The following is a 288,358-nucleotide window of genomic DNA, read 5'->3' on the forward strand; positions in this document are numbered from 1 at the left end:
CTTGGAAACCATCAAGGAATAATAAAAATGTAATGAACATGTTTAATAAATTTAGTTCATTATCGTACCAGGATAAACGAATACCTGAAGCCCAACTGATGCCCAAATAGTAATCAAGGTTTTATTGGTTTTTGTTTAATTCTCTAATGTAGACTCTCTCTAAATTTGAGATACAGAAGAGGCAGCTAGCAACAAGACTAAGCTTTGAAAAATCATAAAGCAAATACTTCAAAGACAGTATGTGTTTTCTGTGGAACACTGCACAGTGCTTATACATACGTGATTGCTTTAAGTTGCTAATCTCTTAATTTCAAATGCATTTTAAAAACCCTGCATTTGTACTCTCCTTCCCTCATGATTACCATTTCTGGTATCTCACTTTACTTTGTTTTCTGTATCCTTTAACTGCTTAATGTGGATATAGATAAGTTTACTACTTCTGTCTTTTAACTTTCCTACTAGCTTTGTGTGTAGATGATTTCTTACCTTTACTGTGTGTTTGCCTTTACTGATGAGCCTTTTCATTTTATAATTTTCTTGTTTCTTGTGGCCTTTTCTTTTTCTGCTTAGAGAAGTTCCTGTACTATTTGCTGTAAAGCTGGTTTGGTGGTGCTGAATTTTCAGCTTTTGCTTGTCTGTAAAGCTTTGATCTCTCCATCAACTCTGAAGGAGAGCCTTGCTGGATAGAGTATTTTTGGCTGTAGGTTTTTCCCCATCATCAGTTTGAATATATAATGTCACTCCCTTCTGGCCTGCAGAATTTCTGCTGAAAAATCAGCTGATAGCCTAATGGGAGTTTTCCTGTATGTCAACTGATGCTTTTCCTTTGCTGCTTTTTTTTTTTTTATATAGTTTTATTTTTATTGAGTTATATTTCTTTGCTGCTTTTAATATTCTCTCTTTATCTTTAATTTTTGTCATTTTTAAAAATGGAGGTGCTGGGGATTGAACCCAGGACCTTATGTGTACTAAGCATGTGCTCTACCACTGAGCTATTAGCCCCACCCTAACTTTTGTCATTTTAATTGCAATGTGTCTTTGTGTGTTCCTCTTTGGGTTTGTCCTGTATGGGACTCTCTTCCCTTCCTGGACTGGGTGGCTGTTTCCTTTCCCAGGTTAAGGAATTTTTCAGCTATTATGTTTTCAAATATGTTCTCAGCCCCTTTCTCTCTTGTCCTTCTGGGACCCTATAATGTGAATGCTAGTGTGCCTGATGTTGTCCCAGAGGTCTCTTAAACTGTCTTAATTTCTTTTTATTACTTTTTTTTCTATTCAGCATCAGTGATTTAAACTCCTCTGTCTTCCAGCTCTCTGATTTGTTCCTCTGTATCATTTAGTCTACCATTGATTCCTTTCAATATATTTTCCTTCTCTGTTTGGTTGTTTTTTATATGTTCTACCTCTTTGTTGAAAACTTCTAACTTCTTGTTCTTGTGCATCCATTCTTCTCCTGAGTTATTCCATCATCTTTGCAATCTTTACTCCAAACTCTTTCTCTGGTAGATTGCCTATCTCCACTTCACTTAGTTCTTCTTTTGAGGTTTTATTTTGTTCCTTTGTCTGGAATATGTTACTTTGCAGCCTCATTTTGTCTAAATTGCTATTGGTATTTTTATGTATGTAGTAGGTTAGTTACCTTTCTCGACCTTGGAGAAGCGGCCCTCTGTAGGAGGTGTCCTGTGTGTCTCTGCCGAGCTCTCTCCTCTCGTCACCTAAGCTATATGCTCCAGGGATCCCCCCTAAGTGGGCTGTGTGGGTCCTTCTGCTGTGGAGGGTGAGCTCTGCCGGTGGTCCGGTGGGCTTGTTTGGCCCCGGGCTCAGTTGTTTGCCAGGCCCTGCCTTGTGCGAATGCTGCTGGCTGCTGGTTAGCAGGGCCTGGTCACAAGACAGTGGACTGCAGAACCCCAGGGGATCCCAGGACTAGTGCTGGCTGACTAGTAGGTGGAGTCAGGGTCCAGAAGACTCTGGGGCTGTTGACCTCCCCACTGGTGAGTGGAGCCAGGTCCTGGAGTTAATGCCCGACGGCTGGCAAGCAGAGCCCGGTCCTGGAGTCTGGCTGCAGGGCCCAGGGATCCCGGAGCTGACTCCTGACAGAGTTGGGTATGGGGTCCAGAGTCCCAAAGCTCATGTTGGCCTGCTAACAGTCAGGGCCAGGGCCCAGCTGGCCCCAGGTAAGGTCTGGCCTACTTAGCCTTTGGGACTGGGGTTTTCTTGCATCTGTTGTCTGTCCCCTGGTGTGAGGCTGGCCCAGAGGCTAGTGCAGGTTTCCTGGAGGGCAGGGCCGGTGCCTGCCCACTGGTGGACGTAGCTGGGTCTGGGGCCTCCGGTGGGCAGGGCCATATCTAGGGGCACGTCTAGAGGAGGCTGTGGGCGCAGAAAGACTTTAGGCAGCCTGCCTGCTGATGGGTGGGGCTGCGTCCTCACCTAGTTAGTCGTTTGGCCTGAGGCGTCCAGCACTGGTGCCACAGGCGGCTGGGTGGGGCCGGGTCTCGACGCTAATGAGCTCGAGGGCGGGTCCCACCTGGTGCCGCTGGCACAGCGTCCGGCTTTCAGCTTTTGGCTTCCGGCTTCTGGGTTCCGGCCTCTGGGTTCCGGCTTTCACAGTGAGTGAGCTCCCAAGTTTGCAGCTGCCAGTTTCTACGTCCCCAGGGTGAGCCGCAGCCCCGCCTCTCCGGGAGACTCTCCAAGACCAGCAGGTACGTCTGGCCCAGGCTCTTACCAAATCACTGCTTTTGCCCTGGGTCGAGGTGCATTTGAGGTTTTGCGTGCGCCTTTAAAAGTGGAGCCTCTATTTCCCCCAGTCCTGTGGGGCTCCTGCAGTTAAGCCCCACTGGCCTTCAAAGCCAAATGTTCTAGGGGTTCGTCTTCTCAGTGCAGGACCTCTGGGCTGGGGAGCCGGACGTGGGGCTTAGAACTCTCACTCCTGTGGGAGAACCTCTGCACGATAATTATTCAGTTTAATTATTCAGTTTGTGGGTCGCCCACCTGAGGATACGGAACTTGACTGTAGTGCGAGTTTGCCCCTCCTGACTGTCTTGTGGTTCCTCTTGCATGTCTTTAGTGGTCAAAGAGCTTTTCTGATAGGTTTCAGTTTTTCACGGATGGTTGTTTTGCAGATAGTTATGATTCTGGTGTACGCCGTGCTTAGCTGGCATGTTGTCAGTAAATAAAAGGAAATTCAGTGCTAGCATTTATGACAGAGCACGCAACATAATAAAGAGGAATTTGGACTGAAAAAAGGAGATAATCCTAAAATGCTTAAGACAATTTGCAACAGCACTTTAGGACTGAAGCAGACTTGCAGCATCTTTCTTTTCTAAGGACTGTTGGTTGTCAGCCCAATGAAATAAGAAACGAGCCCTACTGGTATTATTAAAAACTAAGTGAATGAAAGAAAAACAGGAAATCTCATTAAACGCTGCCAAAAGCTTCAGCTCATTATGAATATCCCCATGTAGCAGCCAATAATCCAATAACAATATTGTGTTTTAAATAATATACCTAAATATAGCTCATTACAAATAATTTTGGTTTGACACTCCATAAATGTGTTGCACAGTGATTTTTTTTAGTTCAACGATCTTCATTTTAGTAACATTTCATAAAATTTGACTATTAAGTAAGATAAACCTCAGTACTTTAAGAAATAGTACATGACAACATAAAATACCTAAAATGTTCATCTTTTCTTTCTTTAAATCTATAGACTGCCCTCCTATAGCTACTGTCAATGTTGATAAACTAAGCTTCACTTAATTGTCCTAACTCATCTGGATCTACTTTGCTATCTCTCAGAATTTTTTCATACAGATTTGTTTTCTTGGCCTCTTTCTTCTAAACACTTCAACATGCCAGTTTTTCAGTTTGGTGTTTTGCTTCTTAGGTCTGTTATAGCAAATAAACTTAGACTCTTGGGTCCCTTCTAATATTCCCCCACCATTCACTGCCCCAAATTTTTTTTTTCCATTTTTTTACTTCTTAATTTCTCAGAAGACTCCTCACAGGAAATTTTTAACTAAGTGAAAAATTTGTGAGAAGACTATGGTAAGTTCAGATGTTAGATTCATGTATAAAGAGATACAAATTTTAGAAAGATGCATTTAGGAAGAACATTTTAGAAAAAATTTAGGAAAGGATGGGCAGTACTATCAGGAAAATTTACCATATTAAAATGAGGGGCGTAGGGTCTAGTTCAGTGGTAGAGCATGTGCTTAGCATGCATAAAGTCCTGGGTTCAATCCCCAGGACCTTCATTAAAATAAATAAATAAGCCTAATTATCTCCCTCCCCCAGCAGAAAAATAAATAAATACAAATTTAAAAGATGAAATAAGGGAGAAATGTGGGATGAACAAATATACTGTAAGAGATTCTGCTCTGTGGTAAAACCAAAATAAATTAAATCAATAGAATTAGACAAATGTGATTCAGAAAGCAAAAGATGTTCCTAGACAGATGAATGAATAAAGAAAAGATGGAATATATATATATATATATATACACACATATATATATATATTATATATATATATATATATACACGCACACATACATACATATAATGGAATATTATTCTGTCTTTAAAAAAATTTTGCAACATGCAACTACATGGATATACCTTGAGGACATTATGCCAAGTGAAATAAGCCAGTCACAGAAAGACAAACCCTGCATGATTCCACCTATATGAGGTATCTGTTCCTTTTCTTAATTGTGGGAAGGTGAATGTTGATTATTCTCTAAATGCCCTCTCGAAAGATTCCATTTGCTTGATGTTCTATTTGTGTTTTTATGTGTACCTGCAGGCTGAACCAATTTATGGCCTCCTTTTCATTCCAACAGAACATGTGAATTTTTAAAAATTTATTTTATACTCCCAGGAAAGAAAGAAATTGAATGCATCTTCTTTGCTTTGATTAGAAAAGTGTAAAAAGTCAGGGTAGGGTCCAGAGCTCAGTGAGAAGAAAATCTCCAAGCAGTTTCCACACAAACCAGGACATTTTGTCAGATAAGGTCTAAATCTGGAAGTTTTCTTTTTCTTTCTATCAGTCATGTTATTCATAGTTGCAGATATGGCCAAAGAAAAGTCACTAAAATCTGAGATGGAAGAGACAAGGCAGGAGTGGAAGGTTGCTCAGTAGCATACACTTCCCCACTGAAGGGCATATGACCAGGAGAGGATTTTACTGGTAGATTTGACACTTTAAAGTTAGTAGGATAGAGAAAGAGACATGTTAGCTGATGAAAGAGTGCAGTGTAACAGGTCAATGAACTCTTGGGCTGTTGTTCAAGAGATGTGAGCCTCCTCGGTTGAGAACATGCTGTCCTCTGCTCCTTTTCTTTCTTCCTTATAAAAGGATAACGTATTTATTGATTATGTTAACAGAAGGAAAGTGAAATGAACTAGGAATTAGATAAGTAAACCTGTGTCATCAGAGAGTCTGTAGGGAGATGAGAGGCCGCATGAAACATTTGGGAATGATTGGGTAGGAGGTGTTAGGAGAGGCAGAGAGAATGCAGCTGTGAAAGAATCAGACCAGTCGTTTAATCTCATGTAGTCATTCGGAAGATCAATTATATGTTTGAAAATGTAGATTTCAATTCAGTAAGTATATTTTTAGTGCCTAGCCTGCTCAGGCCATGTGTAATACTCGAGACATGTAAGAACCTTATAACTGCAATCAAAGTGCTTACAGCAATATTTTCCAAGTTTGTAATCAGTGTTGGTCAAAAGTTTTAAGATAAACATCACCTGTGGGTGTTGAAGCAGGCAAATGAGGCGCTGGTGTTAGGAGCTTTAATTGGCAAAATACTTCTGGAGACCAGATTGTTGCTATAAATCAAAAGCTTAAAATGTTGTGTATTGGATGCTCAACATCACTAATTATTAGGGAAATGCAAGTGCACGTCAACAACCACAATGAGATTGCTAGGGCTGCTGTAACAAGACTTCACAGATCCGGTGCTTACACAGCAGGCGTTTATATTCTCACAGTACTGGAGGCTGGAAATCCAAGATAGGGAGTTAGCAGGTTTAGTTTCCTCTTTGGCCTCTCTCTTCATTTGCAAATGGCCACTTTCTCACTGTGTCCTCACATGGTCTTCCCTCTGCATGCATGGAAAGAGAGACAGAGATCTCTGATATTTCTTCCTCTTCTTAAGCACACCAGTCCTACTGGATGAGGCACCCATCATCATGACCTGATTTAACTTGAATTCCATTCTTAAAGCCCCTGTTTTCAAATACAGTCCTACTGGGGGTTAGGACTTTCATATAGGAATTTGTTGCAGGGGGCGGGGAAGCATTTAATTTAATTCATAACAACCTCATTGTTTACAATAGGCAAAAATTAGAAATAATCCAAATACCCACCTATAGGAAATTAACTCAACACACGGCTGGACGTTCATACGATGGAATGCTATGCAGCCATTAAATAAGATGATTTACATGTATATTTATTAACATGTAAAGATGCCATGATATAGTGTGGTGAAAAAAGACATGTTTCAAAGCAGCATGTATAGTATGATCTCATTGTGTAAGTATAGAAAAATGCATACACAAATGCATTTTTGTATTTCTCTGTCTCTCACCTTCCCCTTTGTATATAGATAATTGTCTGAAAAGATATACATAATATAGTAAAGCTAGGAATAATTGTATTCATTGGTGGATTTTGGTTGATTTTTGCCTTCTATTTCAAAGTGATTTTAATGCCTGAATATTTGAATATATGCATATTTTATTCATATATTCCTCAATATAAAGTTGCTTTCATTTAAAAATTTATTACAATTGTGACTGTAACTTACAAAGAAATGAGAATCTTCAGGGCTTATAAGGTTATCTGAAATAAATAAACCAAGGAATCTATTGGTTATTTACCAATATCCCCCTAGGTTAGCACCAAAACCCAGAGGCTGCAAGTTTCACTCGAGTTCTGTGGACTGCATTTTCAACACATACATATCTGTTTCCTGCACTTTTCCATTCGGGCAGTGTTCTTCAGAAAATCTCATTCTTAATGCTGAGAAATGATTACTCTTGTGCTCAGGGTCACATAGGAGTCATTATTGGAGCCCAGGTGAAACAGCCTCTCGTTTCTGTATCTCCCTGCCATGCTTGTATCTCTGTATAAACACCCATTGGATGCGTTTTTGTAAACTTTGTAACCGAAGATCTCTAAATAAGCATTTTTAATGGAAAATCCCACATAACTGTGTTGAGAATACTTTTTCATTGAGGAAGAGGGGAAAGAGCCCATTAAATATTGTTGTTATTTTGTATGTATAAATTAAGTATCTGCTGGTTATTAAAAGCCTTCTGTGATGTGTTCAGTTGAAATCAGTTCCCTTCCTTCTCCATGTTTCCCTTGAACTTTACCTGTTTTATCTCATTCAAGTTTGCATCATATAATGTTGAGAATAATGATGATAATAATGAACCCTTGGTGATTAGGAAATCAAAGTTTAGACAGATTAGCTGATTTGTTCAAGGTTGTGTTGCTTATAAATAAAGTACTAAGATTCAGTTTTGGGGAAAAAAAAAGCACAGCCATCTGAAAGTTCAAGGATTCCTTTATACCTAACTGGCAAGCATGGCATTTGGAGCTAATGGCAGAGCCACCATGTGGTGAGTGGAAAGTCAGAATTCCTCTTTGCCAGAGCAGCCGAAAATGGCCCTTGTGTTTCATTAGCATCTAGTGACCACTCAGTAATTTCCATGAGTGTAGGTCCATGTGTCCTTTCTATCCACAACTCCCTGTCACAAAACCTGTGTGCCAAATCATTTGTTGAATAAAAGACTAGTGCATAAAGGAAACATTTGAAATGACAGTTTTTAAGTGAATATCCATGCCAAATCTTCTATCAGCTCTAGAAGAGGAATTTCATATTGTATATGACTGATAAAATTCACTTTAAAAGATTCTCTTCTTGACTTTAAAAATTAATACCAGTAATTCACATCCTTAAAGAAAAATAAGAAATTACAGATAAGCAAAGTGAAAAAATTGAAACTACTCATAATCCCAATGCATAGAGGTAAGTTGTATCAGTGTCCAGGCATGCAGCTCCCTTGGCTGGAGGTAATGCTCAGCAGACTGGGGCTCCCTTTCGCAAAAAACCACTGGGCATGCAGGAGGATTTGAACCGGCACAGGGGTTATAGTCGTGGACCTGACACCCTGCACTGCAAGGGCTGATTTCAGAATCACCACAGGAGAGCGGCAGTGACAATAGCAGCTGGAAAATCTCTGTAAACGGGATGTTTCTTCCAGTTCTTTTCACCACGATGTTTTTAGAAGTTGTAAAAGCTCTTTTGAATTGACTGTGTATCTTGCACAATTCAGAAGAGGGACTCCCACCTCCTCACCATAGATTGACGCCACTTGTTGCCTGGCACGGAAGCGATCAAGTGAGACTGTATTTGAAAAATAAAAGCTCTGTTTTTATTTGTACTTCAGGTTGGACCCATTACATAAATTACGTGACAGTGACCAATCTAATACATAAATTTTTAACCTAGCAGGTTTAATTTATGTATTGATACGCCCCAGGTGTGTAGAAGTTCATAGCAAATGATTGAATTAATTCATTTTGGAAAAGTTTTTGAAAGGGGAGTCGCTGCCCCCAAAGGCCTATCTTTAATGCTTTTGATGCATATTGTCAGAATACCCACATTGAGACCTGCAGGTAATACTAAGGTCCTTACAGGCGAATGGCTCCAGGCTACCTCACTAATCCTCAGTTTTCCTTTTCTTTTTTTTTTTTCTTGCATTGGGTCCCTGATGTTCCATGTTCACCATTAACAGATAAACAACAATAAAGATACGTAGGAGATCTCCCAGCTAACTTTGTTTTCAAGGACGTCTATAGCTATTTCATTGTAATAGCTACTGTTTACTGTAACTCTGGGTCAAGTGCACCACACCCATTATCTATTCTGCCAATTGGCTGTTGTTAGTCTGCCTACCTTACAAACCAAGAACTGAGGCTCAGAGAAGGGAAATTACGTTCACATAGCTACTAAGGAGCAGAGGCTGGATTTAAGGGCTAGTGTACGTTATTTAAAAACCCATCCATTTAATCACTGCTTGTCACAGTTTACAAGGGATTAAGAAAACATGGACATCCTCAGGTGAAGGAAATAGGAATACAGATTTTTACTATGCTCTGATTTTTAGCAGGTATTAAATTGTGTCCCTTGATTACAGAGACTCTAAGAAGCAGAACTTGAAGCAGTAAATCTAAAGGGAAAAGGCTCCAGGGAAGATCTGCAGACAGAGCCAATCCCTTCTATCAGAGACGTGCAGGAGGTAGAGATGCTCTGAGAACTGTAGGCACCAAATCAGTTTCTGAGTTTAACATGGTGACTTTGGGAAAAATATGATTTTTCCTGCTAAAGTACCAAACTACTAAAATGATCGTAAACTCCAGCTTGAACCTTCGAGTGTCCATCTCCCAACCAGAGTGGGTAACTACACTTGTGAAACAAGAAGTTTCAAATACAGAGAAAATCAAGACTGGCTATCCTACCACTTTTTTGTGGAATGAATATTTTATTCAGTCATGTAATTGGTAATAACTAATATTCTGGCAGATTAAAAATACCATTCAATTTCAATGGTAGTTTTATCAACTGAGTAAAATGAAGTTACATTCTAGAATATGAACTAGATGCATTGTCTAAAAAGCAGCATAAGTAATTTAATTAATTAGTTAAGGCATAAATACTGGAAATATAGTATAAACGCCACACAATGGGGTTTTATATAAACCTTTAGTTCCTCACAGAAGTCAGCTTGCTTCTTCCTATGCTGTTCAGAGTTATGTTGCTCTCTCCTGGGAGACTCGGCTTTCTTGGGCTGGGTCAGCTGTAGTTTGGACTCTCTTGTTTGAGAATCCAGCTCTACGTATGAACTTGTTCGCCTTAAGGCTTTTTCCTTCCCTTCATGCTCTGCATGTCTGCCACTGACTTCATATTCCTCTAAACAGAAAAAAAATTATATTCTTGCAATAGTATGTGTTAGTTCCTTTTTTTAATTTAAGCCCTCAGTGGTATGATTTTCTATAAATTCTTCCTAGTTTAAGTAACTAGTTAGGTAAGTAATCAGTTACCACTATGGGGAATAGAGGCTTAGATCTTTTTGGTAGATTATTCCTTTTTATCAAAATGAACTATCCTGTTTTCTCCATTTAGTGCTTTTCATCTTGAATTTATTTTGTCTATTATTTTAATTATACACATTCTTTTTGTAACTAATCACTAATACTTCTTTAAATATCCCTTTATTCTGAAGCTTCTGGACATGGATTTTAAAACCTGGGAATCTGCTTTTGATGGTAGGCATCACACACTAATATTAATCGTGATTATCTGTATGTTTAGATTTATTCCTCCATTTCATTTTATACCTCCAGTTTTTCAAGATTTCTAGTCTTTTAAAAAAATTGTGTCTATCTTTTGCTAGGTTGAGCTAGTCTTTTAAATCTACCTATCTTTTGGGGGGTTAATTTAGTTTTCTTTGTGGTTTTTTTTTTTTCCCTTGTATTTATTTGGAAGTTATACATTTTGTTTTTAATCCTTGTGATTATCCTTACACTTTAACACACATATTGAAACATAATTTCAATAAAGTCTAAATTAATTAGTATTAAAATTTCCATCTAGACAAGATAAGAGCAAGAACTCCTTTCTACTGTCTTTCTATCCATGCACTCCTTTATATTTTGGTAAAATTTAAAATCTTATATCCCAATTTTTAAAAATTAATACACATTTAAAAACCACTTTAAACACTAATTTCTTAAATCACCACTTCTTGCAAACTTTTTTCATCTTGGATTCAAATTTTTCTTGGTCTAGAGTACATTCACTAGTAATTCTTTCAGAGATTGTTTGTTAATTATAAACTCTTTTGAGTCTTTGATTGTCAAACACTGTCATCTGTTTCACTCAACTCTCATTCAACCCTCTTCTGGCTTGCCTTCCTTTTCTTCAGAATCTGTCTTCCAGAAACTGTGGTTTCAATCCCTTAGAAACTGGATATGGCTTTGGGACCTCAGTCCTGCCAGGCAGGTGCACCCATATGAGGCTCAGAGGCAGCACTGTGCGCCTGCAAGTGAAGGCCACGTGCAGGGAGCTGATTTTGGGGGGAGCAGGATACCGAGGGCATTGGATTCCTCTGGGGTTGTAGCAGAGTTCCAAAGGGCCAGTTGTGAGCATCTCGGGTGCTGAGCGCAAAGCAGCCGCAGTTACCGACTCCATCTGGTGGTGTGGGTGAGTGCTCCTGCCTCCGGCTACCAGGCTCCTGTCAGTGAGGCCTGCTAGTCTCTGGTCCGCCCAGAGGTTCTGTGAGCTCCCGAAAAGCCTTTAATAATAAGTCCCTTCTGCTTAAACTTAATAGAGATGGTTCTGTGTCTGCCACGAAGAATCGTAACTGAATCAACTTTTATATTTGAAAATAAGTTGCTTTGCTTTGATCTTTGAATAAGAGATTCACTGGGTATGAAATGCTAGGTTCAAATATATTTCGCCTCAGAATTTTTGTATTATTTTCTTTTCTTCTTGCAACTGATACCTCTGCTTCTTGTTCCCTAGTGAATATGTTTCTTCTCCCTGGAAGTTTTAAGTTTATTCTAATTGTGTCCTCCATTAATCCAGGCATGAGTTTATGTTGTTGTTTTTTCCTTTATCCTATTTAGTCCTCAGTGGGCCCATTCTGCCTGACATTTAACACAGAGACATTCTTCTCTTTTACCCTTTGCACGTTGCCTTCCATCCATTCTCTTGGTCTCTTCTAGATCTGCCAAGTGACTGACTTCAGACTATATTTTGAAAGTTATTTTCATACCTGTCACACCTTTACTTAATAACTGCATATTATGTCCTGTCGCCGTGCTTCTCAAACTTGGACGTGCATACAGATCACCTGGGGATCTCAGTAAACATGGAGATTCTGATTCAGTATTGTGGGTGGCCCCTGAGATTCCATGTTGCTTACAAGTTCCCAGGAGATGCTGGGAATGCTGGTCTGCAGCCCGTACTTCATTTAGCAAGGTCTTAGGCACCATGTCCGGCATTGCAGGTACTGAAATGTGTACTGAAAGCACAGACTCCATGGTCAGCCAGAGCGGGACTCCTCCTCCTCCACTTACTAGCCATATGACCTTGGGAAAACTGACCCCATCTCTTTGAGAATTCCCTTTCTCCTCCACAAATAAAGATAATTGTCCCCATGTTTCAGATTTCCTGCAGTGGTTAAATGTGATTTTTAGCCTGCACATACCATAGGGGTCATGAAATGGGAAAAGAACAACCCTGGGCTTCTGCTGTTAGGGGCAGGCTTTAATGATGCTGGACAGAAAGTGCCCTGGTAGCCACATCCCTGCCCACTGGGGAGGGCTCTGTGCTCAGCTTGACCTCAGCCATGAAGTTGCTCTTTGAGTTGAAGGGATTGGAACAAATCACCCATTCCTGTTTCATCACCACGCAGATGCAACCTCCACCCATAGAATAGAAACAAGCATGTTCAATTTCAATAAAGAACAACCTACAGGGTCAGCCACACAAATAGAGAAAAAGTAAATCATTCCGTGATCAACAAAATATATTGAAAGAACAGACTTCTGTTAAAAACAAAGGCAAGAGTGGATATTGTGAAAAGTCATGAGCAGACAGTGGGGGTAAGAGACTGATGTTTGGGGGGAAATCTTGCCCTAATGCCATTTGACAGGTATGGTTGCTCTGAGCAGAGGGAATGAAAAAGGAAGGAAGGAAAGGCAGAGTAAATAAGGAAAGCAATCAACATTGATTGACTAGCTATTTCATCCCATGCATTTTGCAAATATTGTCATGTAGTGTGGGGTCCACCAAGGCTGAATTCAGCCCCCATCCCCACCAAGATTTTGTCCTGTGAAAAGAATAGGGTGAACCACAGAGAGGATAAGTAGCCTCAAGCAGCACAATGAGAAGAATTGGTCCAGGCAAATATTAAAAATATTTTTTATATTGGGAATTTAATTATAGGTATGTATTTGGTTATAATCTTGCATTTGCACATACAGGCCAACATTTGATTACAATTTTGCTGTTAGACCAACTTAATCAGCAGGCTACTTTAAAGATTTATTCTTAGTACTGACATTTTTAGAAACAGAAAAATGTGGGATAACCTTTGTTAGATCAAATACAAAAAGAAAAGAGCATAAGATCACTAGACTCTTGAAAGAATGGGTGATAGTTTTCCCAAGAACAAATTTTGGCTCCATTAATTCCCATAAAGTTTATCAGAAAATTGCTTAGTGTTTTATTAGCCATACTAATATCTTGCCAGATGGAAGTCATGAATTATACTGCATAAAAAGATTCTTTCCCAAATGTGGTTTGGGGAAATTTTTTCCTTGACTAAGGACTTTCATCAGTTTTCTTAGTGGAGAAAAACCTAGAAATTTAAAAGTGAATTCCACTCAATATAAGCTTGCTATAAAACAATTAAAAGACTTTCCCCAAGAATTGTAAGCATTTTCTCCCAGAGAGAAGGGTTGCAAGAGAGAGACCCTTATTTGACTATTTCAGCCGAGGCTCAACTTTTCAGAGTAGATTGTGATATTGTGATTTATAATAAGAAATACGTATTTGGTCTTCACCCACAGATGGTTTCAGATTTGAATTGAATTCTCAGATACCCTATTGGTATCTGAGAATTGCTTCGTATTATGTGGGAAGCCCCGCTGCAGCGCATGTTGGAACTGGGTCCAGGAACCCAAAAGAAAATGAGAGGGATATGTGGCACCTCATAACACATCTTTCAGGGAGGCGGTTTCTGTCCAGGTGGGCTACATGCTACGCCAGGAGCCATGTAACGTGTGTAGCACTCAGTGAGCTCACGTCTACATTTTGTTTTTTCTTTCCTTGAACCTACTGTCCACCCTTCCTCTCTTTCCCTCCTGCCCTTCAGAGCTAGACTGACTTAAGATAGTATTTCAGGGCTGAAGAGCCAGGGAGGGACCATTAAACCTGCATCCTTCACCAGTCTCATGTGTCCCAGGGGAAAGTGCCCTGAACGAGAGCTTGTCTGGTCATGGGTCAGGGGTGGGTAGGGGTGGACAGTTGCTGCTACTATTTCCACTTGGTCCCTTGCCACTTACCAAATTAGCCTCTATTCCTTTTTCACTTTTTTAAGTGCCTGGGAATGAGTGCTCAGTTCTGTTGTTACATCTGAGTGAGTTAGGGAAAAACCGTAATACACTTCCCAGCTAGCTCAAAGAAAGTATTCCTAACAATTACCTTAATGAAGGTGGAGTAAGTGTATTGTCAGCTGGTATAAATCCATGTTTTAAATCAGCTTTTCTGGTTGGTTATTTGTTTAAAGTCTCTCATTGCTTTCAAGTTAATTATCTTCTGACATCTTCCTTTAAATCTCTGCTCTGTATTCATTTCATCATAGATCTCTTTGAGAGAAACCTGCCAGGTATCTGAATAATTCTACATATTGTGGCAACAAGTCCTAAGTTGTCTGATGCATTAGCAGTTGGTTTTCTGTATTCCCACTGGTTACTTCTCAAGACTAGGGACTACAGCTTTCCCTCCTTTGATCATTCTGAAGCATTTTCTTGTTTAGTGGGGTTCTGCATCCAGTACCCAAACGAAAGGACCGAACTATCAAATGGGTTGTTCACGGCCATTCTTTTTTACACTCCAAACTATTCCAAATCCTACTGATTGTACTTCAGGAAAATGTCCTCTTTCCCTCTCTCATTGCCTCCACCCCAGGCTCTTTCGTACTTCCCTGACTTCACCTAACTCCCCTCATTAACTACAGTGGTATTGTCCTACTTCCTATGTCATTCACCTTCAGTGTTACGTTGTTGAAACACAGACACAGTTATGTTATTTCTTCATTTAAAAGCTTTTAATTTTTCCCATTTCTTCAACATGAAATAGAGGGTAGGGTACTTTGCATAATAGGCAAAGTTATTTATTACTTGGCTTTATCTTTCTGCCTTCATGCCCTTTTCTCTAGTCACCTGTAGTTACTCCCAGTTTCCAGAAACATAAGTTGCTTCTGTTCATTCTGTTCCTGAAATACCCTATGAGCACTCCAAGCACTCCCAGTCCCCAGCTGTGTATGCCGAGTTGATATGCACTCTTCCAGACCCTTTTGTAACATGATAGATGTTTCCCTAGGAAGCTTTCGCAGAAGTGCTTTGTGCTGTCTTTGTTCTGTGTTAGTATTTTGATACTAATTTTCAGTAAAACATATTCTAAATGTAAGAATGTTTTAATGCAACATAAAGTAGCTGTTCAGTCAAGTTTTGGATTCCCATTACTAGGTTAATGGCAATGACAATGGAGCCAAAGGATTTCTAAAGACCCCTTATGGACAAATATTTATTCAGTCAGTCTGTCATTTTATTGAGAATTTACATGTTTCATGCACTTCCATACTAGGCAGAAGATACTGAGATGAACAAGACAAAGTCTCTGTCCTCATGAGGTTTACATTCTCCAGAGGAGTACTGGGGTGGAGACAATTTAAAAAATAACCACATAACATAATATCAGGTATCAATGAGAGGAATTTTTTTAAAGGATAAAAGAGGGTGATAGAGTGATGGAGCATCCAGAGAAGGCCTCTTGTGTGGTAACATAGGAGCGAATAGCTAAATCAAGTGAAGATCCAGGGAAGTGCAAGTGCAAAAGCCCTGTGGCAGGAATGGACTCCAGTATTCAAGGGCAGATGGGCAGACCTGCACATGTACAGCAAAGAAAGTGAGGGGAGCGTGGTGAAAGAGGAGGCTAGAGATGCAGGCTGGAGGGGACATCTTGAAGGCCCACGTAAGGGGTGATGGGCAAACTGACTATATTAGGATTGTTCCTCACTTGTCTTCAGAAAGGAGAGCCCTGGAGACACTGAGCCAAGGTCCCACACAGCGGGCTGGATCGGTAGGGAACTAAATTCTGCTTCATGCCTGTACTTCTTGGCCTTTCCAAAGATGAGTTCCAGAGTATATATGGACTGCCAAGAGGAGCAGCTCCCAGTATTTTGTCTGCTTTCTGCTTCAGAGGTTCACAGATTGGGCAAACCCCTGACATGATCAGTGTTCACCTCTGGAGGGAGGGGTAGGGAAAGTAAAAGGAGGCTCTGCCATCTTCCCATGTGACCACAGCTGGCACTGGGTGAGCTTCCCTCTTTTGGAGCCTAAGTCTGTGCTCTAAAATGTCATAACACAGGGATCACCTGGGAAGCTTGTTAAAAATAGAGTTCCATGTTCCCCAGCATTCACAAATACAAAATATTTAAATAATGAAGGTCTACTTACATAATGAGTGGTGAAGAAAGGGACACGTTTCCATTTCCATCATCTGTTGGTACTAATGAAGAGCCCTCTAAGGTACCAGGACTGTATATTTAAAGTTGCCAGTGGCAGCTATTTTCCTAGTGATGATGAGATTTACTTGGTATACGTCTTTTGTTGTTACTCTCCTAAATAAGTCAGGGGCTCTTGCAATAATAAGTGTCTTTAGAGGTAGCCTCATTCAGGAGTTTTCACCCATAGTTATACATGCACGTATTTTCCATTTTCCTCAAGTCTCATGGGACTCAGTCTTTTCTGGATCAGCACGGCCCAGAGAGAAAGAGGTGCCTGGAAGTCTCCTGTAATGGGACCCAGCGCTGGGCTTAAATGAAAAGGGCAGTGACAGAGGTTTCCCCGAGTTGCAAGGCTCTCAGTTGTTACAGTTGCCTTCCTCTTGTCATCGGCATCTGTTAGAGCGGCCAACCCCAGTGACAGATGAGAAGTAAATGCAAGATGTATCAGAAGTGTTTTTGAGCAACAGATCTTGCATAACATGACAGCAGCAAGCTGTCAGTTCTGTACATCTCTCATCTCTAGACCTTTGCACCCTTCCCCGTGCTGCAAGCCAGCTGACCTTTTATCCTGCACATGAAAAAATAAAATGCTGGCTTACTCTCTGGCTCGGTGTTTTCCGTAAAACCCCACAGTTTGTAAGACAGGAACTCAGTGTTTCAAATGCCTTTCTTTTCCTACCTTGTTGAAATGGGGCTGGTTGGCTAGGTGGGGGCTATTACAGTTTATTAGGCTTAAAGTACAGTTGGAAACACAGGTCTAACACTCTGCCACAAGCACCATAATGTACACATAATGGCCAGAGGGTAGAGAAAGAAATGATGGGAAAATCTTTGCCACAAAAATAGTGGCTATATTTGTTTTCCAAGGGAATGCTCCAGTAATTTAAGAATCTAAAATACACCAAGTAGTTAACCCATGACCAATAAGATCTCCCATGTTCATCCAATGAGAAAATGTCCTTTGGGCATTTTCTATAGCTTTGCTTACTTGCTTTTGTTTATATGTAGTGATGAAATAGTCTTTGAATTCATCACACTCTATGATAGGTTTTCATAAGGTGTTTAGGCAATGATTTGATTTGAAAGTTAGTCTCATTATCTTAGAATAACAAAGAAATCATCCATCATGATTTCAAGTGATGATTTTTCCATAAACCTAATATCTTAAGTATTCATTATTTTATTAATTCCTTTTTTCTTGACCAAAACGTATCTCCCTCTTACAGAGTTCTTTGGCAGAATAAATCTAATGTAGACACCTTTATTTATAAGATATTTGATGGAATACACAAAAATAAAATAAGACTTTAGTAGATCAGCTTGTCCGACCACATTTTTGCCCCTTGTTTTAAGGCATAACCCCTCAAACTAGCATGGGACGGGGAGGATCAGGTCTTGGCCTTCACTCACTGTCCCTAAATCTCATGTTTGGCAAAGACCATATTTTATACACATCAGATTTGAAAAATAAATGGAATTTAACTGATATGTCCATCTTTCTGGGAGTGAAGATGAAAGATAAACATACTCACAGAGAAATGCTATAGACCAGAAGAGGGTACCCGGCCTTGATCAGGAGGAGCATTACATGAGAATCCGGATGTCTTTCCAGAGCCTTTCCCGGTGCACATGCAACCCTCACACCATCCAGCAGATGGCGCCAGGCTGACTGCAAAGTCTCCTGGAAAGCAAGCACGTTCTAGAGGGCCCCACATATCAAACTAGAGAACAAAGAAATGTTACACAACTCCTGGGGTCTTTATTTTTTATTCCATTATTTTAGTTGAACATAATCCTAGATGTACCTGTCGAATTCCTTTTGCTCTCCTTTTACACTACTGCTAAGGTAAATCTGGGCAGTGTTTGTTACAACAAAGAGCCAAACAAAAATGACTTAAGGTTATATACATGTTTATTCTGTTCAGTTTGATCTACTGGATCTATTTGTTTTTCAATACATAATTAGCATACACAGATCTATTGTCCTTCCATATGACTTATTCATGTGGTGTAATTAAAAGTATATGGAATTGACAAGTGTAAAAGACCATAGGATGGAAAGGAAAATTTTTTAACAGCTGTCGAGGATGTCAAGAGTTCTCTTGTTTATCCATTGATAGCTGCTCTGTTTTTCTTCAAAATTTCCTAATAAATTTTTGTGAGCAATCCACATCTAATTGTTTCTTGTAGAATATTTGGAAGGAAAATTTTTTCCTCAGTGAACAGATTTGGAAAACTCCTCAAGAGGACGTTGATTTTATTGTAGTGTTATCTGGAGAAAGAAGTAACCCCTCAGGAATGAAAACAGGTTGCCTTTCATAACTGAGCAATCACAAAATTCTATCATGGTTTATTTACTCCCAGGACCTTATCCCCACGATCAGTTTGTGATTTTACAACACTGCACAGTTTGTCCCAAGAAAAGCTTAGAATGATGTCTGTGTAGTAGATTCCTTCAGCCGAATTGAGAAGCTAAAGCAGGCATGTATTTCTCAGTTATCAGTGTGTGTGTGTGTGTTTCCTGGTGACTGTACCTTGAGCCTACTCACTTCATTGCAGTTAACATGCTATGTTGTAGTTCATGTGTCATGTGTTTTCTTCTCCAGCTAGATTATAAACTTCATAAGAATATGTGCTTTCATCCTTATATCCCCAGTGTCTAGCAGGGCTTGAGACATAGAAACTACTTACTGATGCCTGTGGTTAATTTAATAAAATGGTCATTTTATCAAAAAAGTTTGTTTAACCAGTGACGTATAGGCTTTGTGCACAGATTTTCTTTACAAGCAATACCAAACAGCAGGATGTGGTGGTCTCTTGGCTCAAATTCCTACCAACTGGAGATGCCTTCCCTCTGCAATAGGCTGGCTCCCCTCACCTGCAGCATTTACACAGGAAAAAAATTAAAGACTCCAATCCCAAGTCCTTGGGAATTTGATGTTGAAATAACCATGAGTTTGTTCAAAATAGCATCGTCAGGAGCCTCATACAGAAAGAGCCAGTCACAAAAGGCAGTGGGAAGCAGGTAGCACTTTCCTTTTGGTTGATGGCTGTCCACAGGGATTTTTTTCTACCATTTTTAGGTGTTTGCTCACAATTCCACACAACCACTTATATTCAGTTTAGCCCTCTTTCCTTGACATATTTTGCAGTTGCTAAAAATTATACTGAAAATGAGGAGGGACATGTAAACATTAAAATCACAAGACAGAAAATACCTACTTTTGTCATTTGGGCCCCCCCACCCATCTTGAGGCAACTGTGTTCAAAAAAATACTGAAATTATATTCCCTTTTGTTTTCCACTTTCAAGAGTGTTTAAAATTTACGTAAGATGCTAATAATATGGTATTTTTTGTACAACAGTGTCTAGCTTCTGCCTCTGCAAACACTCTTCAGTCACATTTTTCCAGAAGAATAATTGTTCAGAGTTCATTCCTTTCCAAAAATGTTCTAGGCATTTACAAGCATATACACATACTTTTCAAATGAAATCATATTCCACAAACTATTCTACAGCTGGCATTTTCATACATAATTCTCATCTTAGTGCTGGGTAATATTTCATCATGAGGTTGCATTGTGATTTGTTTACTCAAATCTCTTGCCAACATTTAGGTTGTTTCCTTTTTGGGGGGGGGTAAAGGTAAATCTATTTAGAAATATATCAAAAGGCAAGAGAAAGGCCATGAGGTATGGGGGTTGGGTGCTCAGATTAGAGTAAAAGTAGGTACACACTCCATAGACAGAGTGCAGGCCGTTGGAAGGGGGGGCAGCCGTGAGGGGCAGTGTTGCCAGTTTTTTGGGGCTTTGTAGCTTCATATGCTAATTAAGTGGAAAGACCAGTCTAACTACCCTGGGCGAGGGGCTGGGATTCCAGGAATTTGGCCATTTCCCACTCTTTGACCTTTTGTGGCTAGCCTTGGGACTGTCGTGGCGCCTGTGGGCATGTTACTGACCACGCTAATATATTACAATAGGCATATAATGAAGCTCAAGGTCTACTAGAAGTCAAATCTACTGTCTTGAGCCTTAAGGCCTACCTGGGGTTGAATCCTTAGCCATTCTGATGTTAATTGTTGTGTTGTTCCTTGAATGGCTGTGCCCTGCCCCCTTCCTGTCTCATTCCCCCATCAGAGACTTTACTCCCATAGTTTTTTTTTTTTTTTTTTTACTTCTAAAGGGTGTTTCTCTGATCATCTTTCCATCTATCTTTGTACACTTGTGTATCTGTAGGGAAATTTTCTAGCAGTGAAACTGCAGGATCAAAGGAAATTCATATTCTAAATTCTGCTAGGTATTTAAACTGCCCCCTGAAACAGTGCACTAAGTGACTTTGCCACCGACGGTGGATGTGAACACACCCCACTCCCGTCTCATCAAGCTCCTTCCCTCTTTTTTTTAATTGAGGTATAACTGACATATAACATACTAGTTTCAGATACACAACATAATGATCTGATACTTGTATGTATTGCAAAATGATCACCAGAATAAGTCTACTTAACATCCATCACCACACAAAATTACACATTTTTTCTTTTTGTGATGAGAACTTCGAAGATTTACTCCCTTAGCAACTTTCAAACATATAATACAATATTGTTAACCACAGTCACCATGCTGTACCTTAGATGCCCAGGACTTACTCGCTTTATAACCGGAGGTTGGTACCTTTTGACCACCTTCACCTGTTTCACCCACCCACCACACCCACCTACCACACCCACCTCCTGCAACCACCTAGGAATTCCAGAGTTTGTTTGTTTGTTTGTTTGTTTGTTTGTTTGTTTGTTTTTAGATTCCACCTAGAAGTGAGGTAACACAGTACACATCTTTCTCCATCTCACTTACTGCACTTACCTTAATGCTCTCAAGTCCATCCAACTTGATACAGATGGCTCCCTCGCCCTCTTTTAATCCTCAAAAAAAGAAACCCAGGATGTATTTTATTATTTGCTCACAATTATTTTAAATGGTATAAATATTGGTAGATTATTTGTACAAATATAGGAATGGCAGAAGAGACAGATGATAAAGCTTAGTCATTATATGTGATGTAGTTTGTGTTATTGTTATTCCATTATTTTTGTAACAACAGAAGTCAAACATACTATTAACAAAATGTGGAAGGATAGGGACATAATCAGTGTATGTATAAATTCCAATTTGTTCTGTCTCTCAGCCTCCTGCTTGCTGAGATAAAGGAAGCAGTTTTTGGCTTCCATCAGAAAAAAAAAGCCGAAAACCTATTACCCACGATTCCTTCCATCTTCTCTGCTCAATGATGCACCAGTGACAATACAATAAATCTGCTTGTTCACGAGAGCCCCACGTATCCTGGCTAGGAAGGTAGCACTCTGGCCTGTATCATCATACATCACCTGGATGTGCTGCTGCCTGTGCTCTGGAGAGTGACACGGCTCTGAGTTTCTCCTTTTTGTCACTGACTCCTCCAGACATCACTGTCTTGTCAAGTGTAGCTGATTCCTGGCCATATTTCCCCTCTTCCTGCCTCCTTTCATTACCTGTACTCAGATAAATCTCTTCACTTTGACAGAAGGGGTTGAATATACAGCCTCTTTCCCTTGCAGTGATCAATACTTGAACGAGATAAGCCAGCCAACAAAGGGTGGAAGGAGCAATAAGACGGCTCTTACCATGATTATGTCTCATGTTTGAGGTGCTTCTAACCTTCACAGTGTAATCTATAGTAATAATGCATTTTTTAGGAGGGCATGACCACAAGATGGACACTGTTACGATGGTGCCATAAACAGACCAGAGAGGCTCTTAGGTACAGGCTAAGGGCCCTCAATCATAACACCTAATCAGGTGTACGCCTGGTCTAGCATTATTTATTTGTAACCCAAATCTCCCAGGCCCCCACCCATATGTGGAAACAAATGGGACTCACAGTATCTCCCAATGACACTGACTCCATACACTTATGCAGTCCCCTGTAAAGTCTGATCTAATTTTTATGGGGAATTTCCACAGTCCTCACATACTAGGTTGTCAGTTCTGGACAGAGTTATGTTGCAGCATCTGCTCCAGCCTCCTCCTTTGTAGCTACTACCTGCAAAGGCACTTGGAGGTGCTGTCCTGCCAGCCATGTTTACTATGGGAACTTGAGTGTCTCTGCGAAGAGGGTAATTTCCTGATCTTCCCAGACTTCAAGGAGCTCGTGTGGTCCTGTGCTCCTGAGGAAATGGAGGAATGGTTTTCTCCCCAGCTGCATGCTGCCCTAGCACCTAGGTACCAAAGGAACTCTGCCCATGCCCCTTGCCTCACGATACCTCATGGAAACAGCTCTATCAGTCTTGGCCTTTAGTCCCTCTTTATGGTGCTCAGCGTAAGTTTCTAGAACTGGGCCACCAGAAGCAACAGACCTGGCCAGGACCCCTCCATTCCTCTTTCCCACTTCCCTAAAGTCTACTTCCTGTCATGCTGCTCGACTCTTGCAAACAGAGGCCTCAGGGGCCCATCAGTCCTCCTCCTAAGTTGCTTCTATTTCACATATGTAATGTCTAATGCAATTCCATGACCCAAAAGGAAGTTCCATGCATACGTGCATTTTGCAAATCAAGTAAAAGTTATGCTTATATCATTAGAGTCTTCATTAACTAAATTGTAATGACCCTCTGAAGTTGCCTTCTAGAAAAGTTTATTGGTCTTTTAAAAATCACAGCTTTGTATACTCCCAAATTCACAACTTTAAACATATTTGAGCACACTGTGTTCCTGCCAGGAAGGTTCCATGTAAAATCAGTAGTGAAAGCAGTACCCAGTCTAACAGTACCTAGGCCTCTCCCTTCTTCCAGCTCTGGCTTCACCCCTCTATACTCCCTCACCAGCCGTACTGAGTGACTTTCAGTTTCCCAAACACGTTTTCCTTTTTCATGCCTGTAACCCTTGCTCCCAGTGTAACAGCCTAAACTACATTCCTCCCCATCTAGTCATCTTTTAAAAATCCAAGTCAAGCACCACTGCTTTAACGAAGTCTTTCTCCATCTCCCTTTTCCCTCACTACCCTGAAAGAACTGATTATTTCCTCCTCTAACCCAACACTACTCTCTCTATAAAATTCCACCATAGCACCACAATATTTTGTTTTACAAAACTTGCTGAACTTAAGGGCAGGGCTATTTTATCAGCACCTCACTCAGTATCTTATGTTCAGTAGAAGTTTATTTGGTTGATTAATTTCTAAAAATAAAAGATATTAACACATCTTTTCATATGTAAATAAGAGAAAGCAAACCATTCTTTTCTGCAAAATGCTGAAGATTACTTTTTATTTATGGGAAATGCCCCTAAAGAATAACAAACTGAGTAATTCTGCATGGGGGGAAAATGAGGGAAAAAAGAGAAATCCATTTCCTGGTGCCCACATCACATCCCCTTGGCCCACCTCCAACCGCACCGCAGCTGGAGCGGACAGGTGCTAGGTGAGCCTCCCTGCGTTCTTGGCCAGCACCTTCTCTCGTGAGGTACCAGCTCCAGGCCTGAGCAAGCACAGCTGGAAGCAGAGGGGAGTCAGTGCCCTCCTTCCCAGGGGGAGCCGGCAGTCAAATAATTCTGACTCCTGTCTCTCAGGTGGACAGTTTCAGGAGCATCTTGGGTGCTTCTCAGCTGTCCTGGCAGAACCGGGCCTCCTTCCTTACAGTGTCCCCTCCCATGTTCATTTCCTCCTCCTTTTTGTCTTCTTGCTCCCTCACTTCTACTTTCTGAGGCCACGTTCAGAAACTGTTTGCACCTAAGTCTTTATTTCAGGCCCTGCTTTCAGGGAACCTAAACTAAGCCATGGAAAATTGACCTGAATAACTAGCCCACTCTCTCTAGCACATTAGTGCATAAAAAGATGTACCAGGCTAGACTGACCAAGACCTAGGAGACATAACAATTAAAGGCAATGTGTGGTTCTGGATTGGACCCTAGTTTGGGCAAACAGATAGAAAAGACCTTTTGAGATAATTATAAAAATATAAATATGGTCTTGTTCTTGATGAGATGAAAATATACTGGGAAAAATGCATGTTAACTAAGTATCAGATTATATACCTATATAATACAAAAAATTATATACATATATATTTCAAAAGACAAAAATTATCTGGAAAAATGTACACTAAGGTATTGGCTGTTCGATCTGTAGATATTTGCAGTATAATCCTTTATTTCCTTAGTTTTGCTTAACTGTATTCTCTAATATTTTATTATACACACGCAAACTGTTTCTGTATTTTATGAAAGCATTTTGAAAAAGCTAATGATATCTCCAACTTTCACCTGTTATTTTGTTATTCCAGGATAGTTTCTCTACAGTTCAGTGATGAATGAGTCTGAGAAACAAGGAAAAATGTAAACGGACTAAGGAGGGTCCCCTAATGCACTGCGGCAGGATAAGGCGATGCAGGCATGACCCCACTCCTGGGCAGACAGGGTCCCGTAAACATCAGCGTCCGAGTCTATGTGAGTTCCATTCGCTCCTCCCTGTAAACTCATTCACATGCACTCATTAAAACACTCAGAGAACACAGACACACTCCTCAGTCCAGATGGAAGAAGATGCTTGTTTTAACCAGCACTTCATAATTTATGATTGCAGGGATTAGGAGCCAGGCTTCCAGCTTCCTAACTGCACCTGATGTGACTTGGCAGGAAACTTGCGTCCCAACACACACATTCTCCGTAAGCTGGTGATCCTCCTATACACTTAATCTTTTCCCAACCAATCCCCCCAAAAGAAAATAAATATTTGTAGATTAAAGGAGAACTGCCTTCTCATACTTTACAGCTGCTAGTGTGCAAGCTGTTAAGCCCAGAGTACTTAATTAATGGAGAGATACCATTAGAGAGACAGCTGGACCTGCATTCAGATGAGGTTGGATTCAAGGTGCCTGGAGATAAAGATCTGAAAAGAGAAAAAAGCTGGACTGCGATTGGGTTCATTTATAAAAGAGGCTGTTAAAGGTCAACTGTGTTTTCTTGCTCTGGAGATAAAGAGGTGCTATTAAAAACAATTGGAAAGTTATTCATAAGGGAGCAGTAATTCACTCATGTTAAATTAATTTGTCTTTATGATAGCATGGCGCTCATGATGGGAAAGTAAATTTACTAAAATCAAGATCTTTCAAAGACAGTCATTGATCATGTCTTCCACGGACAGTCACTGGAACACGCTTCAGGCCAGGACCACTGATTCTGTCTGATCATAGCAGCCCCTTCCCAGTCTGAGAATTCACTGTTTTCCCCAAGGATAGTAAGTGCAGTGGCATTTCTGCGGACACGCTGCGATGCCCAAGCCTGCTCACATCTTCCTGTGCCCTTCGATGAACTGGCAGCCGAACGGCAGGATACCTGTTGTCACATGATCCCACTTTCCTGACATTCAGCAACATATTAGAACAAAGTAGCCCACAGCGCTCCACTTACAACCTCCCCTTCTCCCTGCCCTCACCCCCACACACCACCCATTCAAACATACGCAGACTGAGATGAAAATTGTTAATTTACCTGCAGAAGACACCTATAGTTGTGACTGGCAGTTTCTTTAACTCCACACAGACACACGATACGTTTTCTTTGTTCACCTCCCCCTCAGGTTGAGTCCCTTCATGCAGCTACTACAAACTTTCCTTCTCCCCAGTGTCTCCTGACACCTGCCAGGGGTGTGACAAAGGGCAATTGCTTTCGGTGCTCAGAACGGCCAGCCCACTGAGGCTCACCTTCATCTTCCCCTGGGCAAAGGGAGGTCACGTCTGTTTGCTGGCGGGCTTGGCGGTGAGAGGGGACAAATGCACTCCATCAGATTGTGATCCAGGGCAGGCAGCCTGGATCTGATTCCCTTCTCCCCTTCTTCTTGCCGGAGGGAAACGCTTGTTGCTCTTCTTTCTTTCTTGGGCTTGGGAATTATTTGGGACGTGTCTTTATGTCCTGAAGTCATAGGAATAATGAGCATTTCCCTTCAAAGGTCTGTTTGTGAACAACCTGCATGTCCAGGCATGTGCTAATTTCAGCCCAGCACAGCAAGCTGCTCACCTGTTCCTGGCATCAGTGAGGAGTGTAAGCCAAGGGGAGACATAGACAGTGAGAGGCAGTGAATATCACACACTTACCACTGCTGATCATTTGCAGGTTTTAAGAACAGCTTTGCAGTTCAGATTCTGCACTAGAAAGGGTTTCCAGATCAGGTATCATAAGGTTTCTTCTGAGTCCATCACTTCTGAAAAACTAGGGATGTGGACATGTTCATCATGAGCTGCACTAGAAAGAAGGCACCTTGCTCATGTCCAGACCTCATACATATGCTCTTAATAGGATGTGCTTTAGGCTGCAGTCAGTGGAGAGTGCCCCAGAAGGGAAGGCTCCCCTCCAGTCACGGGAGCTAAATGAAGCAGCACATCACGGAAGGAGCCAAAAGTAACAGCAGCCGCAACAGCTACTGCTTAAGGAATACCTGCTCTATGTCATGTATTCTGCCACGTGTTTTACATACATTATCTCATTTAGTTCTTAAAACCGTGCTGGGAGATGGGAATTTTTGTTTGCATTCTCCAATATTCAGAGAACTTATGTAAAGCTAAGTTAGTCATCCCTAAGCCACTCTCTTCTTACAGACCCTCAAGTCCTCTGTGCACAGTTGATTTGCCAGGATGGACACCTGTCTGAGCCAGCCAGTCCCTAGGACACCTCCCTGTCCCTGGCTACAACTGTTTGTGGATGGGCATGTGAAACAAACAATAATGCGAAATATATTAGTGGTTTTTATGTGCCAGGCATATTATACTTCAACTCATCTTATTCTTACAACAATTCTATCATATACACCTCGCCCGTGTGAGGGACATTGTGAACAAAGAATCACTGCCTTTCAGGTGTAGGACACTCAAAAATGGCTCCTGGACTTTGAGTCTGGGAGAAATAGGAAGAGTCTGAGTCAGCTTGCAGACCTCCAGGAGAACGTGCAGGAGGCAGAGCGGGAAGTGAGGATGGAGGCCAAGAGCTATGGGTTTTTTAATTGGAAAACAAAATTGATATCCTTTTAGTTCTTTGAGCGATGAGAAATAAACACTAAAAACTTGGCTTTGATTTGTAGATTAATCATGGCCCCCAGACTGGTGTTTCATGAAGAACCAGAGAGGGAGGCCCTATGAGGACAAATACAGCTCTTCCGCCCTGTAGACACAGGTGACGAGTGAAGGGCACTGAATGGGCTGTTGTGCCTTCCTGCCAGCTGGTGTGCGGAGGGCAGGTCTACTCAACGTCATCCTTGCTTCATTTTAGTTATCTGACTCTCCCTGGATGTGTTACATTGTTGTCTTAGAGAATAAAAGACAAACTTCTTCCAGATAACAGTCTTCCTAGAGAAAGTATGGCAGGACCTGTGGTCTGCAGTCAACTAGGACTGGCCTTTAATTCTAAACGGACACTGGTTTGTTCCAGTTATATTATCTGCCGTCAAGAAAATGGGCTGACAGGTGTCCATCAATAGATGCCTGGTTAATCGAGAGCAGCGGACCCAGTGAAATACTATGCAGCCATAAAGAGAGTGAGGCTCTTGCGTAGTTCAGTGGAAAGGTCATCAGGCTATTTTGTTGTCTGAAGGAAGCAAGGTGTAAGATGGTTTAAATAATACATGACCTTTGGGCTGGAGAGGGAAGAACATATTCACATATAATTATTTGTATGTGCTTTTTGTATTATATGTATAAAGAAACACTGAAAAGATATCCAAGAAATTATAAAGGAGTTTACCATAGGACAGAGGGACGGGGGCGTGGAACCGCAGGTACAGCAAAAAGGTGGGAGTGAGACCGACAGTTTGCACCCTTTACATCGTTTTGTTTGTTAAACAATGTGACTATATTGCCTATTTTCAAAATTTTAAATTCAAAAGAAATTTGGAATGTGTATTCAAGGTAATACTAGCTTACTAGCTGCTGCTGCAAATAAATCACAAAAGGCAAAGGCTTACTACAATATATGTTTATTGCTCACTCACACAAGGTCTAAAAGGTCATGGTCATTCAGGGGCCAAGGCTTGTTTCAAAACAGGTCTCCTTCCTCCTATGTATCTCAGGGACTTCTGTGTCTGGCTGATGGAGAGGAGCTATGGGCCTGGAAGGGGACAGTCATTGCCACCCTCATTGCTTCGGCCAAAATTCAGCCACACAGCTGCCCCCAACTGCAAAGGAAGCTGGAAACACGGTGTGGCCGTGCACCCTGGAGGAGGAGGTGATGCATTTGGCAAACAGAAGAGTGTCTTTTACCAGTGGAAAAACCTAGCGAAAGGAAACTTCTAATAAATTCGTTTTATTTGTTGAGTATTTAAAATTATAGTTATTACTAGAGCATTGTTTTGAAATTGTGGCATTACATAACTGTTCCTGCAAGACAGATTTGTTGACCCCATCTGCGGGTTCACTAATCTCACCCATTTATCGAGGCCTTAGCCTTCAGTTAAAAGGAGCCATGGAAAGATGTTATTAGGGCAGATCTTGAAGGTCCACACAACAGCAGGAGTCTGTTCAGGACCTTCTATTTTATTGACTTCCAGTAAGATTGAAGGCCGCTGTTCTGTTTATGAATACCAGGAAGTAAGATAAACAGCATCATATGCTTTCAAATGCCTGAAAGTTGGTCACCAGTAATCAAATGCCTGAAATCTGTACATCCTGGGGTGTCCAGGATGGAGGTCATATTCAGTTACCAGTGTAAGGAAATTCAGAATAGACAAATAAGATTGCTAGGTGTCTCCAATAGAAAACTGCATTGTTTAGAGGCACTTTTCCAGGGTTTATCTGATTCTAGCCTTGCATTGCCTTTAAGCTATTTCACAGTTGATGGCAGAGCAAATCATACCTCTCTGTGGACATGCAGATGAATTCTGTCTGGTGGAGGGATGCCCTCCTCTTCGTGGAAAAGCCACTTAGCATTCATTTGAAAATTCATTTCTGTATTCCTGATCTTTAAACATATCTGTTCTTTGGATTCTCCTTTGAATTGGTTGTAACATTATAATTTTATTCTCTTTTGAAATGTATCCTTTCACGCTAGAAATTGTTGTGAACTGAGGATTTGTGCTTCTGGCTCTTGTCAAGCTTTGTTTTTTTTTCTTCTTTCAAGGGGGCGGGGCTTATTTATTTGTTTTGTTTTCTCTTTATGTTAATGCCTATCATCTTTGCCAGGAAAGCTGTTATGTAGTGCAGCCTAAAAGTCAGGCAGTGCTGTAACTCAATGAAAAAATGTTTAACAAAAAAAAAAAAAATCTGGTAGTGAAACAATTTTACTATCTTCCTCTTGCACCCCCACCCCAACTGTTAGGACGTTATGCTGGCATAATATCATCAGAAAGCCTATTCTGCTGACATTTCAAGCTCCCAGAGAAAATGCTGTGAATCTTCTGAGAAAGCCTTATTTGCAAGATTTGTTCAACAAAGAGGTTGGATAAGCATCTTGGATTAAACCTTCAAAGCAGCAGGCCCTTGGTTACTTTTCCTGATTAACCTGGAAACACTTTGAAACTCTCTTTCTTATCATAATATATTTTTTGAAACCATCAGTTTTCATAATAAGAAACACTTTTGTAAACACCCGTCTTTATGCATCCTTTTAATTAGCAAAACCTTTATTTCCCACAAAGATTTCCATACTTAAACTTTATCTGCAAAGAATATTTAGTGTGAAGTATTAAAGAATTAGACGGCTAATGGAATATACATTTTTCCTACTGATAACATATTAAAATCTCTTAGTCTATTCATTAATTTCTAGCTCCAGGAAGCTCAACCCCAAATATGTGACTCAACTTTCATAACTCAGTGGAAACTACCTGCCTGCATTCTACCTTCCTCCAGTCTTGACCTTAGTTCCTGATTTATATTTTACCTGTTCCTGATTTTACTTATTTATGTTTATTTTCGTATATTTTATTGCATACATTTTATACTTTTTTAGAGAATAGGCAAGATATAGAGAAAGAAATTGATACATGTAGATTACATGTGCCTCTGTGTTTCATCTTATAAGAGAAGTTCTCAGGAAAACTGATTTGCCTTGGCACTGTTTCCTGGTGTGTTTCATTCATAGACCGAGAAGTCCTAAGGAATTTCACTTAACCTGCTCATACGCTATGTAACTATGAAACACACTTCAGGAATGGATAAACAAAGTCAAACAAGACCAAATGGATATGTCTCAATTCCAGCAATGATTTACATCATGTCAGTGACATTGTATTTTCAGTTTCTAGAAGTATTTCTCAGCCACATCATTGTTTCTTAGAAACATACTGTCCGATCACCAGCATCTCAGTCTCTACAGACATTTCTTGAGATTGAAAGTGGCTGCCCTCATGCTTACGAGCTAAGAATGCAGCTTGAGTAGGTTTGTATCTCAGGGATTCGAGTTGGGTCTAAATCATGCCGAGGGACCCGGGTTCCACCAGATCCCTTTACAGAGGTGAAATCTCCATAAAGGAATTAAAGGGCTGCCTTAAAGGTGGAAAACAGAGGGGCCATTGGGCTGCCTTCCCTCTGTAATGAAGAAGGCCCACTTGACGGTGAGATATTAGAAGCACGCTGGACTTAAAGCCCCAATCCTGGGTTCAAGTCCCAGTTTTACAACTCACTGAAATGTGGTTTCCTGCACCTGGAAAATTGGGTAATAACTCCCCTTACCGTCCAGTGGTTGTGAGGACTCATTGTGAACAGGCTTCCTCCATCACCCGCTCCCTTCCTGCCTTGCACTAAGAATTGACTCATGCGTGTGTGAACCCAGGGCTTCTGAAGCCTCTTTCTTGCATGACTGGCTGCCAGTACTCAGGCAGACTCAGCAGAAGCTGCTCAGGGCTGTGGGTTACTTTGTCCCAGGAGATGCCCTAGTCCCATCCTTGGACATTGTTCATTTTTCTTTCATTGATGAATTTGTTGCCCCTTTGTGGCACACTGAGTTTTCCAAAGCTGGACATACAGTTTCTCCCATCTCATAAGCTCTCCTGCAGTGTGATACCCAAGCTTGTGGTCATTCACTCTCTCAACATGGACATCAGTGTTTCAAATTGTCCCTTTGTTTTTCATCTAGAGGTTTATGGGGATGATGGGAGGGATGTCTTTCTTTTGTAAAGTGAAGAAGGAAAACTTAAGACTTCTCCCCAGGAGTATTCTACAGCAGGTGAGTTTGAGAAAAAAATAAGAGGAAGCAAAAATCTGGACATTGATTCATTAATATTACCACATGCAGGTACCTGTTGCAGGTCTTAATGTCCCTCTGAGGAGATGTGTTCTCCGGCTTGTAGGCTGTTGCTCTTTGCAACGACTACTTTGTCGTGTGATAATTTGAAAACTAGTTTTATAAGATATTACTGAAGTTAAAAAATCAAAATGAGGCTGAGCACCGTAACAGAAAAAAAAAAATAATAAGGTAACTGATTTAACAAAGTTTCTTCATTGTATTCTTCAGAAGGCACTGTGACCTGTGAGGGGGTGGAGGATATAGAATGCAACATTCCCCAAGCTGATTTGTGTGTGAAACCTTTTTTCCCTTTTGTGGAGCCTTGATAATGAGAATAGTGTCTAGCTAAACATGCTTTTGAAAAAGCACTGACTATATTAACTCTCTCTTGGTTTGTAACAAATTACCACAAATTTACCTTTGAAAACACACACTTACCTTACAGTTTCTGTGGGTCAGGAGTCTGGGTGTACTTTGCTTCATTTTCTGCAAGGTGGCAATTAAGGTGTAATCCGGGGATGGGTCTCATCTGAATGTGTGACTGGGAAAGGGCTCATTCCAATCAGGTTGTAGCCAGAATTCATTTCCTTGTCCCTCTCAAGCCTGTACCTCCAGCCCAGCTCGTAAAAGGGTAAGCGTAACTCATGGATCATGATGCACTAAACCAGAAGGAAAAATACATTGAACAGGTGTTGAATGAGTACAGAGCAAGAGGGTTTTGTAGTGGTGGTGTTTTGTTTTTTAAGGTAAGCTTACAGCTTCTTCTACGTTTTATGATATGAACTATGGACACTAAGAGCTGAGATTTCCCTTTGACATTTTGTGTGTTTAGTGAACTGCAGAAAATGCAAACCTTTACAAGCCAGAGAACTCTGTCCTCCCTGAATGTGCTTAGAATATTTAAAGACCAATCTGTGTCTGATGTTTTTGTTCTCAAAGTTTTGGAAATAATGTTCCACTTGATTTTATTTAACTGTTTAAAAAAATTAACTGTTTCCAATTCTGTAAGACTATTTTAAATCAACTATGATTTCCGTAGTTTTGTGTTCTCTTTAGTACTCCAAACTGTGTCATTTCTGTCATCACAATACCATTATGCAGGATCCTTAAAAATGTGGTTCTTGGGAAAAGTAGTATTATTCCAAAGCTACAGTAGCTCTAAAATGAAATTAAATTCTATGCAGATTTTTGCTTTCTCTTTTATATTTCATCTTCCCCCTTCCGCCTGAGACTTAGACCTACTTTTCCTTCAAACTGTTTCTTCTTCTACAGAAAACTTCATTTATATTTTTAATCCATTCGTGATTCAGTTGTGGATTCTTCACATTAACTTTGTTCTGGCTGCTTTAGGAAGTTTCAGGTCTGGATCTGAGTGCTGGTCATCGAACTGTAGATTCTGGCCTAGGACCTTGCACCTCAACTGTCTTCTCATTCAGGGTGTCTAAAGTAGTTCTTCATGCTTTGAGTTTCCATCACCATGTGTAGCCTCTCTGAACCACCTGGATACTATAACAAGCTTTCATTTACTTTTCTTCCTATATGATAATACCTTTTAAGCTTATTCATGAGTAGAATATTTTAATGAAATTCTCAAGGATGAACTAGAGAATATATTCCTTAAATTTGGAACTATTTGAGAAAAAGGAGTTATTTAATATCTTTTATATCTAATACTTACTTGCCCTTCATGTAGTAGGTAAGTCTTAGTGAGCCTGGTCTAGGAGATTTGTCTCCTTCTACTGGCCCTGGTGCTCACTGTGTTTGCACCTTCCACTCCCTGCCCTCAGCTGATTGGATATAGGAAAACATGTGGCTTGAGAACCAGGTCAACAGGGATGAACTATTTTAAGTGAAGAAAGCTCCACTCAGAAAACTGCACATTGTATCATTTCATGTGTATGATATTATGAAAAAGGCAAAACGATAGGGACAGAAAACAGGAGAGAGGCTGCCAGAGGTTGGGTGTGGGAAGGCGACATGGGCGGTTGGCTATGAAGGGGCACAAGGGAATTTTGCAATGTGACAGAACTGTTCTCTGTCTTAATTGTGGTGGTGATTACATGACTGTATGATTTGTCACAACACTCAGGACTGTACATTAAAAGTGTGAATTTTTGTAGACACACATCATAACTTAAAAATGAGGGAAAAATGAAAGAGGTTTCTGGCTTGAGTGACAATCGGAGTGTGACATTGCTGAGGTTAATAGGAAAGATTGAGTCCCAGACAAGCCCCAAAGGAAATAAGGGCAGATTCTGCTTTGCAAACAGAGTTTGAGGCAGCATAAATGGAGTTAATATGGTCAAGATGGCAGAGGCTTTTTATCACTACTGGTATTCCACTGTATAAACCCACTAGAGCTTAGTTATCCATTTGCCAGTTGAGGGACATTTGAGTCGTTACCAGATTTGGGCTTGTATGAATAAAGTCCCTGTACGCATTCATGTTGTTGCTGAAAGATCTGAGCAGAAAAGACAGGAATCTGTGTTCCTCACATACAGATTTGACCATGTTATTCCCCTGATTAAAATTCTTCACTGGTTTCTCATTGCCTACAGCGGCCACGCTGCACCAGCCCTCGTTAGAATCACCTGGAGCGCTTTTCAAGCTTCTGGACGCTCGGCCCATCCTGAGAGAGTCTCATTTAATTGATCATTGGGTGGGGCTCAAGTGTCAGTTTTCTTAAAAGCTCTTTTATGATTTTATTATTTTTTAGGCTTAAATCTTTTAAAGAAATGGTATTATTGAGATGTAATGCACTTAGCATACAGTTGATCCATTTAAAGTGCACAATTCAATGGTTTTTGGTATATTCTATTCATTTTTTCAGTTGAAGTGAAAATATGCATATAACAGAAAATTTGCAATTTTAAAGAGTATAATTCAATGGCATTAGTTGCATTCACAATATTGTACAGCCATTACCACTAGTTCCTCATCCCCATTTGTTTTTAATAAATGCCCAGTTCTGCAGAACTAAATCCAAGTGCCTTAGCCAAGGCCCGGAGGCTTTCACAAGGAAACCTCATCCTATCTTCCCAGTCGTGGCTCCTCTCACTTCCTGCCCTGCGTTCTCCTGGATCCAGACACGCTGAGTTGTCTTTAACCTTTGAAAACGCTGTACCTCTGCATATCACTATTTCATCTCTGATATTCTTCCTCCTGAAACTGAAACTACTACTTCTGATAAAATCCTAGGTTTGCAAAGCCAGACTCAAGTATGATTTTTATGGAGTGCTTTTTCCGCCGCTGGGCCTATTTAGCTGTGATCTATGGCACCCTTTATCAGCCTCTATTAGAGCACTTAATCATGACAGTTTTCTGCGTCCCTTCTTGCCTCTCTGCCAGAACCAGAATCTCTCTCACCCCCTTTCCCTCTTGCTCATGGTGAACACTGAAATGGAGAATTTGCAAGTCCTTAGAAGAGAACCCACCTCATCCACATCCTACAATGATGTGATTTGTTAGTTGTTCTCTTGTGGTAAAACTAAATAGAGAATGTGGAACTCCATGAGAAAGAGATCCTGGATTTGAGGGGAGGCAGAAGGAGAGCTTGGATTTAGAGGAGTCTAGGAAAGATGCAGTTGTGAAGAAAGGGCCTCGAACACAAGTTGTTCCTCAGGGAAGACAGACCTGGGCTGGGGCAAAGGAAGAAGGAACTCACAAACTGAGTGTGTCTTAGGGCACAGGAGACAAACAAGTCTACTAGAATTTTTTGCATAAGATTATTCCTGTCTTCCAGAATTAGACATAATCCAATGTAAAACTTCAAATCCCAAATCAATACTTGCCAAAAAGATAGTCTAAAAAAAAAAAAAAGTGAGAGAACCCTGAACCAATGTTCCATTGTTAATTTAATTTTTACTAACAAGATACATTTGTGAAGGCATTGCCGAATGCACCACTTTTGTCCCTTGTTAGTGTAATCAGAAAGGTGTCTTGGTTCAGCAGTGCTCTGGAGGTTGAAATGTGTTCTCCTTTATGGTTTGCAGCTCTGATTAGTTCTGTTTTTCTGCCTAAGGTGCAAAAATGCAAATGTGAACTGCGATGCTGTGTAATTTCTGCTTCTTACATCATCACCTGTATGAATTTTTAAAAATTCATACAAGTATCTTTTTATTAATTTCACTAAAATTGTGGCCTGAAATGCATGAGGCAAAATACACTATTGTCCAATCTCCCATTACCACATTAACTTTTTGTCTCTCATTGCTAAAAAACAAAACAAAATGTGTATCAGTTGCAGAAAAACATGTAAAAATTAAACATATCCAATCAGAAATGAACTGCTGAAAGGAGAGAGTTACATGCTAAAAAGCACTGCAGTCTGGGATCTGCTTTAAGACAATTTAGTGAGAGAAAGAGAAGAAAAAAGTGTATAGATAAAGCAGACGTGGCAAAATGTTAATAAATTGTTGAATCTCAGTTATGAGTATGTGGGGATCCATTGTCCTCTGCTCACCACTCTTACCTACATCTGAAACTGTTGATGATAAATGGTACGGGACATGTTAGCCATCTTGGTTGTGGTGGTTTCATGTGTGTGTACATCTATCATAATTCATCAAATTGTACATCTGAAATATGAGTAGTTTACTGTACAGGAACCATACCATAATAAAGGTTTTTTAAAAAGGAAGAAGAAAATGGTACAAGGATCATAAACTTACAGATAAAATACCTTCGAACATTTGCACAAATTTAAGGACACAGCCTGAAGCGTTAGGTTCCTTAATCACAGAATTTTGTGTAATGTCAAGAAATAATAATGATATTTTGCAAATAATAGGTTTTGATTCTTTCTTCAGAGCTGTTTCATATGTGTTATTTCATCACAGAACATAGAATGACAGATTTCTGCAGTGGTTATTACGTCTTTCTGACACTGTTGAATAAGTTGCCTTTCTCATTGGTTTGAAATCTGAATATCCTGAAAGAGTTCATCTCTCTTTAAAAGCAACAATAGTCTTGCATCACCTTTAGAATTAGACTCATTGCTGGAACTACATGCATCAGGGCAATCCACACTTTCTGTTCCTCTGTGTCAGCAAGGAGAAGGGTATCGTATTCAGACCCACGTACAACATCTGATTCAATTATCTATTGTTTTCTGGAAAACCCTATCTATCTATGGATAGTTTGTGGCTTGAAACATGGATATGAAAATAGTAATTTTTTTACTCCATTGACAGTATCAATAAAGGTAGAGTATACGTTAAATTCTAGAGTGAGATATTTAACATGCCACAGGTACAAAGGAAAGACATAAACTAAGAGACAAAAGTGAACCTTTCAGATGTTGATGTGATGCTGGCTGTGTTTATGAGCCTGATGATACCAAGTGCACACGAGAACACATAGGTGTCACGCTGGGAAACCAATGATCTAGCTCTCATCTTGACTGCAGGCAAAGAATATCTCATTAAAGCCATAAATTTCATGAGTCTGTTCCTAAATTTAAAACCCGTAAGGAAAATGGCTTTCATGGTTCAGCAGTTTTAAAGCGTTGCACTTACTTGGCTTTGTAACAAGGAAATTAATAGTTTATCTAAAACAAATCGGATTATGCCATAGTTGCATGTGTTTTCACGCTGTTGCTGTTAGCACTTAACTTCTTCTCTAGATAACAAAATCACGGACTGCACATTGAATTCACCATGGGGAGATGTTTATTACTTGCTATGATTGCTCAGGATAGTCGGGGATGGGGATGAAATGTGTTCATTCATGGCTATGTAAAAATTGTTTTCTTGAGGTAATGTGAAATAGAGTAGGTTTCTAATCAACCTTCACCATTCAGAGTAAATACTATTTAGCCTACTGTCAGGAGGGGTCAGTTGCTCCAGTCCCATGCAGTGCTAGCACCCAACCAACAGGAATGTGTGCAGGCCTCAGGGATCCAAGGCACTGGGAAAAAATTGTCAAAGCAATTAATTGAACTTATTTCTTCTTTCTCAATGGACTTTGGAAAAAATCTTACATAGTGTGAGACGCATTTGCAGGAAACATTTTCCTTTTTTCGTTTTGTACATATTCAACTTAAATAGCAACTCATTGTTGCATCTGGGAAAAACAAGACAAATTATAAGGATGTAGGAGGGTACTGATACTTCAGATGCCTCCAGACATTTAAGCTTAGAGACAGTCTCAGTGATTGTTTTACAGAAAGAATATACACATACAAAACGAGCAAAAAGAATATAATCATCGTTTCCCAAAAAATACTAGAGAAGCAAAAGTAGCTAGACTCACCTCATTTCATCTGGATGATCAAAAAGTTACAAACTATTATATCTTAGAAATAGCATGTCCTATTTGCTGTGTGGAAATAAAACTCAAAGCAGTTCATAGACACTTACAGTTGGAGCAACTGGTCATACATCTTGCTTTCCCCCTCACCCAAGCTTTCTAATCCCAAAGGAAGGGGATAGAATTTATCCAGAAGATAAGTAAGACTTAAGTTTTTAAAATTGTGCTTCAATGTATTTTCAAGTGCAAGGGCCATTCAAAAAGTCATTAAAACGGAATATGTAATCATTAAAAAGCTTTAACTACATTAGATATTTTCAAATAAGGCATCACGCTATTTTTTGAATGCTGATTTTTTCCAAATTTTTCTATGTTTAATTTCTTTTTAAACTTTCATTAGCATCTTTTCTAGGTAGAGGTTACTTCCAGCTTTTAAACTGTTATAAATACTAATGCAGAATACATCCAATTTCCTAGAAAGAAAATCAAGGATTAAACACTAATTTTGTGGACCATACTACACAGCTTAGAGTAACCAATGGTTTCTGAAAAGAATAACTATTATGAAGTACAACTTCTACTTACAAGAAAAAGAGTTGCCTCCAGTTTCTGCTATTATGAATGTCATGAATGAAATTGTTTGAAGTAGTCATGTACACATCTTTTGTGAACATATATGTTCATTTCTCTTGTGTAAAAATCTATAGTGGAGTAACTGGGTCATATACACTTCCTGTGAAACTTCCAAAGTGGTGTCCCATTTTACCCGGGGCCAGTTATCTGATGGAAAAGATGACAATCCCCTTTGCTGTCAGTCTGCCTCTTTCTATCATTGCTTTTTTAATAGGTTCATGAATAAAATGGTCATCCTACAGGGTTGAAGGCTGCATATAGAAAATAATGTTAGTGTTTACTCCTGAAGGCTGATTGCCTAACTTGCCAACAGCAGCAACCCATCCTCAACCTTTTATGTAGTATCTCCATTAGTTTTCTATTGCTGCATAAAAATTACCACAAAATTAGCAGCTTATAACAACACATTTATTATTTCAGAGTTTCTGTGGGCCATGAGGCTGGACATGGCTTAGCTTGGCTTAGCTGAGTCCTTTGTCTGAATTCCAGATGCTTCATAACCTCACCAACATTTCATTATTAGAGTTTAAATTATAGCCTAGGACTATCCAGTAGAATTACAATGGAAACCACATAAGTAATTTCAAATTTCCTAGGAACCACATTTAAAAAGTGAAAATAGTTGAAGTTTCTTTTAGTAATACATTTTATTTAATCAAATCTATCCAAATATTACCATTTAATCATGTAATAAAGTTTAAGATATATTACATTCTTTTTTCATAGTAAGTCATCAAAATCTGATTATGTATTTTTTTTTTTTACAGCACTTCTCAATTCAGACTAATCATATTTCAAGTGCTTAATAGCCACATGTGGCTAGTGGCTGCTGTAATGGGACCATACAGTACATACATTTCTGTGGGTACATAGTGGTAACTCATTTTGGTTTTGCTTTGCATTTTCCTGATACCTAAATGAGGCTGAGCATGTTTTCATGTACTTACTGGCCATTTGTAGATCTTCTTTTGTATAATGTCTGTTCAAATGTCCAGCAACAGGTAGTATATTTGCACAATGGTTACACAAATTAGAGTATATTCATACAAGGAAAAAATACTCAGTAATAAAAAGGAATAAACTCCTGACTCATGAAATAAACTGGATGAATCTCATAGTATTATGTTGAGTGAAGAAAGCCAGACCCAAAATAATACATATGAAGTGATTCCACTTGCATGAAACATTAGAACAGGGAAACTAATCAAGAAAAGAAAAAGCAAATCAACAGCTATAGTAGGGGTGTGTGAATGCTTGCAGGAGTGCACAAGGGAACTTTTTGGAGTGATGGAAATGCTTTGTATCATTAGAGTGGTGATTATGTAGATATGTACATTTATCAAACTTTATTGAACTGCAAATTTAAAATGGGTGCATGTTATTGTATGTAAATTATACTCAATAAAATTGATTTAAACAGTAAAAGCAATACATGTTAGTAGTACTTGCTATGTAATTTGCAGGCCAAGTGCAAAGTAAAATTGTGGGACCCTTTATTCAAAAAGTATTAAGAATTTCAAGGCAGTGGCAGCAAAGGGAGTTTGTCTGTTATGAATCCCCAATGACAGACAACACAGGTAAGTAAGAGTAAGTCCCAAAAAAGTTCTGTTGGATGAATTTAGGAACTTGGGTATCTTAGTGCCCAGCAACTTCCTTTTCTGCTGTTTGTTCCATACTCTTGAAGAAAGAGTAGAATTCTGAATACAAATATTTTTAAATGATGTTCATAAGTATGATAGAGACAAGTACTGATTAAAAGTTGTTTTATTTTTAAATTCTTTGCAAATGTGAAGAAATATAGCTCAATAACTAACATGAAGAAAATACAATTCAGTTGAGTGGGTGGAAATTATACAGGCATCATGAAGTATAAAGAACTTTTGTCCTTCAGGTATTGTATACTGTTAGTTACAGGCTGACTTAGAGTAGCAGTGTTACTCGCGGTATGCGTCAGGAAACAAGCGAACGAGGACGTAGAGATAAAACAAGTATATATAATTGTGCAATGGTTTATCTTCTTTAGAAATCAGTTTTTAGGTTATATTCCAACTATTAATATTTCTACAGACCCTAAATATATATAATCTATGTTGCCATGTACATTTCATTAGAACTTTGCTCAAGTGCTCCTTGACATACCTAGAAACAGAGGCATTTGGACTTATTCAAGTAATGTGTTATGGACTGAATGTGACCCCTCCTGCCCCTGCCGCCAATATTCATGTGTTGAAGCTTTTGCTCCCAAATACAGTATGGCTGTATTTGGAGGAAGGAAGTACTTACATTTTAATGAGGTCATAAAGTTGGGCGGTCCTGATCCGATAGGATTAGTGTTCTTATAAGAAGAGACCACAGAGTTCACCTGCCCTCTCCTGCGTGCACTCACCAAGGAAAGACCATCTGATGGTGAACGAGGCTGCCATCTGCAAGCCAAGAATAGAGCCCTTACCAGAAACCAAAACCCGCTGAACCCTGATCTGGGACTTGCAGTCTCCAGAACTGTGAAAAAACACATTTCTGTTGTTGAAGCCAACCAGCCTGAGATATTTTGTTATGGCAGGCTGACTTAACAGAATATGTGGGCAATCTTTTAGCATTATAACAATATTTATGTGTATATACTTGTGGCATAAGTGTATAAACCCTAAACATTTGATAAATTCACATGGCAAAATTTCCCTTAAGGAAATTTACAGTGATTTACTCTATTACTCCTTGTCCTAAACCAAGGGGTATGTAAATATTTGAAAATATTTTTAAAAAAGAAAACTGACATTTTAAATGGTTAAAGGTATCAGTTAAATATAAATATTTAAAATGCCTGTCAGGTGGCTGAGTGTCCCTGTGCTTCTCATACTCAACAACTTACTTTAGAAATGAAAGTATTAAGAGATGACAACACACTCATAACTGAATAAGCAGTCTACAGAAAAGTATGGCCAAAAAGTTACTAAAAAACTGTAGAGAAGCAGTAAGATGCTTTCATACTTGTTGTTCATACTCGTTGTTCCTTGTTCAGTGTGAAAAAGATAAAGCAGGATTTTCATGTTTTGGGGGAGGTGATTTGGTAGTTAATTCTTTCACTCTTATTTCACTTAAGCCAAAGTCTTCTAATTGAGTTAAGCCTGGCTAAGACGTCAGGGAAGAGAAACAACTAAAGGAGAGGTAGAGAGTGGTAAGTAAGGTGCTAGCAAGAAGGACCGTACAATTTAGGGGAAGATAGTGGACTGAGAAACGTATGACACTAACAGGTATTTCACCGCAATTAAATGCGATATTCTAGGGTGAGACTGCTTGGGTTTGGAGTCTTGCTCTTGCTCTGCCAATTACAAGCTACATAACCTTGGTTATTGCCCCTAAGCCTCAGACTGATACTGGTAAAGCGAAAAAAGTAATCATAATGGTCTTACCTGTTAACAGGGGTGATTAGTGGTATAACCCACATGGTACCTACAAGATCATAAATGTAATAGATGTTAGTGATGATATGAATTGTGTATTATTTCTCTTCAAAAGTGATTCTACTAATGTCATTCCAATCTAAATGAATATGGATATTCTGAAATAGACTAGTATCTACTCTAAAAAGAGAAAGAAATAGGAAAAAAGTCAAAATAATCTTTGTGTTTGCTTATTGCAAAGGCCCTCTTCAGACTCCGACATACCTTTTCAGGCTTTTCTTTGGCTCGAAGTTTGCTTCAGAATTCATCGAGGGAGTTCAGTCTGTGGGATATAGCTGTTCTCCTGATGTCCATGGTTACGTTATTGGAGGCTACACATCAACGGATTTTCTATCTTGCTTACTTGCAGTTTTTCTCATTTCAGCCCACTGTGTCGCAGCTGCCAGTCTGTCCCACTGTCACACCTTTATTGTGCTCGTCAAATGCTTGTGATAAAGCCGTGGCTCCAGGGTGAGTACACAGATTCTGTCCTCACAGGGAAGAAGTGTATGCTGGCATTCTCTCAGAAGCCTTCCAGCATTCTGCTTCTCACTGTAAGAAACTCTGCTTTAAATAATCAAACAAAGACATCTGCAAACAGCAAGTAGATTTGTTGCTCCTGCTAAAGTTGGCAAATGGTAGCTTAGGAATTAGAACCAGGGCAAGTAAAATGGCTGGTCACTGAGAACTCTGATAAAGATAGGGATGGAAGGAATTTTAGATAACTCCTAAGCCAAAGAAACACAGATGGGGAACTGTTCTTGAAATGTCCAGGAGAAGTGTGTAGAGCCCAGCACACACTACGTCCTTAGTAAATATGGTGAGTTCAGAGTCATGGTATTACTTCTGCCCCAGAGAATGTTAAATTATCATTCCTTTTTAGCCTTTACCTAAAGTCCTAGAGTATTATGTGGCGCATTAAGTTGAAGAAATCAGAAAACGGTGTTTCATCTTGTGGCACTGGTTGGTTTTTCAGTGTTTTCTCATGCACACATTCCCTGTTCATTTTTGAACTATGTTGGTTTTCCTTTATACGCATAATTGGAATTCTGTTAAGGTCCCTGAAGAAGGCAGCAGAGACTTGTAAGGGGGAAAAAGACTTTCAGAGTTTTTTTTACGTCATCCACCATGTGTTAACATTTGGCTTACAGATAAGAGAAAATTCTGTCTCTATTCTCAAATTTCAGTAAAGAATTAACAAAAATTTTAAAGGCCTAATTTTTGTATGAAAGTTTAATTTGCTCTAAAAACAAATTCCAAATGCAAGCTCCTATTTCATTTTCAACAACTTTATTGAGAACATTTTGCAAATTAGATTTTACAATTTAACACTTTACAATTAGAAATTGTATCTGCTATTATGAAGTTGCAAACTTTTCAAAACACTACAGAAAATCCTTTATTTCTTTGGATTTTTCTGTTCCATGCTGAGATCCTGAGATATGTTTTTTCTTTCTGCTTCATTTTCATCTTCCTGTGAAATAAAATTTAGAAAACATTAAAATATAAACCTTAGGGCATTTTATTATCTATACTAAATACATTTAAACTCCGTTTCTCTGAAGAATTAGCTATTGTGACTCTAGTAATCCTAGGGGAAAGGCTATAAAAACAAAATGGCAAAATTATGTAACATTTAAATATTTACAATGGGTGCTGTTTTATACTACCCGTAGACTAAAAACATAAAATGATATGTTTTTAAAAGCAAGTTACTTTATCAATGACCTAAAAATTACTTTTGTAAACACCTGCCACTAAAAAGTGTCATTTTTAGGAGGTCGATCAGATATTTTTACTTATTTGATTAAAAAACCCCCAGTAAATTTAACTTCTGGACACTATATGTGCTCCATCATGGCATTTTTGTCTCATACAGCATACTTTCTTGACAGGTCTGCCAATTTTCCAGTGACTTGTACTACCGTATGTTATCTGAAGATGAGTCAGCTCTAAAATAGGAAACTCTGAAATGGGCATGTCAGGTGATAGAATGCTTACATCTTTCTACAGTTTCGATTCTAAGTGGTGGCCTTATAATTCACAGCAGGTTCCTGTGTAATATGAGTAAATAAATTGACATCATAATGTCTGCTTCCATAGGAATGAAGTGCATCTCATATTCAATAGTAAACAGCAACCTTCAAAGTATTAAAAACGAGGGTCTGGAAGAATATTTCATCTTACATTTTGTAACCCATCTCATCATGTATGTTCCTTTAACAACACCGAAGTACAAAACTGTCTTGCTTTCCTAATATTTCTGATTTATCAAGTAAGACCTTTCATCTTTTTTTTAACTGAAGTAAAAAGCACTAACTCTTATTACTGAGTTAATGATAGTATGAGTAGCAATTTCTTAAGTATCTCTAGACAACAGTAAAATCAGTATCACCAAACACATCATTCTGTATCTCTGTATCTTATAAAAACAAATTCAATTCAATTAGATAATTGTTGAGCTTTGCTTAGTAAATTGACTTTATTAAGTAAATGCAAGTCAAGGTATATATATTTGTTTTCCATGAAGAGCCATACCCTTGCCCATAAACATTAAGATAGAGAAAGCTTCCTTTATATACATTGTCTCTCTCTCTCTCTAAATTTCACCAGCACCTGTGATTTAGACTTTCTCAACACCAGGAAAGTAGAGAAATTATCAATAATATCAACCAACCTGAATCATTACAGATAATGTGGGATACAAGGGATAGGGTTCTGAATATCAATTTTGGTGATGTAATTTTAGTATTTTTCTAAACATAATAGCTACTGCATGTTGCTTAATTTTTTCCAATGTGTCTCTACTAAATAGAGATATTATGTTCAATTGACTCTTGAAAATCTGTTAGTGAACAGGTAGTTTCCACATTAAGACAAGTTTCTTGAGATTATATTTTAATTACAACCTAATAAAAAGCAAATCCTACTCCATACTTTCCACTGCCTTCTTCAGGTGAAAAACTGACAGAGAATGTCAGCAGGTAAAGATGGGAAGAAGTTTTTGTTAGACAGCACTGAATTTGTCTGTATGTTCCTCAAGGCAGGGCTTTATCTTCTTTGTCTTATATTCCTACCATCTAAAAGGGCACATTTAGTATGTAGTTGGAGTTTAATAAATGTTTCTTGAACTATGTGTAATAGTGAAACAATCCTTCCTTATCCAGTAGTCACACTTCTGGCAATCTAAATTTACTAGTAGTGTACTGAAAACAGGAATAAACAAAAATGTTTAAGCAACATGAGCCAAAATTACCATTATCAAGCTCATATTCACTAATTTTTGGAAAAGAATGGAGTTTTTATTATGTGTACAGTCTACTGAGTTCCCATGGCAGTAAGACTTACTGGTTTAACAGGCTTGGCTATCTAGTTTTCCCTGATGACCTTGAGGACTAGAAAGTATCCATAGTATTTACTTTCATACTTAACATTCTTAATAGAATGCTAGTCTTTTTGTTGTTGAATTTTTCTTAGTAATAAAGTAGTTAATAAATACGTGTCTTTTCTAACACTGCCTCCAGTTCCGAACAGGTGCAAAAGTGTTCCATGCTTTTCTTTCTTTAAGAGAAAATGTCTTAAAATATCTTGCCTTTCTATGCCTTTAAACTATTTGTGTAAGTAAGAAGATACAATCTCTCTCTTCCTTTGTAAAAGAATAGCTGTGATCTGAATACAGAAAAGGATTATGGACGGGTGGAGAAAGGACTTAATCCCAATTGCTAGAGTCCACCGCATCATAATTGCTATTAATGTAATATCATCAAAATAATAAAAAAAAAAGTAATAGATTTTAATCACTGTAAATAAAAGCATTAGAATTAGATAATTAGATATAATAAAGCTCCAGAAAGGATTTTAGAGGTTGCTTTGTTTTTACTTTTCTTTTTTGTTGTTGTTTTTACTTTTGTTTTTGAAAGTGGTAATTTGTGTTTCTAGTATTACAGGTCAATTTTTATAAGAGCTATTTATAAGCAGTTCAAGATAAATACAATTAATTAAAATAGCCCAGGCAGCAAATCAAGTATCATTCACAAATGACTGCATAATGAATGAAACTGCAAAGAAAGGAAGCTTTTTTTACCGAAGTATTTCTTCACTACTGGATATTAAAGTCAGGCAAGTATTTCTTCTGATAGATAGCAGGTTTTTGTCACTCAGCTTTGCTGAGATAAGACATCTGTTTGTTTCCCAGTGAAAGAAGACCCTTGCTACATGGATCATTTTCTTACTGACAGCCCTGACAAGTTTGACATTTGTTTCATGAAGTGTTGTGAAGCAGCCAGTAAGAAAATGTGCCCTTTGGGGTTAGTGGAGAGTAGACAGGTTTACCTCTTAATGTTTAAGCTTGTTAATTCATACTCCAGAAAACACGTGGATTATAGCACCCTTGCACCTGCTAGTTACACAAGGAATTTCAAGAATACACACCCACATAACAGTAACACTGATAATGCCAAATAGCTGAAGGTGGTTCCTTGGCCTTCCTGCTCTTTTTACACTGATGGCATTGTTGTAGTGAGGAGAATGGTAATTTTGAGGCACACATGGACCATGTAATTATGGACTGATGCTCCAGGTGGCAACATGAGACTAAAAGAGTTATTCTAACAGAGAAATAAGTAAAAGCACTGCCATTTTAATCTAAACTAAATCCCTTTTACCACTAAATAAAGTCTGCAAGATTTTGTTTAAATGCTGTTCAGCTTGCAGTATCAATCTGGAAGAGAGGGCTATTTTCCCTTATTTACAAATTTGACTGACTTCTCATAATAGCTCAAAGAATTGATGTCAATTAATAAAACCTATGTATCTTGCTTTTCCTTTCTCTTGAGGAAACCAACTCCAAACAGAGACCAATTATTTTAACAGCAGGAATTTCTACTGCTCAGGTAATCTTTGGACTCAAATTACATGTAGTCTATGAGTACAGATGTCTCAGTATTTACCCTCTAGATTGCCAAGTTTTAAATGATTTCTTTTGAAGGCAGGATTATACAAAGGAACAAACTTTCCCCATTATTTCTTTGAATCTTTTAAGGTGAGTTTATGGATACCTTTATAGTGGAGAATTCTGTCAAACACTACTGTAACCAGTGATGAAGGTTAACATTACCAGTAATATATATTAGCATTAACCCTTTGATAAGGTGCACTAAAAAGGGCATATCAATTCTGGTCTGTGGCGTCCTTCCCAATAATGCATGGACCTCAATCTAATTATGAGAAAACATCAGATAAGCACTCTATAAAATAATTGAATAGTAGTCTTCAAAAGTGTCAAGATTGTGAAAGACAGGACAAAGCTTGGACCGTCACAGACTGGAGGAGACGAAGGGGACATGATGACTAAATGCAGTGTGCAATCCTGGACCACAAAAAGGACATTAGTGGGAAAACTTGCAAAATTTGAGTATTGTTTATGTAGTAGTTAGAAGTATTGTCTTGATGTTAATTTCCTGGTTTCAGTAATTTATTTTGATTATAGAAGATAACACCACTACAGGAAGCTGGATTAAGGGCAAATGGGAACTGTCTGTACTATTTTTACAATTTATCTGTCATTTTAAAATTATTTCAAAATAGAAAGATTGAGAAAACAAAATAGAAACAACTACTTAATGAAAGTTTTCTAAAATGACAGTGTGATGTATGCCCAAAGATTTTAAGTGGAAAAAAATGGAAGGTCGCTGTAGCCTCTATACTGGAAACACACATCTAAAATAAGTTATTCGCTTGCCATTGTTCTACTTTAAATTCTTTCTTAAGTACCTCAAGTGTTCATAAAGGTGATGTTATTTTTATTCTCTTTTCTGTGCTTCCATGTATTTTCCTGCATTTCTGTGAGCATGGATTCCTTTCACAATCAGAAAACATAAGCTTTATTTCCAGATAAGCAAGTATAATGGGACCTATGTTTTCTAAGAGAATGAGGTCAGTTGTTTTTACTTAGCTTGCTGTTCACAGCATACAAAGACACATGGTGGTGCAACAGTAAAATAAAGTGAAAAGGTACAGCTAAGCACAAACTTAAAATATTTCTATTATGATATTTTCTTTAGATTTTAAATATTCCTTTAGCTAGTCAGAGAAGGAAGAGTTAATGTGATTGGATTCACATCAGCAGTCAAAATGGTATGTATGCTTTAATAATAGTCCTTTTAACATGTAGTATATACATAGCTTCAGGTGAAAAATAAGAAGACACATTTAACCTGTTCTGTTAGTTACAGAACAAGTGTAGAAAAGCAACATAAAATATACTGTTTCAATGTGTGGTTAAAAATTACTCTTTTATTCATTTAAAACATATAATAGATACAACTCTCAACAGCATTTACGATTGTGCTTTCAATACTGAAAATATGCTAGTGTTGCACAATGAGGAAAAAATTTATCTTAATAACTGGAGAAATACTGACGATAATAAAAATGTTTTAGGCAAAATGAGCATGCTGCATGTGTCAGAATAAAATTAATTAGAGTTTTTAACGTTTTACAATTCCACTATAATTCTTTAAATGGTGCATTTACTTCATAGTAATAAACACTTGGATCATTAAGTAAAGTGCAAAATGTGTGTGATGTGCTACATTTAACAACCTTTGGCCCTTTCTTCTGTACTTCTGCATGCAGTTTTCCAATGCATTGAATAAGCAATTGAAGATCACAATTAAATTTCCTGACTTTGCATATTTGAAATTCTTATTTCATTTAATACAAAAAGCAATTAATATACCATTTTACAACTGAATTCCAACTTTAGTGGGCCATGATAGATACTGAAATGAATTTACAAGAAATGCTTAATTAAATTTACTGTAAAAAGCGTAAGAGGTTTTTTTCCTTATGACAGAAGTCGCATATTTAATTAGAAAGTCTAGGGCTATATTGTAAAGTTAAAGTAACGTAGGAGGTTCTTAGTAAACCTAACCCAAACGTATATGTCATTAAACAAAATGGAGTTATTTTATAAATTCCTACCTTTTTCTCTACTTAGTGATTCAAACAAAAGCTAGTGAATCAAAGTGATTCAAACAAAACCTCCCATTATTTAGTATTATAAAACTATGTCCTTTATTTTAATAGGAAGTAAGACAGATTTCTAATTTCATGTATGAGACTCTATGAATAACTCTGTTTCATTTATTGAGCAGTCATATTTATCTCTCTAGTTTGTGATTCTGGAGCAGATCAAGTGGAAAGTCTTTAATTCCTCCTGTTACTTTTTACTTCTTTGTGGTGGCTCTTGGCAGCACAGAAATGAGTCAGTTAACAATCAGCCTGGATTTCCCATGTATGATTTGAGATCAAGAGGGAATCTCTCTGACCTGGAAAGAAAGGCCTTAAGGGTTGGTACTGCCATCTGCTAGGACATATTTATAGTAAAGGAAATAAAGATCAGTTAGTGGAAGGTGAGAATCGGGCAGAACAGGCAGGAAAAAAGAAAGAAAATGAATGATGGATGGTAAGTGTGAGTTAGGGTAAACTCTTAATCATAAACCTAATTCTATAAGCTTCTATCTTCCCACAAATATGAAAAAAGCACAACTTTTATAATGTACATTTTAGGTATTTAAAATATGTTTAAGACATGGTGCAAAACTGCTGGGGCTAAGAGTACCAACATACTCTTTTCCTCTCTGACAGATGAGTTCTTGTATGGTGCGTGTGTTTGATAACCCGTGCGGAGCTTATGTTCTTAAAGGTAAACAAAATTTCCTTCTCTAGTAGACTTCCAGTGTCTAGAAGACAAGACAAGCCTAGAAGTGTATGTTAGAAATTAACATTAGAGGCCCCTATCCTGATAACTTACCTTCATTTATAAAATTTTGGTTTAAAAGATATTATGTGCTTTCAATGAAATGGACAGTGTGGTGACCACAGTCAATAACTATGTATTATCTTTGTATGGTGACACATGCAACTAGGCTTACAATGGTGATTTGTTTGAAATATACAGAAATAGTGAAACACTGTGCTGTGTAACAGGAACTAACAATGTTGCAGGTCAATTATATTCCTAAAACAAACTCATAGAAAAAGATGAGATATGTGGTTACCAGAGGCAGGGAAGGGGTTGGGGAGGGAGTGAAGAGGGAATTGGATGAAGGCAGTCAAAAGGTACAAACTTCCAGCTATAAGATAAATAAATATTAGGGATGTAATGTACAACATGATGAAGGTAATTAGTACTGATTATATTATATATGAAAGTTATTGAGAATAAATCCTAAGAGTTCTCACCACAAGAAGAAAAATTTTTTCTATTTCTTTAATTTTTTGCCTATATGAGATGACAGATGTTCACTAAACCCATTCTGATAATCACTTCATGATGTATGTAAATCATATCATCATGCTATATACCTTAAATTTATACAGTGCTGTAAGTCACAATTATATCTCAATAAAATAAAGAAAAAAGATACTATCTGCTTTTGAAGTTAAGTGTATAGTCAGCACTGATCACAGAAAAAAACTAAAAAACCCTCAAATTCTATAATAGGCCAACATATTTTCAAATGAGAGAGAACAGCACATGTCCAATGTATATGAATTAAAAGTTTATACTGTTCTAAGATATAATATTTAAAGAGGCTTTTCAGAAAATAGTTTTGCATAAATCATCTACTATTCACTAAATGTAATGTTTCAAAAATCTCAAATGTGCTAATATTTATAGACAATATGTATAAACTACTTTTCCCACAGGTACTCAAGGAGAAGAGACATTTCTACATTTATTATTTTTGTGTGTGTGCTAAATATACACACACAGGTTTAAATTCCCAGGAGTTTAAAAAATTCTATCACATTAAAATGAAGCAAAAATGATGTCTAAAAATGTTTGAGATGTGTGAGCTTACCAGTCAAATTATAGTTCCACAGCCAAGAAATTGTGTTACATCAGAAGTTAACACAAGGAGAAGCTGGGAGTTTCATACTCTCCATACAACTTAACCAACTCTTTTAAAATCTGAAGTTATCTCAACCCAAAAAGTAAAAACAGACAAGCAAACAGACAAACCTCTTTGTTAGATGATGCAGAAATAAGTATACTCTGGTTTTAAACATTATAAAGTTTCCTGTCAACACAGTATGCAGAGGTAATTAGTTATAGCAAAGTTTTGACATTTCCGCGATGTGAACAGCTTATTACAGAGTCCATAGTATAAATTAGTATTTACTGCTTGGTAGTAAAATCATACAGTCATTCAGTAATACTGAGTTATGTTTCACACAAGAAATCTATTGTCATGTTTTGGGGATTCATAAAGTTTAAGAATCATTAGAACCAGATTCAACTGTTATGGTAAAATAGTCCCACTTTAGAAGAGTCTGAAATACATTTTGTCCCTTGACTCTTATTAAACGTTTTGTCTCATAAAGATAATCTTAACTCTTGAAGTAAATTCTATTCCCCAAATCCTTCCATTGTTCCTCCTGCAACAATTTATTGAACAACGATTGTATGTCAGACACTTGGGCAAAGTGTTGGAAATAACAAAGATGAATGAAATGTCTTGTGGCCTACAGGATCCCATGTTCCAATGTGCAGACAGGCAGGCATATAATTACAGTATGATGGAGAAAGTATAAAGTATATCAAGCATAAAAATGTGAAGAGAAGAAAACTAAACCATGACAATACATAAGTAGAATTGTTTTTTTAGTGATTAATATTCTAGAGTTGGGCTATGGTACCAAAACACCACACCCTCCTTCATGCTCAAAGATTAATACTGTGAATCTTTAAAATACATACTTTTCAACGTAACTTACATTGACAGCTCTTTTCTTAAGATAAACTCAGTATCAAAGGATTATATCTTTCAAAAATAAACTTATGTTTAGAAAATGAATTTTAAAAACCTTACTCCCAAGTGAACAGATGAAGTTGCTTCAAATATCTCTATTTCAAGTTGAATGCTGTTTTCCCCAGAGTGAACCCATTAATCTTAACAGTTTTATTGTAAATTAATAGCTCATTAGATGTCCAAGTTAACACATTTCCTACGGCATATTAATCTTTCATGGATGAAAGAAAAGTTGATTTTGCTTCAAGAAGAATTAAAAATTCTACTTTAGAAAATTTCACATAAAAATTTCTCTAATAGTGGTATTTCATTATAAGTGTCAAATATAATAGCCACATTTTTATATCTTTAATTACAGATTATCACTTATTTTGCTTTTTTAAGAATAAGATTCAGTATTTTAAATTGTTTGCTTTAAACTGTTACCACAATTAAAATCATGCATTGATATGGTCCTTCAATTATTCAAAAAGGTAAGCTGCTCTGCAAGTACCAAATCACTTACAAAGCTTGCCAGAAAATTTATTTAACCAACCTTTTCTGTGACCAATTAGTTATTCTATAAGTATAATGTATTTCCTAATAGTCCATGATCTAAGCTACTATGGAATATTAGAAAAAAATTTTCCTACAATGACATTTTAAAATATCCAATTTGGAAAAAACATTGAGAGAGCTATGCAAGCCACCTGTGTATCCCACCCTGGTTATCAACTGTGTGTCAGGTATTATAATAGGAACTGAAAAAGAGCTGTGATATATAACACAGACACAGTCCTAGCCGTACGGAACTTGTAATCTGTGACTAAAACAACTGATTACACAAGTATGTATCTGCAATTATGATACGGTTAATGAAAGAAAAGTATAGTGCTATGAAACTTTTAATAGAAGAATGAAGAAGTTTCATAGAAGCCCCCTCAACTTCTTGAAAATGACAAATACGCTGAGCCCTAAAGGATAAGAAGGGGCAGGTCAGGTAAGGAATGGAGGGATGGGCACTCCAGGCAGAGGGAACAGTGAGAAGGTTCAGTCAGTTGACACCCAATAAGAGCGGGGAAAAATAGGAGTGGGAAATGTCATGGAAAGGGAGACAGTACTGGGTCTAGCATTACATAATGCCTATGGATGGTTACTTTAGGTGTACTGAATATTTTCTTCTATGCAATTGTGTAGTGGAGGAAACTTGGGCTTTGTGGTGACTGACAAGCCTAGATTCAAATCCTAACTTTGATACACACACTACTCAAAGCTATGCAACCTTGAAAAAAAAAACACTTATCCTTTCTGGACCCCATTTTCTCCCTCTATAAAATGGTAGTAACTATTACTGATGGCTAAAGGTACTGAATGAAACAAAATGTGAGGAGCAGTACAGGTCCTGACCCATAGAGAGCCCTCAGAAAGCTTTATTCCAGGCTTCACTTTATGATAGATAACATATTTTGATGTAGTAGAAAAATAAAGGGAAAGAATACAGTGTGTGGGAGCACAGCTTTCGTCAGACAAAGTAGTCAGGGAAGTTCCTCTACTAAAAAGGTAACGTTCAGGCTGAGATGAATGATCATCTGTAGGAAGAAACTGTCCAGGCAGCAGGAACAAAGGCAAGGGCCCCACAGTACAGATGAGCTTGGCGGGATGAACACCAGCGTATCTGGCATGAGATGAAATGTTGCCTGTGTAGGCTGTACTGGTTACTCCGTTTGTAGTGAGAGGCCACTGGAGGGTTTACTATTAGTAATACGATTTGATTTTGAGCTTTAAGCTTATTATTATTGGCTGCACTAGAGAAAGAAGGGTAGAGGTTATAGGTAAGAATGAAAACAGGGAAATAAGGCAGAAGACAACTGCATGAGTATAAATGAGAAATGACGGTGGCCTGGAGGACTGTCATAGCAGTGGGGATGGAAAGAAGAACAATATGGTTCTGAGTCAGGATAGGCTGACAGGTACATAAGGGAAATAAACAAAAGACAGTAATTAGGAATGACTCCTGCTGGGCATTCAAAAATGGTAGAAGTGAGTTGGGAAAGACTAAGAGAACTAAGTTGTAATCGGGACGTACATAATATTTTACACTCTTTCACTTATTTTTTTATAAACAGTGCCAATTTTGGAGGAAAAAGGGAGTTCAATAAAATGTTGTTTTCATTAGGAAAAGGAAATATATCAAGTCAAAGTCAAGAATGTAAATCTGAATTCCCAAAGCATCTCAAGTATTTCCAACATAACTAAAACCTTCTAATTCCTAATTTTTAAGTAATACAGATCAAGGAATGTATAGATCATTCCTGTCCTAGACAAATATTTAACTACAAAAAATGTAACCAGTACTAAAGTACAGGGCTATGTGTATGAGCAGGAAAGAACAGTATAGAACAGAGCAGTATAGGATATGTGCCTAAAAACCTTACAGCTACTTTTTCCCTATCAAACATAACAGAATCTTCTTTAAGCTAGGTTTGTGATGATAGGTTAAACTTGTCATGCTATTTTTAATAAACAACTTTACTTTAATATATGGAAGATACATTTTCTTACTTTAATATATGGAAGATACATTTTCAAGAAGGAAAATGCCGTTGTTATCTTGGTTATAAGCTTGCTGCTGAAATGATTTAGATAGTTTCTCTTCCAGACAGTATCAATATCAGGCCTTCCTTTTCAAGCAATGAATTATAGTGGATACTTCAAACCTATTTTATCTATATCGCTTAGTTCAGAAAAATGAGAAAACATAAATATTTATTCTATATAAACAAAACAGACACAAGATGTAGATAAAAATGATCCATTATGGAGCAGTGAATAATTGCTATGCGTATCCCCATAGGAACAGAAAAGGGCATCTAGCATTTCTACTGGCTTTAAATTTGAGGATATGTAAGGTTACTGGAAAAATTTTAAAAACCTGTAATTCTATGTGTTTGGGAAAATATGTGTTTGAAGATCATTATTTTGCATTCATAATAAATTTAACATGTGGTCTGTAGCATACTTTGGAGAAAACTCAATAAAACTGCTTTAGTTGAGAAGCATCTGTAGTAACAAACCAACCTCCTCCCCACCACACACAGACACACAAAAAAAAGTTTAAGAAATCCTAATGTAAAAACAATAAAGTGAAGCTACTTGTTTAAGTAAATTGTTCCTTTACTTTGCCACTTCTTATTTCTAGATATTCAAAAGGCAGTCACCTGAAATTCTGCAGGCAGAGAATTCTTATAGTCTGATAATTTGAGGAAAATATGCTAGTATTTTTTTTTCTTTCATGAAAAAGTAGTTTTAAGTTTTGGGAGACTATGTGGTAAGGAGAAGGAAGTATCAAGTAGGAACAGTGATATCACTAATAAAGTGACATAAGTATAAAAGTTTATAGGTGCTAGAAACAATTTGAAACTAGTTTTAAAAAATGAAACACAGAAATACCTATAACCAGAGATTCACATGCTACACTGATGCAAAACGAAGCTGATAATTTCAAAGAATGAAATTTGTGTGTAGATTAAATTTCCTTGTGGGAACCATATATCCCATTATGCTCTTGATGAAATTCAGACTATTATATAACACAATGCAAGGAAGATTTTAAAGTAACTTATTTTATATCAAAATGACAAAGTATTTCTGTCTATATATGCCAAACAATAAGCCCAATTAGATAATCATGGAAATAATATTTGAGAATTATATAGGCCATGTAAGAGATTTAACTACACATGTACATAAATGAGCACTGGACATCAGTACTCCATAGGGGAAAGATCAATGGACTCGGAGACAAAGTCAAAGTCCTTATCTGGGCCCTACTATTTATCATGGGTCTTCCACAAATCATTCACAAATCTTCTGGAACTCCAAATTTCTTAACTAGAGATAACCCTGAGAAAAAAGAAGTCTAAAAGAATTTGACCAGTTGATCTATAACTTTATAAAGTCACTTCTAGATTTAAATTCTAAGAGTACACTATTTTAAATGAATGAGAAGTAAACCATTAGGAATAACACTCAAGGTAAAACTGGTATTTCTGTCAAATAACTGAGAAACCAATTCTCTCCTTAGGTAAATGCTTGATAATTCTAACAAACTGAATTTTTAAGGGAGACATAACTTGTTCAGGTAAGTCTGACCACATCTGCAGTATCTACTGACCTCTCATTAGCAATAATTTAATATCATATAAAATTCTATAATAAAAGCCTGAATTAAAAATTGAGATGCTTAGAATATACAGTATTCATATAATCCTCTGTTGAAAAAAGTGTGAAATAGTATTATTTCCATATATGATTCCATATTAACCTAGGAACCATAGGTTATAAGTCTATAATCAAATTTATACATGATCCTGTTTTTCTCAAGCAATCTTTTTCAACAATTATATAAAGAGCTTCTGTAAGTTTTTAGGCATCTTTTATCCCTTTGACTATGAAAAATCAAACATACATGTAACAAAATAGTTTGGTTTTGCTCACAAATCTAGATTAAAAATAACATGAGATATACTACTACTTCTACTACTACTTCTACTAATCCTGGTGGTGCGTGTTACCGTTTACAGAGAACTCAACAGGCCAGTCATTATGCTAGGCATTCTACATATGCTGTTCTCTGATATTCAGAATATGCCTTCACATAATTACCTTTACTTTATTGATGAGGAAATAGAAACCCAGAAGGGTTAAGGAATTCACACAGGGTGCCAAAGCTACCAAGTAGAGGAGTAGATGTTCAAATCCAGGTCTGTCTGACTGCAAACCTGATGCTCCTCAGACATATGTCACTTAATTTCAATTTTATAAAAACTGACATATTAAAGAAAGAGGTTAACACACAGATAGTAAACATAACAGAAAATAGTATTGGCTTCTTGACATTTATACAAGACTGAATGTATATCAAAGACGTTTCTCAGGAATTAAACTTTCTTCTTTGTCAGTAACCACATGGGAACAATTTCAGATAATGGCAAAATTTGCAACCATTTTACTGGCACAAAGCCCTTCATTTTATCATAAAGTATAGAAACATCAATCTTATTATATGAACCTCTTTCAAATTCTATTACTTAAAGCTCTTTGTTTGAATTTCTAGTTTCTTTAAATACTTTATGTAGAATTGTAGTTTGTCCATTGTATGGTTAAAAAATTTATAAATCTATAGCTCATCGCTGTTGAACAATGAACAATCACAAGAACTTGAAAAATCTCTACACAAAATTAAGAATGTAAGCAAAATATTACCTCCTCTTAGATTATTTATATTTGCTTCTGAATCTGTATTCATATGCTTAGACACCTAGCAAAAACATAGGCCTGTATATCAGTCAGGAGGTACTATAACAACATGCATGCTCTAGTCTAGATAGAATGTGGGTTCAGTGAGTTTAGCGAGTTGTTTTAGAAGTGAAATTTAATTGGAAAAAAAAGGTTACATCACACACAATAAGAATAAGAAAGTAAGTTTTGTTTTAGTGTTGAGTGTGTAGATATATGTATAGGCTGTGTGTATGGTGAGGTCTTGTAAAGGGCTATGTAGGGGGTGTGTGTAGAGCTGTGTGCAGGAACATCTGTAGAGATGTAAGTAGGGGTGTGTGGAGGAGTATGAGAAGGCTGGTGTACAAAAGTATGTGTTGAATCAAGTATATGCATGTGTATAGGGGCCTCAGAGGCCAGGTCATCCCCACATGCAGATAGGAATCTAGAAGTCAATGCCATTATTATATGGACTTGCTGATCACAATGATGAATTAGTACATTATTAGCAATAGTATGTTAAGTCATATCCTATGGAAATTTTTACTTTAATCAATTCTAGAAACATTTACTATACCTTTTGTACTTTAAAAGGTACCATGAGTTGTCATATTTTTCATTTTTTGTAATTTATTTTCCATTTCTTTTGGAAACAAAGCTAAATGCTTGTCTTTCTCAGACATTTGCCTTTTAACATTTAAAATTACCTATACTTTAGGGTTAGTTTAAAATAGATACATTCTTCATTTAAATATAATACAACTTCATAAAATCCTTTAAATTTGGTTTCAAACCAAAGGCTGATGATTTCTCTGTCTTTAATTTCTTCCCAAGACGAAGCTCATAAGAGTGTGACAATTAGTTACCTTAATTAGTAACCTCTTAGAAGAAAACACAGGCAAAACATTCTCTGACATAAATCTTAGCAATGTTCTCCTAGGGCAGTTTATCCAGGCAATAGAAATAAAAGCAAAAATAAGCAAATGGGACCTAATTAAACTTACAAGCTTCTGCATAGAAAGGGAATTATAAACAAAATAAAAAGACAACCTACAGAATGGGAGAAAATATTTGCAAATGATGCAGCTGACAAGGGCCTAATTTCCAGAATATACAAACAGCTCATATAATTCAATAACAAGAACAAAATAACAACCTAATCCAAATATAGGCAGAAGACCTAAACAAACATTTCTCCAATGAACACATACAAATGGCCAATAGGGACATGAAAAAATACTCAATATATGGAAGAGAATCTGAAAAAAAAATATATTTATGTATAACTGATTGCCTTGCAGAAACTAACATTGTAAATCAACTACACTTCAGTAAAAAATAAGAATTAAAAAAAAATTTTTTAAATGCTCAATATTGCTAATTATCAAAGAAATACAAATCAGAACTACAGAGAGGTGTCACCTTATACTGATCATAATGGCGAACATTAAAATGCCCACAAACGATAAATGCTGGAGAGAGTGTGGAGAAAAGGTGACCCTCTTACTCTGGTGGGAATGTAGTCTGGTGCAGCCATTATGAAAAACAGTATGGAGATTCCTTTAAAAAACTAAAAATAGACTTATCACATGATCCAGCAGTCCCTCTCTTGAGCATGTATCTGGAGGAAACTCTAATTCACAAAGATACATGCACCCCAATGTTCATAGCAACACTATTTACAATAGCTAACACATGGAAGCAACCTAAATATCCATCAACAGATGACTGCATAAAGAAGCTGTGGGGGTGTGTGTGTGTATAATGGAATACTACTCAGCCATAAAAAGAATAGAATAATGCCATTTGCAGCAATACGGATGGACCTGGAGAATGTCATCATAAGTGAAATAACTCAGAAAGAGAAAGAAAAATACCATATGATATCAGTTACACATGGAATCAAAAAATGACACAAAACAGAAACAGACTCAGACTTAGAAAACAAACATGGTTATGGGGCAGGGGGAAGGAGGGATAAACTGGGAGTTCAGGACTGCAGGTACTAACTACTATATATAAAATAGATAAACAACAAGATCCCACTGTACAGCACAGGGAACTATATTCAATATCTTATAATAGACTAAAATGAAAAAGAATATAAAAAACTTGAGATAACAATAGTAAAAATAAGATTTTATCAGAAAAGGTTAAGCTGTGGAGGGTCACAAACCAATCAATTTTGGTTTTTCATCCCTGCAAGAACCAGTATTTGCCCTCTTGGAGTGATATTGCCCCCAAATGAGAATGCACAGCATATGTCATATGGGAAGATTTTAAAAAATACACATAGAAAAATACAACAAAATGTTAGCAGTAGTTATTTCCTTGGTTTATTTTCATCTTTGTATATTATTCTACAATAAGCATATGTGCATATAACTTTCAAAAAAGTAATTAAAATTATGACCATTTACCATGAACATAATTAAACCACAATCTTTTCATCTTAATACCTAATCAGATATCTAGACAAATTTCACTGAAGAAACAACAGAATTTCTCAGTTTTATATATGTAACCTTATATTCATATATATTTATTGATTTTTTAGCTTAGACATCCAAAACATTTGCAGTGTACTAAGTGTGATACACATTGTTAAAAATGGTAAATGCACTTCTGAAAGTTTTCAAAACTTCCTAGGATCCTATAATAATAGAATATAGCAAAAGATATACCCATCCTCACTGCTTTTTTTCCCCTCAAGGAAAAAAGTAATAACCACACAAAAGATTCAAACATTAAAAAAGAAAATGTAATCCATTTTTTTACTTGTGAATGCTGACATGAAATTTCTGAAAATCTGGCTTCAGTAAAGTACAGAATACTTTACTATGGTAGTTGTTTTATATGTGGGTCAAAAATGAATAAATATGCTAGAATAAAGAGATTAAAAACAGCCCACAAAGGCAAAAAGCCTAATCCTGGTTTTTCACCCCAAATAAATATGAAGAGCTCTAACTCCATTCAGCCTGCACCTTGACAAAGATGATCTGTAATTAAAATGCCTACAGACAGCTATTTAGCAGCAGCACTGCACCCATGGCATACAATAGATCTGGCAACTGTGGAAGTCACAACAGCTGTTCACTGTACTCAGCCTCACACTGATCTTAATATGTGATGAGAAATGAAAATAGAACAGATTTTTACAAAGAAAGGACAAGAAACTAGGTTTGAAATAAGATGACAGGAAATTTAAACTGTAGTCAACAGTGTTACTTATGTGAAGCAAATGCTTACTGATTATTTCTTCTGCCGTTCCTCCCCAACCTGTTTTTTAATACCAGTTGACTGTAACAAGACAGGTCTGAATGTATCATAAGTTAATTCTTTATCAGTTTTCATATATCATCCTTTACCTTGGTCAGCCAGCTGAAAATTATGCAAGCTATAAATTAGCTTTAAACAAGCTCTGAATCAGGTTGGAACTGGTTTTCGAATTAAAGAGCCTTCAGTATATTACAAAGTGCTGTCATTTTATTACCTCAATCAATTCTGTGTGGCCTGAGGAGAAAGGAAATGAATGCTGTCTTCATTTGCAATGGGTTTATCTCTTACAGCAGGCTCTGGAAACGTAACTGCAGCAATGAATTGAAAGCTAAAGTTACATTTAACATTGCCAATGCAAGAAATTCTTGCTCCTTAAAAAAGTTGGAGTTTCAAAGGAAGAAAAGGCATTTCTATACTGTGAAAAATATACAAAAAATTAACACTTGATTAAACTTAAATTTTACAGAGTATTAAAGAAATATGGTTAAAGTCAATATTCTATTAAAATAATTTTAAGTGGTCCTCAAATAAAGAAAAAAAAACACAATGGATGTGTTATTTTCAGTGTTTCAGAAGTACTAGACATAATCATAAATTTCACCTTTAGTGAAAACCATTTCATTTCTTTTTCCTGTGCAACTAAATAGAAAAGTGAATTTCATACTAGTCAGGTGCACTGTCACTGTTACCAGACTCTAAACCACAGAAAAAAGAACAAAGAAAAAAAAGCCCTAAAAAGTAGGTATTATTTGTTACTCTCTCCATTTTAAAGTGAGGAAATGAGGCACAGAGACATTAAGTCACTTGCTCAAGTTTACACAGTTACCTAGACAATGTGATTCAACACCTATTCTTAAAGGAGAAAAGAGATTATTTGACTAAGAGTACAGGGGCACCGAGTATGGCTTAGAAGGGTATGTCAAGTGAAGGAAGAGTTCCAGTGACAATGAACAAATGAGCATGTTTATGTGCAAGTACTCACATAACACACATATAACACAAGAAAGCTTTCAGTCTTTTGACGAAGTTTGCTTACAAGACCGTGTTACTCGACCTAATCAATCACTGTGTACCCTTCTGCAGTTTGAATTTACTTGTGATTTTGCAAAATGATTTTAGACGTCTATATTTTAGCACTGAACTTGTTTTTAGTCACTGAGTAGATTTAATGATAATATAAAATGCTTTCTGAAGTGCTGAATGACAGATTAATAAATGACAGTAGAAAGAACACTAACTAGCACTAACCAGGTCATAGCTCTACCATTAACTAACTGTGGAACCCTGAGATTAACTGGAGGTTACTTTGAGTCTCACTTCCCCTTAACTGTGAAATAAAGCATCTTGACTAGATTATTTAAATTATTTAACCCTGTAAGTGATAGTGAAATCAATTTAGTGAAGACTGGTCAGCATTTTTTAATCTAAAAAGAACAATTACCAGCAAGCCTTTATTTCATGAAATCTTTTAGTTATATATAACAAACTATATAAAATAAATCTCTCAATAAAAAAGTTTGTGAATCACTGGTCTAAACGGTTTCTCCTCTTCTTCTGATCCCTAATGTCCTCCAAAGGGCACCAAATAGACCTTCAGTGGCTTCAAATTCAAGATATAATATGTACAACCCTTCATGATATGGTCTCAGTCTACCCTTATAACCATTTGGTTTGCATTAAAAACATATTAGCTGAAAAGAATACATTTTCTCCATTGAATTGCCTTTACTGCTTTGCCAACAATCAGTTGATTTATATATACGTGGGTCTATTTCTGGCCTGTCTATTCTGTTCCACTGATCTATGTCTAATATATTTTGCCAATACCACACTGTCTTGATTACTGTAGCTTTATAGAAAGTCTTGAAGCCAGATAGTTTCAGACCTCCAAATTTGTTCTTCTTCAACATTGTGTTAGCTATTCAGGGACTTATGTTTTTCCATGTAAACTTTAGATCAGTTTGTCAACATCAACAAAATAACTTGCTGGGATTTTGATTGGGATGGCAGTGAATTTATAGTTGATGTTGGAAAGAACTGTCATCTTGATGGTATTGAATCTTCCTATCTATGTACATGGAATATCTCTCCATTTGATTTTGATTTCTTTTACTATAATTCTGTAGTTTTCCTCATATGGATCTTGTACATATTTTGTTAGATTTATACATAAGCATTTGATTTTTTTTGTTTTTGGTGCTCGTGAAATTGGTATTGTGTTTTAAATTTCCAATTTCAATTTTCATGGCTGGTTGTAAGAAAGTAACTGACTTTTAAATATTAACAATGGCATTGGAACACTTAGACACCCATGTGAAAAAAAGAATCTATACACAGATCTTAAACTTTTCACAAAAATTAACTCAAAATTATTTAGAAACCTAAATGTGAAACGCAAAACTATAAAACTCCTAGAAGAAACAAGATCTAGATGACTATGGGTTTGACCATGACTTTTTAGATACAACACCAAAATCACTATCCGTAAGAGAAAATGATTAAGTTAAACTTCATTAAAATTAAAACTTCTGATATGCAAACAACTTAAGTGTCTAACAGTGGTTGAATGGATAAAGAAGATGTGGTATACACAATGGAGTACTACTTAACCATAAAAAAGAACAAAATCCTGCCATTTGTGACAACATTGATGGACGCTGAAAGTATTATGCTAAGTGAAATAAATCAGATGGAGAAAGACAAATGCTGTATGATTTCACTCACATGTGGAATCTTAAAAAAAAACAACAAATGAACAAACAAAATAAAAACAAACTGAAAGATACAGAAATCAGATTATTATCCGATCTGACAAAAGACAGGCATCCAAAATGTAAAAGAACTCTTAAAATTCAACAATAAGAAGCAAACAACCAAATTAAGAAATAGGCAAAAGATCTGAAGAGAGAGCTCACCGAAGAAGATATATAGGTGGAAAACAAGCATATAAAAAGATGTTCAAGGGTGGAGGGTGGGAAGGGATAGACTGGGATTTAAAAATTGTAGAATAGATAAACAAGATTACACTGTATAGCACAAGGAAATATACACAAAATGTTATGATAACTCACAGAGAAAAAAATGTGACAATGAGTGTGTATATGTCCATGAATGACTGAAAAATTGTGCTGAACACTGGAATTTGACACAACATTGTAAAATAATTATAAATCAATAAAAAATGTAAAAAAAAATAAAGGCAGCTGACAAGGATATATTGTACAGCACAGGGAATATAGCCAATATTTTATAATAACTGTACATGGAGCATGGTCTTTAAAAATTGTGAATCACTATGTTGTACACTTGACACATGTAATATTGTATATCAACTATACCTCAATAAAAAAATAAAAAATAAAGGAGAAAAAAAAAAGATGTTCAACATCATATGCCATAAGGGAAAGGCAAATTAAAACAATAATGAGGTATTACTACACATCTATTAGAATTGCTAAAAGTCAAAACACCAACAACACTAAATGCTGGGAAGGATGTGGAGCAACAAAAACTCATTTATTACCAGTGGGAACGCAAAATGGTACAGTTAATTTTGGGAAGCAGTTTGGCAGCTTCTTACAAAACTAAACATATTTTTACCATATGATCCAGTAATCAAGTTCCTTGATTTTTCCCAAATGAGTTAAAATTCATTCATGTCCACATAGAAATTTGTACATGTATGTTTATAGCAGCTTTATTCATAGTTGCTGAAATTTGGAAAGATTGTTGTATACACAACAAACTAATTGTACACACACTTTCTCTCTCACCTTCAATAGATGAATGGATAAATCAACTGTACATCCAAACATACTGTATGATTCCAACTATATGACATTCTGAAAAAGGCAAAATTATGGAAACAGTGAAAGATCTGTGGTTGTCAGAGGTCTGGGGAAGGGAAGTGGGGGTAAACAAGTGGAATACATTGGCTTTTTAGGGCAATGAAACTATTCTGCATGATATTGTAATGATGGATGCAATTCACTGTATGTATGTCAAAACCCACAGAAAGACCACCACCAGAGTGAACCATAATGTAAACTACAGACTGGGGGTGATAGTGATGTGTCAGTGTAGGTTCATTGATGGTAGCAAATGTACCAGTTAGGTGAAGGATGTCCCAAGTTGGGGAGGTTGTGCATCTGTGGGGACAGAAGTTATATGGAAACTCTGTACTGTCTACTAAATTTTGCTGTGAACCTAAAATGTAAAAATAAATAAGTAAATTAAAAAGAAGAAAGAAATGAACTATCAGGCCATGAAAAAACATGGAGAAAACATAAATGTATATTACTAAGTGAAAGAAGCCAATGTGAAGAGGCTATATACTATATAACTCCAACTGTATGACATTCTGGAAAAGGTAAAACTGGAGACAGCAAAAGGATCTGTGACTGCCAGGAATTCAGAGGCAGAGAGAGAGAGGGAGAGATAGGTGGAATACAGGGGATTTTTAGGGCAGTGAAACTATCCTATATGATACTGTAATGGTTATATGTCATCATTCATTTTTCAAAACCCATAGAACATACAACACACAAAAATGAATACTAGGGTAAACTATGGACTTTAGTTAGCAATAATGTATAAATATTGGCTCATTAATTATAACAAATTTACCACACTAATGCAAGATGTTAATAACAGAGGAAACTATATAGTTTTAAAGTTTTATATATTGTAAGAGTGGGGGTGAGAATGAGGAGGCATAAGGGAAACTGTCTACTTTCTACTCAATTTTTCTGTAAACCTAAAACTACTCTAAAAATAGTCTATTAAAAAAATCAAAAAGAAAAAAATAGCAACTATTATTAGTACAAATATTACTTTTCAAATTATTATGCAGTTTTCCTCCATACAAATTGTACACACACACTTTTCTCCATTTATGCTCTTCAAATATTAGAAAGGCCTTTGAAGTACAGTAGCACATGATAGCATTATACCTCCCTGACTTCTTCAAGTTAGGTTTTAACTGTGTAGTTTGTGGAATGTAAGCTGGAGTGAAATGTGTCCATGTCCAGATATGATTTTAAAAGCCATTCTGCAATTTGTCATATTTCCTGCTACAGTGCCTTGGGCCACATATGTTGAAGTAAGCCTGCCATCAGCTTGGGTTCCCATGTGACTATGATGAACACAGCTGCTCTTCCAATCTGTATTGACATGTTACTTATATGAGAAATCAACTTGTGCTAGTTCACTAAAAATTGGGGATTTTTTTTTTGTGTGTGTGTAGCATAACATAGTGTGTGTTAGCCTGTTCTAACTTACATTCCTGTCAAATCCAACTTAATTTTCCCAACTCCATTCAAATGACATTTTATCCACAATCTCTTTTTGACTCTTGGAGCTGAAAGCAATGTTTCTAGTCTTTCAGTTCCCAGTAGCTTATCTGCAACTTCCAATGGCACATAATACTTTAAATCTTATATTAACACTTTAAATCTTGTATTATAATTATATCCAGACATGTCTTATCTATCCTACTAGAATATACTTTTTTTTTAAGGGCCAGATTCGTATCTGATTATCTCAGTATATCTCAAGTACCTAAGCAGAGTATGAGGCATACCTTTTGAATACCATACAGATTTTTATTCAACAAAATGAAGTTCATAATGAAGATATATTGGTAGGTCCATCAAGACAAAGAAAATATCTGTATAAATAAAAGTTACTGATTCTTGTCAAATGTTATGTTTCTTACGAAATGTATACAAAAATACGAAATAGACATTTTCTTTCAGTTTAAACTCTTAGACAAACTCATTTGTTCTTCATTTTGGGGGAACCAGTTTATCTGTAATTTAAAACTGTATCTCTATTCCAAGGAAATTTACTATAATCAATAGGTACTTTTAAATGTTAACAGAAATGCTGAGTGAACTACACAGAAATAGAATCTATTCTAAGAAAGGGTATTATTTAAACTTGCTGAACAGGTATTTTCTTGTTTCTTACTCTTGGTCTTTTCTGCATATTTGGGTCATTGCTGGCAGAAATTTATGTTTCAGACATCCACTTGTTGTTCAACAAATAGCCTTGGGCATCAATGGCAAAAACTAGAATCTGTACCACTTCTGCTGCCATTCAGCAAAATAAGTTTAAAAAATAATTTCAGTAACAACAAATAGGAAACAGACTAGCAGTAAAGAAACCAGGAGCATTTAAATCTATCTTCAAAAAAATTATGTGTAACATTCAGGGTTCCTTGTCTTCAAGGAATTATGAAAAAATATTCTTGGCCATAATGGTTTGCAATTTAGCTGATAAAACGAGCCGTCCGTAAATAAATGAATAACCATACAGAGAAACATCTACGAATGTCAAATGAACAGTCCAGAAAAATGCAAAAGAAGTTTATCTTAGTCCTAAGGATTGTCAGGAAAACCAGGATTTAAGCTGAATATTTAATGAAACAAACAAGAATAGTATCTCACTGATATTTGTAAAAAAAGAGAGGGATGGAGAAGGAAGCAGGGAGAGGGAGACAGAGAGCTATCTGGAATATTGGCATGAGGCTAGATTATAGATGACCTTGAAAGTCAGGGATAAAACTGATGTTTGTCCTATGGTATGGACAATGGAGAGCTCATTCTTTGAGTTTTCTAACCTGGAAGGACATATGAAAAATGACATTTCAAAAAGACTGATTTGGAAAAAGTCTGAGGATGGCTTAATTAGAAGTAGAAACTTAAGATTCTGAAGAGAAAGACTTGCAATAAAGAACAAAAAGTAAGTGACTTTTTTTTCCTTCTGAGAAAGGAAATAAGAAATTGAGGTACTCTGAAAGCAACAAAGGCTGAAGCAGGAAAAGTAACAGACTATTTCTAAGGTTGAGAGGAGATAAGATAAGGATATGGCCCCTTTTTCCTCTGAAGTAAGAGACAGAGTGAATCATCTAGAAAAAAATGAGGGTGATGGAAATAAAACTGAGACTTGAGATATGTGGCAAATCTCTGAAACAACTGCTACAAGAAATCTGATAAGAAGCTCACAGAAGACAGCAATGAGGTTTGGTTTAACTTAGGCACGGATTTGTAGTGAACCTAAGTCCATAAATTATCCACTTATTTCTAGCCAGAAACCCCCCCCCCCAAAACCAAAAACAAACAAACAAAAAACCCAAACCAGAAACAATTGAGATGAAACAATACAGTGGATGCAGAGAAAGCTAAGGAATATAATAGAGGGTCCTAATGTTTTTATAAATGTATATTAACATGCCAAATCACAGTTTAAAAGGGAGGAGGAGAATAAAATCAGAAAGAGGAAGATGCACTGGAGTTCTTGAGGAAGTTTGAGTCATGATGATAGGGCATTTGACATTCTTACATTAAAGGACTCTTGGGGTAGGTGGCATTTTATCTATCAGTCTCTCATAAACAGTCTAAAATTTCATTTTTAAAAGATATATACTGATAATACTTTCAGAAAAAACTTTCTTCAAAGTCTCACACCAAGATTAGTTTGGTAATTCATCAAAGGAGAAACCTGAAGAAAGAAAAAATGAGACTGGAGAGTAAGGATTTCTTTAAAAGAGGTACATTAAAAGGAAGTCCTTATGTAAGAGAATTTTTTTTTTTTTTTCCTGAAAAGTACTCAGGAGTCTGAGGGTCAGAGAGACTGGCTGGTGCTGCGTCTGTCTGGTTGTAACAGCAGAGCAGCAAAGATACAGGGCTGCCTGGGGAATGGCTGCTCATCTGAGCTTGCAGGGCAAGGGTTTGCATGTGCTTACCTGAGGACAAATGACGACCTGTGAAAGAAAGCAAGACTCTGGCTGTCTTTCTAGAAAGGGATCTAGCCAAAGAGAACAGCCTAGTGGAGTGGTGTGATGCCAATCAGAGAGGAGACAAAAGGGCCTTGAGTTCTGAAAAATGAATTATAAGTAACCCACAAGAGAACCCATCTGTCACTACAAGGGAACAGCAGGTAGGAAAGCCCTAGCAATGAGAAATCACTAAAAACCCATGAAAGGAAGGAGGGACAAGAGTCAAAGTCCTATACGGCCCCCTTCCAAACTAGATTTCCCAGTTTGAAGCAAGTCTGAGATGGGGAGAGGAAAAGCTCTGAATTGGTTGAGGAACTAAAGCCTTGACATTACATTGACTAGATTTTTGATATTAAAAAGACTATTAATACCTCAGGAGACTGGAAAAACCATGAGATATGCTGTAGAGTCGCTCAAAAAAAGAAAATGCAACAAAGCTAGTTTAAAGGCATTGGGATTAAAGAATTAAGTTGCTTTCTGTTTGCATCTTGTCTTGAATTCAGGAACAACATTTATTTAGATCAGAATAAAAATGGAAAATTAATCTTTTAAATAGAAATCTGGATAGTCTTTAAAGCACTTAATATAGAGAGCAGATAAGATCATTTCTGTTGTCTCATTTTATATGCTTTATTTAAAATTAATTTGAAGAGTTTTTATTTAAAGGTATCAGTTTAAGACTGAAGGACTCCCCTCCACTGCTAAATTGGTATGGTGAATGAAAAACAAAAAAACAGAAAACAAAAGGCCAACTAAGTATTTGACTCTTTAGGGAGGTTCTTATCTTAGGGAAGCATTTTACTGATGAAGAAACATAAATACACTTGATAAATATATAGCATATCGTGTTTCCAAATGCTGCTTTCATTGTCAGGGAAAACGAGGAGGGGTGAAAGTGTAGGAAAAAAGAAAATTTGGGGACTTGAGAACAACTAAATCATGAAGAAAGTTTATCTCACTGCAAAAGTTAGACTCATGAGTAGTAGTAGAACTCAAGAAGGAGCACTCAAAAAGAAATGAGGATAAGATGTAGTTAATACAGTATTTAGGCTGAAACAGGTTAAAGCTTCCACAGTCACTAAATATCACAGGGAAAGGGTAGAAAAATGTGTAAATTATATACCACTGTGCTTTTTTTTTTAAAAGAAAGAGAATATTTTCTAAAAACATCACTTCATTCACAATCCTAAGATGACCTGAAGTGGGGAAAAATTAATGATAATTAAACTAATGACTGGATACTGGAATGAAGTTTGAATGGAGTTATTAAGTAAAGATTTTTTTATTGGTGGTGTGTATGTTGAAACTGCTGCATTAAAATACGAAGATAATGCTGAAATAGCTTATGTTCAATGACTTACTTTAGGTTATCTGTGTATCTATGCTTTGGAAACTGATTCACAATTATCTGCTAATCTAAATTTAAAACTCTCTTTGGAAACAATTTACAGAATACTGTTTGTCTTTAGAAGCTGAGAAAATAGTCCAGTCCCTTAAAAGTGAACTGATAAAAATGCTTTGATGCGGCTTGAACTTTTCAAAGTGATTCTTAAAAATTTTAACCTCTATAAGCATACTTTAAAGAGTTTTCAAACCAGCGAAGCAGATAATCATTTGTAGCCATTATTGAAGGTACATTTAACAAAAAACCAACTTAACTTCAATACAACACTGTAACATAAACCTTTAAGAAACCTTCAGAGAAAACATTAAAATAGATTGCATCTTAGGTGACCAGAGTTTAAATTAGGAATATGAATTAGAATAGAGGAAAAAAGAGAACAATATATTAAAGCTAGATAAAATAACTTGTAGAAGTTAGAAGTCACAAAAGAACCTAGATGGCTGAGCTAGGGTCACAGGTGGAAATACAGTGGACTAAAAAGTTGCATATATGGATCTTTATCATCAAGTAAGAAGGAAACATTTTTTAACTTTTTATAGGTGAGGTAATAATTTCATATTCTTTGGTTAACAAACAGTTAACAAACGAATTAATCCAAATGAGTCTAGATTGCATTATAATTAGCATTTGATCCACAGACAAACAAGGTATTATTTTTGAATATGAGAATTTTTTACTGCAAAAGAATGCTAATATTGAAAAAAATACAAAATCTTCTAGTTTGTACACAGAGTGGGTGATACTGCACAAATCAGAATATCCTCAAACTATCTTTGCAATGAATATGGTTGTGCACTGAATGTGGTTGGTTTTAGTTTCTTTTTACAGTACAGGTTTTCAAACTCCACAACTCATGAGAAATATTAGGCAGTAATGTAAGAGTCAGCTAAAATACAGTGCTTAGTGCCTAATTAAAAAAAAAAAATTCACTTTTAGATCCCTTTCCCTTACCTCCCTCCAAGTACAACAGATTAGTTTCTGCTGGGTCTGCATAAATCATCTATGTTGTCAAGTGGCAGCTCCCTTAACACAGACACTCCTTTCACTGAATTTCATCAAGAAAGGGCCTTGAGGAGTCATAGCCTATCTGCAACACCTTCCAGTAGGAGCATCTTTATTAGTCGATTTGTTTTAAAAATTACCTCCAGGCTTTCTGCTCCAATTCATTAAAAAGATCAAAATAGATCCCACTGAACAAAGTACTTTTCCTTTTCCTACTACTAGTGGTGTTTGTTTATAACAGAAAAAATTATCTTGAGTTTCTACATTATGAAAATTTAAAATGGCTTCAGAACAAAATCTAATTTGAGAATCTCTTGCAACAAGGAAAAGAAAATACCTATTTCAATATATGATGACAAGTTTCTAAAATGCAGGCTGTAGAATCAGGCAGATCTGGGTTTGAATCACTCTTATACCACTTATTAACTGTGTGATCCTTACTTCTTTGAACTACATTTTTTTTTTTTAACCCACACTTAAGAGATGAAAAACATTACCTACCTTAAAGACTCTGTTGAGGATTAAACATGATTATACATTTTAAGTGCTTAGATAATGTTAGGCACATAGAGGTACTCAATAAATGTTCATTGCTATTATTATTGCTATTATAGTACTTTCTTATCTTTAAAATGCCCCATTTTTTGACCCAGCAATTATACTGAGAGTTATCTGAGCAAAGGAATATTGTACAGTACTTAAAAATCTAGTTAGAAGAGTATTTAACAATATGGAAAACTGTCATATATGCAGTTACATGAAAAATATATATAACATAATGTATAATATAACTGCAATTTTAGAAGAGTACGATATATTACTGAAACATGAGCAGAATGTAACAGCTTTGGTGCTATTATTACAGGTAATATTTAAATATTTTTCTTTATGCTTTTTGGATTTTTCAAATAGACTACAATAACCATGCTTTACATTTATAACAAATTAAAAAACACAGAGTATATGCAATTTTTTTTTTTTTTGCAATTTCTTTTTCTGACTTCAACTTTCTCCAGAAACACAGAGTCAGAGAAAATTAAAAAGTATGGGGGAAAAAAAAAGAGTAAGAAACACATATTTTTTAAAGCAAGATTTTTATATAAAGGATGCTAGTTTTATTATACTAGAAATTTGCCAATTTGAATTATTACTCTCCAGCTTTTAAGTTAACAAGTCAAATAAGAGTCTAACACTTCAATTGTAGCATATTTAATCATATCTCCAAAATAATATTTTACTTGGCGATCAAATGTATATGCATTCTCCTAGTTAAGCATAAACTATTTAAGCTTTATAGTAAAAGGAGGCTATTAGATAGTGAAAATGGCCAGCTAAAACTTATTGGTAAATTTGTCTTAATTATTTGACTAAAGGATAATATTTTAAAAGACAGAAAATCTCCTGATGAATATTAACTCAGAGAAAGTAGATGGATCATTAATTGCTAAATGCCAGGTTTTCCTGTAGCAAAATTGGTATGGTACTGAGCTCTGTGTATAGATGCTGTCACCTGCAGAGCGAGAACAGGAAGATTGAAAACAGGCCAAAGAAGCCTATCAAAAGACCCCCTCAAACCCCAAAAAAAGGTCTGCTAAGAAGGGGGAAAGCCAGGGGGGAACAGACTCACTGAAGGCAAGGAAGGAGTCTGTAAAAAGGAGGAAGTTACCAACTGCATCAACTGCCACAAAGAAGAAAAAAAAAAAAAGATGAAGCTGAGTATTGAGGAAGATTGATGGGGACAAACTGAATCTACAGATCAGAGAAGATCCTTGCGATACTGCTGGACAACTTAACAACTCGGGAAGAAGAAAGGGAATATGGTATATTAGCAATCCAGAAATACTACTATACTGAACCTGAATCAGGTGTCAGCAATCTACCTTGAACCTGCCTGTGGGGTTGAAAGAAAGTCCTATTAGGGAAAAGTCTGAGAATGAGTGATATACCCTGTAGGTACTTTGGTTAGAGACAAAAACTTCATGTAAGGAAGTTAAGAGAGATTAGGGTCAATAGCAGTGGTTCTTAAACTTTAAAGAAGCATAATTATCACTTGTGGTGCTTATAATAATGCTGATTCCCAAGCACCGTTCCAGAGATAACTGATTTTGCAGGTCTTCATGGGCCCCCCAAGTTGTATGTTTAACAGTACTTCAGAAGATGCTAGTACAGGTGGTTTGTAGGAGAAATCACCAGAATTTGTGGTATATGGATTGACAAGTGATGAAAATCTCACAAATTATGATGTAAATCAGAAGATTAAAATTTTTTTTTTGAAAAATAAAGCACAAGAAGGAATAAAGTGGTGTTCACCTAACCTATTAAAGTTAAAGGTAATCCATAGGGCCCTGTCAAAATGAGAACTGAAGCAAATAATTTAATATGGAGCAGGACTGGACTATGCTGGCGCTATGGCACAGTGGGAGAATAGTGTCTTAAAATTTGTTTTACTTAAATTAACATTTTACCAATGGAAAAAAAATATTAAGAACAGCATATCTGATACTCTCAGAAAGAGAGATTAAATTTTTAAAGTAACATGAGGTTAAAAATAGAGAAATTTATATGCTTTGATTAAGGAAGTATATTACTTATGGTTTCTTTCACTAGGAATCAGGGGAGTAGTTGGCAGAGAGGGGGGCGGGTATGGGGTGTAAAGATAGGGCCATAAGTTACATGTACAAATCACTGCCCTTTGGCTCATACATACAAAGCACGTATTGAGATTCTACCTTCTTAAAAGAAAGGCATTAGTAGCATCTGAGAATGAGTACAAATATCCTTATTTACTTAAGAATGAGGCTTTCTCTTGGCACAAATGTTTGTGAGACATATTGAAGGCATGTGATCATTTCATGAAATTCTAAATGTACTTACATAGTATGTCCTAAAAGTTAGTTAACTAAATTTCCAAGGCTCTACAAGGAATGTAAAAGTGCTAGCCCAGAACTTCCCCCATTTCCATCCTTAAAAGTATTCAAATATTTATACAATAAAAGAATGTGTTGCTGATACATGCCCGTTCTCTAAAAGCCATTCATTAGGCTTGATGACTTTCATTGTCAAAAACTGCATACACCTTGACAAAGTGAATTCATAAGTTATCTTACAGCTGTCTTCGGTGGTTTGTTATTTTTAAATTTTATTTATTTTTTATTTTCATTTGAGTTTCAAGTTTGTAGTTTTCCTGACCTTGACATGGAAATAATACCTCTCCTGTCTATGGGAAATTTCTTTGATCTTTCTTCACCTATGAACAAAACATGTCTTCAGTTAAAAACAAGTTCCCCTGAAAGGATCACTTATGTCTTTTCCTAGTATTCAATACTTGGTAGAGCCAGTGGTTTAAATATAATAGTAAATCTTTACTTCCTAAATATCATGCTTTCTACTTATAAAATAAATACATTAGTATTTGATCTGTGCGATTCACAGAGTACCATAATTCTGTATTTAATGTGAAATAGTCATTGCCATCAATATAAAAATACTATTTGCTAATATTAAACAACAAATAGAAAAAAATACCTTATAAAATAGTATATAATCTTAAAAGTTTTAAGGGCTTACAAGAGCCTTAGTTTAAAAATAGATTAATTATAGCTTTCACTGTGTCTTTACTCTAGCAAGAAATTAAAACAGACACTTTTGTGAATGAAAAAGTCAGACATGGCCTTAATCTATTTACTGTGAAACTCTGAAAGAGACAAGAAAGATTTTTACTTGGTATGTGTGAAGATAAAAAAAATTAAACACAGAAAACTGCTCTTCAGAGATTACTTTTTAAAAACATTTCTTTCATTTGAAAATCAGAAAATTATCATGGATTTTGAACTTTTCTCTGTGTGGCTAAAATGCTTGCTTATTTTTAAGTATGAGAGGAGATGTCATTTACAGAGCACCTCTACTATTCTAAACATTGCCATTAAAACTTTCACAACTGAGCAGCAACCTGAAGCTCATTGAAGTGAAGCAACTTGCTGAAGGTCACAAGCATTGTAAATAGTTAATATCTAAACCCAGTTTGCTTCTTTCCAGAGCTCATAAAGCTTTTTCCTCTACATTATATTGTATACTTTGACTTTCTGTGTGTTTTAAATTACTCTATTTTCTTGCTCAACAATGGCTCATTTTATAAGAAACTCCATAAATTTAATGGCAAGTTTTTATAAAAAAAAATTATCACTTAAAGATATAAACTACTTATGGATACACATCCAAATTCCAAATTCAGAGATGTCAAAAAATGAGTGTGTTAAAATGTATGTAACATGGCATAACACATCTTCACTATGTTCCCCAACCCCTAATCTGTAGTTTCTTATCAATCTTGGTAAGTATTCTATCAGAAAGTTAAGATTAGAATGTTTAAATACATTTGATTTCAGAACTGAATTCCACTATCATGGTTCATACTTTGAATTTTCTTATCTTAGATTTGAAGAAGCCTGAGTTGTAGGCAAAAGAGTACTTAAATCACAATACGTAGGTTACAAAGGCAATTTTTTAACAGGTAAGTAATTCTACAAAATGATGGAAAAGTTAAACTAAATGTTTAAATTAGAAGAAAGTAACAATCTAACTGTATCTACATCAGAATACACGAAATCTCTGTTTTTTGAAGCTAGGATTTAAGCCTTTCCTATTATTCAGGTGATACTTTCATAACTCTGAGAACGAGCTAGCTTAATTCATCTAGGACTATCTCTTTGCAATGAACAATGTCTCACAATTGCATTATACATAAATACTGGGATAATAAGTTTACATAATTAACATATTCTACATTCCTTCTGAATTTTCACATTGGTATGTTATATAATCCAATTTTAACATTTCAAATGCTGGGTTAATAATGTAAAAATATTCTTATTAACTTTTTAAAAGCTGTAATGAACTGTCCTTCAGCATCCTAGTTAATAACAGATTTATAGTAGGTGATTTTTTTCTCCAAAATAAAAATAAAAACGTAAAAAAATTTTAAACCAAAGGACAGCATGAAGTTGGTGAGCTCTGAAAGGCATTCCTGTGTATGGCATCCTATTGTACTTTGATGAATTATCTCAGTTATGCTTTAGTTTCTCATCACATACGGTGTTCCACAGCATGCTATGACCACATGCCATCTGAATTAGAAAATGACTTGTTTTCCCAGTTTGTAGGAAGTATAACTTAAAAGGTGACTCAGTTTTCAACTCTTGAAAATATTAACATAGAAAACATTTGTGTAATTTTAGAGGTTCCAATTATTTTCTCTCTGTAAATATGATGCTGAAATATATAAAAATGCATGTCATAAACACTGACAAATTTTGCCTGGAGGAAAGAAATTCTTTTTTTGAAAAGATTCTTAAGGAAAACCTGATCATGACTAATTGAAGTATACCTTAATGTGTATTACACAGTCCCCGTAAAAATTACCTTAGGTTACAGAACTAAGATCAATACAGATTCCAATTCTATTTTAAAGAATAACCATAAACAATCTTTCTTTTCCTGAAAATTGTTACTCGGTAAAAATATTACTTATGCATAGGTTTCAGAAACATGTCTAGGACAATCAAGTAAACAACTTTTTTGAGCAGGCAATAACGACAAATAGAGTTCAGTACTTAAATGCTCCATTTAAACAAATAACACACTCTACCTTTTTTTTTTAAAGCACAGTACCATCTATAATTATTAGAATTGTTATTGGCTATTACTTTTTTATTGAATTCACAAACCACTGTTACTAGTCTCAAAGTAAAGCACTCTGTTAGAAACTAAAGACTTAAAAGACATTTATACAAACAATTTTGCATGACAGGGAAAATGCTAGGGTAACCAGCAACATCCTGAACTTAGTCTAGGATAAGGTAGAAGATCACTTGGAAGTCTGTGGGCTTTATCCTGCATGCTAGCACAGAGAAAACCTAAAGTTTAAATATTTAACCATAGCCATCACCAACGATAACCACACCACAGTTTTAATTCTGAGGCTTTTAATAAGTCTACAGGATTCTAATTCAGAATATTGTACAAACAAATATTCTCCAGACTTTTACATAACTGTATCAGTAAAAAGCAAATCAAAACTTAGTAAAGCTTGGTAAAGCATATTGTTATAACCTCTACTGTCACACAAATCCTAGAAGAATACTGAAATAAGACTGTTAAGCAGTGTTAAGTTTTACCTGAAAATGACTTATCACTCAACCGTGCTAAATTTAGAAACTTAAAATGTAACCTAGTGCCAGATAAAATCCCAGAGGTCAAATGAATAGTTAAAATATTAAAAAGTCTTTTTTTTTATGGGTCGGTTATATGCTTCAAATTTAGAAGAACTTTAAAGGATAATTCATTTAAATTTTATATTTTTCATAAATCTTCATAATACATAAAACTCAGACATTCAATTTCCAACATCACCAGGTTCAATTAAATGTGCTTGTTTAATGTATTGTGGCAAGATACTCCTTGGAGAGATTGTTCTGTTCAGCTCTTAAAGAGGCAAAATTCTCAATGACTGTTTTATTTGAAAATAAATACTTATATATACATTTACATAAGCATATCAGTAATATAATTCTAGTAGCTCAATGCAGAAAATCTGGAAAGTAAAACAAAAAATTAAAAAAAAATTATACTTCCCTACTTAGGAATTTCTAACACAAATGATTATCAGAAAGTACCACTTGCCTGAGCTGGCATGTCATGCATTTATAGTTTCAGAAAATCTCCCATAGGGATTTAGATGAGATTCCTATGCATGTGAATTCAACTTATTACTACTCAAAAAGAGTAGTATACTAGAAAGATCAAATAAGAGTGAAACAGATGGAGGTCTCCAAGCTGATAGCTCATCTTACACTAGTCAGATAATGACCTGTCATGTACACTCTTTGGCTTTTCACAAAGCAGAGCTTATAAAGGATGAAAAGCTAGGATCATAACTGGCACAGTGACTGTAAAACATGATGTGTATCTAAATTCTCAGTGGCACTTGTGAATATGTATGACTTGGATGAAGCATCTTTAAAAGAAATATTTATACATGTTCATTTAACTATGTCAAAATAAGTTATCTTCATTTGAGGTGTTTAAGCACACAGAAGTTGTTGAGATTTATATCAAGTAAATCCTAGAAAAAAGAGAATAATGACCTGTGCCCTATATTAAAAAAAAATACAATATTAAGTCTACCTTTTAACTTAATATGTAAGTATAGAACATAATTTTAAAGTGTCGGTTGAAGTTTGACTTTGGGTATATGCACTGTGTAGTTTAAAACTGTAAAAAAGTTAATTTTTAGTTTAAAAACCTTTTTTAGTAACTTAAGAATTTGTAAAATACATAAAACAATGGTTCTTATTCCTGACTGCTCATTAAAATAATTTTAGAAGCTTATACAAATTAAAAATGTCTGCCCTCTATCCCTCTCTCTCCCCTTCCTGAACCATTCAATCTAAAAGCCATCAGGTTATGGTAAGCAAAGTAGGTGTCAATGTAGATTGGGGTGGAAGATGACAGGAGATCAGTTTTATATCAGGGAATTAATCATATAATATATATCAAAGATAATGGGAGCGAGTTTTTGGTGAGGGAGTTACAAATATAAAAAAAGAGAAAACTAGAATGGTTTCCAATGCCTATAAAAAACATGTAAGTATAAATGTGAATGTCAATGAATGTAAATACATGTATCTGGTCCTTGGCTCTGTCTACTGAGAAGATCCAGGAGGAGCAACATCCCAGTAACATTGAGCATGTCTATACCAAGATCTTGGTTTCTAAATGCCATTCTCCACTAAAAAAGAACCAGAGCTCCTTGGAGAAATGGCTGATTCTAGGAGTAGGGGAAGGGAAAGCAAAATTTGAGCCTGGAAATCTTTTAGTAAGGAAGCACTCAAAGGTTGCTGGGTTCATATGAAAAGGACACAGGTGCCAGGTAGAAGTGGCAAAAGCCAGCCGTAAGTGGTTTCCATTAGCCAAATTTGGGACAATTTTAACATCAAGATAAATAATGCTAATAAACAATATAACCCACTGAAAACAGAAAGTAAAAGTTTGATGAGGAATAGGATATTTACATTCTCAAGATTCTTCCTCACAAGTTACTTATTAATTATTAAGAGGAAGAGAATGGAGAAGACTTGCAGACAACTCCTCAGTCAAGTGATTAAAGTTAACATCACATCTATGGTTCAAACTGAAATCATGTGTCACCTGACAGAATGCATACTGCATCACATCTGTGGTATTCTTATCAGAGATGCATAAAATGAATCTAACTGCAAGAAAAGATCAGAAAAATGCAAAGTGAAAGACATTCTATAAAATAACTGTTCTGTAATTTTAAAAAGTGGCATGGCAATGAAAGTCAGGGGAAGACTAAGGGACTGTCCAGATTAAAGACTAAAGAAACATGAAACTAAATGCAATGAATGATTCTGTACTGGATCCTTTTGCTATAAAGGACACTACTAGGACAAATAGCAAAACTCCAATGAAGTCTGAGGATTAGATGGTAATAATGTGTCAGTGTTAACTTCCTGATTTTGTTGGTTATATTCTGGATATGTAGGAGGATGAGAAAACACTGACAGATGTAAAGCAGAGGCATGTCAAATGTATTTTCAGGAAGATCACTCTAGTAAGAGTATAGGACTATGGTCTCCAAACTCTGCTACGGATGTACCCCAATACTAAAATATTTTAAATATGCACTTTACATATGTGTGAAGTTATGTATCTGTTCTATAGTATTAATGTTATTTACATTATAAAACACACTCAGACTTAAAATTAAAATAGAATGCTATTATACAGAATTAGATTACTTTAATTAGTCATTTTGTCTGTCTCCTGGGGTGCAAACACTTCATTCTGACTGATTCTAGTGAAGAGAATGGATAAAAGAAAAGATGAGTCTGGCAGACTTATTCATATAGCTTCTAAAATAGGAGGAACTGATAGAATGAGGAAAAAGTGAGGCACTGAATCAAGTAACAGTGAAGAAAAGGAGCAAAGAGCAGACTGGAGAAATATTTAAGGAAGAATACTTTAGAAGACTCAGCAAGTGATTTTCTATTTGGGACAGAATGATTAAGACTTAAAGATGGTTCCAGGTATTTGCCTTGGGAGAATGGATGTAAGTAGAGATGGAAGGAAAAATGAAAGATGGGTGAGATGCAGGAGGAAAATAAAATACACTGCTTTTCCAGGCATGTAGCATTCATTAGCAATAGTATCTTCACAACACAGTGAAGAACAAGGAGAAATACCTAACGCATGGTGATTGGTAGCAATGAACTAGCCCCAATGAATATGAACATAGCACACTGTCTAGATAGCTGCTGCCTTGGTCAGGTGTCTTTAAAGTACAGCCTATGGGAAAAGGTATGTTTTGTGCATGTGTGTTTGTATGTGTGTAGATTTGTATCTCCGTGTGTGAACATGTATACTGATATACCTGTGTCCATGTAGTTGGTCATTTTTGAAGAAACCTGAAGTGACCACCTAGGTTTTTGAAGGATTGATAAGGTATAGAAAGTCTTATCTTATCATACTTTGTGGGTCTGGGTAGAACAGAAGTCATTCTGTATACAAATACTGAATCATCATAATGTACATCTGAAACTAACATAATGTTGTAAGTCAATTATACCTCAGTAAAAAATCATTTTACTGTTAAGTAAATTATTATTAAATCAATATTATTAATTTAATATACTTAGGTATATTTTATCTTTCATAGACTGAAGTTTAAAATTATGGATTGAGATATGATGAATCTTAAGACTTTTGTGGAAATCCTGTAATTCCATTTCTACAATTTCTATAATTATAAGCAATGGTCAGGATTAGTGACAGAATATTTTTGCCATCATAAAGCCCAGAGCAAAAAACTCATTACCTGAAAGACAAAGTCATCTATAAATATGTTATGCTGCTGACAGTATACATGGCATATTTTAGAGTTTCCCCTAGTATGCAAAATTTGGAGACAACATTAGCAGTTAAATAATGTTTAAAGTAAAATGCATTTTTGAGTACACTTTCAACTATATACCCTCACCTTGTATAATCTAAAATTCTAAGAAAAATAAATAATTTCTTGCTTAGGAGTCAAATTTTTATAATAAAAGTTAAGACTTCTTGGACTTAGTAATCCTGACTTCCATAGAGAAAGGAAGTTGGATATATAGTTTATGGCAATAACAACTTTATATTTACCTTCCCCTACCTAAATTTATTGGCAACTGATACACATCTTTTCTCTTGGCAATAACTAGTTCTACCTTAGCTTTTCATGTCATTAAAATATATGAGCATGGCAAATATACCCACTATTACCTAACAAATACCATTCCACCAAAACGGATAGAAGAAAATGAAGGATAAGCAAAATATATTAACTTTTATTCTGGGTTTCTTTTAGGCCCTAAAATGATACTAATTTTCTTGACTCAGATATTAATAATACAATACTTTCTTAATTTAAAAGCTTCTACAGCAATTTACTGATTTATAAAGCATGACATTATCTATCAATGTTTTCTTTTTTGGCACCCAATACTAGTAAACACCTTAAAAAGGAAAATGTAAATAAACAGAAATTTAATACCTGCTGGTTAGGAATAGAAATCTTCAAAGTGAGCAAAACAATTGATACAAAACAAGTATTCAAGGGAATGAATTAAGTTTCCTTAACTTTCAGTTTAACTATCACATTAAATTTAATTTTTCATTGGAAAAAAGTAGAAGTATGTAACATTCATGTTGGTATGATAAAAATACAAATCCATTTCACCACTGTAATCCTTATTATAAATTGCTGTGACATTCAGCAGTTAGATACAATATTTAGATGAAATTTTGAAAATGTTAGCTGTTTATATTCAGTATTCATTCAATCCCAGGTCAAAGAGAATACAGCAAATACAACGCAAGTTTTCTAACAACTGCCTTCCTAATGGATTTCCATTCAGAGTCCAAAGATCTTATTTTCTGGTAGAAAGGGAAAAACCAAGACAAGAACATCTTACCCTACTCAGTGATACTGGCACGTACTGCATTTACAAAATATTCATTTTGTATACTGCCAACATATGTGAAATATGCTCTCTTGCATTTTCAATATTCATTAGTGAAATTACTATGTAACTTAACAAAGCCACTCTCTGTATTTAATACAATGCTACATATTTACAGTAGTACAGTCTTTTCAAAAGAATTTATACAAAAAGGCTTATTTATAAAATGCAGTAAATCCTTTTCAAAAGTTGCTTCCTTAATTGCTTTTTAAGGTTAGAAGAAAACCCCAAACAACAAACACAACTAGAAAAATTATATTATACCATAAAAAGTCCAATAAGACAACTATTTAAAAGCTATAGTATGCCACTAAGCTTTTTTCCTTTACATACAATTTCTGGAAAGCATTTTAAAATTATGCAGTAAGACTTTTTGATATTAAATATGCTCCCTCTTAAATCTGGGTCTTAATAAAATAACTGGAAAATAATTCTCGATACTGTATAGTTTAAAACCTTGGGGAAAAATCCTTGATTATTAAGTAAAATACATAGTATATCCTATTTTAATACTTATTATATAAACATGTAATATTTTAAATAAATTTGGTTATTTAAAAAAACTCTTCAAATAGTTTTTTTTTTACTATAGTCAAATGCTTTTCTGCCATTTTAAATAAACTTTTGCCGATGGCTTCTGTGGTAAGCCGGAATAAATCATTCTAACTGATATACTTTTGATTCCATGATCAGACAGGGCATACGTGAGATATGCTCCCTTGAATTTTCAATATTCTGTATCAATTTTAGTTCACTCTAAGAAAAACAAATGCACTTACAAGTGACATTTAGGAAAGATGGCTTGAGGTCCATATTACAATAGTTAATTACCATTGTCTTTTTAAGGAAGAACAATTCGATTAACCCAGAGCTGATCAGACTGTCTGAGTTCAAATATATTCAATATTTCTGTCAAATGAGTCAAAACAGCAGGAATCTAGCTACTTACTCACACATTAAAAAAAACAAACACAATAGGGACAGACTGGGAGTCTGAGATTTGTAGAAACTGACAGGTAAATGTAGAATAGATGAACAAGTTTATACTGTATAGCACAGGGAAATATATACAAGATCTGTTAGTAGCTCATGGTGAAAAAGAATATGAAAATGAAAATATGTATATTCATATATGACTGAAAAATTGTGCTGTACACCACAAATTGACACACTGTAAACTGACTATAACTCAATAAAAAAAAAACCCACAATAATCTTAAACTGTGGATCATCACAATTTAAGGTTATAATATTGATATTCAAAAGACATAATTTCAATAATTTATTTTTTGTGATAAACTATGAAAAAACCTATTAGAAATTTCAGCCTTTCCACTCATCTAAAATAAATACCAGAAAAAAAAATTTAGGTTATGAAAACTAGTCTTCTCCAAGAATAGACCTTATAAAACATTCACAATATACTTATTTTACCTTAAGATGAGTCATCTATAAAAATAAATTGGATTTTATTGGTTATTCTTTGGGTTAACTTTTTTTTTTATCAAAACAAATTTCCCTGGCATTCCCTAGGTGTGTTAAATTAACAGAGGGTGACTTTTTTTGGCTACTAGAGAACTATTTAATATACTACACAACATGAAGGGTACACAAAACAGCTAAAATATTTTAATGAGGAAATTTATATAACTTAGTAGAGCTCTTTACTCTTGAATTTAAGGGCAATAAAATCACATGGCAATATATTCTTAAAATGCATTAGATTAAAATATTGGTTTCTCATATTCCAATTTTCTTTACAGTTAGGAAGCTGATGGTGAGATACAGAAAAGCTATCAAAATAAAGAGAAGCAACACTTTTTCTTATTGGTTCCCCCCTTACCTTAGAAGATGAAGAATCACACTCCTGACATATCCATCCATAGCCTGTCTGTTTAGGAGACTTTTTCAAAGGAGGATCCAGACAACCAAAATGGTAGCATAGTCTGCATTCATCACACCTGCAGGGTGAACATATTTATGGTATATATTAATAATATTTTAAAAAATCTTTTTCAGAGAAAAAATAGCAAACTATTACATATTTCAACTATAACACTGTTAATTCTATCCTTAGCTGACAAGATTAGTTTATGACAATCTACACCTGAAATAAATGTTTTAGAAAAAAACCCAAAAACAATAAAATTGACAAACAAAACAAATATCATTCAGAGCACTTTGATAGTAGAAGTGTTAAGAGTATATGAATGTGTATAGCCATATATGTTCAAAACTAGCAAACATTAACAATTTCAATTCTGAACTTCAATAATAATCACTTGCCAATTAGTTTAAAAGTGTTTAATAAAATACATATAATTCAATATTATGAAGTATATCCAATACATTGTGATTATTTAAAAAATTTTAGAATAATGAATTCTACTAGGCTACTCTAAGCTTAATTTTATGTAAAATTCATGTACCTCATCACTCTCTAAGTTAAGATAGACTGTAAATAAAGTTGCTAATGTTTATAGCATGCTAACACAAACTATAGCAAATGAAACCATTCTAAGAATTTGACATTATTTTCTAAAACATAAATTTTCTCAAAATTAACCTGTCACTGTAGGTGCATTTGGTTTTTCAGAGTACCTTCTAGTACATTCTAAAGCTTATTAACAAATGTTTTGATAGTATATCTGCCACCTATGATGTACAAAATCTAAGAAAACTATCATACCTATTCTTCGTTTCAGACAATCTCATCCTGCTGACAATGAAGAAAGATCTGTATTATTTCAGTGTTTTGTAAAAAGAAATTTGCGTCAGTTGGAATAGAAAGACCAAAATTTAACAACAAATAACAAAGATGTATACATCTTATAGAAAGGATTATACACCAGATTTTCTTTGTGCTTTAAAAAATACTTTCTCTAAACCTATCTATCAGATTCTCTTTATAAATACTTTCTCTTACTGATTTTAAACTTTAAAAGTTGAGAAAACCACAACTAAGGAATCAAGGAGGCAATTCTATAGGACACATATTACTTGAATAATGTACAAAGTTACTATTTAATAACCTTTATTAGAAAAAAAGGGGAAGGAGCTATTGTAAACAACACACAAAGAAAAACAATTGATTTTTTAAATACTATCACAATAAAGGAAACTATAAATCTACATTTATAGTAAAAATTTCATATCATGCTACAAAACCCAATCTCCCAAAGACTCATTTTGGGGATCAAAAATTTCAGAAAATTTAGCAACTTAGCTATAAGGTATAAAAAGTTTAAAACACAATTGCATGTCATAAATTTACCCACTTCTTCCTCTATAACTTTTTCCTTATGAACCAAATAAACTTATGTACTTTTCCAAAACTTTCGTTTAGACTCAACAGATGGATCTGAATAAAAGTGTTTACTATAAGAATTCTAGCTATAGTAAAAATCAAATCAAACAGGAGTAGCAGTACTTTATTTACTGTGCTGGTATTATAAATAAACTATGTAAAAGTGTTTTAAAAAACAGTTAAAATGTTCAAATACCTGTTCTGGCATTAAGAAAAAATGATAGAGTAGAATAGACTACACTGTATAGCACAGGGAAATATACACAAAATGTTATGATAACTCACAGAGAAAAAAATGTGACAATGAGTGTGTATATGTCCATGAATAACTAAAAAGTTGTGCTGAACACTGGAATTTGACACAACATTGTAAAATGATTATAAATCAATAAAAAATGTTAAAAAAAATGATAGATAACACCTAACATCAAATATAAAATAAGACTAAATGGCAAGCCCACACAATTTTATGTTTTTTCTTCTCAATTCAACTTACTTATCTTTCAGTAGTCAAAATTTCAATTAAATTAAACACATGGTTATAGGAACCTTCAGAGTATAAGCATTTATGAGTTATAAGAAGGCTGAGATTTCTAGATAGCTTAGGGCATAGTCTTTCGAGCATGGAAACTAGTATTTCAGTCATCTTTAATGCGAAATTTAAAAAGAATCACATTCTTCGTTTCATCAAGAAAATCAAATATAATTTACTCTATCTTTGTCATTTCAGGGTCACAAGTATGAGTAACAGATGCTGCTACGTCTAACAGTGTGCCAGCCTTTTGTGTCTGGAAATGAGTACCATCAGTCTACTGTTCTGTTTAAATTCTTGTATTCAACCTTTGGCTTGAAAAATATCAGCCACTACTTTCTGATATTGTCAGTGTATTTGTCTAAGCAGTACTTCCCCAACAGTAATTTGTTGTGGATTCAGAAACCAAATCACTTAAGACAATGCAATTGACAGTCAAAATAAGCATGAAAATGAGAACTACTGAGTTAGGTACATGGACTCAATATTGGTTAACTATAGTCTTGTGCTTAACTTCAGGTTTTTAAGCAAGTTCAGATTGCCAATAATCTGGGCTTTTGATAGGTAGAGTTATGGTATTAATGTTTTCCTAGTTCATATCAAATTACAGCCTAGTTACTGCATGTTGACTTTGTAAGACTGTCCTGTAATAACTTGCAAATTATGATTTCTAGTGTATAACTAGAGTCAAACACCATGATGAATATAAAGGTGAATCATAATTCATTACTTTTCACCTTCATGTACTGAGGTAGTTCTTGCTCATATACATATATATTTCCAGCTAATAAATTAAGAACAAGTTTCCTACACTGGTATAATTTGAATTTGCAGCTGATTTCAGTTAACTGTAAACTCAAGTTATCTTTTAGCTCAAGAATAAATGCAAAAGGCAAAAAAAAGACAGTATATGCTAGATTTGTTAGAAGATAATGTTGATGTATATGCCATTTGGAAATGGCTTAATCCTCAGTGATTTCTTCATTAGTGATACCTTCTAAAATGATTAGTCTGCAGGTGGAACTCATCTATTTGTGACGGGTCCCAGAGGAAAGGCACAATTTGTTTGTTAGTATCAGGATGATATGGGAGTTCTCCCAAATTCACCTACTGGTAAATGAAATGGTAATTCCAAAGCTAAATAGCAAAAAAGGGGTAGTTAATTCCCTTAGGAACTGCCAAAATTCAGGAGAGGAAAAAATGAAAAGAAAAAGAAATAATGCAATCTTGAAATTAATAGCTCTGCTAATAAACAAATATACAAATATAAACCCTTTCTAAAAATGACTAAAATTATTTCCATGTGGAAAAATATGGTTGTTTCTACACTAGAATATTTAAGTGAAAAAAAAAAAAGCTATAGCTTTATTTGCTGGTAACAAAAATATGCTGAATGATACAAGTGAACTACAGCAGAATTTGTAAGAATTAATGTATCACAGACAAACGTAAGAGACATCATTAAGAATTCTAGAAATAAAGAACAATTTAGTTGGTAAAAATATTGGATTACTTATTTCATGCACACACACACCACTTTGTAAACTTTAGCAAAATTTTGTCACCCAACAAATTATGGCTAAGTTACAAATTTAGATCATTTTAAAAACTCAAAAATCAGAAACTCATAAGGATCTGCAGTCATTCTGCTACCTAAAAGCGGAAATAGAGTAGAAGTAATTATTGATCAAATTATTATTTCTGACCTTTACCTCTACTTTTTACATTTACTTGGAAACACATAATTGCAACACATAATATAGTACATATTTATCAAAATAGTGAATAAAATGTTTTAAAATCTTGTGCAAAAGCAGTCACTGACCCACAAAAGTATGGTGATATAACACAATATACTTTATTAAATAACACAAATGTCCATGTAGTAAAAACAGACTATCATAATATACCAATAATACATATATTATAGGAAGGCAATGTTTTAAAATATTAAATGATAATATAAAACTAACCTATAAAGAAACACTATGATTTTTTTATTAAAATGAAAACTGGATGCTTAAAGAAGTATCCTTTAAACATCTAATAAAATTGTATACATTAACATTTATGCATTCTAAAATTACAATTTTAACTGAGATAAAATAAACCCCATATATAAGAAAAGGAAACCTGATTGTTTAATTAGATTCATACAACTTCCTAGGCATCAGATTCATAATGGATACAGATGTAAGTAATAAAGCAGCTATATATATATATATATATATATATATATATATATATATATATATATATATATATGGTCTTTCACACACTGATTTAATAAAATGCAGGGACCAAGTAAATAGTTCTATTTGTATTTAAAATACTTACTTAGCATATGGTTAAGTATAGCACCCTAGACAAAGAACAGGAAGAAAATGATTTATGTTCATATGTCCTATGATCCACAGAAGCAATCAGTCATATTTACCTGATTACTCAGAATATGCATACAAGTAAAAAGAAACAACTGATTTATTTCTGTCTACGCCTAAGAGACAGACCAGTGTTCCAAAGGGTTTCTTAAACTCCCTTAATTTCCAATTGATAATTCTCCCTAGGAGAGCACATGAAATAACTACTTTTTTTAAACTAACAAAAAAAAAATTAAGTGTACCTCCTATAAAAATAATTTATATCCAGATGATAAGCTAAATTCCAGGAAGAAGAGAAGTCCATAAGATGGGACTGGAAAATGATGTACATATTATTTTATAATCAAGTTGATCCATAATCACAGCTATTTTTTTATGTCAATGAACATTTTACTTAGATCCCTTCCAAGTCTATATAGAGTGAAATAAAAGAACTGACTCTGAAAATGTATACTATTTCATCTGTTCACTTAAAAAACACACAACTAAATGTCAAGAGAAGTGATAGGTTGGATTTTCTTACTTTTTCATCATTTCTAAGTGAAAAGTCTATACAAGAAAGATCAAAAGAATTGGTCTTGGATCTTGACCTTACATAAAATCTTACTAGCACACGTACACAAATGTATTAACCAAGTAGTGACAGATTCTTACATTGAACAGTAGCCAATTATTTCAATTACTCATTTTAACAGATGGAGAAAATGCAGGATTGTGGCCCGTGAGTTAAATCACTTTTCAAAATAATACAAGCTTGCACAAAATTCTGCATTCTATCAATATTAGGATAACATTTAATACCAGTAACGGCAAAGTTTATTCCTTATATTTTACAATAATTTTAGTGCAAATCACCTACATGAGCATTCTCTAAACAAAATAATTAGAAAATGTCTTTTATATCATATTTCACAAATAAAGACTAATGTGGAGGTCTTGAACATATTTTCATTAATGCTACTATAGACTTTTATCACATGCAGTAATGAATGAATGAGTGGTAAGAAAGACAAAAATATCTTTTACATATAAAAGTGTATTAATTGGAAAAAATATGTGGATAATTATTGAAATCCAAATTCATCTTTAATGATCGCTTAAATAAAGGGATCAATTCAGTTAGCTACATCTATAGCGGCCAGGTCAGAAGCTTAAACGTGAAATGAAAAACTAAAACATGAAGCAAAAGAATTCATAGAAAAATACACAATGAGGCCAAGTACCTCTTCACAGCATGAGAGAACAATTAGACATTTCCATACCTGAAACACGTCTGCTCTGTTCTTTAATAAACTGATCTCCATCTGCTCATGCCCTTGGAAATTTTTCAGCAGTACAACCTGCTGTGCTCAAGCCCCACATAACTTTGTATTTCCCTGTTCATAATTAACTAATTATGCTCTAATCAATAGTGTAGATCTTGATTTACAATGTAAATCAGATAAATGAGTTAATGGCTGGGGGTCAGTCTCATTTTATTTACAAAGCCCGGCGTGAGCATCCAATTTCATTATTATCTTATGTACCTCTGAACAGCAGTGAATCTTATCAGCAGGACCGCAGAAAGTCTCAAGAGTACTGGGAGAAAAAGGCATAGGTTTTTATAAAGAAAGCATTTGCAAAGCATGTCCATCTCAAAAATATTTTTAATCACAATGCTTATTAGTATTATGTAAATTGACAAAGTGCTGTCTCAGACAGGTAGGAAAAAATTTCTGCCTTCATATGCCATGTAACTCTAAAGTTGAGTCTCTTAAATAGGTTTCAATTGCCAAAATTGATTTCAGAAAATTAAAAAAAAAATTTTAATGTTAATATTTCCATTCTGCTAGAGTCCTTCTGAATTCTGTGAATAGATTTTGGTGAAATAGTAATGAAATATTCCCATATTGTGAGTCAAGTAAAATAGTGGTAAGTTTTGTCAAATAAGAAATATTTGGTGTTTAAAAAGGGTGGTTTCATTAAGTAATAGGATGTAAAAACAGGGAAATGGGATGAATGTTAATATTCTTATTACTTATTGATTAGCAATCTATTTTAACATCATAAATGTAAAATCAGATACACATTCAAGAAAGACATGAATAACAATTATATATAAGTGATAAGTATCATTTACAAACTTGAAATGGATAATGGTTAAAGCTAAATTTTGTTTTCATGTTAAACATAACCCTCATCTCAAATTTTTTCTTAACAAAGGAATTAGTGAATTATGGACAAAGGCTACTATGTTCCTTGATTCATTTCTGTACCTAAAATAGTGCTGTCCCCATAACAGGTATAAAATAAACATTTGTTTCACTGAATTTATGTATAATGGAGAAGTTGTACTGTATGTGCTGTAGATGAAACTACTATAAACTTTTATCTAGAAACAAGTATTTTTGAAAATTTAAGGGCCCTTTGAAGGAGATGAAAGCCATATTCAACCAATGTCAACCACAACATAGTGATTCTTTTAAAAATATTATATATTAATAGTTCTCAAAGTGGTGTCCCTCGTCAGCAGCAGCAGCATCACTTGGGAACTTGTTAGAAATGCCAGTTTTCAGGCCTCATCCCAGACCCACTGAATGAGAAACTGCAGGGAGGAGGAGGAGGTAGTAAAACGGGCAGGACGAAAATAAGGAGCAGAAGAGGGCAGCAATCTACTTTTTAACAAATCCTTCCTGTGACTCTGATGCACTACAAAATTTGAGAACCACTACTATATACTGCATGTCATCCTTCCTGTATTTCAGGGTCATTTAATTTCCTTCCTGATATTTCAGTGTGTTTTTTCCTTTCCCTATTACATGACAAACATCATTGACCTGTTGGGCTGTTTTCTCTTACATGTGTCTGTGAAATATGAAATATTTATTGTGTATTTCCTTAAGTACACATTAATATCTCCTTTGAATAGCAACTGGACCAATTACAAAAAACAGCTAATTCATTTTACACTATGGAAATATGAGAGTTTAGAAGATTATCAGGAGAAAGTGTTTTATTCTACTCTCTTCGAAAGTTCTACTCCAGATACACATTTGCAGGACCAATGAATGATCTTATGAATTAAGAGGTTTATATTTGTGACATGTGACAAAAATTCTTAGGTCTAGCACCAAATATGGAACAGCATATCCACAACTGACGTTTAAGGTGGAGAATGATGATAATATGGCACTCTTAATAGAACCAAGTGGAAAGGATTCTGATTAATAGTGATACCAAAACCACAAGATTTAATGATTTCTCAGAAAATCTAAAATAAAATGACCATTAGTAATTTCTCACCATATATCAAAGGAGGGCCAGGTCCTAATGCACTAGTATATTCTTTTAAGAAAAAGGCAATCTGTCATTTTTCTTAAAATCAGTTGGAGTTGAGCAACAATAATAATTACCAACTTTTTCTTAAGCTTATGCAGTGACAAGTGAACTTATTCTTAAGAAAGAGCCTATTGGTTTGCTATAGCTCATTAATATTTTTCCTCCAATAAGAGTTTTCAATAAGTTAATAATCTCAGTTTATACATGTTTTATATAAATATTACTTTTATAAAACATTCAATAATATGGTACCTTACTATAACTATACACTAGTAGCATACAGCAACTTTATATTTACACTTGCTTTTGATTATCTGTAACATTTCCTACTCTATTCCTAATATTTAAACTATTTTTAAATTGCCAATGTACCTGAAAAGATATCCAAAACAACATTTATAAATCAGGGCATTCCAAGAGACATGTTGACAATTTACATGTATAATGTGCATTTCAATTTCTGCAAAGAGTCTCTTCTAAATCAGTTCAAGATGGAGTGATGAAATATTCAACATGTTTCTGTCGTTGACTTAAAACTGGATCATTAAAGCTTGAAGATCAAATTTTAATTCTGTAAACCTTTGGAAAGATACAGATGTTGATGAAGATCTTTCAGCTGGCAGGTTATATATAGTCAATAAGCTCTGTATCTCTCTCCTTATTTTGCAACCTCATTCAAGGTTGAGAAAAAAAAATCACACTAAACAGAGAAAGTTCGTATTAAATCAATAAAGACTGAATAAATTTAGGTATTACTAAGACTATCTAGAGATAAACACATATATTCTTATTTATGAGCTTAAAATCTGAAGATGTAAAAATTGCATGCTAACAATATTACTGCTTTCACACTAGGACTGATGAGTCAAAAGTAGAGTGCTATATGCTTTCACAAGTCTTTCACTTTTGCTGAATATTATAAATAGAAGTAACACTTAATATAGAGTCTATAGTTGTTTCCCAATGCAGAATTTCGTATATGAATATATGTATTAAGTTGGATGAGACAGAATAGCAGACTAATGGAATGCATTGTCTTTTTTGTTTGTTACTAGATTTGTTCAACAGTGAGTAGCACATAGCATGTAAGTCCCACAGGCTTCCATAACTCTTCAGTAAGTCCAAACACTGTATATCATTCACCAAAGAAGCAAGAGGGGAAGACATTACTTAATAGAACAATTCTGACAAGACATTATCTAGTATTTTTTTTTAACAATGCACATATCAAATGTTTCTGATTAGTGCAAAAGAAAAAAGAAAGAAGAAAAAAAGAAAAGAAAAGAGAAGAATCCAGGCAGGCAAATTTAACTGCCTTGTCAGTCCAAGGAACAAACCAATCAATTACAGTCTATCCAAACCTGACAAGCAAAGGCAACTTTTTGCAGTGAAAGGTTATGGGAAGGACAAGATAGCTGTTCTCCTTTACTGTATGTACTCTATTGAGGGTGTTATCCACATTTTTAAAATCACACTTATAAAAGAGGTTTCCAGGATTGCCTCCGAGGATGAGCTGTGGCAGAGTTGGGTCTCATGAAGGGTATCTACACAGTAAAGTGATAAGAAAAGAACATTAACATTTAAAGATCACAGCAGCTCTCCACTATGTCTTACGAAACATACTAATAGTACCACAGTAGATTCAAATAACATGTAATCTAGTCCAAAAAGAAAGATACCCTAAACCTAAATGCCATGATCTTGTAAAGGTTCTTAGTAGTTTAAGTGGAACTTTTTTACCATTTGAAACATTGAGTTGCCTCCTCTTGTATTATTTTTAGTTGTCAAAATAAATATCTTACTAAAACAAAAAAGAAAATATAAAAATGATGAAGGGTTTGTATTTACATTAGCAAACATGTAGTTCGATTTATAAATGATTTTAAAGATAGCAGTGTGCTACTTTTTTCATCAAACATGGCAATTTAACAATACCTAAGAAAGCATGCAGCTGTGCTGAAACAAGCACATCTAATCAGTAGGCTACAGGACTGGTTCCACTCAACTATGGAGTCTCAGGGAGAAAATTTTCAGGTGGGCTTATCCCCTGGACCTACACTGCCTTCCTTATTTAAAGACTATATTAGAAATGTTTGGTTACAGTTATGAAAAGTATACCCCTAATTTGCTATTTTAGTGATCTGTGCAATAAAAATGACAAAGAGTATACCTCACTGTAAAGGCCTGGTCATTCACTGATGACAAATACACTAATTCTGGCCAAACTTTCAAAACTCATTCACCTGCATTTATTTTTCCAAACTTTCTTTAGTGTTTCTTGTCTTTATTTTCCTATTGGCTCATATTTTCAGAGGAGAAATTTTAGGTGCCTAGTGATTAACTTTTTTTGACTGTGTTAAACATAAACATTATTTCCTTCAGAAATTTATTTCTGTGTAGATGAGGTGAAACTGCCACACATCATAGAAAAGTTTGTTTTAATACGTAACTATTAGATGTGTTCAATGCTTCTAAGTTTCACTGAGAAAAAGAAAGTGAAAAGTGGCACAATCACAGACAAATAAAGCACTGCTGAGAAGAGCTACCATGCCAAACTGAATAACCTCCAAAGAAAGGGAAAACAAAACTGTACAAGAAAAAAAAATAACGTGAAACATAGTTTTCAGAGAAATGTACATATTAACATATGAGAAATAAATACAATAGTTGAATTCCCTTGTTGAATAACAGGGAAATAGGAAGAACTGAATTCCCTTGTTGAATAGTCACGTGATAACTTTTCTCAGTGATTCAGTCTCTTAAGTGATCAGCTTTATGCACATTCTGAACCTAATATTCTGAGAAGCACTTTGCAGGTTAAGCACTACTAGGTAAGCATAATCCAAGAGGAAGCAACCACATTGTTGACCAAAGAAGTACATTTAACTGTAAATTACATGCACAAATGATAGAGACTAGCAAACAACCCAAAGATATATTTGTATTTAACTTTGATAGGAATTTGAATATAGATACATTAGATATCATAGATATCTGATTTAAACCCTAATTAAATCTAAATTTAACTTTGAAAAAAACTAAAAAGCTATCACTAATACTCCTCCACCCTAAAATTTCACTTAATATTCCGAATTTCCCTTTAAGCCAGAATAAACAATGTGACTTGTTTTGGCTGCTACCTTCCAGGGACAAAAGACTACATGGTCTTTCATATCAAAAATCAAGTCTTGGCTTTGCATTTATTCCATATGCTCCTAGTTACAATTAATGTAGAAAAAGGGAAATTAACTATTTTCAAAGGGCTTCCTTGATGTGAGTGAGCACCAGTGGTCTGTATCTTGTTTAGCTGGAACTCCCTGGCAAGAAGCAGCATCTATTTTTGCCCAAAGTGAAATATGCAAAAGCAGTGCAGTGTGGTAAGGCAGTATGACTAATGATTAGAGCATTTTAGCTACACAGTCAAGACTGCCTAGACTCAAAACCCTAATTCTACCACTTTCTAGTTGTGTGATCTTAGACAAGTAATACTTCTCTGTTTCCTTGCCCATAAAATAGGGCTAAAATCAGTATCTGGCTAGTTGGACTTCCCTTGAGGATTACATGAGATAAAATATGGAAAGCACTAGCACATTGGCCCCTAGCAAGAACTCTATAAATCTCAGCAACTAATATGAAGAACAGAAAGTTTACCAAACACTACAGTAGTATTTTTTGGGAGGTTAAGAAAGTATATTCTAATACATAATTTATATAATACAATTTCAATATATAATTGGAATAATTTCTATTTCATGATGCTCACTGCCTCTGTACCTCAGTCTTCTAATCTCCAAAATGGAGATGTGCATACCTCACAGGACTGCTGCTAAAAACTGAAGGAGATAATACATTTAGAGAGCAGAGAACAGAGTCTGGGATAAGTATCTAACATTAGCATTATTTTAATTCCCAATTTATAAAGATTTTAATATTTCTCTGGGGTTTAATTAAAATGTTAAAAATATGAGATTTTTACACATTATGTAGATTCTTATACATTATTACCTAGATATCCAAATCTATCATCAACTGCAAAATTTTTATCCAATCTTATCTACAAATTAATTTCACCTCTAATTTCATTAATATGTCTATTTCATACATCCAAAACTATACAAAACCAATACAAATCAAAGTCTTATTATAGGAGGAACAAGATGTCTAAGTGAAAAAAGAAAGGAAAAAAACAGAAAAAAAAAGTTGGTTTCTAATATTAGAAATTGTTTTATATGATTCCAAGGATTGTAATTATGGAGAAGAGATATGTTAGCTCACTTGGAGAAGGAAACTGCCAATGGTCAGAGCTGCTTGGAGAGGGAATGGGCTGGCTATACATTTCCATCCCTGCCAGTAACTATTTCCTCTCTCTTAGTAGTGATACTGAGCAGATGATTCAAGTGTCAAATGGATGGTAGGATTACAGACTTTGAGATCCTTTTCAGGACTGTATTTGTTTTGAAATTGCTTGAGCTACGAAAGTTACAAAATTTGAGAAAAAATGAGGTTGATGCCTTCATTCTATAGATGAAAAAATGATTATAATGGTAATGTAATTCAAATTCATTAATCTAGCCAGTAGCAGAACTGTGGCTAGAGTCCCAGTCTTTCTAAATAACTGAATATATAATAGATAATTCCTTTTGTGTAAGTAAACATTAATACGCTATAATAGAAAATAAGTTTAAAATTATAAAAAATAAATTTTACTGAAAAACAAATGAGTGAAACAAGAAATATTTCATTGCTATATATGCTTAAAATCATAATGTTTACTATTCTAAAACTGTGTACTCCAGAAATACCACACTTCACTATGTAATTAATGGTTACTATGTTCAGGCTTCTGTTTTCGTTAAACACAATTTACTCGTCCATGATGCATTTATTTTAAAAAGAAAAAAAATTTTAATTCAAGCACTGATAAGAAAAATATGTATAAATTGTACTAAGTTACTTAAAGGTTTAGTGTTTTAATATATATTTGAAAGTCAAAGAATGTCATATTAAATACTAAATGTGTGAGGCAGGTTAGCCATTCCACAAGTCTAACAAAACCATCAAATCAACTTAATTATTAAGAAAAAAAATACTCAGTAAACATCTTCTTTTTAATCTCAATTTATCAGAATACCACCTTAATAAGAAAAATTCAGTGGCAGCTAGGCCTCTCTATATTTATAATCCAGTAACTTTAAATGCATTCTGAAAATTTCTAATTCAACACACTAAAAAGAAACCCCTAATTCCCTAGGATGCCATTCACCTATTGCATTATGTCTCCAAAAAATAAAAAAATAGCCACTAAACTTTCTGTTATTGGTATTATCATTCTTTCTAATTAGTTATCTTAAAGTCGGCTAGTTTGGTTTAACACTCTCCTTTCTCTCCTCCCCATTTCGGTTAATCATGTGCTGTAACCTCTAGCATGAATTTATGGTTCCTGGATCAGTCTAATCCTTTCCATTTATTTTACCATCAGTCTGAAAGTTCCAAGCCTCCAAACTGGTCTATCTCCAGCTGCCTATTTAGTCATCAAACAGGCCACCACAATATCAATCTCCTGAAGTACCATTCTGTCACTTCTCACCTTCAGTGAATCCCCATTAGGACTCTTAAATTCGTTAGTCTCAATCCAGGCTCCAAAATACCTTTAACCTACATCACACATGACTCCAACGATCCCACCCTATATCTCTGTTCGTATTTGTCGTTCATTCTCTTGAAGGATCAGTACCTCCCATCTCAAACTTCTGAAACCTATTCATACTTCAAGATCCAACTTAGATGTCACCCTGGTTTATATGAAGATCCCTCCCTCATCCTTTTAGGAATATTCCCATCATCCTCTAAATTCTTATGTCTCATATATCCTCCATATACCAATTTGATGGATGAATAAATGAATGGATTTTAATATCCTTAATAAGTATTAAATAGGTTTGAAAATTAATTTGATGAGAATAAACAGGGGGATCTTATTTTTTTTAAAATAGAGAAAAATAGATTCCATAATTTCTTTACAAATGAAAGCTTTTTGAAAAGTACAAAGAAATCTTTGGACAGTCAGCTTTCCTTTTAAGAAGATCTGCATTTACAGGCCATGTCACAACAAGGTCCTTGATATAATCAGGTGATTTTTCAATTCTTTAATAATTGACACAAATGAGCAACCTGACAAAAGAAATGGATCTGGAAGATTTCAGTCACTTAAAAAGAAAGCTATTGACTGATGTAATTTCACTTGGATGTGACTGAATCCCATTGATTTAGTCTTTCCTAGGCCTATCTTCCTTGTGCAGCTGTCTGTATCCATCTGATTTACTGAGCAATTACAGGGAGTGCCTAACAATTTCATTCAAAGCACAACTCCTCCTCCACTTGCTATTATTTGGAGAGAACATACTTAAAGAGTTATTTTTATGTAGTTCAATCTATCAATTCTCACAGTGCTCAACTGGCTAAATCACACTTAGGGCCCTGGGCTTTATGTATTACTTTGCATCAGCAAAATCACACACACACACACCCACACACACACCCACACCCACACACGATGCAAGAGAATGCACAATTTTACACTAAAGCCATATCATACACTTTAATAGTATAGTCATGAGGTAATAATCAGTTACCTTAACACTTTTCTCAAACTTGCCTTAGTATTTTAGGAATACGGAAATACATTAAGCACCTCATTTAAAAATGTTCCCAGAGTTCTGAAGTTCAACTTTTTAGCAAACCATGGAGTGTTCAGATAGATTCAAAGGAAAGCCATAAAGAATTATACAACTGATAGAGTACCTATGAAAGAAAGGCTGCTGAAACTTGGTTAATCACTTTTTAATTTTTTCTAAATTTCTGTCACTTTCATTCACCAAAGAATTAAAGTAAGGGTATAATAAAACAAACTGGTTAAAAAACAACATACCCTTGCCTAGGATAGAATTAAATATCATAATAACCAATTTGACTAAATGAAAATAGGTACTATTTTGGAAAGAGAGAATAAATTCTGGAATTGATAGTTTAATTTTCAGATAATAACACATGCAAGGAAACAAAGATCACAAGAACCTTCTTTTCTTTCTTTTTAACATGCAGTTTTAAAGAGAAAAAAGTCCAGATTTAACAGTAAATAAGTCTTTTGAAACATCTGTTAACTTTTTTCTGTGTTCTAGCTTCTATTTCTACAAATAAAGTTAGTATAAATCAAAAATGTAGCTGATAAAAATAACTGTCAAGATGAAGACAATCTAATTCCAAATCTAATTCTTATCTTAGAGTACTACAGATTAAGCAATGAAGTATAAAGAGAGCAATGTTATATATATCTTACGTATATATGTTTATATATTATATATTCATATATAAAATAATAGTTTTCTTATTTATCAATACAAAAAAAGATGCTTAATAAGACTGAAAAACTTGCCCACAGATAACATGTCTGTTTGATATCAGTAAGTCACACATGGTTACCAAAAATTGTTTTCAGGGATTTAAGACAGCCAAACTTAAGAATAAGAAGGTTTAGGAAATTTAAAAAGTGAACAATTTTAGATATGGGATATAATATTTACCACTATAATGGGTACAAAATTTTAAAAGATGTGACTGTGAAGATTAAAGCTCAAGAAATGTATGAAGAATTAAATTGTGTATCAGTTACACTGAAGTGACCAGATTAAATGAATAAAAGGTCACAGAGTAAAAGTAGGTGTCACAGAGGGAAATATGGAAGCCCAACGACACACAGTGACATGACCCTGCAAACGGTTTAGTACTTCAAGTATTTAAACAATAAAAAGACTTCTAGAGTTAATCCGGAAGGAGCTATATTCTTCAAAACCGCAACTAAAATGATGAATGGTCCAGATGCTAGCATAAAAGCTTAAAAGTATTCACATTTCATTAAAAAACTACTGTCAATAGGGTATGTAAAGGCACAACTGTGCACTATAATAGGCTCTTTAAAAAGAGTAGGATTATTATAAGAACTTACTTACACAGAACTGGAAGAAACATGATAATGAACACTAATGTCAAGAGGTCTGGGTTCCAAGCCTAACTCACACTAACCAAGTGATCTTTCACAAACTATCCATCCAATAAATTACTGAAACATTACAGCATGCCAGGTTTTAACTTGGCTATTGAAATATAAAGATAAGTAAAACTCTTCTATCAAGTTCACAGTCTGATGGGGGTGGGTGGTCAGATAAACAAAAGTATAAGATTCTAAATAGGAGAGGTTCAATATAGAGTGACAAGTATTAGCACAGATGCCTACATAAACTGCCAATGAGGCATATCGGATAGACAGACTCTGGTCAGTAGAAGAGAGGGAGTAAGGGAACAATTAACAACAAAAAAACACTAACAGAGGATTAAAGCAAGTGTTAAAAGGTAAGCAGAAATTTATCAGGCAAAGAATATGAGAAATAAAATTTGAGGCAGAAGGAAAGTAGAGAGGAATTTTTAAAAAGAGTATGTCAGAAAATCCACATAGTTTGGTACAGCTGGAGTAAAAGACACTTGTGGATAAGTGACAGGGTTTGAGAGTTTCCTGGAGATCCTCTGAAAGGACTTAAGCAAACAGGGGAGTAATATGATACAGAAAGAGGGCTATGGATGCATTAAGTGGAGAAAACAGGGAGCTTACAAAGAGAGAGAAATTTGAGAACATTTTCTGCAAAAGCTCAAACAAGACAGTAGGAAGGGCAAAACTGAGGCAGGAGGAGTGAAGCAGCAGAGTGAAGGTACAGACTGCTGTAAAATGTAAGGAATTGATAATTTATATACTGAACCTGAGATGCCTGTGGAATCTCAATTGGAGATGTTTTGCTAGGCATCTGGCTATACCAGTCAGAAACTTAAATGGAGAGAGTCTGACTAGAATTAAAAATATGGAAGTACTTTGCATTAATGAGAAAACAGAAGACATGTCAAAGATGAGATCACCAAGGACTGTGTAGAATGAAAAAATGTCCTTGGACAGAATGTTAAGGAACAGTAACACGTGCAGTGAAGGCAGAGGTAGAGAAGTCTATAAAAGGACCGTCCAGAGAGATAGAATGTCTAAGAGAACGCCATGTCTTGAAAGCCAAAGGAAAGGAATCAACTGAGAAGAAACTGAAGATCTCTATAGAAAAGTCAAGGAGGATGGGATCAAGGGCACTAGCAGAAATGTTAGCTTTAGGAGGAAAAGGGAACACCTTTCCTACAGCACTGTTAGGAAAAGAGGAGAGGGAAGGGTGGTGGAAGAGAGATGACCATGGGTATCAATACGTTTATGTATGTTACAGGTTCCATGCCAGGAAGGTTAGGCATTTCTGCCTGATGGTTCTGTTTTCTATATGAAGCAGGAGATGAGGTTATTTGTTAAAGATGAAGGAGGCAGAGAAGAGGTGGTGAGATAAAGAGCATGAGAAATATGGAAACAGGTGCTGTTGGAAATTAAAAGGTCAAACTGACTAGGAAAATATGGAAGGATTGCCAGACAACACTGAGGGCCTAACTGATAATAATTAGGTATGTTTAAAATATACATATACACCAATGAGTTATTTACACCTCAGTAGACATATCGTGTCACCCTGTTTAGTATTTCGTTGCTTAACTAAGTGAAGATGTGCACAAAAACTTATTTAGGTCACCTTTAGTGTCTTTTTTGAGGAGGAATTTTGGTGTTTATTTCAACAATATGTTCTTCCTAGGCAATGGTAGTTTCTGAGGAAAGGTTCATGTTAAGTTTTTGTAAGCTGTGGTCAAGTGATCATAGCCATGTTTTTAATAGTTACTTAGCGTGTGATCAAATAGGGCTCTATATATACATTAAATTCATATAATTAACTTACTTACAATTTTGTAAAAAAATTTTGTGTTTTACTCATAATCCTACCATACTAAAAAAATACTACGGTCATTTCTTGTTCCCTTACAATCTCTAGCTATACATATATAACAATTTAGTAGCATATACTTATCTTCTAAAATAGGTTTCTTCATTCCTATGTAATTATCTTATAATCGATAAAAGAAGGTAAGTGATATTCTTTGTGCTACTGATGTGCTATAGTTTATCATCCCTCTCCTGCACAACGTTTAAGCTGTTTTTATTCTGGGATTTGTGTGTTTTTGGTGTGGGTAATTTTCCTACTATGAATATGGTTTAAAATGTTCTTTAAATAGCTTTTTTTTCTTTATATATTTCTTTGTGATAAATTCCGAGGAAGATTATTACAATAAGAATATATATATAACCAACACAATGAAAACAGTAAGAAAATCTATTTTTTCCTTAAAATGAAAATGTGAACTTGTATGTAAAATATACAATATTTACAAATTTATAAATTAGATACTTTCAAATGCCTGAAAATCAAAAATATTATGTTATTTTCATTGTTAGTGTTTGAATCCATTTAGCAATTTATAAAATACTGATTTGTATACATGTGTGCAGGTATGTGTGTGACCAATACAAATTTCCTTCTGCAGTTAATAATAATCTTGCAAAGTTAAATTTTATACTGAATGAAACAAAGTAAGCAGTATTCTACCAGAAATTAAAACTTGTAAAATTACATCCTACAAATAATAATTACCCTTGGGTGACTTTATGTAAGTTTGAAGATGTATATTTTCTTTTTTCTTTTCTTTTTGCCTCCATTCAACTTTTGGAAATCATCAAATTTTCCTAAGCTATTCATAGCTGATTTTCTTATTACATATTTAGTTAGAATGCTTGGCCAGTATCAGTAAAGAGTACTAGAGTTAGAATCTTATAGGTGTGTCTATGCACGTCTCACACATACACACATACAGGCACACACAAATGAAGCTATGAACATGAATGAAATAACCTACAGATTAATTACCAAGTGGGACGGGTAATAAGAGTCAAACAGGTAGCTCGTAGACATAATTCATGTCAGCAAGAGGCACTTAAAAGATTAAATGCATGGATAAAAAAACACCTTAGACATCAATCACTGCAGTGAAGAAAAAGACTATGGCACTTTATCAAAATACCTGTATCAAAAAACACAGCAAACAAATGAACAAACAAAAAAATAGGTGAAGAAAGAAACCCAGTGTCTTTTATTGCCATGGAATTACCCCAGGAAGCCAAATTAGGATTTCTCAACCTGTAACAAATTTCTTTCAGATTAGAATGAAAAGGAGGCCCAGACTGTTGCACATTACAAAACAAAGTATAGCCTTATTTCCTCTATTCTGACAAAAATTAGGGCATCTAACTTAACTGACTTTGTATTACCGAAGTAGATAAAATTAACAAAAACTAACGGTAAACATACATATTTTCTGAGTAAAGTTGATCCAGATTTCAATGAATTAGGTACTATCCCTAGAAATACAAGAAAAATGTTATGGGTAATATCTCATTAAAAAATTTAAATGTATCTTAACTCATAGAATAATACATCCATGAAAAAAAGATGACTTTAATTACTATACAAATTATATTAAAATAAAGACAAAAACTACAACCCCAATCTAAACAAGGCTTCAATATTTTGTATATAAAAATAACATAACTAAGCTAACTTTCCACTAATGTCTGATGACTGTCACTCAATATATTAAACTGAGTCTGGGAATATTAAAATTAACTTTATTAATATATGATACTTACACACTAAAAATCATGGATTGACCAAAACATATAGACTAAATAAATGATTGAAAAGCTCTCATTCCACAGAAAAATAGAAGATCATTTTAGATAAGAGAGTATAACATAAAGACAAGGCAAGATGGTACAAAAGTAACAAGTTTTAGGAAGGAGAACTAGGTTATCTGAAGCTGTGAATAACTGATATGAAGATAAAAAGATAGACTGAGGTCTATCTTGGAGGGCCTTATAAGCCATGTTTTAAACTCTAGATTTACTTTGTAAGAAGTGAGAAGCATCTGGACAAATTTAAGTACAGTATGAATGAGTTCATTCAGACAACTAGATGGAGACTGGAGACTTTAAGCTAGTGAAGGTGCTGGTTACTGTAATAGAGTAAGAGAGAGTGGATAACAACATATAACTTCTACATATTTTTATTCATTTAATCCTCACAGCAATTCTATGAGGTGGGAACGATTATTATTCCCAGTTTATAAATGAGGAAACTAAGACACAGAGATTATATAATCACCTCAAAGTCAAAACCAGTAACTGTTGGCTGAGGATTTGAACCCAAATAATCTGGTCCCCAAATTCAAGTATTTTAATCACTGTTTTCCTACTGACAAGAACTAGAGGAAAACACTGAAACTATGAAAACCAAAAGCTTTAAAAAGAAATGATGATCACCAATGTTAAATGCTGAAACAAAACCAAATACGAAGAATACTTAGGAAATTGTAAAAGGCCACTGAATTCAGCAATTCAGAGTCCACCAGTGACTTTTTCAATGGAAACAATAATTTTTGCCTTCATAATCAATCACCAGACATGGATTCAACTTCCTCAAGGTCCAAAACACTATACGAAAGGTTACAACATTAACAAGTAGCTTCAACATGCTTTAAAATTTCCAGTCTCAATATTTAAAAATTAACAAAATAGAGTCTCTGAAAAACAAATTATGTTTGTAAGTCAACAAAAGAGTATGACATATACTAGTAAAGCAAAATAACGTTTTTACATTAGACTAATGCACAAATTTAAAAATTATTTTTAAATGGCATAGTACCTCATCAGATCTTTAAAAGTATTGCAAGTAAAACTTGGCATAGATCATCTAAAGGGCAAAGAAAAGTAATATGCACTGCCTGCCTTGGTAATGCTTGAGATACCAGCTGGCTATTTCATAATAACACATCAGATTAGTTTTTTCAGATATAAATATCACAACATATAAAAATTAAAATCTTGATTTTGCAGAAAGTTCCATTAACAAGCAAAGCACACATACAAACACACATACGAGAACTTGAAGGAAAATATCTGCAGCTTGTACAAAGATATGTGATAAATTCATCATTTTTTAAAAAGGGAAAATACCTCAATAGGTAGAGGCACAGGATATGGAAAGATAGCACATCGGTGAGAAAATCCAGATGGGTAATCAAAATATGAATAAATGCTCAATCTCACAGGCAGTCACAAAATTCAGTCAAACCACCAATTTCTGCCCACCAGATTGTCAAAAATTTATGTAATATCCTCACATTCATATCTATTAGGAAATAAAGTAACAATATCTATTAAAATGTAAAATATGCAGATAATTTGGTCTAGTAAACTCACTTTGGGATAGAAATCAAGCAGAAAAAAAATGAATTCCAGCTATAGGGAAACACTACAATGTAATTATGGTACATCTACATTATGATATATTTTGTACCTATGTTCTGTATTTACTGAAAAAGTCCGTTATGTGTCCTCAAGTTAAAAAAAAAAAAACAAGTTTCATAGTAAAGCGTATAATAGCTATAGAAGGGAGAGAGGGAGGAGGCCAGCCAATGAGCCCTGAGTATTTTGTCTGCATTTAGAAGAAATCAGTATGGATGATAATACAGTAAACTATGATGTCTGTTACCTCAAACGGGCAGGATTTTGAGTAAGTCTGGAGAAAGTAACATTCCTCTATACACTTATTATCTAAGTGATTACAAACAAGATACATTGCTTTAGTACTTTAAAAAAGGCTATCTGTATATGCCACATTTGTTTTACTGATGTTTTTATTTTTTCCAGAATATGTGTGTGTGTGTGTGTGTGTGTGTGTGTATTCTTCATGAACATGCTGAAGTTTAAGTTTTCTAATTGTTATTTTAAAATACACTTTTTAGCAAACAGTAATAGTTGTGAAAGCAGCATCTTATAAAGTATCTTTCTATATCTTACTTATATAATGTTACAGTGTCCCCCCAAAATAACCACAAATTGTGCTTTTTCAGGTCAAATAATTCTCCACAGACCTCTGCTTGAATCTGCCCACTGCCATAAATGGACTTATCATCCTGGCTATGCTCACAGAGCCTCTCTTCTCTTCTGGAATGCTTTGTTCCTTTCTTCCCTACTTGCCTAAACCTATCTATTCTTTAACAGTTCCACTGGTTTTACTGGCTACCACTGTTTTTTGTTTTTTAGTTTTAAATAATTATCTTACTGGGTAATCCTATGCTAACTAAGAGTTCCCATTATGTGAGAATTTTCAGAAAACAAATTATTTCTAAAACAATTACTTCTAACAAATTTCTCTTCCTTTCTGGTCCTAATGATGGAGAGGCAGAGAGAGGGGAGGGGAGAGGTAGAGGGAGAGTGGAGGGGAGGGAGGAAAGGAAGGAGAGGAAGAAAGGAAAAAAGGAAGGAAGAAAAAGAAAGGAAAGAAAAGAAAAAGAAAGGTACTTGCTCAGCAAGGCATACTTTAATTATATCACTACCAAAGCCCTTAAATCATTTTCAGTTGAAAATCTGGGGGTATATATCCACACGGGGTATATATATCCACACTGCGTATCGTCCTGATTAGTTCTTTTGATATAGATAATTGTTTGAAAATTTTAAAGAATTGCTTAACTCAGTATAAACCCTTCCATTCTGAGACATTTGGAAGAAGGAGCAGCAGAATTAAAGTCTGTCAGGAAACTAAATCTAATCTACACATAATAGAGTTCATAAAGAGTGACAGTCTCCTAGCGGAGAAGTTAGTCAACTAGGTGAAAAGGCACACTGACTGAGAAATTCCAAGTTAAATGTCCATTCCCTTAGTTGAAATTGCACCTTTTATGAATATTCATATAATCCTTGGAGGGAGGGACCAAAGTAGTGTTCAGTCAAATATTGATGCATTTTGATTTCAAAAATGAGATACTAAGAAATATGTATTTGCCAAACAAATTCTCAAGATTTTTGGTTTTGTTTTTTAAATAACTGTGACTCGGCCCATACCCAGGCACTCTGTATCAGCACTAAAACTGAAAGTCCAACACTGCAAAAGTATTACCAGTTATATTCCGACAAGCTACCTTCTCTTTCTCAGGATGTTTGCATAGGTGTAAATAAGCTCTATACTAGTTTTCAGTGGGACAACTTTATGACTTCATTCCTAGTAGAAATGTGCCCTCTCAAAGGTAACAGGCATTGATCTTTCAGACCAGTGAGTCTATTTGTACTTTGATTCCTTGTAAAATCAGCTCTTCTAATAATACATCCAAAGTGACAATAAAAAGTAGGACACTTAAAAAAAAAAAAAAGTAGGACACTTTCTGGGTTACATGCAGTAGGTTAGGCATATGTAATTACCAAACAAAGCTTTCCTAATTTATTGACATGCCATTTCTTTTTCTTGGGGGGAGAGTATTTAACTTTTGTTTTTCTTTTTAATGGAGGTACTGGGGACTGAATCCAGGACCTTGTGCATACTAAGGACCCACTCTACCACTGAGCTATACCCTTCCTCCACTGACAAGTCACTTCTGATCAAGAGTTACTAGGAAGAAAAAAGAAGAGGGGAGGACAATTGAGAAAAAAATTAAAGAACAAACAATGTTTTGAAGATATAAAAGAACTAAATGATTTGTATATCACAGTTAACATAAGATAAAAATATGGAAAAGTCATGTTCCTAAAAAAAAATTAACTTATTTATTTAGAAAACAGATGCCTATAATAGAATTCAGTGCTTGGTCACTATTCCCCTTATTCCTATCCTAACTTTGGTTTCTTTTCAATGAAAAAAGGAGCCAGCAAAACAAAATGCCACCATTAAATCACTTTGCAACACTTTGTGTCAAAAATGTAATGGGAAATGCACACATCAAGGGAAAGGTTACTGTTCTTCCAGAACATCTTTTCATTTGGTTCATGGCTCATCCTTCTACATAACTGTGCAGAAACTACTGATGGTTTTCTCTCTTGGTTTAATCTGGCATTTGAAGGATTATGGCATTTTCAGGAAACCACAGTGCAGTGATTTTAGTGGTTATCTGGCTGAAAGTGATACTGTGATTTAGAATAACTGCTCTGTTTATGTACAATGGTAAAAGTCAGCTACCAAGTCATCTCACAATATAAACCTAATTCTTAATTGTGTATTTTCTTAATAATGCATGAGGTCAGTCTAGAAAGTGAAATTAGAGAGAACGCCTTTTAAATGGGAGCCTACTGTATATAGATATACCATATTTAGCTTTAAATTCTATTGACTGCATTGTAATAGGAAGAGCTAATTCTGAAACTGATAATCTTCATTCCAGTTTAGAATATAATTGCTCTTTGAAACTGTTTCACAAAAGGAATTAAAGTTAAGAGTTAAAAGAAAAATTCTTAATAATTAAAATGAAACCATACATCATACACGTAAAACATTAGGAGCTATAAAGTGAGAGTAAATATGAAATATGCCATAAATACCCAGGTAAGTCATTTTTATCTGCAAATATATTTTAGTCGATTTAAAAGCTCAATCTGTTACATTTTCTTTTATAGCATTAAGACTAAAACAAAAACCTTTTTAGATTAAAAGAAAACATTTTCTACTATAAATCCTTCCTCATAAGCCTATAACTCAATTAGTAAACAATGAAAACTGGCTGCCTTACTTAACTGACATATTTTTGACCTATAAAATACACAACTGAAATTAAACTTAGAAAAATATTATGGGTTAATAATACAATCAAAACTAGTACTGCTGGTGGGAGGTTTATGTTAGAAATTATTTAGAATTCCTTACACCTGGATATTTTCATTTCTGAATTTTTCTTTTTCTGCATTCCTATGGTATAATAAAATCATAGAATGTGAAAATTAAAGGGGTTTTTTTCAAATCAAGCTAATACATCACTCATTTTATGAATGAGATAACTGGTTCCCAGAGAAATTATCTGCATCCTTATGGTGACAAAGCCTCCAACCTCTCAATTTTAGTCCTATATATCCTCTTCACAATTTTTCCTGGTTAGTTGCCTAATTAAGTTTTCAAGTGAGGTTCATTTTTTGAGCCTATTATAACTATTAAATGCACTATCATTGCCAAAAAGAGGGACAGAGAGACTGTCCCTTAATAAGCAAGAAAATTATCATCCTGGTTTTCCTAATTAACAACCTCTCCATATATGTAAATAATGTTAAGTAGACAATTAGAGTTATATTAATGATACATATCACACCTAGAGAATAAATGAATAGGATGAAATGAGGGAAAAATGAGGTTTGGTATTTTCTTTTTTCTACCCTTAATCATAAAATAGAGAAAGAAATACGAAAGCATTTCTGTTCAAATACAACATTAACTAAAATACACAGACACATGCATGCACATTTTAAAACCTGAACAAGATTACCCTAAGGCTATGTAATTCTGAGGCTACATATTTCTGAGTTTAAGACTTAGTTTTGTGTATGATGAAGAAAGAATCATCTTAATGATGCAAAACTTCTCAACTAAGGAACAAACTGACATTTATTTTATAATGATTCTGAAATGACAATGTTTTTATTTGCTGAGCTCACTAAATTTCAAAGAATTGAAATCCTTTGTCTATTATCCTGTATTGTACTACTCATTTAAATGATCTCTCTTATCAAAACAACAACAAACCCTCAGATCACAGGTAATCAAGAGGCTGACTAAATGTGAGGTGTATCTGTTCTCCAAATTTAATTTACCAAATGCACATATACTGTGCTTGTGATCTTGCTTTTTTTTTCTTTTTTGGAACAACTGGTGGTTAATACAAATACCTCTCAAATTCCACCTATACCTATATATTCAGATTTATTCAGTCTACAATTAGAACAATGACGTGTGTTGTTCTTCAAGACAAAACAGAGGGACTACAAAAGCACTTAGTAAACAAATGACCACAATTAAAATTACTAATGACTAAAAAAGTAAAAATATAGACAGTATCACAGATTTTCACAAACAGCAACTTCAATTAATATACATGGTATTATGTGTGTATCATGTGTGAATTAAGCATGTACACATATGCCATTTTAATGTGTATTTATACAACATAAATACAACAAAAACATATTATATTCATATACTCTTCAGATATTAACATATCTTAAATTTATTTGTAAAAGATGTAACTTGCCCCTAAAAAAGGACAGAGTGTATTTCCTTAAAAACAAATATCCCAGTGATAAACATCTATAAAGGTCAGATCTGAGTGCTGTAATCTTCATTTAACATAAAATATAAAGAATAACTTAATAACATAGCTAAAAAGGAAAGGCAGTATACTTTAATAAATCCTTTTCATATCAAAGAATATCAAATAGCATGGTTAGAATAAATATTAGCATACTGAAGTCTCAAAGAATATCAAATACAATTTTGAAAACCATAAAATAAACAAAACATCAGATATGATCTTGAAAGAGACGTCAGCACTTAGTCTGCAAATCCATTTATCAAAGGCAAGTTTCCCAGCTGAAATGGGAATTTATGACACTGTATAGGGTCAAGAGCATAGGCTCTGGAGCCAGATGGCCTGAATTTGAGTATCAGTTTCACTAGCTTCTTTTGGGAATTTACTTAAGCTCTCTGTGCCTTAGTTTCCCCATGAATTCAATGGAGATTATAATCGTACTGCTTACCTTATAGGTATTTTAAGGATTACATGATTTAATATGTGTATCTGAGTTACCTGGTACATAGTAAGCATTATGTAAATGGTTTATTACAGTTGTTGTTTGCGTATATAGCCCATTTGCAATTCCCTAACTACTCTGCCAAGCCCTTTATTTGAATTTTTTTAAAGACAGTTTTTTTTTTTGGTGGCAGGAGGTAATCACGTTTATTTGTTTACTCTTAGAGGAGGTACTGGGGGTTGAACCCAGGACCTCATGCATGCCAAGCATGTGCTCTACCACTTGAGCTATACCCTCCCCTTGCCCTTTATTTGCATTTATCTCATTTAATCCTCCAGCAACATATGGATTAGGTACTACTGATTACAGTTCTTTTACAGATATGAAAAAGTCACTGGGAACATAAAGGCAAAATTCACATATAAAAGAAACAGGTTTCAAACCCAGCTTAGTGGCTAAAATCCTCACACTTACTCATTATATAATACTGTCTCCCCAAATGTAGAAAAACTAAAATTTAATAAAATTTAGGCTCTTCACATAAACTTAGCAAGCTTCTTTTTAAAACATCCAATGTAAAATATCAAATTGAAGAAAGAATAAAATGGGATAATTTTTTTTCACGTATCAAGGCTCACTATAATTAGAAGTATTTCTTTAATTAGAAGTTCCTTTGAATAAAAAAAATTCAATGACAGTTGTTCAGGATAGTAAGGTGAGCTTTATTTAGCAGCATCATGGTAGATATAAGAACCACTGCAATGAAATTTTACAGTGGATTGGAGAGATTGGGCTCAACTCCAAACACAGACAGCATGGGCAAGTGGGAATGAGCACAGTGGAGATCAGTGGATAGAAAATTAATTAAGAAGGAAAGATCAGGGATAAGGGGGTTTTGGCTAAATTGACTAAAAAGATTTTTGCTTAAGACAGGCCAGGTGATCAGACATCACCTGGGGGCTGGGTGGAGGAGGATGAGGAGCCTGATCAGTTATCTGGGGTGATTAGATATCAAGGGTGGGAGGTTCTTAAAGCAATTTAGCAGGGTTTTTGCTAAAACTGGACTTTATATAAGAAAGTACACAAATGAGCCTATGAGAAAGTTCAGGAACCTGACTAAAGTTTTGCTCAGCAAAAAATCTTTGTTGCCTTTAGTGCACTAAAAATTTGGGGGGGGGGGTTCTAATTGTACTTAACCAGAAACATGTACACTACTAATACTAAGATAAAAAGTGGGTCAAGAAAGGACTAGGCTGTGAGGAACCACTGACAAGAGAACGTTTGCAGTGGTTGTCTAGGGCTGAGGGTGGGAGCTAGATGAGGGTGGGAGCCAGGATTGACTGTAACAGACAAAACACTTTCTGAGGTGACAGGAATTCTCTACAACTGGACTGCAGTGATGGCTGGACAATTCTATAAATTTATTAAAAATCATTACATTCTACACTTACAATGGCTTAATTTTTATGGTATAAAAATTAGATCTCAATATAGTTATTTTTAAAAAGCAAATATTACTTATAAAGTAGTCATTTTGCACTGACTTATTTCCCACTCTTTAACTAAATGAGAGAAAGAACAAAAATGGCTTCCATTTTAAGAGACTTAATGAAGAAAAATAATTACATTCTACACAGTTACAGAGTACTCTAGAAAGAGATTCTGAAAGTATGTGTTTACAGGAGAGCCTGTGATGGTTGTTAACAAGTAGGTGGTATGGACTAGGGAACTTGGAAGTATCACATAACCTTTGAATATCAGAGCTAGTGTGTTAGACCTCAGAGATGATATTAGCCTAAGGTCCTCTCCATTAAAAGAAGAAAACTGAGATCCATAGAGGTTAAGTGACTTGCCTAAAATTACAGAACTGTCAAGTGACAAGCTTGGACTGAGATCTCCTAACTCTCAGTGAAGCAATCATTAGTCAATCAGAAGCCATTATTTATCTACTCTTTTTGTTGTTGTTGTTTACAACATATATATATATATATACTGTTTTAAAGTTTGTTTTTAATAATTAAAAATGAATAAAACCAATCAGGGACTATTTAAAGAAATGTCTCTGCCCTCAAAGAGATTATACACTATTTCAGTGTATAAAGCTGCAATACATACAGATTTAGCAATGCATCAGTAAATAATTTAACAAGCATTTATTCTCAATTAACTGCCTGTGCTATATTGTATTAGACTATGAGAGTCATCGCAAATAAATGAAAGTCCAAGATCCTGACCTTATCGAGTGAAAAAATTAAAAATTCATAGATAATTTCCAAGTAAGTGGATGACAGCATGACATGGGATTTGTATGTGGCTTCCAAGGGCAATCAAAGTAAGAAAAAGATCACTATGGGATCATCTAAGTCAGGAAAGATACATGAAGGAAGTAAACAGTGACCTAGTCTTGGAAGAAGAAAACATGATTCAAAGTATTACAGGAAGCAGAAAAGTCTCAAGCAAATAGTTGTAATGCACATTCAAAAGATAAGCATGACAAAAGAAAACAAGCAAATGACAACTGAGAAAAAAATGAATAAATTGCCTGAAAAACACAGCTTACTAAAACTGACACAAAACAATTTTAATAATTTAATAATTTAACAATTTTAATAGCTCTATTATCTATTTTAAAAATTAAATTAATTACCAAAAATCTTCTAAAAAAGAAAACCCTGGTCCAGACAGTATCACTGGGGACTTCAATGAAAATTCAATGATGAAATACTATCAATTTTAAGTAAATGCTTAAAAAAAAAAAAAAGAACACCATTCTAACTTCTAGAAGGCCAGTATAACCCAATAACAAAACCTAATAAAGACTTAACAAGAAGAGAAATTAACAGAATATTTTCATGAATACACACATAAAACCCTTATCAAATTATCAGAGAATCAATCTAAAAACATATATATAAAAGAGGCAGTACTTCATGATTAGGAGGGGTTTATCCTAGGATTAGAAAGTTGGTGCCACATTTGAGACCACCTTATGTAGGTGAAGGAAAAGTTAGACTGAAACAGTGCTCATACACCTCTGCCAAGATCTCCTTACTGAGGTGTCTTAAAGATACTCTTCTCCATTGACTCAGTATTTTTCTACTTCCTAGCCCTTCTCCCTTTCCTCCTCTCCACTCCCTTGGTCCATGAAACAGCAAGAGCCCTCTGTTCAGCACTGCCTCAGGAGAAACATTAATGCCCTACCCTCAACTCATGTCTGCCCTGATACATCGAACCCTGATCCAGTGCTATTTGGTGGGGGAAAAAAGAACATTTGGGGAACCAGCAACCTTTTCCTGTTTGGTCTCCTGCTTAATTACTGCAACAAATAAATAATTTTAATGGTAACTTTCATCTTGGCTTGTGGTCCTAATTGACCACCTCAGCACTTAACAGCTCTCAACACTTGCATAAACAGAAAAATCATATTTAAAAATTTCTTATACAACAGCATCAAAAACCATTAAATACTTAGGAATACGCTTAATAAGACGTGCAAGACGTCTACACTGAAAACTACCAAAACATCAATAAGAAAAAAAATGATACCTGAATTTGTGAATAAATATAGAGGTATACCAAGTTCATGGATCAGAAGACAATACTGTTAAGATGTTAATGCTCCCCAAATTTATCCATGAATTCAACACAAAGCTATTCAAAATCCCAGTAGGTTTTTCTTGGTCTTTTTTTAAATGATTAAATATACACAAACTTTACCATTTTAACCATTTTTAAGTTCTAAAGCATTAAGTATATTCACACTGTTGTGCAACCATCACCAACATCTATCTCCAGAAGTTTTTCATTTAACCCAACTGAAACTCTGTACCATTGAACACTAACTCTCCAGTTACCTGTTCCTGATAACCACCATTCTGCTTTCTGTCCCTATCAATTTGACTACACTATATACTTCATATTAAGTGGAATCAGACAATATTTGTCCTTTTGTGACTGGCTTATTTCACTCAGCATAAGGTCTTCAAGGTTCATCCATGTTATGGCGTATGTCAAAATCTTTTTATCGTTGAATAATATCCCACTGTATGTACATAGCACATCTTGTTTATCCATTCATCCACTGATGTACACTTGGGTTGCTTCCATCTTTTGGCTATTACCAATAATGCACCATGAATGTGAATCTCTTTGACTCCTTGCTTTCAATTTTTTGTATTTACTCAGAAGTGGGATTGCTGATCACATGGCAATTCCATTTTAAATTTTTTGAAGAACCACCATACTGTTTTCCACAGTGGATGCACCATCTTACATTCCCACGAACAGTACACAGGGGTTCCCTTTTCTCCACATCCTTGCCAACACTTGTTATTTTGTTTGCTTTTTGTTTTGTTTTGTTTTTTAATAATAGCCATTCTAATGTATTTGAAGCAGTTATCTCATCGTGGTTTTGATTTGAATTTCATGAATGATTAATGATTTTGAGTATGTTTTCCTGTGCTCATTAGTCATTTATATATCTTCTTTGAAGAAATGTCCGTTTAAGTCCTTTACTCATTTTTAATCAGGTTTCTTTTTGTTGTTGTGGATCATTTGTAGTTCTTTTTATCCTCAACATCAATCTCTAATCATATAAATAATTTGCAAATATTTTCTCTCATTTTGTGGGTTGCATTTTCACTCTGCTGATAGTTTCCTTTCATACAAAAACATTTTTAATTTTGAATGAAGTCCAATTTTGTAGTTGTTGTTGCTGCCTGTGCTTTTTTTGGTATCATATCCAGGTTTTCTTCTTTTCAATGAAAATGGAAAAAGTTCTTTCTGACACACATATGAAAATGCAAAGGATCCAGAAACAAAAAAGCTTACCATAAGGCCTCAATAATCAAGACAAATAGTATTGGCACAGAAATACATAGCTTGATGGAATAGAATATGAAGTCTAGAAATTGAACCTCATTTAAAAAGTCAATCGATATTTAACACTGGCACCAAAGCAACTTAATGTGGAAAGATGAGCATTTTCAACAAATAGTGCTAGAAAACTGGAAATCCACATGGGATAATAAACAAACATTCCTTAACTCTGAGACTGTAAACAAAAATTAATTTTAGATGGATCATAGATCTCAATATGAAAGATAAATTCAAAAGCTTCAGAAAACAAAGGAGATAATCTTTGGGACCTGGACCTAGGCAAAGACTTCTTAAATAGGAAATAATAAGCAATAACCATAAAAGAAAAAGTTGCTAAACTGGAGTTAAGAAATTAGTAACTTCTGTTCTTTAAATAATATCATTAAGAAAATGAACAGTCAGGCCACAGATTAGGAAAGTATGTTTAAAAATCATGTATTTGTAAAAGGACTTAAATCCAGAATATATTAAAAACTCTTAATAGTTCAGTACTAACCATACAGCCCCCCTTTTTTTTAATGAGCAAAATATCAGTTCACAATGGAAGACATACAAATAGCCAGTGAGCACACGAAAACATGCTCAACATCATTATACATCAGGGTAATGCAAATTAACACCACAGTGGGATTCCTGCACACATTCATTAAAATGGCTGACATCAAATAAAAACTAAACATGCCATTTATATGAAATTCAACAAAAGGTAACTTACAGGGAAAAAAGGTAGAAAAGTGTTTGCCTTTGAGAAGAGGGAATTATCAGGAAAGGGCATAGTTGTTTCAGAGTGATGAAAATGTTCTATATCTTGAGAGAAATGGGGGTTATATGAGTGCACGCTTTTATTAAAATTCACCAATTTATTTACTCAATATTTATGCATTTCATCATATGTAACTTTTAGCACACACACAAACACACACACAGACCCAAGCAACTACTGAACTTAGTAGATTCACTATTTGCAGTGGTTTGGGTTGGTAACCCATTCTGAAACTACTTATATACACTAAGATTGAGCAACTAGGTAAATATATTGCCCTGAAACCTAAAAGAGAATTACTGGACATGACAATTTATAAATAAATTTTGACAAGTGGAAACAATATATCCATGAAAGTGTTTCAGCTTATTTCATCACTTTAGACTTTACAACTTTTGGGAAGTTGAATTGTTGTTTCTCTATGTAGGGTATACAGTTTGGATTTAAAAACACTGAAACAAAGCACGTAAGATTAAATTTTTTTTATAAGTACAGCCTTCTCGGGGAGGTGGGGTGGAAAGCTTAAAAACAACAGACATTTATTCCTCACAGTTCTGGAGGCTGGAAGTCCAAGGTCCGGCTGCAGAATGGCTGGGCTCTTATGAGAGCCCCACTGTGGATTGCTGACTTTTGTAGGTACAGCCATTTTTTTTAACTTGATTTTTAATTTTTTGTTGCCTACATACAAATTACTAAGATTGCTTTTCATCACAGTATCTATTTTAAAAAACATATCAGCAAAGATGATATATTATAAAACTTTAAATAGTTGTAGTATTTGTTCCTTTTTTTCCCCTACTTATCCTTGACAAAAAAAATATATTTTTATTAATTAATGCTCAGGCTGATTTATTTATATATTTTTTATACAGCATTTATATATCTTTATATATATAATTATATATAGTGTTATTCATATATTAAATATTAAGAACATTCACACAGAGATTTACATCTGGTATTAAGTTGATTCAATTAAGTATTTTTTTTTCCAGGTTTTCAAAAACAATAATAAATTAAACTTTCAAAACTAAAGTAGATCTCATAAGGTAATTTATGTTTTAAAAGATACCAAAAAGTTCAAAAATAAAGTGTCAAATAAAATGAAAATTTATAAGTATTTTATAGGGACATGATTACGTTAAACTGCCCAGAATGTGGCAGAAATAGGTGTTCCTAATTTTACTCAATTTTAATTTTACTTGAGTCTTAGATGATGTTATTGTTTGGTATTCCTATCAGAATTTCCTTGAAAAAGTATTTCTATAAACTATTTCTTAGGACAGTTATTTTAAAAACAAAGTAAATATAAAAATGTTTTAAACAGTTAAAAATCTAAGAAAATAAAGTTTCAGAAGTTGTAATTATATTGCTTTGTTTACACTTTCAAATAATTTCTAATGCTTCATCAATTTGTATTTAGGATGCCACGCTTATCTTCCTTTTTCATGTGAACCCCATTAAAAGAATTAGGTGGTATATTTCTTCAGGCTATACGTAAACAGGAAGTCCATACATCTTCTGAGACATTTTGATATGCTAATTTATCTTCATTTTTTATATTAGATCTATTTTTTAGATTAGATTTTTATTTTAAATGTATTTTATATTAAACATAAAAATTAGGAATATCTAATATCTGGCCAATGATTCCTTGATGTAACCTCCTATGAAGCGTTTAAGCCACTAACCACCATGGTGTGGGTGGGGGTGGGGGTGGGGGTAAGTGCTCTTTGCACAATGACTTGGAGCAAGAACATGGGAGTTACACAAGGATAAGTAAAACAAAGACCATGTCTTGAAGACAATAATACTTTCAAGAGAGAAAAGCCAAGTTAAACATAAACCAGAGCTAATAGCAGGGAAAGTTGAAGAAAGGTGTATCACACAGGATGTCATTCTACACATAACTGAAAGAAATATTAAAAATCCAAGCTTTGGAAACAATCCTTTAGAATACAGTAATTGTACTATACTAATCACTGACTCAGGGATACAAGACAAATCAAAACAAAAATCTAAACTCTATACTTGAAATCGCTGGTAGAAGTAAAGAACAGAAACAGAAGATTATCCAGAAATGTCTTTGTGCAGGAAATGTTTTTAATAATTTGAAATTTATTAGAAGCCACAAATCATTTCAAAATTTCTATTTGTTTCTAAGTGTTGATCTGTAAGTATCTAAATAATATACCATCACTTTACAACCATGTGATTTTTCTATATGAATATGCAAATTTTATCATTAAGAGTGATTATTATGTGATAAACTGCATAAGAAACAGTAAACTAGAAGCATATAATCAAAATAAGTAACTCATTCTATTTGTTTCAAGCAATCTATCAAATGCATCTTTAACTGTTCTTAAAAGCAATAAAACTAGGTTTCATTTTTTTTTAAGTAATTTAAAATAATTCACTTAAAGTCATCTTATGTTCTGTGAATATAGTAACTAAAGTTACAACTAATTTTAGCTTTGCTCTTAGCCTAATCAAATCTCTAGGAGAAAACACCCCTTCAACTATGACCCATGCAATCTATAAGCCTCCATACTAGTTAGAACAGAAAAGGTAATTAAAAATTTAGAAATCTGATTTATCAGAGACTAATATTTGAAATAAAAATGTGATAAATGTGAATTCTTGCTGGTGCTCCTAATAACCTATATAATTTCCCATATGCTCAAATAAGGAGGAAAATTTAGCAAGCATTTAATGTTAGATTTGGCTGTAAAAATAAAATAGCTTCATAGATCATTTCCTACCCTCCATGCCTCTAAGTAATGGCCACAATACAAAATAAAATTAAAGATTCTATTTAAGAAGACCGATGGATTCTAAGGTTCTTAGTTTTAGGAAACCTTTTTTCTCTCTCCTATCTCCCATTAAGTAATAAAATGTGTCACACTAAATTTGCACAGTTAAGATAAAATTTGAGGCCTAAAAGTTTGGTCTTATTCCTAATTCAATAGTTTGATAAGACCTTATAGAGAAGAAAGACCCACCTATCTCTAAAATCTATCCTTTGAAAATCAAATATGTTCAAGGAGAAGAATCATTTCATTTCTACTTTCACATGGATGCATCAACTAACTAATCTGAAATCTGTGATTCCTATTTCTTTATCTAGTACACAGAAAATCTCATCCTCTATTCTTTAGTGATAGAAAAGTAATCCTTTATTAAGTTTTTAAACATCAAATATTTAACACTGAGTGACCAATTTGTTAAAGGAATATATTATAATAGTAAATGTTTTTTAAATTAATTCAGCAAAAAATAATCAGTAATTTCTTATGTGGCGTAGCCATTCATTTATCAAGCATTTACTGAGCATTAAATGTGCCAGGAGCTGCGGAAGCAAAACCAAGTAAGATACTACTAAGGGCTCAAAACTACCTCCAACAAGAACATCCATTACAAAGAGATAAAGGCTCAAAAAGACCTCACAATTCCAAGACAGTTTCAATTTGGCCTTTAGCATTTTATTGCACTAAATAACATTAAAGAATATAGTTTAAATTGGAAACTTCCCAGATAAATTTTAATTAAATTTAGAAAGTAGATGACCCAAAAGCACTATTTAAAAAAAACAATCCAGAAGATACCGTAAACCATCTTTTCTTTCTCTTTAAGACCTTGATAATTTTCGTATTTCGCGTGTTTGATGGAAATAGTTTTGTCTAATCGTTCTAGAGAACATGTTTCAACAAATTTAAAATTTTGATCCCCCATATTTCAGGAATAATTATATATAAAAGCAGGACATGCACATTCTCTGAAAGATTAAAAATAAGCATTTACTATTACTGTAACATATCTACCAATTGGAACCCTTATTTCAAAGCCCACATTTACGTATCCGTTGAATTACTAAGTATTACCACTGCCCTACTGTTTTATACAGAAAAGAATATCCTATCACTCAGCATTTACTCACAAAGCCCCTCACAGAGCACAGTATGATTCTGATCATGTACAACAGAGGGAAAAACTAAAACACAAAAATGCTAAATTACTTGCCAAAGACCTGAGGAAAAACTGGGAAGCACAAGAGAAAATAACATTCCCGGAATCTACTGATGAAGTGAATGAAATTTCCCAGTGATATTAAAAAATTATACATGTAAATTAACATATACACATATACAAATAACTGGAAAGGCAAGGAAAATAATTAAGAAAGAATTCTTTATATAGCCTGAATTACATAGAGAAGTGTGGTTTCAAAATCAAAGCTGCTGAACAGTTGTTTCTAGTGAGTCATGTACATTAGTTCAAAGGAATTTGAGGAAGTAAATACAGTATATTCAACAAAAGATTATTAATTAAATTTTGACCCAACAAGTTTAATTTTATAAGAGAATCTAATAGACATACATAGTAAGTATAATTTATCTCTGACCAAGCACTGAAATATATCTTCCGGGAAAATAAAGTCTAATTTAAAATATATTAAAATTAAAGTTAAAAAAAATAGCATGTGTATATAACATTTAAAATGCAACTTAATCATAAAAGTGTGGACTTTGGGGGGGATTTGCAAACAATGATGGTGCCAATTACAAAATAAAAGAGATGTTAAGGAAAATGGCAAATATTAGCTCATAAGATTACCTTTTTAAACACATGGAATTCTACATAAAATAATATTATTCTTTAACCCAAGAGCAATGTGGTTAAACTAAACGTGTGTGTGTATATATATATAAGTATATATATATATATACTTTCTAAAGAACAATCACTTTATAACCATAAAGTATTTTATGGCTTATTATGCTTTATATCTAGCTTATTTTGTCCTCAAAAATGTTATTAATAAATAATATTTGTAAAACATTTAATTTCCTCTTTGTTACCTCTAAAATCTTTGCAGAAAAATCTGTAATGTTACCTTCTTAACAAGGCAAATCCAAGGAAGAAGACTTTGTATACCCATCATTTCTAGAGTAACAAAAGTATTTTCACCTTCCACAAGACTTCCACAAAAATTCTGGACACTGGCATGTTATAATAATGCAATTAAGGATGAAAATTTTATAACAGAAACCAATTAAATAAATGAAAGGACAGGCTAAAATTAATTAAAAGTCTTATCAAGAATTGTAGAAAGATGATACCTATTTTTTTAAGACAACTACAATACAATGTGTTGGAGATGCCCTTGTTACAAAGTAGTTTTTGAAATAAAAATTCTATTTATTTCCTAGGTTCCTTCTTTCCCATACATGACCAGATAAATTAAATAAATAAAAACCTGGCAAAAACGTATAGGGCTTATACAAAAAGGCCTGAATCAACAAATTATCTTAAAAAATAAATTACAGGGTAGATATATACATAGATTCAAATAATTAAAAAGAAGACAACCCACTCTCTTAAGTTTTTAACTACTGTTTCAAAATGATTATGACCATAATGCTACACTCAGCTACAAGGGAACTTTCTTCTAGACTGAAATTTTGTTCACTAAATAAAATTGTTTTATGATTTTTTCTTTTGTTTATTTTTATTGTTTTGCTCTTTTATACACTCTACTATGTTATTTTATGCTTGGGATTTCTTTTTTTTACATTAATCAGAAAATTATACTGCAGTCAGAATTAATCATGCGTATCTTCTGATATTAGAACTATTTCACTCTAAACTCATTTGAGTTTAACCTCCAGGAGGGCCCTCACCACATTCTACATAAACTACTTCAAAATATATTGGCCTAACATCATAGACTTTCTTAACTTAGTTGAAGCACTCTGTATTTCTTCACCGGAATTTTTACCTTCTCATTATCTTCTTCAGTAATAGTATTAAAAATCTCATAAAATTTAATAATGTGTGCCTTTATTTGAGGCATTAAAACAAATTATATTTTTAATGACAAATAAATGATATCACTTTGGAAGCAAAGATTTAAAATCTTATAACAGTACTAATACAGATTTTATCAACTTACTTTGTTTTGAAACATTTAATTTCTGTGCCCTCAGTTAATTTAATAGGACATTTTCAAAAGAATCTTTGAAGGAAATCAGAAAAGATTCCTGTAACATACTGAGAGATTCTTTGTGTCACTGTCCTTTGAAAGAATGATACCTCTTTTAAATGAGGTCTCCTTTTGTTCACCTACCCACTCCTCCATCTCACCCAGGACTCAGCAATTTTTCCATCTCAGCAAGAGAGACAAATGGCTAAAATTAGCAGTCTCTGGACCCTGAGGAATAGCCACTGTGCCAAATCAGCTGAAATTTCTGATTAGCATAAATGTCTGATTTTTTTTTAAGTGCCAAAACAAAACAAAGAAACAAAGAAAAAAACAAAACAAAAAACAAAAAAACCCACTATCTAGGCCATCTTTTCATCTTTCTTTATTTCATAAGAGAGAAGCATTTAACACATTGTTTTGAAAAACAGTAAGGAAATGCTAATGAAGCTCATGTCAATAAAAAGTATCTGTCTTATCATTATTGCTAATAAACATCCACTTCTATAATATGCTAACAGAACTTAGTAATTTTATTATTTTATGAGATAAAACATAATAATCTTTGTATAAAGTGGATCAAATTATTTTTGTGGTCTCTATATACAGAGCACTGTCATCTTCTCTTGTCATGGGAAAATTCTCTTGTGTTCAAAATTCAGATTATCACTCTTAATTACATCTAAACCCAGAGAATAACCATGAATGGCAGGTTAATAAGTGGATGAAATCTGTTTCTGCAGTACTATTTCCACTAAATAAGATTTTAAGAAAGGTCCTATACTGTGATTTTTCCCCCATTATATCTGTGATGAGAAAATGATGAAGATGGAATCTTAATACCCTAAAGAGAAATTCTCAGCATCCAACTTACCTGACAAGATTTTCATTGTCTCCAGTTCCTTTGCAAGTTGCACATTCAGTTCGTAAATCTTCAGCCTTGGGCTTCTTTTGTAATACAGATTGCCTTTGTCTTCTCTCTCTAGGAACTCTTTCCTGCCATACAAGGGAGAACAAAATAAAACATAAAACAAAATCAGGATACAAGGAAAACAGAAATCATTTTAAGCAAGAAAGTTTCTCAAAGTTTAGATTGTGTAAAATATGCTTAACTTATTCCAACCTCATGTTTTTCTTCCTCAGGAATGAAGCTTCGTTTTCGTCCTCTGGTTCTCTAAAAAAAAGAAAAAGAAAAATCCACAAAAATATTTGATTAATGTTTAATTAAGAATAAAAATAAATATTATATGTTAAATGTCACTGCTTAAGTTAGGCACTTGGAAAATTAGTATTTCTAATTAATGCTGTATTGCTCTATTGCACTCTGTTACAATTAATGTTGCAGGAAATAAAAACATGACGAATTAAATACACTCTACAGTGAGAGCACTCTTCTTTTACATAATACAAGTACCTAATAAGAAAAATAAGTTCTACAAAATCAGTTTGAAGATTTTTGAACACCTCATATACATCACACAATGATGATTTATGCAGAGCATTTAAATTTTCATAACTTATATATGACTTTTAGAGTTGAAATGCTAAACCTGGACTCATATTACATCTACTGTGTGCCCATGTGTGTGTGTGTGCGTGTGTGCACACAAGCGCGCACACGTTTGTGTAACATAGAGGGACCATCAATTTCTAACAGCCAGAAAAAAGTGGGAGGAAAAGATCTCAGGTATCTCCAAATCCTAGTTAAAACTAGCTAAAACATGGTATAAATGACTTAAACTTATTTAGTTAAAATTTACATCCTATATTTCAGAACACATTTTACTATTTAAAAATGCCATCCATGTGTTTACAAGTAATGTAAGTACAAGAGTATTTGCAGCTAATATGTTAAAAATGTCCACTCACAATAGCACAGCCTCTGGAGATTTAAAATCCCCATGTGAAGATCACAGCTCTTCAGACAGACTGGAAGAGGAAGGAGCCACCACTCCCCAAAACTACTCTCACTGTTGAAATCAAGGAATATTATTCCCAAGTCAGAGTAGGTACCAAAAAATTCTAAACAGAATTGCTGTCCAATATAAATGGATTGATGTTTCCCTAAATTACCCTCATTTCAATCCTCCACAATACTGAGTCTTGTTATATAATACCGTACCTAACTGCATACCGTTTCATTTGCCCCTAGATAACCAAGGGTTGACTAAATTAGTCATTCAAAATAAGTAAATTTATAGGCTACATATTCTTTTTCATTTGTATTGCCAAGCAGTAGGTTTTAATTATATTATGGGCAAAATTAGGAAGAAAAAGTAAGACTGTATCCAGGAAAAGGTTTTAAGTGCAGGCCCTATATATATTATTACCTCCCAAAAACTAGCACAAAGCCTTGCTCCTTAAAATATGAATCATGGCTCATAAGTACTGGCATCCCTTGGGAGTTTGTTAGAAATGTACAATCTCATGCCCACTATAACATACTACCTTAGAATCTGCCTTTCAACAATTCTCCAAGTAAGTCATACACACATTAAAGTTTGAGAACATCAGTGTAGATGAGTTCTTAACATTGACAACACTTATCCAAGTTCTACGTGAAACCTTAGAGGCTAGCTCTCTATTACTCATCTTTCCCTTCTGTGATAGTCCTTTCCCTTATACTTCAATTACTGTTCCCCAACACAATTTATCCCCAAACTGGCAAGAATCATGTCATATTCATCTTTCTAGACCAAATTAAACTTAATACGATTACACAGAATCTCAATAAATTTGCTTTAATAAAATAAAAAGTGGTTAGATTGAAACTCATGAGTCTGAGATAATACAAATGATGAAACAACTAACAAAAAAGGGTAAATTATTGTTCCCTTTTCTACTAATCTATTTTTCACTGCATGAATGTACATAGGCATTTCAATAAGGTGATCACAATTAATAACTGATATCAAAGGGAAAATATTCAAGTTACTCGTTTTAGTTCTACAAACACCTAAGAATGTTCAAAAGGCCTTCACATATTTCCATATTTCTCTTCACTTAACCCATCTTTTAGGTGATGAAGTAGCAAATAAGTCATCAAGTTTTTGACTCATCTAATTATTAAATTAATTTTTGAAGTATATACGTAAATGTTCCAAGTTCACGTTTTCAATTCTTTTGAAGATGCATAATTACTTACCATTTCTGATTAACACTTTAAATCTTTGAACATCTGGTAGATTCCATCAACCAGAAGTTTTTCATACCAATACTGCAACTAGCATCATAAAGCATAATGCCACACAGTAATCCTGTCATACAGTGACATAGCTACATTTCTCTACAAGTTCTTTTTATATTTTATTAAAGTGCTATTTTTTAAAATGAGTAAATGTATTTATAATTATCTAAAAGAGTCATTTAAAATTAAGTGCATGTACTACCAAAAAGTAATCATTTATATATTCCTGTAGTAATTTTAAATAACTAAATATAAGCAACATAAATAATTTCCACCCACAAAAAGTCAGTTGTTACAAGCCATATGAAATTATAGCATCTTAGAGCTCTGAGAAAGCAGTCCAGTGAGCTGACTTGATGATCACACAACTGACAACTGACAGAGGTAAGCCTCAAACCCAGGTCTCTCAACTCTCAATGCAGTGATTTTTCTTGCATGACAAATCCAAGATTAATATTTTAATCCTAAATAGAGATAAGCAAAATTACCATAAGAAAGCAAATCTCTTATTTTCATTTGAATATTTAAAAAAACTGTAACATTGTGATACCGAAATGAAGAATTCTTACATTTTGAAATAATTAGACAATTATACCCAATGCAGAGGAGACTGCAAACCTCAAACTGATACTATATTCTACCCAGTTTGGTATCCTATATGTACAATGACTAATATGATCCATTACCAAAGTAAATGGTAACAAGCTTCTTTAGCATTTATCACACAATTTAGTATTTCCAAAAAATAAAATAAGAGAACTTAATCCAAACACAACTCTTCACAATATCAAGTCCCCCAACCAAGAAAATCTGAGAGCTGTGGGTTTTTTCCTAGTTTTAATGAAGTGGCAGCAACTGTAACCATTACAACTAATAACTACCTACAATCACAAGACAAAATGTCTTTAACATGGTATCCTTGAATGAATCAGAAAATGTAAGAGGAGTTAAAAAGAGGGAGAAATAATGCAAAAAAGCAAAAAGCAAAAAAGAAACAAACCCAAAACCAAAAACATGTTTGGGTCATTCAACAAATTTCAATGAACAAAGATCTTGTCCCATTTTAGATGTACAGAAGTATTCATAACCAGGTGGTCATTTCATGATATACACTGAGGCTGACACTCTTTTAGAAACAACATAAATAAAGGAGGGAGAAAATAGCATGTGGAAGAAAAAAAAATAATTTAACAAGTACATGCTTTAGAACTTAACACAGATACATTATTGAAAAATTCCAAATGATTGACTGAGGGTTTATTTCCAAATTATGTTTCCTTCCTTTTGCAACTATTAAACTATTAGAAGTAAATGAAAGTTTGAAAATCACTCCAAATGTTGACACATTTCTATTTTTTTCTGCTTTGTTATTTTTTAAGAACTGTATTTGCTTAGGGAACACTGACAATCTGAGCTACTTAGATCACCTGACTCTTCATCTGTGTACGGTACATTTACTTGAGAATAGGAGGTGATAAAATCATCCACAAAGAGTGGCCTGATATTAGAGACAATGTATTTAAGTCAGGAAAAAATCAAATATTTTTAGCTAGAGGCATCATTTTAATAGCTTATTCATCTGAAACAAATAATTAATTGTTTCAATACACTCATTTGGATGAGAAAACATAACAAATTTTAATTAATTCTTTACAGCTGGGGTTATTTTAATTTATAATTAAGTCAGATGCATGATGATTTTCCCAAGGTTAAAATGATTCATTAGACAAAGGAACCAAATTTAAAACTAAAAGAGTGTCTCCACATCTTTGATATCACTAAGACGGATTTCACATACTCATTTGTGTAATGTTTTCTCTAAATCCAACACTTATCTTTTTGATGACAAATCAACATTTATACAAACGACAATAAATAAGCCATATGTGGTTAGGTCAAACATAAGGAACACCTTCTGATTTTGAAGGAGGATTAATAAAATGGTCATACTTAGGCTAACAGACCGCTTATTCTATGCTTGCCCTTAAAATGATCAACTGACCTGACTGGTTGCTACTCACAGCTCCAGGTCCGTAGTTAAAATAAAGCTATTAATTTTTTACTGTTTCTGCTTTATTCAAGCAATCGAAGGTAATAATCATACTTGGTTTCAGAGTTGTTCTCCAGGGCGAAGGTCACAGAATTGTAACCTTACAAAATAGCCTGAATTACCAAGAAGATCACACCTTGGGCGCATATAAGATAAAAAGATTGAAAGAGTGACAACCGCTAGCCTCTACAGACTTGGTCACCTGGAGACACCATGACGCCACTCAAAGTCTTATAAAAAAAAATAATTCTGTTGATTGTTATTGATGCTTTATTGTTTAAGCTATGGCTATATAATCAACCGTGCCCCATCCCCAAGATGGGCTCACAGTTTTGAAGGCACTAGCCTGCTGTAAGTCCCCTTTGCCCGGCAAAGCAATAAAGCTGCCTCTTTTCTTCTAAGCTCCAAGACCCTGTCTCTGAGTTATTTGGCTTGTCAGGGATGGAGGCCGAAATTTCATCAACACTGTTAATTCAAATATAAAAAGAGAAAATGCTTATTCATGAGCAAAATTCCAAATTCAATGTTAATTAGGACAATGAAGTCAAACCCTGAAAACCTCTGTCAAGTTAAAATATCTTCAGATTTATGCTGAGGAACAAATGTCAGGGCTCTCTGGCAGCTGTTCAAAATGCTTCAATATAAAATATATATATTTTCTTAAAAAATAAGTATTTGCTTTCTAATTATAAAACAAAATATTGAAAACAACCATATACTAAAGTTCATAAAATATTCAAAAGAAAAATGTTATATATATAAACAAAGTGTGAACAAAGTACCATCTGTTTCTGTTGGTTATCAGCATATAACAGATGGAACAGTGATCACCAAAAATGAGTGTCTTCCCTTTTTGTCGGCTGGCTATAGAGTTTATTTTTATGTAATCTAATTTAATTTACATTAACAGGGCTAGGAAAATAGGTGGAAGAATAAAAAAAAAATCATGACCAATTTGGCTTAATACTATAAATTAAAATAATCACAAGCCTAAAAATATGAAAGGTACATTTTATATAATAATCATTTCTATAAAATCCTCACAGATAAGAATAGGTGTATGATGATTTGAATAAGGCACATTCAAAATAAGTAAAATCCTGAAACTCTGCTTATCCCTTGTTCTCTTTATTTCATACTCCTGGAAAGAAATAAAAATGATGAATTTCCAAGACGCAAAAAGCACAGCAGGAACTTTTGGGTTCTGAATAAGATTATCTAAGATACAGACAACCACAGTGGGTCTCTTCCAAGTGAACTAAAGCGAATTAAGTAAGGTTCAGTTCACCACAAAAATTTTTCCAGGGTTTCTTTTAAAGACCTATGACAGATAGAGGCTATACAATTTGTTTAATACCTTAGAGGTCACTTTGTGTCTGATGATAAACTCAATGATAACTCCAATATCTAAAGTCCCCACACATAACCCTTTCTTCCCAGAACTGTAATAAAGTAATCAAAACAGTAATAAGGTAACAAGTAAATCAAGACGTGGGGACAATGAATGCCTGGTAACCTTTCGTCATTTCAATAAAGCTGAATCCAATGTTTCTATATTTCCACTAAACTAGCATCTAGAAAATTATATAAATGTAAAACATATTCCAGATTTTCAAACTCTCAAGACGTAAGTTCTAACTTTGTTAAATAGACACTACTTTGCATGTGTGTAAAACTAGTTTAAAAACAAATGCAATAAAAGCAGATGCTGGGAAATTTGCTTATCTCTCAAATGAAGACTGCCACTTGGAATAAGCTATTGATTTATAGTGTTAAGTAAAATGGAAAACAGACTAACAATGTGTTTATGTCTATTTCCAAACTAATGATCCAAAAAAGAAAAGGTGCATCCTGAAAACCAGTATGGTTTTAGTCAAAGCTGCTAAAAAGTACTCTGACTTTTTATTGCATTTCTTTCCAAAAAAGGAGATATATAAAACAATATAAAAATGTATGAGACACAAAGAAAGATCTGACAACTTCAAAGAGAGTAGAAAATGATGCACTGTGTGTAAAAGACTATGGAAAGATAGTCCAAACAAGTCCTTTGGCACTTCTTTAAAAGATGAAAAGTCACTAGATGACACAGAGTGTAAAGAAAACGAAAAGAAAAGCTTTCAAGTTACATTAAAGTTATTAGAAAATATGCCAAAAACTACAAATATCAATTTTAAAGTAACTTCAAAAGGAACATGGGTAAGCTAATTTATATTTTCTTCAAAAGTAATTTCCTTGCCTAACAGCAAGTGAAAAGTTTCCACATAAAATATAACGCAGAGAAAATGTCTAAATAACAAGGTACTTAAACAGAAGAATCCTAGGTTCCCTTTATAGTAATTCTATAGTTTCACCAATGAAATATGATTAATGTACAAGGAGAAAGGGACTAATTCCCTGACAAACAATAAAGGGCTAAAAAAACCCAAAAAACCTCTTCTAAAGTACACTGGTTTCAGGTGCACAGCCATAGTGGAAAATGGAAAGAATGCCTTTGTGAAATACTCACTAAATACCTCCTGTGGTCGATAGCAGACACAGTGGTGAACAGGAAAGCTCCCCTCCAGTTGGAGTTCAGGCCCATGAGTCCATGAATATCAAATACCCCTGCCTACCCAAACTTAAAACAGTAATAGGGTAAAAAAGTATGCTATTGCTTAAAAGTTCATTTAATAAGAAAGCTTGTTTCTGTTACTATTAAACAACATTTTATCTTTGGGAAATTACCATTATGAAGAAGTCAGTATGAAACTGGCTAAGTAAAACAATCAAATGTCACTTTGTAAACGAAGCAGAGAACTTTCAAAAAATAAAATCTTGAAAATAAGTCAATCTACAGTATGTATATTTGGTGGCTCACTTGTTGACAAGTGTCTCCTGGAATCACTCATACAATTTTTTTGGAAGAAGAATAATGATTATAATAAAGGTAATTGCCAGAAAGAGAAAAAGTAAAGATTACCAAAAAATGCGCTTTAAAAACAAAACAACAATAAAAACCCTAGAGTCTAACTACAAAGTATTACCATTTCCAGATTATTTGAATATCAGTGTGTATATTTTAACCCCCTCAGAAACAGTCTTAGGGATAAAAAATAAATACAACTGTGAAATCAAGAATGAGACTTTTACTTCTAAAAGAGATGGAAGATCATCTAATTTACTTTACAAATGAGGATACTGAGTGCAAACAAATTAAATTAAAGTACTTATTCAAGGCCACATAAAGGGTTATTGGCAAAATATGGACTAGAATTCAAATTTACCATGTGTTAGCCCCGGTACTTCCCACTACACTATGCTATCTTATAGGTTTTGATGCTACCTAAAACACTCAAGAATTTGATTTTGTACTATCTATCTTTTAAAGGGAATAATGCCACAAAGAAATTGTCCTAGAAAGGAAAATACCATTACATTTTAAATGGTTAGTTATTTTCTCAAGCATAATTTAAAAACATATCCATATACAAGATATTTCTAATTGAATAAATATAAGAAAGTTAGTTGTTAAAAAAATCTCTTAAATCCATCAATACACTAATGATCAGAATTTCCTTAACACAAGAATAATTTAAAGAGAAATGAGCTATCCTAAAAAATGTTCACTTATTTATGTGAAAAAATTAAATGGTTGAAATATTAAGTGACTTCTTGCTAAAGGTGCACTAACATTCATTAATCATCAATAACCTTAACTGATAAGTCAATCTATATTAACACTAAGTTATTAAGATTTGATCCAATTAACTTCTTTAAGATTTTACCAACTTATTAATGCAAGAGGCTGTTGCCATCAAGATACCTATCATAAAAATATGTTGTAAGGAAGACAGATCCAGGTGTTATACGGTACCTAAGTGCGGTTCAAAATTTTTCCACTACATTTTATGTTAAAGGCTCCAATGTTTTTAGAAGTGTTCAGCTTGCTCTTACTTTCAAAATTTCAACTTACATATACCAAGGCTTTGGGCAATGGAAAGTAAAGACCTCATCAGCCAGCAGAATACTTTCTTACTAGTATAAGCCAACTTGCAGTCTTCGTTGCTCATCTCAATCTTCCGTCTTTCTTTTTCTGTATCTACCTGCTATTTAATGTACCTCTCATATAGGTACTGTACCTTCTAGTTTATATTACATTATTTAAGGGCCAACTTTCTATCACCATAGTTCCTTGAGGGCTTAGACCATGTCTTGATTTTAGAGTTCTATTCAAAGCATCTATTGCCCAATGCCTTACATCATTAATTGCTCAATAGGTGTATATTGAAAAAAATTAACCTGATCATGGTTCAAGAGTAGGACAAGGAGTCACAAAGACTGGAGAACATGGTAAGATCTGTATTCCCACGCAGCCAACTTATACTGCTTAACATAGAGAACTATTCACCTTAGGAATAAATATGACCAAAGCACTCATCCAAAAGATAATTACCTACAATTCTGATGACTAAAGATTCATGTTTCTATACATTATAAGCAAAAGTTTGTCTTAAAGTACTGCTTTCCCTTTATTGGACTCTGAAAGTTTATCCAAGAAGACCAAATAAATTAAAGATCAAACCACTGAGGCTGAGAGTTGTGTTGCATGAAACAGAAGTCAGGTCTAACTTCTAAGTGCTGTGAGATAAACTGGAAAATTAGCAAAATCAGAGGAGATGAAATAACTGAACTACTGGGATCTCTAAAGGTGTAAAAAACAAAACAATTAAGTCTTAAAACTAGAATACTATAAAATCATAAGAGTAGGTGATACTAGACAGTGAATGCACGATACAACAGTGAAACAGCAACCTACAAGGTCAACAGGATTACAAAGTCATTCTGGCTCAATGCCAGAGAAACAAACTGGAAAGGTAGAAGAAACAAGATACTATTTGAAACTAGTAGAAAGAAGAGTACTATAATAAAAATTCATAGTTGAAAGATTAGAGGCACATAATATTTTAAGAAGTTCAAGAAAAAAAATTTTAATCCAATATAGGAATCAAAGGAAAACACTATATATGAAGTACGGTGACTTTACATTTAAAGGTGGGCTAGATAAATACAGAGCTATAAAAAGGATTTCATGTAGAAGAAAAAAAGGCAATTTTCCCAGTACAAAAGAAGCTGAATTATATTATAATAAATGAGATTCTAGTCCCCAAAACTAAACCTTTTCATTCTTACAATAAATGAAAAAAATATTCCCACTTACTATTATTGGCTATCTATGCAAAAGTTAAAACTAGAGAAAACTGCTAGTTTTCTCCAGAATGTATAATTAGACAAATGAAAGTTATCATCTTATAAAATGGTATTATATACCATGTATACTGAATGTACAGATCCAATGCATAGGTCCAACCACTGAAACAAATTACATCAAGGTCAACCTTTGAAACATCTTGCAATGGATGGTATAAACTGTAGGAATTCTGAAGGAAAGAACTGCTTAATGGAATCAAAATAAAAGGGGCTCTCTTTGCCAAATTCTTTAATAAGAAAAGCCCTGTATTCATTTGTGTAGCTTCTATAAATAAGAGGAAGAGAGTCACCGAATTAACAAGGACATATCACCCATAAGAAGAACCTCTATTTTTTAAGGGGGGGGGGGGAAGGGAGGAAGGAAGAAGGCGAAAGAAATACGAGGGAGAGAAAAAACACCTGTGACCCACCCACAAATGAATGACACACATTGTGAGGGCTCAGCTGGATATTCAGCAAGCTAGAGAAGGAATTAGTTTCTCTCTTTTAAATACTGCTAAACCTATAAAAAGGCCAGGCTCACCCTCTACACTGAGGTTATGCTCTCGGTATTTTACAACTCTTCATGTCACCGTCTGTATTCACCCTGTCAGTGATTCACGTAACCATTTAATCAAGGATTTCGCGTGTGCCTTGCTCAATGCTCAGAGCCAGAAGAATATGGATGAAGAAGTCAGTCAGTCTTCAAAGAGGAAAGAGAAAGGGGAGGGGGAAAAGGAGTCTGGAATTGTCACTATTGAGGCACCCACCATGTGCCAAGTAAGCACTACATTAAGTACTTTTTAAACTACAGTTGGTTACTATGCTAGACTGTCTGTGGTCAATCTGGCACACACCTCCTCCACTATCACTACCAATGCCCTGCTTACTCTGCCTAGGGCTGGAAACCACATTTCCCATAGTTCCCTTCCCTGTATAGTTCCATGTTAGTAACCTCAGATTTGAAACAGGTAAGTAAAGCGAAGGCCATTTTTCTGAGGTCATGGGAGTCAGATGCTTGGCTCTTTCAGATACTGCAGCCTTGAATAACTTTCCATCAGCTCCCACTTCACAGCTTTGCCAACTTCCCCCAAAACTCTCATTTTCCACCCACTCAACAGTGCTGTTCAGCCTGAGATAGTCACCATCAAATTCTCTGATCTAATGTCAGCTTCCAACACTTGCTTGGTGCTTCAGGATAGATGTTTCACTGACAATTTCTCTTTATGTTCAGCAGAGCTCTTCCGACCTATGGCGACAGATTTCCTGACACCCATGCCCTCAGCTTTGCCAACAGTGGTATAAGGCCATAATCCTCCACTGAGTGACTTCTATTTTCTGACCAAACCCTTAGTCACTAAGCTGCTGGAAGCACAAAGAGCCTGTAATTCTAGCCCAAGAAGTGCCAGAAACAATTACTGGTAATCGTGTCTAGAATAAAGTAGTTACTGTATGAGCTCAGGAGCTACCTAAATTTGATTCCTAGGTCTACCACTTAGAAGCTGTATGTCCTTAGATAGGTTACTTAAACTCTCTGCCTCAGTTTCTCATTTTATGGCAACGATATCGGTTAACTACTTCATAGAATAGCAATGACAACTGAATAAATATAAAATACCTAGTAAATAAATGGTAAAGGTTAAGTTAACATATGCTTTCCAACCGTTTTTCTTATTTAGACTTAGTGCTCCTATTTGTACCCAGTAAAAGAGAACAGTAGCTACTGATACACAGAAATACTGGAGATGGAACATTTGCAAGCCACTCTAAGACGATGATACCAAGTCTTATCTCTGGAGCAGGAAACAGTATGCGAAGAATTTTCTAAAACCAGATCATTCCTCTTTTATTTATTAATACTTGAATATCTCTATGTTTCTTGAACTATCTCCGTAATACCTTTCCTTTGACTCACTGATCATTTTTTCCTTATTTTTTGACAGATACAGCAATAAAAATGTCAGATAATCAGAGTCCAAAATATGCATCCTTATAATAAAGGTAGATTATAATGTCAATTGGGTTGGGGAAGGGGAATGTTGAGAGAAAAGCCAAAGCAGACTTTAATTATATTTTTGAATTTCTTACAACAAAAAGTATTCACATATGACTTTTATAGTTAAAACTTAGTTTAAAAATAATCCTAACATTCAGAATGATAAATTAAAAAAAAATGATGGTAACCTAACAATTAAATATGAGATAACATTAAAATATAAATCAGAGAGAATCTCCATGTTTGTATAGGAAAGGAATTTTCTGAAAACATAGTATTTTCATTCTTACACTTAGAAATAGCTCTTTTAAACTATTTTTTAAAAACTCTAAATCATTAGTGCTATAATTTTTTTTCAAGTAACTTTTCTGGCTAATGTTTTATCACTTTGGGGTAGAAAATAATCAGGAAAAAAAAGTAATACTGAGACTATTCATTTTGAAAAGAATCTATATCTTATTAAATCTACTGTCTCAAAATATGTTGTATTCCTTCAGATTTCTATAAATTCTTATTAAGGAAATCAGAGTAGAATGAAATAAAAAGTGATTGTCCTCGATATCCAAATAATAAAAATATAGCAAGGTCTGATGAAGTGTTCTATTCCCTATTGCACTCTTTGGCCATGATTAATGGAAACTGCCTGTCAGCAGGAAAAAGTGGATGCCATATTTCTAATAGCAGCTTTGTTTGGCACAAAGCAGGCACTGGAGCACAAAGATTGAGTCTTTGGGCTCATCTCTCTTAACACTGATCAAACCAAGTGAACAAATCAAAAAGATACTCGTTGCTTAATCAAAAAAGCTGAGGTGCTATAAGCCAAATGTTTTAGGTAGATTTGGAGTGACTAGTTAGGGAAGAAAGAAAAATAGGAAAGAAAATCACTATGTGCTTCTCTGTCTTCACTCTCAATACACAGCATACACTCTTTTTTCCCACAGCAGATTTCACAGTACTCAACTTGGAGGAAAAAAAGCAAACCAAAATTCAGAACAGCAAAATAAACACATACTGGTAGTTCACACATGTCCTTGCTATCAATGTACTTACTGATTTTCTGCTTCTAATGTTTTTCTTTCCTTTTTGTTTGATTTTTTTTAAAGGATCAATTTCCTAAATGTAAACTAACCTTCAAATATTTTATTAACTTCTACACTATTGCACTGTGATTGACAGAAGTGATGACAAGGCTCTTACACAGCTTGGAAAGAAAAACTGTTCACATTCAATTGAAAGTACAAAGAAAAGGAGTATTGAATGGAATATTTAATGTGAATGAACTGTTATGTGAGTTACTAAGTGACTCACTTTCCACAGGTAACACTATGTTGTGGAATTAAGTAGCCACTTAATTCAGGCTATCTGAGTTCAATTTCTACTCTTTTCACTATCTGTAAGATCACAGGTAAGTTAACCAAGCCTTCTGTGCCTCAGTTTCATTTGAGTAATACAGGAGTTACAATAGTTAAATACTAACTTTTTTTTAAGGAGGAGTAGGGTAGAGGATTACTACAGTGTCTGGTATATAATCAATCCTCAGCAAATGTTAGATATTATTATTAAATCATCTTATATAAAAGAAAACTAATCCCCCACATCCTCTTCTAACTTAACTACCTTTGAAAAATGTAATGAAGTAAAATACACAAAGGTCAAGTAATAGGAAGAAATATAAAACAATAAAATGGCTAGATTCATCAGCAGTATAGATAAACAGAAGTTAAATTAACAGTAGCAACATACCAGGATTTACTCAAATATTCCAACATGTGAATCTCTTCCTTCCCCTTTTCATTCCCTTACTACCACTATGATGTTATTTTTTAAAATAAAGATATAAAGCATAAGAGTAACACCTAAGAAATCTGCTCGCCCAACCCCCTAATTCTAATTCATTTGCTTCTCTTCATTTTTTTTCTCATTCTCAAAAAGAGTGAGAAAGTAATAGAGGGTAAGGAAAACTTCAATAAAAATGGAACTTCAATCTAGAGTAGCCCTGATCATTTTATGTTTTTAATAGTTCTTGGAAAACTCCACAGAGACAGCCTTCAAAAAAAAAAAAAAAAAAAAAAAAAAAGAGAGAGAGAGAGAGAGAGATTAAAGTGCTATATACTTAATTATATAGTGAAGTCTGAATTTTTAAAAACAAAATTATTCTAATAGAACATCAATCCATATATTCCACAAAATGGATTGTTGAAACAAGAGGAAATAGTTCTAACTACCATGAAATAACTCAAAATTACCTTTCTAAAAATTGTGCTACCAATGTAATCCAAGGGAACATAACAAACTTAGCAGAAATGGAAAGTTATAGAACAAACGATCATTTTAACAGTCTTACTGAGTGATATATTATTCTGAAATGAGAAAGAGAAGTATTTCATGAATCCCCTATATCACAAAGATAAAATTTTCCTCAAAATTTTGAGCGAATAATATGACTATTGTGAAATGAAGTATAGTTTGATCAGTAGTGGCAAGAAAATAAAAACTTACAAAAGGAAAAATATTATTAGAAAGAATATAAGGATGGAATACCTCCAAATGTAATATATGTGCTAAAATAAAAAGTCTAAGTAGGAAGATACTAGGAACAACAATTAAAAAACTTGAAGGGAGAGAGAAATCAGTTATTTATTGTGAAAGGTTCTTGATTATGCAAACTAGTAGGCAGTATTAGGTTGGTAGAGCTCCCATGTAACTGGTAATAAATAGAAATGCTTTCTAGAAGAAATTCTTTAAACTCCTATCTCAAAGAATTTTCAATGAGAAACAGGCTAACTACCTGATAGAAAAGCTGAATAAGACTTGCATATACATTTCCTAGAAGAGGAAATACAACTGAGCAAAATATATAAGGAGACGCGATGCTCTAAGTCATCTACATACTGAGTGAAATGTGAAATAAAATGACTGTATACTATTTTACATGTATCACATTGAAAAGCATTAAAACTTTGGACAAAATAAGTGTGGGAACAAAAATAGCATTATTCACTGCTGGTATGTGTAAACTGGTATGAAAAACACTGGAATTACCTAGCAAAACTGAAAATGCAGATACCCTGTAACTAAGCAAATTCATCCCTTGCTATATACACTAACTCCTTGTTACAATGCTGCAGGAGACATTTAGAGAAACATTTTTTAAAGAGTTGCTTGTTAAAAAAAAAAAAAAGATGGAAACAAAACTGCCAAACTACAGAACAAAAGATAAATTAATAACTGTCTACTCTTTCAATAAAAAACTACACATTAGTGAAAATAAGTGAACTACATATACACACGTTAGTATGTATGAATCAAATCAGTATTATGTTGGTCAAAGTACTAAATAGCAGGGGAAAAAAGTCTGACTCCATTGATACAAAATTCAAAACCTGCAAAACTATGTATCATTTATGAATACATATATACATACATATATACATATAAAAAGAGGAAGAAGAGAGAATGAGAAATATAAAGTTGAGAAAGGAGGTGACCTCTGGGGTAGATGGATGGGGAAGTAAGTACTGAGGGATTCGCGGGGGACTTCAAAGGCTTTTGTTCTAATTTTGAAGTGGGTTTGTGGATACAATAGGTCTTCATTATTATTATGTTTAATGTTGACTATATAAAGTATAAATTCTCATGTATGACTTATATTTCATAATATAAAACAATAAAGTCTTAAGAATAACCAATAGCAATATACATGTTTCTTTCATTGGCTACTTGTACACGTTTACCCTTGTCCTTCTCACCTCTTCTTTTTTTTCTCCACCTCTTAAATTGTGGCCTCAGAATTTGCGATGGTTACAATAATTAGAGAATAAATTACCGTGTTTCTTATTGGAATCTTCTTGGGTTCTGGAGGCATATCCTGTGGAACAAATTTCACTGGTTCCTTAATCTGCCTCCTTGATCGTTTGGTCCCATCTGGTAAGGTTTCCATGGCCATGTCTGCTTCCATGTCACTGCTCCCTGCTTGGTCACATTCTGAACACTGCCTACATAAAGAAAAAAATGTAAGTCCATATGTTTATTTTTACCTTCTAGCATTAGCTATGGTTTTCATAAATTCAAAATTCAGGTATATATTTAGAACATACAAAAATATACACAGGCACAGCAAAAAAAAATGTGACAATGAATATATGCATGTTCATGTATAACTGAAAAATTGTGCTCTACGCCAGAATTTGACACAACATTGTAAAGTGACTATAACTCAATAAAAAAATGTTTAAAAAAATATACACAGGTACATGTAACCATAAGGTATACAAAGACTGTATATAAAGAAAAGCACATACATTCTTGTAAGAATGACAATAAATAATGTATAAAGCAATTCCATGTATCCCTTATAAATATCATAAGAACACATGCAATAGTGCAACATGTTGAAATGAACCAACATAAGAGGTTCAGCACTGATTAAAAAAATAGCTTCCCTTTGGAAATCATGATTTTTCCTTAACTGACATACACCATGACACCAGAAAACCAAAAGCATTTATTGACCCTGACTCTACTCCTCGTCATAGCAGTATCTTTTACTCTTAGTCAATGGCAAGCTGTGCTGAATATACCAAGAACATTCTCTAGAAACAGACTCCAAGAAGTGTTGAAAAAAATAGACTCATTTTAGTTGGTGGCCCATACTACTTATAAAAGAAAAAAAAGGAAATTTATGAAAAGAATGTATTAAAGCAGCATTTTTTAAAACATGGGCGGGGTGGGGGGTGGGGCAGAACAGGAAGCAAAAGGAATCTGAGTCTCCACCTAGAAAACAATTGCACTAGCAGAATCTGCCTGACAGCTATTTTGGAACTCTGGAGTCTACTGAAGACTTACAACGTTCAGGGAAAGGCTTGCATACGTAAACTACAGTTTATTTTGGTCAATTACATCTTTCAGCATAGTAGCAATTACTTAAACCCCATCTTAAACCACATGGCAGGCAGCTTTGCACATCTTCCTGCAGCAGCTTGACACAGCTTTTAGGAGCCAGGGTCGGCAAAATGAACCCTGTCCTCCAAACAACAGGGTTCTGTGCTCTGATCACTGCTGCTTCTGATCACTGATGGCAAACAAAGAGGTGGGTGACACCTCTTATTATTACAAGCCCCTCCCCCTTGGTCTGAAGTGACTTCCAAGACTTAAAAGACTGGCACCTTTTATCCCCTCCCTTCATTTTTCTCTTTTTTCCCTTTTGGGAACCAGACATTAAAAACTAGGATACTCAAAATAAAGTACACACACTGGAAAAAAAAATTAAATGACCACACTTGACCAGCCAAAGGCTCAGAAAAGACTTAAGAAGATCATTATGTTTATACTCTGGGTCGTTCCTTAACACAAAGACAGCCTACTATATAAAAACAAACAAACAAACAAAAAACCCGAAACACCACAAACCCTGAGGATGGAGGAGAATCTCATTTTCAGAGTTACCACATTATTAAATTCAAATGTACAGCTCTTGACCAAAAAAAAAAAAAAACCACAAGGCATACAATGACACAGGAAAGTACAGACCATTTAATGGAAAAAAATGGTTATAATACATAAAATTATATTTGACATTTAGTTTACATATGTGTTTATACCAGTACCCTTGAATGCAACTTATGATTCTCTCATAAAGTATTTTTGAAGACCGCTTATCATTTCAATTCATGCCCCATCAAAATTTATACCTTTTGCTCGTTAGTACAGCAAACTTAACATCAAACGAATATTTATGTTTTTAAAGTAACAGCTTTAAATTTTGAACTCCAGTAACAGAATTATATATATATGTCATGTGTTGCTAATACAAATACATTAATTGCTAACATGCAAATAAAATTTAAGGCATTAATTTTAATATCTTAAAATTCCCATTTATTTAAGCAAAAATATTAAGCAAAAATTTTAACACTAAAAACAATGACCAGTAAGAGAAAAACAAAGAACCTAATTATCACGTTATTTAAAAAATTTTACATATCTTTTGCTAAAACCAAGCACTTTATTCCTTGGATTCAAAATAAAAACATAAATAAAATGTAATACGGGCATCTTTTGTTTTACTGTGCTTCACAGATACTGCATTTTTTACAAATTGAAGATTTATGGTAAGCCTGCATCTAGCCAAGTCTACTGATGCTATTTTTCCAACAGCATTTGCTCACTTAGTATCTCAGTGTCACACTTTGGTAATTCTTGACATATTTCAAACTTTTTCAGCATTATTGTACTTTTTGTGGTGATCCGTGATCAGTGATCTTTGATGTTATTATTGTAATTGTTCTGGGGTGCCACGAACTGCACCCATATAAGATGGCAAACTTAATTAGTAAATGTGTGTATTCTGACTGCTCCACTGACTCTCCATTCCCATATCTCTCTCTCTCTCCTTGGGCCTCCTTATTCCCTGAGAAAAAAACAATGTTAAAATTAGGCCAATTAATTACCCTACAAAGGCCTGAAGTTCAAAGGTTTAAGTGAAAGGAAGAATCATACATCTCTCCCTTTAAATCAAAAGCTAGAAATGATTAAGCTTAGCGGAAGACAAATCCAGAGTCAAAACAGGCCAAAAGCTAGGCATTTTGGGCCAGTTAGCCAAGTTGTGAGTTCCTGAAGGAAATTAAAAGTGCTACTTCTGTGAACACAAAAATGATAAGGAAGTATTGCCTTACTGCTGATATGGAGAACATTTTAGTGGTCTGGGTAGAAGATAAAACCACCCACAACATTCTTTTAAGCCAAAATTGAATCCAGAACAAAGCCCTAACTCTTCAATTCTGTGACAGCTGAGAGAGGTCAGGAAGTGACAGAAGCAAAGTCTGAAGCTAGCAGAGGTTGGTTCATGAGATTTGAAAAAAGAAGCATCTCCAAAACATCACAGTGCAAGGTAAAGCAGCAAGTGCTGATGCAGAAGCTACAGCAAGCTACACAAAGATCTAGCTAGAACAATTAATCTAAACAACAAATTTTCAACGTAGATCAAAGAAGATGCCACCTAGGACTTTCATAGCTAGAGAGGAGAAGTCAATGACTGGCTTCAGTGCTTCAAAGGATAGGCTGATTCTCTTGTTAGGAGCTAATGCAGTTGGTGATTTCAAGTTGAAGGCAATGCTCAATTACCATTTTGGAAATCCTAGGACTCTCAAGAATTATGCTAAATCTACTTTGCCCATACTTTATAAAGGTAACAACAAATCGTGGATGACTACACATCTGTTTACAACATGAATATTTTAAGCCCATCACTGCTCAGAAAAAAGAGTCCACTACTCAGAAAAAAAGATTCCTTTCAAAATATTACTGCTTGTTGGCTATGCACCTGGTCACCCAAGAGCTCAGGTATATTAGAATGAGATTAATGTTATTTTCATGCCTGCTAACACAATGCAGCCCAGGATCAAGGAGTAATTTCTACTTTCAAGCCTGTTATTTAAGAAACACATTTCGTAAAGCTAGAGCTTCCATAGATAGTAATTTCTCTGATGAATCTGAGCAAAATAAATTTAAAACCTTCTGGAAAGTATTCACTATTCTAGATTCCATTAAGAAGACTCATGATTCATGGAAAGAAGTCAAAATATCAACTTTAACAGGAGTCTGGAAGAAGCTAATTCTAACACTTATGGATGACTTTAAGGGGCTCAAAACTTCAGTGAAGGAAGCAACTGCAGATGTAGTAGAAACAGCAAGAGAACAAGAATTAGAAGTGGAGCCTGAAGATGTAACTGAATTGCTGCAATCTCACAATACAACTTTAATGGATGAGTTACTTCTTATGGATAAGCACAGAGAATGGTTTCTTGAGATAGAATCTACTCCTGGTAAAGATGCTGTGAGGACTGCTGAAATGACAACAAAGGACTTAGAGTATTACATAAACTTAATTGATAAAGAAGTACAGGGTTTGAAAGGATTGACTCCAATTTTGAAAGAAGTTCTACTATTGTGAAAATGCTATTACACAACATTGTGTGGTACGGAGAAATCTTCGTGAAAGGAAGAGTCAATCATGTAGCCAATTTAACTGTTGTCTTATTTAATAGAAACTGCCAGAGCCACCTCAACCTTCAGTAACCACCATCCTGATGAGTCAGCAGCCATTAACATGAGGTAAGATCCTTAATTTTAGGGTACTTAATGTTTCCATCACCCATCTGATTAGAACATGTCTTGCATTTTCTAATTATTTAAAGAATATTGTGAAGAGTATTACTTGACAGAGAACTGAGTAATATTTATTATATCCTTATATTCTCAGAATGTACTTCCTGTTTTTTCTTTTAAGATGTAAAGAAAATAAGTAGCACAAATCCTTCTATGAAGAATTTACAGGTGTTTTTCTTTTTCCTCCTTTTTGTGTTGATAATTTGTCCTCTCCTTCTCCCATTTACCTTTTTTGTTAATTGAGATATAATTGGTATATAACATTGTATTCATTTTAGGTATACAACATAATGATTTGATATCTTTATATATCAATATATATCTTTATATATTGTGAAATAATTACCAGAGTAAGTTTAGTTGACACCCATCATCACACATAATTATAAATATTTTTAAAAACTTTTTGTTATGAGAACTTTTGTGATCTACTCTCTTAGCAACTTTTGAATATCTAATACAGTGTTGCTAACTAGAGTCCCCACACTGTACATTACATCTCAGGCTTGCATAGCATAAAGACAGCAAAAGCAAAAACAGGTAACATTCAGAAAAGCATACCAGTGGGCTCTGTAGAAATTTAAGCCAAAAACCAGGGCCCAGTCATGAGATAAGGGTCCAGTAACAGGATCTCCTTCCCTAAGAAAAAGACTGAGAACTAAGTAGAGAGTAAAGCAGAAATTAAGCAGTGGTGTGCTATCAAGTATCTGATACTTGGCTCTCTATGGGAAAAGATCTTAATTTGTAGTGTTTGCCAATTTCTATGGTATGAATACTCCTCATCATGGTCAATTTCAAGCTATTAACGTGGCATTAGAGAATGTACAAAATGGGGAAAAGATGTAGTAGAACACCATTACACAGTTTTTCAACCCCAGATATACAACAGATGAAGAGCATAGACAATAGTAAAATACTTGTGATGTGGAATTTTTTTAGTATTTATTATCTTTAATATAACTTCAAAAATAAACTGAAAATGTTAAAAAGCAAAAAGTGAAACTGCCTCCCGCATGTGAGAGACACTAAAGAAAAAATATTCTCCAAAATTAATACATTCAATTAATTGCTTAGCAAAAGTAAGCTGATTTTAGAGATCAAAAGAAATCTGAAAACCAGAAAATAGAGGATACTGAAGACTTCACTTTACTATATTAGCTTCCTTTGCTTTAAAAAGTTGCAACCAATATACAGAAACAATAAGCAGTTTAGGTCCTCTGGAGAGGCTTTCACTAAAACATCCTAAGTTATGCGCCTTCACCTGAAGTTCTTCTGGAAAACCTTACACACTGGAAAGCAGAGCTCTGCAAGCAGTAGTATTAGACAAATTCATAACCTTATTTAAGAAGAGAATGACAGAATGCCGCGACCCTGGAGACCACCAAACTGACTCTGGATATAGAAACTCACGTAGGATGGGTTTATTAACACTGCCAGCATTCTATTAAGCAACAGCAGTTTCTCTTAAATTCTGATTTCAAAAGCACATAAACATCAAAAGAAATATATGCTACTATATTTGAAAACAGGAGACCAGTATGACTTTCTCAAGACAAACTAATAAAAAAAAAAAAAAAAAAAAAGAAAAAGAAAAGAAAAGAAAAAGCAATCCTGTGAAAATGGTGAAAGAATGTAAGCTTCCCAATAAAATGAATGGAGGTAACTTTCCGAAACAAAATGATGAGGTTGGAAAACATGCTTTTAATGTGTTTGAGGAACACACACAACTTTTTGTATAGATTACCATTTAAGAATCTGAGGTTCATTCTTTTCTGAAACTAGAATCTGTATAAAATTTGTATGAAAAGAACAGTCATATTCATTCCAAAGTTTTCTATGGCCTACATTCTTCCTATATAGAATCAGTCTACTAAAATCCGAACATCTGTCTCTCCTTTGGGCTAAAATTAAGGAAAGGATATAACTAATAAATATCATAAGCTTTTATCAAACATCTGTAGTGATTCATATGCCTAAGTTAATAAAAAATACAATTCAGAAACATGTCAAATGATTTGCGAAGAATGGTTGGTTTAAATATATAACTAGCATGAATGACAACAAAACTAAAGGCTTCAGTGACACTAATTAAGAAATAAAATACCAAATTACAAATAAAAGCATGAATATACAGGCAAATTCTTGATAAATTCATTCCATTTCAAAACAAAAATAAAGCACATGGAAAAGTTTCATAATAAAGCAAAAGAAAATCATAATCATAACTAGACAGAAGTCCTGCCTTAAGAAGCCATTGCTAAGAGACCAAAATAGCCTCAATTAACTTAAAATCCATTTCTCAAAAAAAGGTACAGTTTTATTCATATAATACTATAATTATTTATGTCTGAAGTCTTCTCACCACACACAAAAGAAAATGGTAACTATATGAGGTGATGGATATGCTCATTAGATTGATTGTGGGGTTTATTTCATAATGCATAACTATGCATAATTAAATAACTCAAATCATTAAGTTGTAAACCTTAAGTATATACACAATATTTAATTGTCAATTGTATCTCAGTAAAGCCAGAAAAAATTTATAAAAATATCAACAAAAATGTGCTAAAAACTTCATTATGAAGCAATATAACACCATTTTATACTGTTGAAACTAAGAGCAAACCAGTTCTAACATCTAAATCCTTTCCATTTTACTTACCAATAACTGTTTTTGGTCTTTCTTGGCATTCTTGTAAGAGGAGGGTCCAGACATCCAAGATGGTAATGGAGTTTACAGGTATCACACAATAAAAGAAGATGCTGATCATGGTTCTTCTTACAAATTCCACAACTTTGAATAAAGGCAGTAAATAGGATTAGAATAATAATTACCATAGAGAAAAAGCTAATTTATAGCATATTTTTTTAAACTTCAAAAATTTCACCTTGATTAACTTAATATTTCTTTTACTAAAATTTTTTCACATAGCATCTCTTTTTATAATGTTGATAACTATTAGTTATAAATACTTTTGAGAATATAGAAAATAGGTTGGATGGTTCTAGTATAAATTTAAATATTGCTAGAGTCAAACCTTTCAGAGAAAGGCATATGTAATACGTGTATTCTAACATCATCTTTTCTTAATGTTAATTATCATTTAAAAGGCCATTTAACTTTAGACCACTTTTTCTCTAGAAACATAAATTACTAAACAAAAGAATTTTTCAATTTTCTACCTCTCTAGAACTACAAAAGAAGTTACTTTACAAACAAAATTCAGTTTATTTTCTACCATTAATTATAAACCTTTTAAAGAGCCTTTAACATGTAAATAAGCCACCTACATAAATGTCTCTTTACAAAATCAGACTTTGAGTTTTAGAAATAGACAATTGATATTTATTGTAAAGAATGGGAAGTTTTACTACTGTTGTTACTATTATTTTGGATTTTTGTTTGTTTTTAAGGAATCTAACTTTTCTTCAGCAAAATGGCAGCTCAGCTACTCCTGAGAGCACAAACACCATGACTTGAAAGTCTGGGATTTATTTATACTGGGAATGTGAAGAGTGAGGAGAAAGTTGTTCAGAACCTAAAAGAACCATCCATGTACTGAAACAGCAAAGATGTTCGAAGTTTTAAATAATCCTAGGAAAAAAGATCATACACATATATAACAACAATGACAATAATGACCAGTACTTGTCCTCAAAGTGGTTCCAAGTAAAAAATGAAAATCACTTAAACTGTATTCTGAAACAAAAACGAGCCATACTGATAAGAAGTCAGAAGCACCATGCTATGCCTGATGGTTCCAAATGAACCAATTTCATTTCGAAAAGCTGGACTGAGACCCTGCTATTTTTCACACAGTACACAAAGACACTAGTGAGCTCTTCCCACATTTCATGGAAGTTATTTGCTGTTACCTAAGGAGGGAGCCTCCAATCAAGAACAGAAAGTAACTCTACAGACTGCTATTGTTGCTATTGCCCCTATTTCCGAGAAAGGAAGAGGTTGTGAGGGGAATATTTATGAATTTACACAAGCACATATTCGTGTGTATGTGAATAGATACATTTGCATGTGTATGCATATATACACACATGCACGTACACAAACATACCAGCATCTTCTAAACTTTTCTCACTTAATATCCTCGGTCACATAAAAAAAGTACGATTCAAACCTATTTACTTATGGAACACAGTCTTAATAACTATGTAAAATTATTAAAATAGTAAACATTGTCAAACACTGAGCCAAAAAAATAAAGAACAAAAATATCTGGGGAAATGAAATTATTACAACTGAGCATAAAGAGAAAAAAAATGTAGAGAGATTCAAATCCAGAACTTATCTTTATTATCTACCACGGTGCAAAGGCAGTAATTCAGACTGTATTATGATACCTACCACTACCTAAAAACACATATAAAACTAAAACTCCTTCAAGTAAAACAAAACATAAATGCCCATTCATATAATATTTTTTAAAATTATTTAAGAAAATAATTATCTACATTATGTAAAGTTACTTTTCAATTCTCCAAAGAGGACTGTTTATTTCCACAGAGCTTAGGCACATATATCCCCAGTTACTCAAAGGATACAAAAAGTGATTTATCTTATCATTAAAAGAGGAACAAAAATCTCTTCTATCATTCAATCTGGAAAGTATTTTTGATGAAGATACTAATAAAATGAACTTCACATGCATTTAACTTAAATTTCAGTATAAACATAATTCATTCTCAAATATCTGAAGCATCTTGTTACTAAAAAAGCATCAGTTTAAAAATATACAATAGTAATCTGTCATAATTTCATTACTTGCCTATAAAGCACTGCTGGAAGAGTAGATGTCTTTTGTGTGCCTCCTTCTTTTTTACTTGGTTTTCTCTCCTTGGGTGCTCGCAAAATTGCCGGTATGTTCAACTTCTATTGATTTGCACAAACGCAGTTGATTTTGTTTTAAAGAAAAAAAATATAAAGCAATGTTTTCCTCCATACGCCACTCAAGTCAACTAACATGCTAGGATTGTGAGGGAGAAATGTTTTACCAGCTTTTACACTGGCAAAAAGGATTAAAATGAGCTTTTGTCTCACAGTTACTATCATTACAAGCCTATAATTACATACTTTCATCAATTTTCAGTGGAACACTAAAACATTAAGAAAATTAAACTTCCACCTTAGTTTTAAAAATGAAAGACAAGGACAAGAATTTAGGAACTTAAAAAAAATAGTACACTTGACAAAAAGAATATTGAGGCCGTTTATTTTCCTCAATATTCCAGCTACACTGGTGCTCCATAGGTTAATTAGAAAAATTATCTTATTGGACCAAACTCTCCACAAAGCAAATTAGATTCTCTTTGGGTTTCTACTAATCTGTAGTACGCTGGCTTCTCAGACAGCAACCATCCATCAAAGTCATTTCTCAGTGGCCCAGTGGGCCAGCATCTGTTCAACCAACCGGAAAAAAAGTGTCCTGCAAGCAGTACAAATGAATTCTACTTCTGCTGTGCATTTTACATTTGCACGAGAAAATGTGTGGAGCTTCCGTTACAAGTCATTTAATAAATGAAAATGTCCTTTTATAGTAGATAATGTTTTATACTTAATAGGAGATTCTTATGAGACAAACTTGCAAATTAAGTCAACAGATAATGCTAGGTTGGCAAATAAACTAATAATAGGCTTGCATTCAATATTAACTTCTCTAAATATAAAATGTAAAACACCATAATCTTCCAAAAATTCATCAACAAACTATCAATAGAAACAAACGTCAATTCTCCATAGGTGACTACTCATTCTCACCTTTTATACTGTTATTCTTTAATATTATTCTTTATAAGCCACATACACCCTGTTCACAAAAAGAAGCACCTTCAAATCAAGCATGGCACAATACATATCACTATGTATCACTCCTGAAAATAATGTGTACACAAACTGTATGATGAATTTGACCCTATATAAACCTTTAAAGCAAGTACAATGAAAAACACCTATTCTTTAAAAAGCTTCCTTCACAAATAAAACTATTTTCATAGGAAAGGACTACAGTGAGTCTTCATCATCCTTAAAAAATATAACTGAAATTATTTAGATGAATTCTTAATTTATGCATTATATACACAGTAATAAAAAAAAGCATTCAAAGAATTTCATTTGGCATTGATTCTTCTTTTCAACACTAAGAGCTTTTAATAGCCTAAAAATGTTCAAGGATAAAGTAATTATTTTTCATAACTACAATAATAGCTACTGAAGGGAAAAAACTACACTTTAACATTAAAGTTTCAAATGCCATTTTTTATATAGCTAAAAACCTAATCAATATGAAAATGAATCTTTCCAGTCTGCCTTTTAAATTTTACACTCCCTACCCACCTCCGCCAAAATGAACTAAATACAGCACAAGAACAAGACCGAAGAAATGTGGCAAGGAATCTAAAACTGCTACATTAGAGGAAAGAAGAATATGGTAGGAGTAACTCATGCTTCAAATCTTAGCTTCACCACAAATGACAGGTCAATCAGAGCAAATCAAAAAATTTTGCAAACAAGATAGCTGTTAAAATAACCAAATTAAGCTACAGGTTCTAGGTAGGCAGCTTCTAAAGCTCTAGATACATTTCAGGTAAGAATTCATTATCCCAGAGGATTAGCTGGGCCTAACCAAATAGAATTCTTCAGTTAGGGGAGTGACAGTTGTATTAGAGATCTGATCTTTGAAATCATATAGAGAACAGGAAGAGAAGGAAAAAGCAATCGGAAAGACACTAACCTGCCCTGTGATTCTGCCTAGTAAGGCCCATATTCCTTGTCCTTCATTTCGAAGTTTTCCGTTCAGGTTTTGTAGTTCCTCTAAAGATTCACATAGCTACAATGTAAATAATTCAGGTAAGTAAACCATTAAAATATGTAGTAAAATATGTGAAAATGTAATTTATAAATAAATATTCAAGTTTATCTATATTTATAATCCATAAGTGTAACACATTCAAGTCACAATACACTGAAGGATGAGGCTCTCTAGTTATTTAAAAGCAGCACCAACAAAATGGAAGCATTTTGTTTTATGTTAGCATTTTTACTAATGATAATAATGACACCTACATTTATATATTCTGTTATAGTTTACTAAATAATTTCACACACATTTCTACTAATTAATCCTTATGAGTCTATCAGGACGCACCCCCATCATTTTCCCAATGAGAAAACTAAGCATCACAAGGTTTTCATGGCTTCGCCAAAATCATAAAACGAGCAAGAATCCCAAGTCCTCTGAATCATATACCAGTACTTTTTTCACTAAAGCATGGCTAATTACTGGAAATTTACTTCCTACTAATTTTTTATTACTTAAAATATTATCTAACAGTAAGTCAATCCTGGTTTTATAAGCTTATATTACTTATTACCTAATACTTAGTCACAACTTGCTTTTATATATTTCTTTTTTTTTAATCTTCCTTACCTTTAGAATGAAGAAGTAGAATTAAAATTTAAACTGGGAGGTTTTAATCAAAAGTAACACTATAAAACAATTCAAGAAAAAAACAGTAATTCCAGAACAAGTTTCTAAGTGTTCTACAACTGACAAAGAGAAGTTCCATAGTACAGTGCTTAGGAATAAGGAACAGAGTCAGACTGCTGGGCCTTAAACCTAACTTTTTGACTTGACTACCTATGCAAGCCTGGGCAATTTACTTCCCCTGTTTACAACTCAGCTTACTCTCCTGAAAATGGGAGCAATAATCATAAACCAAATTATATAGCTGAAGTGAGAATTAAATGATTTAATATAAGCAAAAATGCTCAAAACTGTGCCTGGTACATAGAAAGTACTCAGTGTGTTAGTGATGGTAATGAAAATTATGAGGTGCCGGAGTTGTAGGCAATTTGTAAAAATTTCAGAGGAATTTCAAAATGAGACAAATAGAAATGCTATAAAATCACAAAAGAAATTATCAATAAGATGTAACATATTACGTTGTTTGTTTCATAGCCAACATACCTTATTATATTCCACATGAAGCTTTTCTTGTTCATTCTCCAATTTATCCTTTATATTCTTTTGTTCAGCCATATTTTCCTGAATTTGAATCATGCGCATATTTCTCTCTATTTAAATGAAATATCCAATTTTACTTTGGTAGAAAATAAAAGCTTATATATAAAATACACAAAGAAGCTAGCCATAGAGATGATCACATGCTTATAAACCTACATTATTTAAAACACTTAACTCTATTCATAAATATATGAACTTAGCATTTTACAACCCACAACTTACTAGGAAAATAAACATAGTTTTTACTTGATTTACGCAGCATGGTAAGTAAATTTCTAAAAGTTGACAGCATATCAAATATTTTCATCAGCAGATTGTTCTCATTAAAAATATGCATGTTATCAGTGTCTATACTGACCAAAATAATAATTCACAAAATCAGCAGTGAGGGCAGGTTGCTTATGCTTTCTCCTTCCATCCACACTAGAACTAGTATCTGAATTGTCCACTGGAAATATATCTGTACTGATCCCCATTAGCTCTGCTTTCCGCATCAGTTTACGAATGGCTGAAGCACTGCTAGTGAGTGGTCTGGGCAATTTTTCCCTTGGAACCCAGGCCTGGGGTCTGGTGGATCGAGCTAGTTCTGCTTTGGCACGATATTGTTGAAGTCGGGCATTGATCCTTGCCTATAAAAGAAATGTATACAAATTTTAAAAGATGTTAAAATAGAACATACTCCCTATGATTTTTACTTCCATACTTAGAAAAAGTAAAGATAACCAGAAATTCCTGTATCAAGGCAAATTACATCCACCCACTGTCCTTAAAGCATACTGTATAATCCTTGGGTTACAATAAACTAGGTCTATCCCTAGCAATGACTGTCCCAGTCTATGATCAGAGTTGTCAAAAATTAACATGATTAAATGGAAGTTTCTCTTCTCAACTAGTCTGCACTAATATTCATAAATTTACTTAATTTACATTAAAATATATTTTAAATGATGGGCAAACTAATCAAATCACTTGCATAAATGAACATTAGAACAGATTGAAAAAAAGATGAGGCCAACATATTGCACTGATAGAATAATTTCCTCTAAGTTACACTCTTCAATATGTTGGGAACATTTTACAAATGGCTGCTCTGTTGACTAGGTGGTGAATAATGTACTCAGCCACAAACTGTACTCACCATTTACCTTAAAGACAATGCACTTCCCGGGAAACTAACCAAATTTCATAATTATACTTCACATGCCATTGGCAAATACACGTGAGATCTGAAATCTATAACCTTGAAAGAAAACACGAGTTTTGGCATGAATCCCGTACCTGTGCTTCTGGTGATAGTTGCTTTTCTCTTTCTTGTAAAGACATTTTACAATAGGACTGTAGAGCCAAGTAGTTTTTCCTCTTCCACTTTCTGTCTAACCTATCCGCATGTTGCTTACAATAAGCAAAAAATGGATCTGCTATATCCTATATCAAAAAACGGGAGGGGGGGAAGTAAACATTTTTACTCCAAAAGGTTATAAAAAAAAATCTAACCATAAGAGATATTATTTCCTTTCTAAAAAATCTCCTATGGTGTTGGTTATTCCTAAAATAAATCACAAAAGTAATTTTTATACATAATGATTAAAAACTGCTGCTTTAGAAACTTAACACTGTATATGAACTTCAAATTAACAATTTTTTTCTTTAAAAGGCCTTGTGGATTTAAAAATACTGAAATCAAATCTTAGGTATAATATAGTTATACTTGTTACCTAAAGAAATAACCACTGTTTAAAACTTACAGGATTTTAACAATCTTAAGTAGAAATCATCATTAAATATTAAAGTTATTCATGTATACACAGATTAATATTACAAAACAACAATATATCCAGAAAATACAGAACCAGCCAACACAGGTAAGTGGGGCATTTCTAACAGACTAGCAATGTACAGACAGATTCAACTCGGGACAAATTTTACCAGATTATCTTTTTTATTTGTTTCCTGTCTTTGAAATAAATGGAATAAGATAAAAGCAACATAATAAACATATTTTTACATGACACTGAAAGATACCCAATAAAAGAAGGAATATAATAAGAGAGGCTTAGATATTACCATAAACCAATCCCAAATATACAGTAAGAAATACGGAACACTCAATTACCTGGCTATATAAAGAGCTTAAAGAATCAACAAAACTTGGTCTCAGGACTCAACAGTACTAAAAAACTCAAGTTTCCAAAGATCTTATAAGTTATGTTTATAGATAAGTCACACCATACTGAAAGTTAAAAGAGAAATTTTTATATTCATTATTTTACAATAATAAGCTCACTCACTACATGTTAACAAAAAACATTTTTATGACAAATACTATAATTTACACACAAAAAAAGTAGTGAGAAAATGGCACTGTTTTACATTTCTTTCTGCAAATCTCTTTAATATCTAAATAGCTGACATAAAAGAAGATAGCTGGATTCTCAAAACTGTTTCCACATTCAAATGTATATTGTTATGTTATATAATCTCCAGAAATCTCCACTATTACTTGTGAGAAAATTAAGAGTAAAACAAGTATATACGATTTCACATTGTTATGAAGACAGTTTTAACATCACAGACTCCTTGAAAGAATATTAAGGAGTTCCCAAAACACACTTTGAAAACAACTGATTGCTTAATCTAAAGCCAATTAACCCATTAGGAAAATTACAGAATTTAAAATAATTGTAAAGAGATGGAAATGCAGATACTCAAGACAGGACAATGATTTTATTTAAAGAGTAACAGAGCAAGGTTATTACTCAAATATAATCTCAGATTCTCATTTTAATATGCTGACATAATAATGCTTTAAAACACCCTGAATTATGTTTAATTTTCTCTATCAGATTTCACTATAAAAAATTTAACATTTGCAAATGTCTGACTAGCTTTAAGACTGAAAAAACTCACATATACTGTTTATTCTTAAAGTTTTAGACCAGTGATCTAGACAAAGACTTTAAGAATAAACTTGTAAGTTTACTTTATGATGCATACCTGTTGCAGGATATAATGGAATCATGCTGAGTCTTAGGAACATACTCATCAACTATGGATTTGATAAAACCTACCTCTTCTGCTGCTGCCTCTGAAAGCAGACCTTCCTTCTGAGCACAGGTTACGTGGAAATAGGCTCTGCACATTCCTGCATCACAGCTAATGCAAACTCCAGTTCTAGCAAAACGAGGGTCTTCACAGAAGCTACACTCCTACAATGTAGTAATAAGAAGTCTCAGAGTAAAATATTTCCAGAATAAAAACTGCATTCTCATACAAAGCATCTATAAAATACAAACAGTAAACTACAGTACATCAAAAAAAACGGTAACTGTAGGCAAACCAAGAGTTTTTATGAAAAAAGTAATTCTCTGTATAGTTCTAATAAACCAAAATTCCACTGATATAATAATAATGATGATGATAATTAATATTATTCAAGGGCTTACCATATGCTAGGCACTATTCTAAGCACTTTACATATATTAATATATGAAATCATTTGACACTCTATTCCACACTAATATGTATAAAAGGTACCATAATTATTCCCATTTTACACATAAGAAAACTGAAGTAAAGGCAAGTTAGGAAATCTGCTCAAAACAGCAAAAAATACCTGGAATGCAGTCTTCAAACCAGGGCAATCTTACTTTAAAGTCCATGCTCTTAACCATTAAGCTATACTGATTCAAACAACATGATACTACTTGGAAAAATTAAAGAAAATAAGTAAGAAGCCAGAGAAAATTCACCAAAAGATCTAAGCATTGCAACGGAAGATATTATGCATTTTTAAAATACTTTTAAGTCAACAATTTGGTGAAATTGGTAGCAATACACATTATAGCCAATTAAATCTTCTCTATAAAAAGGGGAAAACTGTGAAACTAAAAGCATAAGCTGTTGAAATTACCCCAAATGCCAACCCCACCATTTAATTTTTTTTCCTTTTAACTAAACCTAAGAGAGGAAAAAAAAAAAAACCCCAGTCTCAAAATATATACTACTCTGGTAACAGGAATCTTCACAAAAGAAAAACTTGCTACATTGTGAAAGACTGCCAGGAGACAATTAAGGCAGAACTGTTTAGTAAATGTATTCTAAGTAAATTAAAGGTGAGAGAAACATATAAAAAGAAAAATTAAGAAGTTTCAATAGACATTAAAAATATCATTTTAATATTGTAACAGTGACTACCTACTTTGTAGATAGCACCAAACTGATATATCAGCAATGAACAAAAACAGCAAGAACAGGATTCTGGGTACAGATGTGAAAACATTCCCAAATCCTTATACTCTGCTGCTTAGGTAAGGGTCTTTTCCCACCAACAGCAGAATGTGTACAGTATAAAATACCAGCAAATAGTAATCTAAACATGAAACCAAAAAAAATTGAGAAAAAGAGAGAAAGAATGAGACAGAGAGGAGGAGAGAGGGAGGGAAGGAGAGAAAGAAATGGAGAAATTAAACTATTTAAAGGATGTCAATACCATGAACAGAACCAAACCTTTTAGGGTAGTTCCTTGAATGAGTAATTTAAGGTAATATGATGAAATTGGGCAAGGGATTTCAGAGTGAATACAAGGAAAAAATTTCTAACAATGAAGTCTTATAAGACTATAGAACAATCCAACAAAGAACAAAGAATCTTCCTCAATTGCCTGAATCATTCAAGATGCTAGGGAACTAATAAGCAACTGAGAACACAGGGTAGAAAGTAATCAGGATTAGGAAATGGATAGACAATGTGGTCTAGAGAGCTGTCCCAGATACAATTCACAGCACTGTGTTTGATTTTGCAGATGAGCTAGAGATAATGCAATTTTTTTACTCCATTTCCCAGTAATACTTCAAAACAAAAGCAGGTGATAATGTAAAAAATCCACTGACAATTATACATTTAATGATTCTTTGGTCCAGAGGTCACTGCTGGCCTCAGTTATATGAAGTAATATCTGGTTACTGATTTTTAAATTGCTTTTAGTAGATTTATATTTATGGTAATAATATGTGCCTACTGAAAATGATACAAGCAAGTCCGTTATAGGCTCTGTGCTTGTAAATTATGAAGCTGCTATCAAAAAGTAACTTCCACTTCCAACAGCAGTGGACTATGTAATCTGTATTGATCCTACTCAACTAGAAAATGTGATCAAATGATTATTTAACTATCGCTTAAAGGCATTAAAGAAGTAACATAAAAGTGTAGAATTACCTTAGGACCAGGAAAGCAAGCTCAATACTAGGGCATAAAGGCTTTAGCTAATTCTGGAGAGGGAAGCTATGACTAACTGAACTAAAGCACAAAAGTACTGGAGGGCAGAGGGTGAGGGATGGGGGTGGTGGTTAGAGTCCAAGGAGGATATTCTAGATAAAATAGCAGTAACTGTCAAATTTTAAAATTTGCAATATCAGAATTTTCCAACAATCTATAAGTTCCCCACCCCACCTTTAATATGTTACTGATGCCTTTCAAGGAAAGAGCGTGTATCAGTGCCTAGTTAGTTCTAGTATTTCAAAGATGTCTGCAATAATTACATATTTAAGTTTTAATTAATAAGTGGATAATTTTATCACTTATAATCCTAAACCTCAGTAATAGTTAAAAACAAATTTATAAACTATGGAGGCTGAGAATCATTTGCTAGGCAGGTTATGTAGTCATAAAGATAAAATGGGTCCTTGAAATCTGAGTAAAATAATGGATGGTTCCTATACTCTTTTCATAGTTTTGATAAATTCCACTTCAAAAGTAAAGTCAAAAATTAGGTTCACATTTGATCCAACTGGTTAAAGATTAGGATTTGGTCTGAGGACTCATGCAGTAGGCAGCGTGCTATATGCCAAGGAAATAGCAGTGGTATCAACTACCACTTTACCCCACGGATTACACTAAACTACAAATAGGAAGAATTTATACATTATTGGCTTTCTCGGAAAATTACTATCAATATTAAATGATTTAGTGCTAACTGCTCTCCAATATCATAATTAGTAATAAGCATTTCTGAAGTCAACAATAATATTCGTAAAAAGTCATCTAAACTAACAAGTAAAAACTTTCCCTTTTAGTCAATCAAAAATACTTTGTCTCACCTTGGCACCATATTTGGAATAGTTCATTTCTGTTAGTGTTACCGGTCGTAACTTGTCAATATCTCCAAAGGCTACTCCAGGAACATACAGCGCACAAACAATGTGAACCCATCTATAAGGGGAAAAGATGATTTTGCTATCAAACCTTCTGATAAAATGCCCACATGGAAAATAAACATAAAATATGTGCCATCTCAACTACTGCAAGAATTTTATGGTGAGACCTCAAAATCTCAGACACACAACTAAAGAATATGGAACACTTATAGAGTATCATTAAGCTACACAAAAAGGGACTGTAATAAGCATGACTTTTCCAGCAGCTTAGCCAAAGCTCAGAACTAACAACTGTAATTGTCTACCACTTAAAATTCACTGCACTTTGCACTTATCTGTTATTCTTAAATATTTGCACAAAACCACTACTCAAATGAAACATCACTTTTCATATGCATGGAAAGGTATTCACATTCGTTATTTTAAGCACTCTGACAATTAAGGATCCTAATTTAAGAACTGTGAAGTTTCTCTGCATAAGTAACATAAAACTACTCTTTCTTGTTTCTTTTTTTCTAAAAGTTGCTGGATAATTCTTAAGCACATTATTTTAAAACAATTTTTGGTGTGCATCTTAACTTTCTTCCCAGGTTAAAATTGATTGCTAGAAGACTGTACAGAACAGTTGTAATAATTTATAAAGTCATATTTCATTCAACTCATCTGTTCATCATACAACCTATGTACTAAAACATAGGTGCCCCAAATACAAATATTTTTTAAAGTCTGGATGATGCTACAACACTAAACAAAGAATGTTCAGAGTTTCAGTAAACTAAAAAGAAAAAATAAATGGGAGTTGATTCTAATTCCATCTTTTAAAAACTGCTCTGAACCTTTTTTAATACGTTAGGTATCCTTTCTGTTTGCTTACAACCAAAATATGGATCACTGGATTTTTAAATTTAAACAGATCTGTATCACTTCTGCAAGAAAGAGGGTAAAAATGAGATAGCAAATCTCTTTTAACCTTATAAATATATTAACAAATTCTGCTTCATCACAGCTTTAGAGGCTAGGATGGCTACACGGTTCTGTCTTATGATGGATGCACTGTGAGTTTTAAAGAAATAAGACCAAGAACCTTTTTATACAGTTACTGGGGGAAATAGTTACAAATCTTTAAAAACTATCTCTTTTACTGGAAAGAAAATCCAAGGTTTTGAGATTTTCTTGATAAAATGTTTTAACCCAGTCTTTCAAATGCATCCTGTGGACTTCAATATAAAGATACACATCTTCAACAAGCAGCTGCTTTCTCAATTTAACTCTCGCAGCTTTTTCATGCTCCACTGGTGTATTAAATGCCACTGTACCCTATTGGAGTTTATCTTTGATAAACCCAACAGCTGGCTGCTTGCTTCATACTGACCTTAAAATGTTTTAGTACAAGTCACACAAGCACTACAGATTTAAACTGCCATTTCAGTGTGATTGGCACACAAGTGTATCATTTCCCCCAACCACTCATGTGAGGATGCCAACTTGAGTCTTCATTAAAATACATACTAACAGCTGAGACAATTTTGCTCCTTTTTAATACCTGCTGTATATAGTTTTTTATTCATTTGTTTAGCTGCACATACTTTAGAACCTTGTAATTAAGACAAATTGAGAAATCAAAAAGGAATAATCTTCCTTGTTACTTTACCATCCATTTTGCTTGAAGCTATGATGACAGATGTTGTTTAGGGAAAGGAGCAGAAAAACCACCAAAAAACAAAGAGTCAGAATGGTCATTCTAGCATTGACATTATTAATAGATTCTTTTAAATTCCCATATTTTAATAAAGCAAACAAAGTAGAAAGATACTTCTCAAAAAACTCATTTCAGAATGGAAACTATATTCATCAAATTTGATTTTTGAACGCTTTGTATATGTAATACCTTTAAGACATTAAAAATTTCACTTCCAAGATGTTAGTTTCATTCCTTCATTTAATTAATTACTAAGCATCTACTAGGAACACAGCACCATAAAGAGAGTTTGGAAGTTATAATGATATATGTAAAATGCTTGCAGCATACAGTATGGCACACTATAATTACAGTATATCTAATATTTCCCATAATCATGTTTAAAAACCCACTAAGACACGATAAAATACTCTCCCTAAGAAATGAAATAAAAATGTAATGATAAGAATGTACTGACAGTCTTCTCACATTAAATCACATGATTTTCTATCATAGAACTTGTGGCTCCCAACAGGAATAGGTGGTGAGGCGGATGGGTGGGTCTAATTAGTTCATATAATAGAAATCAATTTCAAAATCTTTTTTATTCTTTCCATACATTGTTCTTTCTTTTCTCCCTATTTTACATTTGAAGTTAGAATATTAAATAGCTTGTCAAAACTTCTTGGGGTTTTTTTGGGGTTTTTTTTTTTTGCCTTGATTCAAGCTAGTATTACATCCTTCAAACTGTATCAAGACCTGTAATTTCCATAGTAGCCTACAGGTGAGTATGGACATCAACACAATGTTCAAATAGTATAAAGAAATTTGCTAGGCTGTGCCATCAAGGGAGGTGTCTATATATATGTAAGATACACAGGAGTCAATACAAATATCTTTCAGTAAAACTAAATGGTTAAAGAGCCTCTTCCTTATTGATTCAGAAACAACTTTACAAATTATTTTGAGAATTACATATTAGTATGTATTATGCATTAATGTGATGAGACAGCTAGTATAGTAGTTTTTCAATAAAAATTGCAAATTATTGACAAAAAAAATTATTGACAAGAAATGCTCTTCCATAAAAGGAAGTTCTGTGTTTTCCAAAGCTGCCATACTTATTCATCACAATTTATCACCATAAATTGCAACTCTCAGGACTAGAGTTACCAGAAAAAACTTACGCAGCTGTTATTCTATGACTACCTTACATAAGTAAAATAATACTGGCAATAAAAAAGCGCTAGTAGTAGCAGTAGCAGCAGCAGGAGAACTAAGGAGACACTTATTAAACACTTACTATGTTCTAGAAACTACACTGTTTACAGAAATCATTTAATACTCTCAAAAGTGCTAAGTAACTAAGGCATAAAAAGGTTAAATCACTTGCAAAATCAGTCAGTAAGAAAAGACCAGAATCCAAATACAGGCAGTTCAACTTGAGAGCACACACTTTTAATCTTGTACTAAATTCCCTAATTCTAGGCCAAAGTCAGTCCAAACATAAAATAATGCCCATGTCTATGATACAGACCATATACTCATGTCACTACATCAAATCATTTATTATATATTTATTCTATTTTGGGGATGGGCAATGAGGAAGAAGAAGTAAGATCTTGTCATTTTTCTTAGACATCAGCTCATAGCGTTCTCCAAGATTCCATGGTAAACTCTATGCTTTCCCAGCAATCTTATATGGCAATACTTCTCAAAGGCCTATCCACAAAGTGAGGCAAAAATGAGAAAAACAAGAAAAATATTTTTTACTTTATTAAAGTAAAATTTACTAAATTTAAAAGATCATCCTTTATGTTGGAATAAAACATATCCTACCTTTTTCAAAATGTTAAAATATGAGAAACGATGTTGATAATTTGTTTAGGTTATTTTGTTGTTCTTACTAAAATATTAAATGTTTAATAAAAACACTGAAATATCCTTATGTGCCAAAATAAAAAATTGAGCACCCTCTCTTACGTGGGGGAGGAGGGCTAAGTAGTGATTCATAAAATAAAAAAGGTTAGGAACTACACTTACATATCATCATCATCCATTCCAGCTGGTAGTATCCTGAGAAAAAAATGTGAAAGATGCCAACACTATTATGATGACAACTGCTCAAAAGTGATAATAAAGATGAGCGTGAATGTCGTGAAAAGAACAGAGGTCTTTGTGTCAATTACCAATTTATTGCCTCTCAGTTACAAATCCATCCTTCAATATCTGCTTTGCAATAACGGACATAATCCCTTCAGCATTTCTCCTTTACAGTGAGCATTATACTAAGCTGTTTCAGTAGAGAGTGGTAGAAGCCGCTGTAAGAGGAAGGGGCTTCTCAGCAGGATGAGATGAGGACATCCACCACTGCTCTGCCCCAGCCATATACATCGTCCCTCAGTTACCATGCAGGCCCAGCAAGGAGATCAGTTTTCTGTGGCCTCCTCAACACAGACACCACACACTCCAGGCTTTGAACCACTGCCTAGCCACCCACTTGCTAAGAACTGCAGACCAAGTTCTGGCCCAGGCAAACCAACTTCTCTGCCATCCAGTAGGCTGTAACTATACTTTCTCTAACAAGACCTGAACCCCAGCCTTGTGGAAGAGGTCTTCCTTCCAAGTTTGTCATTCCCTAGACAATGTCCCTCAGCCTTAGAGTAGCAGCCTTTAGAGTTCTTTTATTTCTTATGGGTACTGTTTACCATAGTTTAGCAATTCTTTAAACATCCCCCTTTAAAACCACTGTATGGGTTCCATCTCCTGATATACTCTCAAAGTCAAACAGACATGAGTTCAAATTTAACCATTCACCAGCTTGTGGACATGATCAAATTAAAATTATGTAATGATCTGAGCTTCAGGTACTACCTATAAAATGGGAAATTTTACCATCTGTCTTATATGGTAATTACTAAGATTAAATGGGATTATTCGGTATAAAGGCAAATGCAGATAATCAATGGTCTTTTCTCCTCCTTGTCCTGATCTGTAGCCTACTGTTCATTTACTCTATGCCAAAAAGATACAAAGAAGAAATTAAATGACAGTGTGTAACTCAGAAAATCATAAACAGAAAAACAGAAGGAGATACATTATAAAGCAGGCATATTAACCCAACAGAATTATGACATCAACCTTCCAGCATCTGTCTCCTTGAAAATTCCATCCTGATTGGGACATAGTTCACAGCTAGGGGAAACACCACATTTACAGGCATCACAAAACCAAGGTTCAGTGGAGTTTTCAGAAGCTGAACTCATAATAGAGTCACTCTCTCCATCAACTCCATAGCAACCTAGGGGAATAAAAAAGTATGATTAAATAGTTTATTTTTAAACTCACATTTATAAAGTCACAAAAGAAAAATGGAAGGGAAGTGAAGTAGAGAAAAATTCTCAAAAATTAAGTTTACAAGAATGCTATTAAAATCAAAACTCAATAGTGAAATCATTTTATAAAAATATTTTTTCACCTACAATAGTGTATGCAACGAAATAAATGGTTCTTTAAAATAGTTTTAGACCCACTGAAAAAGCATTACAAAAAGGGGAAAATTTATGGTTCTTTAAAAAATTTTTTTAATTAAAAAAATAGGTAAAAATACAAGTTTTCATTAAAAAGAAACTGGAACTACTGAGTTTAGGAACTACTGATTAGTAAATATTTCTGAGCTTCCTTTGTACTGAATACTTAAATATATACAGAAGACTACATTCATGCAAAGCATACAAACAGAAACCCTCTGATTCGATTTTGGAAGATGCAGATTAAAATACAAATTCACACAACCATAAATGCAAAGTCAAGTATTAGTAAAAGGAAAATAATACAGAAACATGCACACACATAAATTAAGTTTACAGAACATACCAAAATTAATTTACTAGATGTCGTTAATAGGTCAACAGTCATGTGTATTTTATTCACACCGCAATACCACTCAATATAGATTACAATTAAAATAGCCTAGTAGGCAGAAAACTAAAAAGTTGTTTGCAACTATGACTTACATAAGCTGCCTCAAGCAAATCCCTTAGTTATTGCCAATCTTACACTATTCAAAGGCTTTATAACAGTGAACCTTAACATAATCTGAAAGTCACGTGAGAGAATGCCAAAGAAAAGTTTCAAAGGAGCTAGACTACTGTGTACTAGAAAAGCAAAGGAATCAAAACATTAATTTCTTTAGTATCACTAAATTGTGGTTGGTAGTAATTATTATCTTCATCACTTCTGTTTAGATACACATTTTTAAAATGACAAATCATAAAATGAAAAGAAAATAAAATTTTCTTCTTGGGAGAAGTTATTATTCTCACCAACACTAGAAAAATGTTCAGTATAGGTAACAGTAAGCAAAATATTTTATTCAAAGAAAAATCATAAAACAACAAAAATAGTCAATTTTATTTCCCAAAGGGTTAGGCAATACTACAAGGAAAAAATCTATTTTCTTTACAAAATAATGTTCTCTTGAGGCAAATTCTTTCATCTGTAGTCACACAAGGTAGGCAATTACCAAAATAAAGCCCCCAAAGGGGTATCCATTTTTTTTTTATCTCATTCACTCAAATCAAGGTAAATCACAGCAATTCACTCTTTTTAGAATAAAGCAAAATTTCCATTCTAATTTTTAAAGACTACACCACACACATGACAAACATCTGCCGAGATTAAACTACCTACAAACAACCTCAGAAATGATTTCTGAAGGCCTCTCATAGGAAAATCTTACTTATGATACCTAGAAGACTGGTATCATATGAGCTGAAAGAACAACCAGTAAGTGGGTAAGTATTTCTTCTTCACCTTCACTGCCCTTGAAGAATGATCCACATGGTATTATTACTTTTACAAAGTCCTTCACTTGCCACTTTCTCCTGCCACTGTTCCCATATTTCTTTGCTGCATCTGTTGGGTTTACTGAGCTATAGACCAAAGTTCTGGCATTTATATCCACTCTAAACCATTTTAATTAATGACTAAATACATTTTAAAATCTTTCTCTTGGGGGAAGAGTATAGCTCAAGTAGTAGGACACATGCTTTAGTATGCATGAGGTCCTGGGTTCAATCCCCAGTACCTCCTCTAAAATTAATAATTATAATAATATAAACCGAATTACCTTCCCCCTAGAAAAAAAAAGTAAAATAAAATCTTTTTCTTTCTACTATACAAAATACAACTTAAACTACCATAAAACAAGGTTTATTCTCTTCTACTTATCTAATTTTGAGAAAAAGATGCAATAAGTACATCTTTAATGTGACTATGGAAAAAAGACTTTTTTATGTGGGTAAACATACAAAATAAAAATTTATAGACATATAAAACCTATTTCATATAGGTTTTTCACGTTTTCAGAAAAAAACCCACGTAAACAGAAAAAAACCCATTTCAATGGCTAGCTAACTACTAAAACCTCTAAGTAACACATGCAACCTACATAAATCATATTTAATGAAAAATAATACAAAATGTGTTTGCAATTGTTTTGAATTATACAAGAGTGAGGGTAATCCAAATCAGTGGAAATTTTCCCCATTCAATTTGTCCTGGGGAACCAGAGACCTAGTCTTCCACCTTCTAGCTATATAACTGGACAAACCACAAACCAGGCTGAGTTACCTCATCTGCAATAAGCATTCAATAATATCTATTCTAATTATCTCTCAGTATAATAGAAAAGAAAAAAATAGTAACACAAAATTTGCCATTTGAAAATTTAAAATATTTTTTCTGTACTTAACATCCCACTCAATATAGATTATAATTAAAATGATAATCCTGCCAAAAGCACATATCCTGAATCTAATCATGAGAAAACATAAGAAAACCCCCAATACTGAGGGCTGGTATTCTTCAAAAATGGCAATGGCATGAAATACAAAAAAAAAAAAAAGATTTTAAATTGAGTAACATTGTCATTTATGAGAAAAAAAAATAATGTGCATGATACCTATCACAAATATAACCTAAAGATTAAAAAGCCAAAGTGCCTATTGACATATAAAGTCCAAATGAATATAACTTGAACATACTTCACTACCCAGTAAACATTCATAGGGACATATTTTAACATATGCTAAGAAGTAAAAATGCTCTAAAGCTAGGCTAATAGCAGACTGAAAAATAAACAAGGGGGGAACGTCTCGTAGTAGACCTCTAACAAATAGCAACTAAACCTAAGGGTAATTGCTGGCAAGTGCATTACCTAATGTTCTGTCATGTACTATGACATGTATCTGACATTTTTCTTCAGACACAGTGCAATCAATACATCAAGATAACCGACATCACAGTCAGGGGTACCCTACCATTACAAGTCAGTTACAAGATCTTGTCACAAAGCTGCTTATACTAAGTGACAAGTTGGAACCCAAAAGGAAAAGAGATTTATCTACATTTAGATGAAGTAAGTAGACAGTTATACATTTAATAAGCAACATTTAGAAAGCAATCTTTTAGCAAAATCTCAATTTAAAAACCTCTCTAAATTGTAATTACTTAAGCATAAGTATATATTTTTTAAAAAAGAAGATGAAAAAGAAAAGATAAAGGAAATATACCAAAACACTATTGGTTGTCTAGATACTGGGACTGTTAGAAATGTTTTCTATTCTCTCTATTCCATAGTTCCAACATTTTATTTAATATTCATGCAATATATTATGATAGATAGTTTTCTCTAAAATAAAACTTTTAAGAAATTCATGTTTAACCATGCAATGTTTAAGGAAAGTTGCATGGTCGAATTACAATATTGAAGTCTGTCACTTAGCTACCTGATTAAAAAACCAAAAAACAAAAACAAAACCTAGTAACTACAGCTTTACTATTATGCTTCCTATTATGCCTATTTCCCTTCTGGATTCATTAATTTTAGATAAAAATTCAGTTTGGAATTTGAAAAGTAGCAGAGAAACACCTACATATATGACTGTATAAAAAATGAACATTCTAAACAATGAAAAATACCACAAAGTTAAAAGGTACAGGACAGGGTGGAAAAAATACTTGCAAGGGTGGAAAGTATTTGTAACACACATAGCAGACAAAAGATTAATATTAAAAAAAATTCCACTAAAGTCAACAAGAAAAAGACAAGTAGAATGTATTAAGAAATAACACGAGAATGTACAGCAAGTAACAAAAAGAAGAAAGAAAATGATCAGATACCAAACCTCAAGATTAAGGTGAATACAATTTTAATTAAGAGACAATCTCCAAAACGCTAAAATAAAATTTACTAATATGCAGTGTTGCAGAGTTATCAAGTAGTTTGTACACTGTTGGTAAAAACATAAATAGAATCTTTTTGAAGGACAATCTAGCAAAGTTTGTTAAAAGTTTAAATGCACTTTTCTTTTGATTTAGCAATTCACTTCTAGGAATCTATCCCACAGAAATTATTACATGAATATATATGATACATATTCGTTAGCACTATAAGTGAAAAACTAGAAACAAAAAGAAAATACACTATAGTTGTACCATTTGATAGCTAACTACCTACCATTAAAAAAAAAATAACATATCCCATGTGTACTCACATAAAAAGAATCTCAAGATTAAGAGATGAGTGAAATAAAGTGAGTTATAGTGGAGAAAATTTTATGGAATTTATGTTATTTATTTATTAAGAGGTGGGGACTGCACAAGCTTGTATGTGGTGTATGTGTGTGTACGCGTGTGTAAACATGAGACAGCCTGAAGGGGCTCTCACTGGTCAAATTTGGGCAACTGAAGTATCAGAAAGAGTAATCAGGTTATAGATGATAATGGATGAGACCACAGTAATACTGAAAAGGAAAAAATGGACAAAGTTCTTTAGAAAACAAACGCTGCCTAAAAACTGTAGAAGGAATGACAGAATTAGAAAAGTCCCCACCTGCAGCCACAAATACAATAATTGATTCCGGCAAGACTGCTAAAAGCATTAAGTAAAAGGGCGTTAGGGAAACCTAGAAAACACCCTTTCAAACAATTGATCAAAATAACATCACCAGTAACTGGACAAATACACATTAACTGCTTCCTAATATAACACATTGAGAACACAACATAACTTCTGTGGTACCCCTGCCAAAAAAGCACATATCCTGAATCTAATCATGAGAAAACATAAGAAAACTCCAATACTGAGGGCTGGTATTCTACAAAAATGGCAATGGCATGAAATACAAAGTCTCAGAATATGTTCTAGATTAAAAGTGACTCAACAGACATGATGAATGCAATTCATAATCCTGGATTTTATTTTGCTAGAAATGACATTATTGGAGTGACTGGCAAAATGTGAATATAGTCAGCAGGTAATAGTATTCTATCAGTGATTTCCTGACTTTAATAATTATGTGGTTATATGAGAAAATACCCTTGTTCTTCATTCTTAAGAAATACACCTTGAGATATTTAGAGGTACTGGACATTATGTCTACAGTTTACTCTCAGAGAGGCAAGGAAAAAATTATTATATGAGAGACGATAAAACATACACAGCAAAATGTCACCATTTGGGAAATCTGAGTGAAAGGTATATAGAAATTCTTTGTATTCTTATTCATAACTTTTCTGTAAGTCAGAAGTTACGTCAAAATAAAAGTTTTTAAATAAAACAAAAAATATTACATTAGAAAAGGTTCAAGAATCATAATCAGGAAAAATACTTTCAATACAGTACAGTCGCTCCTATTTCAGACTTTAAAAGATGATCTTTACAAATCCTCCTTCCAAGTTCAAAAACTTAAAATTATAACTATGAAAGAAGAAACTATAATATTGTCAGATTTAGGTGTAACTTTTTAAATAAGACATTCTGTTGGACCAACATACTGGACTTTTTCCTACATCTAAATTTCAGTTAAAAACTAGACATAAATAACACCATGAAGAAAAGTATCATAACTTGGAATTTCAGAAAGATACTGATTTCCATATAGTGATACATATTTATTTTAATTATTTAAAAATATACTTTAAGTGAACACAATCTGAAAAATAACACCCATGATACTTTGAAAGGTCAGTATATCTTATTTCAATTGAAACATCATGAAATATTATAGAAAAACCTTAGAATGGTACATATATAAAATAACTGATTTTACTTAAATAAATGCAGTGTCAACCAGCCATTTATAAAGGAAACAAAACAAAGCAAAATTACCTTCATGGACTGTAATGCCACAATTATCACACTGAATTATTTCATCAGCATCCTCGCTATTATCTCCAAGACAAACACAGCAAATCAGAATATGGTCCATTTTTTGAGAACTCCAGTTTTGACTCTTCTCAAGAATCAGCGAGTCCTAAAATTAAAATATATCAGAAAATCACATATTTAAATTAAAAGGTAATTTTAATAAAGTCTCACTTTAAATCACTGTATGCATTTCCAAAATTACACTGCATACTCCATTATTTTAATAATTTCAAAGTATGCTACATTTTAGAAGCATATCTCTTTGTCAAAGGACCCTCTAAGTACCCTCTAAGTTTTCACTTCTCTGCAAGCCCCACATTCTCTCTCCTCTAGGAAAGGTAAAAGCAAGCTTGTAACCAAAAATTCTTCATCTGCTTTGCCATTCTGGATATAGTCTGACCCCTGAAACTAGAAGAAACGAAAAATTATCCCACAAGTAATTACTCATCCTATGTATGGGTTTTAAAAGTGTAAGACATGGTTCCTACACTTAGGAAGCTTATGAGCCTACCTAGAGGAGACAAGACACACACATATTAAACAGTAAAAAAATCAATTCAAGATAACATAGAAGCAAATATGTATGTGACGGCATAGTTACAGATGTTATACTCCTTTAGTGCTGGAGAATCCAGAATTTCCAGGGTCATCAAACCACTGGATGCTAGATCCACGAGAGCCTCATAGGAAATCTGTATATACAGGTACAGAAAATCATCTAAAAAAGAATTCAGATTGACTAGTTGCTAGAGGAGTCAGAGGACTCTATTAGATTTATGTCAAGAAATATCCAGTGAAATCTGGTAATAAAGATACCTAGTTAATTGTAATATAAAATAAGAAGGAAGATGTATTAATAAATAAATATATTTTAAAAAGGTGGGGGAAGAGTGTGCTCCATCTAATTTAAACCTTCTGCATTATGGATTTAAACTTTAAATGATAAATTAACAAGATGATTCTTTTCATAATTAACAGATCGGGCTTAGCATTACTTATTTTATTATTAGCATCAGCATATAATAAAAGATGGCACTTAGGTCTATATATTTTCATTTAAGAACCTAACCATATTCAGAAACAAAATAAATTAGTTTCTTATCACATATTCATTAACTATACTGTTTCATATTAATATTTTTTATATTTTTATATTCTTTTAAACACCAATATCCAAAAGTAACATTTAGAGTCATCATTTCAATAGCAATTTGTAAATGAGATTTGAATGACACTTGACTATCACAATCAATAACATTCTTTCAACACATTTTCTCTGTAATAAATCTAAACTTGCAGCTGATCTGAAAAACAAATCAGAAAAGAATGCAAAAGCTAACAAGGAAGCAGTGTCATTTCTCTTGAGAATCCTAGTACTTTAAAATTTTGTATTTTGCTTCTTCTTGTTATAAAACCAACTACAATACCAAACAAAAGTAGTTTGGGGCTTTGGACCTGGTGAGCAAATAAAAGCAAAAATTTCCTATTTAAAAAAACTCATGTTTTATAACATTTTGGTACAGTGAACAAAACAAAAATCTGCCTGGCTTTTTATCCCATTAGACAAACTTCAAATGTAACAGCATTTGCCTAAAGGCCAAAAGATCTTGAGTTTCATTCTCAGCTCTCACTAACAGTTGAACCTCGAAGCTGCAGTTTTCTCATCTGTAGAATGGGATGATAAAAATACCTATTTCATCAGGTTGTTTTAAGAATTAACAAGATAATGGCAAGAATGTTCCCGAGACATACTAGGCACTCAATAAATGTTCATTTGCATTCTCCTTTCCTCTGAGCTTCTTTCTTATAGGTGATCTAAGAAAAGAAACATGAGCTGACCATTTATTACACTGGGGGATCTTCCTTGGAACCCCAAAAGAAAAGTGATAAGCCTCAACAAGCACTGCTACTTTAACTAGTCTCCCATGGTAGGTCCAAAAAAGATTTTCTTAGAATACTACATCTAGGTTAAAAAAAAAAAAAATCAGACCAGAAAAAGACCTAGCAAACAATCAGAGTTTGATGACTGAGACAACTCATGTTAATGGACTCTGCCAATATCTCTATGGTGGAATTACAACTAATCAGTCCTTGAAAAAAGGTTTATCCATGTGGCAAACAAGTAAATGTCCGTGAATCAGAAAAACTAGCATTAACAGGTAGCTCTAATTCCATTATTTTCCTACTTTTCCATCTTGCTCAGAAAAACAGTAAATAGCTACATTATATCTCTACCCCACTTTCTCTCTACACATACTACCATTTAGAGGCTGAGAGAGCAAAATCAACTGGTAATTCTGGCCCTCTAATCCCCATCATTTGAGACTTTTACTAGAAATTAAATACGAAGAGATGGAAATGGGGTTAACTAGAGCCCTACAGTACAACCAAACCAAATGGCTGATAATGTTTCAATGGAAAAACCAAACAACACACTCTCTTAAAAAGTTATGCTCTAAGTTGTCTTTAATAGGTCAAACATGGGTTTGAGCATACTTACGATGATCAGAATATAAAAGCCAATTTTGTATCAATTTTTATTAGAATATTTCTGAAGATATGTATCATTTCTCAAGTTTCTGAAGAAAATATTTAAGCTAAAGTTTTAACCACAAAATACATCATTTGAAAATATGATTTTTACATAAATATAGAAATTGGGAAAGTGGGCTCCGAATGGCACATCTAGAATATAACTATAATATTATGAAATAATTTAATGGTATCTAATGGTAATTATAAGAATAAATGGCACACTAGAGTAACAAATCAATGACCCTTTATAGTAAATTATTTCATTTTTTCCCCTTGGGGTTTAAAATTTACACCAAAAATGATACTGCCCAATATTTTCCATATTTCCACGAAAATATGTTTAGTGTTCATTTATATATGTATTCCACAAAGATGATTATAAGTAACATATATAAAAGGGTAAATTCTAACTTATATATACGCATTTAATAGAAGGAAATTCCAGCACCCTCCATATAAAATTAGAATGAAGAGAATCCAATTACTCTGAAAAAGAAAAAATTATATCAAAAAGTTTGACCAATAGTTCTTCCTTTAAGGTTTTAAAGAAGGTTTAATTCTCAAGAATCTCAAGTAAGTTTTATACAGTGCTGCAAACTGATTTTTTTTAGGCCTTAGAGCAATTTGTTTTATTTTGGAATGTATACAAAGTCAAAGGATTAATAAGTTAGAAGCCCCCAACAGAAGTGGTATTTACCAATTCTGGCAAAACGTTTACCCTTTAATTAGCAAAAATCAGATGACAATTGCCATTTCTTCACAATGCAAGGCATCTAGTCCGCTTAACAGAGACTTTTATGGGGGAAGAAAAAAAAACTTCCATCTGAAAATTCCTACTGATTTTCTGTCATGTTAATTCTCATCCAAAGCTTTAGTTTCAAAGTCCTGAAAATGGGAACCTTATCTGAAAATGCTACACAGCCCTCCCCCAAAAATTTACTTCAGAAAACTAAGACAAGATAACCTTAGTGAATCTCAAAAATTTCAACATAAACGTAAAAAAGACATGTAACCATACTCAAAGGGGATTGTTCAGATTGCACTAAATTAAAAAAATTCCATAATGTCACTGATAGAGGCATGTGCCAATATGCAAAAAATGCAGGTCATCAAATGCTCAATTCTAGAACAGTACTTCTCTCAAAGTGTGGTCTTGGGAACTCTCTTTTAGGGGATCCAAAAGGTAAATACTAAGGTTATTTGTGTTTTCACTCTCTCGTGGGTATACCGTGAAGATTTACAGAATCTACATGATACGGGACAGTATCATCGATCTAATAACTTGTGTGCTTTTATACATCTCGATATTTTGAAATTTCTGAATTTTAATTTGAAATGATAACTATCAAAAGATATAACTATATGACTAATGATTGGGGTCCTCAATTTTTAAGAGTATAAAGGTGTCCTGAATCAAAAAGTTTGAGAAGCACTGCTCTAGAGTATTTCAAGGACTACAGCACAGGCATGGTAAGCCCATTACGAGCCAATAGTTATAAAAGGCCTCCACTCAAAAAAAATATCAAATTCCCCTAAGAAACTTCAAAATTATAAATTCTTGGGCATCATTTACAGGATACCCAACAGCATATCCCTACAAAAGCACTTGACCCAGCAGCCAAGAAAAAATGTGTCTGCTTATAAACTAAATATAATTCTATTATGTGTTCTAAATGCACGTTTTCAACCATCTATACTACAAAGCAGCATTTGAAAACTTAAAGTAAAAGCAGAGAAAAATAAAATTTCAAATACAACCTAATATATACATCTTAACTAATGAACAACTGGCAAGGTATCACTACCTAAAATAACCAGGAAGATTAAGATACAAACATTGGCCATAAGACAACAAGGATTAACTTTAGTCACCTTTTTACAAAATTAGAATTATATGAATAGCAAATTTAGAAATACAAGATAAAAATAATCTCAATTGATTAGTTTTTATTAAAATTTAATATCTAATCTGACATTTACACAGAACTAGAATCTCAAAAATTACTGAAGAGTCTGAAAAATAGTCTTGGGGGAAAAATCAGTTATCAAGCTTTCAGGTAAAATACTATTGAGTGAAAATTAATATTCTATAAATTCATCTACATTTCTGCATAGGACAGAGCAAAAGGAAAATTAACACAAAAGAAATTAATTTAGCTACTATAAGAACCTTCATGACAACTTTATCAATGCACTTTTTCAAGAAGTGCTCTGGAATCTCATTCATTTGGGACTGTTAACCTAAATAAAGTCCCATTATTTCCTAAAATCTTTTCTGGTAGGAAAAAACTAAATAGCATAAGTGGCCTTCAAAAGTATCATAAAGGATAGTCTACAATCTCTGAAGCAATTTGTTATGTATTACAGATTAACAAATGGATAATTTATATACATTTTAAATGGCAAATCTCTACACATATGCAGGTGTTCCCCTACGTCTTGGCATAAATCTAATCCATACTGCCTCTATCACAAACCAGCCTACTTTTGTGAATGTCAGGCTAATAAAGAAAACCATACTGCCAAAGGAAACTAGCCAGTGGATACAGACTGAGTACTAAGTGCTACAAAATAAACTGGCTACATGCCTAAAACAAGTATGAACAATTGGATTTTCCATACTTCTGTTTCCCTAAATAGGCACTGGGAATAAGGAGCTGTCTATGCTACATTGTTATGAATACCATACTATATTCCAAATAACACTTCTCCTTTACCTGAAGATAAGAATTAGGATAGCACTGAAATCAGGCAATGGTCTTCTCATGAAAATGGGCAATCTAGAAGTTAATCAATGTTCATAATCTAAAATATAAACTGCTGTTTCATCTCTATTGACATAACCCCTCCTACAGATTATTCTGGTAACAAAACACCAAAATGTTAAACAAAACTTACTTAAAATAGAAAATCACTGCTATGCAAAACTTGTAAGCAGATGAAATATAAAAGAACAAATAAAGCATAGAAGGGAAATCTACCAGTTTAACCTATTTCAATAATATGAAAGAACAAAAAATAAGTGCTTGTTAAAGACATGAATTTTTATGACTAAACACAGTAATGGAATGACAGACTTCGTTATTATAGTTCTACATGTGATGTAACAGGTACATCTACATGTAAGACGACAACTCAGTGTTTCTTTTGAAGAGAAACATACATAAACACACAGACAGACACAAATGCGTTTGACTGAAGAGTCTTGAATGTTGCATCTTGGGCCCAATGGATAAACCTAACTTTCAGTAGCAGAACTTCAAGTGGAAGAACTGAGTCATTACTGTAGCTTTATGATAGAAATGTTTGTTTTAGGATAGAACTGTCTGTTTTCATTTCTTTGTAGAGAGAACTTATTCACTAAATATATGTAAATATACAGTTTGTATTAATTCCCATATATCTAAAGCAAAGATCTGGTGACTATTCAGATCATGGGTGCTAGAAAGGAAAAAGGAATTAAACTTTAAAATGAATCTCTAAAAGTCTAAGACAATCATTCAGTTGTCTGTTGCCCTGCTCAAAAGTATTCTAAAAGTCTACGTTTTTACTTGTATATGCATATAGCTAAGTTGAAAGAGAGGTGACCTTTGTTTTCATAATCCACTCAGCACCATTCAGCGGTCCTATGAACAACGGAGTGGGAGAACAGAAAGGGGAAAGGAAAACTCTACTATTTCCCAAGGGTCTGGATATAAAAATATTTCTCTACGTATACAGACTATGAGCTCCTTGAGGACGGTGATTGTGAGCTCCTTGAGGACGGTGACAAATAGCAGATACTCAATAAAGATTGGTTGACCAAATGAATAAATGTTATAGTTAGGGTGCTCATTCACTCCAATAAACAGGATTTCAAGGAAGCCACTTAATATAATGGGTAGAACGGTTTAGAGAATTCCCTTTTCCCCAGACAGACAGATATCATAAAAATTGGGTTGATCTACCTCATTACTCTTGCTCTGAGATAGTGTCAGGCTATCATTGGTCAGTTCCTCATCATCAGCACTGTTTCTGCTAAGAACTTTACTCTTCTTCTTCTTGCAAACCCCTTCACTGGCAGGGCTGCTATGATCTTCATCATTGCCTTCATCATTCTCATCCTCATCACTGCCACTTCCCTCATCTTCATCATCCTCGTTGTCTCCATCACTTCCTTCTTTCTGAGATGCAGATCTTCCCTTTCTTTTTACCACAGTGGGTCGCCAATCATTGTCATCTTCACTGTCATAGTCATCCATGTCATTCAGCTCTTCCATGGATACAAAATCCAGAAGTGGTCGATTTCGACGAAGGTTCCACTTTTTTGGCTCACTGACTTGTTCCTCTGTAGTTGTCGTAGTGGGGGCTGAAGGAGATGTGTTAACAGCAGGAGGACTTGTGGCTGGTGTGGTGGAAGCAGCAGAAGCAGCCACATTATCAGATACTGTTGCTTTTTCTTTCTCCTTCTCTTTCTCTTTTTCTTTGTCCTTCTCTTTCTCCTTTTCTTTTTCCTTCTCTTTCTCCTTTTTCTTTCTAGGTCTTTCTCCATTCTCTTCTTCTTCCTTCTTTTCTACTTTAACTAACTGTTTTTCTGATGACAGTATTTCTTCCTCTGCAGAATTTTTAAGTTGTTCTTCTTTTACTTTAATGTCTTCATTCAGTTCTTCCTCTAAAATATTTTCTTCAGAATCACTACAGGAACCTTCTCCACTGTCCTTTGAAGGATCTTCACTTCCATTACCACTCCCTTCAGAATCTGTTGAAAATATGAGAAAAAAAAAACCACACATATGTATATACATACACACACACACACACAACGCTGACACAAATGAAACCACCAAAATTTGTGAATAACTTGCAAAACAATATAAACAAATTTAAGTCAAAGAATGGTAGACATTCCCAACCTGATTAAATAATAAATCAATGAAGTTGGTATAATGGTTTTAGTTAAATACAGCATTAATGAAGATGAATATATGTAACTCTAAATTAAAATATGCTTTAAAACAAGAAGTACTATTTTGCGTCATATAGCTCATGCTATATTTGGTAACCAAGAGGCATTTTTTTTTCTTAAAAGTAAATGTGCTTCTTTTTAAATTGAGCACTTGATTTTAACATTATGATACTATAATACAGACCAAATTCTTTTTTCTCTTACATCTTCCTTTCGTAAATTATATGGACTTACAAGCACTGAGTCACATTCAGAAGAAAAATCTGACCCAAACAACTGTTTCATTTATTTCATTCTTTATCCAGCAAAAATGAATATAGAAACTTATGGCAGTCAAGTTGTCTTAGGTATATCCCCAATATACCAATCAGTTTTAGGAGCACCAAGTAAACAAATGAAGAACAGACAATACCAACGGCACAGAAAATGGAAGTTGCAAGAGAAGTTATCAGTTATTCTGCTAATAGAATACTGTTCATATCAGTAAAAGAATCATCTAAACTTTCAAGAATTCTAGGCAGTAACTACTACTACAGCCCTTAGAATGAAAGAAATTAATGAATTTTTTAGAAAACTAATCCACCTTGGAAATGAGCAACCACAGCAGTCACTAAAAAGATAGACTGAGGACATTAAAGAGTTCATGCAGGACCATAAGCTTTCTAAGTCTTCCATTCCTGCCTCGAGTAGCCTGGGCCCTCTTCAACCAACACTACTCAGTAACATTCTAGTCCTCTTTACACATAATCAAATAAATAAAAATCTAAAATATCTGGGGAGAGGGTTAAAAAAGCAGGGAAGCAAGAGGAAGTGGGACTCAAACCAGTCACAGTCAGGTCATGGCCAACGTCAATAGTAAAATCTGTAGGATGATGAATATTTTGCACCTATAACCAAGAAAAGGGTAATAATAAAATAGTGGAAAAAGTTCATGTTTCCACACCATTTTAATTTCTGTTAACTCAACCAGCATTAGCCTCTATAATTATCTGGTCATTAAAAGCAAAGAAAGTTGGGGGGGACTGTATAGCTCAGTGATAGAGTGCATGTTTAACATGCACGAAGTCCTAAATGTAATCCCCAGTACCTCCATTAAACAAACAAACAAACCTAATGACCCCCACCAAAAAAAAGAGGAAAAAAAAAGTACAGAAAGTTATCTGTAATTAGTATCTGGTTTCTAAAATACCTCAGAAATTCTTTACAAATGGCTGATTTAAAAAATCCTGTAAATTAAATCACATTAAAAAAAAAGACTAACATTAGTGGATTTGAATCAACCTATAAAATCATTGTCAATCTCAAGATTATTATACAGGTACCCACATCTTATTCAGGACTGTTGTGAAAAAACACTCTTATCCTAAACAGTCTTGCAGAGGACACAAAAGCAGCGTCATGTAGGTCAACAATCCCTTATCTAAAACTTTTAGAGCCAGAAGTGGTTCAGAATTTAGACTCTTTTTTCAGATTTTAGAAAGGTAGCATGGTGTATGCACAAAATATTATACCAACACCTCCAGCGAGGTTTATGGCACTATCCTGTAATCAAATACAGTATCTCTGAAGTGAAAAGTATGAATATTTGCAAGTATGATAAGTAAACACTACAAATAAACTCCTATCCGTTTTAGCCAGCTTTTTCCATCAAATAAGTTAATGCCAAACACCTTTGGATTTGTGGGCTTCTTGGATTTCAAAGAGTGTGGACCCAACATCACTTACAAATAGGAGACTTATTTTTAGTCCAAGAGCTGTACAAATCATTAAGGAAAAAATGATTTTTTTATATCACTCACAACAATTAAATTCAACCTACCAAGAAAAAATACCTCTGGTAAAAAAAATAATAATTTCTAGCTATCTTTAGGTAAGGAATACAATAAACAATAAGCAAAGCTGACCAAACACTCTTAACACAAAGATAGATCTCCATGCACAGTAACAAAAGAAAACTGGAACATTCTGCAAGCAATGCTATAATTAAGAGAGATGGGAGATGGAGAAAAGGTACTCTTCTTTTGGATTAACCTTGTAGAATTTTTTCTTAAGTTACTAAAAAGTACTCTTAATAATTTTTACCAATAAAAACATAGCAGTAGATACAAAAGAAAGATCAACTGGAGCACAAACGTGGGCTCCTGAACAAAACAGAGACCAATCCAACTTTGCTACTACTTGGAAATTTTACAAAATGTCAAGAATTAATGCAATTTTGTTTTAGTTGTTATTGCCAATGCCAATCAATTAACTTTAAAAGTATAAGGAAAATGATACTCTTTGATTCTGATTTTGTTGTTATCATGCCTGAATAGAAATCACTTTTTAAAAGATTTAAATGCTTTATATCTGTTTACATTATTAGAAGCATGTCAAATTTTTCCACAAATCTAAATCCTAGTAGCTTACCCAACCCTTCATTCTCCAAATAACACATTATCCATTCTCCAATTGCGGGGATCATGAATGTATCAAATTTTATCTTTCTTTGATTTCTGAAAAATAACTTCTTTATCTGATTAGTCATCACTTCTTTTTGGTACACATGCACTTGACGGATGGAGATAAACAATATTTAGCTACAAGCATTACTTAGTAATACTGACCAATTGAGAAGAAAATCAGAGTCCTTAGCTGTTTACAACTGTATTTTTGCAGGCTAAAATGAAAATTTTCCTATTTCTACAAATTCAAATATTGTTCCAAATTTATCACTCTTACATCCTAAAAAAAAAGTAATAATAGTCTAGAGAAATAAACCAGATACTTTAAATACAGCTATCGTAGGTATAAGAACAGAGTTAGTTCCAAGTATACAAAAATTTTTTTTACTTTAGAAAAAAATCTTTAAAATTGAAATCCCCACTTCCTATTTGTTAAATAAAAGGTACTCTTTCTTAAACACAATATATTATAACCTCTCCAAGCAATAGTTATTTCCACTAACAATTAAACGTTTTACAGTTGTAGAAATTACAAATCAACCTTCAAGAATCCCTTCACAATATTCAGTGTTTAAGTTTCCCCCATGATAAATATTAAATAATCAAATCAGTGTGATTTAATTCAGAGTTTTATGTTAGCTTTGCAATATAAAGAATCATCTTTGTTCATCAACTTTAATTATTTACCTATTCTGTTCATTGATCTTGTGCAACAGTAATTAGTGTTATAAATACATACAACAGATAACAGACAGATCACCAATCTTCTAGTTATTCAGTTATCATCTTGGGAAAATTTTTAACTAATCCAGCATATCTCTTTTTAAAAAGCCAGTCAGTCAACATAACTCATCCTCTACTTCTGAGTCTAGTTCCAGCTGTGTCATTTCACATTTTCTTGGTAAATCTGGACCAGTGGTTCTCAAGTAGAGATAATTTTGTCCCAGAGAGGACATCTGGCAGTGTCTAGAGACAGTGGTTGCCACAAAAGGGCAAGGGTAGGGGCAGGGGTTAGGTAGGGAAGATGCTATTGGAATTTTGTAAGTATAAGACAGGGATGCTGCTAAACAACCTACAACACAAAGGACAGGCCTCCACCACAAAGAATTAACCAACACAAAATACCAATATAGTGCTGAGATCGAGAAACCCTGATGTAGCATGTAATACCTCAATTTGACCTCCTACCTTCCCAGGCTCATCTCTTCTATTATTCTTTAACTCCATCTTGATTCCCAGATATAAATTATGTTCTCCAGCCTCCACATTTTTAACACCTAATGCTTCCCCCCAACCTAGGCTGCTTCTCTTTCAATTCCTAGTCCAACTCTCATCTCCTCAATGAACAGTCTAAAGCAGTCTCGTCTCCTTTGAAAGACTTGAATTACACAAGTGATCATCATGCCTTATAACATCTATCCACTATTTTATTTATTTAATTATTCTAATATTATTACTATTTGTGAATTTACCATAACATTCAGCGAAGCGCTTTTAAAACAAAACTACAATTGATCAATGAGCATATCTTGATCCACTTAGCCAAAGTCAGTTTAAGCACAAAATACTATCAAAAGCAAAGCCTCAGCCTGACTCTTCCAACTAAATTGGTTTTTGGCAGTTTGGATGAACTAAATTAACTATGGCTCAAGACCTAAGGTTAAGCATTTTACTCTGGCTAAGGGGTTGGGGAGACACAGCATTGCTATTTTGTCTTGTTAAATAAAAGTAATACATGAACTCATCCCGAAAAACATTCCAATTATATAGCAGATTACTAAATGTAATTGATCCCATCCTAAATGTGTCCTATCCTATCCCCAATCCTAGGTCCAAGTCTCAAATATAGCCACTTTAGGCCAAACCATGAAATTGCTAAGAATTAACTGTCTTAGGTATAAAACTGACAATTTCAAATGGTGCCAGCCAACATTTCTATGGATAACTCTAATACACTTATGCCCTGTTTTAGGACTAATTTTAAAATTTATTTATTGACTGTCCTCAATCAAAAGTGAGAAATTTAGCTCTACATTCACATTAGAGATTTAAATAAATGATGATCTATTTTCAGTTCATAATTGTCTAAAGCGAGAAGCTAAAAATTATTAACTGTTGATTATCACTTGCCAATCCTACTGGCAGGTCATTTTTGAGCAATGTTTTTCTTTTTCTGTTTTATCATCTGAGAAGCACATAAATAAAATTATGTCTATCTGTAAAGGCAATAATCTTTCAAGAATGTCTATGTTTATTCTTAAAGCCAAACCAAAATATGAAGTTTTATAGTCAGAATTTCGGATTTCAAAATGAAAATCAGAAGAAACTGATGCATTGAAGCCAGCTAAAAATTGAGGCTAGCCAATTTAACCATTTTAACATTAAGTTTGAAGGAATCAGTAGTTCACTAAGTCATTTCTACATATTGCCTTGAAAGAAGCTATGATCAGAAAGATGTTTAGCTATTATCTCTCCACCTCCAGTTTAACCTATTACTAAGAAGAGTTGGGATTCCACAAATTCAACATGTTTGAAAAACAGTGATAAGTCTAATGTCTTATTTCCTATAAAAGTCCAACTATCTCACGCAAAGAGAAAGGATTCAAACAGGAAACACTGGTAATCTAAGGTAAGCCAACATCTCAGTTATGTCAGACAACAATGCTCCTTAAACAAGAGTGGAAAATATGATTCCATTTTTACTATTAACTATTTCAAACAAAATCATTTTCTACTAGACTCTCAATTATAACATACCAAGAACTATACAGATAAATATGTGACATTTGGGGCCAGGCAAATAAATTTGAAGTATATCAGATTAGGTAACATAAAGTATATATTTTTGAGTGCTTTTAGGAAATATAAAAAAAAAGTATCAACTTCACAAAACTCATTCTACTACTTTTCACAAATAACAGAAAATTCCCATCAACTATGATTAAAATTTAACAAGGCCAGGAACCTCTATTTGGCTTACTACCAAAAATTATTTTGAGAAAGTAATCTGTATCATTAGATTGTTTTAACCCTTGCAAAGAGAAGTGATACATCTCAATAAACATAAAGAGAAAAATTTTCTGCCAAGTCAAGATTCATTGTCACAAAAATAATTATGGAATACTTAAAGAAATTAAGCTTTGGAGGTTTCCCCATAATGGTATTCAAGTAAGTCATAACTTCTGAGACCCTACTATTTTGTCAGCTTACAATCTCAACGTGACAAACCAAAGCTACATTCTAGCCAAGATTATTATTTTCTTACAAGGCTTTCACAAATAGCACTAAAATAGGTTTGGATTTTACCTCCTTACCCTTCTTTCTTTTCCTTCTTTGGAAGTACCAAACAAAAGCAAACTAAATGGGAGATGTAAGAGCTGAGAAGTAAAGATTTTAAAAAGTTAATCAAGATAAACTTAACTTTGCTTGCTGGCAGTAATCTCAATAGTCACCTTGAAATAGTAAGTAAGTAGTTTCCATTTAAGATTACATCTATCTACTTTTAGGATCTAAGCAGTGAAAAGACTAAAAATGTTGGGAGTCAAAAGAGTTGGATTAGATCCATTTAGGCCTAAATGACCTCATACAAACTCTTTAAATTTAGAGACGCTGTCATCTGTAATATCTCCTCTACAGAGTTATCGTAAAAAGTAAATGAGATTATGGAAACAGAAAGTTCTCAGTAAATCACAATACAAATTCTCCTTGTTGATGCATTAAAAGTAAAATAGTAACACAACATAACCACGTTTCATCTCTTCCTATCACACCTAGTAGGAAAAGAAAAAGAAAAAGGAAAACCAGAGGAAAGGAGATATGACCAAGCATTGATAATTCTTTGGAAGAACATTTAAAAACTGTTAAAGGGCTTTAATTTCTTACTTTAAATATCCATCAAAAGGTGCAGAATTATAAGTAATTTTTATTATTCACATGTGTACTAGTATTTTTCACACAAAATATTTAGATGCCATTTGTATTTCTCTGATTGCTGCAATTAAAACTTTGTATATATATGTGTGTGTGAGTTACAATGAACAAAAGATAAGAGAAAAACCGTACTGTTTTTCACTTTCGTTCAATGTGAATATGACTTTTTTTTAAGTTTGTTGTTTTTAAAACTATAAAATACAATGAGCAAGGATGAATGCTTTGTACTTCAGATTTTTAAAAGGCCCAATCCACAAGTTCCAGCACCCACCAAAATACAACTTTTTACTTTGGTCAGTTTTGTGGGGGTTTTGTTTTTTATTGAGGAACAGTTGATTTACAGTATCACTGCAAGTCTGGAATAAGTCCTTTTCTGCCTGATAATTATCTGAGTATGTATCAACAAAAACAGAAGCAGTGATAATATCTAGTGATAGGATTTTAGGGAACGTGGAAAATCAAATGGATAAAATAAAGTTTATGTGCTTTAACTTTATATGGGCATTTTTTTTATATTGGCATTTTAATCAAAACTGATTCTTTTTAAAAGAGTGAAAATTAGCCCAACTCCAGAAAGCTGGGAAAGGGAAGCAAAAAGGAAACATTTACCTGAAGCATCTCCAACTTTAAAATCACTGTCATCTGAACTATCATAATCGAGAGCTTCTAGCAGAGAAGCTGCCAAAGGCTTCACCTGCCTCCTCTTGGAGCTGCGATCCACTGTTGAGAGAAAAATATTACATCATCACTCATAACCACACCCAGCACAAGGGAGCCCTGTGGTTCTGAGGGAAGGTACAGATGACCTCATGCAGGTAGTACAATATTTGTCTAATTCAGTTCTCGGCAAAAGGTGTCAGGGAACACTGGCTGGCGAGGGCCTGGCAGCTCCACGGGAAGCTTCAGCCCCAAGGTTTTGCAAACGCAAACGCGAACGCAGGCTGACCAAAAAAGAAACTGACCCACTTGCACATCTTGTTTCTGAGACTCGCTAGTAATCCCTCACTTGGACACCACTGACTGTTAAGTCAACAGTAAGAAAATGCAGAGCCCAAGGAATTTGACAAAAGCTATGTTCATTCCCAGGGGCCGTGGAGGGGGAGCGTCCACGAAGGGTCCAAGCTTCCTGAATGACCCTCCCACCCCCGCCCAGCTCCCGCCGGCCCTGACTTCTAGAAGGGCTGAAACGGGACAGTCTCCCCGTGGAGGCGCCGACACACTTACTAAGGAATCCGAGGTGGTCGTTTGGAGGACACCTAGGGAGAGGCTGTGGGAGCCCAGGCAGCGCGAAGGTCGAGGACTGAGACCGCGGAAACAAGTCCAAAAGATGCTACCGAAAATGGGCGGCGGCGCGAACCAGACCGAGGCGCCCCAGGTGCAGCCCTGCAGTTCCCCTCCCGCCCCCCGCCCCCTAGTCCTCGCAGAACCGGCCCCGGCCGCTCAAACGCCGCCTTTTTGGGCTCCCCGGCCTGAAGCGCCCTCCGGCCCAGCACCGCAGCCAACCTGGCAGCCCTGGGGAGTAAACTTCCCCCGTTAAAACACTTAGAAAAAAAAATTTAAAAACTTTATTAGCCTGCAACAAAAGCCCCAGATTTTACACAGGCCGGTTGCCTGAGACAATAGAGAAAGCAACGACCCGGATACAGCTCTGAAGAGAAGGAAGTGAAAAACAGAAAGTAGAGAGCGGCCCTCAGGGCAGGAGGACCCGAGAGCGCGTGCGCTGAACTCGCCTCCACGCTCCCTCTGAGAGGAGGAGCCGAACGGAGCCGAACAGAGCCGAACGGAAACCGGGAGGGAGCCGAGCGGAGCTGAGTAGCGCCGAGGGAGAGCAGAGAGCTCTCTCCGGTTGCCCGCCCACGTATCTCTGAGGCTCCGCATTCAGTCCAGTTTCGTGGGAGGCCAGTTTTCGTTTCTGACAAGACTGAACTGGATGTGTGTCCCCTTGAATGTGGAGCTTCCTTGCATACATTTAGAGTATTTATTTTTTGAGATTAATTTTTAAATCCGTAAGAATATGAGGACAGTATACACAACCGGATTTGCCGGTCCTTCAAGTTTCAAACGCCACACTTACTCACATACGTTAATTAAATTTTAAAACATTAAAATGTTAATGTTAAATTTTAAAATTAAATTTTAAAATATTAAAGTGTTAGAATCTGAAGCAGTATTAATACCTTTTAAATGTTTATATATCAAGGATAGATAAAGATTTGGATGAAGCTGATACAATTCACTCATTTATTCTGTAAATAATCCATCTAGTGGTAATGTTTGTAACGTGGGGAAATATGAAAGACTAAATTAAACGCATGGAAATCGAATCATACAGTGCAGTAGTGGCGCTTACTCTTTAAAGAACCAACTGTTGAATTCGTTTGTAAACTGAAATTGAATTTTATAACATTAAATTCGAAAAAATCAGTAAATATTTAGGTAGGACAATTTATGGGATGATTACATTGAGGCTGAACCTTCAGCAAGAGGGTTATTATCTTTTCTCTGCCAGAGCTTAAGATACAATTGAGGATACAAACAAGTCAACAAACAATTGCTATCTGTTGTGAAAAGGACTTACAGAGAAAAATAAACATGCTAAGAGCAGTCTTCCTGGAGAAAGTTATGTTTAGATCCAGACATAAAGCGTCTGAACTGGGCTGGGGAAGGGAGAAAGAAACAGGGGTTCCAGATCAAGGAAAGGACATGTGCAAATGGTCAGGCCTAGAGAGCCTGACTAGTCAGATTCCCCAAAAGCTGGGCTACCTCTAATGCTTCAAGACATTCTACCGTAACAGTAGACACTGCAACCTCATCTTTCTATGTTCCTCATCACTGCTAAATATGCAATCTCTCTGAACCTCCAATCTGTCTGAAACTCTAGTCTGCTGACCCAAACTACCACTGCTATGTGCCCACTCAAACCTTTCGATTGTGCTTTAGGAACCTCCATGCTGGAATTTTAAAACTTACCCAGAAAATCCTGTTCCCTTTCAATGATCACTCTTGTACATCCTTCTATAAAATGGAAAGTTACCCTGCAACCCTCTCAAATGGAAGCCACTCATTTCCTCAACATCCAAAGGTGGTATCTGATTCTTAATGCTCTACACTGGCTTCCAGATCCATTATTTCTCCAATCAAAAGCCTAGGAACTTAAATATTTAACCAGCTCAACTCTGGGAACTTCACTGCCATTCTGCTTCAAACATTAACCACACTTTAGATTGTCTAATCTCTGAAATTATAAACCTATAGATTCTACTCTCTCACAATTTCCTGCATTCATTGGGAGGAATTATTCTGAATTATTTAAAAGGAAAGTGAGATTCCAAAAGACGGCATTCAAGTTTCTATAACAGAAAATCCTACAAGTAGATTTTCTAAATGAAATACATAAAAACATTTAATTTTATAAATAGTACTTAATTGTTCTCTAAAAACCGGCTATACTAACATATACTACCACCAGGAGTGCATGAGAATTCTTTCCAATTTTCCAAACCCCTGGTCATTAACTATTAGCAATCATTTTTTTAACTTTTAATTTTGAGTAATTTTATATTTATTGAAGTGTGCAAAGAAAATACTGAGTTCCTGTATATTCTTCACCCAGCTTCCACTAATGTCAACATCTTGTATAACCCTGGAACACTGACCAAACTGAGAAATTAACATTAGTACAATATTATTAACAATATTATTAAGTAAAATTCAAATTTCACTAGTTTTTCCACTAATGTCCTTTTTATCTTCCAAGATCCAATCCAGGGAACTATATTGCATTTATTTATTTTTTAAATTAATTTTATTTTTATTATATATTGCATTTAGATTAGCAATCTTTTAAAACTTTTCAATCCATGTGTTAAAAGGGGGGGAAAAAGACAAAAAGGAAAAAAATGGAAGAGAGAAAGGTAAAATTTAATTGCTTTTTAAATTTGCATTTAATAAATGTGCAAGAGACTGACAGTTGTCTCCCAATATCTTTTATGCCATTCTTCAAAATTAAAAGCCCTAAATTTTAACTGGCACAGGCTTTCCAAGAATAAAGACTGCATTTCCTAACATGCAGTTATCTGTGGTTATGTAACTAAGTCCTGGCTAATGAAATGTTAGTAGAAAAGGTATGTGCAACTTCCAGGAATGACATTAAATAAACTTCCTCCTTTTTCTGGTTGCCTTTTTTTTCTTCCCTTACTGCCCTTGCTAGAACATCCAGTACACTATTGAATAAAAGTAGGGAGAGCTGACTTCCTTGTCTTGTTCTGATCTTAGGAGGAACGCTTACAGGCTTTTGAGAAAACATATAGATATAGATACACACATACGTATATTGTTACAGGTGTACAGCATTATAATTCTACACCTGTATACATTACAAAGTGATCGATACCACAAATCTAGTTATGGTCCATCACTATACACTTGATTCCTTCACCCATTTCACTCCCCAACCCCCTCTTCCCTCTGATAACTAATCTCTTCTCTGTATCTATGAGTTTGTTTTAGTTTTATTTTGTTTCTTCATTTGTTTTGTTTTTTTAGATTCTGCATATTAGTGAAATTATATGGTATTTGGCTTTCTCTGTCTGACTTATTTCACTTCATATAATACCTTCAACAACATCCATGTTGTCACAAATGGCACAATTTCATTCTTTTATACAGCTGAATAGTATTCCACTGTATATATTTAGTTGACCTCTGAACAACTCGGAGGTCGGGGCACTGACCCTCCCCACCCCACGTGCAGTCAAAAATCCTAGTACTGCTATCTCCGCCTCAAAATCAAAGAAGTAGAAAAATGACTCAGCCAAGGGCAGGAAGCTGAAACAGTTTGGGTAGAATCAGGACTCAAACTTTAGATCTTCTGATTCCACATATAGTGCTCTTTAAACTTTTCCTCCCATTTAGTTAATTTAAAGATCTAGAAAAAGAAAATATAGGTACTACATTTGTTGAAAAACAATCTGTATATAAGTGGACATGCACAGTGCAAGCCTGTGTTGCTCAAGGGTCAAACCACAATTTCTTTATTCACTTATCAATCAGTGGACACAGGTTGCTTCCATAACTTGGCTATTGTAAATAATGCTTCAATGAACACAGGGGTGCATGTATCTTTTTTGAATTAGTATTTTCATGTTCTTTGAAAAAATACCCAGAAATGGAATAATTGGGTCATATGATAGTTCCATTTCTAATTTTTTGAAGAATTGACATTCTGGTCCTTTCTCTCTCTACTTCTGAAACCCCTATAATGTGAATGCTTTTCTTCTTGATGTTGTCCAAAAGGTTCCTTAAAATATCTTCACCTTTTAAAATTCTTTTTTCATTTTGCTACTCTGTCTGGATGAGTTCCATTGCTTTGTCTCTTGTGATTCCTGGAAGTGATTCAGTGAGTGATTCACTCTTCTGCATCATGCAGTCTGCTGTTGAACTCCTCTTGCATATTTTTCAGTTCAATCATAACTTCTGTTTGGTACTTTCTTATATTTTCTCTTTGTTGAAGTCCTCGCTGTGTTCATCCATTCTTCTCATATGAGTTTGGTGAGCATCTTTATGCCCATTACTTTGAACTCCTTATCAGGTAGAGTGTTTATCTTCATTTTGTTGCGTTCTTTTTCTGAGGTTTTGTCTTATTTTTTCAACTGGAACATATTCCTCTGTCTCTTCATTTTGCCTAATTCATTGTGTTTATTTCTTTGTATTAAATTAAAGCAGCTACCTCTTTCAGTCTTGAAGGAATGGCTCTATGTAGGAGATGTCCTATTGAGCCCAGAAGCACAATCCCATCTGGCCACTAGAATCAGGTGCCCTAGGGATGTCCCCTATGTGGGCTGCATGCCCCCTTCTGTTGTGGTGAGGCCGTGACTGCTGTGAAGTACTAGTGAGTGAAGCTATTGCCCAGCTAGCTGTGAGGACTGGCCAAGGCACAGGGCTGGGCAGGGCTCTCAATGGGGATTACTAAGTGGGTTCCCTTCACCTATGATCCATACACTTTTTAATCTGATGTTTTTGTGTTGGTTTTTGGGTCAAGTGAGTGGCCCTGTAAGAGCAGGTTTTCCATTCCTTCCAGTTCTGTAGTTTTCCTGGACATACTGCCAATAGGTTTTCAAAGATCGATGTTTTGGGGCTCATCTCTGCTGTGCAGGACCTAAGGGTTGGGATGCCTGATACAGAGCTCAAATCCCTTGATCCTCAGAGAAGAGATCTGTCCCTCTTGATCCCTCCTGGTTGTGGAGCACCATGACCCAGGTGTGTTTTTTTTTTCCTTGTTGAGACCATCTTTCTGCCTGTCCTACCAGTCTTGATCCTGTCCTTTTACCCTTTGTTTTGTAGGCTCTGTAAATCCAGTTAGTCATGGTGTACACATTACTGGATTCAGTTTTGCTAGTATTTTGTTGACTATTTTTGCATCTATATTCACAAGAGATATTGCATTACTACTATTTTATGTCATATAAAGAACTTTTATTGTTTATGAACTGCTATAATAATATCTTCTATAAATTTTTTGTACATCTTGAAGGCACACATGATAAATTACTATCCACATTCTTAACTCAGAAAATTTTGAATTTCACGATGATCTGCCACCTTCTTGTTAAAATACTTTATTATATAATCCATTGTTTCCTTTTTATTGTTCTACATTAAAAATTGAGGTATTCATGCATTACTACACAAATTGTAAGAACAATTATTTCCTAATAGCTGCAACCACAAACAGCCTTAATGGAGTATTTTGGCAAAGAATACTCTTCATATTCACAATTCTGTTCAACTAAGCAAGCTGAATATGTTTGTACAAGCATCATCAACAATAATTATAAAAGTAGATTGGTATTTAGAAACGGCCCTTCAAACTACTTCTACAAAAAGTAGTGAAGTGACCAGCAAATTGTTGTTGGACACTTGCTATAGGAAAAGGAAAGAAATAGATGAACAAAAGACAGCAAACAAAGAGTCTGGAGATCTGAATTTAAGTCAAAGCGTTGCCCCTGAATTTCTGTGCCTTTAAGAAGTCAGCCTAAATTCTCTGAGCTTCTGATTCTTCATTTAGAATCTGGAGATGATAATAATAACCTCTCTCATTAAATAAAAAGTTTTGAGAAGTAAATGACAAAGTAACCTATCTCCAATATTACGCCAGGAAAATGGGGGGGGGGGGGAATCAAAGAAACAGGAGGTCATGCAATGCAAAAAAAAACATGATGTAAAAAGAAAAGAAAAATAAAAGTTATAATTCAATGTAAATAATTATTGATAATGAAATCGTGGAATGTAATACAATTAATAAGCAAGGATAAGTAAACTAGAAAAGTCTTAATTCTAAATGACTGTAACCAAATTCAAGAATTTGTAGATAAAGAGGTGGGGTGCTTGGGGAAAGTGAAATAAGAGAAATGAAAACAAAATGAACTGTGTTATCTGGTTTGAGGGAGAAGCAGTAGATCCTAATTAGCTTTGAAAGTAGCCGGCAAAGTAGCAATCAATCTGTTATAAGCCTAAGGATAATAGGTCTGGTTCACATGTGAATTACCTTTCTTCTACCCTCCTCAGATTTCATGGAAATCACCGAAGAAATATAAAAATAGAAATAAAGCCATAAAACCATAATACTGCTATAAACCTTTGAGGAGTGTCACAAACAAACATCTGAGGGTTTTGAATGTTGATAGTTATGGAGGTAGGCTCAGATTGTCAACAAAACCACCTGACTAAAAAAGTGAATGATCTCATGCAGGTGAACGAGTCACTGAAGTAAGTTTTCCCAGTGAAGTCTCCACATAACCCTCAGATGACAGATAATGAGGACTGTGGGAAGAGCTAAGACCTGGACAATAGGCTGGATAATTCATTAGGAGAAAAAAAGCCACACAGCCGTCCATTTTCAGAGAAACTGAACACAGTGTTTCTCCCCAGAATAAAAGTTCAAGTTGAGTATTATTAAGCTAGATGTCCCATTCCAGATATTACCAGAATGGGCACCAGGTTTATAGGAGAAAGAAGGATAATGAACCCAGTGACATGAACTGCCGCAAGGAATAAGAAGATCCAGCGTGTAAACTACTCACGAACCATAAATGAGACACTGACCTGCTTCCCACCCACCACAACCATCAGAGTAAGGGCAGCTATGAACAGAACTTGAAGTCATTATCTGCCAGGTGAACAGGACTTCTTATTCAGGACACGTATATAAGTTCTGGCTACCAAAACTACATGATCTATGTATACAGACATATAGGCAACTGAGAATCAACAAATACTGAAGTAAAACTACCACCATGAGAGGTTTTAAATTTTTAAAAACCTTTAAAACAATTGCATAATTCATATATAGCAGGCGTCTTATGTACATCATGAGATTTAGAAGATGAAAAGGAGGCAGATACCATCTTCTTTTAGCTGTAGCAGCAGCAAAACAAGTTCCATTATGTATGAAAATAAAATCTATGTCCTGGCATCTACTCACCAATTTCGAAGGTATAAGGTCATGGTGGAGAAGCAGTTCTGGAAAAGATTAGCGACAATAGCTGCACTTGTTTTCTGACTGCTAGATCACAGCTATAGGTGTATGATCTTGAAGCTAAAAGGCTCTTTGGATCTCTGACCTTCAATCCTTGAGCCTTTCAAGTGATTTTTGTATCTACCACTTTTCAGCATAAAATACTTAGAGTGGTTTCTGTTTCTTCTACTAAAATCTCATTTGATACAGTGCTTGGTACAGAAAGGTGTTCAGAAAATAAATAAATAAAACCTCTCAACAATGGGAATTAAAGATTTATTATTTGACTTGGTGTGGGTCAAAAGGCAATGATGACTTCATTACCAGTGGAAAATAAGATACTGGTAGTCCAAGGCTTGCAATGGTAAAACAGTTACTTATAGTATTACATGTGATCACGTGGAATAAAGTGATGAAGGCAAGACTTTGGTAACAGGTGTTTGCTATGATAGAACATTAGGATGAAAATAAGAAATACTGAGTTAGGCTGGAGCTAGCATCTAGCCAAATGGCTGTCATTTATAATCCCTTAAGGATATTCATTGTAGGGAGTCCATGGCTCATTTTATCTTGCCATCATTAATGTTTTCAGAGATATTCAAGAGAAACAATGTTGATGAAGTACAAAACGATTGTGCTGAAATATCTGAGCTTCAAAAGAATCCTAAATGTTTCCATAAAGAAAAGACAGAATATCTACAAAGGAATAGAAGCCAGGTTTGAACCAGAATTCTCAACTGCAACTTTGGATGGCTGCGAACTTCTAAAATCATTTCAGTGTCTTCTAATAAAGGATTCATTGATAGTCACACTTTACAAATTATGTAAAATATACTGACTGGAGAATTTTCTTCAAGGGATCAAGGATCTGCTCTAGTATTAACTGAGTAAAAACTTTCCACAAAAAAATGAATAATATTGAAAAAATTTAAGTTAATTAATTTTTTAGATAATATGTACGCACAGTACAAAAATTTTAAATGTACAGAAGATTATTACGAAAATAAAATTTCATTTTATCTTTGTGCCCTAGCCAGTCATCTCTCTAGACATAACAAGATTAACTTTGTTTTAAAAGGTGCTTAGCCCAGAGCTTAGTTTTTATAATAGCTTTATTGTGATACAGTTCACACATCATTAAATTCACCCTTCCATGGTGTAATATTCAGTGGTTTTTAGCATATTCAAAAGTTGTAGAATCATCACCACTATCTAATTCTAGAATATTTATAACATCACCACAGAAAGATAGTCCAAGCCCATTAGCAGTTACTCCTTGTTTCTCTATTCCTCGCCCATGGCAATCACTGAGCTACCTTCTGTCTCTAGGGATTTGCCTATTCTAAACTTTTCATACAAATGGAATAAAACACATGTGGTCTTATGTATCTGGCTTCTTTTACCAAGCATGGTATTTTCATGGTTCATCCACACTGTAACACAGCTTGTTTTTAAACTAACATGATTCTGTGAAATGTTATTAGTATTTGTTGTACAGGGAGAAAAGACAAAAGTGAGGGGTGAGTACTTCAATAATAGCTGTGTATTAGACAGATCTCTTAGACAAGCTGAGGTATTTAATTATGTTTCAGTGCATATGAATGGCATTCTTATGGGCTAAGTTTTACAAGGGCCAAGTCCCAAGAAAGCAAAGCAGATGGGCAAAGACAGCATCAGTGGAGCAACATCATAAAATGTACAATATTGTACGTTCGACAGACAAATAAGGTTAGTTAGAGACAGGAGGTCTCATGTCATCAACTTGAAAGGTGGCGAAGCTTTTAAACAAACAAAAATGCATAAATGATACCTTCTGTTCTTTTTACTTCATCAGATCCTCAAAGTGACAGACCATAGGCAAACTCCCTCATACTGTTCTAAATCTGCAAGACTCAGTTAAAAAATTTTTTATTGGAAAATAGAGAAAGGTGAAAAATAAATGTACAGGTAAAGGGATTAAGAAAAAAAAACACCTGTATATACACCATCACGCAAAGACCAAAGAAGCCTCTGGAACCCCCTCAATTAATACCCTCTGCTGCCTATAAATATAGTCATTATCTTGTGCCTAACACTATTTTTTCAAATTTTACATGGACTCATACAGTATATGTTGTTTTGTTTCTGGTTTGTTTGACTAATATGTATTGTGAGGAACATCGATGTTGTTGTGTGTAATTGTAGTTTATTTGCATTGTGGAAGTGTATGCTTGAATGTACCACAATTTATTTATTCATTTACCCTGGATAAACATTTTGGCTCTTTCCAGTTCAAGGCTACTATAAATAATGATTCTATATATATTCTTGTTCATGTCTTGGTGCACATAAGCACACATTTCTGTTGGGTTTAAATCTCAAAGTGAAATTACTGCATCATACATATATATGTATTTGAATATATATATACATATATATATATTCAACTTTAGTAGAAAAAGTCAAATAGATTTTCAAAGTGTAGTACCAATTTCTACTTTCATTAGCAATGTACTTAGATGTGGTTTTCTTTTTCTTCTATATGGTACATGAAGAGAGTTTTGAATCTTTAGTTTGATATATTATATCAGATTTGAAACAATCTTTGTTATTATATCTCCAAATATTTTTTTCTTCTGTAGTTTCCTAGTCTTCTCCAGGACTTTAAATTCATGTATTATTGGACACTATCTTGCACTATCTTCTTTTTTCTTAGTATTTCCTTCTTTAATTTCTCTCTTTCCTCTTGCATTTTACTATAAGTAGCAAGGAAATACAAGCCTGTACCTTCAACACTTTACTTGAAAATCTCTTCATCTAAATATTCAAGTTCATTACTTACAAGTTCTACTTTACACACAACAACAGAACAAAATTCAGCCAAATTGTCCACTACTTATAACAAAGATCACCTTTCCTTCAGTGTACAATAACAAGTTCCTCTCTTTCTGCAGCCTCATCAGAAACAGCTTTAACGTTCATATTTCTACCCATATTCTGTTTATGACCAACAGAATGGAAGTTCCTTAAAAAACTAAAAATAGAGTTACCATATGACCCAGCAATCCCACTTTTGGGCAAGCACGTGGAGAAAACTCTAATTCAAAAAGATACATGCACCCCAATGTTCATAGCAGCACTGTTTACAGTAGCCAGGACATGGAAGCAACGTGTGTGTGTGTGTGTGTGTGTGTGTGTGTGTGTGTGTGTGTGTGTGTGTAATGGAATATTACTCAGCCATAAAAAAGAATGAAATAATGCCATTTGAAGCAACATCAATGGACCTAGAGAGTATCATATTAAGAGAAGTAAGTAGGACAGAGAAAGGCAAATATCACATAATATCACTTATATGTGGAATCTAAAAAAATACAAATGAACTTATTTACAAAACAGAAACAGACTCACAGACATAGAAGACAAACTTATGGCTACTAAAGGGGAAAGAGACAGAGAAGGGATAAATTAGGAGTCTGAGATTAACAGATATACACTACTATATGTAAAATAGATAGAGAACAAGTTCCTATCATATAGCACAGGGAACTATATTCAATACATTGTAATAACCTATAATGGAAAAGAGTGTAAGAAAAGTATATATATATATCTATCTCAATCACTTTGCTGTATACCAGACATTGACACAACATTGTAAAACAGCTATACTTTAATAAAAAAATAATAACCTAGCAGATTTGTTGGTACTTGAAGTAAATTACCATGCTATTTGAGTTATCCATCATGAACTGTGTCTTGTCTGACCAACAAAGCCGTAAGACTGAGTATGCAGAGCAGCATTCTATCACCAAATGGAAACCTGATGGGCTTGAGCGGGTCCTGAGGGTATAAGTAAGTGGTGTGAGTAAGCGCTACAGATGCTCATGTTCCATACTCCGGCAATAATGCCTCCTCCCCTCTTAATCTTCACCTGTGGTGACATGGAGCACTCCCTATGATCGGTTAACTGAGGAAGAAATACATAAGCCTGGTTTACAGATGACTCTGTATGAAATGCTGTCAGTATCAAGTAGTCAGCTGAAGTGCTATAGTCCCACTTCGGATGGACTCTGAAGGACAGACAGTATTTGAAAGGCAATATGGGAGTGGCTCTTTTTACTATTTTCCCTAGTGATCCAGTAGTGAAATTCTGACCATCCCTGCAACTGCAGCTTTGTGGTCGAGGAGTCTTAGTTTCAAGAAAAGAATGCTTCTGTCAGGACATAGGACAATGATTTCATTAAACTGGAAGCTGAGACTGCCACCTGATCACCTGGGGCTCTTCATGCCAGTCAGTCAACAGCCACATGGGAGGTTACTTTATGAGCTTGGGTAACTGACTTTGGTTAGCAAGGGGAAATTGGGGTACTACAACTCAATGAGGGTAAGGAGGAGTAGGTGGTCCACAATGCAGGAGATCTCCTGGGACATCTCTGTGTACTATTCCTGTTCTTGCCAAATTTCTCCTTCGGTTTCTATATTCCTGAACTAGATTTATAACTAGATTTGTGGCAAAGGGCTCTAGTGTCTTCTGTAGGACACCCACATCATTGAAGTTTAGAGTTTGGAGGCCATGAGAGACCAATGAAGTCTCTCTGTCCTCATGGGTTTCACCCGTTTCCATAGGTACTAATGTGTCTTTGATTCTGCAGTTCCTGTCATCTTCCTTTCCTGACTACCTTTCCTGCTGACTTCAGGCTGCAATAAGAAATAATGCTCCCACAATTGCATAATATCAATTCCTTATAACAAAACCCTTATTATACATGCATATATCCTAGAAGCTCTGTTTCTCTGACTCAACCCTGATGGATATATCTTCCTACATTTCTGACTTGTTCTAACTTTTCTGTTTTGACTCTTCCTCCTTACCCTGGTCCTCATTTGTTCATATTCTCTACAGTTTCAACACTGACTCTCTTCTCTCGTTTTACTCTCCCTGTTACACATTCTTTGTAGCCAAGCTCATCAGTTTCCGTAACTCTCACCTATATGCCCATTTCTTCTACATTGTACCTTCAGTTCAAACTTCTCTCTTGAGTTCAAGAGTGACAATTCTGCCAGCTTTCAAAGCACCTCTGATTTGATATTTCATACATATCCTGGACTCAACATTTCCAAAAATGAACTCATATTTCTGATTTTGGTAAGAACACTATACACTCTGTAACCTAAGCTATATAACAACGTCTATTGTACTCATCATAAAGCCTTGTAATAATTATATTCCCAGCCCCACTTGACTACAAAGTGTTGAAGAAGGAGCACTGTGTTATTCTTCTTATCCTATACACTTTGCATGACAAACAGTACATAGGAGGCACTTGATACATGTTTAATGAATGAATATATGAATGAACAAATGACTGAATGGATTTATAGAAAAGATGAAAATGCAGAGATATTCAATGGCAACACAGAAGAGGAACACAACATAGGTACTCTTCAAAAGCTATAATTTAAAGATCTTTGTGCATGGCATAATTTTCCAAAAATTGTAAATACACAGTTTTCCTATAATATTATTTAAACAGAAGGTTTCAGTGAAAAGAAGTACCGCAATTTTAACTTGCTATAGTTTCTTTACTTTTTAGTATTCATTGAATTTTGTATATAAAGTGCTTCAGGTATTTAATTTAAACTGATGACAGTACGTGAAGCTTTGAGATTAATAACAGTGGAAGTAAACTTTCACAGACCAAAATATGCTTTCATTTTTCTAATAGAAATTTTATAATTAAATACAGTTTATGCTAAGTAACCACAATACTAGTGAAAGAACATATTTATTTTTAGATTAAGGACAGCTGCAGAATCTTTCTTAATAAGTGAAGGTATAATTTGTATTTGTGTTATCAGAAAAACAACTCTGGTTGTCAATTTATTTGCTAGAAAAACAATTAAATGCCTAAATGCAAACAGAATAAAAAATATAAGATTCTGCTTTCAATTTGCATTAATATAGTCATACTCCATGGCTCACTTATCAAATTATTCCTCTGTAAAGAAGCTATTTATTTACTGTCACGGATTAATAACAACACACAATCACTATACATTCCAGAATTTTCTGGGCTTGAATTTTCAGAGAAATCATGCAAGAGAAATAATTTCTGGAGGGTGCTATTGGTATACTGCCTAGATTTTTTAGAGTTATTCAGTGTACAACTTGCATTTAATTTGAACAACTAATATTTTGATATTTTAACATTGTTCACAAAATTAAATCAAAGGAAAAAGAAATCCAGAGGGCAAACATCTCAGAGTGAAATGGTAAAAAACAGCTCCAATTCATTAATTAAGCTACTATGCCCCACAGTTGTTTCCTTCTGTGTTTAGCTATCAAACTTCTTAAGAGTCTTCACTGCCTAAAGGATAAAGTTCTAAATTTAAATTCTCAAAAATCTGGGTTAGCCTTTTCCATTTCATTTCCTCCTTATGCAACCTAAGCTCCCATTACCCTGAACTCATCTCAATTCCTTCCACACATATGCTTACACTGTGAATTTTCATTTCTTCTGCGTTGTTCAGTCTGTATCATCTATATGGAAGCAAATATCCCTCCCCTTTTTTCCTCTAAAATTCTAGATGCACCATTCTCTATCATGATAGCTTGCATACTGACCGATTATTTCCTGAGTCCTTCTTTTCATTGTAGTATTTTGTCAGCTGTTGCCAATAGTAACAGACATGTTGCTAACATACTCTTTGTCTGTCATGTCACTGAAAGCTATGAGTTCATCAGGGATGTTAACTGCCTCCCGATTAAATGAGAACTGTTTTAATGAGAACTGTTTTACCAAATGGTCTATCACTGCGTAACACAGACTGCCATCCTTCTCGCCTCTGGTAATAGTTACCTTGTCTTCTGTTGCTGGGTCCTGAATCCAATGTCACGTATTTTAGGATTTTTATCATGATAACATGCAACCACACTTTCAGTGCCAAATTCTGTATTTGTCAGAATAGGCTAGGTTATGTTTCAGGAACAAACTACTCTCAAATCTGGTGACTTGCAACAATAAAGGTTTGTTTCTTATTCTTAATACATGTCCACCATAGGCCAGCAACATCTCTGCTCAAAGTAATTTTCAGCCTGACACCAAAAGCTGTATCTGTAACATTGCTGATCTTGTGGCAGACAGAAAAGACAGAACATGGCACAGGTTGGCTCTTAAAGCTTCTGCTTTTGCATGACACATGCCACTTTTCACATCTCATTGGAATAAAGCAAGTCATCTTATCAAGCCTGACATTAATGAAGTAAGTGATGCCCCTTCCAGAGAGAGGCAGTAAGTATTTGTACACAATATAATCTACCAAACATACCAACCCTACATTTAAAGCTAAAATTTGTTTTTACAATATGTGTCTTCTACTATGGCTTCTTTTTCCCGATTGTCATTTTTAATCTTCCAGTTTCTGCTTAAAATATAGGTCATAGACTCTTTCTCCTAACTTTAATGTGCAATTTAAACTTTTACAATTTGACATTTTGGTTAATATTTACTGAAATAGTTATATTCTGTAACCTTTGTTAACATTTCCAAAGGCATCACTTGACTACCTATATTACTGTTACTTCTAGAAACTAGGTCAATGAGAAGAAAGGAAGCCACTGGATTTTACTTTCTTATAAACAGCAGCATTACCGTACACCTATTAACTTATTTTACTACCAACTGTTATCATTAAAAATTAAGTATTGCAAGGAGAGGCCTTCCCCCTCCCCATTTTTTAAATGAAAGCCTACCTACACTTACTGCTATTAGGTTTCTGTGTTCACTTCTAAGTATTTTCCGTGATCATTGTACTGACTTTTTTTTTTAACATAACCGTATTCCTTACCATAGTGTATAAGGTCAATGTCAGAGATACCTTCACTACCTCTCTGACCTCATTTTTGTTATGAATCAGCCACACTGGCCTCCTTTGAGCATTTTATGTACTTATTATTTTTTAAAATCTCAAAACCATTTCTCTTGACAATTGGAATGTTCCTTCCCCAGATTTTCACTAGGTTACCTCCTTTTGTAAAATCTAGGTTTCAGGTCAAATATTACCTCCTCAGAGGGACCTTCCATGTCTACTCGCACAAAGTAACCTTTCCTCCATTCCTCTATGTCCTTTTCTCTCTCATTATTCTATTTTATTGGTTTATTACAATCTGAAATTACCTTATTTAATTGTTTAAGATTTGTCTTCCCAATCAGCATAGAAATTTCATTAGGGAGGAACAATTTTTCATTCACTGCTATCTCCCTAGTTAGAACAGTGCCAGATGCAGAGTAGTGGCTTAATATTAAGATTTACTGAGTGAATGAGAAAGATACCAGTCTTTCTAAGTTTCATAACATCATCTTAATAATCACCATTTATTTTTTTCCTATCTTGTTGGCCATATCTCCCCTTACAAGCATTACATATTGGAATTCCTCAACTCCATGTCCTTTGTCTCTCTTGTCACTCTACGTTCTCTCTCTAAAGAATCTCATTCAGTTATATGGCTTCATTTCTTATTAATAAACTGAGTCCTAAAGGTATTCCTCTAGTTTAGATCTCTCTTCTCCCCTACATAAATGCACTTGGATTTGACATAAACACATATCTATCCTCTGTTGTTTCTTATCTCAATAATTGGCATCTACATCCACACAGCCAGTCAAAACTGAACCTCTGAAATTATCCTGGACTCTCCCTTCTCTTCACTGGCCTATATTTGACCGGTCATCAAGTCTTGTTGGTGTTACCTCTTAAATACCTCTGGAGTCTCTTTTTCACCATCACATTCCCTATACTAGTCCAAGCTACTATTATCTCTCACATGGACTACTGCAATGGCCCCTTAACCAGTCCCTCCCCTTTCATGCTTATCTCCTCTAATTCATTCTTCATAGACAGAGCAATAATTTAAAAACCACAGCATCTTGTTTTGCTTAACTCTGTAATGTTCTCAGCATAAAACCTATGATGTGTACGTAACCACTGGTCCAGCAGATCTGATCCCCTACCCCTTGCTCTCCCTCTTCAGTTCCAACCATACAAGACCTCCCTCAGACTTTTTTCCTCAAAAAGTCTCTTTAGTTTCAGACTGTCGCATCTATTACCTCGGTATGTACACCTGCATCCGTTTTCACTTGGTTAATGTGTACTCCTCCTTGAGGTCTAACATTACTTTTTCGGAGAAGAATTTTCCTACTCTTTCAGACCCAATTATTTGTGTGATCAATTTGATTAACGCTTTAAGCTATGTATGAGGTTGGAGGGGGTTCAGATTGTCCCCAGCGTCCCCTTAAAGCCTGTTCCAGGGAAGACTTTTGGGAAACAACCACCACACCACACCACACCACAACCCAGTTAAATGAAAATTGTATTGGGGTACTGGAAAAGATTATGTATAGCGACACAACCAATGAAAATATATTTTTAGAATGCAACTTCGGGCCAGGGATAGTGGCAATGTCGCAAAGGTCGTTGCGGTGTTGGAACATTCAAGCGAGTACCGGGAACCGAGGGTTTAGAGATCACACTGAGAGGACTACTGCTATCTTTAAGTCATTAGACTAGTTTCTAACTTCTGCCCATAAACGACAGTTAAGGACAGGAAGCAGCTGCAGTACTTGCAAACCGCAGTCGCTGACCTTAGCGGCAAGAGACACGACCTGCCCTCCAGGCGCCCGGCGCTCGGCAGCCAAAGGCGCCGCGCAGCTCCCTCTGCGGCGGTCAGGGCGGCCGGCGCGCGGCCAGCACGCGCGCCCCCAGCGCCTCTGCGCGCGGACACGGCTCGCAGGCGCCTAGCAAAAGGACCCCGGTCGCGGAGCGCGCGGCCAGCCCGCCCCCATTTCTCAATACGGGTCCTCCCGAGAAAGTGCCTGTCTAGTCAATCGAAGAGTTTAAGTTTTGACACAAAAAAATTACTCATAAGAAGTATGTATAGCATAGGAATGAGAATGTTTCGCTTTGTAGTGGAATGCTGTTGGTTTGGCAAGGTTAGAGCGGATGCGTGAGGCGCTAGATCAAAGCAGGCACCGTTAAGGACAACTGCATCCGGGCCCTCCTGCCCAAGCTGCCCTCCGAGCCTGGGGTCCTTCAGGTGGGAGGTCCTGGGTGACTTTGGACGTCCGCTCCCCCTCAGTGTGGAGGCTGTTTAGTCTCGGGCCTTGCAGGTTTATTTTCCTCTCCTTTTGGACTCGAGGCTTCTGTTTCACCATGTTCCGCCAGATCGTTGGTCAGGCCAAGAAGCATCCTAGCGTAAGTTCGTAAACCTTTTCCCAGTGTCTTCACTTGTCCGTCCTGTGTCGTCATGCGGTTGCCTCAGTCCCCTGGGAGCTTCCTCCTTCACAGTCACCGCTCCTCAGGGCTGGACCCTGCCTCACTTTGTCCTTTTCTCCTGGTTGTTTCTGGACCTTGAGCTCTGACTTTCTACGCTATTCACTGTGGGATTTGGGCAGGCAGGTGGAAGGTGAGAGATATCCTTGAGGAAAATAAAGTAGTGAACGTTGTAACTGCTGTGACCGCGCGCCCTTTTGCAGGTTGGTCGGACCATGACGGATAGTTGTGCGCTGTGTGGGTTAGCGACCAGCAAAGGTTAGGTACCCTATTTGTTGTGGTGTCAAGGATCTTTACTGCATTGCACCACCAGGCCTTGAAGCAAATATGAGGGTCTCTGATCTTGCAATCCTGTCTTGACATTTTGGGGGATTTTGGTAGCGCAGAGTTTAATCATAGTTGAGCTCTTTTCTATCTCTCATTTTCCCCCAGCACAGCAACGTGCTGTGGTCCTAAAACTTGAGTCACGCAGTCTTTAATCTTTGTCTTAATCCCGGTTGCGTAACCTCGCATTAAGCATTGGTAGGAATATGTTTTCAGGTGTTATGCATCAAACCGGTATCTATAATAGGTGTGTTTCCCTTTGCTCATTGACTCTTTATTTCGCAGAATTTATGTCTTTCATAACATCTGTATAGAAGCAAGCTTAAGTAATTTGCCTCGACCTTGTCTTTCAAACCTTGAGATCAAAGAAGCTGGGAATTTAATGAGAGTGATGTATAAATATTAGGTAAAGAAGACGTTATATTTTCTTGAGAAATTTAAAATTTGAATGTAATTTTTAACACATTAAGCCAGAATCATCTTCACATCTTTTGGAAATTCTATTTGTTTCTTTTGAACACAGTTATAGGAAACCTTACCTCCATATGAGGTCTATATTCAAATTTTAAGACAGGGATCAAAAAATAGCAGTTTGAGACCTGGGAATTACATAAAAACGATTGCAGTCTTTGTTTATTTTTATCAGTGTGTAGCTATTTGACAATATGTATTAAAATCCTTGTTTATTTTGTTTTTCGTTCCAGTTGATCCCCCTCTTCTTGTTTATTGGAGGAGGAGGTACTGGAGCAGTGCTGTATGTCTTGCGGCTGGCATTGTTCAATCCAGATGTCAGGTAAATGAAAACATTTAGAACTTTGTTGGTTTTTCAAACTAGTATAGAAGCCACAGTCTTTCTAGGGAGGTACCATCATCATCAAGTAGTAGAAAGAACCAGAGTTTTTTAGTTATACAGTAAGTTCAGATCCCGGTTCTGCTGTCATCATTTACCTTTCCTGGTTCATGCAGTTATCTAAATTTCAAAGCCCCATTTTCTAATCAGTTGAGTAGAACTGCTAATACGTATCTTGCAATGTTGTGAGGATTGAGATAAAAATAACTGCTTTTATAAAATACTTAGTCAGGTTTGCTGATACCTTTAAATGTTTTTTGCCTGTTTTTCCACAATAGGGAATGTTTCTTTTTGAGGTTGGAAAAGAACAGGCATAGAAAAGATCTGGTCATTGTTATTCTGTACACATTTCTGTGTACCACTTCACTGGTGAAATAGAAAACGTTAGCAAAAGCCAAGCATAAAGTTTCTTGTTACTGGGTAGGGACAGAGACAGCTCTCTCAGGAGGCTGTTCTGCCTTTTTTCTGATTGATTACGTGGGATTGCTTAATATGGATCCTATATTACAACTCCATAATGAACACCATACTTCACCTAGTAGGAAATGGAATTGATCTATTCAAAATATTAGCTTTTTGAGTACAAAACTATTTTAAATAACATTTTATTACTGTAACAATTATAATGTTTTATTTATTTTAGTTGGGACAGAAAGAATAACCCAGAACCCTGGAACAAACTGGGTCCCAATGAACAATACAAGGTAAACTACAAAATTGTTTTGGAATTGCTGGAAAGTGTATTTTAATAAATTGTGTCACAGAGTAGTTTTTTTTAAATTGGATATGTAAGTAAAATTCCGTTATAATGACTTAAAAGAGTTGCTAGGTTGTTTTGTGAAATTACAATAGCATATTCTTTTTTTCTTTTTATGTTATTGGAACTATATTTAGAGCTTGCTTTTTTTAAATTAAAGTCTAGTTTGTAATGTTTTCTTAATTTCTATAATGGCATATTTTTCTAATAAATATTTGTTAAAGGTTTTTATTCAAAGACTTGACTCTGGATGTGAAATTTAAGATGTCTCAATTCTACTGATTTTACTAAGAAAAAAAGAGATAGTAGAGCTCTCATTTAACATTTTCTTTTATCTTAGTATAGTGCAGTCATTCTCAAACTTCAGTGAACAAAGGCATCAACTGGAGAGACTGTCAAAAAACAGGAGATTCTTCAGTTCCACTCACAGAGATTCTGATTCAATTGATCTGTTGTGACTGAGACTTTGCATTTCTAATAAGATATTAATACTGTTGATCATAGACCATATAGACCATACTTTGAGTAGCACTAGTATAGTGGCTAGTTTGGTTGGCTATTCTTTCTTGTTGTTATGGTTGAACTGTTTCAGGTGAGAACTAGTAGGAAGAAATGAAGTCAGTTGAAACTTAAATTTTACCACAAACCTTCTAGATAAACTTTTTAATACCTTTATGGAAAAGTGGTTTGTGAAATAGCTCTTCCAAGAAATGATTTCATGGACTGAAGCCATTTACTTTTATTTATTTTATTGAGATATAATTGACATATAGTATTGTGTAAGTGTACAACTTACTGGTTTGATGCATTTGTATGTTAGAGTGTGATTACTACAGTAGTGTTATCTAACACCTTTATCACGTCACATTATGACTTTTGTGTTGGGAACAATTAAGAGCTAGTCTCTTAGCAACTTTGAAGTTTATAATAAAATACTGTTGAACTATAATCACTATATTGTGCAATAAATCTCCAGAACTTACTGATATACTAGTTGCAAATTTGTACCCTTAAACATCTCCCTAGTTCCCCATCCCCAAGTGTATGGTAACTACCATTCTACTGTCTGTTTTTACAAGTTCAGCTTTTTCAGATTCCACTTAAGTGATATCGTATAGTATTTGTCTTTCTCTGTGTCACTTACCTCACTTAGCATAATGTCCTTAAGGTCCATTCATGTTGTCACAAATCTGAGACCAGTAATTGATTCCCCAAACATAGCTTTACTTATGTGTAAAAATTTTGTGTACAAAGATAAACTCTTGCAATATTAGAGGTGGGGTGGCAGCTTTATTAGGGTATGATCTACATACCAGACAACTTACCCATTTAAGTGCATTTTTCTGCCATACCAGGCTGCTTCATCAAAAGAAAGAAATAGCAGTTTCCTTGAGCACTCTCAAGAAGAGGTGTCCTGACCAAGGAGTGTCCAGGACCCCAGCAGATATACCTCCATCATGGAGATGGATGCTATCATTACTGATAACAGTAACTTTTAAGATAATTATCACCTTTGCTGATGCCAAGCTTTCCACTCAACTGTATGATTATAATTTGGTTTCCAAATCTTTAATTTGGTTTCCAGATCTTGCTACAAGAAACACATATAAATACAATGGTGAAGCTGAAGTGAGCCATCTAATCTGTGTCACATTTTGCCTCAAAAAACAATACACAGGCATCCTGATTTATTTTTTCTCTCCTGTAAATTCAAGTCCATTCTAGAGAAGATTCCATATCCAATAAACTTAAAAACAAAACAAAACAAACAAAGAAAAAACCAGGCCTTGGTCCTACCAAAAAGCACATTGGAGGTTTTGGGTATGTAGTTCAGAAAGCTCCCCAGTTGATTATGATAATGAAGCCAGTTACTAGTGTTCCAGAACATGAACGCATTCCAGTACAAGGCCATGTGAACTGGAAATGGAATGCTGCTGCAACAAAAATCTAATGTGTGTGGCATAGGTTGGGCTGTGAATAGCTATGACACTGATATTAGAGACTGGAAAGATGAATCATTTTATATACTGGCAAAATACTTGATAAACTATCACCTGCTATAACTTGGAAAATAGACCATGTGCTTGAAGAGTTCGTTATAGAAAAGGATTTTGGAAGACAGGATGTTAGTGGACTATTGCTGGCTGAATTTGCCAAGAGATGAGCTTGTAGAAGAATTGAGAATTTGCAAGCAGAAATGAAAGGGAACCAAGTCCAGAAACTTGTGAGCCTGGAGTGGATGATGTCTGCTGCTGCTTCTAAAGCCAAACAGTGAGATAGACTAGATTATTCTCCGTCTATCACTCACTTCCCTATGCCTAAGAGAAGTCTTTTTTGTGTGATCACTGACTTACAGGTTTGGCCATGTGACTTGCTCTGGCAAATCAAGTGAGGAGAAGTGATATCTGCCACTTCTGAGGAAATGTGTGGTTGCCCCATTGTTCTTTTCCATGTGTCATGAGACCAGATTGACAGTTAAGGGCTGCTCATTCAGCCCAGGATTAGAATGAAGAGAACATAGAGCAGTCAGAACATCAAAGGCCTAGCAATACCTCTCAACTGAATAAAATGCCCCAAAGCCAAGATCACAGAATATGTTGTGCCTTCCCAACTCTTGTTCCAGAGACCTTTGAGGTAGCCATCATTAAACTGAGAAAAAGAATGGGGACATGGAAGCTGAAAAATAAACCAAATTTGAAAATTACTTCCACAGAGAATTTTGATACTGGTACATGGAACTGAATAAAAGCAAATACGTCGTCAGAAGCCTGCTTAATTTTGAGAAAATTAGCAAAGATACTGTGACCTTTCCACTGTGCTTGGGTGTAGGGGCTAGATCCTGCTTCTTACTCAGTGTTTGGCAAATCATATAACTTGATCTTCAAGTGGCCTCTTTTATAAAGTAAGAATGAGTAAGGTGATAATTAAGATAAATGTAAAGCATTCTGCCCACAGTGCCTGGGATCTATTAGAAGAGCCCAACACATTTTTTTCCCTTAAAATATAACTTGCAGTTCCTTTTAGAAGTATTCCCTCTAATATTTAGTTAATATGTTAGAGATGATATAGTTAGTTTAAGTCTCATGGTCTAGGTTCAATTGCTTTATTCAAGAACACTGTCTGAAAAAATACTGCTTTATGACTCCAACATACTTTTCTGTTTATAAAAGCCTGTATATGTATCTCAAAGATAAGCTTTACAACCTGGGAATTTTTCTTTTAAAGTCAAGTAAAATAAGAAATTTTTCAATTAGAGATAAAGAAGTTAGGATATGTTTGGAGAAATAAAAAGAATTTGAAGAAATAATGGACACACATTTATGAGCTTCTTGCTTAAAAACTCTGAAGAAAATGTTAATAATTCTGCAATTTTGGTTCTTTTGGAGTTAAATAATGTAGTCTTCAACTAATTATAGCACAACCTCTTCAGTGTTCTTTGGCACAAGAACGAGTAAACTCAAGATTATAGTCTTATTTGGGCTTATGCACAAATCCTAATGTTTCTTCAGTAGAAATTCTGGAGCAGTTTGAAGTATAAATCATTAAAAAAAATTACTGAGAGGTAGAGGCAATATTTTAAGCAATCGTAGTAAGATAATTTCTAAAATTAATTTAAATTGAATATAAGGAAATTGATGGAAATTTAAAATTTTCCAAATATACAGTATTTAAAAGCAAAAGTACAGTGTCATTTAAAAGCTTTTGTACCAAACGTGGTCAAGCATGAGTTTGATTTTTGATGCATTCTGGGTTAGGAAATTAAGAAAACTTCTAAAGTTAGGAAATTAAGAAAACTTGTAAGTGAGAGACAGAAAATAGAAAAGCCGTCAAAGCAAGCCAGTTTGTGTCTAAAAAGTTACGTAAATCACACAACAAAGTATTTATATTACTAGCCTATCTCGGTTGCTAGAAATCTTTTCCATCTAAATTATAGCACTTTGGTAACCAAATGGGGATGATAATTCCTGGTATTCCTCTATTCTGTTGGATCACCCATGTACTTAGTGAAGATGGAAGTAAAAACATAAGTGGAAGTATATATCAGAAGGAATTACTATTCACCTTGAAATAGAAGAATTTTTTTATAGGTTCTGACTAACAGATTATACTAATACTGCTCTTCAGAGGTAGATTGAATATTTTTACAAAACCATTATTAAAGGACTGCAATTTTACTGTCTTTGTTTGAATGACTTTTGTATTGTAAAATATTCCTAATAAAAAATTCATGGCTGTAATTGTTACTGTAGAAAACTGAATAAAAATAATTCTAAAACTTCTGTACCATCTTTGTGTATTTGATTATCTAAAATATCTTTCTTCTTTTCCAAGTTCTACTCAGTGAACGTAGATTACAGCAAACTGAAGAAAGAAGGTCCAGACTTCTAAATGAATTGTTTCACTCTAAAGCTGCTTATAAATGAAGGTCTTCCAGAAGCCATCCGCACAATTTTCCACTTAACCAGGAGATATTTCCCCTCTAAATGCATGCAATCATGTTGATGTGTTGGGGTTTATACTAAATAATAAATATGTGAAACTTGATAATGTGTCACTATTTAATGCTGAAAATCTACTCTGAACTTTATAACTTATGGTATAGGAAATAAGCTATTAGAATTTGAGGAATTTCTTGAATTTCTGTAGTTTGTGTTATTTTGAAAATAGCACTTTAAGCTGCTTTAATAAGACACTTTCATTTTGTGTATAGGCCATTGATAACTAGGGCATATTTAACAACTGGAACTAGAACTCATTCAAAGTTAGACTGGGAAGAATATTCAGGCCTCTTTGGCATAGGCAGAATAGAAACCTGAATTTCTGTTACTGGAGGATGTTGAAGTACGTGCAGTATTGCTGATGATGGATTTTATCGTGACATTTTCTTTGCTGAAGATTTTCAAGGTTGTCAGTCACTGTCTGGCTGGGAATTGTAGCTGGATCTGAGTCTGTCACTACTAACCATGAAACTAGTGGGCAAGAAGAGATCTTGAGAACTACTGCTGAGTCGTGGCAGGTTTTCAAAGGCTAGGAATTATGTTATTAGCAATTTAGAGATGAGAGAGTTATCTTTTTAGAAATGGGCTATGGAATGAGAATTTGGAGAAAATGTTTGTGTATTGATGTGACCCATTATGTGGCTCTGACCTTTTAGCTGGGTCTCAAATGAGCCATTGAGTAGAACATTTCAGTGGTTCAGTGGTGACTAAGAATTAACCATCTGTTAGGTTTTCACATAGGTGTATGTAAATCATGCCATCAGAGAAACTTTTGAGGAATTTAGGCAGTTTTGGATTTTAATATATAGGTGTATAATATAAATATTTTGTTGTTTAACACATATTTACATGTCAGGAACTGAACTAAATGTTTGAATTATGTGGATTATCTCAAATATTAAAAACAATTTTTTTAAATAGTAAGGAAACTAAGACTTGGATTAAATTGTTCAAGTTCATTCTGTAAGTCAAATGTGGATGTAGTCGCCCATCAGTATCTGGAGGGGATTTGTTCTAGGACCCCTCACAGATACCAAAATCTGCAGATGCTCAAGTTCCTTATATAAAACAGCATAGTGCAGTCAGACTTCTTTGTCCATGAATGCAGAACCTGTGAATATGGAGGGCCAGCTGTATTTGAACCCAAGTAGTCTTGAAACAAGTGCAGAGTACATTTCACTTACTTGACTGTTCATTCTTTAATTTCCTGTGTCTCTTGAATAATTTCAGTCTTTAGAGCAGGATTTCTTAGCCTTGCCATTATTGACTTTCTGAGTCAGATAGTTTATTGTAGTGGCTTGTCCTGTGCATTTTAGCATATTTAGCAGCATACTGCCACTATATGCCAGTAGCACTGCTCCCCTCCCCAGGCTGTGAAAACCATAAATGCATCCAGACCTTGCCAGATATTTCCTAGGGGGCAAAAACTGCCCCATTCCCACCCATGTTGGGAACCACTCTAGAACCTTTGGTACAAATCACCTCAAAGTTTAAAACTGTGTAAACCAATACAGGGCCTTAGTTACAAATAGCTTAAGTAATTGAAATACTTTAAAAAAAAATTTAAGTAGTTCCAAGTAAATGCTGCATTAAGAAATTAGAAGGAGCATTTTCTAGTATTGAAGACAGTTGTGTGGCTCTTTAAAGATTCTTTAAATAGTATTCTCTTAGTGCTCAGTATTCCCACATAAAAATGAATGTAAATTTTGGCATGAGATACAGTATGTCTTGAAGAAACTGCATCCTGTTACTGCTGTTGAAGAAGCTACAATGGCAATGGAAATAGATTGTCACTTAGGACTGCATCGGATGTCAGTGCTGCCAGGAAAGATAACACGCTCTTTTTTTTTTTTCCTTAAATGAATTTGTTTAGAATTACGCTTTTACTGTGCTGCTTATTTAAGGCTACAACAGACTATTTTGTCAATTCCTCATCCTAATGAGATCACCAGGCAAAGCTGCATTTAAATGCAGATGTTGTCTTGTAGCATTTATGTATACTTGAAAAAGTGCAGTTTTTCAGAATTGACACAAACTTCCCACTAGGTACTTGAATAAAGAGCCAAAGTAAAACTATATTAAATTTTGCTTTTTTCAAGTTTATTAACCCACCCTTATCAGGTTTTACCCATAACACGCCACTAAAAATATTTCTGTTTAGGTCATTGATGACCGTCACATTTCTAAATTCAAAAGGTTATTATCAGTACTTACTCTGGCCTAATAGTAACAGTTGAGCCAGTTCCTCCTTGAAACGTTTTCTTCCCTCAGTCTCTAAAACTACATACTATCTTTTTTTTCCTTTTACATCATTGGCTTTTCTCTCAGTCTTTTGGTGGTACACCTTCATCTACATGAGCTTTTAATGTTGGAGTGCCCCAAAGGAAAAAAACTTCGGCCCTTTTCACTGTCTGTACTCTTCATCCAGTCTCATATTTTCAAATACCGTGCTTTGGATGTCCATGGTAATTTTTCAGATGAGGACTTTTAATGTGTGTGTGTATGTATCTCTGTTCACTTGACCTCTCAATATGGATGTCTAATAGGCATCTTAAATTTGATACATCCAGTTTGAACTTGTGAACATCTCAATTCCCACATCCATAATCCTCAGTCCCACTGTCTTCAGTCATGTCAGTTTATAGAACATCCTTGTGGCAGTAGTTCAGGCCAAAATCCTCACAGTCATCATTAGTCTTTTAAGTCTTTAACACTTCACATCCAATATACCTATCATGTTTACTCTACCTTCAAAATAATACCCAGAATTTAACTTTTCAATACACAATTGACCCACTGTCACCTTGGTCCTAAACCATCATCCTCTAACCTGGATTATTAAAATAACCTCTCAGCTGGTCTCTGTATCTACAATCTGTTCTCAATACAACAGCCAAAGTGATTTTTAATATAAAATTTATAATATGACATTCCTTTGCTCAAAACTCACTAACATTTCCCTATTTTACTCAATTAAAGCTACATATTTAAAAAAAAAAAAAAAACAACCAAACTTTCTGACCCTGCTTTTTACTGTTCTCCATTTTGCTCCCATACCACCAAGTGGATTTCCTAGATCCTCCACAAACAGAAATATATCCCTGCCTCAGGGCTTTGCATTTTCCCTTTCCTGGCTTGGGATTCTCTTCCCTGAATATTGGCATGGCTTGCTCTCTGTTTTTTCTGATCTTTGCTCCAGTGCCACTTTTTCAATGAGGCTTTCCCTGTCCAAAATTTCATACCTTATTTCAATCTCACTTTTTATCTCCTTTCCTTTCTTTTACCTCGGTACTTATTACCATTTAATATGTAATTAGCTTATTTTGTTATAAATTCCTTCACTAAAATATAAGTTTATTTTGGCAGAATAAGCATTATTTAAATATTAGCTATTATAATTATAAACCCTGGAATTCATTTCTTTTCTTCCATCAGAAACTTTAATGGGAAACTTCTGAAAGTCATGTTATATAAAACTTAAAGGAAAGAAAAGGACTTCAGTAAAAGCTCACCTAACTAGCAACAGTCTGAACAAATAATCCTTTATTGCAAATATCATTGATTTCAACATGTTGACAAGGTGACCCCCTTTTACACCAGAGCTGTAAGGCTAAGAAGTGTGATTTATGTTTCTCCCTAGGTTTGCTAAAGCAATCCTTGCCCACATAGCATGTCATAATAATGTTCCACTGTCTCTGGTTTACATTATGACTCAGTGAATTAAAATTTTGATATGTAGGTCATCTCTCCTTGGTTGAAAATGATACTGAATTAATCCATGCCTGATATTGAAAGATTTTTTTTTTTTTTGATGCTGTTTGAATGATAAATAGCATCTGGAAGAATTTATCTCAGGTCTCTTTCCCTGCTATTGTTTTTTAATCCTTACAGGCACCAGTTTATATATTCTATAATAACTTGTTCTGTATGTTTCTCATCCAGTCTTTTCTAAGAAAAGAGTTAATGCTACACAGAATTTTCAGACTCCATATTAATCCATCCTAAATGAAGATACTTTGTAATCTTAATTTGTTTTTGACTGGTCAAAGAGTAATTTATCCTTCCTTGTTATATAGTATATTTAAACATCTTAAGTTACAAAGCAACTTTGTTAGAAGAATCCTGTTAAATTGCCTTAATCCTATAATTCTTATACGGGTTTTGTTTGATGTTCCCTTATGATCACTAGTTGCAGTGGTGTGCAGGTAAATGTTTTAACAACTGGCTCTCCAGGGAAAGTCCTGACTTGTAGCTTTGCCAGTTTCTGTGATTGGCAGATTAATTCCTTCCTCTAAAGTAATCCACTTCCTAATTCCTGGAGCATGAGAATATATTAGGTTATATGGCAAAGGAGAAGTAAGGTTTCACATGAAATTAATGTTGCTAACCAACTGACCTTAAAAAGGGGACATTTTCCTGGATTATTCAGAGCCCAGAGCAATCAGAGGAGTCCTTAAAAGTGAGAGGGAGGCTAAAGAAGAAAGTCAGAGGGAAGTGTGACTATAAAAGAATGGTCAAAGAAATGTAATGTTGGCTTTAAAGATGGAGAGAGGAGGCCATGGGCTAAAGAATGTGGGAGGCCTCTGGAAGCTGGAGAATCTATAGAAATGGATTCTCTTAGAGCTTCCAGAAAGGAGTTCAGCCCAATGAGACCTATGACAGACTTCCAACCTGTATAACTGTAAGATAATGAATTTGTTTTGTTTTAAGCCACTAAATTTGTGGTAATTTGTTACAGCAGCAATAGAAAACTAATACATCCACTATGGCAGAGTTTAAGGTCCCATCTTTGACTGACTGATCAAAGGTTGGAAAAAGATGAGAAGAATCAGCTCCTAAGAGTTGATGTCCAACTGACTCCAGCACATCACTGAGTGGACTCAAATAAGAAAAGTTTTGTTCGTTTTCTCCCTATATTTCATAGTAGAATAATAAAGTCAATAAAAAGTGACTACTTGAAAACCTCATCCTGTCATTAATCTGTTTCCTAGTATATTTTCCCCCCTTAAAACTTAACTTAGCTGGAAGGTAGGAAGTGAGCAAGTAGGGAGGGGAAAGAAAATGGACAGAGTACTCATGCTGAACAATTTCTGAGGGGTTACTACAGTGCAAATGATGTTCCATTTAGTTGAAAAAAATTAAATCCCCAACATAGTTTAAAATTTTTACACTAATATGAAAACTACTGCTCTTTTATAAAGTGTTTTTTTTAAATTTCTCACTGAAACTAATGTAAAAGTCAGGATCACATAGGCCAAAGAGAATAGAGTTTGAATTACATAGAACTTGGTTTTAATCCCTGTCCAGACAAAACCAAAAAGAAATTAAAAAACACCATAATAGAAAGGAAGAACGCCTTTGATGGGCTCTATGTAGCCTGGACACAGCTGAGGAAACATCTCTGACCTAGAGGATTTCTCAGTAGAATCCTTGGAAACTCAAAAGCAAAGAGAACAAAGACTAACATAAACAAAAAACCCCAACAATAACAAAAAACCAACAGAAAAACCAAGGACTGGGGCAACCACAAAAGGTGAAACATACACATAATAGAAATAGAAGAAAGAGAAGAAAGAGGGAAAGGAGCAGAAGAAATATTTAAATAATGACTGAGAATTTGCCAAAATTAATGCCAAAATCAACCCACAGATCCAGGAAGCTCAAGGACACCAAGCAGATAAATGCCAAAAAACTACTCGTAGGCATATAATTTTTCAAACTACAGAAAGTCAAAGATAAAAAAAACCCTGAAAGAAGCCAGAGAGAAAAACAATTACAGCGATAATTACACTTGGCTTTCCCTCAGAAACCATGCAAGCAAGAAGAGTGGAGTGAAATATTTAAAGTGTTTTGAGAAAAAAACTCACCACCCTAGAATTCTGTGCCCTGCGATCTTATCATTCAAAAGTGAAGAAGGAAAAAAAAAAAAGTGAAGGAGAAATAATGACTTTCTTAAACAAAGTTGATGTAATTTTTTGCCAGTAAATCTGCCCCGCAACAAATGTTAAAAAGAAGTTCTTTAAGAGAAGTAATGTAGGTCAGAAACTCAAATCTACATAAAGAAAAGAAGAGCATTGAAGAAGGAATAAGCGAAGGTAAAATAAAAATTTTAATTTTTCTTTATAATTTATCTAACAGATAACAGTTTGTTCAAAATAATAGTACTAACAATATATTTCATTATGTGCTATAGCTTCAATGCCGTCGCAATCAAAATCTTGGTAAGTTATTTTGTAGATATTGGCAAACCGATTCTAAAGTTTTTATGGAGAGGCAAAAGAGTCAGAATAGCCAACATAATACTGAAGGAGAACAAAGTTGGAAGGCTGACAGTACCCAACTTCAAGACTTACCATAAAGCTACAATAATCAAGACAGTATGGCACTGGAAAAGAATAGACAAATAGATTAATGAAACAGAATAGAGAATCCAGAAAACATGGTACAGCCACTTTGGAAAACAGCGTGGTGTGTTTTTTATGTAACCAAACGTACTTTTATTATAGGAGCCAGCAATTTCTCTCATTGATATTTGCCCCAAAGAGTGGTAAACTTGTGCCCATAGAAAAACTAGTCTGTACATAGGTATTTATAGTAGCTTTATTCATAATTGTCAAAACTTGGAAGCAACCAAGATGTCCTTCATTAGCTGAGTAGATAAAATATGGTACATCCAGACCATTGAATATTGTTTAGCACTAAAAAGATATGAACTATCTAGTCATGAAAAGATATGGAGGAACCTTAAATACATATTACTAAGTGAAAGAAGCCTGAAAAGTCTCCATACTGTATGAGTCCAACTACATGACATTCTGGAAAAGGCAGAACTATGGAGACAGTATAAAGTTCAGTGGTTGCCAAGGATTGGGGTAAGGGGTGGGGAAGGGATAAATACTTGGAATACAGAGGATTTTTAAGTCACTGAAAATACTCTATTTGATACCTTAATGGTGGATACATATCATTATACACTTGTCCAATCCCACAGAATGAACACCAAGTGTGAACCATACTGTAAAATGGTTGTGATGTGGGTATATGGGAAATCTCTGTACCTTCCCTTCAATTTTTCTATGAACCTAAATCTGTTCTAAAAAAAAAAAATCTTTATAAAAAAGAGAAGAAAAGAAAAAAAGATTTAAAAAAAATCCAGAATGTGAGTTTCAGCCAATCTGCAATTCTTTTTCCCCTTGCACCTCTCATAAGACATGGCCATGGACTTTATATTTATGATGACTACAAAAACTTTACGTGTATATCTACTTCCCCATTTCACACATCTTGAATGCTGCACTGAGGTTTTCTGTGTATCCATGAGAAGAGGGTCTTTGTCTATTTTGCTTACATTGTATCTCCAGGGCCTACATTGTCTACACTTAATAGACCTGCAAGTATTCATTGATTGAATATATAGAACATAATGTGATTGCAGAGGTTTTGATTTATAGACATTTTCTGAGTGATAGTATAACTTAATTTGTAGATGGTAGCTGAATTTTGAATGAATGTTTAGAAATGAAAATTCAAGTGCTTATAGGTTATTAAAATAAAAATAAAATGCAATAAAATATTTTTATAAGCACGTAAGGAATTCATATATAAAACAGCAATAAAATAGCTATTGAAAAACCTTAATTACTGACAATTTGCCAGGTAGACACCTTATATGATGTTTCTAGATGGAAGCTATTAATTTGAATTACTCTAGAAAAATAATGTATATGGGCGTTTAAAATTTATCATTATAATATGGTGATACACCCCATCGTTTTTACTAGAATCCCACAGTGCCTAACAGTCATGAATAAATTTATAGACTTGTTTTTCATACTGAAGCAAAATGACTGTGAGCATGAAATGTTCTCTTCTTTTAGGTTCCTTACTGCAGGCAAGTAAAATAAAGGACCTAATGGATAATGAGAATAAATTACTCCATGGAAAAATAAGAACTGTTTTTAATTTTTAGCTCTATAAACCAGGAAACAAAATAGATCACATTGCTGGTCAGTATTGGTACAAAACGTATTTTTAATTCTAGTTTAACTTGATTTTCAAATAGGTGTAATTTTTGAGTTGCAACTAAATGTTGCCAGGAGAAGAAAATGAGTTTGGTATTTACTGGGTTATCAATATGTAGACAGGATCACAAATCATAAACACTTGCAAGAAATACAGTGCTATTTATTTTTTAGAATGCAGTGAGAATTAGTTCACTGGAAAGAAAACAGAAAGAAATTTTAGCTAATTTATATTCTTAAAAGCACAAACCTAATAAAATACAACGTTAGAAAAGAAATGCTTAGAAAGCAAAGAACACGGAAAAAGATTGAATAATCAGACTGCTTGGGACAAAAAGTAAAGCTTAAGGAATTAAGAGGATTAATTTTGTTCTTGCTTCTGTAATGGATAGGGAGGGGAAAAAAGAGAGCTCTTGTTTAAACGTGCAAGGCTATTGACAGGGGTTATCTCACTTTTTATCTTCACATCAGACCGAGTGGGCTGCCATTATTTTACTCATTTCCATATCAAAAAAAATTAAAGTTCAGGAAGGCTGATTGAATAAATGATTCAAAGTCATACTACCAGCTTATAAGAGCAAGAATTTGAATATAGATCTACATAGCCCCAAAGTTCATTCTCTTTCCCCCATACTATGCCTCTTCTCTAGCAAGATTCTATTTGCAGCTATGCTTGTCAGGGGTTGCCAGTAATTGCGAATCCTTACACCATCGACAAAATGATCTGGCATTGCAAATCTACAACCTGATGGGAGGGGCTTAAACTTGCCTTAACTGTAGCTTACTCTTCTCATTGCCTTTGGGTATTTTAATTCCTTTTTAACAGATGAAGAAACTGGAGTATTGAAGTTAAGTAAATTATGGTTACATAGAACACAAATTGCTGAAATGGGATTTGTAACCAGGAATGGTAACTCCAGAGCACTCACACTTAACCACTGTGCTAAAGTGCCAGGCCTCACAGAAGAGGAAATAAAATCCCTTTTCCCCACTGCAGATTTCATTATCTCCTGGTGATTTATGCTGCTTGTGGAAAGGTGGCTGTGGATGAGGGGGTGAAGTGTGGAGGGGAGTTAGAGGAAACATAACTGAAATTCAGTTTTTAAATTAATTACTCTGGTGTTTGTTTCATGGCTCATACCAGCTTTTGATATATATTGTGAGAGGAAGGAAAACAAAAGGTATACTTGGATAGTGATAAATAGGGATATAAGTTATAAGTTTCATAGCATAAAGTATGCAAGCTGGTAGTCAGAGATAAGACTGAAATGTGTGTTGAGGACAGATCAAGAAAGGAAGAAAAGATAAGATTTGATTTTACATGGTAGTTGAAGAGGAACATTTATGATGGAAACAATCAGAGATTTGCTTTTAGGAGACTAATCTGGCGGAGTTGTACAGGGTGAATTAGGAAGGGGAGATATTGGAATCAAAAAGTCTAACTGAAAAACTATTAAAAATAATTTACACTACATGTATTTATTAGGGAAATATTAATTGTTAAAACAGAACAATCCCCCATCTTAGTCATCTTGTGCTGCCATAACAAAATGCCATAGACTGGGTGGCTTAAACAACAGAAATTTATTTTCTCACTGTTGTGGAGGCTGGACATCTGTGATTAAGGTGCTTGCATGGGTTGGTTTCTGGTGAGAACGTGTCTTAGTGTGTAGTCTTCTCTCTATGTTATCATGTGGCAAAGGGAGGGAAAGCAAATTCTCTGATGTCTCCTTAAGAGGTCACTAATGCCGTCATGAGGGCCCCACCCTCATGACCTTATCTAATTACCTCCCAAAGGCCCCATCTTAAGTACTATCATATTGGATTTTCGGGCTTCAACATATAAATTTTGGGGGAACACAAAAATTCAGTCCACAGTATCCTAAATTTTCATGGCCTAACACAGTAGGATTTAGTGAAGTTTAGCACATGTGTTCCTTGGCAGGAAGTTCTCAACATGGGTCATATTCAGGGACCCTTCTGTGTTGTGAGTCTACCCTCTTATAGGACCTTGGCATTTATTTGGCAAATGGGTAAAAAGAATGAAGACTCATACCTGGGAGGTTTTATAGGACATGCCTGCAAATGGTTCACATCACTTATGTCATACTCCTTATACAATAACTCATCCATGTGTCCACAGCTAACTGCAAGGGAGACAGACTGGAAAATGTACCATGGCTATATCAGTCAAGATAGGTTAGTTTATGCTGTTGTAAAAAGCAACACCAAAAATTTCATTAATTTCCTACCGAAAATTTGTTTCTCACTCATAGAATATTTCCAAAACAGGTCAGTAAGTAAGCTCTGCTTATCATAGTCACTCTGAACCCCAAGCTAATGAAGACCTTATTTCCTAGGGCACCATTCTGGTCACCATAAATCTGACTTATTCCCTTTCTCTTAAGCAAAGTGATCACTGCCTAATTTACACCTAGATATGGAATTAACCCCAAAATTGAGATTGATCCCTGCATGATACATAATAGTTTCTACATCAGGGAGTGATATGTAGTCGTTTCTAAGTTTAGTTTGGACATAGCTCCTTTTGATCCAAAACTTAAGAATTATAAGACAAACTATGTGCATCCCACATACTCAACATATAATATATAATTGCATAGCATACAGGATAACCCCAATTAACATACCCATTCAGAAGGAGGAAGAATGGGAACACCCACCAGTCTCTGGCTCATTAAAGTACTGAAATCTCTCCATCTTATAAAGATCCCCTACCCTAGGGATGGGGAGTGTCCCTTGATTGGGTCATTCTACTTTCTGGGAGGTGCTGGTCATTCCATTGTTCTCTGTGGCTCTCAGGTATTCTCTTGTGAACGTTCTTTCCTTCCAATATTCCTCTTGGTCTCATCTAAAATAAACAGTGGACAATATGCCCTCCCTGGAGGCTGAATAGATTTTTTGTTTTCTGTCTGAGAGTGGTTGGAGGTCAGGATTGTTCTAAGACTCAAAAAGTCACAGATATTTCTAGTCTAAGCTCATGATTTATTTGACAGAAAAATGCTCTTATAAACTTAATAGGCATTTAATCTGATTCCAGTTACTTTTATATGCCTATGACATACCTGTAGTTCTTTTTTTAGACATACTTAGGTTTACTATATATATTTTCTTTCTTATCACCTTCTGCTTCCTCTCTCTGTCTATTGCTCTCACTCACACTCTCACTATGATCTCTTAGTGTTTCACCTTAATTGGAGTACCTTGGACTTACCAGACTTCAGTGGCAAAAGCATACCCTTAATTTATTTGCCTTGGGTCATTTTGACCAACTGAAAGCATATACTGGGCGCCAACTCAATTTATTCACAAACCTTACCATTGATCTTTGCCAGAAGGCTCAGTTTTAATCAGTCTTTCCTGCTCAAAGCTCTTTTCTGTTTTATCTTTCATTATTTGGGTTTGAGAAAAATTACCTCTTTCAGCCCTACAAATCACTATATTTGTGCATTCTCTCTAAACCTGCATATTACCCATAGTATCAGCCAGTTCTTTTCATGAGTGTCTCATTTTCTCATTTTCCTGTGATACTTCATTTACTGTAGGCAACACCAACCAAAACATGTTAAACTTCTCAATCTTTACCTTTAGGGCCACAAGTTCATTAGGTATACAATTTTCCATCTAAGCTATTTTTGGTGGCAGGCCTGTAGAATGTTTTCCATGGCATAGTATTGGATAACTGTATTTTCAACCTCTGAAAGGAGTTTCCTCATCACCTGTTGCCTGAATCCAATGTCACATTTGTTAGGTTTTACTGTTATGGCAGCACCTGGCTGGTAAGTACTAATTTCTACGTTTTCCAGGATAGGCCAGATTATGACGTAGAATAAAAACTCCCAAATCTTAGTGGCTTACCAAACCAAAATTTATTTTTCTTTCATGCTACATGTATAGTGTGGGTTGGGCGAGAGGTTCTGTTCATAACAGTCACTAAGGAATCAAGGCTAGTGGAGATTTCACATAAACACTTTCTTCCAAAATCATAGGGTGACCATGCAATTCTGGTTTGTCTGGATCTTTCCTAGCCTTAGCACTGAAAACCCTGCTTCCCATGAACCCCCATTAATCCCAGTCAAACAAGAGCAGTTTGTCTGAGACTGTTCTGATCTTCAGTCTGGATGTTCTGTGTTCTAGGAACCCCTCAGTTCTAGGAAAATTGGAGTAGTTGGTCCCCTCACACAATCACCGTAGTAGTGGGAAGGAAATGTTACTCTTAAGGCATCAGCCCAACAATGACACTTACCACTTCTCATTCCTTTCATTGGTCAGTGGAAATTGGATGGCATTGCCTAAAATCAAAATCGGCAGAGAGGAGCGGCTGACCATGTGTCTGTAGAGCAGAGTCAGAAATATTTAGTGAACAGCACAAAGAACTTCCACTAGTTCTGTTCCGAGGAAGATGACAAAATGGTTTGATAAGCAGTTGGTCAGATCATAGCATATAAAAGAATTTGTGGCAGTTTAAGAGATTGAAACATATGAAAAGTTACACAAGTAAGTATAAAAATGATAAAAGCAGAGTTTTAAAGGGAAATCCAGAAAATAATTCAGATCCAAAGGGTAACAGATCTACTTTTGAACTGTAAATTTAGCAACAAATTCCTTCTTGGTTCTAGTTAGTATATATACATGTGCAAGTGATGGTGGAAATAATACATACAGAATTTTAAGATCAGTTATTCTCTGAGAGAGAAATTTTGGAGAATATACAGGCAATGAATGCAAATCAGCCACTTGTAGAAATTGCTCTTTCTGAGCTCAGCAAATGTGACAATGAACTAAGGATTTCCAAGTCTCAGTTACTAGAGTATAGGTTTCACATGGTATTCCATCATTTATTAATCTACCAATTTATTCAACAAGTATTTATTGAATGACAAAAACTATCGTAGAGACTAAGGATGTAGACATAAAATGCCCCTGTTCCTATTGGAGGAGATAGATGAACAGGTAGATATGCTAGTTACAGATTGTCATAAGTACTGTGAGGGGAATAAACAAGATGACAAAGAGAGGACAAAGAGAGAGGGCAAAGAGGTAGGAAGAATTTTGAATCAGAGCATACGGGAATTTCTCTGTGAGGAAGTCCTATAGCTGAAATCTGAAGGGTAGAAATGAGCTGCCAAGGGCAAAGCTAGAATAGCTTTACAGCCACGAGTATTTGCAAGTACAAAGACACTGAGGCTTCAAAGAGTGGGCTTCAAATAAAGCCATGAGAAAATTGGTACAGGAGCTGGGCCAAGGTAAAGAGTTTGGACTTTATTCTGATAATAGAAAGATTTTTATTCAGCAAGTGATATGATCTGCTTTTTGCTTTACAAAGAACAATCGGATTGCTGTTTGGAGAATGGATGGAAGAGGGCAAGAACAAAGGCAAGTTAGGAGCCACTTTTAACAATCGTGATGAGACATAGTGGACTTTGGATTAGGGTGGTGGCAATGGGGATAGAGAGAAGAGGGTGGATTTTAGAACTAGCAGTGATAGGACTTGATGATGGATGTAAGGGGGGAAAGAAAAAGAAGGATCAAGGATGATTCTTTAGTTTTTGGCTTAAACAACCTATTGTGTAGATATACCCTTTCTGACCTATGAAAAATTTGGAAAGAAATAAGATTTGTGGGAAAATCAAGAATTCTGCCTAGACAGGTAGTTTGATTTGCTTGTTGGAAATCAAATGGGTATATGGAGAAGCACATGGTTATGTAGTTCTGGAGTCTTAGAGAGATATACATTTGTGAGACAACAGCAGGGTATTTAAAGGTAAGGTAGTGGTTAAGAACATTTAGGGAGACCTGTGCACATACAGAAGAAAAGAATCCTCTGAGCAGTTCTGGAAGCACTCCAGCATTTAGAGATTTTGTAGAGAAGGAGGACCAGGAGAAGAGACTGAGAGATGCAACTCAGAGAGACAGAGTGCGATGTAATGGACACCAAGGGAGGAGACTGTTTTAAGAAGGGGTGGTGGTAGTGGTTAACTGCTTTACTGGTGCTGAAAAGTTCAATAAGAAAAGGATGGAAAATAGCCACCAAAGTTGGCAACATGCAGATTGCAGGAAGAGCAGTCCCTGTGGAATAGTTTGAGGGATTAGTGTAAAATGAGGAAATGGAGACTGAGTGTAGATAAAAATCTCCAGACATAGACTAATCATATCAAATATAAACAGCTGTAACATGATTAAATTGCAACTTAATATACTACAGTAAATGGAAAATTTACCAGTTCATAATTATATTACTTATCTCTAAATGGAAATTAATTAACAAAAGGTGATAGTAAGCATAGAACCTAGAAAAGGGAAGCCCAAGTCCAGGAATTTAGCAGTTAGTCCAACAGGCTCAGGGAGAGTGACAGTGAACCTAGAGAGAACTGTTTTCATCCACAGAGCTGGCTTTGGTGAAGAGCAAAGAGAAATCTTCATATTTCACTATTGTCTGAATGAAATTTTCCTCAAGTCTATTTATCTCTCTTCATTTTGATTTCTTGCCTCCCAAACAACCTTCTCACTAATCATTCTGTGTCCTGCAGTAACTGATACCAGAGAGAAAAGAGAGAGAAACAGAGCAAGGTTTTGATGGAAGGCTGTACGGATGGAAGGATTCATTTTGGAGATAAGAGGTTTTTGTTTTTTCCTCGGAAGCAAGTAAAGAAGATAGGGTGAAATCAGACACAGCAGAATATGTAGTAACAGACCAAGTGTGGAGCTTGTGTTGCCATAACAGGGTATAGACTGGATGACTTAAACAACAGAAATTATTTTCTCACATTTCTGGAGGTTAGAAATCCAAGATTAAGGTGCTAGCAAATTCAGTTTCTGATGATACCTCTTTTCCTGGCTTGCAGACTGCCTTCTCCCTGTGTCCTCACGTGACCTCTCTTCTATGTGAGTGTGTGTGTGAGTGTGTGTGTGTGTGTGTGCGCATGCAGAGAGAGAGAGAGAGAGAGAGATCTCTGATGTCTTTTATTTTTCTTGTAAGAGTACCAGTCTGTCAGATAAGGGCCCCACACTTATGACTTCATTTAACATTCATTACCTAAAATGCAGTCACTTTGGGGCTTGGATTTCAACATATGAATTTGAGGAGAACATTATTCAGTTCATAACAGTTGGTTTTCAGTCTCTTCAGCAAGTGGTGTTGGGAAAACTGGATGACAGCATGTAAAACAATGAAGTTAGAACACTCCCTCAGTCCATATACAAAAATAAACTCAAAATGGCTTAAAGACTTAAATATAAGGCAAGACACGATAAATCTTCTAGAAGAAAACACAAGCAAAACATTCTCTGACATAAATCTTAGCAATGTTTTCCTAGGGCAGTCTACCCAGGCAACAGAAATAAGAGCAGAAATAAACAAATGGAACCTAATTAAATTTAAAAGCTTTTGCACAGCAAAGGAAACCATAAGCAAAACAAAATGACAACCTATGGAATAGGAGAAAATATTTGCAAATGATGAGAATGACGAGGGCTTAATTTCCAGAATATATAAACAGCTCATACAACTTAATAAGAAAAAAACAAACAACCCAATCCAAAAATGGGCAGAGGACCTAATAAAGCAATTCTCCAATGAAGACATATAAATGACCAATAGGCACATGAAAAAGTGCTCAATATAACTAATTATCAGAGAAATGCAAATCAAAACTGCAATGAGATATCACCTCACAGCAGTCAAAATGGTCATCATTCAAAATTCCATGAACGATAAATGCTGGAGAGGGTTGAAGAAAAGGGAACACTCCTATGCTGCTGGTAGGAATGTAGTTTGGTGTAGCCTTTTTGGAAAACAGTATGGAGATTCCTCTAAAAACTAAAAATAGACTTACCATATGATCCAGCAATACCATTTCTGGGCATATATCCAAAAGGAACTCTAATTCGAAAAGACACATGCACCTCAATGTTCAAAGCAGCAATATTTACCATAGCCAAGACATGGAAACAACCTGAATGTCCACTGACTTAGAGATGATCATATGAAGTGAAGTAAATCAGATAAAGACAAATATATGATGTCACTTATGTATGGAATCTAAAAAAAAGATATGAATTTTATTTACAAATCAGAAATAGACTCAGACATATGAGATATCACCTCACATCAGTCAGAATGGCCATCATTCAAAAATCCACAAATGACAAATGCTGGAGAGTCTGTGGAGAAAAGGGAACCCTCCTACACTGCTGGTGGGAATGTAGTTTGGTACAGTATGGAGATTCCTCAAAAGACTAGGAATAGACTTATCATATGAACCAGGAATCCCACTTCTGGGCATATATCCAGAAGGAACCCTACTTCAAAATGACACCTGCACCCCAATGTTCATAGCAGCACTATTTACAATAGCCAAGACATGGTAACAGCCTAAATGTCCATCAACAGATGACTGGATAAAGAAGATGTGGTGTATTTATACAATGGAATACTTTTCAGCCATAAAAACCAACAACATAACGCCGTTTGCAGCAACATGGATGCTCCTGGAGAATGTCATTCTAAGTGAAGTAAGCCAGAAAGAGAAAGAAAAATACCATATGAGATCGCTCGTATGTGCAATCTAAAAAAAAAAAAAAAAAAGCATAAATACAAAACAGAAACAGACTCACAGACATAGAATACAAACTTGTGGTTGCCAAGGGGGTGGGGGGTGAGAAGGGATAGACTGGGATTTCAAAATGTAGAATAGATAAACCAGATTATACTGTATAGCACAGGGAAATATATACAAGATCTTATGGTAGCTCACAGAGAAAAAAACGTGACAATGAATATATATATGTTCATGTATAACTGAAAAATTGTGCTCTACTCTGGAACTTGACACAGCATTGTAAAATGATTATAAATCAATAAAAAAGTTAAAAAAATAAAAACAATCAAAGATTAAAAAAAAGATGCCCCTTGCAAAAAAAAAAAAAAAAAAAGAAATAGACTCAGACATAGAAGATAAATTGAAGTTACCAGGGGAGAGAGGGGTGGGGGAGGGATGGATTAGGAGTTTGGGGTTAATAGATACACATTACTATATACAAAATAGATAAACAACAAGGACCTACTGTATAGGACAGGGAACTATATTCAAATTCTTGTAATGAGCCATAATGGAAAAGAAACTGAAAAAAAATATGTATGTATGTATATATATAACTGAATTGCTTTGCTGTACACCTGAAACTAACATTATAAATTAACTACACCTCAATAAAAAAAAGAACAAAAAAACCCCAAATTCTATAAAAGGGCAAAATTTTATAGGAACTGAAACCAGTTTCAAAAAATGTTTTTGAAAAAGCTTTTTCTTTTTTTCTTCACTGACAAATGTAATTTTGGACTTTCTTGAGACAGTGAAAAGAAATTTCAAGTCCAATTAAACTTTTCTAGACCAAGCATTTAAATGCGTATGCATTGTTAGAAGAATCTTTCTGTGGCTAGCTTGGTGGCTGCTGAAAGGACAAGTTAACCATGACTTATTTGTGATGACAGATTTGGGGATGCAGTCTCCAGCTGTGCCTGCCCAGTGTTCCGCCTGACCTCCTCAACCCAACATTCTGGGGCAGAGGCTGCATTACTTGGTTGTCTGGAACACAGACTCCTTCAGCAGCTTCCTGGTTCACTTGTGGGAAATGTGCAGTGACTGAGTACTGAAGCAGATTCTGAGGATGTCCCAGTGACAGAACACATTCTTGTCCACGCTGATCATCATATGACAGAACAGAGGCACCAAGGGTTACTCGTCATTTTTTGTGGGCCACACTTGGGTTGGCCCCTGAGGAGCCCCAGGGGAGGCTACTTTCTGTCAGAGGTTACGAAGTGGGGCTATGGTAGACCCAGGCCCCACTGTGCTTCCCCAAGTTTAAAGAGAGCATCATTTCCGGGAGCTCTGCTTCAGATTGTAAGGAGGCAAGTAAAATCAGGAGAGGGATGATGGTTTCAAGGAACTAGGAGAAGCTGTATAAGGGAAAAGAGCAGGTTCATTTACTTGGAGCTTAAATTTTGAAAACGATCCATTTTCTTTTTTTTTTCCTTTTCATCTACCATGTAAAAAACACAAAATGTCACGTAGATCATCCAGCTCTATCCTTGTTGTATATTGACCAAGAAATATTTTGTAGGAAAACAAAATTCTCTTCAAACAAGGAATAAAACCAAATTTGCTAACTTCTTTTTTTTAACACTATGTTATAGATAAATCATCTATGCATTTGTGTCAATGTTCTTGAATACACTGCAATACCCTTCCAGTAGTCGTTAACATATATTTTTAAACAGCTTCACTGAGATATGACTCACATGCCATTTATAACTCACCCCTTTAAAGTATACAATTTAATGATTTTTTCATATGCTCACAGTTGTGTGCAAGTATCATTACATTCAATTTCAGAACATTTTCATCACCTCAAAAAGAAATTCTGTAAATTTTGGCTATTACCTTCCTACTCCCCCTTAACTTCCTTAGCCCTAGGTATCTATTAATCTACCATCTGCCTCTATAGATTGCCTATTCTGATCTTTCACATAAATAGAATCATATAATACGGGGACTTTTGTGACTGACTTCTTTCATTTAGCAGAATGTTTTTTAAGATTCATCTAAACTGTACAATATATCAGTATTTTATTTCTTTTTATGGCAAAATAATATTTTATTGTATGAATATATCAAGTTTTGTTTCTCCATTTGTCCACTAATTGACATTTGGGTTTTTTCCCACATTTTGGCTATTATGAATCATGCTTCTATTATAAATATTCTTGTGCAAATTTTTGTGTGGGTGTATATTTCATTTCTTGGTGTACATCTAGAAGTAGAACCGCTGGGTCATATGGTTACTCTGTGTTTAATCACTTGAGGAACTACCAGACTGTTTTCCAAAGTGGCTGCATCATTTTATATTCTCATCAACAGTGTTTGAGTGTTCTGATTTCTCCACATCCTTATCAGCACCTGTTATTGTCTGACCTATTAATTCTAGCCATTATAGTAATAGGTGGAAAGTGGTATCTCATTGTGGTTTTGACTTGCACCTCCCTGTTGACTAATGATATTTAATATCTTTCTCATGTGCTTACTGGCTATTGGTATACCTTCCTTGGAGAAATACCCTTTTTAAAAATTCTTGGCCCATATAAAAAATTGAGTTATTTGTCTTTTTATTATTGAGTTGTAAGAATTATTTACATAGTCTAGATATAAGCTCCTTATCAGATACATGATTTACACATATTTTGTCCCATTGTGTGGGTTGTCTTTTTACTTTTTTAATGGTGTCTTTTGAAGCAGAGAAGTTTTTAATGAAATCAAAATCAAATTTATCTTATTTTTCCCTTTTGATCATGATTTTACTGTCATATCTGAGGATTCTTTGCCAAATCCCATTTTTTTATGAATCTTATAGTTTTAGCTCTTATGTTTAGGTCTTTGATCAATGTTAAGTTTGGTATCTGTTGTGAGGTAAGAATGTTTTGAACACCTTCTATTTACCCAGTTGGTGAGAGGGTTATCCCTTACCATAAATATTATGAGATGACTGATCACAGATGAGATGATATCCAATACTGGACAGATGAAATCAAATAAAAGTTTATTAATCAGTCTTACTTGCAGCCTCAGGGAAGGACACAGCACATCTTGCAGGGCCACACAGGGGTTGCACTTGAGAATATTAAGAATAAGCAGAGGCTGTTGGAGTCAGACTTTGTGGTAACCAGAGGATGTGGTGATCCTTGGTTTATACTGGATGTCATTGGCCTGTTTATGACTGGCTTGTTTGAATTTCATGGACTGGCAGGGAGATAAAACCCATTAGACTGAGGACTGAATGGTTGTAGCTAGTGCAGTTGACAGAGGAACTTGTCAGATGGGGAGTCTTCCCTGCTGGGTGGGGAGCATATCTGGCAGGAGCAATAGAAGCTTAGGACTTTGGGGCATTATGAGGCTCAAAGATGTCAACCTATCACAGGAAATGTTAGCCCTTAAATTACAAAGAAAACAACTTCATTCTTTTGCATGTGGCCATCTAGTTGTCCCAGCACCATTTGTTGAAAATACTATTCCTTCCCCATTGAATGATCTTGGCACCCTTGTTGAAAATCAGTTGACCCATAGATGCATATGTTTATTTCTCAATTCTCTATTCTATTCCATTGATCTGTATGTCTATTTTTTTTTTCTAGTACCACACTGTCTTGATTGCCATTGCCTTGTAGTAAGTTTGGAAATTGGGAAATGTGATTCTTTCTAGTTTTTCCTTCTTTTCCAAGATTGTTTTGGCTAAGTAGTCAGTATGTTTTGGAGATTATATTGGAATTGTCAAAGTGGATTGAGATCTATATAGAAGAAGAACATAGCTATTATAGACTAAGGAAGGGTTTGCTTCTATCTATAAATGTTCCTCTTCAAGAGAGTGACAGCTTTAAAAACTAGTACATAGGATGAAAGTGGAAAATCCTTCCATTAGACAGAATTAGTCCTGGGTGATGGTACTTGTGAAGTGGGAGATGTCCAAACAGTATAGCTCTCACATCCTTATAAATTGAACACATTTTAATAGTTAAGGGAGTGATTAGTTTTATTCACTAAATATTTTCATATACAGGTAGGGTTGCACTTTCTTGTACCTTCATGTGACTTGCATTGGATAATGAAATATGAACAGAGTGTTACAGACCACTTCTAGATAGAAGCTGGTGAGAGTCAGTACACAATTTACCATTTTCTCTTCCACCTACCCTGGAACATGGAAACGTGCAGATGGACTTCCTTTCGCTTAGGGTTCTTAAGTTAGGATGAGATTAGAGCAGAGCCCACCCCAACCTCCCCTACTCCAACTTTTTCATAATGGACATGTATCATGAGTGAGAAATAGACCACAACTGTTCTAAGACACTAGGAATTTGTTACCACAGCATATTCAAGCCTATCCTATAGCAAATCTGTACCAAAAATAGGGGCTGGCATTACCCAAAAATCTAAAATATGTGGCACTGGCTTAGGCATTTGGGGACAATCTTTAAAAAATGATTGCTGGAGACTGAAGGATAGAAAACCACATATTGCTGTGGGAAAACTCTTGGGATAAATTCTGTACGAAATGACTTAGAAGGAAAATCATGAACCAAATGAATTTTTGATTCTCGAGGAAGAAGTTTTAAGGAAAGTATTATAAATGTAAGCCAGCTTCTCTTGATTGCATTTGACAAGGTATTACAAGATAGAAACAAGCTCAGAAGAGAATTAAAGGGAATGTAGAGTGAGTCCAGAAATTCAGAAACTTGCAGGACTGGGCAAAGTGACCGCTTCACAAGCCCAATTAATACAACTAATAAAATTTTAAAGCCATTAAAATTCAGCTATATATTAAAGATCAAACCTTAATATTTGCTAATTATACTCATTGCTAAAACTTGTGAATGGCTTAAGGGAGCATTCAATGAATTCTCTAAATTGAGCAAAATAGCTCAGCAAAAACAGATTAAAGTGGTTATCCTGTAGTCTTGATAGGCTCTTAGAATACATAATTATATTGGACTTGGGTCTGACATGGTAGCAAGGAAGCAAAACAAACAAAACAAATAGCAAACTAAAGAAGTATGTCTGGAAATTAATTATGGCTATGGCTATTGGCATGTGGAAATGATTGGAATCAAATAGATAAAAAGTTTGTTGTGCTTGTAAGAAAATAATACTGATAAACCATTATCGTGGAGTACAGAAAGTTTGTGACTGAGGCTTAGCATATTCCGTCTACGAGCAGAAGTCTGCTTAGACTCCAAGGAGGGTGTATATCTTGATGTCTACCTTATATGTGGTCAAAGAAGCTATGCGGAAGGAAGACTACACCAGAGGGTAAGCCAAGGACCATGAAAAAAAGTAGGAAGAGTGTTATTTTCAGGAAGTGAAATCAGGGCCTAATCAAACATTATAACTCACCCCGTGTAAAGGAATTCTCACAATTCTACCCTACAGATTTCAGAATTGCTAAAGACTGGTGTGTTTCCCATATTTTACTTACTGAAGGAGAATTGTTTTTGGTTATCCCACTCTGCTTCACTGTTGTATATTGGATTTGTGGGACAGATAACTTGCCTTTCAAGAGAAGCCACATTCCAGGACTTTATATTAACCCTTGATGTAGAGATTTTTGCACATTACCTGAAGATCCTGAACTCTGAACTTGATGCCGTGGGGGACGTGGTGAGAATATTTTGTCTATGGGAGAACAGTGAACAGGATATTTGGCAAGATGTAGTGTTGCCGAGTCCATACTCATTCTGCTCGCTGCATGACATGCCAATAAATCAGGAGACCGAGGTGCTGGGGCAAGGAATAGTGACTTTATTTGGAAAGCCAACAGATGGCCAATGTCTTGGAGAACCATCCTGCTCTAGTCAGAATGCAGGCTCCTTTTATAGAAAAAATAAGAGAGGAGGTGGAAAAATAAGGGAAGGGGTGTGGTTGATTATTGTAATCTTCTTGTGGCAGGCATTCTTTGTTCTTGCAGCCCTCCCCGAGGGCTAAGTCATGGTGTCTCTGTAAACCTCCAATAAAACAAAGATTATTCTCTACTACAGTAGGGCATATTATGGTAGTCAATATTGCTGTTCACCATTTTTCCCCCAGTTTTCTTCTTTTTGGGGGTATATGGTAGGATTGCTTTTCTTGTACCTTTGAAGTTAGACGGGACAATATGTCTTGCTTTGGCCAATGAAATGTGAACAATCACATGTCCTTCCTGGTAAAATCTTAAGAGCTAGTGTATAACTTGCCACTTTTCCTTCTTCCTGGCTTGGAACAAAGAGAAGGAACCTCTTTCTGCCTGTGCCCCTGTGTAGGGACAATCCTAGCTGACATCCTTGCCCCTGCCCCTTCCCCACCAGCTGACCTCCAATGGATTATATGAGAGTATTTTTGTTATTGCAGGACAACTTATCCTATCCTGACTGTACAAAAGTCATTGGTTTTGCAGTTCATGGAAACTGTTCATGAAAATCTAAATATATAAAGTAAGTTGATCTAATCATCACTCCAAGCTTAATTGCCTCTCTAAAAAGGATCAACATCTAGTCAATAATTAAGATACAGCTGAAATAATATCACACTGAACCTGTGGGCGGTAGCTGCTGAGATATTTCCCACCCTCACATCATCGATCTGTGTAAGCTTTCTTGACATCAGCTGAGTTTGGCATAAACCAGGAGACTTGAAACTCAAGACTAGGGCTGAGGATTGGAAATATTTTGCTTCCTAACTTTAGAGTTAAGTGAATTAGGAGCAACTGAGACTGGCTTTACAAAACCAGATTTAATATGAGACTAGTTAACCAACCATGTTAACTGAAAAAGAGAAAAGAGCAGTCCATGTAACACTTGCCTTGTTTTTTATTATTTTAACATTTTAATGAGATTTCAATACAGACATATACAGATCACTTAATAAAGTTACATTGTTAACTTCCTTAGCATTTTATTGAAATAATGTTTATATCTAATATTTTATATAGAATAAAAATTCCACTATACTTACTGTGCAAATTAGCCCCAAAACAATTTGGTTGTTACCTTTAGCTATAAACAGGTATGACAAATTCAAGCTGATTTGGGAAATTATTTAATCAGTTAGAGACAAAATATGTGCAAATGAAAATGAAATGTCATATTGTACAAATCAATTTCAAGCTGAAATAATATAATTTCTACATACAATTTGAGCGTCCCATAAATATTAACAATGCAAAGTCAAAGCTCTGTCTTTACCTTTCTATCATATTATGATATTTTTCAAGGATATGTTAATGTGAGTTACAGGAAAAGAGACTCCATGTGTAAAACTTTACCATAATGAAACTTAGGAGAAAAAACCATGTTTGTGTATTTTCCTTCAATTCAACTTATTGCATATTTATATTTTATATATGGATTTTACATTTAAATTACATTTACAAAAAATAAAAGTTAACATTTACATGTTCCTCGCCATATGCTGGCCTTGGGCTAAGTGCTTTATGTGTTTTTTTACCTTTACAATTATCTATAAGGTAGACACTATCATTATTATGCCAGTTTTGTAATAAGGAAACAGGCACTTAGAAAGGTTAAATAACCTGCCCAAGATTATACTGCTAATAATCTGTGAAGCTGGAATGAATCCCTGTCTTTCTGACTATAAGACTCATATTCTTATAAGACTTATGCTGTAATAACTCCTGTTGCCTCACATAATAGTTTCATATTAATTTAACAAATTCTGGAGAACTGTATGAGTAGTAAGGAAAATACAAATAAAATAAAAATTTTTTACTTCAGACTAATTCTGTTCTTTCAAATGGAAATTTTAAATATAATTTTTTCCTAGTATACATTTAAAAATCTCAATAGAGGATTAAACAAGACCTCTTGACTTAAATTTACCCTAAGAAAGTTGAAAACTTTTATAAGATAAGTAGAAGTTAAAACAATTATCCATTCAAGCCCAGGAGCTTTTTTTTTTTTAAACCTGGCTTGAAAAAGAGGCTTGATTTGACCTGGAAGCAGACTATTTCTGTTTTTAAATTAATTAATTATTTATTTTATTAAACTATAGTTGATTTACAATCTTAAATTAATTATATTAGTTTTAGGTATACAACACAGTGAGTCAACATTTTTGTAGCTTATACTCCATTTAAAGTTATTATAAAATATTGGCTATATTCCCTATGCTGTATAATATATCCTTGAAGCTTATTTTTATACGTAGTGGTTTGTACCTCTTAATCCCCTACCCCTATCTTGCCCCGCTCCCTTCCTTCTTCCCACTGGTATCCACTAGTTTAATCTCTATATCTGTTAGTCAGAAGCAGGCTGTTTCTCTGTTCTGGAAAAACTGCTGTGGGCCATTTTGTTACACAAAACTACCAAGGAAATTGGAGGAGTTTGGAATCTGTGGCTCTAAGGGGCTAAAGTGTCCTTTATGGTGAATCAGTATTTGTCTTGGAGTAGGCATATCTGCTTTTCTGCAGAAAGTGTTTCCTTTGGAGAAGAGATTCTTTTTCTATATATGTCGTTAAGAAGAGCTATGCCTGCTAACTGGCTTGCTGAGATTGTGTATTTGCTTTAGCAGCAGCTCACAGGCAATCTGCACCTGAGGACAGGAAAAGTCAATTCATTGGACAAATAACCTATAGGGCATCATATATGGATCAGACACTGTGGAAAGTGCTGGAATACAGCAGAAAAATAATATAAAAATTCATATAATGTATACTCTAGTAGAGGAAGGCAAGCAAAAACAGCAAGTAAGTAAAATATATATCAGATATTGATAAGTACTCTGGAGAAAACTAAAATGGAGAGGGGAATGGAGAATGTGTTGGATGGATTTACAATATTGTTTATACATTTATTTAGAAATTACTTTAAACTTACAAAAAATGGTAGAAGAAACTACACTTTTGACGAACCATTTTAGAGTAAATTGCTATCACTCCTGACTATTTTACTACAAACAAGGACTTTCTCCTACGCAACAATAATATTGCCATCAAATTCAGAATATTAGTTTTGATCCTTTACTGCCATTTCATCCCATTTCATCAGCTGTCCCAGTATGTTCTTTATACAAAAGGACCCTATCCAGAACAATGTGTTACATTCAGTTGTCATGTCTTTTTAGTGTCTCTCAATCAAATACAGTTTTTCATCAGTGGGGGAATCCTTTTACTGTATATGTGATCAAATCATCACATTGTACACTTTGAATATCTTATAATTTTGTTAATTATACCTCAGTACAGCTGGGAAAAAACCCCCCAGTTTTTCAGTATTTCTTTGACTTTCAGTCTTGACATTTATAAAGATTACTGGCCAAATGTTTTGTAGAATGTCCCTGTATATGTGTTTATCTGATGATTCTTCGTGGTTAGATGCCAACTATACATTTTTGATAGGAATGCCACATAGTAAACGTGTGTTCTTACTGCATCTTATCAAGTGATAGGTGATTTCATTAAGGAAGAACCAAAATTTGAGTAGGATTTACTTAAAAAACTAAAATAAGAGCAAATGTGATGATTATTCTTATTATGAAAGATTCTCCCTTTTTTTTGAACTAGAGAAAGCAGATTTATAGAAAGTATGCTGGAAAATGTACACAACCTGTAGGCTATCTCATTTATCCAACACCCATAGTGTAAATTGGTACAAACTTTGTAAAGGATATGACAATGTATGTTAATATATATATAGGAAACCTTAAACATATTTGTGACAGTTGATACCATTATTCCCACTCCCTTAGTGTTGTTTATGCACATAAATTGACCTATTTCACCAGCCTGGCTACACAAAAGGTCACATTTAGTTTAAAAAATTCACAAAATTCACATAAATTTCTTAAGACTTTGCATGCTCAAAGCAGTAGAGCATCTGGCCACTCACTTTTGATAGTCTCTCACATATAAATTGTTGAAAATTTTAGTGGACTTAATTTGCAAAAAGGGATTGTCTTACCCAGGGATTCTCTTGGCAGAAAGGCAACAAAAAAATGTGACTAACCCTCTAGTTTGTCTTGCCATTGAAACAGTCTGTTCCACCCACACTAATTACTATCCATATCCTTGGCTGTGATAATGGCCTTATCATCACTATGATGACCGGCACAGGTCACAATAGTTCTGTTTGGAGATCTTGCTCTCTTAGTCTTACATCAGGCATGAGTGACTCACAGTTTAGTACCCATGGATACAGCTTTTATGATTATAAAATGTTATGCTTGCTATGGATGATACAAAAACTACCCACCAACTAACATTGGACCATTTCTTTTCTTTCTCTATTATTGTGATCTTTACAGTAATTCTTTTTTTTAATGTTTAGCTATTGCACTTAATATATTATTTCTTCATACTTTTGGAATTTTTTAAACATAATTTTTAACAGTCGCAAAATATACCATTGTAAGAGTTACCAAAATTTACTTAAGTCATCCCTGATTGTTGGACATGTAGGTTATCTTTGTCACTTCTTCGTTTTGATGTGTTCCTATGGTGGGATTTCAGTTGAGAAGGTGAGGAGATTAAAGAACTGGACTCTTGAAAGGAACCATTGATGTGCATCAGAGTTGGGCAAATACATTGAGATGTAAAAGAATCTATTGCATGGATAAGCATTATCATTAGCTCCGTTATAGCCCTAACTTTAAAACCATGTTTTGACTTGGGCCATGAGGTGGAGAAATCACAGAACAGTAACACCAATTACATGTCACAATTTTTAATTTTAGGTAGTATTTACATGGTGCTGAAACAATCCACTGACTAATTAAATTCAGTATGAATATGACTTTCTTGTTTCAAATCCTGCCATGCTACTAACGGCTGCTAGAGGGCAGCAGAAGCCAGGAACTGGCAGGAAAAGCAATAACTTGAATAGGCTGAAGAGGCTGTGCCCAGGCCTGGGGAACCATCTGCTCAGGGTTGAGACAGAAGATCGGGTTCAAGGAGTCTGCAGTAAAGACCTCTTCAGTAGCTTGAGAAGCCAGCAAACTAAAGGAATAACAAGAGTGCTAAAAGGGTTAGGTGCTTAACAGGCACTTCCTGTAAACCTTCTGGAGAAATGAAACCAACAAATGGAGGCTAGGAAGAATCACCAAGTTTAAGCCAAAAGCCATGCGTTACAAGGTTATTCATTAGAAGGAGAGGACAGAGTTAAAGCTGTGGTAAAGTCTGAAGTGCACATATCAGGGAGGCAAGATGTCTGTATGAGAACTGGGGATGTCAGAGGGCTGTGGCAACATAACATCATCTGAGCAGACCCTCCATTGACAAGGCCACATGGCAGGGCAGCAAGTGAGCAAATGTGAAGGCATGAGACCCTGGAAGATTTGGAAGCTATAGGATGAGGTAACATTTTAGTAAAACAGTTTCTAACCTCTAGAATAGTGGTAGTGGGAAGAATATTGGGCAGGAGTCCTGAGAGCTGCATTTAAGTCACTGTGAACAAGTGACGTACATTTCTTGGGCTTCTGGTTTCTCATGGACAAATTAGGGGGTTGGGCTTGATGTAGTCTAAGATACTTAAGATACCTGAAATTCTAGGACAGAATTGATTGGTGATTACTTATCAAAACCATCACCCACTTGCACTGTGTAGGTAGAGTGAGATAACAGTCCATCATCAATCTGTCCTTAGTTTCTACAAATTGTCCAGAGGTAGCTAGCCTGAGTGTTACTATCCCACCATTTCTTATTTGTACTTATGTGAAGAATGTTTCATACTGTGTGCTTATGTAAAAGGAAGAAGGAACAAGATTTCTTAGGATTCAGTGATCCTTTTTAAAATACACTGGTGTGTGTTTTTGTGAAATCATTTTAAAAAATTGTGGAAGAATGCACAAAAACTTGTTATCGCAGTTCAAGCTCTTTACCTGTTGACAGAGTTAGGAAGAATTTAAATGATCTTCGGGATATTTAGAATTTTCTAATCCGAGCTTATATTTTTGAATTCTAAAGTCCTAGATAATAATAATCACATTGTCAAAATGTTCGTTTCCTTTCCCCTGTCACTGTAGGATTGCAAACAATGTTTTTATTTTCAAATTTCTTTTAAATTTATTTGCAACCTTATTTTAAAATGAGAGTTATTGCTGTTTGAACTTTATACCTTTATGGAAGAATTTAGTAAGTAGATAAATCTAAGGAGAATGTTTTATACTTATTAGACTGCAAGCATTTTTTGAAAATTTCCTCTTATGAGTAGACATGGAAGAATGTATGTAAAATGTAGACATTAAAACATTTCAAACAACTTTAAATCTTTTTAAAATAAGATCTGATCTGCTTTTTCATCTAATTTTATATAAAAAATTCAAAAATATTAAAAATGATGCATAGTTATGTTGATTTTTAAAGCAGAAAGATATCATAGACATTGTCTGGTACAAGTGGTTCTTGACCTTTTCACTGCTAAAGGCTCTTTTTAATTAATTTTTCTCCAGTGATTCAACATTTTGAAATATTTTGTCTGTTTTTTTCTCACCAAAAGCCCTCCTTAAATGATAATTAGGTTTTTCATTTTAAATCAGTCTGAACACTTGCAACTGCTGATCTCCTTATCATAAGTTCAGCAATGGCACCATCCTGAGATGATGAATTTCATCATGATAAAAAAATTCTAGTGTTTAGTGCAGATTCACTTTGAGAAAACACATGAATTCTGTTACAGGTTTGAAATTTTGAAAATAGCTCCAGGACTCCAGTGGACCCTGGGAGTTACTTCTTTTCCCTACCTCCCTCTATTTGCAGATAAGTAATGCAATCAGTTGTTCAGAGTCACGCTGATGCAAGTCCGGTGCTCTGTCTACAAAACTTGGTGTTCCTTCCTCTTTAGGATTAATCATTATAGCTTATGGTAATGAATGGAGTTAAATTCATACTTCTTGCAAAAGAGTAAATCTATAAATTTGGGTTGGTTGGTTTTTTTTTTTTTTTCTTAGATGACCCTTAAACTAAACAAATTTAAGTTTAGGAGAGATCTCAGGTAGCAGATTCAAGAGACTAAATTCTGGATATTTCCTGGAATATAAATTCTAAGATTCTGTCCCTTACTGTTGTTTCCTTTTTGGAATCCTTCAAGAATAAGAGTTGAGAGATGATTTTGTTTCAGCAGCATGTTGATGTGACTGTCATTTCATTACTTAAAATTTATTAAATACCACCTTAGTTGCAATATAGAAACCTTTAATTTCTGAGTCCATAGAAGCCAAATAGTGCCATTGTACATGTGTGTTTGTGTGTGTGTGTATGTTTGTGTTCATTGATCACATGAGTAGTCCTCCCCTCCTGCCCACAGACATGTAACACATAGATAGTTTTGTAGAAGTGAGAAGGAAGACTATTTTGAGTACTCCTGAAATACCAAAGTATAGGTTACCTACTCCTTCTACTTACAGAACTAGCTTTGGCTCTTCCTCTCTCTCTCCATGTACACACCCAGCACTATCTCCTACCTTTCCCTACCATGATGCCTAGAAGTTATGTATCAACCTAAAATAAAAATATGCAAATATGTTACTGTGGAGGGTTAAAACCATGATTTATTATCAGCATAGTCAAGTCAACATGAACTATTTTGTTAGCTAACAGGGAATGGGGATGAGAAATAGGAAAAATCAAATTTGGGAAGAGTGGTGAGATGAAGGACAATGGAACTTAGAATGTTCAAGCGACAGGCAAAGACAGCCAGAGTTACTATGAAGACATCAATATCGTGGAGTTGGAATCAAAGAATTCATGTTTTGAGAAAAACCAAGCCTTTAAGAACATTTTTTTAAATGCCATAATTTTGTACCTGTTTCTGATACTAATCTAGAATTGCAACTCTCACTGCTAGACCTTGCTTTTAAAATTGTAGTCAAAAATGAAACTTAATTGTATACATATATTTTTAAAGATAAAGAACTAGAAATAATCTTATACATGAAAAACTCATTATATTTGTATTTTAAATTTGCATCCAGAGAATATTTAGAGAAGGGCGTCTTTAGAAACAGAATTAAATAATTTGACTAAAAACACTTAGAAATCTTAAGCGGCAACTATTAAAAAAAAAAACATTTAGAACTCCTTGGGAACAGACCATTGTAGAGTTTCATAGAATCCTGTAGGTCATACTTGCATGATTTTTCAGTCACAAAATCTGGCCTAGAGTCAAGTTTCCTCCTTCTCTTGAGATGTTCAATTCACAAAGCAGGCCCTCCGAGGAACTGACAATAAAGCTAAATTTAAAATGTTTTAGTTCTCAGTTTAACAATAATAGGTACCACTTTTTCATCAAAGTCTTGTCATGAGGCAGGTGTTTACATGTATCAACTGCAGTCTTTACAGCCATCCTGAAGGTGGTAACAGCTACCGCTGAGCAATGGAGTAGCACAGAGGTTAGGAGCACTGGTTTTGGGTCACATAGAATAGTGCCTGGTACCTATCAGGGTTCAAATTCCACACTTGTCACTTAGTGGCTGAGTGACCTCCGTTTCTTCATCTTTATCATCTTAGATAAGTAGTACCTATCTTATAGTGTTACTGCAAGTGAGAAAGAAGAAAGCAGCACGCATGAGCCTGAAGCTGGCCCAGCTCTAAAAGCTAAGACGTGGTGTTGCTAAAGCTGACTTGACACCGGCAGCTAGGTTGTGGCATTGGCCTGCTGAACATAAACAAGTTCATAGAAGTCAATGGCGGACAAGGCCACTCTGTGATTGTGATGAATCAGAGATAAACAGCACTAGTCTATAATCATCTCTGAACACAGACAAAAATAAGAACATTGCCCAAACCACGCATCCCCCATCCTAGCTAAAATGAATGACTGTAACCATACCAATTTCAAATCTAGCTTTAGTCTTCCTGCCTTCTAAATAAGAATTATTAAGATACCAATTATAGAATAACCTTCACTTTCTGACAGTGTCAAATACAAAGCAATGTTGCACTTCTTTGAGCTCTCCCTAAATTACCTAACACAAGCCTGAATTCCAGACCTTTCTAACATCCACTCGCTGAGGTGCCCCACAGTTCTCCATGACATATGGTCTCCCTCATTGTAACAAGTCAATAAACTCAATCTCGTTTGACTGGAGGTGCATTCCTGGTGGTTCTCAGCTAGAGGGCACTGATGTGAGGAATGGATGAGTTAATCCATGTAAAGCCCTTAGAATAGTGCCTGGTACCAAGTAAGTGCTCAATGAATATTATCTATATAGTGTTTCTATTTATAATTTTGTAGACAGTGATATAGAAACTCAGAAAGAGCCCGTAGCTGGGAAGTCATGGTGCTGAAGTTCCAGTTCAGGTTTATTATGCTCCAGAGCCCATGTTTTCACTCCACCACACTATTACTTTGATTTATTGCCATGGCTCCCCCATCCTTCCTGTCAGGAGGTGCCTTTATTGGCCCCTGGGATTCTGATTTTGTCTTGATCTATGTTTAAATAAAAATTCTTTTCCTTTAAACAGCATTAAAAATCAACCGTTAATCCTTTTCATTTATGTAGAGGCTTGTTAGATGAAAGACCTTCAGATTTTCTTTCGTTTACTACAACTTTAGTCTTTTGATCATGGTAAAATTCTCTTTTATCCTTTGAAGTCTCATTGACTGAAAAGGCTGTGGTAAAGAATGTTAACTCAGATCTTTTGCAAAATAAGGTAGCTGGAAGACAAGAATGACCACAGTCTCAAGCTAGCCCCTGGGTAGAGAAATCTGAAGATGGGAGCCCAAGTATCAGACCTCAGTGAAACCATACAGCCAACTGCTAAAGTGGTAAGGGAATAATATCAAGGAACCTCAAGGAAAAACAACAGTGACAGCCAAACTATGCATGACCTTTAGAGCCTAAGCTGAAACAAAGATTAATAATAAGTTGGACCATGGATGTAAGTGCCTTTTGCAGCCACTCACTTCTAATTTATTAATCGTGGGAATTTCTGTGTTTTCTGGGGTAGATGGAGTGAGGACTTCTGTCAATATTTACTTTAAGCAAATACAAAAACTTCTAGTTGAATTCCTTCCAAACTGTGTTTCTGTAAGTGCTAGTATTCTAGGAGATATTAATATATGTTCTGTGAAAGATGGTCTAAGGGTCAATTTTTGGAATTGTTCCAACTGTGTCTACTTCGTGTAGATTTATAGATGCATATTAAAAGCTCTTAAAATGCAGTAACATATCTGTTTAATTTTGTAAGTTAGGCATTTCCCAAATTCATTTAAATTTAAGACTTTTTTCATAGAATGTAATATAACCATCACCATCACCATCACCATCACCACCACCATCATCATCATCATCATCACCACCACCATCATAGCTAACACTTAAGGAGAGCTTACCATACATTAGACACTGTTCTAAGTACTTTTTATATATTAAATCATTGCCTCAACAATTTTATTATTGCTACGGAGACTGAGGCATAGAGCAGTGAAGTAGATTATTTGAAGTGCCACAGCTAATAAATCAGTACAGAATATTCCTTTAATGCTTATGTCCTAGGAGAAAAAGTGGAAAGTGCTCTTTTAAGGAGGTAACAAAGAGAAAGGTACTAGATTTTTCAAGTATTCATCAACATTTGTTGAGAAACTAGTACAAACAAATGCTATTCAAAGTACTGAAGATACAGCATTGAGTAAAATAGACAAGATCCCAATTCTTACGGAGCTTACGCTGTAGTGGAGATAAATAGGTAATAACATAATAAATGAGCACATAAATAAACAAACAAAAAAAACAGGTAGTGATAAATGCTATGATGAAAACAAAACAGAGTGGTCTGACAGAGTATGGATTAAGAGTAGCTTAATTGTTCTTGAAAATTGATTGCAATGGTTTATCATGTAACTGCAACTAAAACAGAATAATCAGTTTAATCACAGCCTTTTAATAACAGTCTTACTGATTCATTGATAAGGTGTGTTTTCCCCATTGGAAAGGTCATCAGTTTGGCTTTTATATTCTTAGAGCAGTGTTTCCCAAAATGGATCAATAAAGTACTAGTTCCTGGGAATTGTAATAGTTGTGTCTGTGTGAAAATATTTTTGTGGTCAAAGAAGTTAAAACTAGTTTCCTTACTACATCAGTGACCCAGCACCTCCAATATACCAATATTTTTTTTTCTTCTGTGATAAATACAGTGTATAATATTTTAGACTTATTTGACCATGGAGCCCTTTCTTGTGGATTCTCATGAGAGTAGAACTCTGTGGAATCCACCTTGGAATGCATTTTTTTAGAGCTATCTCTCATTCTTTTTTTTTTTTCTGCACAGCACATTTGTGGTTCTATGGCATTACCATAATTATTAATTCACTTAAAAGAAGTTTTGATCTTTCACATTGATTTAGAATAATTCCTTAAATACTCCTTTGTTGTTAGAATTCTGAAAAGCTAGGTTTCAGATCTAAGAGAAATAATATCTCATAGGAAAGTAGTCTTCTTTCATTATCGGAAGTCTTGTTAATTCTGATTGCTGGCATTGGGGTTAGTAGAACTAGATAATCTGATTTTCCCTCCATGGTTGCTTGCTGTGTTACTGTAGTTAAATCTTTCCTGATAAACTTGTGCAACTCTTGGGATCTAGTGCGCACTGTGTTACGTGCTCTTTCTCTATCAATAAGTAAAAGAACCTGTCCACCTTTCTATCTCTGTCATCTTACGTGAACAGAACCTAAAGTGAAATAAAATTTTGCCTAAATGTACAGTGAAAAATAATGTCACCAATATTCTTGGTTCTCGAAGACAAAAATTATTACCGGTTCCTCGTATATTCTTCTAGGATATTATATATAGTATATGTCACATTTGTATGTAATACACCCACATACACATATAAAACTTCCCCTTTTGAATATATATATATATATATATATATATATATATATATATATATATATATATATTCTATATATGTATGTATAACAAATGTAATAGCACACTGTTCTACCCACCCCCACTTGATTTAATTTACAATTTATGTTGGAAATGTTTCTATATCAGTTTGTAGAGATCTGCATCACTAACAAAAGGGAAAAAGAAACAAAGTCTATGGCAAGTATTCCATTGTATACATTGTGTGGATTGCTATAATTTATTGAACTAGTCTCCATTTCATAGACATTTGGGTGGTTTTTTAAATCATTGTCTAAAACAAAATAACTCCTTAAATATTAGTCTTGTAACTGGGTAACTTTTATCCTGATATTATTGTTATAATAATTTTGTGGTTTCTAAATTAACTTTTTTCAATGCAGAAAGGTTTTTCACTTTTTACTTCGTTTGGTATAAAAAAGTTTGCAGGTTTCCAGAACACTGTAGTTTTAAAACTTGTAAAATAGTAGGCTTATAAAAATCTAACTGGTTTCCTGTATTAAAATTCTTTCTAATTTTTATCCTTGCTGATATTGTAAGCTTTCATATTCATTACATTATAATATTAACTACATATTTCCACCCTAAAATTATATTTTAAAAACTTTTAAGTTCTTCATTTAAAAATTTTAGACTCCGGACCCTTCTGCCTGGATTATTGTTGTAAGGTACAGTACTGCTGCATATTTGGTTGGTTTCTTTCTGTATAAGCAAGTCACGAATAATATAAATGAGCTTAGATTGTATCAGATACAATGAGGGTCGAAGAATGATGGTTGATGCAAACAAGAGGGGTGATTAGTATTGTTCTTGCTGCATGATGAATTACACCATTTTACACATTGAAGCAATGGATTGTCCTTCAGGATATCAAAGGCTTTTTAGCAAGCAACATGATGGGAAATATACAGTCCTTTTTCATTTCAAAGAAAGTGAGGCTTACAGTAACAATTTTGAGAATTCTTTTCAAGTCTCAAAGAACATCATAGTGCCAGCACTGATGAGACTACACACCTTGTCCTTGGTAATGGGCAAGCACTGTGTATGTATTGTTCTTTTACTCTGTAGTACTGTTCTGTGATGACGTGGAAGCTGTTTTGATCTCTGGGTACTTTAGCTTAAAGTAGATCAGGAACTCTTCTACCTTGAGGGTGTTAGTAGGATTCTAATGATTCTGTTTTATCTACCTTGTTAAATACAAATGAAATAAATCAGGAGAAATACACATAGTGAGTATATCAAAGAGTTATTTCTACTTCTGGGCATAAGGCAGTTGCTAAGCAACCTGTGTCAGACTTCATGGTCATCTGTTAGGAAGGACACAAAGTCAATGCTCACTCAAGACACATTAGATTGTAAATGAAAAAAACTATTTTGTTGGATTCAAGAAAAATCTGCTTGGATGAACGTATAATGGCTTCAGGATATGAAGCATCTATTTGCAGATGTGTTTAGGGAACAATGAAATTTGTAAAAAAATAAAAAAATAAAAATCTACATTCAATCCAAGTAGGTGGGGAGGACAAAGAACATGAATTAAATTTTATATAAATTGTTCCCACTTCCCAGGATCTGCCTTCAGAACACTGTGGCTGTCTGTGGGATGTATTAGCCCTAATAGGCCATGCTGTGAACCTTCCAACAGCAGGGGAGTCCACAGCGCACCTTTGGAATTTGAAGTTTTATTGATATTAATAAAATCACTTACAATCTTCTTTCACATCTTTCTTTAATACGACATTTTAAGATATGAAGCTTGTAACTTAGAAAAGGCTTTTTTCAAAGAAGAGAGGTATGGGATAGGTTTCGGGCTGAGTTTCACAAAGCTATCTAAGGCACAAAGTGTGGAAGAATTATTATTTTGCTTTGCTTTGCATAACCTATATATTCAGTATCTAAAAATAACTGATGATTTTTCTTCCTTAGTTTTTCTGGATAAATATTTTTCTTCTGATATTAGATTATTGCTTGGCTGATCAAAACATTTCTTTGTGCCCTACTCTCCAGAGTCATGCCTAACTGCAAGGCCTCTGCAGTACCATTTACTGGCACCTTGGTCTTAGGCAAAAAATTTTTTAACTTATTTGAGCATTCAGTTTCTTAAATGTAAAACAGGGCTATAAATAGTCATCTCATGGAATTGTGAGAATCTTATGAAATAATATTTATATAAAATGCTTAGTTATGTTTTCATTTTGTGAAATGCCCCGCCCCAGGGATTCTCTCTGAGGTAGTGGAACATTTGTTAATTTATTCAGTAACAATTTTTTGCCTGCCTACTATATATGCTAAGCACTATGTTAGAGATGCTGGGAATATAGTGGTGAACAAATTCAAAGCGAACTCTGCCCTGCTGGAGCAGTAGGGAAAACAGGAAAGTACTATGTGCCTTGAAGGAAATGAACAGGGTGTAGAGTTAAACAATTGTCTGCTGGGTTGGGTGAATGAGATGCAACTCCATGGGTGAGGGTGGCCAGGAAAGATCTCTGAGCAGTTGTCATTGAGAGTGAAACCATTCAGAACAAAGTTGACCCCTTGGACCTCAGCATTCAGCGTGGGTGGCTCTGCGGCTGATATCAGTGACCTTTCTTTGTCTCCAGGACTCCTGAGTCTGAATAGCACAGCACGGTTTTCCATCTCCTTTTCCTTTGTGAAGGTGTTCAGCTTTCATCTCTGTTTTCTGAGACAGCTGTTTCATTTTGCTGATAGATGCTATGTCATCCTTTAGCAAGCCAGTGCTTCTTTCATTTTATGAGGATTGTTTTCTTCTACACATTTTCATTTCATCCTATGTCTTTTCATATAAATTATGAGTTCTTTAAAAATAAACTTAAGTAATCTGTTGGTACAGATCGAGGAGGAGCTGTCATCACACATGAGAGTGGGGTTGTTCCATTTTGCAGGTTTGTTTTTCTGTATCTCGATTACCAGTTTCTCATAAACAATTGAACATGGCCTAAAAAGGGATTTAGAAGGTCACTTATGTATTACTAATTACTGCATTTTCATAGAATCTTACCTCTTTCAAATTATGGTGTTATATATATTTAGAGACAAGACTCTAGTTTCACAGCAATAATAAAAGGATCCTTGCATTGGCGGGAGTGGTGTTTTCAATTTGGTTAGCTTTCAAAACACCCATGAGTTGTAACAGTAGGAGCTGTATTAATCTACACAATTTAAACGTTAATAGACTAGCATTCATGTTTATGCATTTATATGATTAAAGCCTAACGTGCACAATTTTTATTTTAATACAAATCACTGTCTACATGTCTGGATGACTGGAAGCTTTTGAAATTTATAATTAGCACCTAACAACTGCCAGAAAGGTATTATGAGAAAAGAAGGCAAACAGTATGAAACATTAAACAGAATGCCACATTATAATAACATCTGTAACCCATGTTTTATCTTCATTGTGTTAAATGCACTATAGGTGAATGGCTTCTAAAACTTACCTAAGAGGGATACAAATCTGAATCAATCATGTACGTAAAAGAACTGGTTAGAATTTACTTTTTCCTAAGGATTTTTATTGCATATCTTTAAATAAACAATAGTGGAAAACTAAGCTGTTTTACAGTAAATTTTTCTATTTGTAAAGATTAAAAATAAACATAATTATAAAACATAAAGCAAGGAATTCAGTTATAATAAAGAATGAGAAAGTTATTTTTTGGTTCAGACTATATATACATTTTTATAAATAATTTTTCAGACTATATACAGTTTTTCTAAATCATACATATATGTTATCTTTATAAACCATACTGCTACATCATTTTTTAAACTCTAACTCCATATATATACCATACCCATAAATACATTGACACAGTCATTTGGGAACAAATATGAAAAGAATTTCATTTAATTTGCAGAATGATGTTTTGAGTGTTTTTTTTTTTTTTTTTTTTTAACACTTTAGGAGCATTTTTTGTGGTTCAACTGACATTTTGGCTATGGTTATTAAGACTTGGACTTACAGCAGTAATTTAATTACATTTGATTAAAATGCTGTGTTTATCTTTGACTGACTAATAAGGTCACGAAATACTGATGTGTTCAACTTGACCTTCTTAGTGATCCACATCAGTTATTCCAGCTTTATTTCTTTGTAATCATTTCATTAATGGCCTTGCTGAGTTACCCCCATTCTCTGAGAAGAGACCCAGCTTTACTGAAATGACTCACTATGCCTCTGTTTAATGAATTCATTAAAAAAAAAATCCTGCTTTCTTTTAAAGAATATTCAGACGGCGGACAAAGCTGCTCTTACTGTGGCTTGGCCCTCATTCCTTTGCAAGGGCAGATCGATTCTGTTAAAAGTAATGCATGGAGTGAGTACATGGGAGAAGATCTGGCCTAGGTAACAGCTCTCTTTTCTTCTGGGTCTGAACTTTGGAGCCCTGGTTTATAAAAAGAGGCTCTAAGTCCAAAGTGGAGGAAAAATAAAGAATATTTGCTTTCCCTTCCATTCTTCCCAGTTTCAAACTAATAAAAATACCAGAATACTATGATACATGTTTCTGCTACCCTCCTCCTTGAAATCCAACCAGACATCATTACTCAACCATTTTATTTAAAGATTTATTTCATAGCATGCATTTCTATCTCACCTCTCTCAACTCAAAGAGGAAGTATTTATATGTATACTTTGCTTATAAATAATTTTCTATCCTTCCTCTCATATGCATCTTCACCTTAGGGCAGTTGTCAGCAGCTATAGTCCAGACACCTTGAGTTGAGTAAGACTTAGAAAGTTCCTGAGTAAATGAGAATTTAATCACTTTTCACTCCCTTTTTACTATCAAGGGAACCAGCAGGGTTAGGAGGAATGGTAGGGGTTCACTTAGAAAGTTCCTGAGTAAATGAGAATTTAATCACTGTTCACTCCCTTTTTACTATCAAGGGAACCAGCAGGGTTAGGAGGAATGGTAGGGGTTCTCGCATTACTGCAATTGACACTCAGATTCATGGAAGTTTGAGTAATAACTATTACTGAAAAAAACCGCTTTGGCCACTTTAGATATATTTTTTTTAAATCTCAGCAAACAGAGTAAGGAGTGATAATGGAAGGATGTTGAATTAACAAAATTTCAGGTAATGTATTAATAACACTGCTATTCTGTTTTCTTCCGGAGGTTCTTTATAAATGTACAAGCAAATATAAACATGTTTTTATTGTCTTCCTTCAAAGAAATTATGCTACAGCATTATTCTGTATGTTATGTTTTAAAAGTTTTACGTGTATTTTTAAAAAACAGCATGCATATATTTGAATACTAGATTAATTTTTGATTGCTAACAAAATAATTCCCTATGGTTCAAAATGCAAAAAAAAAAAAAAAAGACTGAAATTTCTTTTTTGTTTATAAACATGTAATTTTAAAGTGTTCAGTGATTTGGTAGGCATGTTAACAGCTATAAGCCTTCATTCTTCTCCCCAAGAAAATTATGATCTAATTTTGGGAATGAGGTACTTGTGCTTTTGAAAAGCTGTAATACTTATGACAATATGTGTAACTTTCAAATATATGCAGAAGACACTGTTATGTCTGTGGAACTCATTCATGTCTTTTGTCACCAAACCTTTTTCATAGAAACATTACTTTATTATTTTTGGAATAAAGGATTTAAGCAACACAAAAAATTGCAGAAAAGAAAGTAATAAAAGTATCTCCAATATCACTACACCAAACAACCATCATATTAAGTGAACATAATCCTGTTCTATATATGTATATATGTATGCAAATAGAGGCTAGAAAGAAAGCTTTAAAATATTTTTCATGAAACAGGATCGTATTGTGATATTTTAAGAATAAAATGTATTAAATTTAGTTTTATTTGAATTTAGAGGTAGCAAATGAATATAAGTTGAAGTGAAAGGAATTGCTGAAAGTCAAATGTTTTGAATCTTAATTTCTTAAAAGATCCTTTTAAGGTTAAATAAAAGGATTATGGAAATCATTAAGAATTTGGAGCCTTTTTAAAACAACATCTTCAATTTAAGAGGGTGTTGATTGACTTTTTGATGATGGGGAATTAGTGCTCTCATGTTTCCTTTTATTTCTTTTCTTTAATCTTCTGGTATTTGTTAGTAGCATTATTATTTTCATACTGTTAAGGTTTGGGGCATTTACGTTCTATTCTATAAAGATAATCTCTACACTTTTCTTTGTACTCTTCTTAAGTGGAGACACTACTCATCACTTGTCATTTTTACATTGTTTCACCATTTCCGAGTTCTTTACTTTCATTCATTGTATAGACGTAGTTTTACATTTTGATATATTTTTAAGAGCATTCTTTGAAGAAAGGCTCATAGGTTTTGCGGTCCCCAAATTCTTTCCTGTTTTAGGATGATTGCCTATTGGCTTTATACTTGACTAATATCAGGGCTGCATGCTGTGATAGAATTCTGTACACATTGTTCTTATGCTTATGGCATAAAAATGTTTTGTGTAGAAACCTGAGGCCAGCCTGATTGATGTTCAATAACTTAACTAGGCTATGTCTTAATATTTACCATTTTGCGTCAGGTTTTTCTGGAATCTGATATGCTTTTTGGATCTGAAGATTAATTACTTTTTTTCCCAAGGAAATGTGTTTATCAAGTTTTCTACTTAAGGGCATCAGTTAACTTTATTTTGGATCATCATTCTTTCTCCCTCCTATTATTTGCTTTGCTTTTAATTTTTTCAATATATTTGCATTTTAAAAATCTGTCACCATCATGATTTTCTTAAGCTTTTTCTCTAGGTTAGTAATTTGAGTGTTAGGTATATATATTCTGTTTCTTATAGTTTCTAATTTAGCTATTTTCTTTATTAGGTTGCTTTGATCTTCAATTTACTTCCTTAATATTTGTAACCTCTGTCTCTTTTCCTCCCTTTCTCCCTCCCTCTCAATCTTTCTCTCTCTCAGCTGATTTTATGTGTCAACTTAGCCAGACTATGGTATCCAGTTGTTTGGTCAGATGTTGCTGTGAAGGTGTTTTTAAAGATGTAACTAACACTTAAATAAGTAGACTTTGTGTAAAGTACATTACTCTCCATAACATGAATAGGACTTATCCAACGAGTTGAAGTCTTTAAGAGAAAAAAGCAAGGTCACGAGAAGAAGGAATTTTACATCCAGGCTGCCAGTAGACTGAAACTCAAGACTGTCCTTGACTCCTACTGGAATTTCAAGTCTGTCAGCCTGCCCTGCAAATTTCAGACTTGTCAACCTCCACAATCATGTGAGCTGATTCCTTAGAATAAATCTCTGTCTCTCCGTGTATATATTCCATATATAATATATATCATTGTATTAGTTTTGTTTCTCTGGAGAACCTTGATTAGTACACTTTTTCTCTCACCTTCTGGTCTTGTCTTATACAATCTTGGAACATTTGTTTTCTAGAACTGATGGTTATTAAGTTGATCTGTACATTGTTTAGAATTTTCTTCTGTAGTTTATCCATTCTTACTCAGCAATGTTCTTTGACAATTTTTTCATTTAGTATTTTCTTCCCTTTTGCCTCTTTCTTCCTCTATGCCTCCCTCCCCACATTCTTTCTTTCATTCCTGTGTAGTATGTGTATGTGTGCATGTGTGTGTGTGCATACGTGTGCATGGTGTGTTTTCTTTTTTTCAACTTGCTCCATGTGAGCTCTATTTGTGTGGTGACTCTCTTTTTTGAAAAAGTTATTTTATTTTGATAAGAACACTTAACATGAGATCTTGCCTCTTAACATAATTTTAAGTTTACAATACAGTATTGTTAACTATATAGGTATAATGTTGTATAGCAGATCTCTACAGCTTATTCATTTGACTTAACTGAAAATTTATGTTAAATGGTTAGCAACTCCCCGTTTCTTCCTTCCTCCAGCCCCTGGAAACCACCATTCCACTCTTGATTCTTTAAATTTGACTATTTTAGATACCTCATATAAGTAGAAATATGCAGGATTTGTCCTTCCATGACTGTCTTATTTCACTTAGCATAATGTTCTCATAGTTCATCCATATTGTTACATATCGCAGAATTTTCTTCTTTTTCCATTGTATGTAGATAGCACCTTTTATTTGTTGATTCATCTATTGATAAACATTTAGTTTGTTTCAATATTCTGGCTAATGTAAGTAGTGCAGTGAACATGACAGTGCAGGTATCTCCTTGAGGTCCTGATTTCAATTCTGTTTGATAAATACTCAGAAGTGGTACTGCTGGATCATATGGTAGTTCCATTTTCAGTTTTTAAAATTGAATCTCCATACTGCTTTTTATAGTGGCTATACAATTTTACATTCCCACCAACAATGTGCAAAGATTACAATTTATTCCACATCCTTGGCAATACTTCATGTCCTTTTTTTAAATATATAATAGCCATCCTGACACATGTAAAGTGATGTCTCATTTTGGTTTTGATTTGCATGTAACATTGAGCATTTTTTTCACATATCTGTTGGCCATTTTAGAAGTCAATAGCAGAAGGAAAACTGGAAAATTCACAAATATGTGGAAGTTAAACAACACACTCTTGAACAACCAATGTGTCAAAGAAGAAATAAAAAGGGAAAAAAATTCTTGACACAAATGAAAATGGAAATATAACATATCAAAACTTATGGGATGCAGCAAATGCATTACTGAAGGAAGTATACAGCAATAAACCCTATATTAAGAAAGATCTCAAATAAACAATTTAACTTTACAACTCAAGGAACTAGAAAAAGAAGAATCAACTAAGCCCAAAGTTAGAAGAAGAGCAGAAATAAACAAAGTAGAGAATTCTATTTTTCTATTTCATAAAGCAATTGAAAAAATCAACAAAACCAGGAGTTGGTTTTTTGAAAAGATAAACAAAACTGAAAAACCTTTAGCCAGATTTACTAAGAAAAAAAGAAAGAAGAGTCAAATAAATAAAACCAGAGGTGACTCACTTTTGATTCTATGAGAGGTGGTGATTTTCTTCAACAAATGACAATTAATGGCTGTGTATTTCTTGTGTCTCCCATAGTGAAAGACGGTGAGGAGAGGAGTTGGGAAGAGAGTTGAGCCAAATTCTATTCACACTTCTGAGGTTTTGTTAAGCATCCCACACGAGGGTTCCCTGAAACTAATTGGCATACGTGTCCTATTCTTACTGAGGGAACAGGGGCCTGGATCTGCCTCTTCCAAATCACACGTGTAGCCTGGAGCCTTTTGCTTCTATTAGAGGTACTCAGCTTCTTAGTGTCATTGCTCATTTCCCAAGCTTTACCTGTTTCTTCCCTGTAGCGCTGTCCACTTCTCCCCATCAGAACCTCACTCAGTTCATTTTCCCCAGATTTGGGAGTATTCTGAGAGATCTCACTCTTTGGCTTCTGAGGGATGGGACTGAGTGAGGGACTAGGTGCTTCACTATAAAATACCTGCTACTCTGCTCCAGATTCTTATCATTTTTTCCCCCTTTTGGCTGCCACTTTTTGAGCTTCATGGCATCGAATTGCCTAGTTGCTGCTGCTAAATTTTTCCTGGGTTTTGCTACTTTTATTTCACTAAGTCGAATGTTGGGAAAGGAAATTCTGCATCAGTTTCATTACACAATCTTAGCTCAGAAGTCCCCAAAGCCTGTTATTAACCAGAAAAATATTTCTATTCATTGTGCAGATATGGAAATTTCCAAATAGCAGATTAGGTGCGACACATTATCATGTGAACAAGTACTTAATTACACTAGAGATGCAAATGTTTTTTGAGATTATACTTTTGTAAACAATATGATCCTGTTATAATGGAGGATTTGTGATAACTGCAATGTAAAGGAGCCTCAGAGGAAAAATTAGGAAAAGTGAGTATGCAAACTATTTATTGCCCCTGTTAGGAGTATGCATAAAATCCAATGAATACCAAAAACTGAGTGCAAAAACCACAGCACAGTGTGTTCTATAACATGGTCTCATTCTCTTCTTTTAAATGTCTAGATTACTTTTCATTTCTTGTAAGTGAACTGAAGAAATGTTGTCTCAGCCTGACACACTTCTGAATGTTTTAAATCTCTGACAAGCAAAAGCACACTTGGCAGAGAACTAATTTCACACCTCAGGCATTAAAACCCAGAGTCTGTATTCATTGTTTATTTTACATAATGTAAAACAGCATGAAGCATGATATATTATACATGGGCGAATGGGCATTCTAGAAAATAGGGCATCATTTTACATTTACACCTGGGAGATGACATCTTATATATTAAAAGTTGTCATGATATATTAACCATAATGATTTTTTTCAGTCAACAGAATTTTTTTGTTACTAGCATACATTAAAGAATAGAAGATTTTTATTATTGTTTTATTATATTTTTCTGGAATATAATGGTAATTTTTTAAGAGTTATTGTGATATTGATGTTGATACCTAGACCAGGCTTTGTTTTAAATATGGGGTATATAAAAGTTAGAGACCATCATAAAATCTATATTAATAAAATTATAATATGTTATCAGTAATTAGCTGGGCCAATTAAAAATAAATCTTCAGGAGTATAATGATTCATTTCTTATTGTAAAACTTTTGAATCATTAGTAAGTATATTAATAATTTGTGTTTAATTGCTGGAGCCAAATAGCTGCGTATTGGCGTAATTTCTGTCCTTTAGAAGTGTTTGAGTTATTTTGGGTACAATTGTTGGTAAATTAGTGCTCAGTGAAATGAATAGTTTTGAAGTATGCCATTTTCTTGTCCATTGGGAACAAAGCTACCATATTGTTATGGTAAAGGCTAAACTATACAGTATAGAATCATAATTATCCACTAACAGTGGGTGATACATTGTTTTCTTCTAGGAATTCTGGGATGGAGTTCATTGGAATTGACCTAGAGCTGCTATTTCAGGGACATGCTATGCTTTGCTAGAGCGACTCAGATAGTTGGAAGTCAGCTCAGCATTGACTGACTGTGGCTTCTGCTCAATATTTGAATTCTTAACTTACATTCCTCCAAATAACAAGCTGTTATAAAGAAATTAAATATGAATAGATAGGAGAGAATGGACGCTGAATAGTCGAAGGGGTGCATTGGGCTGTCTTTTGGTTGCTCTTAGGTCCATCCTGCCCTCCCATGCCTTACTCTGTATACCAAGTAGCTTGACCCTTGCAAAAAAGAAGCTTGACCCTTGCAAATTTCAACGTCCAGACTATTTTGCCAAGTAACTTCCAGTTAAATTTGACTAATGGGAAGCACCTGTGAGACTGCAGATGGGAATAGAGGCGTGGCTTCTGCTTCTGATGGCATTTCCAACAGGTGAATACAGCTATAAGGTCCAGTGTCCTTTGGCAGTTTCATTGGTGGTCAGAGTGGCTCCTGTAGTTTCGAAGGTATCAGAACTGAGGCCAGGGGTGACTACTGTTCACCCTTTTTGGTGGCTCATGCAGAGGTATCAGCAGTTTCAGTGGCAGCAGTAGTCTCTAGCAGTTTTTTTTAGCAGTCGTTGCTCTGGGTTCTGGTAATCTCTTCTCTCTTGTTATTTCAGCCCAAGGGGTGGTAGCAGCTTTCATAGTTCTTATTTTCTGGTTTTCCTCACTTCACCTAAATCTTTTTGATCCTTCAGTCTTTTGATCTTTTTTTAAGGGTCCCTTGTAGTAAATACTCTCTAATTGAACTATTTAGCACAATTTCTGTTTTCCTAATGAGACTTTACTGATTCTGTGCTGTCAGGATCTTTCTGGCATCACCCCAGACTGTTCCAAACTGGGCCTTCTTTAGTCCGGACTGAGCACTCTCATTCCATTTGTGTGACTGTGGATTTTCTTGGACTCCAGTAACAAGGGTCAGGGGTACTCTGTGGTTTTGTGCATGAGTATGATTTGGTGGTGAATATTATTTCTCGAATGGTTTGGCAATACAGCTCATTCTTAAAAGAAAAACAGACTGCACATACAAATTTATTATGGATGGAACAGCATTTTCCATATGATTTAAGCTCCACGAGGAAAAGCGTCAGGTCTGTCTTGTTTACTGTAATGTTACTAGTGCCCAGACAGTACTAAGGAGTTAGTGGCTTCTCATCAGATATTTGAATGACTAAATGAACAGCTTGCTCTGTGAGTACGTGCATGTGTGTGCATGCATGGTGTGTGTGTGTGTAGTATTTTGGGGAGGTGAGGAGGTGTGCTGTAGGCTTTAGGTCTTTGGACTGCTCCCACTATCATACATTACTGCTCAATTTCTCTTGTTATTCTGTCAGTTTATACTTTTTGCTGAATATATATATATATATATGTTGTGTTTATTATTATAGTATAGTCAATTTCCACTGTTGTGTTAGTTTCTGATGTACAGCATAGTGATTCAGTTATACATATATATATTCCTTTTCATATTCTTTTTCATTATAGGTTATTACAAGATATTGAATATAGTTCCCTATTTTTACTGAGTATTTGAACTAGTTTCTACCATCTTACTTTGTATTTTCTGTTTACCTAACTCAATTTTTTTCTCGTTTCCTTCTTTTCATAAAAACGAGAAGTTTAATTTTATTCCTTTCAGCTTTTTTTCTTTTTAACCCTTGGGGTGTTTTGGTAACTAGATTGCATTTCCAGTCTTTCCATATTTATTGCTTAGAATACTTAGCGTTCTACCATTTTTGGCACAAGATTTATACAGTTATATTCAACTTGCTAAGATTTTATTGAGGAATTCTAGATTTTAAATGTCTAGAAATATAATTTTTTACATAATACTTTAAAAGGCTTTTTATAATGAAAATTTCAAACATACACGTTTTTGATACCAGTATAGTGAATTCTCTTATGCCTTAGAGTGTACTTTAATAATGATTGCAATTATTTAAAAATATGGTCAACCTTGTTTCACCTATTAATATTCCTCACTCTGTATCTTTTTTAATGTAACAATTTTGGTATTTGTTTCTAACTGGTAAAGACTTTTAAAAATATAATCATAATGCCATGATCACTCCTATAAATTTACTTAATGTCATTAAATATCCAGTCAGTGTTAAATATTCCTGATGGTCTCATAATTTTTTTTTTCAAATAGTTATCCAAAGAGGGTTTGCAATGGTAAGCAACTGAAAAAAGACTCACTGAAATCTATTTTAATTTGTTTCCCCCTTCTTTCTCTTTTTTATTTTTCCATTGCAATTTATTCTACAAATTTTCCTATGGTATGGATTTTGTCAATTGTATCTCTTTGGTTTTCTTTAACAGGTTTCTCTCCCCCCCCCCTTTTTTTTTTTAATAAATTAGTAGATTTAAAGCCTTGACTAGATTCAGTTTGATTTTCTTTTTTTTCTTGTGCAAGAAAATTCCGTGAGGCTATCCATAGAAGGCACAGGATATCTGGCTGTTTCTCTTTTGTCGATGTTAGCAATTAATTGATGTTCACTGCTTGGATATGTTATTTTCTTAGGAGTTATGAAATGGTGATGTTTTAAGTCTCCTTTTAAAATTTATTACCTGGAGTATTTCTATAAACAGAAACTTTCTTTAATCAACTGTTTGATTACTCTCAAATATTCTGAATTCACATGAGAAAGTCAGGATGTATCAGTTTTCAAAATAATGACTTGGTTCTCTAGTATTTTCCTCAAGTGTGCAATGATTTTTTAAATGTATCATTATATATTCATGAATTTTGACATTTTTGATTTTTCAATCAATTGTAGTTATTATTCTTGTTGATTCTTAAGTTATCCCGTTTTGGCTAGAAAAAACTTCTTCAGATTCTCTTGAATCCTTACTATTTGTTCTCATTAATCTTTGATAGATTGTTTTGGTATCTCATTTGAAAAAATGTTCTAGAATCATCTTGTACATTTCCTGCCCCATTTTGGAACCCTCTATTTGTCCAAAGAGTCCTAGTTCTTTTAGTGGAAAAATTATATTTAGAAAGCACCAGCTATGTATTAAACATGCTACTGCCTTTTCAGTGAATAGAGCTAAGAAATGTGTATGTGTTAAAAATAAAGATAAAATATGTCATGATTTCATATTGATAATTTCAACTCAAATTCAAGAATATAGTGATTTTACTTAATGTGTTTAATTTTACAGTTGCTTGTCTTTGCATTCTGCCAAAAATTCTGGTTCTCACCAAGACTGGTATAATTATTCATTTGCTTTTTTTTTCACCACAATACACTCAGAATAGGAATAGCACCACTACCTCCAATGGTATGATTACTGAAAACAATGTAAGAATTTTTTTGCAGCTCTTTTTGTATATTTACAGCTTAGTGTATATTCCACTACACATGTAGGACCAAATTACTGTATTTTAAAAACACTTGAAATAATGACACATATGGTTATGCTACTAACTTGTTACACTGTTTGGTTTATTAATTTTTTTTTGCCTTTGCTTTTTTAGGGATTGTTTTTTAAACAATTTTATTTTATAGTATGTGAAACATTTATATGTTCCCAACATCAAATACACAAAGCAAGATAGATTCTGAAAAGTCTAGCTTCATCCTTGTTCTCTTTTGCTTGTTCCTCCCCTTCTCCTATAGGTACCTCTATCACTCAGGTTTCTTTAGAGAAACAGAGCCAGTATGTCATATATATAATGTATTATGAGGAATTGGCTCATGTGATAACATAGGCTGAGAAGTACCACGATCTGCAGTCTGCAAGCTGGTGACCCAGGAGAGCTGGTGGTGTAATTCAGTCTGAATCTGAGGGCCTGAGAAGCAGGGGAGCTGAGGGTGTAAGTGCTACTTCGAGTGCAGGAGAAGATGAGATGAGATGTCCACCCTTCCAATGCAGTCCTTCTTGGTCTTTGTTGCCTGTGGGGTGCTTCTGCGTCCCCCCAGGTTCTGGGAAGACTAGTTATTAGTTACTCTTCCCATAAAGAGGAATGAAGTCAGGAATGCCCTATGTCTCCATCCTGAGTACCCTCCTTGAATATTTGCTGTAAATTTACATCAAAGTCACTTAAAATATACTTATATCAAAGAGCAAACTTATCTCCCTGTTGTTGAAATTGTTAGTTGACTTTTCTTAGTGTTGTTTTTCTTCTGTGCTTTTGAGCTCATTCCGAAAGGTAATTAATATTTTTTTCTCTCTGTATTTACCTCACATTTTCCCAGCTGTTTTTGCATAGTTTCCTGAAGCCAGAACAAGATTTTATTTTATTTTTTTCAGTTTGGTAACATTTTCCTTTGCTAATAGCAGTGTTATCACAGTCACTGAGACAGTAGTGGTGTTTTTTACACTGTATTTTTAAAAAAATTTTAATGTCCTGTATGTTAAGCTAATATTTAGTACTGAGGGACTGGCATATCTTATTGGTGGAATATTGTTATTTCATGCATTGATCAGCAGCTTTGTTTGTACTTATTGGCTGTTTCTCCCATTCCTTCACTTTCCCTTTCTTGCCTCCTATTTCTTATCCTAACGCCATTACCAAAAACCTCCCTCAGCCTCTCTTTACAACTCAGCTCTTGCATCTCCCCTTCTCTATCCCACTGGCCATCAATAAAACAATCAAACAAACCAAACACTGAACATTAGCTAGGCAGGACACAATTTAAGTCACAGACAAGCTATCCTTTCTTATTTGGCTGGAGCTACATCAGAACTTAGTGTGCTGTCCAGAAAATAGGAGCTGTCCAGAGGCGGCAGTACCAAAGCTTCTCTCAGGGTAGCTACAATTGGAAGGGATGTCTTGAAGTTCTGACTACACCTACACTATCAGGGATGGCAGCTCTCACTATTGTTTGGGTTGAAGTAGACTCCATCCAAAAAGACAACACAACTAGTAGCTGCCAGAGGCATGAGTTATCTTGTGAACCTATTATTTTAGTATTTTAAAATAATATACAGTTTGATTCATTTGTATTTTTCTAATGTGCTTCCCATCTTATTTTATTTACAGCTTTGTTGAGATGTAATTGACATATAACACATATTTTGATGTCACAGTTAATGACACAGATGCTCAATTCACGGTGGAGAAGACAAGCTTGTTAAACAACCCCTTCCTTTTTTTTTTTTTTAAACCCAAACTGATATACACAGTAGCAAAAATGTAAATTAAACAAAGGTACATTCTTTTGGAAAACTTTTTATTTTTTTTTTAACTTTCACAATCCTTAGGATGCAAATGACAGTTTGACAAAGCAAAGCTTTCTTTGCCAGGCTAATTCTTACTCAGTTTAAAGTTTTCCACATAAATGGGATATGAATATGAGAGCATTGAATTTTGTATCCGTGTCTCAGTCCTGGGTTCTCCATCTATACGTTTTGAAACTAAAGATGATGACACAAAATGTGAAATGCTTTCTATGAATCAAAAACTGTAGCTCACTGTGAAACACAGCACAGTCCTTGCAAAAAAAACCAAGAGCTGTTCAAATTGAGCAATCCAAACTTATTAATATTTTTGTCAACTTGTAAAAAGGTAAAATTCTTTAAACATAAAGGAATCAGAGGAAAATATTTGAAAATAGTTTATAATCATCTCTTTAACATTTTTCTGGCCAGGGCTGAGTCAGAGAGAGCTTTTATAGCATCTGGAAAAACTTCTATAAAAATATATGTATGACTAACTGCCATTGTGGACATACTTTGTTTTTGAAACAAAATAATATTATTTTCCCCCAGTTGTATATAATTAAACTTTATGTGTTTTATGAGTGAAGTTATGACATACTTCATTTCTTTATCTTATTAATATAAAGGGGACTGTCAACCAGCATTCATGTTGGAACTATGCTAGTTTGTCAGTTGCAGTTATAGGTTGGCTTTGGATATGAGAGTTCAGCAAAAATCAACAGAAGCATTCTGTGAAAATCAATGGGCTATATGGAATTTGTGATAGAGAATTTTGTACATTTTATTTTTTTAATTGTAAAAATTATTAAAATCATTGTAATAAAAATACTTAAAATAATTTAATTAAAATTAAAGTTGTAAGATGCACATCTCTCCCCCGAAAGCTGTTTTTTAAACATTTATCGCTACATCACTGGCAGTAGATCTAGGCAATCACAGGATTAAAAAAAAATTTTAACAGCTTTATTGAAATATAATTGATATACAAAAAACTGCACATATTTAATATATACAATTTGATGAAGTTGAACATATATATACACCCATGAACCATCACCACAATCAAGGTAATAAACATCCTTCACATCCAAAAGTTTTCTCCTGCCCTCCATTTTTTTGTAGTAAGAACACTTAGCTTGAGATCTTCTAACAGTTTTTTCAGTGTACAATACAGTATTGCTTACTATAGGCACTATGTTGTGAATTGCAAAACTGTGGTAACTGCTATAAATACAGTGGGGGAAGATATAGCTCAGTGGTAGAATGCCTGCCTGGCATGCACAAGGTCCTGGGTTCAATCCCCAGTACCTCTATTAAAAATAAATAAATAAATCTAATTACTCCCCAAAGAACAAACAAACAAAATTTAGGGGGAGGGTATAGCTCAGTGGTAGAGCATGTACTTAGCATGCACAAGGTCCTTGGTTCAATCCCCAGTACCTGCATTAAAAAAGTAAATAAGTAAACTTAATTACCTCCCCCCACTGGAAAAAAATATGTTAAAAAAAATAGGGAGTTTTGATGGCTTCTAATGAGAAGACTGGATATAATCCTGCATTCCATTGAAGGCCTCCCTGAGATTCTAATATTTGAAACTAAAATTTGAAGGATGAGTAGGGATTAATGATATAAAACAAGGGGAAGTTGTGGGAGCAATGAGAACAGGAAAGAAGGTTAGCATGTTTGTGATGGAAACAACTAGGGTCAGAATGTGGCCAGAAATGAGAGTGTGAAGACATACAGGGGCTGGCATATGCAGAGCCTTGAGAAATTATTGAAATGTTTGAATAATTGAATCATATGATTTGATATAAAAGTAGTTAGGAAGGAATCCAAAATATGTATCATCAGTTGGAAGGCTGTTAATGTAACAGTCCAATGAGAGATCATGAAAGCTTAGTGTCTGGGGATGGTTATGATACTCTGGAGAAATGGATGATTAGAGAGATATTTAGGAAGCAAGATTGATAGGACTTAATGATGGATTGGATATTTGGAACAAGGAAGAGGGTAGTTTCAAGAAGTTTTAATATTTTTTTTCGTTTTTTCCCCATGAACAAACGGAAGAGTAGTACCAATCACTGACTTAGAGAAAAGTGACAAAGGGCCCAGTTTGAGTTTAAACATACATTCTAAATTTGAAGTGGCTTTAAGCCTTGCAGTGGAGATGTTGATTATTAATCAGATATACCATGCTATGCCTTTTATATGTTGTTATCATTTGGTATCTTTTTTGAGACTGCAAACTCTTTGAGACTAGGAAACATATCACTCAAAGTTCTTATTTTCAGGCAGCAGACACTGATTTCAATTAAGTAGAAAAGAGTTTATTGAAAAGATATTGTGTACCTGCCAGGTCTAATGGAAGGCTGGAACACTAGACATGGAAAAATTTTTCTAGGAACAAAGCTCGAAATCCCATATCAGAACTGGTTTGATGAGGAAATCGTGGTAGAACACTAGTCTACACATTTAACCTCTTTGGCACCAACACCTCAACTTGACCACAGTTGCTACCACATGACATTTCTGTGTGAAAATAGTATGGATGAGTCAGAGTCAGATAGGGTTGCATTTGATTGCCATAGCCTGTGTCACGAGGTTATTCTCTATTTGCAAGAATGATTAGGAATGTGAGTGGCTAACATTTTTAGCTCCTGTAAGGGAAGAAGCTTTTGCTCTTCCACCAAGATAATAAAGTGAAGAACCTGCACACAAAGTAGACAGAGGTTCAGATTTTAACACAGATAGCAGATTTCCCCTTATATATATCTTATTCATCTTTGTACGCTTAACAACTCATGTAGCAGCAGCACATATGAAATAATACATAACTGATTTTGAATTGAAAAATTTTAATGAATTAGAGTAATTTAGATAAAAATTTTCTTCATTTTGATCATTTAGACAATCCTTCTATTACTAGATTATTATGTATCATTTTATTTGTTTTTGTGAACTAACCTCATTGTGACATTCCATACTTACCATTATAATTTGTTCTTTAGAAAAATACGTATTTTTTTTCAAACACTGGCCCTACACTTCTTATTTGAGGGACGTAGGGCACATTTCAGTGCCCAAAATGTTTTAGACACTTTATTTAAGGAAAACATATTTTTTTCAATTTCCCTTTTCCTACCTGTGCCTTCTAATGCTAAACAAATAAATAATATTTGACATTTCCTATTGTTCCATGGCATATTTTTGCCCTAGAACTTATTTCACATTCCATCGGTCCCATTCAGATTGATGGAATGCAATCATTTAGCTCTTCTCTTGCCTTCTTCCTTTTTATGTTTTGGGCCTTCTAAGTTTTATTTTTTACTTCAAAAATTTGAAAAAATATTGAGAAATCCTGCATTGTCTTCATAAGATATAATAGATGAGCAACAAAGATTCTAGTTGAATCTTGTTTAATAGTGGTAGTGATTAATGAGGAAACAATTTCTCATTAACTTGAGAAAGTAATCTTACTAGATCGTTTCTCTCCCAGACATGCAAATCAGACAATTTTACTTGCTTATTCCCATGTACTTCTCATGTTTTGGTGTGAAAAGAAGCCCTTTGCTTTTTTCTCCCATCAGTGTTGCAGTTTTCCTTGATACTAGCATCCTGAGTTTTTTCTTTCTATGATAGCAAGAACTGTTGTTAGAAAAGACATGCTCTGTTATAATGCTGATTACCTGTCCATTTGATCCAAACTCTTGTAGTGGTTTGTACTGTGTCACTTATGCTAGAACCATATGTGTTAGAATGCTCCTCCCTGTGTGGTTTTAAGTTAGCATTGGCCAAAAGAAGACTTTATGCAAAATTTGGAAGTCAGAAGTGAAGAAATAACCATTTCCCTAGAAGTCCGACATGGTAAGATTTAGTGACCGACAGATGCAGAGGTGCCAGTGGGTCCTGGCAGATTCCAGCTGGCTTTTGGGCTGCATTCAGCTTTTCTTTCTGATTGCTGACACTGTCAACCCACAGTGGCTCCAGGCCCACTCCCAACTCTCTGTCATGGACTCAGAGAAGTGGTAGCTGCACAGAAGCCCACTTCCTATAGGCCATCCTTTCAAGTCCCATTTCAGTGGATTCATGTGCTTGGCTTTTCAGATTTCCTGCCAGGTCACTCTCACTCTGATCCTCCAGCTTCCTTCTGGAACCTCAACTCGCTCAGCTTTTTTCCTAATTATGTGAGATCTATTTTCTGTAATAAATCTCTTAGCCTGTAACTCATTGTTTCCTTGTTGAACCCTGACTGTTTCAGTTCTTCACACTGAAACTTGTTCTGATACCTTTGTTGCTTGTCTTTTGTAATGAATTATTATTATTATTATTATTATTATTTTGCAAATTTAAAACTTGTCTCTTGACATAAATAAATTTGATTTCCATTATTGGCAAGAAGTCTAAATTTATTTTTCTAGAGTTATTCAGTGTTCTCATTCTGGTGCATTCTGAGCATAATTAAAACTATAGTCATACCTTAACTGCTATTTTTTGAGCTGATTGTGCTAAAGGCCTTGTACAAGGTCATGTGAGGATGTAGTACCAGAGTAGGTAGTAATCAGAATATGTGGGTTAAGTATTCTGCTTTATACTTTTTTAGACAGTGGTTGATGGTTTTGAGGTGTGGCTTTGCTTCATTTTAATTATTAGTGGAGGGTGAAGTATTTATTGTCTATTTGAAAGTGTGGAAATATGGATGATATGTTGAATTAAAGTTTTTATTAATTAAATATATGGAAAGCTTAAGCCAACAGGTAAAAAACTAATGCAGACATTAATTATGTGCTTAAAAAACTAAATTTTCTCATTTAATTCTTAAAAAAAAAAACGCTATGCTAGATTTAATGTTTTTATCATCATCAGAGTTTAAGAGATTAGAAAACTGAGGCATGGAGGGATAAGTAATACATACAAGATCACAGAGGAAGTAAGTGGCAGAAGTGGGTTCTGAGCCAAGGCTATCGGACTTGAGTGCTTACACTCGTAACAACTACACAGTATGGCCTCTTAGCTCCCGCCCAGCACAATCTGGTGAGAAGAGGGAGGCCTTTGAATGTGGAAAAGCATGGGGTAAAATATCAGCCCCATGGCTTACTAACTGTCTGTACTTTAGTAAGGCAATTAAACTCATTTGTTCTACAATTTATTAATTTGAAAAAATAGGATAATTACACAGCCAAGGGTAGTTGTGAGAATGTTAATAAATTGTAAAACATGTTATAATTGGTAGTCATTAACTTATCCTCTAGATATATGTGAACTTTCTCTATACTGTCCTCAGTAATAGAAGATACACCCACACAAAAAAAGACTTTTTTGTCATTGGGAAGTTGGGTGTATTATCCCACCATTTCTAGATGGAAGCCATATTGTTAATTTAGAAATAAAGAAGTTAATCAAAAATAAGTGAAACATATATAAACAGTGATGTGAAATAATGACATTTATAAGAGTAAAAACTGGGCTCCTTCTAAATATCTGATATGGATAAATGTTAAATCAACTTTGTTAACAAATTTTGAGTGGAGTGTTCTGTAGCCAATAAAATGTTTATGAAGACTTTATAATAACCTGGGAAATGTTTAAATATTAGTGGAAAAGTAGGAAACAGAATACTACATATGAAAATAACTGGAAGGAAATACTTTAAAATATCAATAGTAGCGGACCCACAAGGAGATGTTTTCTTTGTTTTATTTTCCTGTGGTTTCTAAATTTTCTCTGTTACCATTAAAATAAAGTATAAGCTTTATTTGAGAAGTTGTGAACTGCTGTTGAGAATGGTACTTTACTGTTTATTCATGGGTGTGAATCCCACAATAAAATGATAGAGAAGCTAATAAACTGCTTTTTATTTCATTGACAAAGCTAAAGAGGCATGTGAGCAAACCTTCTTTTATTAAATAGCTGGCGTACATTTTCTTCCTTCTTTATTTCTCCCCACAATTATTGCTATAGGTATAAAGGTGTTGGCACCCGTACAGCATTTCATTTTCTGCAGAGGAGTGCATGCAATATTTATATATTATATATCATTACTTTGAAATCAGTTTATGATGAAGGGAGCCAGAACTCTTCCACGGGGCTGCTTCTTTCTGTTCAAAGAGGCATCTTTCCATTGGAGTGTAGTAATGGCCATAGTACTTTAGCAAATAGCTATAAAACATGAAAACGTCCTCCTTTCTTGTATTAATCCATCAGGAAGCTTTCAGGGATTCTTCTTGTCTGAAATATTCATAGGCAGCAAAATGTCCTGAATGCCCTACAGAATTTGTGCAGAGCCAGGGAGATGATTGATAGTGAAGTTCTGTTCTGAGTCACTCACAGTATGTAATTCTATTTGTCTTGCCAAATACAGGAGAGCAGGCAACTCATAAAAGGTAAAGGTAACAGACACTGTATTTTCTTACATTTAAAGAAGAGCTTGATATCTTTGCTTCAGTGTACTCCACTGAATATCGGAAATTTTTATTAAATAAAATAAAAGGCAGGTGAGCCATTCTTTGTAGAGTGGTATAAAGTTTTATTAAACTAATGTCATTTATTGTATTGCATATTTCTCTTTGGTATGTGTTTGCCTGCATGGGTTTATCTTAAGTAAGTTGTGTTCAAATGTTGTCTAATTAAAGAAAAACTAGTCGGGGTGCCTATAAAAGCAGGGTATACAGTAGACATTCAATACATCCCTTAATGAATAAAAGTTACTATCCATCTTCCCGTTTTTTTGACATTAATGTTTTTGAGGTATTATTCAGTTTTCCATTAAATTGACATTAAAACTAAAATTTTGTTCAGATTAATCTTATGAATTCAGGTAGTGCAACAGATAAGCAACATATGACATTGCAACTACTAGCTGGCTTTAGCATTTTGAACCACTCATTTCCTGAGGGCACAAGTCTATTTGCACTTGTACATAAGTCCCTGAGTTTTGACTGAGTCAGGACCTTGGAATCAGATCTGGAGGACTTGCTTTTAGTTTTCATGCTTCAATATGTAACCTGTCATTGTTTATGTCAGATATTGTACTGCATTATATCTAAAATGAATTGCAATGTATAGGAAAGATAGAATAAACTAATTACAGTATTCATATTTTATTTTTCTTTAGTGAAAAGATACTGGAAATACAGAAATATAGCATCACTGTGAAGAAATTGTGGATATATACGACCATTGAAGTCGGTTGGCACCTCCTACCTATGAGGAAGAGGTATTTGAGCCCAGAGTTGGTTATAAGTGTGCATAATTTGCTAGACTATAATCAGTTAAAGACCAGAGGCCATGTTTCAACGTTATTCAATTATCAGTCACATGTATCACTTTGCACGTAGGAAATCAATGAATTTTGCATTAAGCAGAAACCCAGAAGAGTCTTAGATTGCAGGCAATGATCATTTAGGCAGAAATTGCCAACTGGTGGTTTTTCCACAGGAGACTCATTAGACCTTGAAATTTGGGTATTAACTTTGACTGGTTTGCTTTACCTTTTTCACTGAGCTCTCTTCCAATAACATCTCATGCTTTAGCATACTCTTTGTCTTTATTCTTGGTATACACAATATGGTTAACTTCCAATCTTTGAGACACACAATAAATTTGCCCAGAAATTTGTCCACTAGGCAAAGAAAAGAATTTGCTGATGTATGTAACCAGAGATGTATACACATGTCTAACCTACCTGAAAATCTTCTTTTGATTGTAATTTGTTGAGAACTTTTGCCCTCTTTCCATGAAGGTGATGAAAAGTTCCTTTTTAAGTGCTATGAAAACTAAGTGGAATTTGTGGTTCTCTAAGTTCATTAGTTTTTTTTTTTTTTAACCAAACACACCAACAAAACAGCACACAGAGGAGCAAGGATTGAATAGGCTACTTAAAAAAAATGTTTCACCCTTATTTATAAGTTAAAATAAACATAAGATGGGCATAATCTGATTTAAATTTTATAGAAGTCATACTATTACATCCTATTTCAGGGATTTGTGGGGAATATAAATGGAAAGAAGATAAATTAGGAGGCTATTGTAGTAATCCAGGAGGGAGATGGCAGTAGCTGAGAATAAAGTGATGGCAGTGGAGTTGGACTGATTCAGGAGTTTTTTGGAGGTAAAACTGATAGGTCTTGATAGTAGGTTTTGGAGAGTGAAGGGAAATGTAATATAAAAAATGCAGTAAAATTGTGGAATATTGAAATATGCACTGACTTGTCTAGATTTAATTTGAAAATATGAAAGAAGATTGCAAAGAGTTTGCCTCTCAACGTTTGACCTTCTACTTTTAAGTAGACAGGAACTTAGTTGGCAAATTGTATTTGATCAGACAAATTAAAAGAAGGCAGTAAATTTAGTGGTTATAAGAACAGGTTTAGAAACCAGACTACAAGGGTTGAACCCCAGTTCAACCATGAGCCAGTTATGTGACCTTGGGAAAATTACTTTCTTTTTTCTATCTCCCAATTTCCTCATTTGCAATTGTACCTACCCAGAAAATCGTGACTAAAAGATGAGGCAGTTTACCTAAAGTACTTGGTTCACTGTGGCATGAGGTAAACACTCAATTGCAGCTATTCCTTTTTCATAAAATGGGCAGTTCAAAAAACAGTCTAGGGAGCTGAGAAACAAGGAAGTGTAATCTCAGATATTTGAATATTTGAGGTGTAATGGGGGTGAATTACCTGAATTTTCTCCTCTTCTACTCAACTTCAAAACTTTTAGGCTATTCGTATCTTTTGCAGAAGTGAGTATCCTTTTAAAATATCTCGCTCACATGGAAAATTGAAAACTATATAGAAATATTTTAAGCAGTTAAATTTACCACTGAAATTTTTATTTTTCTTAAGCCTTGAGAGAAATATTTTACAGGTCACTAGTATTTCCTAATAATACACACTGGTCATCTACTGCAAAAGCCACCTTAGAGTAACTGTTGGTTTGGCTACTCTCTAGTTCTTTTATTAGCTGGTATTTCCCTGGAGAATCTGATTCCCTAAACATGGTATGAGCTGACAACATGGATTTAAAGGCAGAGGATCAGTGCTGCTCTGATTATTGATGTTGCCACATGGGAGGTTCTGGCAAAAGAATGGGTCGTTTCTGCCTGTCTCTGTGGCAGCCCCTCTGAGGGGCACTTAAGAGTGGGAGCCATATCGATGGGAGGCAGCCTCATTAGTGCTGCAGCCACCATCAGTTAAAACTCGTCCTTGGCAAGGATAGTTCCTCTTCCCTCTACTCTGCTTATAGTGCGAGTGTCTGTTTTTAAATAGTATCTTGATTTGGCTTTCTTTTCTTATAGTTGACAAACGAATTATTTCTATTTAGAATTAATATTTCCAACAACAACAATAACAGCAGTAATGCTTATTGGGGACAACTGCTTTTTAACAGCTTTATATATTCATCTTTTATGACTCTTGAAAAGGAGAGGAAAAATTGCTTATGTAGGCAAATAAGTAGCATGCTCCTGCCCTATTTCATTCACCTGTCCAGCTTTTATTTCTCCTTATTCCGCACCTAAGAACTCAGTGAGGATTCTGAATGCAGCTGAGGAATCCTGATTGAATTTTAGATTGAGATAAGGAGTGGTTGGAAGAAGAATGGATGGATTGGGACAGGAAGGATTATGTGGACAGGAGGCTCAGTTGCCTGTAAGCAGTCTCAGTGTGTTTGTGTAATGGAATCAAATAACTTTGACTTCAGTGTCCCAACTTGGATTTCTGCTTTGGAGCTGGTTTAAAGCTGAACAGCCAAGCAGAACCTGGACTGTATGTCGCTTGGGAGTACTCTGTGTTATCAAGAATCCAAGTGTGACATTCTTTTTCTAAATTAAGGATTCTTGACCATGGATACATTTACCCAGTTAAATGATATGCTGAAAAGACTGCATGAGCCATTAGTTCAGTGACCAGGACTCAAATGAGAAGAAATGTGACGCGCATATAGATAGATATGATGTAGATATATAGATACAGATATATAATTGAAGTTTTTTGGGAGGAATGAAAATATCACTTAACTTGGGGTTTGGCTAGCCACTGAGGCTTTATTTAGTGGGGCTATTTGGAATGCTATTGGACTTCTGTTTTGCTGAGTAGAGTATATCAGCTAGGGGATTTTGAATTTATTAGATGGAGTGGAGAGAAGAAATAGCAGGGACTGATGGGGCTGTGAAGATTTTTCTTCTCTGTGACTATAATATAACTTCTCTTGTGTCTTCTGATGAAAATTTGATTGAAATCTTCATTTGACTTTGAATTTGTGTTTTATTTGGGTGTATTATGCACTAACATGGGTTCAAGAAGCACTCAGGGTGAGAGCCAAAATTGTGAAGCTGTCTGTATGTACACAGTTTGCACAGAAAAGAAAAATGAGACCTGTGATGTACTTACCCCCACCCCCCACTGAGTACCACAAAGACAAGGGGCCCAGAAAACATTTACCAATGAACTCTAATGCCTTTTCCAATGCTTGCCATATGATAGATACTTAAGAAATATTTGTTGAACAAATTTTTACATTTTAGAATGAGTGAAGAGAAGGTGGCTGGAAAGTAGACATGCTGAGAGTCTGCTTCATGAAATCCTCAGTGTTTGGGAATAGATATGTGCCCATGTATACTCTGAGCAAGTGAAGTACTTGAAAGATATGTCTATGCACTTATGCATATGTATGTGTGTTTTAAGGATCAAATAGATGCAGGAACTCTGTAAGTGTGTGTTTTAAGGGTTAAAAATATGCAAGAACTCTGGAACAAATTCCTTGTGTATGTGTATGGTTTCAGAATAAAACCAGCAAGCCAATACATTCATACTACTTGAACCTGGAATATTAACAATTGCTATTTGATTTCTTAAAACCACTCTCTCTTTTTTGTTGGAGGGGCGTTTTACTGTGGATGCGATGGTGAGTTATGACACGGTATCTTTGGTTAGTAAGGGGCAAGGTAATAATCCATGTAGACTGTTCCTTGATTATTAGTAGATTGCTTTCCTTTGAAGATTATGAAATTAATTGTGACTCTAAACCATTTTTTTGAAAGGCAAGCTAAGTTTCTTCCAAGAGTCTTCTTTACAACTGAAAACAAACAAACAGGAATAAAACAAAGGCTATTATTTTTCTCTTTTAAATTTTTTTCATTTTTACTCCTTTTGGCTATATTGATGAAATAAATAGGTTGGAAGCTAGTTGATTTATTAATTTAACATGATCAATGTGGATTGCTGTAGGACTAGTTAAGTTAATGAGGGACTGACCAAAATAAATGGATTTTAAATAGCAAAATCCACATCATTCACCTTAACAGACTTATCTTTGTTTTAAATAATCAATTTGGCAGCGAAGCAGGTAATCTTAAAGGGCAAAGTCCTTTTTCTTATTCTTTTAGACATTGCTACTTTAATTCTAATTGTCTTTTTATGTCCAAAACAAGATGGATTGCTATTTGAAACATTTGATTTCCTGAAATACAGCTAGAAATATTGGGCCTGATATAAATGTAAGTGAAGTCCAACAAAGCTTTAGCAGACAATAGCTCTTGAAAATTTTAAGGCTTATTTTCATTGTCCCTTATAGAAAGTTACGTGACAGAGAAAGAAGAAAATGTATGATGGAGAATGAAATAAGAATAATTGTGTACGTATTCTGATCACCAGTGTTATGTTTTTAAGGGAGAAATTGTGTGTGTGTGTGTGTGCACATGTATGTGTATATATGCACATATACAGAGCAATATAAAAACAAGAGTGATTTGAAACTAGTAATGTGGCTAAGAAGAGTTTCTCATTTGATGTCTATAATAGAATAAAATTCACTGCCTTGAAATTGTAGCAAACAGAAATGAAATTTTATCTATTCATCTTCCGTGGATATCTTCTAGTCTGGAGACAGTGTCTGACAGCATTCTATTCTGATAACTTCTCTTTGTTGTTTTTTCTTCTTCCCCAAACGGTTTGTTACAATTGGGTATGGCTCATAATATGAATTTAGAGTTGAATTTTCACCTTCTACCCAGAGAGTATTGTTACCTTTTAGCAACTCTTTGGCTGGAAACAGCAAAAGGCAACTTGTCATTTTTCTTCTGAGGTGAATCCATTTACAACAGCCTACTAGTGATTTGTAGCTGAAAAGAGTCAAATCGAAAAAACACATTTATAAAAGAATTTCTCCTTCCCCAAGAGAAGGAATCCCACACACTTACAGTGTATAACTCCCTCTCGGATTATGATATAATATTGTTTGTAGAGACAAATGTGAGCATTCTGTTTCTCTTATTAACTAACTCTATGTCTATTTTTTTTTTCTGTGAAAGTGGAAAAGGACTGATACAGTGAATTGGAATAATCTTGATATGCCAATTGGAATATTCCTGTTGGTTCCAGACTATTAGGAGCTCTAGAAAGATCTTAAAGAACTATTTATATTAGTTGTCCCACAAAATTACCAGGTAGAAAACAGGTCTGACAATGTGGGGAAAGGTTAGGAATTAATCAAGGGGTTCCCCAGAGGACTACTGATGCCTGAGACCTGATTCCCAGTCCACTGTAAGATTTAGTACTAATTCAAGTAAGACGAGCAACAAGACATGGTAGCTTTTGATCAGGGCTTAATGGACAGGGACATGAAAGGGAGGGGGGAACTGAAGGAAATACAGCAGCTCTGTAGTTGAGATAAACCAGACTCTTGCTATTGCTTGTAACAAACTTAAAAAAAAAGTCAAATACAAGATCTAAAAAGGCAATTTTGTTAGGTTTAAAGAATACAGCCTAAGTGTGTACACTTTGGTAGTCTAATCTCACCGCCCTCCCACCCCCCCAAAAAAGAATAGAATTAGACTATATAGAGGAAGGCTTCACTACTGAAATCTGCCAAATACTGTAACAGCTGCATCAGGCCCTGTATCCCTGTTTGTATCAGTTACCAGGGCCCAGAGCCCACTTAGACTATGCATTACTCATTCCTGTATGGCTCTTTGCATTTCCTAAAATGGATCCTGTTTCCCCTTTTCCTCCATTTCTTAAAATTCTTCAGCCCTCTAGAATACATTTGTCTTAAACAAAAATACCTCAACTTTAAAGCTCAGCATCTTCTCTGTCCTTTTCACTTTTTTTTTATTTTGCCATAACTGAAGTCAAATACTAAAGATAATATTTTGCCTCTGTGCTTCCAGGTGGATGACTGCCTCCTTTCTCATACTCTTTGAACCAATGGTCTGGGAAATGGTATAGCCCTACTGCTTGCTCCTTGTTGTTGTTCTCAAAATTTTCACCCTTCCTGCCCCTAAAGAGGCACAGCTTTAAAATTCATATTATCAGATTATACTATCCACTGCCCCCTTGCACAGTCACCTGCTTCTCTTAACTCTTTGAAGATTTCAGTATCTAAATTACTGTCAATCTCTCCAAATTACCCCATTCATGATTTTGACAGGTTCGATAACCCAAACAAAAGATTTCTTTAATACCTTTGTCTTGTTGATTCTTCCTTCTCCTACTGTCTTGTCTCCTTCCTACTTCAGCTGTTTATCCTTATGTTCACACTCTTGACTTTGTTACTATCATTGACTACTTTCCTTTTAAAATCTTCATTTCAGGGCCTCTGCCTCCTATATAATCCAGCTTGCTCCCTCTAATATATGATTCCCAAAAATACTTGGTACCCCATTAAGACTTATAGTCTTTCAATCGTATAACTTTATAAATGTCTCTTAATGAGGTGGCCATGAGAATGCATCTTGCAGACTTCCTGCTACAGGGACTGAATTGACAGAGGACACCAGTGGTTGCATTTGCCACTTGAAATCCACTGCTGCATTTGCACTGAGGCCAGCAACTGAGTTGGTAGGCATTTTAAGGCAGGCTCATTTTGGGGAGACATGGGACTCCTTTGCCAGCTTTGGCTCAAGGACTCTGATGGCTTGCTGAACTTTCCCTAGATTGCATGACAATCTAGGATACCTACACCCAACCTTCTATCCCACTTGTCAGAAAGCTTGCATCATGGTCTGGCAGTTCTCCTAGCCCTCTCTGCCTCCATTACTATTTCCTTTCACAGAGGCATTCTCCCTAATAAAAGTTTTGCACTTTTAATCCCATTTGCATCTGCTCTTTGGAAGAATGGGATTAAATTCTCACTCTGTTCGTATCCTTACTTCCATCCTTGCCCATATTAGACATCACAGTTCACTCACTTTTGTACTCCTTCAACTCTGCTACCCCTTTTTTATTTTGTCATACTTGCCTGGCAAACCCCAAATCCTGCTTTTATCCAGTGGTTTGCCTACTCCTTGCCTGCATCTCTATAGCTGAATATGCTGAACACAAAACTGTTCTGAACCATCTCATTTAAAATTCAAGAGCAGCAATTTTAAGGGTGATCCTACTGCTCTTCCCTATTTCATATAGGGCCTTGTGGACTGTTGAAGAACTTTGGGAGATGTGATTGAGAATTAATGCTTTAAAGGGATTCCTCTGGCTGATGGATGGGTAAATGTCTCTAGTGGGTTATGGCAGAGGTTATTTACTTGCCCCCCCCCAATATCTATTCTGTCTCTCTTCCATTAATATTGATCCAGTTACCTCGCTACCTAGAATAAAGACTGCACTTTCCAGTCTCCCTTGCAGCTATGTGTGGCATTGAAACCAAATTCAGCCCTAGGAGGTGGAAATTGGAAATGTTAAGTGCAACTTTCAGAAATTGACTTTTAAAAAAAGGAGACTTTCTTCTTCCACCTTCCTGCCTACATGCTGAATCAGATATGGACAGATGACTGAAGCTTGAGTGAACATCTTAGTCTGTGAGGAGAATCTTCTTCATGATGGAGCAATAAGCTAGAAGCCTGGGTCACTGACCCCATAGAACACTACATCAGCCCTGAACTCCCTCTCTCTGGAATAGTTCACATGTGAGAAAAATAAGCTCCTGTCTTGTAGAAGGTCCTATTATTTGGGGCGTTCTGTCATGTATACCAACACCTAATCTTACTGATACAGGAGGAAGTGAGGACATAAGGAGACCTATTTTGAAGTCGTTTTAATAACCCAAGTGAGAGAGGAAAGTGGCTTGGACTAGGTGGCAGCAGTGGAGGTGGTAAAAATATTCAGATTCTGAGTGTTTGAGGCAGTAGAATGTTTGCTTATGATGAGTAAAGGATTAAAAAGAAAGCCAAAATGATCCAAAACCCAAAGGTGTGACCCTGGGTAACTGGTAGGACAGTAAACAAATAAACAAACAAAAAATGAGACCAAAAGGGGAGAAATGGGTTTGGAAGGGAAAGGATGAACTCACTTTAGACACTATTTCTAGCACATTCAGATGTAGATCTGTGGATCATTCACCTTGAGCTGACAGGTGGTCATAAAAGCATGCAGGCTAAGAGAAAGGAGGGGTGAAGACACAGTTCTCTATGTGTGGGGTATCCACAGTTAGAAAGCTTTATGTGGTATTGAAGTACACCATGGAAAGATGCACTAGCCTTCCTGTCACTGAAATTTTAAAATTAAACACTGGCTGCTTTCTGTTTGGCATGGTTTCCCTATTTAAAAGAACATGTTCTTTCTGTATTTATGAAGGGCCTGAGTCCAAATTCCTTTCAATGAAATTATTTTGGTAACTTTGGCTGAGTATTATTCAGTATAGAGGTTATATCACAAACTTACCACACTTTTGGCACAACTGTTCAGGAAAGCCTTTTATGTGAAAGGCCAAAATTAGCATGGGAAGCAATGAAGAATCTAGTGTAACTTCTTTTTGTACCCAAAGAGCAATCTTTCTGTGTTGATATGTTGGCAAAGTGATGCTGACATCTAGGCCTACTTTGAAAATTAAAGCAGAAAGCTTCCCTTTTGGGATTAAAAAGTACAGCTTAACATAATTTTTTCAAGATGTTTTCTTGCGTTGAGTATAAATGATCCTCCTATGTATTGTTTTACCGACAATGTGGTCTAACACACAGTATAGTGATATAGGAAGCCTTGTACGTATCAGAATTCTTTTCTGATGTTTTGCTATTAGATTTATAAATTTGGAAACAAGTTTACAGTTAAGAGGTAGCTAATAATTTGGGGGCATTTGTGATTTTCTTTTACCTTGTTCAGTAAAGGCAGCATGTGAGGCAGAAAGAGCATGGGCTTGAGTATCAAGCAGACAGGGCTCTGAATGCTGCTCTGCCACTTATACCAGTGTGACCACCTGGTTTATCTAAATAAAGAGAATCACTCCTATGTTATAAGGTTGTGAGGATAAATGAGGTGATGCATATGAAGTATATTTTATATGGAGCATTATGGTCATAGCATAGTGTTTTATAGTAACTGTTGTTGCTACTGTAATTATTAATAATAATTTCCATCCATAACAGACACTGGCTTAGCATTCTTTTGGAGGTGAAAAGAAAAAGAGAAATACTTGGTTTGAGTTCTAAAATAGCAATTCTCTCTTTGGTGCTACTGTAGTGCTTCTGATAACCTTTACATAGGTGACATACTCCCATGGGCATATGAAATATCCATGAGTTATAAATAACTCCTGGCAAACTGGTTATTTTGTGACGCTTTCTCTACTACTCAGGAAAGTGTATTGGGATACAAATGGGATTCACTGGTCTAACAACTCTTTCTTGAAAGCCTACTATGTCTGGGGTACTTTTCAGATGAATGAAAAGGGATGTACCGTACCCACCTGGAGCATAAAACCTAGTGCGTGTGAGAGTAGTGTTGTTATATGAATAACCTTAAATGTGATTTAATTTTTAAAACCAATCATTTCCCAGACCTTGAAACTCTGGTATGTAATGAATTATTGTGACATCCTTCACAACCAACTGCCATACTTTAGTACATTGCAACTTTGGAGTTGAAATCTAATCTAAAGCACCATGATCGATGCTAAATTTATCTCCAAGGGGTAGTAAGAAAACTATAACAGGAGATAATAGCTAGCGTATATAACATCTAATTCATAGGTCGTCGCAGCAGAGGTACTGTGTGTTGAGCATTAGACAAATACTTCAGGATAGCTCTGCTCCTTTCACATTCTGGCCTGAGAATTTAATCAAGAGAAATCCAACTTGAAGCTAATGTGCATCTTTTTGGCTACTTTGACTTGTGCTCCTTTCAACCCACTGCTTCCCTTAGAGGACCTCTGATGATTCCACCAGGACATTGCTGTACAGTTGTACCTAATGGCAGTCTTCCTGTGGGAAGCACTTTCCCTTGGTAATAGGGTTGTCTCTGACCATGTATTCACACATATCATTGTGGCTTTGACAGCAACGTGGGAGGCCATGCTCGTGACTCTGGTACAGAGATCAGGACAAGAGATTCTGGAAATGCATCCTGGCAGCAAAATGGGTGGTACCAGAGAAACTGATGAATTCAAGAGAAACTGCTTAAAACTATATAGAGTCAGAAAACATATTTTAGCTAAAACATGTAGTAATAGTAGCTTGTGGGTTATTTTTCTTTCCTGTGGATATAAGTAGGAAAATTTTAATAATACAAGTTAATTTGTAACTAAGGACACACAGTTTAAGAATGCAAATAAATTATACTCTTTTTCAGTTCTCAAAGTTCATCACTTTTTTCATTCTGAAAGATGGAACTTATAAGACAATTTTCTGACTCCTAGAGCCCCTTTATTGCTTAATTTGGCTCCACCATGAAACAGCTTTGATTCCATGGGCAAAAGGTAAGAGCACAGGTGGTTGCACAGATATTTCCAGTGCAACATAAGGGATGAGAAAATACCACAAACTGCCACTGTCCTAGCTGCCTTAGGATTTGGGAGACATCTGTTGGTTTTGTTATTGGGAATAAAAATCTGCTTTTTTATGACAATGGAAACACAAAGAGCCACTGGAGCATTAAGGAAGGCAGTGTCCCTGAGAGATAGGTAATAGGTCATTTAATCAACCAGGTTTGAGAGCTGCCTTTTCAGAGGGCATTGCTCCCAGCTCTAGGGCCAAGTAGAGGCAGGTTTACAGTAGCATGAATGGGTGGTTTCCCTTAGTAAGTTCTAATTTCATGATTTGAAAGGTGGGTCTAATTAGAATAATGTTTAATTTGTTCACATCTAGTCATTATTGTAATAAAAATTTACCTAAATAAGCATGACTTAAAAAGTAAGCCAAAAATATCTTGAGTTATGAGAACTTCCTGCCCAGTATGACTTTATAAATACTAGATCCCCTCTGTCTACAGCATCCTCAGAAATTTTTTGATATTCCATTTCCAAGGAGTTTGATAAATACTCCTTGGAAATAGCTAGCCTAGTAGCTTTTTTATGTGTCTAAATTCTAAGAATCTTGAGGAAAGATGATTCAAGAGGAATGAGGGAAGGAAGGTTAGAAAGCAATATTCCAACAGCACAGTTACATTTTATCCCAATAAGGTTCAAACGGGGGGAGGGGGGCATTTAAATAAGCCAATGTGGCCACAAAATCTAGGTTTTAAAAGAACATACACAAAAGATGGAAAGAGGATAACCATGGGAGAATATGAAACTAGCAGATATCTGTAAGATGTATTAAGAAGAACAAATTATGTCTTATGTTATTCATATTTAAAATGGATTTGATACAATAAAAAAGAACAAACTACTGATACATGCAAAAGCTTAGATGAATTTCAAAGACATCAGACTGAGTGAGAGAAGCCAGTCTCAAAAGGTTACTTACTGTATGATTCTATTTATATGACATTCTTGAGAAGACAAGACTGCAGTGACAGAGAACAGATCAGTGATTAGCAGAGGTTAGGAATGAAAGTTTTGTGTAAGTGACTGTAAAGTGGTAGCACTAGGGAGGTTTTTGAGGTGATGGAACTGTTCTGTGTGTGACTGTGGGGGTGGTTACATGAATCTAACGCAGAACTGTACACCTGGGGGGGAAAAGTATTTGTACTGTATGACACATAGAAAATAACATTAAAAAAATAATTACCAGTCTTACCAGTCTTATGGAACTGTTGGGGAGATTAACTTAGATCGTGTGATTGTATGTGGCATGTAAAACACTTAGCACATCCATCATTGGTGCTCAAAGCATGTAGTTGTCTCTGTACTTCTGCTTTTAGGAGAGTCGTCAGTCCCCTCTAAGCCTCAGGTTCCTTATTCTTTTTTAAAAGTTTGAAAAAGTAAATCTCATGGTTTTAGACATGCAGCAGATTGTGTGTGTGTGTGTGAGAGAGAGAGAAAGTTAGAAAATTCATCAGAGCATGTTTTAGATTTTTGTGGATACGTTTGATGTACAGCAGGGATTTTTCTGAGCCAATAGAATATTGCCTTCTCAGAAATGTCATATGGTTGTTTTGAGGATTAAATGAGGCAGTGTATGTAAAGATAGAGTATACAGTAAGCATTCAATACATGACAGTCAATTTGCATTTGAGGCTAATTCCAGTATTAGCCATATTCACCTCACAGCATGTGGGAAATATATGTCAGTACTTTGTAAACTGTAATGTATTATCTAAATATGATACCATCTTTGTAGCTTATTTTCCTTTAAATTATGCAATACATACAAAATGTGAACATATCCAGTGTGTCATCTATTTAGATTCCTCACAGTGGTTTGTCTTTAAATATTTTTCTTAAAGCATCAATTTTTGTTGAAAATAAAGATCTCAAAAATATACTAGATTAAGATGCTATGTGTGCCTTTAAGACAAACAATTATGTTGTGCTAAAATAAATAATAAACAATTATTCTAAGGAAAAGCATCTTTTTAGGGGAGTGTTTGCCTTCCTCACAAGTATTTCATTTAAAAAGCACTAAGAGATTTTAGTTTGTGAGATTGTGACATGTTTCTCTTTTGACCATTTCTTGATTTGTTTTTCACTCTTCTATGAAATAAATTGGTCCTAACCCAAAAGACAGGGAATCTGTCCTCTTCTGGAACTATAGCAATGTCTGTTTGAAAGCCAAGGTTGAAAAATATTCTTCTAGACTACCACCTTTAGTTAAAGAAAAAAAAAAGTAAACAAAAGCAAGGATCTTTAAAAATATATAGTCTGTATTTCTTCACTACAACAGAAAAAAAAATCAAGCTGTATTACCTAAGAGCTTTCTGTGAGAGTTGGCAAATGCATCAAGGCATTGTTTGTAGATATTATTTTTGATAGGTTTGATATACAGCATAGTGTTCCGAGCCAATGGAATATTGTCTTCTTACAAATCTCATCAGGCCAGCAGTGCTGCTGCTATGGGGCTGGCTTATCAGCTCCAGCCAGAGTCTGCCACACTTGCACGCACCTTCATAGCCTGAGAGGAAAATAAATTGTACCCAAGCAGTTAATAAGAAAGAATTATTGTGAGTGAGGTGCATGACATTATGAGCGAGGATCATGTTTTACAGACTAAATGTTGATTTGCCAAAGGAAAAAAAAAACCCTCTCTATACATGAAATGAAAAAATTATTTCAAAATTGTCATTTTAAGTATATTTGCTGGTTTCCTAGTTCAAGAACTGAATATTATCTATTTTTGATTTGTCTTGGGGATAGTACTGAAGTGGTATTTCCCACGTTCTGTGGTTTGCTAATGGATATTTTTATTCATTCCAAGTATTCAGTGAAATGTCTGTGTTTGTTTATTGAAGCAGATATATAATACCTATAGGTACAAAGAATGTATGGTTTAAAGCACCAAAAATAGGAACATAATCTCTAATAGCACGACTGAATTGCTTATGAGGAGTCTAAGGTCCTCATTCCTTTCTTCAATTGTTTGGGTTACCATTTCTAATGTTAAAAGATTGGTGTGTGAAGAGCATGATTAGCTGAATTTAATAGGTATTAACTGTTAATTAAGTATGATCTTTGCTGAAAAGGAAGATGAAGTCTTAGTCCTTCCATCTAATTCTTCTGGTCCCAGACATCTGAATACTTGATCACAAAAAGGTGACACAACTTTTGTAAGGTTATAGAACTATTTCTTGAAGAAAGTGGACTTCAAACTGAGAGCTGTCCGAGTCTACTCAAAAAATGCATATTTTGAATTAATTTTGTTTACTGTATATTTAGAAATAGGAAATAACCCCAGATATCTGGTTAGATAACACTGTTTGCTATAGCAAATTAATGTCAAATTTTTAGTAGTTTGACCCAACAAGAATACATTTACTGCTCATTCAGAATCCACTCTGGACCTTCCTGGTCTGTGAACAGCTTTCTGCCACGTAAGGGTTTAGGGGTGAAGGGACTTAGGACCCTTTTATTTGCGGCTCCACCATCCATTAGGGCCTCAAAGTCATCTGGGAGGTTGGGAGAGAAGGAATACCTGATTCTAAAAGTCCTGGCCTAGAAGGGACACACACCATTTCTGCTGCTGTGCTATTGGTGAGAACGAGTCAGCACACCAGAATACAAGGGAGTCTCAGTATGGTAGACAGAAGTTTTGGATGAAAGAGGTCTCACCCTAATCCACAGAACCTGTGACTATGATATATCACCTTCATGATTATGTTATGCTGAATGTCACAGTTGACCTTAAGGTAGAGATGATCTGGGTGGGTTTGACCTGATAGGAGCCCTTAAGAGCCAAGTGTTTTCTCTGGCTGATAACAAAAGAGGAAATCAGAGAGATTCTAAGCACAGGGATGGATTTGACAGCTGTTGCTGGCTTGAATATAAAGGGGGTCACCTGAGAAGGGATAACCGTAGCTTCTAGAAGCAAAAGCAAAATGGAACTTTAGCAAAGTGGAATAGACAGCAAAATGGAACTTCCTTCCTACAACTGTAGGAACTGGATTCTGTCAACAGCCTAAATGAGCTTGGAAGGGGATTCCTCAACAGAGCTTCCCAGTCTTGCTGAAATCTTGAGCGAACATAGCAGAGAACCTAGTTGAGCTTCTGATCTACAGAACTGTGAACTAATAAATAGGTGTTAGTTTAAGCCACTAGGTTTGTCGTAATTTCTTATTCAGCAATAGAAAACTGATCTACTTTGAGTTGTTGACCTGATTAGGCAGCTGCCTCCCAGTCACAGATTCACCCTAGAAAAGAGATGCACAAATACTGACACACTGGTCATCTCTGGGGATGGAGAATATAACAGTGACAGCAAAGAATTCACTCAATAAAAAAATATGTGAAACTCCTGAGACTAAAAATTTGGAAAAATTAACCAGAAAATATGGAAGAATATATAACTGGTAGATTTATTCCCACTACCAAATCAGGTTGTCCCCAAAGTCAAGGTCTGGCTCTATCAGCTTGCCCAAAACTATTGAGGGGTAGATGGTGTTACCATAACTAAAAGAAGACTTGCTAACCAGAAAAAAAGTGTTTCAAGTGTCTTCTGCAATATTCTGTGCAGGAAATGGCCTGGGCCAAGGTGACAACCAGTCTCATCTCCCAGCAGGGAGATGGTTTCATCAGACCATCATAGCCTGATCAAATTAAATAATGGAGTTAAACAACTAAATTTCTTGGCTTTGATTCTACACTTGCAGGACAATCATTTGATTATTATTTGGATTTCTGTAAAGAACTGAAAGTATTTTCTGGAAACACTGACATGACTTATAATACAGATCACAATTTTCTGGGAAAAATAGGAAGTCCATAAATAAAAAGAAAACACTTCATATTTGAAAGTTAAAAATTAACATACTGACAAAATTTAGTCTTTTTTTGGCAAGGAAAACTACTTATCAATTAAATTAATAACTCTGCTACAACTAGAGGATGTTTTTTCTGTCAAAAATATTTTAATATCTATTTTTGATTCATGAAAGCATAAATTAATATAAATTTTCTGGAAATTTCTTGGAAATATGTTTGAAAAAGCTGTAAAAATTAACAATCAATTAATAAATTCTTCCTTTAGAAATATAATGAAATTTAAGGTGTACACAAAGATGTTCATCAGAGGGTTATTTGCATAACTGCAAAATATTGAAAAAACCTAAATATATTCTATTTTTCAGAAAGATTGGTTGAATAAATTATGATTCATCCTGTTTTGAATATCTTGCAGATTTTAAAATCATATTTTAAGAAAAATTTATTGATGTGATTGAAAGGTCTATAAAGTTTATGTCTGATGAAAATAAATAAGACCAAAACAGTATGTACATTCTTATTTGAGTAAAAAAAAATTAGATACAAGAATAGTAACAAAAAAAGTCAAAATATTAACATTGTTTATCCTTTGATTTTTGGATTATAGAGTCTTGATTCTGTATATAGTTGCATTTCTTTTTCCTAAGTTTTCTACACTGAACCTGTATTAACTTTGTATTGGAAAAATGCCATTAAATTTAAAAAATATAGATAATATCGACATTGGCATTTCATCCATATATTTAACCAGCATCTATTAAGCATGTTTGAGTTTGATTAGGTGCTGGAGAGACAAACATGGATAAAACAGGCTTAACTTGCCTTCAAGGAGCACCAAAAGTGGAGGTGATTTTACTGAGTTCACTTAACAATGATGTGAAGTCAAATATTCATATGCTTTTTCATTTTGGCTTAGGGACCTGTCTAGATAAATGAAGGAGAACACTTGGCTTCTTCTTCTGATGAATAATTCATTGTCAATTAGTTAGTCTGTGAGAATAATTGTGTTTGAACTCAAACAGGCTTTCGCTTACTTGAAGTTGCTTGTTGAAAAATATGTAGCCTGTGGAAATTTTTTTGTTTTGTTTTAATAAAATGTCTTTTCTGATATGTCCCAGTCAGTATGTTTAAAAATATGATGACTTTGACAGTCTGTTGCTCTGTTCAGTCATAAGATTTCCCTGGGTTTCTCAGTAGAGCATTTTGGTGAGAAAAAAAAAATGCAGGCCCCATCCTGGACATCCATATAAAGGGGACACTCATGTTTTAAGGAATGGGCTCTTAGACCAAGGCTGAATCCCTTTCCCTGCTGGTCCTTAAGAAGTGGTGTTCCTTCTTTTTATGATGGACTGTATGACAGACTTAGAATTCTAAATGATTTACACCAGGTAAAAGGGGTGTTCAAAAAGTCTTTGTATGTTCTATGGCCAATAGGCACATAAAAAATGCTCAATATCACTAATTAGTAGAGAAATGCAAATCAAAACTACAATAAGGTATCACCTCACACCAGTCAGAATGCCATCATTCAAAAGTCCACAAATGAGAAATGCTGGAGAGGCTGTGGAGAAAAGGGAACCCTCCTACACTGTTGGTGGGAATGTAGTTTGGTGCAGTCATTATGGAAACCAATATGGAGATTCCTCAAAAAACTAAAAATAGACTTACCATATGATTCAGCAATCCTGCTCCTGGGCATATATCCAGAGGGAGCTCTAATTAAAAAAGATACATGCACCTCAGTGTTCATAGCAGCACTATATACAATAGCCAAGACTAGAAGCAACCTAAATATCCACCAACAGATGACTAGATAAAAAAGTTGTATATTTATACAATGGAATACTACTCAGCCATAAAAAAGAATAAAATAATGCCATTTGCAGCAACATGGACCTAGAGATCATCATTCTAAGAAAAGTAAGCCAGAAGGAGAAAGAAAAATACCGTATGATATTACTCATATGTGGACTCTAAAAGAAGAAAAAAAGGAGGGCACTAATGAACTCATCTACAAAACAGAAACAAACTCACAGTCATGGTAAACAATTTTATGTTTACCAGGGGAAAAGGGGTGGAAAGGGATAAATTTGGGAGTTTGATTTACAATTGTTAGCCACTATATATAAAAATAGATCAAAAAACCACAAATTTATTCTATATAGCACAAGGAACTGTATTCAATGTCTTATAACAACGTTTAATGAAAAGGAATATGAAAACGAATATATGTATGTATATGCATGACTGGGACATTGTGCTGTATACCAGAAACTGGCACATTGTTACTGACTGTACTTCAATTTAATAAATGAATGAATGAATGAATGAATGAATGAATGAATGTAAATAAAATGCCAAAAAAAAAAAGTCTTTGTATGTTCTAATCAAGAAAACATTAAGGAGATTTCTGATCAAGATGGCGGAGTGGTAGGACCACAAGCTCACCTCTCCTTGTGACTACAATGAAACCACAACTGAATGCTAAATAGCCATCGAAATAAACACTGGAACCTAGCAAAAAATATCTGCAACTGGAAACATAAAGAGGGAACCACAGCAGGATGGGAGAAGGGGTGAGCTTGCAATATAATCAAGCCCCATACCACCCCCCGAGGTGGGCAACCCACTAGTTGAAGAATACTTAAGTCACAGAGGCCCTCCCACAGGAGTGAGAGCTCTAAGCCCCACGTCAGTTTCCCCAACCCAGGTTCCAGCACTGGGAGGAGAAGGAGACCCCAGGACATCTGGTTTTGTAGGCCAGTGGGGCTTGGCTCCGGGAGCCCCACAGGTCTGTGGGAAATAGAGACTCCATTCACTTTGGAAGCATACACAGAAACTCATATGTACCAGGTCTAAGGGCAGAGGCAGTGATTTCATAGGAACCTGGGCCAGACCTGCCTGCTGGATTTGAAAGGTCTCCTAGGGATGAGGGGGACAGCTGCAGCTCATCCAGGGGACATAAAAGCTGGTGGGAGACATTCTGGGAGTGTTCATCTACATGAGCTTTCCTGGAGGCTGAGATCTTGATTGTATCATTAGCAACAAGACCTAGCCCCACCCAACAGCGTGTAGGGAAGCCTCAGGCCAAACAACCTACAGGGTGGGAACACAGCCCCACCCATCAGCAGACTTTCCAAGTCACAACAGCCTCTAGACAAGGTCCTACCCACCAGAGGTCCAGGACCAAGTTTTACCCAGCAGTGAGCAGGCACCAGCTCCTCCTGCCAGAAAACCTGCATAAGCCTCTAGTCCAGCTTCATCCACCAGGGGCAGATACTAGAAATAAGAAAACAACAGTCCCAAAGCCTGTGGAAGGAATCCACAAACACAAAGAAAGATAGACTGTATGAGGCAGCAAAGGAATATCTCCCAGGCCAAGGCACAGAATAAAATCCCAGAAGAAGTAAGTAATGAGGAGATTGGCAGTTATCTGAGAAAGAGTTTAAAGCAATGATGGCAAAGATGTTCAAAGAACTCAAGAGGAGTATAGATGCACAGAGTGAAGTTTTTAGCAAAGAGTTGGAAAATATAAAGAGTGCCCAGAGCTGAAGAGTAAAATCACTGAAATGAGTAACACACTAGAAGGAACTGAGAATAGACTAAATGAGGCAGAAGAACGCATCAGTGAGCTAGAAGACAGATTAGTGGAAATCACTACTGCAGAACAGAAAAAAGAAAAAAGAGTGAAAAGAAATGAGGATAGTTTAAGAGAACTCTGGGACAACATGAAGTGCACTAATATTCCCATTATAGGGGTCCCAGAAAGAGAAGAGAGAGAATAAGGACCTGAGAAAATTTTTGGAGAGATAATCAGTGAAAACTTCCCCAACTTGGGGAAGGAAGCAGTCACCCAAGTCTAGGAAGTGCAGAGAGTACCACATAGGATCAACCCAAAGAGGAACACACCAAGGCACACAGTCATTAAATTGACAACAATTAAGGATAAGGAGAAAATATTAAAATTAGCAAGAGAAAAGCAACAAATAACGTACAAGGGAACTCCCATAAGGTTATCAGCTGATTTTTCAGCAGAAACTCTGCAGGCCAGCAGGGAGTGGCACGATATATTTAAAGTGATGAAAGGGGAAAACTTACAACCAAGAAAACTCTATCCAGCAAGGCTCTCATTCAGACTTGATAGAGAAATCAAAAGCTTCACAGATAAACAAAAGCTAAAAGATTTCAGCACCATCAGACCAGCTTTACAACAAATGTTAAAGGACCTTCTCTAGTCATCAAACCATAAGAAAAGAGAACAAAAAGAAGAAAGAGAGAGAGAGAGAAAAAAAAAGACCTACAAAAGATTGCTTTGGCTATTCAGGGTCTTTGTGGTTCCTTATAAATTTTGGAATTATTTGTTCTAGTTCTGTGAGGAATGTCACAGATGGGGATGGGGATTGCGTTGACTCTGTGGATTGCTTTGGGTAGTGTGGCCATTTTGATAGTGTTGATGCTTCCAAACCAAGAGCACAAGAAATCTTTCCTTTTTTGTGTGTCATTTCGGTTTTCAGAGTATAGGTAACCTCCTTGGTTAAGTTTATTTCTAGGTATTTTGATGTTTTTAATATAATGGAAATGTTTATGCCAGTTATAAAATTTTGGTTTTTTAAGTGAAAAAAAAAGTGAATGAAGGGCTGCAAGTGGCAAAATATACTTCTTTCTTATGAGTGAATTGTATTCCATTGCATATATATGTGCCGCATCTTCATCATCTATTCAACTATTTATGTACACTTAGGATCCTTCCATATCTTGGCAATTATAAATAATGTTGATGCTAATAGCAGGGTATATATATCTTTTTGAATTAATTCTTATTTTGTGGTTGGCTTTATTCCTTTGATAACTATGTAAGTTTAAAAAGCTGAAGCTCTAAACATTCTTAGAAACAATGAACAGTACATATATGTAAATTAAAAAATATATGTGCAGTAAAAAAAAAAAGAAATGAGCTATCAAGCCATGAAAGACATGAAAGAAACTTAAAAGACATATTACTAAATGAAAGAAGCCAGTCTGAAAAGATTACAAACTGTATGATTCCAACTAAATGACATTCTGGAAAAGGCACAGCTACAGAAACAATAAAAAGATCGTGGTTCTAGGGGTTTGAGGAGAGGGAAGGAGGGAGGAATGAATAGACGGAGCACAAGGGACTTTTAGGGCAATGAAATTATTCTGTGTAATACTATAGTGGTGACTACATGTCATTATGCATTTGTCAAAACCCATAGAATGTACAATATCAAGAGTGAGCCCTAATGTAAACTATGGACTTTGGTTGATAATAATGTGTCCATGTTGGTTCATCAATTGTACCAAATATGCCACACTGATAAGGGATGTTGAGGATAGGGGAATGTATATATGTGTGGGTGGGGAGGGCTGTGTGCAAACTCTCTATACTTTCTGCTCAATTCTGCTGTGAACCTGAAACTGCTCTAAAAATATTAAGTCTATTTAAAAAAAAAAAGAAGCATATATGGCATTATCCCATCCACATGTATATGAGGAATGCTTCCAGAATCTATATGGAATGCATTCACTGAAAGTTATAAGTAATCTGCATTTTCTTCTTTATTGTCTTTTTTTTTTTCCCTAAGTACAATGGACACGTGGTACTCTACAAAATCAGGGGAAAATAGACTTATTTTAAAAACAACTCTTCTGTCATAAATTTACAATTTTATGTGACTTTCTCAACAACAAGAAAAAAAACATTAAGAATGGAATATTTTCTTTACTATTTTTTCAGTTCTCTTCGGGTATATTTTTGTCTTGTTGTGACAGCACAATCGGCTGATAAGGTAACAACTGTCTCTTCATGGCTCCCGCAGTTCTCTCAGCAGGGTGGGCAAGGAGGGGTTTGTCCACATTCAGGCTCTATGGGCAACACTGCTCCCTGACTCCCTCATTTATAACTGCTAGTGATGACACCAGCTACAGCTGTCTAATTTGGGAAACTGAGCAACAGTATACAATGTGTTGTAAGTTGTATGTCTTATCTTAAGGGAGGAAATTGTCAAGGTCTTGCAATCACAAGGTCGAGCTCACTGATGACCATCTATAAGGCTATTTCCTCACAGATGAAGGAAAAATTATCACATGGCAAATGGCCAGGGGTCTCGACTTACAGGTACAGAGTTTTCCAAGGGTTTCTTGCAAGCCTGTCAAAACCTTAGAGTCATGGGAGAACATGTTGAAGAGATTTTTTTCTTAACTTTTATTCAAAATATGAAGAGGAAATTTTATATTAATAAAGATATAAACTGTGGAGTGGAGAAAAATAGACAAGGGATGTATGATTCTCATACTTTAATAGGACTAAGACTTAATTAGGGGTGCTTATTAGAAAAGAAGATTCCTGGATCCCACCCCACAGAGAGTCTGATTCAGTTTAGAAATCTGCGTTTGTTAATAAACAAACAAAAAAGCACCCCCAAAGCCCCAAAAACATGCTGAGTGATTCTGCTTGAAGATAATACGAGGCTCACACCTGGAGAAGAAAAAAAATCTCTAAGGCAGTGGTTTTCAAAAATACATATATTATATATGTATTTTTTGATGTGTCTGTAGGCTGTGATTCAAAGGGAGACCTTATTCACAGTAATGTTTTGGGGGAGGGTGGCTTCTAGAGTGTCTGGATAGGAGCCCAGGAATCTATACTTCTCAAGTGATTCTGGGCACCTCATATTGAGACACCACTTTCCTAAGGCTTATAGTATCCTCCCTCAGTGAGATCACGCCATGGCAGATCCAAATTCCAAAATTTAGAATGGCGTGCTGCTAGAGTAATCTGAGAAGGTGCCGCCTGAATATTTTTCCCGTCTTTTCATGTCCAATCCTAGAGCAAGCATGGCTTTTCTTAATTTGTGTAGATAATAAGGAATGTGATTTTGGTTTGTGAAAAGCTGATTTTTCCCCCCTCTGAACCTTCCTAAAAGCATTAACGCTCACCATGTAATGAAATATGCTTTTATTTGGAGACAGAAAATGAAAGAAAGAAACAAACAATAATTAAATCCCCTAAATAATGTGAGCTTTGTGGTTAAATCTCCATGCAACTCCTTGAAAATTTAATAAGGGAATAAAGGCTGTTTTCCATTTGTGTAATACAGTGCCGCATTTCTCTCCTCCATGAAATTGTCTCTGGCTAAAGAGTGCCTCACGATTTAGATTGCTGAGTATCTAGCTTGAGAGAATTTTATGCGTCTATTTTTTAACTCAAGTCGCTCATGTACAACCATATTATCTTACATCAAAGTGGGATATAAAACCAGGAGGCTAGGTGAGGGGAAAAAAGTCAGGGATGAATGTCATATTATATGATCCAATTACACACAGTCCCTGACTTGCATATGCCTGACTTATGAATGTCCTTGCGTTTATAAATGGGTTCCTGAGACCGGGTCAGAGGAATTCTCTTTTTCTCTCACCCTATCACCCTCTTCCCTTGCTGCCTTATTCATAGGTCGAGCACTTTCAGAACTTGGCAAAGACATTGGCATCTTACTGCTGTCCCCTGTCTTCATACTTTACAATTTCTGAGTATTAACGTTAGATGTAGTAATATATAGGAAAAGAAAGCAGAAACTTTAGGGAAAAAACAGTGCAGATTTCATTCTAACTTTCTTACTGCCTTGTCTTCTTCTTTAAGCCTCATAGTGCTTTTTTTAAATAAAAAACTGTAAAATACATATTCACCTTGGCCGACTGCCTGCTTCTCATGTCCATGCCTCACCTCAGAGCCTCTCTCTCAGGCAATGGGCACTAGATTCCTTATGGTCCAGGGTTGAAGTGCCTCACTACTGAACAGATTACACTGACAGAGGAAGGAGATGGGAGTTCTTGCTTCTACTAGGGGAAAATGTGCTGTTAACAGCCCACTTTGGGACTTCAGATATATTTTTCTATAGAAACAATGATTTGGATGATGGTTATCATTCATCCTATTTTGGGTGCAGTTAATACATATTTTGATTTTAGTAATATTTCTTTGGAGCCCAATTGTAATGTATAAACTACCTCATGATGCAGTTAGAAAATGAATGTAAAGTTCCTATCACTGTGCTTTACTCATAGTAGACAACTGATTTTTTGTTTGTTTGTTTTAAAAATTGTTTCTCCTTCTTGTGATCTTTTTTTCTATAAGAAAAACTTGCACAAATTCCAAATGACTGACTCACAAGTAGGCTTTTGAGATGTAAAAGATCCTTCCCTACCCATAGTGCTCGCTGAGTGGGTGTGGTCCTCATGGAATCAGGACTGATCTGTCAGTCCTCAATCATCCACAGGCTGACCAGGGGTTATGACTCATCGTAGTACAAAAGGCTTTTATTTCTTTCTTTATTTGAGGTACTGGCGATAGAATCCAGGACCTCCTGTATGTGAAGCACGTGCTCTACTATTGAGCTATTATCTCCCCCACCTCCCCTGGCCTCCACAAGGCCTTTATTAAGCCAGGTGGGATAGCCAACCAGAATGCTTTTTTCCATAAAAATTTGAACTGAGAAACCACTCTTAATCAGTGCAGTTTCCTGGAATTGAGGGCCACGATAAGGAGTTGGTGCCTGCTGCATCTTGGGCCCTGCAGAAGGTGACTGGCTGAGGGGACTTGCTGGCGGAGAAGCGGAGGTGCAGGCACAGTCCCACAGAGGAGCGCGGGCTGAAGACCAAGGCTGCCGAGGGGTGGGTTGAATTGCCTTGGTTCCACACTTTCCAATTCCCAGCTCCTCTTTGCCTGAGATGTGACTGCATTTTGATTCTATTCTTGGACCAGGAGTTCGTGGTTTCTTCCTGTTCTGTGTGGCTGTTCTCTCTCAGCCCTGTTCTTTGTGACTGACTCAAGCAGTACCTGCTCTGTATGTTGTTGAAATCTGTCTCCCCCGTTTTCTGGAGTTTCTTGATATAACTTTGATTCGTGTGGAAAGAGAGGGTAGTTTGTGAATGCATGTTACTTATGTGGTTGACACAGTACCCAATATTAAAGCTGGACTTTAATAGAGGGAATACAAATCTTCCTTTAGAATTTTTATCCTAATTGTCCCCATTCACTTAAGAAGTATCCTTTTTCCAGAGCTCACATTGATTTTACAGCTCTTGGAGAAGTGTGTTTATTTATGGTCCGGAGTTGAAGTGCCTCACTACTGAACACCTCATGCCTCACTATGCACAGCTATTGAGT

The 288,358-nt window shown here is 34.9% G+C and overlaps 2 protein-coding genes, 1 long non-coding RNA gene and 1 other non-coding gene across 7 annotated transcripts; 2 read left to right on the top strand and 2 right to left on the bottom strand.

Moving 5' to 3' along the window:
- Positions 1 to 2,199: 2,199 nt before the first annotated feature.
- LOC123613557 (uncharacterized) lies at positions 2,200 to 110,481 on the top strand. Of its 2 annotated transcripts, none has more exons than XR_012508191.1 (5): positions 2,200 to 2,696; positions 42,321 to 42,406; positions 49,586 to 49,643; positions 55,820 to 55,876; positions 106,449 to 110,481. It is a non-coding gene; the product is annotated as an uncharacterized LOC123613557 (long non-coding RNA). The 2 variants fall into 2 exon arrangements; XR_006720925.2 differs by lacking the exon at positions 106,449 to 110,481 and adding an exon at positions 85,591 to 87,150.
- On the bottom strand, positions 43,209 to 182,514 carry PHF14 (PHD finger protein 14). Of its 3 annotated transcripts, XM_045508460.2 has the most exons (18): positions 182,079 to 182,513; positions 181,464 to 181,574; positions 173,483 to 174,273; positions 166,962 to 167,106; positions 160,928 to 161,087; positions 156,052 to 156,163; positions 153,025 to 153,162; positions 151,235 to 151,381; positions 150,315 to 150,585; positions 149,900 to 150,006; positions 148,664 to 148,759; positions 146,702 to 146,805; positions 144,580 to 144,711; positions 137,575 to 137,743; positions 122,413 to 122,463; positions 122,164 to 122,285; positions 83,397 to 83,514; positions 43,209 to 43,409 (listed from the first exon to the last, which is right to left on the bottom strand). In XM_045508460.2, coding segments are annotated over exons 1-18 (2,850 nt in total). In that variant the 5' UTR covers positions 182,080 to 182,513; the 3' UTR covers positions 43,209 to 43,334. The 3 variants fall into 3 exon arrangements, with proteins under 3 accessions (XP_045364416.1, XP_074223529.1, XP_010970371.1); XM_074367428.1 differs by lacking the exons at positions 43,209 to 43,409; positions 83,397 to 83,514 and adding an exon at positions 84,194 to 84,272 and having other exon boundaries at positions 182,079 to 182,514; XM_010972069.3 differs by lacking the exons at positions 43,209 to 43,409; positions 83,397 to 83,514 and adding an exon at positions 87,227 to 92,635.
- TRNAA-GGC (transfer RNA alanine (anticodon GGC)) lies at positions 109,890 to 109,963 on the bottom strand. Its single transcript has one exon. It is a non-coding gene; the product is annotated as a tRNA-Ala (tRNA).
- A 16,924-nt stretch (positions 182,515 to 199,438) lies between the features above and the next one.
- NDUFA4 (NDUFA4 mitochondrial complex associated) lies at positions 199,439 to 206,156 on the top strand. The gene is made up of 4 exons (XM_010972087.3): positions 199,439 to 199,599; positions 200,706 to 200,794; positions 201,495 to 201,555; positions 205,941 to 206,156. Exons 1-4 carry the CDS (start codon positions 199,558 to 199,560, stop codon positions 205,995 to 205,997), a joined length of 249 nt encoding a protein of 82 aa, XP_010970389.1. The 5' UTR covers positions 199,439 to 199,557; the 3' UTR covers positions 205,998 to 206,156.
- Positions 206,157 to 288,358: the final 82,202 nt, after the last annotated feature.

The sequence above is a fragment of the Camelus bactrianus genome, chromosome 7, assembly GCF_048773025.1.
Source record: "Camelus bactrianus isolate YW-2024 breed Bactrian camel chromosome 7, ASM4877302v1, whole genome shotgun sequence".
Lineage (NCBI taxonomy): Eukaryota > Metazoa > Chordata > Mammalia > Artiodactyla > Camelidae > Camelus > Camelus bactrianus.

Excerpts from the sequence above, each read along its gene's own strand:
- NDUFA4 (XM_010972087.3), top strand. The coding sequence starts at position 199,558 with ATGTTCCGCCAGATCGTTGGTCAGGCCAAGAAGCATCCTAGC. Across the intron at positions 200,795-201,494 it reads TTGTTCAATCCAGATGTCAG|TTGGGACAGAAAGAATAACC; the intron begins GTAAATGAAAAC and ends TATTTATTTTAG. Across the intron at positions 201,556-205,940 it reads GTCCCAATGAACAATACAAG|TTCTACTCAGTGAACGTAGA; the intron begins GTAAACTACAAA and ends TTCTTTTCCAAG.
- PHF14 (XM_045508460.2), bottom strand. Across the intron at positions 122,464-137,574 it reads AGATTCCAATAAGAAACACG|AGAACCAGAGGACGAAAACG; the intron begins GTAATTTATTCT and ends TCTTTTTTTTAG. Across the intron at positions 83,515-122,163 it reads GACAATGAAAATCTTGTCAG|GTGTGATGAATGCAGACTAT; the intron begins GTAAGTTGGATG and ends TTCACCCTGCAG.